The sequence below is a fragment of the Mustela erminea genome, chromosome 21 (genome assembly GCF_009829155.1).
Source record: "Mustela erminea isolate mMusErm1 chromosome 21, mMusErm1.Pri, whole genome shotgun sequence".
NCBI lineage: Eukaryota > Metazoa > Chordata > Mammalia > Carnivora > Mustelidae > Mustela > Mustela erminea.
The window spans coordinates 10,370,283-10,658,640 of record NC_045634.1 but is presented as its reverse complement, the minus strand read 5'-3'; the positions used below and the strand labels follow the sequence as shown (position 1 = coordinate 10,658,640).

At 43.9% G+C, this 288,358-nt stretch overlaps 5 protein-coding genes, 5 long non-coding RNA genes and 1 other non-coding gene across 18 annotated transcripts; 4 read left to right on the top strand and 7 right to left on the bottom strand.

Moving 5' to 3' along the window:
* The first annotated feature begins 11,272 nt into the window (after positions 1-11,272).
* On the top strand, positions 11,273-17,893 carry LOC116582002. The gene is made up of 3 exons (XR_004282339.1): positions 11,273-11,372; positions 16,618-16,808; positions 17,148-17,893. It is a non-coding gene; the product is annotated as an uncharacterized LOC116582002 (long non-coding RNA).
* Positions 17,894-42,066: 24,173 nt separating this feature from the next.
* LOC116582006 lies at positions 42,067-48,673 on the bottom strand. The gene is made up of 3 exons (XR_004282343.1): positions 45,084-48,673; positions 43,268-44,987; positions 42,067-43,068 (listed from the first exon to the last, which is right to left on the bottom strand). It is a non-coding gene; the product is annotated as an uncharacterized LOC116582006 (long non-coding RNA).
* A 1,278-nt stretch (positions 48,674-49,951) lies between these two features.
* Positions 49,952-183,600, bottom strand: FUT10 (fucosyltransferase 10). Of its 5 annotated transcripts, XR_004282337.1 has the most exons (5): positions 183,409-183,600; positions 179,599-179,893; positions 125,814-126,649; positions 50,753-50,947; positions 49,952-50,253 (listed from the first exon to the last, which is right to left on the bottom strand). XR_004282337.1 is itself a non-coding variant. In XM_032329348.1 (4 exons), the coding sequence occupies exons 1-4, from the start codon at positions 183,487-183,489 to the stop codon at positions 50,867-50,869; spliced, it is 1,293 nt and encodes a 430-aa protein (XP_032185239.1). In that variant the 5' UTR covers positions 183,490-183,600; the 3' UTR covers positions 50,300-50,866. The 5 variants fall into 5 exon arrangements, 4 of the variants coding, with proteins under 4 accessions (XP_032185239.1, XP_032185237.1, XP_032185238.1 ...); XM_032329348.1 differs by lacking the exon at positions 49,952-50,253 and having other exon boundaries at positions 50,300-50,947; XM_032329346.1 differs by lacking the exons at positions 49,952-50,253; positions 50,753-50,947 and adding an exon at positions 114,167-114,885.
* Positions 67,797-69,498, bottom strand: LOC116582005. Its single transcript, XR_004282342.1, has 2 exons — positions 68,565-69,498; positions 67,797-68,199 (listed from the first exon to the last, which is right to left on the bottom strand). It is a non-coding gene; the product is annotated as an uncharacterized LOC116582005 (long non-coding RNA).
* A 73-nt stretch (positions 183,601-183,673) lies between the features above and the next one.
* Positions 183,674-192,780, bottom strand: LOC116582004. Its single transcript, XR_004282341.1, has 3 exons — positions 192,493-192,780; positions 191,432-191,576; positions 183,674-183,758 (listed from the first exon to the last, which is right to left on the bottom strand). It is a non-coding gene; the product is annotated as an uncharacterized LOC116582004 (long non-coding RNA).
* Positions 192,781-198,697: 5,917 nt separating this feature from the next.
* Positions 198,698-211,501, top strand: MAK16 (MAK16 homolog). Its single transcript, XM_032329350.1, has 10 exons — positions 198,698-198,822; positions 201,544-201,593; positions 201,686-201,795; positions 201,901-201,965; positions 202,344-202,495; positions 203,481-203,535; positions 209,278-209,352; positions 210,060-210,170; positions 210,911-210,976; positions 211,118-211,501. Exons 1-10 carry the CDS (start codon positions 198,808-198,810, stop codon positions 211,304-211,306), a joined length of 888 nt encoding a protein of 295 aa, XP_032185241.1. The 5' UTR covers positions 198,698-198,807; the 3' UTR covers positions 211,307-211,501.
* TTI2 (TELO2 interacting protein 2) lies at positions 210,030-220,464 on the bottom strand. 3 transcript variants are annotated; one of them, XR_004282336.1, is made up of 8 exons: positions 219,367-220,464; positions 217,801-217,987; positions 216,597-216,689; positions 214,890-215,077; positions 214,669-214,812; positions 212,816-212,978; positions 211,758-211,937; positions 210,030-210,141 (listed from the first exon to the last, which is right to left on the bottom strand). XR_004282336.1 is itself a non-coding variant. In XM_032329345.1 (8 exons), exons 1-7 carry the CDS (start codon positions 220,011-220,013, stop codon positions 211,833-211,835), a joined length of 1,527 nt encoding a protein of 508 aa, XP_032185236.1. In that variant the 5' UTR covers positions 220,014-220,464; the 3' UTR covers positions 210,034-210,141; positions 211,815-211,832. The 3 variants fall into 3 exon arrangements, 2 of the variants coding, with proteins under 2 accessions (XP_032185236.1, XP_032185235.1); XM_032329345.1 differs by having other exon boundaries at positions 210,034-210,141; positions 211,815-211,937; XM_032329344.1 differs by lacking the exon at positions 210,030-210,141 and having other exon boundaries at positions 211,613-211,937.
* Positions 220,465-220,770: 306 nt separating this feature from the next.
* LOC116582081 lies at positions 220,771-220,875 on the top strand. The gene has a single exon (XR_004282376.1). It is a non-coding gene; the product is annotated as a small nucleolar RNA U13 (small nucleolar RNA).
* A 16,731-nt stretch (positions 220,876-237,606) lies between these two features.
* Positions 237,607-253,607, bottom strand: RNF122 (ring finger protein 122). 2 transcript variants are annotated; one of them, XM_032329128.1, is made up of 6 exons: positions 253,131-253,607; positions 247,789-247,945; positions 241,561-241,606; positions 241,244-241,285; positions 239,201-239,283; positions 237,607-239,035 (listed from the first exon to the last, which is right to left on the bottom strand). In XM_032329128.1, exons 1-6 carry the CDS (start codon positions 253,153-253,155, stop codon positions 238,921-238,923), a joined length of 468 nt encoding a protein of 155 aa, XP_032185019.1. In that variant the 5' UTR covers positions 253,156-253,607; the 3' UTR covers positions 237,607-238,920. The 2 variants fall into 2 exon arrangements, with proteins under 2 accessions (XP_032185019.1, XP_032185020.1); XM_032329129.1 differs by lacking the exon at positions 253,131-253,607 and adding an exon at positions 252,290-253,110.
* On the top strand, positions 253,596-256,483 carry LOC116581843. The gene is made up of 3 exons (XR_004282257.1): positions 253,596-253,781; positions 254,392-254,582; positions 256,273-256,483. It is a non-coding gene; the product is annotated as an uncharacterized LOC116581843 (long non-coding RNA).
* Positions 256,484-264,581: 8,098 nt separating this feature from the next.
* DUSP26 (dual specificity phosphatase 26) lies at positions 264,582-270,394 on the bottom strand. The gene is made up of 4 exons (XM_032329052.1): positions 270,075-270,394; positions 267,776-268,057; positions 265,942-266,156; positions 264,582-265,447 (listed from the first exon to the last, which is right to left on the bottom strand). The coding sequence occupies exons 2-4, from the start codon at positions 267,994-267,996 to the stop codon at positions 265,248-265,250; spliced, it is 636 nt and encodes a 211-aa protein (XP_032184943.1). The 5' UTR covers positions 267,997-268,057; positions 270,075-270,394; the 3' UTR covers positions 264,582-265,247.
* Between the last annotated feature and the right edge of the window lie 17,964 nt (positions 270,395-288,358).

Here is a 288,358-nt window from a genome sequence, read left to right as displayed (position 1 = left end):
TCACTAGTAGGGTGACCAATTGTCCTGGTTTGCATGGAAGTGAGAGCTTCCTCAGAATCCAGGATTTTGAATGCTAAACCAGGGCAATCTCAGCAACCTCGGAGTGTTGCTCACCCTACATTCTAGTTCTGGAAGTTAGCAGCTAAAAAAACCTCATTCTAACTACTTCCCCAAATTTCAGTTTCCTCCCCTCTAAAATGGAAATAATGGATTGTTTTTGAAAATTCTTAAATATAAGTATAGTTCCTTGAACATTCAGATGACATTTGGCACTCAATTTTACTGATAAACTTATTCAGCAAGGAGACCAAAATTTTACCCAAACTATATATTTGATCTTTTATCAATAGAATAAGGGATTTTTGTGTGATTTTACTGTATTTTTTTCATGTGTCCAAGTACACACTTCACCTTTCAAAATGTTTTTCAATTCAAAACTATAAATCCTGTCAAAAGTCTAGAATCTGAATATAGTCATGGATTTCATTTAAACTTCTGTAGAACATGGATTTTATATTGATTCCAGAGAAGAGTATATATTCCCTCTTTCTGAAACTCCATGCATTCTGAGAACTCACTGATGAGCCTGAAGCAGGCTAACATTGCAAGAGTCTCCATCTTTGATCATCATGAACTACAGACAAATCTAGATTGATGTCAATTATCTAAAGACTGGGATGGGGCCAGGAGAAGGACTGTGGGCCACCATCAGTTCTGTCAGATGCATGTCTGAGACGACACAAAGCAAATCCTTTGGGTCAGTGTGAGGGAGGGTGGGAGATAGGGCCAGCTCAGTAAGGAAGTTTCAGGAGTTCTGCGCACGTACTTCAGGAACTGGCTGCAGTCCCAATAAGGAACTGGAGCAGGAATCAGAAAAAAACAAAATGTCCTGGAGATAAGGTAGTCAAGAGGGAGCAGGTTATTACAGTGGCAGCAAAACAGGGTGGGGGCAGGCAGGACTAACACCATGGAACCAGGTGGTTTCTGAAATCTGATACTTTTAAGAGATTTTCCTTAAAACTGAATTTAAATGTTGTTAGCTATTTTTAATCAACTAACCAATTTATGGGAAGACTTTAAAGCCCCATTTCTACTATTTATTTTTTCTATTTTTTCTATGGAAGCATATGTGCTTCCTAACCAACTTCCTTCTCTTGCATCTGAGAAAACAAGCTGAATGAAGGAGATACCTCTATGCTCCTCCCTCCGCCTTCATTCATACCTGACATGATAAACATGAAGATGACTCATGAAGAGTAATACAATTTTTTTAAAAATTGTCTCCTGACAATAAAATTAGAAATGATCCCCATAAGAAACAAACAGAGGGCATAACTAAAGAGACCAATGCCCTTTAATAGTAGACTTCTAGAAACACATTTTTGCAGGCATATGCAAAAGAGAGGGGTTGAGGAGTGTGGGGACACCATTCAAAGGAAAGAAAAGAAAAGGAATGGGTTTGAATCTCTAAACATGATATTAAAATACTGAAATCTTCCAAATAGCTGAGAAATTTCTAAGAGAGCAAGCAGACATTTTTGGCTATATCGAAAGTAAATAGAATAACAAGAAATTTATTTATCAGCTGCCTGTGCCACTGGTGTAGTGTTAACAGATGACAACGAGATAGAAAGGAACTCAGTTTGGATTTTGTGTTAGACTGCTTTGTCAGCAAACTCGATTTTTATTCTGGAAAGGGTAGGAGAAATACTGATGGATGGGAAGGTGTTATAAAGCAGCACCTGGCATCTCTGAAGTAGTTTGGTTCCACAGCAGAAAAAACATATTGTGGTGTAGTGTTCCCTAAGAACTGTAGTACCTTGTGGAATGATGGAGACTGGGTAAATGTGTTCCCTCTTATCTTAACCAAAAAAAAAAAAAAAAAAAAAAAGATGCAGATAGAGCTTGTCTTTATAGACTTACAAGCTTGATGTGAAAGCCAGGCAAATTTCTAGAATAGGATATTAATATATTGAATTGTGAGTACATACAAGGAGATGTGGAGAATACTAGAAGACACCATGGGACCTATCAAGAACAAATCGTACCCAACTGATTACACACACAAACACACACACACACACACACACACACGTTGATGAAATAAATGCTTCAGATGAATCTGAATTGCAGGAAAGCCTTTGACAAGGTCTCATGATGTGCTGATAGAAGAAATAGAAATGTCTAGGGAGACTGAAGGCAAACTCTCACTCACTGACTGACCTTCCCAAAAGAGTACAAAATAATGCATTTTGTTGGCAGTGGGGAGGTCTGTTCAGCAGTTTAGTTGTAACAAATGTTACCATTTTGATCCCATGGGCGAATTACTTGAAAAAAGGAGAGATACATTGTAATACACTAAATGGCTGCTTCTTAAAATTGTTCTAAGGCAAAAGCACTGGAAGGAATAATGCTTTGGGGGGAAAAAAAACCTAATATAACTATTTTACTTGCACAGTTGAGCACTGCTAGACAGGTGGCATCAGATGTAAATGTGTTGAAAAAATATGTCAAATCTTGAGAAAATTCTTTCCATTTATTCTGTTAATCGATAAGCAAGACATGAATTAATTTTAGAAGTGTAGTCTGGAGAATTCCAGGTTCAAGAGGAGCATAGTCTGAAAAGCATTATATTGTACTTAGTATCAAGTTTTGTTTTGTTTTGTTTTGTTTTGTTTTGTTTTGTTTTGTTTTTTAGAATGAAGACTCTAGAAGAATTTCAAAGGATGAGAAGCATCCAATTATAGAAAGGACAAAGGATGTCAGAACAGCATAGAAAGATGTCTGAGTTTTCACTAGCCAAATGTTAAACATTAATGTCAGTGTTGTGCAAGAGATGCCAGAATTTCAAATAGGAACTTGGGCTCCGTTAAAGGAATACCTTAGTGCGTGGAAAAAATGGCATGATCATACCTTCAATGTGACGCTGGTTTGTTTTGTTCTGAGAACTACATGCCGTGAAGGGCATGAACAAACTGGAGTGTATCCAGCAGAGAAGGTTCAGGGTGGTAAAAAGACTGAATGATTCGGTCATAGGAATAGATGACGGAACTAGAATTGGTTAGCAGAGAGGCAGTTGCTGGGAGACCATTGCCTTCATCGCCTGAGAGCTGAACTTACAGAAAAAGGATCATCACTGTTGTTCTATCAACGTGGTCTAACGTGCTTGTAACCAGCGGGGCTGGGCAAAGCAAGCGCTGAGTAAGACCCAGAGTCAAGGTGGAAGAATCTCAAATATGAGCACTATCAGAGCTGGCACAGATGTATGTTTTAAAGTTTGTAAAGTCCTAGGCTGCAGGGGTTTTTTAAAGGAAGAAGATGGGAGAGCCAAGGCACAAAGCCAAAATCATCATAGAGAACCAGAAAGCCGATGAGCAAAGTATAGCAAAACAGTCGGAAAATGGGAGCGATAGGAAGGTTGAGGCAAATCAGAGAAACTTTAGAGCCACTAGCTGACACAGCTCCTCTGGCCATGCTGGTGGGTATGCTCTGCACATTTTAAGGGACTAAAAACAAAAACACTAATCAACCCAACCTCCCTACACGCAAGTGAAGGGAGAACAGGGAGCTTCTTATCCATAATTTCAGCACATGGAGCAGATAAAAATTTTGAAGTCTTGTCCCCAGAGGGAATCAATGTCGAAGTCAGAATATTTGGGCAAAAGAATATCAAAAATAAGAAACAGAGAAGTAGCCAAATTCAAGTAGCCAAAAGAAAAAGCAGAAACCAAGAATCAGTTCCAAAAGGAGAGAACAGGCCAGAGGAGCAATGAGCAAAGAGGAGGCCAGTGAGCAGGTAGAGGGAAGGGAGCCGAGTCTGGACGAATAAGGAATACCGGCACCCACAGTGGGTTTTTATGTAGTTTCCCTGTCACTTGGATGGAAATTCCATGTGCATTTAGAAGGGACAAAATTGGGGTGCCTGGGTGGCTCAGTGGGTTAAAGCCTCTACCTTCGCCTTGGGTCGTGGTCCCAGGGTCCTGGCATCGAGCCCCGCATCAGGCTCTCTGCTCCGCAGGGAGCCAGCTTCTTCCTTTCACTCTCTGCCTGCCTCTCTGCCTACTTGTGATCTCTGTCAAATAAATAAATAAAATCTTTAAAAAAAATAATAAAAATAAAAGGGACAGAATTCTCAGGAGAGAGATTTACCTGAGGGGAACCACCTTTGGAACCACCCATTTCCAGGAGAAAACATCAGCCCTCCCACTGTAGCTGTTTGGTGCGTGTTTGATGAGTTCTCATTACCTGAGAAGGGAGGCCAGGCTGGTCTGGAATAGACTAATCTGACCATATTCCACCAGCTTTAAACTGTCATAGTCTCAGCACTTCTGCAAGGCACGCAACATCTCAGTGTAATGTCCCTACAACTTCCAACAGAAAATTTCTTTACTATTAACTCCCATTCCTGCAGAGTGTAGTTAATTTTATTGAAAGGATCCCAGAGCTCTCCGCACAGCAGGGAGCCTGCTTCCTCTTCTCTCTCTGCCTGCCTCTCTACCTACTTGTGATCTCTGTCTGTCAAATAAATAAATAAAATCTTAAAAAAGAAAGAAAGAAAGAAAGAAAGAAAGAAAGAAAGAAAGAAAGAAAGAAAGAAAGAAAAGAAAGAAAGAAAGAAAGAAAGAAAGGAGCCCAGAATGGTACGTTCAGATCCTAGGGTCACTGTGATATCCCCTGCCCAGTACTCTATGATCCCTTCCAGTATCACTTGTGGGTATTGTTTGGGTCTGGGTAAAGCAGGTCAAGTCAGAAGTGAACAAGACTTTTAGCTTCAGGAAGATCATAGTGGTGAAGAACAGATACATTTCTTCTGTTTTTCTTGAAATTAGTTACCAAGCCTATTGAGAGATAACAGTGGGGAATAAATCACCAATAGCTTCTGGCCATCTTTGATTATTTTAGAGAATGAGTATTAAAGCAAAATCACTAACATCTAATTTCAGGAAGTTACATTTCCTGACACAATTTCATATTTATGGGCTTCCAAACTCACATTCTTTGGGATTTTCCCAAGGAGAATGCTATGCAAGCTTCAATGTTTGTTCAAGGAATGAGTTAATAATAATGTCCAAACAGATTAAGGATCTCTCTGCCCAAGAGGTCAAGTAGGATCAGATCCATCAGTTTCATAGGAAGATATAGGAGTCCAGCACAAGCTGAAGAGCATTACTCTTTGTTTCTACTTCTGGAAGGTTGTCTTCTACCCAACATTCCAGTTGGTCTCTATGAGCCTGTGGGTCCTAAGGCACCAATTGTATTAAGAGCTGTGTATCATCAAGAGGTATTAGACTAGCGGCGCCTGGGTGGCTCAGTGGGTTAAAGCCTCTGCCTTCAGCTCAGGTCATGACCCCAGGGTCCTGGGATCGAGCCCCACATGGGGCTCTCTGCTCGGCAGGGAGCCTGCTTGCTCCTCTCTCTCTCTGCCTGCCTCTCTGCCTACTTGTGATCTCTCTCCATCAAATAAATAAATAAATAAAATCTTTAAAAAAAAAAAAAAAGAGGTATTAGACTAGAAAATGGGACGCAGAAAGAGAAGGGAGCAATCCTACATGATTAAGATGCATTTCTTTATAGAGGGCTTTGTTTAGAGCACAGGAAGGGAGTGTACATGCTTTTCAGGAACCCAGGTGTCAGTTGCTAAACTCTCACACAGCTCTCCTGCTTCCCAGCAAGAAAATATCTGCCCCTAAAAGGCCAGTCTGAATTGCCTGAGAAAGAGGTGGTGGAACAAGGTAGGAGAAAGGTCTCCTGAAGCAGGCTGACAGGGGAAGAGGCAGTGTTGGTGGTAGGATTCTGAGGTTCAGCGGGAAGCATGGATCTTGGTAAGAAAGAGGTCTTATTTCCAGACAGAAGAGAACAAAGAGTGGGGAAAAACATGGATAGTAAACAGTAGCAATAGACTCTATCATGTTCTCCATGCATAATTCATTGGAAGTAGATTTTGCCTCACCCAGCAGAGGCTACTCTATCAGCAGGCTTCACCCACAGGGATGACCTTGGTTTATATGAGCACCTGGGCCTACCAAACCAAATCTGATCCTCAGAATGTGCCAGAAACTCCAAGATTTTTATGCTTGACCAGAGTATCCGTGTCATTTCTATAGGGATGCAGAACATCCTCCTGCCCTTCGTGGTGATGAACAGGATACATTGGGAGGTAAATTGAAACTTGCTAGTAGCCTAGGTGGTGTCCAGCCATGAAGATTATACCTAGTATCTCAGAATTATGAGGAAAATGGCTGGCTCTATCAGTATACACCAAGTGATGTCGAGAGACGCACTACATCCTTATTCAGAGAGTTTGGAACTATGGGTCTTCGGGGCAGTTTGTAATACTGTACCGAGATTCTTAAAAAATTGGCCCCACAAGATGGCCTGCTTATTCAGACCAAAAAGCTATAACAAAGGGCTGTTGGCTTCTCACAGTATCTTACAGGAGTTGATCATGGTAGTCAATTTCCCTACCTTCCTGCATAAAATTACAAGGGGAAGTGGACAGCGCCTACCTTAGCATCTGGGAGACATTTATTTGCATGTATGAATGTCGCTTGGAGAAAATGTACTGAAATACTCAACAGGTACCATTATATATAGGAAATATATAAGATCAGTGATCTCTAAAAGTTCCTCTAATATGAACACCTATTTATACACTTAATTCCTTTTTTAAAAACTTCCCGTTTATCTAAACTAAAACAAAAACAGTTCACCCATTTCTCCCACCACCACCGATCCCCCCACCCTGCCTCTGGCAACCACCAGTCTGTTCTCTGTGTCTATGAGCTTGTTCCACATGTAAGAGAGATCATATGGTATTTGTCGTTCTCTGTCTGACCTATTTCACTTAGTATAATGTTCTTAGGGTTCATCCATGTTGTCACAAATTACAAAACTTCATTCTTTTTTATGGCTGAATACTACCCTCTCTCCGTCCCTCTCTCTATAGATATAGACACAGATACAGAGATATATTCATATATATGTCACAATTTCTTGATCCATTCATCCATCAATGTACACATAGGCTGTTTCCCTATCTTGGAATGTGGATAATAATGTCAGTAATGCTGTGATGAACATGACGATGGGTTTATCTTTTCAAGTGAGTGTTTTCATTTTCTCTGGATAAAAATTCAGAAGAAGAAATGCTGGATCATGTGGTACTTCTATTTTTCATTTTTTGAGGAAACTCCATACTGTTTGCCCCAGTGGCTGCACTAATTTACCTTCCCACCAACAATGCACAAGTGTTCCTTTCCTCCACACCCTTGCCAACCCTTGTTGTTTCTTGTATTTTTGATACCAGCCATTCTTTTTTTTTTTTTTTTTTTTTTAAGATTTTATGTATTTATTTGACAGAGAGAAATCACAAGCAGATGGAGAGGCAGGCAGAGAGAGAGAGAGGGAAGCAGGCTCCCTGCTGAGCAGAGAGCCCGATGCGGGGACTCGATCCCAGGACCCTGAGATCATGACCTGAGCCGAAGGCAGCGGCTTAACCCACTGAGCCACCCAGGCGCCCCTGATACCAGCCATTCTGACAGGTATGAGGTGATATTGTGGTTTTGATTTGCCTTTCCCTGATGATTAGTGATGCTGACTATCTTTTCATGTACCTGTTGGCCGTCTGTATGTCTTCTTTGGAAAATGTCTATTCAGATCTTCTGCCCAATTTTTTAATCAGTTTTTGATTTTGTATGAATTCTTTATATATTTTGGGTATTAGCTCCTTAATGGATATGTGATTTGCAAATATTTTCTCTCATTCAGTAGGTTGCCTTTACATTTTGTTGATTTCCTTGGCTCTGCAGAAGCTTTTAGTTGCTTCTAGGAGTTTTATGACTTCGGGTCATACAGTCAAGTATTTAATACACTCAGGGTAAATTTTTATGTATCATGGAAGACAAGGGTCCAGTTTCATTCTTTTGCATATGGCTCTCCAGTTTTTCCAATGCCATGTATTGAAGACACTGTCCTTTCCCATTTGTACATTCTCAGCTCCCTCGTTGTAATTAATTGGTCATATACTCATAGATTTATTTCTGGGCTTTCTCTTCTGTTCCACTGATCTATGTGTCTTCCTTTAAGCCAATGCCTTACTGTTTTAATTACTATAGTTTTGTAATATAGTTTGAGATCATGAGGCAGCTTCACTTTTCTTTCTCAAGAATGTTTTGTCTATTCAGGGTCTTTTGCAGTTCTTTTTTTTAATTTAATGTTATTTATTTATTTGACAGAGACAACAAGTAGGCAGAGAGGCAGGCGGTGGCAGGGGGGAAGCAGGCTCCCCACTGAGCAGAGAACCCAACACGGGGCTCGATCCCAGGACCCTGAGATCACAACCTGAGCTGAAGGTAGAGGCTTAACCCAGTGAGCCACCCAGATGCCTGGTCTTTTTCAGTTCTATACAAATTTTAGGATTGTTCATTCTATTTTTGTGAAATCTTTTATATCTGAATTTTTAAAATATTTATTAACCTAAATAGATCTCTAATTGGTAAAATTTCAAGCAATGTAGTAAAGCAAAGGAAAAATTGGTTAATTTTTAGACATAGTACAGTAACAGTCTTTTGGACAGTTGATTGTTATTTTGAATATTCACATACACATCCACATTTACATCTGTCTACACCAAACTTATAAAGGATATATACACAACCATGTTTCTATCCTGCCCTTTGCCCAAGTAGGTGGGCTTTGTAACTAGAAGAATGGTCTGGTTCTTAGCCTTGGAGGTAACAGGAAATACCTTGGCAAAAGACAAAAAGAAAAGAAAACTTTTGTTCTTCTAAATGGACTTCTCTCCAACAAATGTAGAGCAGTATCACCAGGGAGGCAAAATAAAAATACAGATCTCAGAGCCCCACCCCTACATACTTCTGATTCAACAGCTAATTCGTGTCATTATAAGCCTATAGAGAACTCTCTTTTCCCATGGTTCCCAAACTTTACATGTATCAGAATCACCAGCAGGACTTGTAAAACACAGCATGCTGGGCCCAATCCATTTCTGATCCATAGGTCTAAGGCGGGACTGAGGTATTTGTATTCCTAACAAGTTCCCTGGTGGTGCTCATACTAGTAGTCTGAGAACTACATTTTGAGAACCATAGCTCCGTTTAAATCGTGAATCAGCTTCCTAATTTTTGCCTATATGCTAAGGGATTAGGGCTCTGATTCAACAGGTGTCACTCCGAGATTTGAATTTGTAGTAAATCTCCCAGGTGTTCCCAATGCAAGTGCTCTGCTGAGAAACACCTACTTAGGTCTTTTTAAAATTATTATACTTATAATATTAACTCCTTGGTACAGCCTGTGCATATTTGTGATGCCAAAAATAGTTGTAGTAGCAGAGCCCTGTTGCAGATTATACCTACTATCAGAAGCCCTACAAAAATCTGACTTCCTCTCTGCTCCTCATCCCTGCTTGCTTAAAATTGCATATTTCATGCCTCGTCCAGAAGACCGGAATGATTTTGAGTGAGACTCCCCCAGTTCCACAGTTACTGCCAAATAACTAAATCTATCTAAAGAAACTAGTTGGAATCTCTGTTGGCATAGCACCAACATTGTTTTCAGGCTTAGCCCTTGAAGGGTAGATGGCGGGCAAATAATCATTGGACCCCACAGAGAAGACAGCATTTGGGGAGTTGACTACTGAGCCATGCTAGTACCTAACGTCAACCAAGCCAGAAAGCATATCTTTAAGAGTAAAGCAGTCTTTTCTTGCTTACATGTCAGGTGGCTGGCACATATTTCCTTATTCCTCTCCTTCGAGTAATAAGGCATCCAACTATGTGGACTACGGTTGGGCACATGCAAATCTTCCAGGTCTCATTTATGGGAAGAAAGCAGAAATCTGGTAAAGGGAACTCTGTTGGGGAGTGTAGGGGCTCCAGTAATGGCAGAAGCAGCAGCTGTGGCTACTTAGCAAGAAAGCTTTGGATTCATTGTTGGAGAGTTGGGCCGTTGGGTTGGCCGCCATTAAACCAACTGGTCGTCTCTCAGTGGAGGCCTTCCTACATTGTTCTCTAAAGTAAAATAAGTACTATTCCTTGTCCCTGCAAAATCTGGGTTAGTGCCAAGCCATCACACTGCTACTACCTGATCACTTTCAGTCAGTGGGATGCGAATTCAAAATGGGGGGCCTCAAGTAAAGGATTTTATCTGAGGTCTTGACAATCAACATATAACCAAGCTGACCAACCACCCTCTGCCAAACTAAACTCATGTTAAAGAACATTTAATAAATGCACAAGCCCATTCAATGGGTTCACAAATTTATCTGCTCTGTCCTCTGAGAAGGAAGCATAGAGTTTGAATCCTAGCTCGGCGCCTCACTAGTAATGGCTTTGGTCATGCTGAACTCCATTGAGCCTCCACCTCATCTCCTGACAAATAAATAATGTCAGTACCTTCCCCACAGGATGTTGGGAAGGTTAGGGGAGGTAGTAAATGTAAAGCACCAATAAGAATATCTGGAATTTAATAACCATTCAGTAAATATAGTACTTATTAACTCGAATTTTTTCTATAAATGGCACCTCTTTACAGAGACTTTTCCTGAATTATTACTAACAGCCCCCAGGCAGGAAAGCTCATAAGGGACTCTGTAAATGACGCACACTGACGTGTGGCACACTGTCAGGCAACTCACTGTTATATGAAGCGAAGCAGAGTGGGAAAGTTACACTGCCTCATTCTCCTCACTTAAATACAAATACAGTTATCTGTGCCTCCTCTCTGAGAATCCTAAAAACTGGAAAACCCCGGTAACCATAGGCTGTAAGAGGTAGAAGTGACTTAACTAGAAATCGGGGAAGTCTCAATCTGAAGTCTTCTGGGAAGACCTAGATATTCCCAGCTTTCCCTCTCTAGGGGCTTTCCTTACATCCCTGACTTGTTTGTGGAAACTCAATGGTGGCTTTGCCCGTTCAGCTACTTGATGTATCCCTTTGAAATTTCCACTCAGAGGGGCGCCGAGGTGGCTCAGTCAGTTGAGAGTCAGACTCTTGATTTTGGCTCAGGTCATGATCTCACGGTCCTGGGATGGAGCCCCGAGTGGGGCTCAGCATTCAGCGGGGAGTCTGCTTGAGGATTCTCTTTTTCCTTTTCCTTCTGCCCCTCCCCCACTCACATGCACTCCTGCCCCTGCTCTCTCTCCCTCTCTCTCTAAAAAGTGAATAAATAAATCTCAAGAGAAAAAAAAGACATTTCTACTGAGGGTATGACATCAATTATTTACCAAGCTCCTAGGTGACACTATGACATCATCACCAGGTATGCCAAACACCAACACAGGAATAGTGATTACAGGAAGTGATTGATTTGACTGTGCCTAGAAATGGACGTCCCCTTTCCAATCGATACTACGGGTAATGATTTTTTTTTCCTCATTTAAAATTACCAATGAGTTTCTCTCAATTCTACTTGCTCAATTCCACTGTGGATTATTCTGAGAAGCTTTTCTCATGTAAGCATAAGTGTGAAATACCTTGGTAGAGCAGTCTTGCTACATGACCTTCAAATAACTTAACTCAAAGGACAATAGGGTGTTTACTAATAAGAATTGCAAATTCTTGGAGAGTTAAGTTGGATGAGAGCAATAGCAGCCTGTCTCCTCCTGGAAAATTCCTGGTGAATTGACATCATCTAAATCTGCCCAGCCAGCTGTCTGTGGATAACTCAGAGACCCTAAGGCATTGTGGGTAGTAAGCTTGTATTAAGTAATTATCTGGAATTGAGCCTATTTTAAATCGTATTTGCACTGCCACTTTTATTCATCTATTTCTGTTGACATGAGCATTTTAGGTTTCATCTTTTATTTTTGCACTTCATATACACGTTGGGATGAATGGCTTTGGGAGCAACAGTTATACTGCAGGCCTAAAGGAATCCTCATTTCTCATTATATACTTCGCTCATTTTGATAGTGTAAATCCTTGCTCCTTAAATCATTTCCCTAACAGGTGCCTAATTTCTTGTACCAGTCACTGACGTGTGAACAACACTGCCACCCTCAGGGAGTCCTGGAAAATGCCTTTCAACATGAAAAGTTATTTACATTGCTATGAGGCTGGGGAACCCGCAAGAAATAAATGAAACAATATTTGTTTGAGTTGCAAGCTGCAAAGAAAGGACTACATTGTTGAGATGGCCCAACAATTATGAGAAGGGAATTTTAGTTGTTTTAACAACAGCTAAATGAAAGCAGGCATTTTATGAGAACTTTTGGGGGTTTCCAGGAGAGTGGGATCAATGCATCCCCTCCAAATACTTGAGCAGCGACTCACTGATGAAATGTCAGCTGGTCACAGTCTGCTCATTGTGTGACACCCTTGCCTGAGATACATGGTTCACTGCGGAAGTCCCTTTTGTCATCAAGGTCACTTTGAGATCCCCCCGCCCCGGTTTTCTTTTGTGGTTGAATGTCACCAGTGTTCTGATGACCACATGTTGGTATGTGATCAAAAGACATTTTTAACCCACTCAGTTGAGTTGCAAATTAACAGCAGCCCAGAGAATCACAGAAGAAAAATCTCTTTAGAGAAAAATCTTGATATTCAAAATCTGGAGGAAGGGCTCTTCTCTTTGATCTCTGAGCTGCTCAAGACTCCAATACCCAAAGAAGGCTCTTGAGCTCTGTAACAGGCATCCTTTCAGGCTGGCTTTAGCAAAATGAGATGATATCCATTAAGCAAGTTGGGCCAGTTTCCATGTCCTCAGAGGACCAGACACAGTGTCCAGGAAAGCAGAGTACCAGCATTTCCCCTTTCCACACACCACTTGCTCCCCTTCTCTTTCTACTACAATGGAAAACATGAAATATTTAGGCAAGGCCAGGGTAGGAATCTGCCTACCAGGCTTAGCCCACACCCGCCTTCAGTTCTGCCCTGAACATTATACCAGTAAAGAGGATGAGCTTTTATTTTTACCACTTAGTTACACTATTGTCAAAGATTTTGTTTATCAAGCTATACTTGAGTGATATTTTCTCCTCTTCTGATACATCAAAGACTAATAGAAATTCCAAGTAAAGCTTCTGTTCTGTCTAGCTCCTACAGCATTATCATAGGTAAACATATACTCTCTTTCATCTTTTGGTTTTAAAACTCTCTTTATTGCACCCAAGAAGTCCAGAAAGCCCAGACTGCTATAAGCTACCAGGAGTCATGAATTCTTTTTTAGCTTCTTAGTCATGAAGTCTTATCAGCACCATTCTTGAAAGCAAGTTTTATGTCAGCATAAGGAAAACCAAAGACCCCAGAGTCCTAATGTACTGGGAAGGGAATTTCGGGAAGGCAGTGAAGGAAGTAATGTTCCATTACTGAGGCAGAGATAAAGGGACAGGGGACTAAAGACAAACCTCACTAGCTACACTTTCATTACAGGACATTTTACTTCACAGATCTTAATCTCAGTTGAAATGGGTATTTAGAAAGTCATGACAGTATCAGTGCCTAGAACAGTGCCTGACACATAATCAGTGCTCAATAAAGATTTACAGGCGGATAAATGAGGGACGGGGAGGGGAGAGAGAAGAGTGATTTGGGTTCTTACATTTGCTGCTCTAAATTTGCCATAATAGAAAAATAATAAACTTTGTTTTAGAAAAGCAAACAAGAAAGAAAATAATGTGGCTGTTTAATTAGCAAGACAATCCAGTGCCTGGGCAGCAGGGCATTAAAATGACTTTCCCAAAGCAGAGGCTCAGCCCTATGCAGCAGTGAGCTCGGGCAACCCAGCCAGATAATCGTTATTTGTCTTTAATCATTTTTTTAATCTTTGGAAATCACTGATGCTCTCATGAAAAAGTATGTTGCAAAGCTATTAGAGAACAGAATAAAATCTTATAATGCCCAATAATTAGCTTGAAATATGTCTTATACAGCATTTTAGCTAAAGAATTAAGCATCATTCAGGAGAATTATAGCATGCAGTAACGCTTAGAGTTGCAAAACAAAATGACACAGTGAAGAAAAAAAGTTTCTTTCTTCCTTTATTACATTTGGCTCAGCATATATATTGAATGCCTGATGTGTTTCCTTATCCTAATGATCACACTGAATTCCCTCAGATCTGAAGTCTTGCATTTTAAATGAAACTGACTGAGGTTTCTTCACTCAGTTTTCTATGTTGAGAATGACAACGTGTCCCGTCTGCTGAGTGCTGAGCAGAACATGCATCTCACAGGTGCCCTGCTCGCATGAAGCCGAAAATGGAGATTACTTGTTAATTGACATCTGGGTCAACACAAGCAAATGAATGCACCCAGAAAAGTGAGGCAGAATGCTCTAGATTACAGAAAATAAGGTCTGTAAAAGTGGTTCATATGGATTAGCTGTTGTGTTGTTATTATAAAGCCCCTCAACCAATGATCATTGTGGAAGTGAGAAAGAGTATCGGAAAGAGAGAAAATGGATGGACTTAGGGCCAAATGTTAACTTTGTTCTCTTTGATAGCTTCCTTCCTTCCTTCCTTCCTTTCATTCATTCCTCCACCCATCTAGTCAATCACATCATTCTTTTGTAAATTCTGCAGGCATTTATGGCACAGTACAGTGAGTTGTGTTTGAGGGACAGAATGACGGTGCACTTCAGCTTTTCCCTTCCTTATCAGAGATGGAGATTCCAGCTGCTATCAAGAAACGAGATTTGGATAATAAAAAAAAAAGAAAGAAAGAAACCAGATTTGGGGTGCTGATCCATTTCTGAAAATGAATTGCAGCAGACTATTCTTTTGTGAACTCTCAATCTAGGATCTGTGAGGCTTTCCTCTACAAATATATTAATAATTTACTTTTAGTCCCCAAAATGTATTGTGTTTAAGGTACTTCTTAGGCTATATCTTAGACTGTAGGATATAAATGGTTAAAAAGAGGAAGGTTTTTTTTTTTGCGGTCCCTTCGGAATTGACACCCGACCCCTTCTCTATCCAACTGCACAAACTCCTACTGACTCTCCGTGACCACACAACAAGGGAAGAGGCAAGCTGCTGCTGCTGTGAGTCAAATGCCTTTGGACTTCCCCCAGATGGGCAACTTGTCACTCCTGCCGGAGGTTCAGACACCACTGGGAAATGCAAGAGGAACTCAAAAGCACCACTCACCCCTCAGCTGGGAGCCTCAGTAATTTTAGCTGCACTGTGAATTCGCCCATGACAGTATTTGAGTTCTCCAGCCCGCACATTTTATCAGATGAAACCAAACCTTAACAGAACTACGAGTTCATCTTCATGGACTGTCTATGTCAGCTGCTCTGGGACAGTCTATGGATCTCTCTGTTCTTACACTATTCTAAATGACCATTATTTCTCATATGCGTTCTTCATCCTGAAAATAGAATACATTTTCCCCTACCTCTCTATTTGTATATGGCAGAGCTGTATTTGACCATTTGGAGTGGTCCACTATCCTAACATGCACAATATTGAGGAAAATTGGAAAGCTTTTCAGATTTATAGGTGTTAGAGCAATATGATGACAGAACTTCAGAAATAGCCTCTCCTCATTTATGGGGCTCAAGATGGAATTAGTTTTCAGAGCTGTGACACAGATTGGCTTTTATGAGGAGACATCCCATGATTTATGGTCTTGAAGAAGAAATATTGACTGAGGTGAAGACAAGGTCAGTATTTACACCAAAGAAATATGCCTGAGGATATATTTCTCTGTGGTGTTTTCTCCATTCAAGAGTGGTGACAATAATACCATAATTGTGGGTTTGGTTTCCTTTTTGGCTATATTGAGCTCAAGGACTGAAGGACAGGGAGGAAGAGGAGAGGGAAGAGGAAGGAGGATGAGTTTCCACAGATTCTATATATTCAAGGCAGTGGTTGATAATATATGCCTCATAGTTACCCATTGAATCAATATGTATTTATAGCATCTACTCTGTGCCAGGCCCTGTGCTAGGTTCTAGAGATAAAACCGTGAATGAAGTAGACATAACTTCTATTTCTTATGAAAGGATCAGCATCGTGAGGAAGAAAAACATAGAACAAATTATAATTAGGAGGCTAATTATGAGAAAGGAAGTGTAGGTGGCTCCTGTAGGAATATCTGATGTGAGTCCTGACCTGGTTGATAGGGGGAGGCAGAGAAAGGTTGGGGGTGGGGGGGTTGATAGGAAACCTCTTTGTATAGAACTGAAGTTATAGTTGAGGTGCAAAGAGCAAGTCACAGTTCAGCCAGGCAAAAAGGTGGGCTAAGTCTGGGAGTGACTCATCCATCTCATCCAAAGATGGAGAAAGACTAGGCAGCATGCTCTCCTAGTCCTTTAGTCTAGTACAGGGGTCAGCATACTTGTCTGTAGGCCAAATCAATCCAGCCCTATTTTTATAAATAAAGTTTTATTGGAACCCAGCCATGCCTCCTATTCACTCACGTATGACCTAAGGCCATTTTCCTACTACAGTACCGGAGCTGAGAATTTGCAAAAGAGACTGCATGTGGCCTATAAAACCTAAGATATTTATGACATGGCCTTCCACCCCACCCCAGCCCCAAAACCGCCCACCTTTAGTCTAGAGTAAGTCAGTGTCAGTAAAACTAGATGCTGTAACAAACCACTCTAAAATCTCAGATCCTTATCTGATAAATGTTTTCATCTCCTATCATAGCTCTGTGAGCAGCTGAGCTGGTAGCTCCTGTCCAAGCAGTGAAGCCTCAGAGGCACCATCTTGAGGTCCTGCCATCTGCTCTCCACGGGTCCTGCATTCCCAACTATGCAGATGGGGAGCTCCTTTCCCACCCCAAATTGCAGCAGTCCCCAAAATGCAGAAGATTCACCAAGCCTTATCCCATAAGAAAGGTAATTGAAGCCCTCTAAATCATTTTTCTACCATTCCACTGGCTTCTTCATATTTGCAACCATCTTTTCAAGGATACATTGGCCTAGAGGAAAATCAGGTCCCCTTCACCCAGATTTGCTGTTTTGTGAACTAAAATAATTGCTTTCCCAAATCCTCTGCCCTTCCTCGATCCAGAAAAGATGTCAACTGAAGCCCAGAAAAAAAAAAAAAAGTTTGTAAATGGACACACACACACATACACAAAGGACACAGCTGGAATAATAAGACACAGCTCATCACATGTACCCAACACTTTGTCTTTACCCCTATCCTAAGGTTATTTTTTTTATCTGCTTCAGAGTCCATTTTGAGCTCTGTTTCCTGCATCATTCGAAAGGAATGCTCCTGGCCTAACATCTCCTTAGTCTGGAGGACGAAAAATTTTTCCTAAGTCAGGAAAACACATTGAAAACCAAAAAAAGGAAAGATCAAGTAATGTGGAGAGATAACAACAATTTCAAAAAGTAAGAAAAATGGGAAGGGATAGGCTAAACAGATATTCAAAGATGTTGTGGAGTTATGGCATGGTACTGACACAAGAATACATAGACATCAATTGAATAAAACATAAAAGCAAGACTTTAATATTTGCAACATAATTCAATGAGAAAAGGGAAGATCATAAAATAAGTTATAGTGGTATAAATCATTAGCAATTTGGAGGCAAATATTCTCTTACCGTGTGCGCGCGCGCACACACACACACACACACACACACATACACACATACCGGGAGAGTGTAGTGATTAAGAAAGCAGCATCTATAGTCAGCAAGTCCGGGATTAAATCCCAGATCTAATTTATTTAGCTGTGTTATTTAATCTTGCAAATTGCACAATCTCTTTGTGCCTAGTTTTCCTTATATTACACAGAGGAAGTGATAATAATATTTACTTTACAGGGTTGTTATGAGGACTGAGTGAATCAAAACATGTAAAGCATTTAGAACAGTTTCTAACACAGTAAGCACTCAGTATATGTTAATCATTGTAATGGAGGGAAAATCATAATAAAAAAGTCACTTCATTTCAATATATTCTACTAAATTAATTCTACATTTATTTCTTTATATACTATGAATAAGACTCTGTGTAATTTAGGGCGCCTGGGTGGCTCAGTGGGTTAAGCCGCTGCCTCCGGCTCAGGTCATGATCTCAGGGTCCTGGGATCGAGTCCCGCATCGGGCTCTCTGCTCAGCAGGGAGCCTGCTTCCTCCTCTCTCTCTGCCTGCCTCTCTGCCTGCTTGTGATCTCTCTCTGTCAAATAAATAAATAAAATCTTTAAAAAAAAAAAAAAAGACTCTGTGTAATTTAAAAAAAAAAAAAATGACGAAGACATGACCCTGTCTTCAGAGAGGGGAGCTCGCAATCGAACACCAGTTAGAAATGTGTCTTCTCATCTTATCCTTCCTTCCTCACCTTATCCAAGGTGAGCTCTTGGGCAAAACGACAGTTACCCAGCACAGCTTGAACATAGTGCAGACCTAATTTCTCGTTATGTCCCTGGAAATGCATCCCGCAATAAATTCATTTTGTTCTATATATATGTTGTCGTTCATCATTGCAGTACTCTACTTATGGGAAAACAGATTATGAATAGTGTAATAACTATGACTAATAATAAACAAGGCTATTTGTTTCTTGCTCTAAAGGAAATAAATCAGACTGAAGTTGCATTCCCTGCTCTACCCTCAACCCCCAAAAGTATATGCAATTTTCAAAATTCAACTTCCTCTCCCAGAATCAAGACAAATTATACCAACACTACAGAAAATTTCTATATATTTCAGCATCTTTTGCAGAGAATGTAGGGTCTGTCCCAATGCCAGCTTCATAATTCATCAGGACATGTCTGTAGCAGGTAACACTTGGAGTGCTCCTCCTTCTGGCTTTGAATCTCTTATACCTCCTTTCAGAACCCCTCACATAGTACTTGACTAGACCAATTGTTCCCTTGGAACTAAGGAAATGACACTTCCCTAGTCTCTGAATTTTGCCAGGTGAGGAGCCTCTGAACCACATCACCTGTCTCTCTGTACTTGCTTCTCCACCAGGTTCATGCTCCTTCTCTTGAGGACTCAACCTGTGACTTAGAGAAGTGGAGGGAGTAGGAGGCTAGGAGTCACAGGGCTAGAGGGGAAGAATTTGTCTGTTACCCAGCTCAGAATTCTCTAGGCCATGGCATCCTTGCAGTTAAAAGTAAATAAATAAATAAATAAATAAATAAATAAATAAATTTAAAAAGAGGGCATATTAGAATGCCTTTTAAAGTTATTTCCAAATGTAACTCTCTATAAAATGAACTTCCTGTACGTTTTCATCCTTGGCCTGAGCCAAGGTCAATCATTAGTCTGGCTGTTTACCTTGTCCAGTCCGCTTGGTCCAATCAGAGGGATAGTCACCTCTCCCAGTGTCATCATGGTCCTCACATCTTCCCTCAAGTCCCCCTCTGCATTTCTTGATTGGTCTCCATTCACTGTGGAATGGCTGCAAACCAGACGCTAAGTCACCATTCAAGATTAGTGGTAACTTTCAGCTAATCACTAAGCAACTCTCCCAGGACTCTGTTTTCATATTTGGAAATAAAGATAACATGATCTATTCTTAATTCACAGGCTGACCGTGACTTGGGAAGAATGAATTGTGAGAAGTGTTATGAAAATGAAGGGGGACCATTACTAGAATTACTTTCCCTGAAAAATAACACCTCTCTGAGCCACATGAGGATAAATTCAATATTATTAATATTAGCATCACAGAATTAATAATATTAAATTCTTGGTGACTTTAGAGTTTAAAAACTTATTGTGTCCCTTGAGCATTAGAAATCTGAAAACTCTATGGTTTGACATTGACTAATTGAGCCCTATTGCTTTCCTATACCAATCTTCTGAGTGGTTGGCCACACTCGAAGAAAATTGCCTCTGCCTCTTAATGTAATTACAGTGCAATTACGAAGCACATATAATATTGCTAAGGCTGACCTTGTAAATGAAACGTATCCATTTTTTTTTACTTGCATCAAAAAAACCAACTCAACCAAACATATGGAAGATATGGCATGATTCTGATTCCAGTGAAATGTTGTTGCAAAGCTCATCTCTCAACATTTTTAGTGGCCATCTTTCATCAGGCCCATAGACATTTGTCACTCTCTCTTTGTTTGGATCTTCTTCCTTTTGTTCACAGACATGTTGCTGTCCTTCCACATGATAGGATTAATTTCTTCCTTTTGACCCAGGAAGGAGTGAGTGATGTAAATTTGTCAATGCAATAAAATAATATTTTCAAAGGAATTTATATGCTTCGTTGAATTGCAATTGATTTAGTATTGGCATTTCTCCTTCAAAGAGGATTCTCCAAGAGCAGCCCCGGCACTTCTCAGAAAGATCTCACCCAGAGGTCACCAATGACCATGAATTGACAGACTTAATCCTATAGTAGCTACTCTACTTGATCCTCAGCTTTGTATAGGAATGACTACCCCTTCATTCTGAAACTCTATCCTCTCTTCTTCACTTTCCTAACAGATATTCCCCCATACCTAGTACCCATTCTGCCTCACCCTCTTTGGTTAACAACCTTGTACTTTTTGAGACAAAAAAGGGATCAGTGAGTCTCCAATCTCTACTTCTTATACTAGTGACCACTTCAGAAACCCAAGCCTAATGCAACCAGCATATGGAATTGTACTGTTCAGAGGGATTGGTTCGAGAACAGGTTTGTCATGCCAATAAATTGCAAGAGCAAGACTGATAGGAGTGGGGGTGGGGGAGGCATTTCCTCACTTTTAAGATAAAAACCACTGGAAGAAGGGCCTTCGTTGTATGTGGATGGGAAGTCCAGAACTGCCCCGGCCATCTTCCCAGCAGTCTAGGGATGAACCCAACATCCAGAGAAGGGCATTTCTGAGAGACTCCAAAAGAAATACAGCTGGATTTGTGATTAAGACGTCTGCTCTCTGTCTGCTCTGGTTACCTCTAGAGGTTTTATTGTTAATTTTGTTGTTGTTATATGAGCAGATAAATCACTCTGTTATTATAATCATTCTGAGTTTGACTGTTAATTGCAGCTGAAACCTACACGATTTCCACAACGCTGTGCTCTTTCTCCTCTTACCACACAAATAATTATTTCTGACCATGTCTTATACTAGTTCCTCTCTCCCAACCACCCCTTAAATAGAGTGAGTCCCAGCATTCTGTTATTAGACCTCTCTCCATCTCTAGTCTCCTCTCTTGCTTCAATTTTTACCTACTTTAACAACTCCAAAATCAGTTATACCAGTCCAGAATTTTTCTTCTGAGTTTAAGATATAATTTTCAGTGATTTCCTGTCTATCTATCTTTCCTTTAAATGTTCCATCATGGGTAAGCTGAATATTTCTAAAATGACATACAAATTTTGGTCCTGCCGCATTTTTCATATGTTTCATAGCCTAGTTATATGGCATCACCATGACTTTTCTTCAAATCCAGAAACTTCATTTTCCCCTTGGCTGCTCCCTATCTCTTACCCCTCACAGCCATAACGTCCTGCTGATTCTAACCTCATAAATATTCCCTCCTTTTTTGCAAGGCATACTCTGATTGGTCTTGTCCATTACTTCACCATTTTCATCTGAACTTGTCTCCTTCCAGGCCAACCTCCTCAGTGGGACCAGATATTTCTCTCAAACACAGACCCACATGAAAGTGTAAAATGTCATTTCCCTGTTTAGCATTATGCAATAGTTTCCCATTACCTGTAGAATAAAGTTTATACAAGTGAGCTGGCTGTAGAAGCCTTCCCCAGCTACATCAGAACCTACCTATGCAGTCTTACCTTCAATCACTCCCTAAAATTTAAGCCAGTCCTTAGTATCCTCCAAACAAACACAAGCCTGTATGCTTCTATCCTGTGCCTCCCATTTCCCTCTACCTTGAATTCTCTTCCCCTGTTTCTGAAGCTGATGTATCTCTGCTCCTTTTTCACGGCCCAGACAAAACATGACCCACTCTAGAGAAGCTTTCCTGACCAACCCAGGCAAACTGCACTATTCCCTTATCTTTGTAACTCTAGGAACATAACCATAATACAATATAACATAAGCTCCGATCGATTGATGTTAATTAATGCAGGCACCTTCTCTAGTATGTTATTTCGTAAGGTTATGAATCAAGATTTTTTATTTTTAATTCTTTAGGAGCTACTGCATGATCTGACACATAAAGGATGTTCAAAATTATTTTTCAAATGAAAGTAGTAAGAAAAAAAAGGAAAATCACAGATTCGTGGTTACTACTCAGTTTCCTCATCTGTAAAATGAAAGAGATTTAGATGAGCCTGTATGTCTCTTCTTGCTCTTAAAAACCAGTCCAGGATTTCCTGAAAATATCACTAGCAGCAACCTGGTAATTCTTTACCAATATAGTAATCTAATATTACATTTCACAAACTACACTTTGGTCAGTCAAGCATGAATTCAAAGATGGAAATTTTTTTCCTGAAATGTGCTCTCCGATTGCTGGATAAAATGTATTAGTTTTGGAAAGAAGCCAATACTACACTTGGAGAAGAGTTAAGAGCCAATAGAGACATTATTTTTAATTATATTAAAAGGATCTTATAAATTTCCCATCAGTTATACCTTAATTTTGCTCCATTAATCATTGAAGTGCAAGTATTTGGTCTGTTGTGGCTAAAATCTGGGTGTACGATATGTCTTCATCTTCTCAGGCCTTTGTCAACTTCAGACACTCACGTATGCAAATACACATATGAGTACACACACACGTACACACAAACACATTCATTCAAAGATAGGATTTGAAATTGAAAGTAGCTTAATGTAAGGGGAGGAAGGTTGAGTAAGTATACCCTTTGGGGTAAGGGGTTCAAGTTAATGATAGATGGTGATCACAGAACTAGTCTCCACATTTCTTTTTGGGGGCCAAGCAAGGGAAGGGTAGCATTGTCAGACTGAAAAATCAAGTCATAAGGTCTAATTCTGGCTCTCTCATTAACATATTCTGTGACCTTGGTTAACTAAATTATTCCCTAGGATCTATTCTTGGACTAGGTTAGCCACTCAAAATCTACCTATTTATTGCAGTGTGGTTCCTTCCAGAGTTAACCTTCACTGACTTTGCTTTTAATGTTATGCCCTTGGTTTTTATGAAAGGCCATTTCAAGAAACAATAACATAAATTGCTCTTTTTCTAATTCTCCTAATCCTATGAATTATTCTACTATATTCTACTACTATTCTAATATAACTATAAATTCTGTACATGAGGAGGCACCAGAATGATATTTATTTCCCTCTTATGAAATTCCATATAAGAAAATTCTCATAGAATTTAATTGCAGAAAAACTGCCTTCTCTTTCTCACTCTTATCATAACAAGTCTATGTTATTACACTTCATATTTTCCCTGCTACCAGAATGCCCAAAGCCTCTCATCTCTTTCTTTCTGAACTTTAATTATAAAAACAATATAGGCTTATATTGTGTGTGTGTATATATACACACACGCACAATTCTGTGATCCAAAGTTCCTCATTTTAAGATTTTAATATATATCTCTCAAGTTTTCTTCTACGTAATTTTTTTACCCAAGTGAGATCAAACTATATATGCAATTTTGAGTATCTTTTTTTTTTTTTTGGTATAACATTATTTTAGCATTTTCCCATGTCATTAGCAAAATTGCTTCAAATTTGTCATTATTAAAGAGAGCCCAAATTAACATAGAGTCAAAACAATAACAGCCTCCATGGTGAGCATTACGCTCTTTTCTCCTTTCTCCAGTCCTTTTGCTTCTGTGGTCATCTTTTGCTATAAGTGACTTCAAATCCTTCATTAAAACAGCTTTTGAAATCCCCTAATGGCAATAATTATCCTATTCTGATTTCTTCTACTGTGTGCACAAAAGTGTCCAGACAGAAAATATAAAGAGTGTTTTATTTCCATTATGATTAACTTGTTAACTACTTTGATTAAATCATACATAGTTTTGAGGGTTTGTTTTGTGTTTTTTTTTTTTAGATTTTATTTATTTATTTGACTGAAAGAGACACAGTGAGAGAGGGAATATAAGCAGGGGGAGTGGGAGCGGGAGAAGCAGGCTTCCCCCTGAGCAGAGAGCCCGATATGGGGCTCAATCCCAGGACACTGGGATCACGACCTGAGCCAAAGGCAGAGGCTCAACCCACTGAGCCACCCAGGCACCCCAAATCATACATAGTTTTTTATTAAAGTCAGTAATAAAGAAATAATCTGAACAGTTATGAATAACTGTTAGAAACACATAAATAAGAGAAAGAAGATTCATTTTGACTCTTTAAGGAATCCATAGGGACTCCTCAGGAGGACTATTTTCTTTTCCAAGTGTTATACACCATTTATTTAATATCCTGTTGGAGAAATTTTCTCCCTTGTGCTTGACTTCTGAAATCTTTCTTTTTCTTCCTTTTGTTTATCTTTACTCTTCTGGCACATCTCCTTCTTTTTAATTTTCTTAAAGATCAGCACAAGTAGTTTATAGTCCTTTCATTGTCTTTTAGAGCAATCAGTGTCTTTTAAAAAATATTTTATTTATTTTTTTAGAGAAAGACACAGAGTGAGCATGAGTGGTGGGGGAGGGCCAGAGGGAGGGAGAGAGAGAGAATCTTAAGCAGGCTCCACGTTTAGCATGGAGCCACCTGTGGGGCTCAATCTCATGACCCTGAGATCATGACATGAAATCATGACCTGAGCTGAAATCAAAAGTCACACACATAACTGACTGAGCCACCCAGGTGCCCCAATCAGCATTCTTGATTAAAAAAAGAAAATCCATTCTAGTTCATTGGCAGAAAATTTATTAAAGAATATTTACTAACTGAACTTATTAAAAAGAAATTTTAGACTTTTTATAAGGGTTAGAGAAATGGGCTTGGAAGCTAAGCAGATAGCAACAGTATGCAAATAGTTGGGAGTTGCAAGGGAAATGGTGCTGAGATGACCATTAGGTTATCTAATGACATATTCTGTACCATTGTAGGTCTTATTTCAGTGACTGGAAACTTGGGTTTATATACCCAGCTTTGACTTTTGCTTTTACCAACTTTTTATCTGGACACACACACACATACACACCAGTGTTTCGTATAATGTATATAACTTGATTACATACTATATTCACATATATGCTACTACATATGTCATACATATTATATTTATAAATAAATGGAGAAGTGGTTTGGGAAGTATATAGTGCTCAAAGGCAATGATTTTAAGTCATTACCTGTGAGTTTATTTACGTTCAAAGCCAAGATAACTAGTCGTTGTCAAGGTAGTCAAATAATGTAGGCATACAGCAGGAACCAAGTATTGGTACACTGGGTAGAATCCAAGCAATTAAAAATGCTCAAGACTAGGAAAGTAGCCAACAGAAGGTTGTCTAGAACCCAAGCCAGAACAAAGCCTTAGGTGGATTCTACTATAGTTGCCATGCAGAATTATGTGAGTCCTCTAGAGAAGCTTTCAAGGTCATACCATTATTTTATGCCTAAATAATGTCAGGAAATGTATCCAAAGCTTTAAATTATCGCAAAACCACGGGTTGGCATATCCTTTCAATATCTTGTGGGGGCAAAGGACACCCAAGGATTGCCTAGGAGAACATATTTAGCTCATCTCATTTTCCACTACAGATTAAAATTTCCAAACTTAGTAAGGGTACTTTTTAATTTTTTATTTTTATTGGTCAGAATTGCAAATAATTTCTGTCAAGCAGAAGAGATAATCCCAAGGATTGATGACTTACTGAAAATCAAACAGATTTATATTTAACTCTCCAATCTCACTCTAGTGTTTTCTCATTAAATTGTGCATAAATACCCAAGCTTCTTTTTTTTTTTTTTAAGATTTTATTTATTTGGGGCACCTGGGTGGCTCAGTGGGTTAAGCCGCTGCCTTCGGCTCAGGTCATGATCTCAGGGTCCTGGGATCGAGTCCCACATCGGGCTCTCTGCTCAGCAGGGAGCCTGCTTCCTCCTCTCTCTCTCTGCCTACTTGTGATCTCTCTCTCTGTCGAATAAATAAATAAATAAAAATCTTAAAAAAAAAAAAGATTTTATTTATTTGACAGAGAGAGAGAGATCACAAGTAGGAAGAGAGGCAGACAGAGAGAGAGAGAGGAGGAAGCAGGCTCCCCGCGGAGCAGAGAGCCCGACTCAGGGCTCGATCCCAGGACCCCGGGATCATGACCTGAGCTGAGGGCAGAGGCTTTAACCCACTGAGCCACCCAGGCGCTCCAATACCCAAGCTTCTTAAGGGTTCTTCAAAGTGGTCATGGTATCTCACTGACTCCATCATTAACTGATAAGTTACTTCATTATGACAAAAGCTTCAGTCCTCTCTGTACAGGCCACTTCTAGAGTGCAGGCTTGACCAGTGGAAGCTTGATCAAGGCAAAAGGGCTGGAAGCCACCACCTGCCTGAACAGGGACAGTCCCATCAAGCGAGACCCACCTCAAAATATCCATAAGCCCTAACTGACCAATGGGCTACTTACAACCAGGCACAGTCACCAAACAGGGGGAAATGCATACATAGCCCTACCTACTGCCTCACCTCCCTCCTGAGAACCAGCCTCTTCCATCCACCTCCACCCGCAGACAGCCTCTCCTCTGCTGTCCTGCCCACCCCTTCCTTGCACTATTTTCAATAAACTTTTTATCTTATTTGTTCTCTCTTGGGTGAATCCTTTTACCGCCCACACCACGGCTTCAACTGAATTGTCGCCCCATATTTGCAGGCTCTCGTCCGACCAAGAGAGACACCAAACTTCCCACCCAGTTCCATTTGACCTAGCTCTCCCCAGCACATTTCTGGAGTTCCTATAGCACGCTTTTATTTTCACAAATAGATCGCATCTGTCCCTTTTCTGCACGGTCTGCCTGCGGACCTGGTGGTCCGCTAAACTCCTCCACAGTTTACTTCTAGCCATCTCAAAAGCAGCCTTCTCAGGGGTCTCATCTTCTCAGGGTTTTGATCTCCATCATGCGTTGCCCTTAGCATGGGACATGGGATCAGCCATCAGTTCCCAAAACAAAACTAAGACCGGGTTGTCCCCACACAGTAAGCTTTGGCTGAAAGCTGGGTGAAGGCATAAAGGGCCTGTAACACACACGTGTGTTTGCGCATGCGTGCACGCATCTATCTATCTAAACACACACGTCTTGCAGAACCACCTCCTTTTGCCCCACCTCCCAAGATACCAGCACTAGGCCACCAGCGCCCCCCCGCCCGTCGTGGGAGATGTGGGTCCCCCAGGTCCCTCCTTCCAACTCAGTCACCCCAGCAGCAGCCGATCAGCAGCCGCTCCTCAGAAGTCTGCGTTTCCTTTCCAGGGGGCTCCTTCTTCAATAACTTCAATTTTAACTATTCCAGTGTCTCCCCTTTATTCCCTCAGCCCCAGGTGTGACAGCGGCTTCTTTCAGTTGCTACCTCTGTGAGACTTTTCAGTTGCCTGGTTAACAACCTGTTGCCTCATTAACAATTCTGCCCGTGAAATTCTCTCATCCAAGGGGCGGTGGTGGTCTGCCTCCTGCCTGGGTGCCGACTGATACAATGGCAGGGCTGAGCCTCAGGCCCAGGCAGGCTGGCGTCAGAGGCTCTGGCCACCACCACCGGCAGGAGGGAAAAACACAAAAAGCAAAGCAAGTTTTCCCTCCCCCTGTCTTGCAAGCCAGCCTCTCCTCACACATCATCTCAGAGATGCTATTGTACCCTTGAGGAAGACAACCTTTGACATAACTACACGGAGCAGTTCAGCTCCTCGTTGTCCGCTTTCCAACACAGGATCTGGGCTCTAATTTTGCCAAACCTGTAGGATGTTTTTCCAAAACAAAAGAACTGTCAGCCCCAAAGGCACAATCGAGCCTCCAGCTCTCACGACACAAGGAAATGTTGACATTTTGAAAAGAAAGCTGTTGTTTTTGTTAGGTTTCACATAGCTCCGGGCTCCTTCCTTAGGGGAACTCAAGGTCAAAGTATTTTCTTCTCAAGAGCCTCTTCAAGGGAAACACATTTTTGAAGCACAAGGTGTAAGGCACGGGGGACAGCCTGAAATGGGATCTCAGAGATCCAGTCCCCACCCACCGCACCCTCACTTCCACCCAAGCCAGCCCCAGTCTGTGTTCATGGAAGTTGATCCGGAATATTTACTCAATTCATCAAGGCAGCTCTGGCAGCAAAGAGCAGAAATAAAATTAAATTCAAGCTAGCTTAAGAAAAAAGAAAAAAAAAAAAAGGAATTAATGGTTCAGACTCAGCAGTGTATCCCAAAATCTCAGAGCAGATCTGAATGCTGCTAGACTTGGAAAGGAATGGGAACCAGGAACTAGGAAGACATCCTGACACTTCCCCAGCCCCCCACCCCCATCTCTCTGCTCTCATTTTTAAGCCTGTGTCATTCTCTTCTTACCAGCGTGGTTTGCTTTTCCAGCACACCTCCGCTCTCCCTTGAGTCAGTGTCCGGAGAGACTAAGTCTTTCTCTTGGGCCCAGCTCCCAGGCCCCACTCCTGTTCCAATCAATGGCTTAGAGTTTAGCTTCATGTTTTACGAAAGTGGAAATGAAGGTCTTCATCTGGGAAGGCAGTGAGCAGAAAAGGAGCCATCATTAATTCACTTAGACCCTGCCATCCCCCAAGAGGTTTCTACTGCATTTATTACGAATATCTCAGTCATTATAATAACTCAACTCCATGGATGGTATTGAATTTTTTCAGGGGAAAAAAAATTATGCACTAAATGTCATCAGCTGTAATCTTCTGAATGCATGAAAGCATTAAATTTCTAACTAATACTGGAGTCCTTGATACAACTACCTTGCTTTGAAAATTAGGGAAGGACAAAACAGAAGTACAACAGAAGAGGAGAGGTTTACTAAGGCATTAGGTACCCTGTGGGCATCATAAACGTGAAGCCAGATTTATTATTATTATTATGTGCACAATAGCATGGTCTCACAAGTAACATACTTAATATGATTATAATGGTTATAGCATATAATTCCGCAAAGAGCATTGGGTAAGGGGGATGGGGGGGGTGGTAATTGTGTCCTTGCCGAGGAATACCTGAGAGGTTCACATCGCTGAGCAGAAAGAGACACATCCCCTGTGAGCTATTCCCGTGGCCCAAGCAAAGCCACAGAGCCTCCCTAGAGGGCCTGGGAGGCAGGGAGCATCTCAGGGCCTCCCTCCTGTGACACAGGGCTCTTCCTTCTGATGGCTTGCATTTTCAAGCTCTGACTGTCCTGCCTGCCTCATCCCCCTCTTGGATTCACACTCCCGCCAGCCAACACCCCACCACTCCCACCCCGGGGCTGTTCATCACTGGGCGGAGCCTCACACCAAAAGAGGCCAAAAAGACAAAACAAATTATATAGTAACAACAACAACAATGTCCATTTGTGAATATTTTCTGATTACCAGGCACCCTACGCTGCTAAAGGTCTTAGTTATTTCTTTCCTTTACTCCTCACTGCAACCCAAGAAGTTAGTTGTTTGTATCTGCCTTGTATAGAGGAGGAAATGAAAGTTCAAAGGTCAAATTCCAGCAGGGTCACTGAGCTGGTGGGAGGGAGGAGGGGGTTCCAGTTTCACTGTGCGCCCTTAGTAAGGATGCCTTCTTCCTTCTCGGTTTATTCCATGTCTGATCGACCAGACTGAGGACAACACCCAATAACCCCGTTGCCTGTTCCTTGTTTGCGGTGTTATCCCCCTGACATCCTGAAAGGGTGGGCAGATGGGGCAGGCCCCCGTTTATGCCTCTAACATGTCATTTACCTATGATGGATATATCCTCCTTCCCTGCCTGTGACCCTCGCTACCCACAGGACCATCTTTAGGGGGGAAAGAAGGATATAAGCCAGGGGTAAGGGGGAGTAGGGACACTTCTCTGTAATGAACACCCCCAAAACCAGGCATTCTGGTGAGGCCAGCCGCTGTCCGAACTCCACAGGGCTCCATTCCGCAAGTCTTCCATGTCCTCTTGTTACACAGGATTGGACGATCCTACTAATGAGATTAGCTTTGTCTAAACATTAATTAACCGAGGAGAATATGAACACATGACAGAAGTGAATCCTCTTAAATCCTTGAGAACCAGATTCCTATCACTCCATTAAAAAGAGATTTACGCCAACATATTGACCGTGGCCTTGACAGACATGCATAGACACTGTCTTGAAATTGTCAAACTGTAGGGGAGCTCAGGTACCTTTGGGGGGCATCCACAGTTATCATTTTGAATATTTTCCCAGCATTTTCTTTCCTTTTGGCATATCCTCTCATCATGTTTGAATCACGGCAAGGGGATAAATTCACAGATATTTACAGTTTCACTCAGAAACTCCTCACCTTGGTTTTCTTACTAAATTCAAATACATTGTTTCATTACACTATAGTGTGTTATTGTTTAAATGTATCTATATCTACCTACGTTCAATTTCTTAGGATACTATGTAAGAAGAATCCTCACGTTTATTCAGAAAATACAAAATGAAATTATATCAATTTTCATCATTCTTAAGCATTTTACTACAAAGGATGTAATAGAATAATCTCAATTTCCTAGTCTGCGTAAGGAATGACCCTTCTGCTCATTTCCGTTGAGACTTAAATGGTACAATACGTTACTTCACCCTGGGAAATCATGAATGATAAAGAGCAAAGCATGCGGATCAGTGTACATTCTCAACCTATATTGTCCTGTGAGTTTCTTTCCTCAAAAAAAATTTGCACTGACAGAGATGCATTCCCTGGAAAGGACACATAAACAGAATGATGCCCGATATGGAACTGCCAAAGGGCGAAAATCTGATTATATTCTGATCATAGAAAATAAGTAATGGTTCCTTTTCTGTAAATGAATGGAGATAAAACAGTTGACGTATCATCAAACAGCTCTGCTCTTTCTCCTCTCATGAAGGCAAAATGAGAGGTCCAAAGATTGGGTAGATTATGCAGACAGCGAGGAGAGGATGAGGGCTTAAAGAATGAAGAACCCCCAGGAAAAAATTACTATATTAATGGGGGCAGTCAAGCAGGAACACACACAAATGGACCAAGTAATTTGTTTGTATCATAGAACACACTACATGCACGCCCAGAAAACTGGTCGTAACCGGAACCCACACAACTCTCACAGAGAGAAAATGTGTTACATGCGAGTCGACGGAAAAAACATGCAGGAAGAGAGGCACGACAATAAACTTGCATTTATATATTTCAAAATACATAAAACTGCATTATATATTTCAAAACCATTTTCTTATTATTTCATTTACTCTCCAAGAGAGCTATGAAACAGAAAGCTTATTTACTCACTCACCTTGTTAAGGAATACATTCCAGAGGCTTAGTGTGGAATGTAACGTATGACAAGGTTAATAAGAAAAAAAAAAGTGAGACAAAAGAAATAAAACAAGGATGGATGTGATGGGAAGCCAAGAATAAAGCTATTATTCTTACTGTTCTGTGCCCTCTCATAGGGCTAAATGGGCCCAAGGTCAACTGTAAAAAGTGGCAGGTCCTACATTAGATTATTTGACTGGTGTCCCTTCTCTTAAAAATAACCAGTGGTTACAACTGGGGGCAGTCCCTAAAAGTAACAGGCAAAGAAAATAGCCTGTAATTCTCTTAAAGGAATTTAGGATCTCTTTGCAGACTTATTTCTGTATGCTTTTTCTACAACCACTCGAATTATGGAATATCTCACAGAAGTCACCCTAAGTCAATGTCAAGTTGTTTTATGAAAGAATATTATGAAACCAGATAGGTCTATGGGGCTGTCACCTCTACTCTATTCTTCCATGTTTTTCTCCCTCGACCATAGATTATTTCGGGGCTCTCTCGTGAATACAGATAACTCTGTGTAATACTTCATGGTGCTTCTGTGAGGTGATTCTGTGAGGTGTTGCTACTGGGCAAGGTTGGGGAGTAAGATCAGGATGGGATTTGTGACCTCAAGGAGAGGTGTTGAATAAATGATACCTAAGAAGAAAGCCCGATAGAGGGATTAGGAATGACAGGTCTGGAATCACAATGTCTGTTACCTACTTCTACCTTGCCACTTAGCATATGATCCTGGGCAAGTTACTTTTCTTCTCCGCCATTTCCCTTCTTCACATGTAAAACTGAGAAAATCATAAAAAACGGTCTCATTCAGCAAATATAAGTATTAAAATAGATAATACTGGGGGGCCCAGATGGCTCAGTCAGTTAAGTGTCCGAATCTTGATTTCGGCTCAGGTCATGATCTCAGCGTCGTGAGGTCGAGCCCCCATGTCAGGCTCTGCGCTCAGTGCAGCGTCTGCTTGTCCCTCTCTCTCTGCTCCTCCCCATGTTCTCTCTCTGTGTTTCTAAAATAAATAAAATCTTTAAAAGACAGAGAGAGAATGCATAAAAACATTTAGAAGAGGACTTGGTACATAGGAAATGCTGGCAAAAAAAGCTCTATTATTATTTTATAAGTACTGGAAGTGATTCTGACAAAGCGACTTTAAATTGCCTCTTTGTCACCTTGACCGGCTAACTTTGAGGAACTATATAAAGACAGTACAGGAGGAGGGCCTCATATTAGAGAGATGTCTGCCCATCACCCAGCCCTTCCCAGTGGCCAGCAGAGTAGGCTGGCAGGATTTCTCAGAGAATACTGGAAAAATCTTCTGAAGAAAACACACCTTTCAAAGAAATCAATTGATTAAAACATAGCACTTACAGACTCCTCTTTGAACATAGGTAAAAGCAAAACCCAAAAGGAATGAGTTTAAGGAATTGACCTCGACTGGTAATAAGGAGCAAAGAGTTCTTTTTAAAAATAAAAAACTACTTAGCAGACCCTGATACATTTTCTTCAGGAGAAAGTTCACTCAGGAGCCTGAAGCCCTTCACATGGCGCCATTCCTGCTAAAGCCACAAGCATTGGAATTCACCTTCCTGAACAGAACTGGGGAGTATAAACATCCAGGATATGGAAGAGGACGGTGCCGATGATTCCTCTTTCCAGTTATAATCCACCTCCCTTCCCTTCTCTCGCACATGCATCTTCTCAGAAAGTCATCTCTGCGTGAAAGTTTCAGCGAAATGCACAGGTTTTGTTGCTACTGTTTTAAGAACTATTTTACTACTGTTGTAAGTTCTTTGGCATTCTCCTATTTGCCCTCGGGTAAATTTTCAGTCCCCGAATCTTTTTCCCCTTTGTTCTTCAACCATGAATTATCCTACTTCAAGAGGTTTCAGGGCGCCTGGGTGGCTCAGTGGGTTAAGCCTCTGCCTTCAGCTCAGGTCATGATCTCAGGACCCTGGGATCGAGGCCAACATTGGGTTCTCTGCTCAGCAGGGAGCTTTCTTCCCCCTCTCTCTCTGCCTGCCTCTCTGCCTACTTGTGATCTCTCTCTCTCTCTCTCTCTCTGTGTGTGTGTGTGTGTGTGTGTGTGTGTGTGTGTGTGTCAAATAAATAAATAAAATCTTAAAAAAAAAAAAGAGGTTTCAGAATCGGAGCTTTCTCGGTTGAGGAGGGATTTTTGTGCTTTGTAGGTATTACTTTCTTAGGTGAGGGAGAAAGCTTGGAAATACAATTAATGTTGTAAATGGACTTTGTCTTACCTCCAAGATACAGAATACTTTATGAAAATACAGACTCTGACAGCTGCCAGGATTACCTATGAGGCTGACAAGACTCAGGAAGTCTTCATGGTATTCAATTCATGTCCTTGTCCTCAGCCCATCATCTCTCCATACAGGTATCATAGAGAAAAGAGGCTTTTTAAGTCTGAATGTGTTACTTAAAGATTAACAGAGATAGAATAGAGTAGGGAAATGTTCATGGCTGATTTTGTTTACTGTATATTCTCGTCTGGTATTATCAGTTCAGGTGTTATTTAAATTATGGATTATGCATACTACACTCTATGTCCCAAAATCCTTAAAAGAGTCACCCATGGTCATTTTGGTTCCCCCCGCCAAACCTGTGCACAGTGGGTCCTTCACAGCAATAATCATTGGGAGCCCTTCCAAAGATGTCTAATTAGTAATTAACACTGGGCTCAGAGAAGCTGTATATGCTACCAAAAGATTCATATGCATGGGGTCATATGGGAAAAGCAGTGACCTTCACAATAAAAATTATACCTTTTGTAAGTATAGCTCATTATCATTAATGAGGAACTTTTACATGTATTATTGTATTTGTCTTGAGAACAGCCCATGAAGTGAAGAACAAATAGGCCATCAGCATGTCTAGATCTAGTCAGTCACAAGAGCACTGGAAATATATCACATAAATTAATTTTGAATTTTGCAGTTATCTATTTTAATTGTCTGTGCTATGACAATATAATGTGGCAAAGAAGTTCTTAAAAACTGAGTGAATTTAGCCAATTATTCAATATCCATATCCTGATGCAACTTTTCTACTTGATGCCAAGAAGGGCTCCTTTGATCTGAAGGGCAGCTTAAATTTTAATGACATGTGGGTAGGGTGGAGGTTGGGAGGCAAAATTACAAAGAGATAAAAGAAAACTCTGGGGGATAATGGACATGTTCATTACCTTAATTGTGGTCCTTGTGACTTCATAGGTGTATATGTATATCAAAATTTATTAAATGATATTTATGTTAATTAAATATTAGAAATATGTCTTAAACATTATACTATTCTAATTTATTAAAAATTTAAGAGGCAAAAGATATGATAGAACAATATTTCCAAATGTGATCATTTATGAAAGCTCCTAAGTCAAGATTCATTGTTCTATCTCCTTTGATAGGTTGAGACCTTTCTTGAAGTTAATGATTTGCCTAAAGGTGGACATTAAATAGTAAGACAAAGATTGAACTTGACCTTGATTCCTAAGGTCCTAAGCCACTGATCTTTACTACGCTAAGTGTTGAAAGTTGCTCTGACAATCCCAAAGTCTGTTAGAAAGAACTAAACAGATTTGAGGCAAGGAGTAGCCCTCGATAAAATTGTTGAGTAATCAAAAGTTGGTGGTTAGGGCATGAAAGTCTGTCAACCCACGCACTTCCTCATTGCTTTCATGCATTCTACCTCTGACCTAAATAATCTCGTGACGCCAGGTGGCCTCCCTAAACCTTCCGATGTGAAGCCACCCCTCGGTCAACCCATGGTCTTTTGCAAAAAATGGCCAGGTGGAGAGTTCCACTCCTTCATGGTCTCTCTCTCTTCACTTTCCAGAACAGGAACAAATTATCTGAGAAACTCATCTGTCACCAAAGTCTAAATGGTGAAAATAGAGTTATTTGTTCCCCTAAAGACATGTACACTTTCTAAGAATTCATGGATAGTCAGTACACTAGCTCAAGTATGTGGATGTTTCTTTTCTTAATAGTGGAAATTTGAGCCCCTCGGTAAGTAATTCTGGAAGATTTGTGGCTTTTTCTGTCACCACCTGTCCAATTTATGGGCAGAGGATGCTAATCAATGTATAAATGTCAGTCTCCTTCCAGTCCTAGAAGGCAATCCTCTAAACCATGTTAAACCCACCAACATGAAATAGATGGTCCTCTCACTAGCTCTTGTCTAAAAGCCACATCAAACTAAAGGAACAGTACTTGGTATATACTGGGTGCTTGATAAATACCAGTTAAATTGAAAGGTGGATTCTTGGGGGGAAAACAGTCAGGAAACTATACCTTCCTTATGTCTCCTTCTTTCTAATTTGAATACCTGATAAATCTCAGCAAAAGTGTGATCAGTGTTTAAGGAATAAAATGTCCTTCTGGTTTACCCCCTTGTTTCATTGAGCCTTCTTCATAAGTACGGTATGATGGGCTGGTCAAATCTGAGGTCAGTAACATGTTCCTGGCTGGTAAATACTCTATTCTTTTAATTAGCTGACAGTCTCCATGCTTTAGATATAGAAGAGATTAGTAACACAGAGGTAGTCTCCATCCCGTATAGGTTGGTCTGTACTTTCGCTCTGGAAGAAGGAAGATCAGATGCTTTTCTAAACAGTATAGAGCAGGGCGTGCAATCGACCCTTCCATGGGTGTGAGCCAGGCTGTGAGACCTATGTAAAAGGTTTTGCAGCCCAGAAGGGGTTCTGGGTTCTCCAGTTCTTGGTCTAAGCCCCAGATTATAGGAGCAGGAGTAAAGAGACTAAAGTACGTGTTCCCCCAGGCATCCATTTTCATTCATTTTAACAAAACCACTTCTAAAAAACCTAAAAGACTAAGGTGTGAGATATGTAATGATGGATTCAGCTTCAGAATCAGAACAAAGATTTACATTACAGAAGCCTGCTAATACGATTTCACTAAGTCCCAAAAGTAAACAGAATTTGATAATCACATCTATTTTCTCTAGAGAGGATTAGAGCGGGTTTCCCTGATAACACCCAGTCCTCTGAGATGGGGGTATGTCTTACATTCATAGTCAAGCCTTCTGGAAATCATAGTGGAGAGGTTCTGGTTTACCAGGTTTACCGCCCAGGCAGGCAGACAGCAAACATGCCATCCTCATACGCGGTCCTCATCACTTCATCCTGGCTCTATTTTCTTTTTCTTTTTTTTTCTCTTATTTGGAGGCTACAGAGATTCCAAACTTGGAAATCAAGTCGGATGTGACAGACCTGCAGGCAGAACATTGGGAGAGCTTTTTCATTTCACACCGTGCTAAGTTAGGGAGCTGTGCATCTATTTCTCTAATCCACCCAGCCACAGGCAGGAGACTCAGGCCTGCAGGATGACATCGCTCCCGGTCTCCAAATTCTGACACGGCTGTATGTCATTCTTTCTCACCGAGCTAGTTACGCACTTGCCGGACACATAATAAAGGAGATGAATGAGCTGCTCACTTTAATCACTGACGCCCGGCTCCGGCTCAGCTTTTGAAAATCCATCTCCTTTCTTCTCCTTTGCCAATAACTCCGTCTGGCCAGCATGTGACTTTTTTTTTTTTTTTTTTTTTTTTTTAGAAGAGAGAGAGAAAAGAGCTAGTGGCGAGGGGCAGACGGAGAGAATCTCAAGCAGGCTCCATGCTGAGCACGAGGGGCTTGAGGTCACAACCCTGAGATCATGACCCGAGCCGAAATCAAGAGTCGGACACTCAAATGACTGAGCCACCCAGGTCCCCATTTGACTCTTTTCAACCAAGTGGCAAATTCCATTGCACTTAAAAAAAAAACCAAAAAACAGGAAACAGTCCGTTATTATCCTTAGAGGTAAGGCTTTCCTGCCTATGGAATCCCATCACTGTCCTAGAATCCATGCACTTTCCCGTTTTCCTAGAAGATTATCCCAAACCTTCTCTTACCTACCTAAATCCACAACTCCACTATCCTCACATCTCAGCTCAAAACATTACCCCCGCTTCCTCCACTCCACTTAGAAGTGACCTCCTGCAGACTCCCACAGCTTACCTCCCACCATCCTACCTATTAAGGGATCAACTTCTCAAGTTGTATCTAAACTCCCTCCCTCCACATGGATCCCAGATCCCATGCCTGCTGTCTGCTCTGGGACTTCACTCTGGAATTCTCCTTTCTCTTCTATATCATCTATTTTTTCACTCCCCACTGAATTACTCCCATTACTCCCATACTAACATGTAAACCCTTCTCTCATTTTAGAAAAGGAAGTCAAAGTAAAACCTCTTGACTCCATTTCCCCCACCAACTTACACCGGATCCTTCGTAGCAAATATCCTTGAAATCCTGGCCCTCATTCCACTCCTCTCTTTAGCTCTTAAACCCATTCTGGTTAGCATCCACCACTACCCCACTCCACAGAAATTGTTCTTTTTGCAGGCACCAATAACCTCTACCTTGTTAATCCCATAGTCAGTTCTCCATCTTCTTCTTTCTTCACCTATTACATGGTTTCACACCATTCCCTTCTTAACCCATTCTCTTCATGGGGCTCCCATGACACCACACTCTCCACTTCTCTTCTAAGTCACCAGTGACTTCTGTGTCCTTAATCGGATTTTGTTCTAACCATGCTCTTAATGTTGCAATACCATAGCGTTCAGTCCTTGACCCTTTTCTGGGTTCTAAGTACCTTTACTAATTTAATGAGCTCATCGAGTCTCATGTCTTTAAATAATATCCACATTCCCAAAACTCTCAAATATGTATCATAAACCCAGAACTCCCTTGCAAACACCAATAAATAATCCAATATTAGATTATTTATCAGCAGGTGCACTTGAATGCCCATAGTGTCGCCAAATTGAACGTGATCATTCCTACACCTCAGTATCTGTGGTACCTCCGGCTGTCCTCGTCTCTGTCGATGTAACTCCATCCCACCAATTGCTTGGCTCCCAAGCCTTGTATCTTTGACTTTATACTTCCTTTCATGCCATACATCCAAGCTGTGAGCAAATCCTTTGGTTCTAGCTTAAAATATATCCAGAATTAGCCACTTTTCACTACCTCTATTCCTGTCACCCAGGCACAAATAACCATCATTTCTTGTTTGGAACATTGCAATAATCTGCTGACAGGAACCCTGCTTTCAGGCGTGCTGCCTGATAGTCTACTTGCAACCCAGCATCCAGAATATTCTTAGAAGGTAAGTCAGGTGGTGGCGCTCCTCTGCTAAAACCCATGGTGATGACTCCTATTTCTTGGGAGTAAAAGCCATAATCCTTGCAACCTAATCTGTCCTTTTTTTTTTTTTTAAGAGATTTTTTTTTTAAGATTTTATTTATTTATTTGTTGGAGAGAGAGAGTGAGCGCACAAGCAGGTGGAGCAGCTGAGGGAGAGGGAGAAGCAGTCTCCCCGCTGAGCAGGGAGCCTGATGTGGGACTCGATCCCAGGACCCTGAGACCATGACCCGAGCCGAAGGCAGACACCCAACCGGCTGAGCCACCCAGGTGTCCCTGATCTGTCCTTTCTGACTGCATCCCCTACTTCCTTCCTCTCCTTCCTCATCCTGGTCCAGCCATTCTCACCTCCTTGCTCCTCCAACACGCCAGCCTTCAGGCTTTTGCTTTAACTGCTCCATCTACCTGAGTGCTCTTTCTCCAGTTCCTTCTCACCCAATTTCCTCTCCCCCTTCATGACTTTGTGCATAGCTCACCTTCTCATGAAGGCCTATGCTAATCATGGGATACAAGCTGCTCCCCTTTAGGCAACACTCTTTATCCTATGCTACTTGCTTCTCCATTGTCCTTGTCACATTCTAACAAATGTTAAACTTTATTTATTGTGCTTCTTAGTTATTGCCGATCTCCCTCAGCTAGAATATAAGCACCATGAGAGCAGGGATCTTTGTCCTTTTTTTTTTTCCCACTGATGAATTCCAAAAGTCAAGAATAGTACTTGCACATAGCAGACACTCAGCAAATATTTAGTGAATGAATGAATGGAGGTAAATGCACTTACTGACTGACATAACCAATAAACCCTGTTACCACATCATTATATGGGTCGTATGATCTTGGAACGCTGTCTATAGCCAATCGGTGATGGCTGCTGTCCAAAATATAACTAAACATAATGAAGGCTAGTGACCTGAGGGAGTCTGGCAGAAAATTCTGCTTGCTAGAACCAGTCTGTATTAGGAAATGTCCAATCCAGCCCATCTGGCCATCTGCAGACCACAATTCAGAATACAAATCTTAGAGACAATAAAGATGTGTAGAAGCAAATGAGCAGTATGTTAAGAAAAGGCAGTTGGGGGCCCCTGGGTGGCTCAGCTGGTTAAGCATCTACTTTTGGTTCAGGTCATGATCCCAGGGTCCTGGGATAGAGCCCCGTTGGGCTCCCTGCTCAGCAGGGAGTCTGTTTCTCCCTCTCCCTCTGCCTGCCTCTTCCCCTGCTAGTGCTCTCTCTTTCCCTCTCTGTGTCTGATAAATAAATAAAATCTTTTTTTTTAAATGCAGTTAGTAGTCTTAAGTAAAGAGAAGCTACGAGACAGCATGTCAGTCAGTAATGGATTCAGACAGAGGCAGAGGGAAGCCACGAGCCAAGAATGGTAGTCTGGGAGTTGTGTCTTACACTGTGGATTTCACTGTGATATCCTGAAAAACTTTCAGGTCCCCATGAAACCTGATGTTGACATTGGTAGGATGCCTCACTTACTTCTCCATCCTTATAACAAGTCCTCATCAACTCAGGCAACCTGAGTGGATCTTTGTTTCTTACAGCCTAGAGTTGCTAATTAGTACACAAAAGCATCAAGTCCTTCTTGGCTTCCTTCCTGATACCCTTCTGGCTCCATATAAAATTCGGAAGCAACTCTCAACTCAACACCAAGAGGTAGGGTAATGGGATTAATGAATGTGAGCTTTGGAGGCAGCCCTGCTGGGTCTGAATCCTAGCTCTGCCACTGCCCACCTGTAGGAGCTTTGAGAACTTACTTAATTCATCTATTCCTTATTTTCTTTATTTCTAAAAATGGAACTATGTTTGTATGCACCTTTAAATTTGTTGTGAGGATTAAACTTACAAATCACATAGAAGATGCTTAGAACAGACAAACCACAAGACATTCAATCATAGGAAACAAACAGGGTTGTTTGTGGGGGGGTGGTCAGGTATGGGGTAACTGGGTGATAGACATTAAGGACAGCACGTGATGTAATAAGCACTGGGTGTTATATAAGACTGATGAATCACTGCCCTTTACCTCTGGAATTAATAATACACTATATTTTAATTAATTGAATTAAATTTAAAAAGAAAAAGAAATGAGCTATCAAGCAAGAAAAAAAACATGGCAAAGTCTTAAATGCATATTGTTAAGTGAAAGAGGTCAATCTGAAAAGACACCATACTGTTTGATGCCAAATATATGATATTCTGGAAAAGCCAAAATGACAGAGACAATAAAATGATCAGTCATTATCAGTATTTTGGGGGTCAGAAGAATGAATGAGTGGGACACAGGGAATTTTCAGGGCAGTGAACCTGTTCTGTAACATACTGTAATAGACAATGCATGATATTATGCTTTTATTAACACCTGTAGATTTGAATAACATGAAGAGAAGCCCTAATGTAAACTATGGACTTTAGATAGTAACTATGTATCAATATTGGGTCATCAGTTATAACAAATGCACTACACCAATGCATGATATCAATAATAATGGAATGGTGGTAGTATATGAGAACTTCCGTCTTTCTGCTCAATTTTTCTGTAAACCTAAAGCTGATTTAAAAATAAAATTTGTTATTAAAATTAAGGATAAAACGAAGTGTCTGAAACACACTGGGTGCCAATAAATGTTTGTTACTATTATTATCTAGAGTAGAACTATCCAGTAGAAACATAATGGGACCTGTGTATATAATTTAAAACTTTTAGTAGTCATATTTAAAAACAGTAAATGGGAATGGGCAATTTTAATAATACATTTTATTTACCCCAATTTCTAAAATATTTCAACATATAACCAATATAAAATTGATTAAACAAGAGATTTTGTACTCTTGGTTTTGTACTAAGTCATCAAAATCCAATGAGTGTTTTATACTTAGAGTACATGTCAACCCAGACTAGACACGGTATTAAACACTCAAGAGCCACTAGTGGCTATAAAGAGGAAACCCATGGGGAAATCTCTCTTTTCTCTCTTTCTAGAACCTAGATTCTACGTTACAATGATCTCTTAAAATGCATACTGTTTTCTTTAAAACTATGATAAGGGTGCATGGGTGGCTCAGTTGGTTGAGGGACCAACTCTTGATTTAGGCTCAGGTTATGATCTCAGGGTCGCAAGATTAAGACCGTCGTTGAGCTCAGGACTCAATAAGGAATCTGCATCTCCCTCTCCCTCTACTTTTCCTTCATGCTCTTTCTTTCTCTCTCCCTCTCAAATAATTGAATAAAAATATTAAAAAACTACAAACAAACCAACCAAGGTAAAGGCCTCAAGATTCAGCCCCCTCTCAGTGTCACACCAGAAAACTGATTGAGAACTTGAGTTTATAAAATCCTATATCTACTCTCTCCAAGTGAGCCAGGTTAACCCATCCTCTCTCTAAGATGATCCATTCTTCTTGCTGTGGGCACATTGATGCTGGCATTCTGCCATCATTCATTCTCCTCAAACATTTCCTTCCATTCATTTGATTCATGTTTTAATTCATATATTGATTTGTACTTTTAGGCTCTTTCTCTTGCTTTTCTCATCATCATCATTTTCTGGAAATGAGACACAGAGTCAGATGACAGCGTGTTAGGGGAGAGGTCAGGCAGGAGAGTCGGAAACTAGGTGAAATATTGGCATTGTGAGCTAATGCGTGGAGTGGCAGCCCGTGAAAGAGGGATGTAAAACTCTTCTGCTCCTGTCCCCTTCACCGCCCTCCTAACGTCTGGTGCCCCCTTGCCCCCCGAGCTGGACTACAGCAACAGCCTCCTGAATAGAATGTTTGAAACAACAGGGCTAAATTTCTATCTCTTTGTTTAACTCTGTATCTCTAGTAACTAGAATTATACTGACACATAGCAAGCTTTTGCCAAATATTTAGGGAAGGGAGGAAGGAAGGAAGAAAGGGGGAAGGGGGAGAGGGGGAGGGAGTGAGGGAGGAAAGAAAGGAAAGGAAAGGAAAGGAAGAGGGATGTTTCCCCCTTGGCTTTCCTTTAATGCATTCTCCAAGTCTTCTTTGGAAATGCTCGCTCACAATACTGCAGCCCACAAGACCGTGTATGATCTTGCCCCCTGTTCATATTGTCTACCTTGTGGACTCACTCTTCCCCCTCACTACATTTAACCAAACTACCTCTTCTTAATTCCTTGGACTAGCTGAGATTATTACTGCTTTGGAGTCATTGTTTTGCCATTTGCTCTGTCTGAAATGATCTTTACTGGCATTTCCTATCCTCAAAGTTGCATGTTAAATATTACTGATTAAAATAGGTTTCCTTTGATCCCTACCCCCATTGTTCCTTATATTAGATGTTCTCATTTTATAATTACATATTTATACATTTGCTTACCTATTTATTAGCCTATATGTGTCACTCCCATGCCTATCCAACAGTGAGCTCCATGAAGGTCAGACACCATGCCTATTTCATTCACCTCTCTACACCCAACCCCTAGTAGGATGCCTGGTACATATTAAATCTCAACTCATAAATGCTGAATATATGACTTAGGTCCCTGACATACAAATTGCTTCTCTGGTGTAAGTTACTTCATCATTTCCTTTAACTTTCACCCTGAACTGTTATGAAAATGGGAGGCATTTGTTAAAAAGAGGGCACCTGGGGGCGCCTGGGTGTCTCAGTGGGTTAATCCGCTGCCTTCGGCTCAGGTCATGATCTCAGGGTCCTGGGATCGAGTCCCGCATCGGGCTCTCTGCTCAGCAGGGAGCCTGCTTCCTCCTCTCTCTCTCTGCCTACTGTGATCTCTCTATGTCAAATAAATAAATAAAATCTTTAAAAAAAAAAAAAAAGAGGGCACCTGGATGTCCTATTTGCCTGGGAAGAGCACCATTGTTGGAACGCCTCCAGCAAGAGTGATGGTTCAGCAAGGCATAGTCTGACTCTGGTGTGATGTTTCACTAGCTGTGGAGAAAATTTCCAGTAGCATGATTCATACCCCAAAACAGGACACCTTGAAGACCAAAGAGGCATTGTTCTGAAAGAATCCTGTCTTTAAAGATAACAGGGAATCTTCTTAAACAAGAAACCACCAAATCTGAGAAAAAGGCACCACATGGGTATTCTGACAAGATCAGGTGTGTTCAGGGTGGTATGACCGTAGACCGCATGGGTATTCTGACCAGTAAGTAATGAAGATAAGAGATATTATCACCCTTTTGTTCAATTACTAAACACTTATCCCTTAGGAACATAACAATGACAACAACAGCAAAAACTCACATTTCATGAGAATTTACAATATTCCAGTCATCTGCTAGGTCCTTTATGTGATTAATCTCATTCAATGCACATAACAACCATATAGAGTTGGGATTAAACTTATATCCACTTTACACACAAAGAAAATTGATGCATAGATTGGTTTGATATCTTGCCCATGAATACTCAGCCTTTAAGTTGCAAGGTTAATATTTGAATACAAGTCTGACTATTCCAGAGTTGATGGCTCTGTGCCTTTAGTCAAGCATCGTGAAGTCTGTAATGACAGATGGAAGATGGCAGTTAGTATTCTTACAGATGGTAAGAAAGCCTCCTTCAGCCATAGGACTCATGATGATCTTGAGAGCAGTGATATAACTACTTGGGTTACAAGGTGGTACAAAATGGATGTTGAGAGCATGTAGTGGTCCTTCCCTAGAATGGGACAGATTTTCTACCAGAAAGCAACAGAATATGGAGCAGCAGGAGGAAGAGAGGATAGAGAAGTACTGTTAAACAGCTCATAGAGGGACCTCTGGCCAAAAGGTCTAAGCTGTTGTTTCTGGCAGATCTCAGTCTAGCAATTCTGACCCATATTCTATTATTCAGACTCTACACCCTTTTTCAGAATGTCCTCTTTCTGTCAAGCTGTCTCTCTTTTCCCAACCTGGTGATACTCCTATGAGGACCTACTGGACAGTTGAAATGTTACCAAAGAAGACCAGAAATCAGTGTACTACAGTGAAGCATCAGAAATCCCTTAACATTGTCCAAGCATGGTAGCAAGAGACTCTAGCTTCTGTTCTGAATTATTCCTTCAAAGTCATTTTTCTCTACTTTTTACCATGATAATGATGGTGGTGGTGGTGGTGGTGGTGGTGGTGATGGTGATGATGATGAAAGTAATAATTTCTCATTGTGTATAATTAAATAAAACAGAATGATAAAATTGAAAGTGATGTCCCCTCGTATACACACAATTTCACTCTTCAGAAGCAGCCATGCTAACAGTTTGGGTAATATCTCTTTATAACCATCATTTCTGTCCATAACACCCATGAGAGGGCAGTTATGATTCTCCTTTTTTCAGATTGTGGAATGGAGTCCTCAGGAAGGAACCCAATTCTCTTAAGGGGTCTTACTATAGCTGAGAGGGTGGAAAACTGCACATCCAATTTCAGGGTTACCCTGACCTTCTGTGGGGGTGTGTGCATCACAGACACACATTTAACATCTAACTCTGGGCTAGACTATGACATGGAAATTATAGGGCCAAGCTGCCTTCTAGTAGATGTGGGAAGGACATATATCTCATATACCTGAAATATTCAGAACCAGGTACTGGCTCCATAGGGCTGCTTACTAAGGCAAAGGATTTGCTATATAAGCCACAGTAGGAGATCTTAAGAAATAACATTGTTTTAAAAGGTGTGTGTCACAGGGGTAAGTGTGCTAGAGAAGGTCTCTGACTACCATAGTGTTCAGTAAATAGGCAGAGCTCTAACCTGTTGGGATCTGAAGATAAGTGACAGGGATATCTAGATGTGTGGGCACATGATTAACCCTGGAGAAGACTATCCAAAGATAGAAAGGACCATTCTTTATGGCATAATACGAGGACCCAATCCTGGGAGAACAACAATACTAGGTCTGCTGTTGAGGGGGCCTTGAACACCAGAACTGGGACTCAGTGGCTCTGTGTCTCAGAAGCACATCAAAAGCCCAGCTGGAGAACTTGGTGCACAAGGTCAGGGGCAACCCAGAAGCCACTTGGAAATTCACCTGCCAGTGTGGGCATAAGAATTCTTAAGTTTCACCTATTTTGAGGTCAGAATTAATCGTAGAGACAGGCATGGGGCTGTCTGGGGTCCTGTGCCCACAGCTATAGGAAAGGAGCAGTGCAGGGCTGGAAGTCAGGCCAAGCTAAATACCTCAAAGTTCTATGGTTATGAGATTAAGCATCTTAGATCTTTTTAAAGATGTTTATTGGTTAAAAATTATGTATAGAAACTAAGTATTGAGGATACATCAATAATGTATCAAGGTTAATTTGAATGGATGTGGCAGGGAAGGCAAAAGCTAAGTAGAGAAAATATTTTATTCAGGATGCTAAAAATAACAGCTTTGTGTGCCATGTTGAACATTACCATTGAATACAGCCAAGTAATTATATATCCCAAATCTAGCTTACATTTGCCATACCAATATAGTAATACTAAAAAAGATTAAAGAAGTTAAGCCTCTCTTTAGCATACCCTTTCTTAAAAAAAATACTTTGTTACTTTTAAATCGCTACAAATGGAATGCCTTCAAAAAACAAATGTCCCAGCAAAATGAAGAGCACTTCTTCTGACTTTGATATTACTGCTTTGATATTCCCCTTTTCCCACCTCCTCTTCAGACAAATGATCGGTTCTCCGCATTGTCTATGGAGAAGGACGTGACAGGCAGAAAGTACAAATGGCCTGAGAGACTGTGTTCTGTCTTCCCAAGGCTCCAAGCCTTTGAGGAATTTGCGTTTGCTCATAGGCAAGACCCCAACGTCCACTCCCATTCCAGATAAGGGAAAGATTTCCCCAAAGCTAAGGAGGGGATGTGGGGAGGGAAAGAGATGAAGAAAGAGAGATGGTAAGAGCCAAGAAATCAGGGTGTTCTTGGGAGGAGAATGTGCACATGCTCCCCATCATAGGCCTGGGGAGAGGAACTCATCACAGAAAGAGAGAATGGCTACATGGCTCTGGGTCTAGGGGGTAACAGATTCACAAAGCCTCCTGGATACCCGGCACAGTGCAGAAGAAGCAAAAGAGCTCCCAGAGCTGTAGGATCATGGAGACCAGAGATGTCTCAGCAGCCACCAGCACAACTCAGTGGTTCAGGACCAGATGGGCTCCTGCCAGTCCATGTCTCTGTACTATAAGAGGTGCCCTGACCCTCGAATAAAACGCTGAAGGGGTGGGAAAGCCTCCAAATTCAAGAAAATCAAATTTCAGCCATTCCAGCCTCTGCAAGGAGCCAAGATGGATTAACAGGGATCAAATGCACCCTCCTACCTAAACCACGACCCCCCCACCCCAAAAAGCAGACACATTATATGAAACATGGCTTTTTAGACACTGAAAATCAGGTAATGAAGGACAGTGATCTCTAAGAAGTGGAAAACACAGAAGATGAGCCCTTTGGTTATACCAGCTTGCTGCCTTGAGAAAGTTTCCCAGCTGCCGTGCCAGGAGGGAGACCCAGGAAGAACCCAGCAGAGACCCTGAATTGAAGAGACCAAGGCAGCCAGAGTTTGTCAACGTACAATGTTACATCCAGCAAAAACTATCCTTGAAAAATGAAGGTGAAATAAAGACCTTCTCCGACCTTGAAGGGCTGAAAAAAATGTGTCACCAAAGGAAAAACATACCAGTGGGACAAACAGATCTACACAAAGGAAGGAAGACCATGGGACCAAAAAAAAAAAGACTATGAGTAAATGTATGAGTCCTTTTTCCTCTTAATCTCTTTAAAATACAACTGCCTATCCAAACAAAGTAATAACCATGTATTTGGGAGTTTATAGCATTTATATAAGTAAAAGTCAACAATAGCATAAAGACTGGGAAAAGAGAAATAAAATTCTTCTATTGTATGTGAAGGGGTAGTCAAATATCACTTGATCACAGACTGTGATAAAATGAAGGTAGGTATTATAAGCCTTAGAGAAGGCACTAAATATTAAGGCAAAACCAAGAGTCATAGCTAATAAGGCAACAAAGGAGATATTCCTCCTGAGCTCCACCTAGATATCTCTGTTTTGGTCACAGGTCTGTCCCAGGCTAGTGGCAGGAACCCAATCAGCTTTTCTCTGGATCCCAGTTTCTGGCTCTGTAAAGTGAGGGGTTTAGACTAGAGTCTCTTCTCGACAGTAGATGCTCTACAAGGCTCCACGGAGCCCTAACCCTCTAGAACCTGTGATCTCTCTGCCAGAACATTACCTGAGATCTTCAAGACTAACGCTTGTTGGAGGCATGAAACAGGCTGAGAGAACCCCCCACTGGAACTTCCCTCTGAAAGGAAGATTGGACTGGGAGCCAAGAGACCTGGACTCGGGTCTTCTCTTCTGCTGACCTGTCTAGTAAGTACAGACAGGTACTGGATTTCAGGACTCTCATCTGTGAGTCAAGTGACTGGTGCATCCTTGGGTCTTTGGCCCTTCTAACATTTCCATATCTAACTCTAAGGATCATCCTCAGTTTTTCCCAGGCCCTTAGTCAGTAGCCAGTGGGAATAAATTAAAACCTGTCTCAAGAATTCTGATCACAGTTTTGAAATTATATTATCCTTTGGATGATTGTGGATAAAGACATTTTAGCCAAGTCACACTTGTAAATGGAACCACCTACTTGGCAGGAGAAAAGTGAAGTTATCTAAGGCAACGCTTCCTTCCTTACATCATTATGGTGACTCACAAACAATGCTGAGCATTGAGAAATGTCAAGACCCAACTCTCCTGTTTAATTACTCTGCGTGACATCTGTGTATAATTAATGCCTTCTCTGTACCTGAGTGGATTAAAATAGGAAGGAATGATGAAAGTTTCATCCCCAAATCATAATTCTGTGACCACTTGAGAAACATTAATATGGATCTGTTCACCAGGGTCAAGACTTGATCTGAGCTCCATCTCTAACAAAGAGAAACAGAATTTGTGGGTTGGATGGTCCCTAAGAGATCTATTGCTGACATGTAAAGAAGAAATCACGATATTCAGCAGTGTTTGGGTCACCACGGAAGACTGATCATATGACCAATCATAAGATACCTATTATGGATTGAGTTGTGTCCCCCCAAAAGATGTTGATATCCTAACCCACAATACCTGAGAGTGTGACCTTATCTGGGAATCAGGTTTTTGCATAGGATCAAGTTAAGATGAAATCACTGGAGTGGGCCCTAATCTAATATAATTGATGTCCTTATTTTATTTATTTATTTATTTATTTTTAAAGACTTTATTTATCTATTTGACAGAGAGATCACAAGTAGGCAGGAGGCAGGCAGAGAGAGAGGGAGAAGTAGGCTCCCTGTCGAGCAGAGAGCCCGACACGAGACTCGATCCCAGGACCCTGAGATCATGACCTGAGCCGAAGGCAGAGATTTAACTCACTGAGCCACCCAGTTTTATTTTATTTTTTTAAAGATATTTTATGTATTTATTTGAGAGAGAGAGCGAGCAAGAAGCAGGAGGAGGAAAAGGACAGGGACAAGCAGACTCCACCCTGAGTGCAGAGTCTAATATGGGGCTCAATCCCAGGACCCTGAGATCAGGACCTGAGCTGAAACCAAGAGTCGGACACTTAACCAACTGAGTCACCCAGGTGCCCCAGTGCCCTGTTTTTTTTTTTTTAATGGGGGAGATGAAGACACAGACGTGAGACGGAGAACAGCATGTAAAGATGACAGCAGAGATCGGGGTCATGGGTCTTTAAGCCAAAGAACATGAAAGATTGCCAGAAAAGCTGGTAGAAAGTAAGAGAAACGCATGGAACACATTTCTCCCTGTGCCATGAAGGAACCAACACCGCGAACCCCTGATCTTGGACGTCTAGCTTCATTTATTGTGAAACAATAAATTTCTGTGTTTGAGCCACTCAGTGTCTGGTACTGTGTTACAGCAGTCCTGGCAGGCTAATGCAAAACCCAAATGTTTTGAGAAAGTGGTAATAAGAGACATAGAACAAAATCTGGAAAAACAACAACAAAATCTGAAGAAAGAAACAAGAAGCAAGAAAGCACTAGGGAGAATAAAAACAATAAAGATGTGAAAAAGAATAAACAAATAAATGAATAAAAGCAAGTCCCCTGTATTTCTTTCTTTCCTACAATAATCCCTCACCAACAACAGGTTCTCCTAACGGGAAATGTTAGTGTGTGGGTATTTGCTTCTGTGTATCTTTTGGCAACAGCAAAAATGGCAAGGCCAGTCTAAGTCTATTACTCTAAGTGTATATTGTTCTTTTCCCTTTTTTTAGATTTGATTTATTCAATTGAGAGAGAGAGAGAGAAGGAGAGACAGGCAGAGAGAGAGGGAGAAGCAAACCTCCTGCTGAGTAGGGAGCCAGATGTGGGGCTCGATCCCAGGACCCTGAGATCATGACCTGAGCTGAAGGTAGATGCTCAACCGACTGAGCCACCCAGACACCCCGCGGGTACAGGATTCTTATTAGGGATAAAGAGAAAAATGGGGAATGAAGAGACAGGAATGAAAAAGAAAAGGAATAAAAGCAGATGGCAGAAGAGGGAAAACATTTAAATTAAAACTTGACAAAATAAAGAAGACAAGAGAAAGCACACCCCAAATCTGGAAACACACGCTGGTGAGAACTTCGGGAAAGGATCTGAGGCAGTTTTCAAAGGGGGCAGATGGAGGGCGGGAAAAGAGGCAGGAGTCAGCTTCTCAGAATGTAAATTCCTAAAGGTTTGGCACATGTGTCTGCAGAGCTAAACCCTCACAATCACATACACGCCGAGCGGCCTCTTGCACACGTCACGAAGCAATACATATGTGCCTGCCGTCTAACTGAATTCCTCATACAGGACATCCTGAAAAGGGCACAGAGAACAAAAAAGGATCAGGGCCAATTCACAGGGACAGTCTTATATTTTTAACCATTTCAGATGTCTGACATAAAATTAATTTTTTTAATTTAAATTCTTGGCAACTACCATGCAAATGCCCGCCTTTCTCTCAGCCTCCAAGTGAAGACTGGAGTGTATTTTGGGAAAGGGGGGGCTGGTTTCGTTTCTTCTCTAAGCTACTTCCATCCTGCGGCTGCTGTTCCGAGCTCTCTCCTCTTTCACGGGTCTCCACGACTGAACGACTGTTCACCTCCACTCATCAGCAGCTCTGCTGGCTGACGGGAGCTGCGGGTGGGCTGTCTCCTCGCCCCACTGGCCAGGGACGAACCTGAGCGGGCCCTACTCTTTACAGCCTCCTCCTCCCACTCCCCAGGATTCCACCCCAGGGCTCAAGGCTGTTGAGACTTGACTCAGTTGAAGGTAACAGAAAAGGATTACAGCAGCCCCCTGCCCTTATCCTTACTGGGTTTTCTCTCCATGGTTTGAATCATCCTCAGTCAACCGAAGTCCAAGCAGATGACTCTCCTTCTGACAGATGGTCAGAAGGTCTGCAGTAGCCCCAAGCCTGTCATTCACCTCACTTCCTCTCATTACATCGGCATTTTTGTCGGCTTACATCATCACAAGAAGAGGGGTGAGCGCAGGACAGTAAGATATTCTGAGAGAGAGACCACATTCACATAACTTTTATTACAGTATATTGTCGTAATTTTTCCAGTATTGTTCATCTCTTACTGCGCCTAATTTATAACTGAAATTTTGTCCTGTGTCTGTACGTATAGGAAAAAACAGTATATTTGGTACTCTCCATATTTTCAGGAATCCACTGGGGGTCATGGAACATATTCCCCCCATGGGTAGTTCCCCAAGGGGGAACCATACTATACTATATATACTATAAAAAAAGGAAGATATTTTTTAACTGTTCACTTTAGAGAAAGAGCTTAAAAATTTTAGTTAAAAAAAAAGTATTTGGCTTAAAAAAAAAAAAAAGGAAAGAAAAAGATAAGCATTTGACATGCTGTCTCCTTGAAGACACAACTCAATTCCTCGTCTTGCTACCCCGTCCATAAATGCACTCATCTCACCAAATGTCTCCTTTCATCAAAACGCAGCCGTTAAAATCTTCTACAATAACCACAGTAAAAAAACAATATTGTTAAGCAGAGAGGTGCTACTCCCCTTTATTCTCCTGTGGCCCTCAGACTGCACAGAATTTAAGAAAGACAAAAGAAATGATGCTTAGTCAGTGATATTTTTAGCATGCAAGAAATCAGGACTTCAGTCCAAACCCAATTCAGTGTTTATTTTCAGAATTTACTTTCTCATAACACAGAATGCCCTAATAGAAGGTTTGGTTAGTTTTGCTACTCAACAATGTCTTCAGAGATTTGAGCTCTTTCCCTCTCTCTGCTCTGTTGAACAAAGCATTAGCTTTGTCCTAGGGCTCATACCCTCAGAGGCAGCAACTGTGACACCAATATATCCTTGTTCATACCCAATGGGACAGGGACCCTGGCTTTTCTCTGCAGAAACCTCAAACAAGCCTATTCTCCATCTTGCCTTACTGCTACCTTATCCTCCGCGTTTTCAGAGTAGCCACGAAGACCTCCTGCATGCCAGCTGAAGGTTGCTTGCATATTACCATTTTCCAGACAAACTACCATTTTTATCCATGTTCTTTTATTTATTTTTATGTTTTATAAAGATTGTATTCATTAATTTGGGAGAGACAAAGACAGAGAGACAGCACAAGTGGGGGTAAGGGGCAGCGGGAGAGGGAGAAACAAGCTCCCTGTTGAGCAGGGAGCCTGACGCAGAGCTCGATCCCAGGACCCTGAGATCATGACCCAAGCCAAAGGCAGAGGCTTTAACCCACTGAGCCACCAAGGTGCCCCTAGACATCTTTTTTTTTTTTTTTTAACATTGATAAGCTTTAGAAATCAGTAACAGAGGGCACATCTTATGCGTAGGGCCTTTTTAGCCACATTTCAGAGCTAACTGGCGGGCAACAGAAACTCAACAGATATTTGTTGAATGAATAAAGAAGAAATAAATCATATCGGCCCACATTGTCTTGAGACCTGAGCTAATCACTGGTAAGGGAGAGGAAACACCATCATTCGTTTCTCATTCAAAGGAAAGCAACAATAATATTAACTACAATCTCATTGTAATATTAACTAATAATATTAGTTACAATCATATAATAATATTAACTACAATCTCATTGTAGAGAAATCTGCCCTTGGAGAGGCTTACCTTCGCTACTCAAAGAGCCAAGCAAAAACTTTGAAATTAAATTGTTTTTATTTTCAGTTCTGTTTACTTTCTTTACAAGGTCTGAGTTTGGAAGAGTGTACTCTCCTGCAATTTCTGAACACGGAAAGGAGACTGGAGGAGGATCTCTATTCCTGTGACACACACAATCCTCAAAAGTCAGGGTGTGAGGCAAGGTTTGACCATCCAGGAAAAACTTGTTCACTTAGGCCTTAGATGCCCAGCATGGTGTTTTTGACATATTCTTGTTGTAAATGGAATTGTTTCCCACACCTCCAAAGATATGTTTATGTCCTAACTTCCAGAACCTGGGAATTTGACCTTATTTGGAAGTAGGATCTTTGTGGGCATAATCTGGGTAAGAAGAGCACATCCTGCCTTAAGGTGGGCCCTGACCCAATGACAGATATCCTTCTAAGAAGTGGAAAATTTGGACACTGAAGCAGAAGACACACCGGAGAATGCCTGGTGACAACAGAGGCAGAGACAGAGTGAGGCATCTACAAGCCCAAGAATGAAAAGGATTGCTGGCAACCTTGCCAGCTTCGAAGAAGGAAGAAAGGATTCTCCCCTCCAGCCTTCAGAGGACATGAGCCTGCTCTTCTCTACTATCTTTAGCCTTCAGCTGTGACGGTTTAGGTCTACGAACAGCTACATGGGTTCTTATATTCCAAATAAAGTTTCTCAGAATGGCTCCTAGCACCAAAGCCCACCAGAACTAAGAAAGTTTGTAATAGTCCAGAGAACTCGTTTTCCAAGTCGCTCCTCTGCAGATGAAAACATTTAAGTTTCGTTTTAGAGTTTGTTCTATCCGGTTTGTGGCATTAGCTGGAGCCATACTCTATAGCGAATTCTCAGAAAGCTCTTTTCGCCCTTCGTCTTCATGTTCCTGGAGTCTCATAAAAATAACTAGTCTGGAAATGATCATCTCACTCAACCTCCGCCTGACAAGGCATTCACAATCTCCCACGGCCAGAGTCATCTGGGCTTCCAGCAGCCAGGTAGTGAGACGTGTGGACCACTCCGTATCTTCGTATCTCACTATTTCTGCTGCTGCTGCCTCGTTCATTCATTCGTTCATTCATCTACTCAATTTCTATCCTCTCAAAACTTACTCTGTCAGGCACAGTTGCAGGCACTGGGAAAACAGCAGGAGGAAAGGGACAACGAATGTCCTCATGAGTGTAATTTCTAATAGAGGGAGATTATAAATAAATGAATAAAGCATGTCAGGTGTTGATAAAGACTGCAGAGGAAAATTAAGTAGAGATGTGGAATAGAGAAAGGGGTCAGATAAGAGTGTAATTTAAAAGGGTAGTCAAGGAAAACCAACCTCTGGTTATTATAGCAAAATGCAACTAACAAGAGTACTTGGTTGCCACAATGAGATACCACCTCACATGAGTCAGAATGGCTAAAATATTAACAAGTCAGGAAACGACAGACGCTGGCGAGGATGTGGAGAAAGGGAAACCTTCCTACACCATTGGTGGGAATGCAAGCTGGTGCAACCACTCTGGAAAACAGCATGGAGGTTCCTCAAAAAGTTGAAAATACAACTAGGACCCAGCAATCGCACTACTGGGTATTTACCCTAAAGATACAAATGTAGTGATCCGAAGGGGCATGTGCACCCAAATGTTTATAGCAACAATGTCCACAACAGCCAAACTATGGAAAGAACCTAGATGTCCATCAACAGATGAATGGATAAAGAAGATGTGGTCTATATATACAATGGAATACTACTATGCAGCCATCAAAAGAAATGAAATCTTGCCATTTGCGAGGATGTGGATGGAACTAGAGGGTATTACGCTCAGCGAAATAAGTCAATCAGAGAAAGACAATTATCATATGATCTCCCTGAAAGGAAGTTGAGAGACAACGTGGGAATTTGGAGGGTAAGAAAGAAATAAATAAAACAAAGTAGGATTGGGAGGGAGACAAACCATAAGACACTCTTAATGTCACAAAAAAAACTGAGGGTTGCCAGGGGGAGGGGGGAGGGAGAAGGGGGGTGGGGTTATGGACATTGGGGAGGGTATGTGCTATGGTGAGTGCTGTGAAGTGTGTAAACCTGGCGATTCCCAGACCTGTACCCCTGGGGCTAATAATACATTATATGTTAATAAAAAAATTAAAAATTTTTTTTAAAAAGAGTACTTGATTGCACAAGATGTTGTTCTGAATCGTGGTAAGTTTTTCCTTTTGATTTTCTAGAAAGTGTCAAGCTTTGCACCGTGGCAGTATCTTAGCCAATGAGGTTTATGTGAGGCGTGATTATTGCTGATCGATTTTCTAGAAAGTGCCAACCCCCCGTGTCCAAGACCTGCACCTTTTCTCTCATCGCTCTGGGACAGCTTCTGTTCCAACTTTAGCCCTTCCCCAGTTGAGTCCTCCCTTCTCTTTGGTTACAAGCATTCTGATGGCTCTGCCCCAGCTGTACTCTCTGTGGATATGAGGCTCAGACCCACTCCACCCTATTCCAGGTGGGCTCTGATCAACACAGAATAAAATGGGACCATCAACTCTTGACATTCTGTATTCTGTGGACTTCATTATATCTGATGGGGAAAACACAGTGGTGCCCACTCTTCTCATATAGCCCTGTTGATTCATACAGAACCTAAAGTCAATAAGATTGCTAAGAAATTGTTATGTCTTCAGCCCCAGGCTCTTTCCACTCTGTGGAGTCCCCTCCCTCTTGATTTCATTACCTTTGGGGAAAATGTAATGAGTTAGCGCAGTCGCTGTGACAGTCAGGATCACGGCATGTAATGACCTCTAGGTATCCTCTCTTGCCCCCACGTAACGCTGCCTACTTCATCCTAGAGATTTGGTTAACACCATTCCAATCTGCAAAGCTTTAAGTGCTGAGTTATCATCTGTCTGTTTTCCCCCTCTAATGTTTAAGAAGAAATCAATTGGTGGCACCTTATGTTTCTGACCTTTGCTTCCCTTGCCAGAGGTGAATCCCACGGTCTCAGAGCAAGAGCACGCTGTGTGCCAGCCCCGCAGCCTCTCCAGCTGAGGGTGGGATCACAGACAAAATTCATATTCTTTTGTCACTGGCCCGCCCCCTGTGGTGAAAATTAAACCATGTGGTGTGGAGGTTAAACCTGTCTTACATCCAATCCAAAGGTGTTCTTTTTTAATTCTTTACCTTCCCAAATCAACAGGGACAAATCATCAAAAGAGGCACAAAGATACAAAATCCACCAACTGCTGGCCGTGGGATCTTGGATTAGTTACTTGACTGCTCTGTGGCTGCCTTTTACTCCATAAAATGAAGTTAGTGATAGTAACTAAGTCCAAGGCACACAGGAAGCAGGAAATCAGTACATATGTGGAAAACGTTGAAAAAGTAGCTGGCACCCAGTGAATACCATTTAAGTGTTAGCTTCCATTAAATACATAAATTCATCATTCACTCCCAATTATCTGGAGGCAAACGACCTGCTCTGTTTCCTGCTGGAGAAACAGTCTGATACAACAGGTTCTGGAATCAGACAGGCAAGGAATATTATCTGCGCTCAGCTGCATGACCGTGAGAACATTATTTATCCTAGGTAAGCCTCAACATTCTCACTGCTTCACAGAGCTACTGTGGGATCCAAGTGAGTTAAGCGTTCATAGCTGCTCCATAAAATGCCTATTGGATTTATGGCTTCAGATGCATGAAATGCATGTGCATTCTCGGTTGGAAAAGATTGTTCTTTGAAGACGAGAACTTCATCATCCTAATGACACAAAGAAACCTTAGCTCCTGACTTGCCTTTTCCAACAAGGGGCTATTTTCCTTGTCCTGGCTATCTAGGTTTCACTGTAACCTAAGCATGAAGGTTCCAGTGCTACAACTTTCCCTTCCAGCCCCGTGAGCTTCCCAAGGCTCCATACTCCGATACCTTCACCCGGGTCAATCCCCTTTGTTGACAGCCCACACCATTATTCAGAATTCTCTTCCAAATCTGGCAGCCATGAAATAAAACTTTCCCAATGATGGTGGGCTTGTGTATTATGCTCTCTGATTTGTTAATGGTAAGGGCTTTCTATGAACAAGACCAGCTGAAGAGCAGTAGGAGGATGAGCACTTCAGGTGTTAAGACAGGAATGGCAGGAGTGGGAAGCATGGTATTTCCCAGGCAAATGACTCATGGGTACCGAATGCTTTGACTGCCTTAGAAAAAAATTGCATTAAATAAGTACAAAACCATATTGCCGACTGCTTCAGATTTTCTCTAGGTAACTTGGTGATGATAATCTGTAGCCATACATGCAAAATGGCAGAGCTAGGAATACCTTGGACATCCCTTCTTCCACATGCCTTATTTTGGACATGAATAAACTTAGAAGTGAGATGACTTCTTCATAGACACAAGGGCAAAGAATGGCAGTCAGGTCTAGAATTCTGGTCCCAAATTTGGTCTGTTATTCTTCCCACTGCATCACACAATCTCTTACTTCTGCTGAATTTTAGGATTAAACATCTACACAATAGTGATGCAAATATTTTCCTTATTTTATGATTTCAGTCCTTAATGGTCCACTAAAAGAAAAGAACATTTACAGAGAGGACCTCTGTGTCTAAAACCAAGGGCAAAATGCTTCGAATGACTAACCGAGAAGCTTGTCTTGCCCAAGAAAAGTTTCACTGTACTATCCTCCTTGACTCACACAAAATGAGTATGTGCTCCTGTTCATCTAAGTTGCCACCTAAATATCATCAGTCCCCTTGAAACAGGTCATTTCCTGCTGATAAACAGCCCTTGACAAGGCTGCAAGCAGTCTTATGTCCTGATCATTAATCCGTAGGCATGCCCTAGACCCAAATGCCTAATTGTTTAAACAAATGGCGTCCCTGGGTAATGAAATGTCCAAGCAAATCTATCACACGTGCTGATAGCAAAAGCAGTTCTCCATGCCACCTACTCCCACACTTCTCCCCTCGATCCCAGGAATGCCAAATGAGAAGCCAAGAGAACCATGATGGTTGCAAAGGAGAAGTCTGAAGGTAAGGGGACAGTGTTGTCATTCCCTCCCCAGAGGTCATTCTGAGAGCGGGTGAAGCTATAAAATACAGGATGTAAGAGAGGAAAGTCTGGCGAGGGGATACGTCAGGGCCGTCAGTGAGGACTTAGATGAAGTCTCAGTCTTGATTAAACAAGTAGCTCTGTTGCTCTAAATGGAGGGATCCTTCAATGGGATTGGGGAGAACCCAGTTCTTAGAGAAATAGTCTCACAATGGTCATGTCATGCCCACACCTGCATTGAGGTCTGCTGCACTGCATTTTGATTTCTGGTGGCTTCGTTGTTTGCCTGCCTAGCTCTTTGGTTTTTCTAGTGGCTGTAACCCCCGTTCCCTCACTCCCACCCTCACGGCCATCATTCACAGAGTTACCTCAGGAGCATCTCGTCTACACTGTGTGCCTCTAGCTCCAGGGTGATTCTGAAGTAAGCCAATCAGAGCCTCCCCCAACCTTTTTGGACTTGAGGCCAGAGCTTAAAGCTGGTATCTCTCCACTGCCCACAGCATATGCTTTAAAGGGGTGTCCTCCTTTACACAAGGTGTTTCTACCTTGTCTTTAGGAGGAATGGAGGCAGCTAACTTGAAGAAAGAGAAAAATGAGAGAGAAACAGAAAGAACCAATGAAAAGACAGAGATGGTTGGGATGAGTTTTATGGCTTGTTCCAGTTGTGCCTGGAGCCCATCCGCAATTCTGATCTCGGATCCCATGAGATTGCTGGCACTTAAAGAATAAGTTCCCTTTTTTACATTAAACTAATTAGGTTCCCCCAAATCCTAACAAATATATTCCCTTCTCTCCTTTGACACTGCCTTTATGGTGGATCACTTGAGTCCAGGAACATCTCCTATTTTTCTTCAAAGTACTGTATAGATTATAGTTGGATAGAGATTAGGTTCCTAATTTTCATGCAACTTTGGCTTTTCTTGAAACTGTCTAGTTATGTGGATGGAGGTGGATTACCATCTTTGCTGCCATATGTCAAGAACATGTCCATCTACCTGGAAGCAGGACCAGTGCTAATAAGGCAGTGATGCTCGGAGGGCAGCCTTGTTCATCCATATCTCCTGTCACCAATGTACTATTTATTGGGGGAAATGGGTTGTTATGGGGATCAGAGAGGCTCTCAAGAAGTCGCTTTGCTATTCCTATGAAGCTGGTGGCAATGGTGGGTCCAGGAGAGTTTCTGTAAGTTTCTGTTTGCAAGACTAGTTTCTGTCCTTTCTGCCTTGGAAAGCACAGAAAAACCATGGCCACGAAGGGAGAGCATCTCCTCTCTGAGATCTGTGGTCAGCAAATGAAAATAATATAAAACAGTTGAGCAGATTTCATTTTATTTTTGTAAAGATTTTATTTATTTACTTGACAGAGAGAGAGAGAGAGAGAGAGCACACAAGCAGGAGAAATGGCAGGCAGAGGGAGAAGCAAGCTCCCAGCTAAGCAAAGGAGCCCGCCATGGGACTCCATCCCAAGAACCTGGGATCATGACCTGAGCTAAAGGCAGACGCTTAACCAATGCAGCCACCCAGGTGCCCCCCAAGCAGATTTTAAAAACCATCTTATTAAAGCAAAATTTAGGCATGTTGGTGAATGTGATTAACGGTAATGCAGATTAAAGTAGAGCAGTGTGTCTTCTCTCCCTGTATCTCCCACCATTCCATCCCTCTGGCCTATGTTCCTCTCTTGAGGGATTCATTTAATTATGCTTCTGATTCTCCAGCAGAAGGCAATGTTAGAGCAAATGTATATAGGAGGCGCTTGATGTCTTCTTCTTCTTCCCACTATGCTGCCCTAGCACCTACAGTCCCAGACTGGAGTTCCCAGGGAGAATCTTCATTTTCCCAACAGACCCCCAATGCTGCAGCCTCACCTCTCCATTCTTTCTTTTTTTTTTTTTTTTAAGTTTTAAATATTTTTGGAGAGGAAGATGGAGGGCAGAGTGAGACGGACAGAGAGAATCCCAAGTAGGCTCCACACCCAGCATGGAGCCCAAAGCGGGGCTCAGTCTCACAACCCTGAGATCATGACCTGAGCCGAATCAAGAGTCAGACACTTAACTGGCTGACCCACCCTGGCACCCCTCACCTCTTCATTATTTATCCTCACTCCAGCCGCCTCCCTGGTGTTCATGATCTCACTCTCTGTTGATTTCCCAGCAGTTCCATTACTTCTTTTGTGCAATCTATTTGTGAACAAATGGCTGATGAATATAAAATGCTAATCCCAACAAATGCCTCTACTGGTAGAATTCCAGGCAAAGGGTCAGAAGAGTTGGGGAGTTGGATCTTTGGATGATCTGGACATAAATGTTTCATCTACCTCTGTTTGGGAGCAGCCCTTATGTCTCTATGTCTTAGTTTCCATGTACGAATTCCACAGTGCAATAAAGTACCTAGGCTTATTTTATTTCATGCTATTTTATATTTATTAAAGATCTTTTCCTCTGAAGTGTACACTACTCCACAGTATACTATTTCTCTCAGTCTTTTAAAAAAAAGGGAGGATTGAGTAAGTCAGAATCTTGGGTATACTCAAGACCTCATGCCAGAAACCAACGTTTATATAAACGCTATAATGTCTAACACATTACCTTGCATAAAAGGAATAAGAGTAAGAGGGGAGCAAGATTTTATACATACATACACATACACATACTTATTTACATTTGTGTATAAATGTATGATTATATTAAAAATACATAAATTATATAATATATACACACACATATATAAAATATTTCCAATTCTGACCTCCCTGATCCCGCCACTGATTGAAGAACCCTCAGACTTATAGGCAGGCCTCTGAGGCTTATATCATCTTTAAGAGCTGCAGAAGGTAAACCCGCTCCTGGACTTGAGTTGGTAACCAGTATTTGGCACTGAGTTCCCACATGATTTATTCAATAGAATTAGTAAGACACTATCAGGTGCCAGACACTGATAGGCTATACAGTTTCTTCCTGCTCAGGACTTTATGTTTTCCTACCTGCTCCCTAGAAAGACTTTATTATGAAATGCTTGGGGAACCTAAGAACAGGGACTATGCCATATATATGTCATACATAGGGTGTCATTAAACTTTTATTTGTTGGTGGATTGACCAATGCCTTGTTACTAACACATAGGGAAGAGAGGCAATGGAGGTTTGTTTTTGTTTTTTGGTTTTTGGTCTTTTTTGGTCTAGTGGTAGGATTATAGCCCTCCTTACACTGCAACTTCAATATCTTCACTTCTTAAAATAATTTATAGGGAAGATATTACCCAAAGTTGAAGTAGATCAAAATAAGATTATGATCAATGATAATTTATAATTTACAAATGATTTCCTAATAGCCCAAGAGACTACATTTGCCTTTCAGTCTTAGCATGCTACATTTTAATTTTTCAAATTTGGGGGTAGTTGAGCCAGTCTAAATTCTTCTGATACATTAGGTTTTATAATGGATTTTTCCAAATTAAATACCAGTTGCAATGGTTTCTCTTCCAGTTATCTATTGCTACAAATAAACTGTCCCAAAATGTAGAAGTTCAAAACAGTTATTACCTTTCATACTTCTGGGGTTAATTGGACCAAGCTAGGCAATGCTCACTTTGGATGTATCATATAGGATGGATATGTTACCATCTGAGACTTGACTGGGCTAAAGACCAACATGGCTCACTCATGTGGCTGGCAGTTGGTACTGGCTATGGGCTGGGAGCTCACCTGGGCTTTTAAGCCAGAGTGGCCAAAGTGCCTGCATGTGGCCTCCATAGGGCTTGCGCTTCCTGTATCATGGCAGCTGGGTTTCAAAAGGGAGAGTAAGACAAGTAAGCATTACAAGAGGCCCAGGCAAAAGCTTCAAGGCTTCTAGCCTCAGAAATTATACATATCACTTCTGCTACATTTTACTGGTCAAGAATGAGTCATAGGATGAGGTTTGATTAAAGGGTAGGGACCTACATACAGGTGCATATGTAAGTATTCTCTTGTATGTCAGGCAGCAGGTGGGACAGCTGGGGCTGGTGAATCACCTTCAAGATGGCTTCTTCACACACATCTGGAGCCATGGTGCTACCTGGTCTCTCCTCTTCTCTCTGTCTATCTCTTATCTTATCTCCAACTCCATGACACTTCAACCTCACCTCTAAGATATCTGCACACCATTATAGCGTCTCACAGCAGGGTGGCCTCAGGGATCACTGGATTTCTCAAAAAAGATGTTGTTGAAAATTCCAGAACATCTCTTCTGCAATATTACGATATCAGTCCAAGTTACTAAAACCAGCCCAGATTAAAGGGTGAAAGAAATATACTCCACTTCTCAATGAGGAAATGCATGTCTGTGAAGGAGGAAAGGAATTGATGATGGCCGTTTTGGAGATAAGCTACAAGTATCCCTTATCATCCAAAGACATGGAGGTCTCCTAAGGAAATAGACTTTCTCCTCTGCCATGTCAGTTTCTCAAGGCAGCTTTCCTTGACTGTCCATGTGATATTATGATTCCAGATATAGGAATGACATTACCAAGATGGCAGCATAGGTCATTCCTGACTTTATTCCTCATCACAAAGAAGAACAACTGACATCTATTCAAGAACAAGACAGCACTGGGAGAATTCTATAACACAGGGATGAGGCTGAAGCACCCCCTGTACCTCAGACACCAAGACACACTGCATTAGAAGAATAAGAAATGCTGCTGCATTTTTAACCATGTTGTCCCTCCCCCAGGCCAGTGTAGACCATGGAGAGGTCTCTTCTAAGCCTCTGATTCTTCTCTCTGTGGGAAAAAGGGAACCCAGTGGGAAAAAGGGAACCCAGGAAGGACAATCAGCACCACCCTCATCATTGTGGGTCACTTTGTGGAAGCCCCTACAAATCTCTTACCATAGGGACTGCAGGGGAATCTATGGGGTTTGACCATGAAGAACCTGATTGTGACAGAAAGCAGGGAGGGGGCTTGCAACAACCAGCACATGGATCTTGGTAGACCAAATTCCTACCTGCATCACCCAAGTGGTAATCCCATTGATAAGGAACTGTCAAGAGATGACAATCAGAAAATAAAAAATATTGAGCTATCACCTCACCACAATGAGATACTATTTCATGCCTTGTTAGAAAGGCCATCATCAAAAAGATAGAGATAACAAATGCTAGCATAGATAGGGAGAAAAAAGAATGCTGTACACTGTGGGATTATAAATTGGTACTGCCACTATGAAAAACAGTATGAAAAATCCTGAAAAAATAAAAATAGAACTATGATATGATCCAGTAACCCCACTTCTAGAAATATATCCAAAGGTAACAAAAACACTAACATGAGAAAACACCTACACCCCCATGTTCATAGCAGCATATTTGTGATAGCAGGTATGAAAACAGCCCAAGTACCTATCAGTTGATGAATGAATAAGGAAGCTGTGGTGCATATATAGACAAGGGAATATTACTTGGCCATTAAAGGAAAAAAAAAAGCAAGGAAATCCTACATTTGTGACAACATGGATGGATCTTGAAGGTATTATGCTAAGTAAAATAGTCAGAGAAAGACAAATACTGTGTCATTTCATTTATATGTAGAATCTAAAAAATGAAATATGGCAAAACAAACTCAAAGAAAAAAAAGATCAGACTTGTAGTTACCAGAAGCAGGAGACAGGGGAGGGGAAATTGGAGGAAGGTGGTCAAGAGGTGCAACTCGCTGTTATAAGTACTAGAGATGTAATATACAACATATTGACTCCATCATGTTGGATGTAACAGCTAACACTGCCATAAGATCTATAGGGAAATAGGTATGAGAGTAAATCCTAATAATCCTCATCAGAAGGAGAAATTTTTTCCCCTTGATTCTTTTTTTCTTTCTTTTCTTTTTTATTGTATCTAAAAGAGAAGATGAATGCTAGCTGAACCAATGTGGTGATGATTTCACAATATATATAAATTAAACCATCATGTTATATACCTTAAACTTATATAGTGATAGATGTCCATATTTCTCAATAGAACTGGAAAAAAAAGAAACAGATGTTTTATCTTTGACCTGTTTCTGACACAAAAATCCTTGGAATTTCCCGAAGAGAGAAATAAAGTTGTCTTTTGTTACACTAATGACGTGACTTTTGGACCATACCTAAAGATGAAGTTGACCATAGTCAACCATGTGATTAGAAGGCTGGAACTTTCAGTGCTACCTCCTGACCTCTGGAGAGGGGAGAGGAACTAGAAGCTGAATCAATCACCAGTGTCCAATTATTTAATCAATCATACCTATGTAATAAAGCCTCTATAAAAAACCCAAAAGGACAGGTGTCAGAAAGCTCCCAGTTGGTTAATGCAGAGAGCTGCTGGGGGAACGGCAGGACCCAGGGAGGGCAGGCAACCCCACACTCCTTCCCCATACCTTGTCCTATGCATCTCTTCCATCTGGCTGTTTCTGAGTTACATCCTTTTATAATAAACCGGTAACCTAGTAAGTTTCCTTGAGCCACTCTAACAAATTTATCAAATCCAAGGAGGAGGTCTGGGACCGCCAGTCTATAGCCAATCAGTCAGAAGTACAGACGACAACCTGGACTTGTGATTGGCATCTGAAAAAAAGGGAGGGTTGGGGGAGGCATTCATCTCATGGGACTGACGCAGCGGGTTCTTGATGCTCGCTCTCCAGCTAAAGAGTTTCAGAATTGAGTTAAACTGTAGGACACCCAACTGGTGTCTAAGAATTGCTTGGAAGTAAGTGGGAAATTCCCCCACTGCCACCACCACATTGGAACTGGACCCAAAACCCCCATTACCCTAGAACACATTAGGAGCCCCTTCTGAATGCTTACTTAAGTGCACATATCACAGCAACTGCTGTTATATTTTATTAAGATTACTTGCTTAAGTACATGTCTCCTGGAACCCACTGCTGCTGAGAGCACCCGTCCTGCTCAGAGCTGCATCTCCAGTGCCCAGCACTGTACATCGCATATGGTGGACCCTCAATCTTCAGCCAGTCATGGAGGCTGATTGTGACTCAGCAAACTTGGCTAGTAGTATCCTCTGGCTTCAAGAGTCAGGAACAAATCCTTGGTCTTTGCCTCCCTCTTTTATCCCCCGCCCCCCTTTAGCTTTTTCTCAAATGTACAAGAGCGTCTATTTTCATGGTAATAACAGCATCAGGACTTGTCCAGAGCCTTTTTTTTTTTTTTTTTTTCTGCTGCTGCTGCTGCAGCTCCTGTGAGCTTGTGATTATCATGCATGAGACAGAGACAGGGTGAGGGCATAGCGGCTCCTGAAAGGGAATCTACAACGATGCACCAGCCGGGAGCTTAATAGGGAGCACGATCCGCAATTTGCTGACTATAGCTCTACAAGAAGCCCTGAGCTGGGCTTGTGACATTCCATTTCTCAGAGGATTTCAGCTGCTGCAGTGGCTACAGGGAAGGATTGATGACTCTGATAAGAGATTTGAACACAGCCCTCTTAAAATACAGAAGGGCTGGGGTCGTCAGGCTAATTGGGATTGCAGGCATGTGTCTGTGCGTGTCATACATAATAACGTGAATAGAGTATCCAGGTAGTATAGGAGGGTAGAATATTTGAGGATAAAGCAAAAGCCAAAAAGACAAAGGCAACAGGCACTCTAATCCACTTAATGGGTCAAGGAGCTCGGAGCTGAGCCGCAAATGCATCATCTGATAACAGTAATGAAAAAGACAGCAATCTATATCTACAAATAGCATTAAGGCCGATTTGGTTTAGAGGCCAAACTAAGTTGATGTGAAATTTACGAGACTGGCTGTCTCTCCGCGGTGCTTGACGATGGGGTGCATTCAGTTCCTTCTTGTCTCCTTTGGAGCTCACTGCAATTTAGGTCTGACTGTTAAGGAGCCTTTTCCTGATACGTGAGCCTTTGTTTTGTTTAAAGGACAATTAAGCATTTCACTACCCAATCTTATCTTAATGCTGAGGATGCCAGTTTTACAAGTGGGCGAGGCCTATTTAGTGACCCCTGGGGCATTTCGTTTCCCTGTCCAGTCTCCGTGGGCCTTGGGCTTGTGAGGGCATGTGCGCGTACTTGCACACACACTCAGAGAGTTAAAAGTTGCAGTGGCTTGAGATGGAATTTACAGTAAGGCGTGTGTCTGAATCAGGACTTAGCAGATGGTCCTAGAAAATGCCTGAAATGTGTGTCCTGATGATTTGGACAGTGTGCTTGGTGTCTGCAATTCCCATTACAATGTTCCTGTGCAAAATGCTGTTGTTAAACGTGCTGTGTTGTCAACCAAAGTTCTAATCCATCCTCCACAGTCATCTTAATACATTGCATTGCAAACCATGCAGGATGCATTAAATTTTTTCCTCCTTACAATGCCTCAGTCGATATCAGGTAGCATTCGCAAAGGGTAATGAAGTCTGCTTTCAACACAGCAATGTTCCTACAATTATGTGCTGATTGACCTTCCCTTTGTGCTGTGCCTGCAGAGAAAGGGAACTCTGATATACTGTACAGAGCAGAACACGTGCAAGTCAGATGCCTGGAAGTAAGCAGAGAGCTTGCCCCGCGGCATGTGATGTGAGGTTTCACTGCAGACTTGCTCTTACATCAAGAGTCAAAGCAGCCCAAATCAGAAGACTGGCGATGGATTTGGGGAAAACAGTTTTTTTTTTTTTAAAGTCACCCCAGGACTTAGTCTTCACTTGATTTGTGAGAAATGTTATAATAAGTGAAGTCACTTTATGGACTTATTCTACAAATCTAACCTATACATACACGTCCTTGTAAAAGAAGTAGGAATTCGACATAAGCATAGAAGAGTTTTTGTCCCTCTTTAGTGTTTCTGAGTCACTTTTGCATGCCTCTGTGCTTTGGTTAGGGTAGTAACCGCTGTAACAAGGAGATTCCAGAATCTATAATCACCCAAGTACCAATAGACATGTATTTCTTGCTCACCTAGCAGCCAAGGACCATTGGTGATGATGGGACTGATGGAGGCTTTGTCAAATACATATGATGGCCACAGTATCCCTGGACCCTTCCATCCAAGTCAGCTGGAGAAAGGGGAAAGTACCATGGAAAAACCCATGTGAAAGGTTGTATGAGCAATGGCCACATCGATTCCACTCATGCATTCCTCCAGGTAGAACTCAGCCACACCTAGCTGCAAGGGAGGCTGGGAGATGTCACCTAACTGGGTACCCCAGAAGAGGAGGACACGGATTACATGAGCAGCTAGCTCTCTCTGCCACACTCCTCTTCTCCCTGTTCTTTTAGTGGTAGACTTCCCAGTTTCACAGGGTCTGTTGCAGTATTCTAAAAGGACATGCTTTCAAGATGCAAGGATTATGATCTATGGGATTCTCTCAAGTGTCCAGATACAACTCACCGCCTAAATTCAAGATTCCCAAAGCCTACTACACTGATTGTCAAATAAGCACCTCCAACTTGACATGCGTGAAACCAAGTTTATCTTATCTCCTCCGTAACATAGTATCTATTGCTAAGGTTGTAGTAAGGGTTAAATGACTCTGTATGCATAAACCACTCAGAAAAGTGCCCATACATAGTGGATACTTAATAAGTGTTAATTATTATCATTTTCCCTTCCTCCTTCCTCCTCCACGAATCTGTTTTCCATCCCATGATTCACAGCAAGGTCACCTATGTTAACAGGCCAAGCTGGACATCACGCGTGACGGCTCCTTCTCACTTGGCTCTTACCACCTTCCAGTCACGTTCAGATAACTGCAGGCTGCTGCGTGATTTTCCTCCTCATTGTCACACTCTGTCTCAGACACTCCTTGCTTCTGAGAGAAACTGCTAACTGCCCCTGCTTTCCCTGGTCTCTTTGTCTTCTAACTCTGCCCTGTAATATTGCCAGAGTATAATCATTAAAGCATTCTAAAATGTGTTATCAAACACTTCAGTGGCTTTTATTTGTCTGCAAGTGTGACATCTATAATCCTTAAAACTGAAAAGGGGGAGGGGGGGAGGACCTGGGTGGCTCAGTTGGTTAAGTGTCAGACTCGTGATCTCAAGGTCACGAGATCGAGCCCCGCATCAGGCTCCATGTTCAGCATGGAGTCTGCCTGTCCTACCCCTCTGCTCCTCCCCTGGCTCATGTGCACACACACACACACACACACACACACTCTCTCTCTCTCAAATAAATACATCAAATCTTAAAATAAAATAAATCTTTAAAAAAAAAAAAGCTGAAAAAGAGGGTCGAGCCATATTGGGAAGGCCTTGAATTCTATCCCAGTTCCCCCACCCCCTTCCTCCATTCCGGCCATCACTGACTACTCACACACTTCATGTTGTATCTCCTTGGTTCTGGTCCTTGTATCTAAAAAGCCCACCTTTTCATCCTTCTCTCAGATTTCTCATCTTCAACTCAAACATCATCTCATCGGAGTAGCAGCCCACCTCCAACCAGAGTTCATCTGGTCTGGCTCCGTTTCCCCCCAGCGTCTTACCTGTACTTCTCTCACCTATCAATTATGCTAGGTCCTAACGTTAATGGAGTCCGTCTCCTCGAGTTGACAATGAGGGCTTGAATGTTCCCAAGCAGGGTTAGCCTCACCACCAATGATGTGTCAACTTAATTTTTAAAGTTTCTCAGCTTCCTAAGGTATGAATACGAAACAGTTTTATTTTTACCCTGTAACGACCTTCAGCTACTCTGCTACCTTGGTTCCTTCTTCCCCAATGGGCGGTAGCTCCTTTAACAATGTGAAGCAGATGGGCGCCTGGGTGGCTCAGTGGGTTAAGCCGCTGCCTTCGGCTCGGGTCGTGATCTCAGGGTCCTGGGATCGAGTCCCGCATCGGGTTCTCTGCTCCGCAGGGAGCCCGCTTCCTCCTCTCTCTCTCTCTGCCTGCCTCTCTGCCTACTTGTGATCTCTCTGTGTCAAATGAATAAATAAAAAATAAAAAATAAAAAATAAATAAAAAAAAAGAACAATGTGAAGCAGATTCAGTGAATTTTTATTACCTGCGAGGCGCCAGAAAATCTCTCTATTTGGATCTACAACCCCTGCTTCTTCTCTCTCTGGCCGGGTGTTCCTCTGGTGTTGAGAGAAGGAAGAAGGGACAGTGGAGGCAGAAAGTCCTCACATGGTAAGGGACTTTCCTCAGACCCATTCAGGTTCAATCTACCTTCACCAGTGCTGGTGGCTTCTAAGTCAGTGGTGTGGTAGTATTCTTAGAAAAAAAGACTGGGTTTAACCCAACCCTCCATAACTGAGACTTCTCCCAGAAGGGTGCCACCATCTCCACACATTCCGGCTGCGTCTCCAAGTGCCACCGTGTGTTGTTTGGCAAGGTGGCTCACAGGCCAGCCCACAGTGCTGCTTCTCAGTTAAACCCGGTGCACTTCCTGGAGGGCCACCAGGACTCTGACATCCTCTGGACGTTGGAGTCCTCTTCTATGACCTCCAAGGCCTATGGGAACCAGAATAACACACAGCTTGTCCCATCGTTTTCACAAACACCTGATACTATGATCTGTTCAAGCCTGTTAGCGCAGCCCATTCCGGTAGGCCATTCATCCTCAGAAATCTCTCGATCTGAACCGTCTTGGTTTAAGTATGTTCACAAACCTCAGGGCACATGTGAGATTCTGGGACTGAAAAGGATAGTGTAGGCCCTGCCCTAGGACTTCAGCAAACTCCTCCAATAACCCTTAAGACATTCACTGTATACAGGAGCATCGGGGTGCTTCCAGAAGGCTGATGGTTCAGCGTACCCCCATCCAAGGAATAGGAGGCCAACCTCCAGGTCTTGCAGTCACCCTCAGTCTTTATAAGAAATTCTCTAAGAACCCCACTCCATTGGCTTTAGGGATGGAAGGCAATAGTCTTACCCCTGGAGCACTCACTGTTCACTCAGCCAAGACTTCCCTGCCTTCCTGTTCCCTTCTCCTGACAGGGGCAGGTGCAGATAGGGCAAGCACTCTTTAACACAAGAGTTGCTTTGGAATGTGCTGCATGTAGGGTCTTTGTCCAGATTTGGGCCTTCGCTATAATTCTGGGGCCGAAAAAAAAATAAATAAATAAGTGCCTTATACATACACATACACACCTCTGTTGCCCATGTTGTTTTTATAATACATTTTTCTGAACGTGCATCTCCCTGCAGGCACTGGAAAGTCTTTAAAAGACTGAATCCGGGGTGCCTGGGTGGCTCAGTCGTGAGGTGTCCGCCCTCAGCTCAGGTCATGATCCCAGGGTCCATCTTCTCAGAGGCTGAGCAGGGAGCCCGTTTCTCCCTCCCCCACTCCCTCTGCTTGTGTTCCCTCTCTCACTGTCTCTCTCTGCCAAATAAATAGATAAAAATCTTTTAAAATAAATAAATAAATAAAATGCTGAATCTTCTTCATTTTGTTTCACCGTTTCTCAGCACGGCACTGAACACTTCGACGGTGCACAATGAATGTCCAATACATTATTCCCTAATCCCTCCAACGATTAAAGTCCCAGAGCCACGAGATGCCAGCCTCGTTTGGGGGGCTTTTGTTTTTGTTCTTCAGAGGATAAAACTCGGGCCCGGAGAGAGGAGATCACTTATCTCAGGGTGCACATCTAGTCGGGATTCCATTTCCCATACAAACTCACACACTTAATGGTGCAGCAGAAGCAGAAGGAAGCCAAGCATTATTTGATGACTGGCCTTTGGAGAAAAGAAAGAGGGTAATGGAAAACACTGTCCAAATTCCAAAAGTTAATTTTTGCAGATGAAGCACATTTTTCATTCCTGATCTGGTAGGGTTTGCCAGTGTGTGCCGTGACTAATTCCTATTGGCCCAGCCTAGACTTCCTGTTTTCAGGGCAGCATGACAGATTTGTTGGTATAATTTGGCTTTAATTCATTTCAAGCCTGTCCTGGAAACCGGAGGCTCTGTCATGCCTTTATTGTAACATTAACTCCATTTTTCTCTCTTTGCTCCTTCTGTTAATAAGCAGAGACCACTCAATAGGGCAATCTTAGCTGCCCACTGAAGGTGACAGCCAAAAGTAGAAAACACTCTTCTCATTTACCCTTTTAATTCTTTTCTGGGAAAAGCCGCGGTTTTGTTTTCTTATCTCCCAAGTGGATGGGGAGCTGATAACCTCACTGAAGACAGCTTGGATGCTTCTGATGTTTCTCGGTGAATCAGAATTTCCAGGGCAGCCTGTGGGAGAAGGGTCACCCCCTCCAGAGCCATCTCACCAACTCAGAGTGAGTCACAGCTGATACAAGATTTCCTGGGGGCCCCTCGCTGTGCCCACACTTAACTCTCGCCATCGAATCATGAAGCGGTTAGAACCTGAGAAGTTATCCAGCGAGGTTTTTCTTCTGCATTGTCTGGAAGCACAATAAAGGAGCTCACTTATTCAGAAATCTCAGAATAGGGTGCACAGGGAAAGAGGTGGGCTTAAGGGGAAGAAGAAGCTGCTGCTCTGGCCATTGTCTTCCACGCATGAGTGGTTCCTTGGGGGAGCTCTGGACAGCTTGCCATGCAAGGGGTCTCTGGGCACAGGTCCTCTGGAGGAGACAATTCATGAGCCAACAGCCCCTCAGCCAGAGGTACCTGTCTGTCTTGTTCACCTTCAGGCGCTGTGTAAGGCCTAATCCAAAAATCTGCCCCAGCCTTCCTTGGCAAACAGAAACCACAACCTTTTGCCTCTTGGGAGTCCTTTGCCCAAACGTGAACCCATTACCATGGACAGAGAAACTGGAGCCCTGCTTGGCTGTCCTGCATTGGGTACCCACCCTCAAATCTATCAGAGAAAGAAAATGCCACCTGGCACATGGCAGAGGGGGCCTCCACAGAGACATGGGGAGCAAGGGACAGGGGAGTACTTCTCGGAGGAAGGCGTACTGGCCAAGCATCTATCCACCAGCACAAATCCTTTACACTTCTTTATTCTTACTGTTCAACTTGCTCATTAACCTATTATTAAGATAATTTCGATATTTTGCTTAACACTCGGGTATTTTGAGTCATGCCTACTGGACACAATAACACGAAAATGTATTAGACTTTTTCAATGACCATTAGGATATGCACACAATTCCCAGCAAATGCACACGCTGACATCTGTCTGCACTTTTCTTTTTTTTTTTTTTTAAGATTTTATTTATTTATTTGACAGACAGAGATCACAAGTAGGCAGAGAGGCAGGCATAGAGAGAGAGAGGAGGAAGCAGGCTCCCTGCTGAGCAGAGAGCCTGACACAGGGCTTGATCCCAGGACCCTGAGATCATGACCTGAGCCGAAAGCAGAAGCTTTAACCCACTGAGCCACCCAGGTGCCCCTGTCTGCACTTTTCAAGCAATGTACTAAAACTCAAATTTCTGTGTCGAGTATCTCTCTTTCCCAGTCAGTTTCTTTCCTTTCCCATCTCTAGGAATCACACAGAGAAGATGTGAGAAATAAGTAAGCATTTCAGAATGGAAAAGATGGGGAAGATGTATTGCTATCCATCAGTCATACTTGTCTGTGGGAAAATTTGAAACGCAGGACAATTAGAGGGCCTAGGAGTAATTTTTGGAAGTAGGTTTTCCGAAAGCAAAACAACAGTAGAACTTTCCTAGACAACATCTAATTCTCAGAAGTTCTATTAAAAGAGAGGCAGCTATCTTTATGTAGAATTGGGAAAGCTGGGAATCTTTTCTTACTCTCCTTGTTCTCATTCTGCTACTGGACCCAAAACTGTGTCTATAACACAACTCCTTGACCCTGCAAAGGGGACACTAGGCTGATTGTCTCTTTCATCATCACGTGACTTGGAGTCCCCAGTGCTACAAGACAACACCCTCATTTTCATTTCACTCTTAAGTAAATCTGGGCAGCCAAGAATTGTGAGTGTTCATAATGAGGTGTTCTGGTAAGATTTAATGTTGCTAGTCGGCCATCAATATAACACCAGACGTTCGGTATTTCTTATAAATGGGTCTTTGCTCTTCAAAGAACATTTCTGTTGCTTTCTGTCCAAAGATTCACTTAGGCAAAAGCATAACCTAAGGGAGTATAAAAGAATAACAATCATTTCTACCTTATAAATCACCTCACCAGCAAATACTTAACACTAAAGGAAAGAGATGAGAAGACCTTGGGGTTTAGAGATGACAGAGAGCTCTAAGCCTAGAGAGAAAGGTATTGCTTTCAGGAAGGTGATGATAGCAGGGACAAGGAAGTACAAGTCCATTATGGCGGCTTCATTCCAAGCTCTCTCCAACACAGGGGACTGGCAAGGGTAAATATAAAACTCTCCATCCCTCAGACAAAATCACAAACCAGTAGGGAAGACAGACACATGCGTTAACTAAAAGGATGTCTCCTGCCTTAAAGGTGTTTAATAAATGCTCGTTGGCCACCTACAGTAAGATTCAAGTTCTCAAACACACATCATATCCTGGCTCTACCACGACTAAGCTGTGTGGTATTGCACAGGGAACTTAACATCTCTGTGCTACCAGGAACTACTTGGCTTGGCGTCTGACAAATAAATACAGTTGTAGTTAATATTTTTCTCTAAGATTTTACTTATTCATTTGAGAGAGTGAGTGAGCAAGAGAGAGAGAGAGAGCATGAGTCAGGGGGAGAAGCAGACCCTCCAATGAGCACAGAGCCCAGTGCGGGGCTTGATCCCAAGACCCTGAGATTGTGACCTGGGTTGAAGGACCAAGCCACAAGAGCACCCCTGTAGTTAATGTTATTGTTGTTGCCTCTACTCTCTCTGTCTCCCATCATGCTCCATCTTCTTCCTTTCCTTTAAACTGTGCTCCGTTCACTCCAAACCAGGGACTGCTTTCCCAGACACGCTGTGATATCACACATCTCTCCTTCTGTGACTTGCTTCCTCTCCTGTCCATCCAGAGTGGACTTCCCAGACCAATTGTAAACCCTCTTGGAGGAGGCGCCGTGGTTTTTCACATTTATAATCCCAGCAGCTAGCATACTTCCCAGAACAGTTTAGACACTTCACAAATATTTGTTTCAATTGCATTAGCTACGGATTAAACGAAATAGTGTGAATAAAATGGTGCGCATCAACATAGGGAGAGTGAGGAATTCTTTGTAGGGAATGAATCATGGAAGGTTTCCCGTAGGAGCAGACAGTTTAACTTGAAAGCTTTGAAGGATGAATTCATCGGGGGATCAAGGTTTGGAGTGTTTAAGTGTTGTAGTTGGCTTGAGAAAAATAAGATCGTGGGCCCAAACGCAAGACATTGCGTCGAGCGAGTGTCCTGGAAGCAGGGAGCTGAATGAAGGAAAGAATGGAGACACACATTTATTCTCTAAGCTACAATTTTGTTGTCACGCTAAGAGAAAGAACAGCTTGGATTGTCTGGCTTCATTTTAGCTTCTTCCCTAATATTATTTTTGTCAACTCGTGAGTAATGACAAAGGAAGGGCCCTTTGCCATTTCTCAGACTCTCAAAGATAGAGAGGCCGAAAAATAACAAACAATTCTCACTACCATTAAATCCCCCATTTCCCAAGTCTTCTTTGTTCTTTATTTTCCAAAGGTGATGGTGACCTTTTCTCCATTCTCTTCTACTTCATCCTCAGGTCTGAGCTTGTGTGGAAGTGAACCTTAGCCACCTGGTGTTCCAGGAGAAGGGAATTTCGCCCGGAGTCACACCTTTGTCAATCATGCGCCAGAAGGGTCAGCTATTTTCTTTTGTCAGTGGACCACAAAATAATCCACCAAAAGGCAGATGCAGTACAAGACTGAAACCAAAGCAACGGACCACACCTCCCATTCAGTCAGCCTCTAGGAGTACAGCTAGGTAGGGTTGGGCCTGAAGACCTAAAGGCCTGAAAACAGTGAGGAACGGGCCAGAACCCAAAGGTCAGCTAGTACAGAGACCCAGGGCAGGAAGTGCTTGGCATGGCTGGGGAGCAGGAGAATGAGGGGAGAGAAGAGGAAGGAGCCAGAGGAGATGGTGAAAGCAGAGAGCTCAAGGATTGGTGGGGCAGGCCACATAGGGTGCTGAAGGCCACTGCAGAAGGAAATATGTCGGTTTGGATAGGAAGAATCTGCCAGAGGAAAGAGACCTCTGAAAAAGGCATCACAAGCGTGATAAGCTATGAAATGACAATGCAATTTATGAGAGGATCCTGTAACAAAGGACTTTAATGCCTCTAAGGGGTTAGAATAGACTTCCTAAATTCTTTAAAGAAACGATCAGTCTGGCAAAAGATGAGTTGGCGTAGAACAATCCAGGGAGATGACACAGAATGGAGCAAGGCCCAAAACTGAGAGGAAGTGGCGTGCATCTGAGGCAAAAAGGCCAGTGGAGCCAAGCGTTGAAGCTAAGAAGGGGAGAGGGACTGAAGAGGAAGCTGACAAAGTGAGACAGGACCGGATCCGAGAAGCTCTTGTAAAAGATGGCAGAGACTCTGGTCTGTGTTCTCGAAGCTGGAGGAAGCCACTGAAAGCAGTGGAGTGAGAGAATCAGAAGGTTGTGTTGAGAGGTAAGTTAGGATGCCTGAAATACAGAGTATGGAAGGGAGGAGGCAAGAGATAACATGGAGACGTTAGCTGGGTCAGGCTATGTGGGGAAAGACCCAGACAAGTTCTTTTCAGAATGAAAAAGGAAAAGAGTTGGGCAGCCCACCATGCACTGAGGCCATTATCAGACCTCTCCCTCAGGAAGTGTCCCTCTAGTTCCCACTAACTTCATTCTCTTGACCAATGAGGCTGCAAGTTATTTTTCCATCTGGTTCTCAGCCACACATGGTAACTCCCAATACATGGGCCCCCTACCCTGGTGCTTCCCTACTCCCCTGAATGTACAAAGGGAGCCCCTTATTACAATGCAGATTCTTATTCAGCAGGTTTCAGACGGGCCTGAGAGTCAGCATTTCTAACATGCTCCCAGGTGACACCTGCGATGCTGGTTCACGAGCCACACTTTGAATAGCTAGGCTGTATATAGTTCTCGAGCTAAACAGAGCGTATTTTAAGGCCTCCTGAACATAAACATAGCAGCGGAGTTAAAAATACACAACAAGCCAACAAACAGAACTAGCAGATTATGCCTCTGTGACTGTGCTGCCTGTTTTCGGAGACCTTGGATGTGACTTAACTTTCCATAAAGAGACGATAGGAGCTCCTCAGTGGCTAACTTAACTGGAAGCAATTGAACAACACTCCTCTAGGAAGCTCAACCTGGAGCCCTACAGACTGTGACCCTACACCACAGTGACACCTGCTGGTAAATTGGTGGATTACAACGGAGGCTTTGAGAATACTTGAGTCCAGTAAACAAACTTTTTCACACTTAAAACTTTGCCTCAAGGGCAACTTCTGGTTGTAAAAGGAACTTCAAAATAAGGTGTCTGAAGTTCCTTGAAAAGAATCAGAGTGTATATGATGGTATGAGAATAAATGGCTCTCCAGGTTAAAATATATATATATACACACACATATATATATAATTATATATTTATAAATATATTTATAAAATTATATATTTATACTTATTTATATTTATAAAAATATACAAAAACATAGATGAAATATGCAGCACATGATTTATGATAAATAATACAGGGTCTATATGGTGGTATGATGATAAATATTTAACAACTGGCTCTCCAGGTTTAAAATATATATTTATTTATATTTATAAAAATATATAAAAACATAGGTGAAATATGCAGCACGTAATTTATGAGCAATAATGCAATTTACAATACATTTTATTGTGAATTCTATGTATAAGTTGATTCTCACAGAATCCTTTTGCTTGTCTTCGCCACACTCTTGTATTGGTTGCTAACCTATAACTGCAATCCAGCCATGTTTTGACAGAAACAGCCCATGAAAACATGCTTGTCAAGTATGCAATTCAGCAAAAAGCCATTCATGTCCTTGGTGGCATGAATGTAGTTCTGGCGTGAACATCAGTTGATACTTTTGTTTACATTAACGAATAAAGGAGTGAGACAGCATAAACGTCTGTTAGCCCAGCACTCAGTCAGTGACATGAGGATCACTTCTTGGGGGATGACAGTTTTAAAGATCGGAAGATTTTGTTCAATTTTTGGATTATTTATAATGTAACAACTACAGACAGGAGTTTAATCTGCATTAATAACTTTCCCCCATCATTTTCTTAAGTCTACATGGTCAGAAAAACAACAGAACCAGCCCCATAGTGTGGCATTTTCCACCTTCCATTTCTAATACTCTCACCATGACCAGTTTCAAACTATCAGTGTGATACCACTGTCTTTTAGGTGGCAAATACACAGTAGCATGCCATTCTACAGTATTTCTGCCTACAGGCAAAATAGATGCAAATAACCTCATGAATACAGGTAATAGAAAACTGGAGTGGGGTGCCTGAGTGGCTCAGAGGGTTAAGACTCTGCTTTCAGCTCGGGTCATGATCTCAGGGTCCTGGGATCAAGCCCCGTGTTGGGGCTCCCAATGGGGAGCCTCCTTCCCCCTCTGTCTGCCTGCCTCACTGCCTACTTGTGATCTTTCTCTCTCTCTCTCCCTCTCTTTGTCAAATAAATAAATAAATAAATCCTGGAGGTGGGGAGAAAACTGGAGTAAAAGAATTAAGAAGTGACAAATTCTGCATGTTTTAGAATTTGTTTTTAAATTATTTATTGTAAGGTAACAAAATTTAATTTTTAATAGTGACTGTGTTTAACAGCCAGCTCACAAAATTCCTAAAAATTTAACAGTTTGTTCCCATGTGTCAGTCAGCACCTGCTCTAGTACACCACTGGGCCTGCGGGACAGGGAGGTTTGAGGATAACACAGAAAGGGACTCTGGGAGGATACTCCAGGAATTTAGACTTAAAAAATGTCTATGCCAGCTCTTGACCATATCAACAAAAACTGGCCAATGAAATTATGCAATCACAACAGAATATAGCTGAAAAACTCCTGATGTGAGAAAATAACTAAACAAGTTGTCCTGCTCAACAGTGGACCTTAGCAGGGACACTGAAGGGACAAAGGCAGGGGGCTGAAGCAATAACAGGGTTGCCAAAGAGGAAAGGAGGGTGGAGAAGACAAACTCCTGCTGGGGCTGCTTTCTCAGAACCTCTACTGCCAGTGGTTAGGCCCCTGTTTGACAATAACTAGAAGGTTAGAAAGTCAACAAAAGTATTCAGCTCCCAAAGCATGTTTACCAAAATTGAGAGAGAGACAGAACAGGAAACAGCTAACCCTTAAACTCCACTCCTAACAAAAAACAAACAATAAAAAATGGCTCTTCCTATGGAAAGCTTTGGGGAAACCTATAGTTTCTCCATAGACAGAGTAGAATGATGGAGACTCTGCTTTTGTTTTGATGTGAGCAGTGAGTCCTAATCTACGTAAATGACGATGTTTGTTTACTTAGGGTTTAGTCATTTTCAAATCAGAAAATCTATCTGAAAATCAACAGGCCAGGAAGGGATTTTAGAGATAATCTAGTCCAGCCTTTATGTTTCACAAGACGCTATATAAACTGAGACTTCTATATCCAGGAAGGTGGAGTAGAAGGACCTTTCCATACTTCTTCTGAAAAATACAATGAAAAACCCTTCTTGTTATTAAAAGAGAAACAAAAACAAACAAACAAACAAACAAAAAAAACCATTAGAAGACTGAAGAAGTTAAAGTCTGAAGCTCTCTTAAAAATAAGAAAGAAAAGACTTTGAAAAATGGAGAGAAGGTGGATCTGCTAGGGAACTTGGCACCCAAGGAATGACACTCTGGAGAGCTCCCTGTGTGATTTTTTTTTTTTCTCCCTAATGTACACAGACTTGGAGCTGAAGAAACAGGCAACTAGAAAATATCAAAGGACCAGAAAAGGGATAGCCTAGCAAGATGGAATTCTGCGAGACAATGCACTTCTACTCTAGTCGAAAACCACAGAGACTAAAGTCAGAAATGAAAAAGGGAATATTATTATCAATTTTACAGAAGAAAAAGGAGTAAAAAGAGCACTATGAGCAATTATTTATTTATCTGGGTAACCTAGATGAAACGGATGAATTCCCAGAAATATACATGAATGTATACATACAAGAATCATGAAGAAATAGAAAATCTGAACAGACCCAGGGTTTAGTTTGCTAGGGTTGCCATAACAAAATAACATAGACCAGGTATTTTCTTCACAGTATGGGCCTTACACATGTTCTTTTCTCTATGCACACATGTATGTGGTGCCTCTCTGTGTGTCCTAATCTCTTATTACAAAGACAACAGTCACACTGCACACCGACAACCCCATTTTAACTTAATTACCACATTAATGGCCCTATCTCCAAATGCAGTCACATTCTCAGGTATTGTGTGTTAGGACTTCAATATACCACTTTTACAGGGACACAATTCAGCCCATAGTACTTTATAACTAATAAGAAGATCGAATTAATAATCAAAACCTCTCAAGGAGAAAAGAAAAGCCCTAGATCAGAGGGCTTCGTTGGTAAATTCTATGAACTAGTTAAAGAAAAGTTAACATCAGCCTTTCTCAAACTCTTCCATAAATTGAAGAGGAGGGAACACTTCCAGATACATTCTATAAGACTAGCATTACCCTTATACCAAGCCAGACAAAGATACAACAACAACAACAACAACAAAAACCTAAAGACCAGTATCTCTGATGAATATTGATGTAAAAATTCCCAACAAAATATTAGCAAACAGAATGCAGCAGCACATTGAAAGGATTATATACCATGACCAAGGGTGATTTTTCCCTGGAATACAAAGATGGTTCAAAATATGAATATCAATCAAAATAATTTACTATATTACCAGAAATAGGGAGAGAAAAAAACTCAACTGATGCAGAAAAAGTCTCTGACAAAATTCAACATCCTTTCATTATTAAAAACAACAATACACAATAAGTTAGAAATAGAAGGGAATCGCCTCAACATAATAAAATCCACATATGAAAAACCCACAGCTAACATCAAACTCCGTGGTGAAGGGTTAAAATATTTTTCTCTATGATCAGAAACAACTCCCCACTTTTGCCACTTCTGTTCAACATAACATTGGAAATTCTATCTGGGTTTTGTTTTGTTTTGTTTTTAGAACAATTAGGCAAGAAAAAGAAACAAAGGCATCCAAATTGGGAAGGAAAAGGTAAGATTATCTCTGTCAAAGATAACTTGACCTTATTGTAGAGAACCCTAAATATTTCTCAAATAGGAAAATTGTTAGAATTCAGTAATAAATCTAGTCAGGTCACAAGATACAAAATCAACATGCAAAAGTCAGTTCTATTTATAAACACTAACAATGGACAATTTAAGAAGGAACCTAAGAAAACAACTCCACTTACAATAATATAAAAAATAATATAGTACTTAGTAAAAACTTAATAAAGGAGATGAAAGACTTATGCACTGAAAGCCACAAAATACTGCTGAAAGAAAGTAAAAACACAAATAAATAGAAATATATCCCCTGTTCATAGATTGGAAGACTTGACAATATGAAAACATCAGTACTACCCAAAGCAACCTACAGATTCTATATAATCCCTATAGCAAAAAAAAAAAAAAAAAAACCTATAGAAATCCAAGTGATATTTACACATAAATAGGAAAATCCATCCTAAAATTCATATGGATTCTCAAAGGACCCAAATAACCAAAAACAACCTTGAAAAAAGAACAAACTTGGAATTCTCACATGACCTTATCATATATCTGGTAAGGAATTAATGTCCAGAAATTATTTTAACAAGTCCAACAACTTTAACAATAAAAACAAGCAATTCAACTCTAAAATTGGCAAAGGACTTAAATAGGTATTTCTTCAAAGATGTATAGATGACAGGTAAGCATGTAAGAAGATGCTTAACATTACTAATCATTAGGGAAATGCAGATCAAAACCACAGTGAGATATAACTCCATATCCTTAGGATGGCTATTCTCAAAAACAAACTGTCAGTTGAAGATGTGGAGAAATTGGGATCGTTGAGCATTGCTGATAGGAATGCAAAATGGTACAGCTCTCATGGAAAACAGTATGATGGTTCCTCAAAAAATTAAACAAAAAATTCACTTCTGGGTATATATCCAACATCCATTCTCTAGCCCATAGATCAAGAAGTAATTTCTAATTTAAAGTCTCATTATTTAAGAAATACTTTTTGTAAGACTACAGCTGCCACACATCATGATTCCTGTGATGAATCTGAGCCACATAAATTGAATAGGTTCCAGAAAGGATTCATCATTTTAGATGGCAATTAAGAACTTGTGATTCATGAGAAGAGGTCAAAATATCAACATTAACAAGTGTTTGGAAGAAGTTGATTCCAACCCTCAAGGATGACTTGGAGGAATTCAAGACTTCAGTAGATGTGGTTGAAATAGCAAGGGAACTAAAATTAGATGTGGGCCAGAGATGGGACTAAATAGCTATAATCTCATGATAAAATTTTGATGGATGAGAAATTGCATATTTTTTAAAAGATTTTATATATTTATTTGAGAGAGAGCACAAACAGGGGAGGAACAGAGGGAGAGGGACAAGCAGACTCCCCAGTGAGCAGGAAGTCTGATGTGGGGCTTGATCTCAGGACCATGAGATCATAACCTGAGCCAAAGTCAGACACTAACAAACTGAGCCACACAGGCTCCCCAAGGAGTTGCATCATACAGATGAGCAAAAAAGTGGTTTCTTGAGATGGGATGTATTCCTGATGAAGATGCTGTAAGGATGATTGAAATGAAAACAAAGGATATAGAATACTACGTAAACTTGGTTGATAAAGCAGTGACAGCATTTGAGAGGATTGCCTCTAATTTTAAAAGTTCTACTCTGGGTAAAATGCTATCAAACAACACTACATGCTACAGAAAGTCAAATGATGTGGCACACTTCACTGTTGTTTCCTTTTGAGACATTACCATAGCCACTCCAACCTTCAGCAACCAGATCAGTCAACAGCCATCAGTATCAAAGCAAGACCCTCCACCAGCAAAAATACTATGACCCACCAAGAGCTCAGATGAGAGTTAGCATTTTTAGCAATGAAGCATTTTTTAATTAAGGCATATGTACATTATTTTTTTTAGATATAATGTTCTCGCACACTTAATAGACTACAGTATGGTGTAAACATAACTTTCATATGCACTGGGAAACTAAAAGATTCACTTGACTCAGTTTATTGCAATAGTCTGGAACCAAACTCACAGTATCTCTGAGGTTTACTTGTAAAATAGACAAGATATGAAGGCAACCTAAGTGTCCATTGATAGATGAATGGATAAAGAAGATGTGTGAGGTATATATAAATAAATATTACTCAGCCATAAAAAAAAGAAATCTTACCATTTGTGACAACATGGATGGATCTAGAGGGTATTATGCTAAGTGAAAAAGTCAGATCTCAGAAAAGGAGAAATAACATATGATTTCACTTGTATAAGTGAATACCTTTCTGGAAGGTAGGACGTGTGGAAAAGTGAATCCAATGCAACATATAGGAAGATAAACAGCAGGGGGAGGGCCAGCTCCCAGCAAGCAAGAGAGCAGCAGAGCACAAAATCAGAACTTTTAGAAGTCAGCTCCAGGGAGGGACATTACTCCAGAGGCTCAGTGGCGGGTGGAGCACTTGCAGGGACAGTGTGGTCTCAGGACCCGCTGGGTCACAAAAAGACAAGGGGTGTCTGAGTGCAGCAGAGCTGCCAGGTATCAGAGCGGGAAAGCCAGCTGCAGAGACAGAGCCGAGGAGAGGGCTTTCAGCTTGGGGAACCTTAAACTGTGATTCACGGCACAGTCGGGCCACAATTCTTTGAGCAGAAACCTTACAAATGGCAGATCCGGGGAGACTCACCTTCTGGGAGGAGCAGTGCAGAAGTGCTGCAGGAATTGGCTGGGTTGGAGACTCCATACAGGGCTGTGCGCCAGAGATAGAAATGCTCGGTCACAGGACAGGAGAGCACAGAGCATGGCCAGAAACCAGGGAAACAAGAGGGATTGACTGCTTGAGTGCTTGCCTCTGAGGGCGCACTGAGGAGTGGGGCCCCGAGCTCTCAGCTCCTACCAGCCGGAGATTAGGAGGCTGCCATATTCATTCTCCTCCTCCAGAGCTCTAGGGAAAGCATTCAGGGAACAAAAGCTCCCAAGATCGAACCCAAGCAAATTACTTAGCCCGGCCACTGGCAAGGGCGGTGCAATTCCACCTCTGGCAAAGACATTTGAGAATCTCTGCAACAGGCCCCTGCCCCAGAGGATCAGCAAGAACATCCCCCAAGACCAAGCTCACTGATCAATGCCAAACTCCAGAGCTGAGGGAAAGCAACACATAGAATTCATGGCTCTTTAACCATGATTCCTTAGTCTTTCAAAGTTAAATTTTTTAGTTTTATTTTTTTCTTACTCTTTTTTTTAAATTTTTCCTCTTTCCTATTTTAATCTTTTTTAACTATTTCATCTTAACAATGTCTTTTTAAAAAATCTTTTAAAATTTTCATTGTTATAGACATATTCTATCCCTTCATTGTATTTAACCTTGCTTTTTTTAGACATATAGGTTTTCCTTCATTAAAATTTTGGGATACAGTTTCTTCTAAAAGATGAAAGTATACCCTAAATCTAGCACATGGCTCTTTTCTAGTCTCCAGCCTGATCACATTCTATCCTTTTTTTAATCCAACTTCTTATCTTATCAATTTCTATTACAGAATCTTTTTAAATTTTCTTCTCTAGAGTCATATTCCATCCCCTTATCCTCTTTGCCCTTATGTGTGTGTGTGTGTGTGTGTGTGTACATATATATATGTATATATATACATATATACACACATATATACATATATATACACATATATACATATATACACTCAGCTGGCATCCTGATGATCATGCATACATATATGTATACATATATATATGTATATATACACACAGGCTTTTCTTTTCTTTCTTTCTCTTTTCCCCCTCCTTTCTTCTCCCCCTGGTTTCGTTTCTCTTCTGATTTGGTTAGTGTATATTTTTTTTCTCGGGTCATTGCTACCCTTTTAGCATTTTGTTCTCTCATTCATCTATTCTTATCTGGATAAAATGACAAAGCAGAAAAACTCTCCTCAAAAAAAAAAAAAAAAAAAAAGAATAAGAGGCAGTACCGACAGCTAGGGACCTAATTAATACGGACATTAGTAAGATGTCAGAAATAGACAGAAATAGAATTCAGAATGACAATTATCAAAGTGCCAGCTGAGCTTGAAAAAAACATGGAAGGTACTAGATAATCCCTCTCTGGAGAAATAAAAAAACTAAAATCTAACAAAGTTGAAATTAAAAAAGCTATTAATGGGGTGCAATAAAAAATGGAGTCTCTTATTGCTAGGATAAATCAGGCAGAAGAGAGAATTAGTGATGGAGAAGACCAAATGATGGGGGGAAAAGAAGCTGAGCAAAAGAGAGACAAACAACTACTGGACCAGGAATGGAGAATTTAAGAGATAAGTGATACCATAAGATGAAACAATATTAGAATAATTGGGATCCCAGAAGAAGAAGAGAGAGAGATAGGGGCAGAAGGTATATTGGAGCAAATTATAGCAGAGAATTTCCCTAATTTGGCAAAAAGAACAAGCATCAAAATCCAGGAGGCAAAGAGAATCCCATTCAAAATCAATAAAAATAGATCAACATCCCATCATCTGATAGTAAAACTTAAGAGTCTCAGGGACAAAGAGAAAATAGAAAATCCTGAAAGGTATGTAACATAAAATGGTTGATATATTAGATTAACAGCAGACCTATCCACAGAGAACTGGCAGGCCAGAAAGGACTGGCATAATAGATTCAGAGCAGAAAAATATGCAGCCAAGAATACTATATCCAGCTAGGTTGTCATTAAAAATAGAAGGAGAGATAAAAAGCTTCCAGGGCAAACAAAAACTAAAAAAATTTGCAAGCACCAAACCAGCCCTATAGGAAATAGAGAGAGACCCTAAAAGTAACAGACCAGAAAGGAACAGAGACAATATACAGTAAGAGTCACTTTACAGGCAATACAATGGCACTAAATTCATATCTTTCGATAGTTACCCTGAATGTAAATGGGCTAAAGGCCCCAATCAAAAGACACAGGGTATCAGAATGGATACAAAACAAGACCGATCGATATTCTGTCTGCAAGAAATTCATTTTAGACCCAAAGACACCTCCAGGTTTAAAGGGAGGGGTTGGAAAACAATTTACCATGCTAATGGACATCAAAAGAAAGCTGAGTTGGCAGTCGTTATATCAGATAAATTAGATTTTAAGTCAAAGACTATAATAAAGGATAAGGAAGGATACTATATCACACTTAAAGGGTCTATCCAACAAGAAGATCTAACAATTTAAATATCTATGTCCCTACCATGGGAGCACCCAATTATCCAAACCATTAATAACAAAATCAAAGAAACCCATCTATAATAATACAGTAATAGTAGAGGACTTTAACACCCCCTTACTGAAATGGACAGATCATCTAAGCAAAAGATCAACAAGGAAATAAAGGCTTTAAACAACACACTGGACAGCACTGGATCAGAATATATCACAGATATATTCAGAACATTCAATCCCAAAGCAACAGAATACACATTCTTCTCTACTGCACATGGAACATTCTCCAGAAGAGATCACACCCTGGGTTACAAATCAGGTCTCAACTGGTACCAAAATATTGGGATCATTCCCCGCATATTTTCAGACCACAATGCTTTGAAACTAGAACTCAACCACAAGAGGAAAGTTGGAAAGAACTCAAATACATGGAGGCTAAAGAGCACCCTACTAAAGAATGAATGGGTCAACCAGAAAATTAAAGAAAAATTTTAAAAATTCATGGAAACACATGAAAATGAAAACACAACTGTTCATAATCTTTGGGACACAGCAAAGGTGGTCCTGAGAAGAAAGTATATAGTAAACCAAGCCTTTCTCAAGAAACAAGAAAGGTCTCAACTACACAACCCAACCCTACACCTATAAGAACTGGGCAAAGAGCAGCAAAGAAAGCCTAAACCTCAGCAGGAGAAGAGAAATAATAAAGAGCAGAGCAGAAATCAATGAATATAAACCAAAAGAACAGCAGAACAAATCAATGAAACTATGATCTGGTTCCCTGAAAGAATTAATAAGATTGATAAACCCAGGGACAGACTTATCAAAAAGAAAAGAGAAAGGACCAAAATTAATAAAATCATGAATGAAATAGGAGAGATCACAACCAACACCAAAGAAATACAAACAATTATAAGAACATATTATGAACAAATATACGCCAGCAAATTTGACAATCTGGAACAAATGGAGGTATTCCTAGACGTATAAACTACCAAAACTAAACCAGGAAGAAATAGAAAACCTGAGCAACAAAGAAATTAAAGCATTAATCAAAAATCTCCCAACAAACAAGAGCCCAGGGCCAGATGGCTTCCTAGGGGAATGCTACCAAACATTTAAAGAAGAATTAATACCTATTCTCCTGAAACTGTTCCAAAAAATAGAAATGGAAGGAAAACTACCAAACTCACTTCATGAGGCCAGCATTACCTTAATCCCAAAACCAAACAAAGACCCCATCAAAAAGGAGAATTACAGAACAATATCCTTGATGAACACAGATGCAAAAATTCTCACCAAAATACTAGCCAATAGGATCATTAAAAGGAATATTCACCACAACAAAGTGGGACTTATTCCTGGGCTGCAAGGTTGGTTTAACATCCACAAATCAATCAATGTGATATGATACATTAATAAAAGAAAGAACGAGGGGCGTCCGGGTGGCTCAGTGGGTTAAAAGCCTCTGCCTTCAGCTCAGATCATGATCCCAGAGTCCTGGTATCAAGCCCTGCATCGGGCTGTCTGCTCAGCAGGGAGCCTGCTTCTTCCTCTTTCTGCCTGCCCCTCTGCCTACTTGTAATCTCTGTCTGTGAAATAAATAAATAAAATCTTTTAAAAAATAAAAGAAATAAAAGAAAGAACAAGAACCATATGATATTCTCAATAGATGCTGAAAAAGCATTTGACAAAGTACAGCATCCTTTCTTGATCAAAACTCTTCACAGTGTAGGGTTATCAATACCTCAATATCATCAAAGCCATCTATGAAAAATCCACAGTGAATTTCATTCTCAATGGGGAAAAACTGAGAGCTTGTCCCCTAAGGTCAGGAATGCGGCAGGGTTGTCCACTATCACCATTGCCATTCAACATAATACTAGAGGTCCTCTCCTCAGGAATCAGACAACAAAAAGAAATAAAAGGCATCTGAATTGGCAAAGAAGTCAAACTCTCACTCTTTGCAGATGATATGATACTTTCTGTGGAAAACCCACTCCAAAACTGCTAGAACTGATACAGGAGTTCAGTAAAGTGTCAGGATATAAAATCAATGCACAGAAATCAATTGCATTTGTATACACCAACAACAATACAGAAGAAAGAGAAATTAAGGACTCAATCCCATTTACAATTGCACCCATAACCATAAGATACCTAGGAATAAACCTAGTCAAAGAGGAAAAGAATCTGTAATCAAAAAACTATAGAGTACTCATGAAAGAAATTGAGGAAGACACAAAGAAATGGAAAAATATTCCATGCTTATGGATTGGAAGGACAAATATTGTGAAAATGTCTATGCTACCTAAAGCAATCTATATATTTAATGCAATCCCTATCAAAATACCATCAATTTTTTTTTCAAATAAATGGGACAAATAATTCTAAAATGTACATGGAACCAGAAAAGACCCCAAAAGCCCGAAGAATGTTGAAAAAGAAAGCCAAAGTTGACGCCATCACAATTCCAGACATCAAGCTCTATTACAAAGCTGTAATCACAAGACACTATGGTACTGGCACAAAAACACATAGATCTAGGGAACAGAATAGAGAGCCCAGAAATGAACCCTCAACTCTATGGTCAACTAATCTTCGACAAAGCAGGAAAGAATGTCCAATGGAAAAAAGACGGTCTCTTCAACAAATGGTGTTGGGGGAAATTGGGACAGCTGCATGCAGAAGAATGAAATTGGACCATTTCCTTACACCACACAAAAAAATAGACTCCAAATGGATGAAAGACCTCAATGTGAGACAGAAATCCATCAAAATCCTTGAGGAGAACACAGGCAGCAACCTCTTCGACCTCAGCCACAGCAACTTCTTCCTAGAAACATTGTCAAAGGCAAGGGAATCAAGGGCAAAAATGAACTATTGGGACTTCATCAAGATCAAAGCTTTTGCACAGCAAAGGAAACAGTCAACAAAACCAAAAGACAACCAACAGAATGGGAGAAGATATTTACAAATGACATATCAGATAAAGGGCTATTATCCAAAATCTATAAAGAACTTATCTAGCTCAATACTCAAAGAACAAATAACCCAACCAAGAAATGGGCAGAAGATATAAACATACATTTCTCCAAAGAAGACCCCAAATGGCCAATAGACACATGAAAAAAGTCTCAATATCACTCGGCATCAGGAAAATACAAATCACCTCACACTACTAAGAATGGCTAAAATTCCTTAAGAAATAAAAAATAGAGCTTCCCTATGACCCTGCAGTTGCACTACTGGGTATTTGCCCCAAAGATACAGATGTAGTGAAAAGAAGGGCCATCTATACCCCAATGTTTATAGCAGCAATGGCCACGGTCACCAAACTGTGGAAAGAACCAAGATGCCCTTCAATGGACAAAAGGATAAGGAAGATGTGGTCCATATACACTATGGAGTATTATGCCATCATCAGAAAGGATGAATACCCAACTTTTGTATCAACGTGGGTGGGACTGAAAGAGACTATGCTGAGTGAAATAAGTCAAGCAGAGAGAGTCAATTATCATATGGTGTCACTTATTTGTGGAGCATAACAAATAACATGGAGGACATAGGGAGATGGAGAGGAGAGGGGAGTTGAGGTAAATTGGAAGGGGAGATGAACCATGAGAGACTATGGACTCTGAAAAATAATCTGAGGGTTTTGAAGGAGCGGGGGTGGGAGGCTGGGGGAGCTAGGTGGTGGGTATTATGGAGGGCACGTATTGCATGGAGCACTGGGTGTGGTGCATAAACAATGAATTCTGTTACGCTGAAAAGAAATTTTAAAAAATGGCTAAAATTAACAAGTCAGGAAACTACAGATATTGGCGAGGATGCGGAGAAAGGGAAACCCTTTGCAAGCTGGTGCAGCCACTCTGGAAAATAGTATGGAGATTCCTCAAAAAGTTGAAAATAGAGCTACCCTACAACCCAGCAATCACCCTACTGTGTATTTACCCCAAAGAAACAAATGTAGTGATCCGAAGGGGCACATGCACCCAAATGTTTTTAGTAGCAATGTCCATAATAGCCAAACTATGGAAAGAACCTAGATGTCCATCAACAGATGAATGGATAAAGAAGTGCTATATATTTATATAATGGAATACTATGCAGCCATCAAAAAATGAAATCTTGCCATTTGCAAGACATGGATGGAACTAGAGGGTATTGTGCTAAGCGAAATAAGTCAATCAGAGAAAGACAATTATCATATGATCTCTCTGGTATGAGGAAGTTGAGATGCAGGACAGAGGTCATTGGGGGAAGGGAGGAAAAATATGAAACAAGATGGGACTAGGGAGGGAGAAAAACTGTAAGAGATTACAGTTTAAGATTACAGATTAAGAAATCTCAGAAAACAAACTGAGAGTTGCTGGGGGGTGGGAGGTAGGGATATGGTGGCTGGGTTATGGACATCGGGGAGGGTATATGCTATGGTGTGAAGTGTGTAAGCCTAATGATTCACAGACCTGTACCCCTGAAGCAAATAATACATTATATATTAATAAAAGAAAAAGAAACAAAAAACAAACAAGCAAAATAAACCAACAAAACAAAACAGAAACAGACACACAAATACAAAGAACAAACCGGTAGTTGAGAGAGGGAAGGGGTGGGGGAATGGTGAAATAGGTGAAGGGATTAAGTGGTACAAACTTACAGTTATAAAATAAATAAGTCACAAAGATATAAAGTATAGCATAAGGAATACAGTCAATAATGTCGTAATAAGTTGGCATTGTTACAGAGGGTAACCAGACTTATCACGGTGATTATTTTGTAATGTACTTAAATATAAAATTGCTATATTATATACTTGAAATTAACATGGTATGTCACCTATGCTTCAATTTTAAAAATTTAAATGTTTTTCAAATAAATACATAAAAATAAAGTCATAAAAGGATAAATTCAAAATCAAAAACTTTGCTTTGCAAATCTCCTGTTAAAAGGATGAAAAGACACACTACAGAGTAAGGGAAAATTTTGGCAAACTACTTATCCAACAAAAGACTGGTATCTAAAAAAATGTAAAGAACTGTCAAAACTCAACAGTAAAAAAGGAAAAAATCCAATTGGAATATGGGCTAAAGTCATGAAGAGACATTTCATGGAAAGTACGCAGAAGGCAAAAAAAGACCATGGAAAGGTCTTCACCATTATTAGGCATTAGGGAAATGCAATTAAAGCCACCATGAGTTGTCACTACACACCTCTCAGGATGGTTAAAATGTAAAATAGTGAGAACACTAAATGCTGGTGAAGATGCAGAAAAAAACTAGATGACTCATATGTATTTGATGGAAATGTTACCCCTACTCTGAAAAATTCTTACAAAATGAAGCAGCAGTTGCACTTCTGGGCATTTATCCCAGAGAAATGAAAACTTACTTTCATACAAAAGCTATATCAAATTTAATTTTAAAGTATTTAATTGACTTCTCAAAGGTTACACAAAAAAGTGTACAACCAGACACAAGACCAGATCTCTGTCCATTCCTTTGTCTTGTCATTGTATCTCTGTTCATTATCTCTGGAATGGCATTTAAGTTTTGTCTTCATCTCATGGATAGTGGCTGCTTGTCTGTCTTCAGAAGGATTTTAAGGATTGAGAAGGATTTTAAGGCCTTGGAAGTCCAAGGTCAGCAGGAACCATTTTCACAATTAATTAGAGATGTATGCCATCAATATAACCAGCAAGAATGGCAATACACAAACAATATTTGCCAGTCCTAAATTGAAATATGCTGCCTCAAAATCCTTGAGGAGAACACAGGCAGCAACTTCTTCGACCTCAGCCGCAGCAACATCTTCCTAGGAACATCGCCAAAGGCAAGGGAAGCAAGGGCAAAAATGAACTATTGGGATTTCATCAAGATCAAAAGCTTTTGCACAGCAAAGGAAACAGTTAACAAAATCAAAAGACAACTGACAGAATGGGAGAAGATATTTGCAAACGACATATCAGATAAAGGACTAGTGTCCAAAATCTATAAAGAACTTAGCAAACTCAACACCCAAAGAATAAATAATCCAATCAAGAAATGGGCAGAGGACATGAACAGACATTTCTGCAAAGAAGACATCCAGATGGCCAACAGACACATGAAAAAGTGCTCCATATCACTCGGCATCAGGGAAATACAAATCAAAACCACAATGAGATATCACCTCACACCAGTCAGAATGGCTAAAATCAACAAGTCAGGAAATGACAGATGCTGGCGAGGATGCGGAGAAAGGGGAACCCTCCTACACTGTTGGTGGGAATGCAAGCTGGTGCAACCACTCTGGAAAACAGCATGGAGGTTCCTCAAAATGTTGAAAATAGAACTGCCCTATGACCCAGCAACTGCACTACTGGGTATTTACCCTAAAGATACAAATGTAGTGATCCAAAGGGGCACGTGCACCCGAATGTTTATAGCAGCAATGTCCACAATAGCCAAACTATGGAAAGAACCTAGATGTCCATCAACAGATGAGTGGATAAAGAAGATGTGGTATATATACACAATGAAATACTATGCAGCCATCAAAAGAAATGAAATCTTGCCATTTGCGACAACATGGATGGAACTAGAGCGTATCATGCTTAGTGAAAGAAGTCAAGCGGAGAAAGACAACTATCATATGATCTCCCTGATATGAGGAAGTGGTGATGCAACATGGGGGCTTAAGTGGGTAGGAGAAGAATCAATGAAACAAGATGGGATTGGGAGGGAGACAAACCATAAGTGACTCTTAGTCTCACAAAACAAACTGAGGGTTGCTGGGGGCAGGGGGATTGGGAGAAGGGGGGGTGGGGTTATGGACATTGGGGAGGGTATGTGCTTTGGTGAGTGCTGTGAAGTGTGTAAACCTGGCGATTCACAGACCTGTACCCCTGGGGATAAAAATATATGTTTATAAAAACTAAAAAAATTAAAAAAAAAAAAAGAAAGAAATATGCTGCCTCACCAACCATAGAATGCTAAAACCAGAGGAGGTATTCACAATTTCTGAGTATACTACCCTTTTATTTTACTGATGAGGAAACTATGGAAGTAAAACAAGAGAGATCCAGACCCCAAGTTTATTTTCAGATCTCTCCATCTTGCCAAGCCCATCGTTGCTCCCAGAAGTAACTGACTAGATATTCCAAGTACATGAGTTTTCTCTTCGTGGAAGGAATTTTCCTTGTGCAGTTACAGCTCACAGTTATTTATTTATTTATTTATTTATTTTTTTGGATGTAGGAATTGTCCCAGGAAAAATGGGAGATCATTCTAGAAGAGAAAATGTCCCCCTTCAAAACTTGGAGCAGAATTTCTTTTCATGTTCATCATCTTCATGGTCAGGCTCAAGGTTTCAGAGAATATCCGGCCTTATTTCCAGAAGTACATGTGTTCTTCCCTCGTACTGCAGGAAGTGCTTGAGAGACATTAAGATGGGGTGTTAGGATCTCCAGGCACTTTTGCCTATGCAAATCAGCCTATGCAAATCTGCCCCTCACTGTGCTGGGAATTTACAGGAGTCGCTTCAGGCTTCCAGAAATAACAGATTCCACTGTCCCTATTAGTTCCTTTGCCCAGTTAATGCCAGAAATCAGTAAAAATGAACAAAAGGAGTCAGATTAAAAGCTCCGGGATACCACTATGTTTTAAAAGAGGGAAAGAGGACAGCTGCCTAAACCCTTTGCCCCTGAGAACAAGCTACCCTAGAAATTTGACCTGGTTACTGGCTGCTCCGATTCCATGTGCCTTCAGACCTTACAGAACCTCTGTGCGAAGCCTCGGGTAACCTCTCCGAATAACCACCTATCTATGGTTGACGACTATATAAGGATTTGCGGATCAGGCTGGGGTGAGCAGGCCTGATATTTGATCTTTTCAGTGAAACTCGGGATAACACCTCACTGTGTTGCTTCTGAAAGCTTTCTGCGGGCCTCACGGCTGCCAGTCTCCCCCCTTATCAGCAGGCCCCCAAAGCTTCAAATTACAGCAGCTAATTGGATGAAAGTGGAAATGCATCCTTCTAATGGAGTGAGAGATTAATGCCCTGATCCTTTTCCTTCACTTGCGGAGGCAAAACAAAAACACAAATGAAGGTTGTGATGCAGAAAAGCAGATTAGCTCTGCTTCACAGCCACAAGCGTGGACAAAACCTAAGGAGCTTTAGGGAGCGGAGGCGCACATCAAAAGGACAGAAAACAACCCGAGATACCAGTTAGCAAATTACCCTCCCAGAGACAATCTGCAAATCCGCTGCTCAGTGGAAGTTAGCAATTTACCTTCCAGCTTACCTTCATGCGTGAATGAGTTAATTTGAGCCTACAGATAATGTCATTGACGGCCTTCTTTTATGACTTTTGGATAAGTGTGACAACCAGAGAGAGTCACTTATCATATGGTTTCACTTATTTGTGGAGCATAACAAATATCTTGGAGTACAAGGGGTGTTAGAGAGGAGAAGGGAGTTGGGGTAAATTGGAAGGGGAGGTGAATCATGAGAGACTATGGACTCTGAAAAACAATCTGAGGGGTGCGAAGTGGGGGGGGGGGTTGGGGTACCAGGTGGTGGGTATTATAGAGGGCACGGATTGCATGGAGCACTGGGTGTGGTGAAAAAATAATGAATACTGTTTTTCTGAAAATAAATAAATTGAAAAAATAAAAAATATATAAATAAATATATATTTTTTAAAAATTGTGACAACCCTCGATGGGTCCCAGGAATAAACAGAGCTGAATGGTAAGAAGCATCAAAATAGAGATTAAATATGAAATTGCCCTAATGCAATTGGGACTCATGAGGGAGCCCACAGGGTCTATTTTTCGTGAGCATTTGTTGCTCTAGTAGATTTCTTTTTTTTTTTTTTTTTTTTAAAGAGCTAGGTTAGAATTCTTTTTTTTTTTAATATTTTATTTATTTATCTGACAGAGATCACAAGTAGGCAGAGAGGCAGGCAGAGAGAGAGGAGGAAGCAGGCTCCCCGCTGAGCAGAGAGCCTGATGTGGGGCTCGAACCCCCGACCCTGAGATCATGACCTGAGCTGAAGGCAGAAGCTTAACCCACCGAGCCACCCAGGTGCCCCTCTAGTAGATTTCTTACAGACGGATACATTTTATATTAAAAACACATTTGCAGGGTGGTTGGGTTGTGGACATTGGGGAGGGTATGTGCTATGGTGAGTGCTGTGAAGTGTGTAAACCTGGTGATTCACAGACCTCTACCCCTGGGGCTAATAATACATTATATGTTAATACAAAACTAAAAAATTGAAGAAAAAAAAATCCCACATTTGCACTTGGTTCAGGAAAGAAAACTCTGCTGATAGCTACCTATTTTATCTAAAGAGATGCAATTAAAAATGGATATGGGGTAATTCCATCTATTTTATTAAATTACCCTGAAGAAGGGAGAAATTGCTACCATAGTGTGATTGGGACACTAGAATTCAAAGAAGCTTAAGTGTGAGATAAATTGGATTTACATCATTTAAAAGATAGGTCTAAGAGCAAGGTTCTGGGTGATTTTCTTCTGGCAATGAATCGCCATATGCGGCACATTTTAATAGGTTTTTATATTTCATCTTTGAGGGATGAAATTTGTGAGTGCCTGGAGGAGGGACCATCATGATGGCAGGGGGAACAGTGGGGAATGAAAAGAGGAAAGATGATAAATAATTAGCGATCAGAACTTGGTATTTATTACATTTTTTTAACAATAATAGCCTATCCCTCGGCGCAGGGGGAAAGAAAAAAGAAAACTCTGTGAGAGGCACTCACATTGCTTACTCATGAGCTACATTTCCTTTCCGGTGTACTTACCTTGCTGTTTTGACTAAACTTCTAGATCAACAGATGACCATCATGGTCTATCATCTGAGGGTTTGGCTCACCCTGTCAGTCAAGAAACCCATCTCTGTTAGGCAGTAGTTCAAAGCAGTGGATCACACACTCCATGAAAAACCAACATGGGCTAGCCATAATCTTCAGGTGACATGAAAGATACACTAATTCCATGACCAAGAAACACTGCCTATTTATTTTATTTTGTTGGCTAAAAGATCTCTTAGACGTTTTTTGAAATAATTGTGTTCCTTGAAAAAAAGTATATTGAGGAATGGTCATGAACTTTGACCTAAAACTGGACGCTGCCACTTACTTGCTAGGTAAATTTGTATAAGTTACTTGACAGTCTATATCCGTTTTCCCTTCTGTAAAAATCAGAATGACAGGGGCGCCTGGATGGCTCAGTCGGTTAAGCGTCTGCCTTTGGTTCAGGTCATGATCCTGGGGTCCCGGGATTGAGCCCTGCATCTGGCTCCCTGCTCAGTGGGGAGCCTGCTTCTCCCTCTCCCTCTGCCTCCTGCTCCCCCTGCCTGTGCTCTCGGTCTGATAAATAAATAAGATCTTTTAAAAAATTTAAAAATCATAATGACAATATTTTCACTTTATAAAGAGACTCTAATCACATCATAGCCATATGTAAAAATGTTTAGAACATAGTAGATATGTACTGAGCTATAGAGAAAGCAGAGAAAGGGACCGCCTGGGCAGCTCAGTTGCTGAGTGTCCACCTTTGGCTCAGATCATGATCCCAGGGTCCTGGGATCAAGCCCTGTATCAGGCTCCCTGCCCAGTGGGAAGCCTGGTTCTTTCCCCTGTTTCTATTTCCTCTCTCACTGTGTCTCTCTCTGCCAAATAATAAATAAAATCTTTAAAAAAAATAATAAAAAGAGGGAGAATGCTGAGAAAGGACATGAAGCCCTAAGACAAGATAATCTAGTAGGTGAAATAAAATTTGGAAATTATCCTGAGGTATGGTGTAGTCACATATCATATAAATACAGAGAATATTAGACAGCCCACATGAATGTTATAGTTGAAGCACACAAAGAGCCACCATGAAGTAGGTTAGTCAGAGAAAATCTCCAAGAGATTTTAGCCCCTGACTAGGGAGCATGATTTTTCTGAAATTGCCATACACTTATAGGCATTTTGAAGGCATATATAATCTCCAAAGGACTTCTTGAATATTTTACCCAACTTTCTGACACTTAACCTATTCTTCAACAAATGTTTACCAAAAGCCAAGTGATTTCCAGCTGTTCCTTCTCCTGAGCCCGTCACCTTATGCACAGAATAAAAACAAGAGAACCCATCCAGGCTCTTATACTCCCAGAGGAAAACAAACAGCCCTACCTTGATCTCTGCAACCAGCACTCTGAACTGACACATAGCTTTCTCTTTTGTACATGCTAAAGAAAAAAGTGTATATTGTGTAGTAGCATTTTCTAATTGTTTCCTTTTTTCTCTATCAAAGTACCCTAAGTTCTTCAGATACTGCTTGATCTTACATATCTATATGTCTACCATCACCAGTGAGACTTGGAAAATTAATTATCCAAAAGAATTATCCAGGCTTGACTTTCATTTCTACTCTAAAATAGAACGCATTGAATTAGAGGTATCAGCACATGAAAATATTGCCTATGCTTGTTGTTAATTTTAAATGGAAATATTTCTCTCTTTTTTAAGATTTTATTTATTTATTTGACAGACAGTGATCACAAGCAGGCAGAGAGGCAGAGAGAGAGAGGAGGAAGCATGCTCCCCATGGAACAGAGAGCCTGATGTTGGACTTGATACCAGGACCCTGGGATCATGACCTGAACCAAAGGCACGGAACCCACGGAACCATCCAGGCACCCCTAATGGAAATACTTCAAATTCAAACACAGTTGTTGATATTCAAACATATTTTCATTTACTCACGAGCAGGTATTTGTTAAGGCAGAACATGCTATGTAAATATAAAAGCATTACCTTTGTATTAGAAATACAGGCAGGATTCAAGTTCATTGTAAGATTCATTCAGTCATTGATTTTGCTGGGTAGTAGAGAAAAAAACACTACCTGATCTCCAAGAAACTCAGCTTATAAGAGGCAAACATGACAACAGATGATGAAAATTACAAGAAGTCCTTTTATAGACATTGCAGGAGAGGTTTGTTCCCATCTCGATTTTCTCATGATGTCAGAAGTATACTAGACTAGGGTAAAAGAAGGTAACAGGAGACAGATGATATTTTAGCAAGACCATGTACAGAAAATGCCTGTGGGACTGCAGATGTTCCATAGCCCAGAACATTGAGGATGCCTCTCTCCCTCCACCTTGGGTGGCATTCAGCCAAGGACGGGCAGAGCGCTCAGGGACGTACACCTGCAGAGAGGAAGCAGGACCTTGAGTAGGGAACAGAAAACAATGAACATACCAAGTCCCAGATAAGTGAAAGAAACTGGAGAAAAACCTAATGAAATCTGGAGAAGAGTCGCTCACAAAGCTACAACTCTTCATTAAAACTCTTCCTGAGCTAGAATGTAAACTTGAACCAAAAGTCAAAGACTATCAAAAGTGTTCTTCTTCAGCACCTGGCTGGCTCAGGCGGTTAAACGGCCGACTCTTGGTTTTGGCTCAGGTCATGGTCTCCCAGTAGGGAGGTGGAGCCCCATGTTGGGCTCTGTGCTCAGCAGGGAGTCTGCTACCCCTCTCCCTCTTCCTTTGCCCCTCCCCCCACTCATGCTGTCACTCTCTCTTAAGTCAAACAATCAGTCTTCTTAAAAAATGTGTTCTTCTTCATTCCCTGCTGCTGTGTATAGATGCACACATGTGAGTATGTTCACTTGAGCTCAACCTATCAATCCGTTAAGATGACTCGGTGGGGAAGGGGGGGGTGCGGCACTTGGGTGGCTCAGTGGGTTAAAGCCTCTGCCATCGGCTCAGGTCATGATCCCAGACTCCTGGGATCAAGCCCTGAGTCGGGCTCTCTGCTCAGCCGGGAGCCTGCTTCCTCCTCTCTCTCTCTGCCTGTCTCTCAGCCTACTTGTGATCTCTGTCAAATAAATGAATAAAATTTAAAAAAAAAAAAAAAAAGATGACTCCAGGGGTTGGAATGTACTGCTCCCTCCTCCACATTGGAATGTAATCTTGGTGCTTATAAAGAAGAAATATACAATGTATAATGAAAGAGGAGAGTGTAACTAACAGCCTTTGAGAGTATTAGAGAAGGCTTCACAGAGGGAATAATTTGAGCTGAGTCTTAAAGGATAAATAGGAATTCATCAAGCTGATATTCCAGGCAGAGGAAATAAAAGAGTGCCTACAAAGATATTTGGTGTGTTGGAGTGTTCAGGCAACGTATAATTAGTTTGGTTGAGCAGAGCCTAGAGTGAGGTAATGGGGGTGGGGAGAAGTAAAAGGTGAGCCTTGGAAGTCAGGTAAGGGTTATATCAGGGTCTTTATCCCAAAGGGGATGAGTAGTTATTAAAAGATAATAAGTTAGGGAATATCTGATTTACGAGAGAAAAGTTTTATTGAGAGAAAGGCCCTGAAGTGAGTGGAATATAAAGTTCACACCATATAAATCTATTAGGGAAAGTTTATACAAAGGTCATCTGAGTTGGGTGGTTAGAAGGATGCAGGGCATGACCTTAGAAGAGATCCAGGAAGCTTTTGAACTTGATGCGACTAGACTGTGGTTGGTGAGGTCTTCATGGGAAACAGTGACAGAAGGAAGGGATAGATGTGAATACATTAAAGGAGTAGATTATTAAGTGGAATGGATTAAATCAGGAAGAGAAGCCAAGGAAGGAACATTGCTGATTCTCAGATGTACAATTTTGGTGATGAGACAGATTTATGGGGAAAGATCTTGATTTCCATTTTGTAAAGGTCAAGGGCCCTGTGATGCATCTAAGTCACATTTCCCCGCGGGAGCTGAACATGCATATTTGATCATGATTAGAAGCACGGCTTTAAGGAGGGAGAAAAAAATGTCTGGTGCCAAAAACCAGATTAGTGATGTGGTAGGGCCGGGAATGGGGAAGGATGGTATGCAAAGAAGAGCTAGGGGATTTATTAGGGTGATTAAAACGTTCCGTGCCTTGATTGTGGTGGTGGATACTCAGATATATATATATACACATATGTACATACACACACACACACACATATATACATATATATGCATGTATATATAAAATAACTCATTGAACTCGAAATGGGTGCACTGCATTTCATATAATTATAAAGCAGTATAAAAATTTTTTAATGTTTTGAGTCATAAATATATTCATGGTGGCTGTAAATGTGGACAGGATAGATGAAAGAAGGTATAGAGTGAGATTTGAAGAGGGCTGAGAGGGGAACCTGGGTGGCTCAGCCCGTTAAGCATCTGCCTTCGGCTCAAGGCATGATCCCAGGGTCCTGGAATCGAGTCCTGCACTGGGCTCCCTGCTCAGCTCAGGAGTCTGCTTCCCCCCTATCCCTCTGCTGCTCTCTCTCTCTCTCTCTCAAATAAATAAATAATTTTTTTTTTTTTTAAATGAAGAGGGCCAAGGCTAGAATTGTATCTAAGGGGTATGAGAGAAAAAGCAGCAAAATTGTCAGCCAGTGTTACTGTTCAGCCATCAATCAGAATAGTACCATTTCAAGGCTCTTCAGAGGCTTATATGTCCTGCAATACAACTCACTTTACATATGAAGGAACTGGAGTCACACTGAGGTGAAATGCTTTGCTCAAGGTCACAAAGGTAGTTCCTAGCAAAGGCAAAGCTAGACACAGCCAGGAGTCCTGAGCCAGGGATGGCTCTGTTTTAGACTACTTGATCGTAAAAACGAGGAACTTCTACAATTGTTAAAGGTCGTCCTACAGCACAAAAGAGGTCCCCTCAGTGTTAGGTCTGTTATTAAACGAAACGAGACTGAGACAAAGTGAACGTTATTTAAAGCTTTATTTTATGGTAAGTATTAGAAATCAGATTGATCGGCCAGGGGAACGAGACTGAAACAAATTAAAGTTATGCAAAGCTCTATTCTATGCCAAGCATTAGAGGTCAGGCTGACCGGCCAGGGCTGACTCCAAAGAGGGCGACCCCTCCCAATCTTACAGGCTACCTTTTATTGGGTGAAACTGCAACCCGTATCTTGGTATCTCAACCCACCGGGTTTGTGTGTCTCTTGTTGATTGGCTAGTTTCATCCGGTCTGGTGACGTGTTATTCAAGATTACTCCATACTAGGACAGTTACAAACAGTACTTTCTGGGAAGGCTTAGTCAGTTAACATATTCAGTGTGAATAATAAGATTGTCGTCTTTCCCAAGATGGAGTCATTTATGTTTGGGCGAGACCTTCTCACTGTTACAAACAGTACTTCGTACTGATTAGATGTCTCCATCTGGCCTGACTCGTCCTTGTATTCTGGGCTCTGTTATCAGGAACTAGCTGACTACATTTTACTGGTTTCCCGGACTTGTTTCGAAGTAAGTTTCTCTGCAGGGGAGAGTCAACTTAAGTTTACTGCACAAACAACAAAATGGCTGTTTACCCAAGATGGAGTCACTCTGGCTAAATAGGTCCTTACACTCAGTGTCCCATTCAGGTCGGTCCCTGTCTTTCTTTCTCTTTAGTTACTATTTTCTGTGTTTCACACCCATCAAAGCGTCACGTGACCCTACAAGCTTGTAAAAGCGTTAAAAAGAAGACAAACCCATTTTCCGAGGAAGGAGAGAGGTGTTCCTGGCTGCCACTGCCTGAGATTTTGTTAGCAGAAAGGGAAAAGTTTAGATGTAGCTGTACACCACTATGACTAAGAGAGGAGGTGTTTTTCATCCCACAGCAGTACCCCTACAGAGCGGGGCTGGATTTCGCTTTGTTTTCCTAGGATGGCCCCTCTCTGCACATTGCAACCAGCATTTCCTGGCAAGTCAAATAAATGAACCTGTCACATGCCAGTGAGAATTAAGAAAGAGGAAGTGCAGAGAAGGTGTTTCACAATTTATCAATTCAAGCACCACCTCTCCATTTTTATTTTCTTTTACTTCTAAAAAAATGAACTCATGTAAGTGTACTTCCACGTATAGCGAAAAATAAAAGAGATGGAAAGCTGACTTCATTGGTGAATATGGAACAGATGGAACCAGAAGCATCTAGGGGAGAGGAAACAGAGACAAATACGGTTGTCATGGTTTCTTTGAGACACAGTAAACAAAGGGACCCAAATGGACAATGAAATCCCCTGTTGGGAAAAACCACAGGTCGCTCCTTTCTTTCTTAGCTAATTGCCAAGCTCACTTTGAATGTCTGGAGTCAGTGGGAGATGAGAGAAAGCGAATCTGTCACTCACCCCTGGCTATTCTCAAATTAGATTTGCCCAGAGACCGTCCAATCCTTCCATATACCAGACATCAAACAACTAATGACTACCTCAGATTAATCAATGATCCCACTGGGCAGTGCCCCGAAGAAGCGTGTGACACATGTAAACATGGCAGAAGCTACGCACGCCTGGACACCTAGTTCCCTGCTTAATTGGGAAGCAGCACGCACACGTGAGGAGAACAACATTTTAAAAGCTTTATAAATCCTGGTGGATGCATTCGGGTTCGCAGTCTCCAGAGTCACTCTCTAGTCATCTCCAAATTCATCTAAATCCAACTCGACTGTATTCTAGAAAATATGTGAGTCATACAATAGCTCAGTATATCTGCAATGTCTCAGGTTCCCCCATAATCTGTGGGATGTTGGGAAAGGAAGGATTAGGGGTAGGAAGGGCTGCCTTCACAACAGCTTGCTTGCTTACTTTTCTTTCTTTCTTTAAAAGATTTGATTTATTTGAGAGAGAGAGAGAGAGAGAGAGAACACAGCCAGGGAGAGGAGCAGAGGGAGAAGGAGAAGCAGATGCTCTGCTGAGCAGGGAGCCCGACGTGGGGCTCGATCCCAGGACCCCCAATCATGACGTGAGTTGAAGGCAGATGCTTAGCCGACTGAGCCACCCAGGCGCCCCTTCACAACAGCTTTTCTGAGTCCCATCGAAACAGGGCAGTGAAAACCGTCCCTCTCTGAGGGCAAACAAACAACTGTCAGAAACATCCGAACGTTTGGCTGAACTCAAATATTTTGTCAGGAGGTTCTGACTGAGTCTACACAAGGTCTTTTCCAAGGTCATTGCAGAGGCTGCCAACACTGAGATCCGACTGTTTACACCCTGAGCTCCACACCCGCCCCCCCCAATCCCGCCAAAACAGATTCTTTCTATTCCACACAGATTGGGGTTGTTTTCTCCTTGTTTTCCATGCCCTTCATGGATGACCCTTCTTTTGCTAAGGGATCGTGTGACTGAGGGGAGGTCCCACATCGAGCTGAGGAATGTGGCTTCGTAGATGAAAACCGTGGGCACCTGAGCCAGCTGCAGATGGAGGGGGGAAGGGTGGCTTCACCTTGGCTCGGCTACGTGTCCTCACAAGCCAAGAAGTCACCACGCAATTTTTAGGTTATTGAAATTTATCTCTCTCATGAGTCTGTCCCTAAAGCCCAACGCTTGCAACATCGTATTTCCTGTTTCGGGATTTCCTGAAACTAACACTGAGATATTGGCCTCTGTCAAGAAACCCATAGCAAGTCTTTTCTCTGGGACTACGGCCATGCACGTCAGCTTCGTCGGACAACCGGGCCTCGCCAGCCTGACGCCATTCCACTTCTTCTGGCAAAGTGGATTTGTCACTTCGTTGCCCCTACCTCTCTGTCCCTTGCCACTGGCACTCTCTCTTACATTTTGAAAATGTAAAAGCCTCTTATTATAAAGTTTATCTGGGGTGTTGAGAGCCGGCTGAGCTCTCTGCAGAGAGGCTCCCTGCTGAGCAGAGGGCTCTATCCCAGGACCCTGAGATCATGACCTGAGCGGAAGGCAGAGGCTTAACCCACTGAGCCACCCAGCTGCCCCCAAATCACATATTTTTTAAATGTGAGCTTCCATCTTTCTTATCTCAAAAAGGGTTTTATCTCCCTTTCTAATTATTCTAATAAATCTAAGAACTATAAGTACCTATTAGCACAAGGGGTTGTTCTTGTTTATAATTCTCTTAAAAAGAAAAAAGCAGAAAAATTAATTTGTACATTGTAAGATTTCATTCTCTTCCCCCATGACTGCTTTTGCTCCCATTTTTTTTCTCTTTAGATACCTTGTTAGTGGGGCACCTGGGTAGCTCAGGTGGTTAAGAGTCTGCCTTCGGCTCAGGTCACAGGCTCAGGGTCCTGGGATTGAGCCCCCCATCGGGCTTCCTGCGCAGTAGGGAGTCTGCCTCTTCCCCTGCTTGTGCTCTCTCGCTCTCCTACTCTCTCAAATGAATAAATAAAATATTTTTTAAAAATTAGTCTTTAAATAATAATAGTAATAAATACCTTGTTAGTTTTCTTCCCCTCCCCCACTTCCTCCTTTCTTCATTCTCTCAATCTCATCATACACACAGCGCGTGCACGCGCGTGAGCGCACACACACACACACACACACCTCACTACAAAACACTAACCATCCTGGTTGTCAAGACTGAGTCACTGGGGCGCCTGGGTGGCTCAGTGGTTTGGGCTGCTGCCTTCGGCTCGGGTCATGATCTCAGGGTCCTGGGATTGAGCCCCGCATCGGGCTCTCTGCTCCGCAGGAAGCCTGCTTCCCTCTTTCTCTCTCTCTCTCTCTGCCTGCCTCTCTGCCTACTTGTGATCTCTGTCTGTCAAATAAATAAATAAAATCTTAAAAAAAAAAAAAAAAAGACTGAGTCACTGACCCAGGTTCCCTTTCTGACGTAGTGAATCTCTACTTGGGGAGGGAGGTGTTGGTGTCTTCTCTGGTAGGGGAGGTAGGGTCTCTTCAGTGCGTCAGAGATGTTCTAATGATGTTGAACTTCAAAAGGGGGTGGGAGGGTGTCTATGAATCTAATCATGAGAAAGCAATCAGATAAATCCAGATGACAGAATATTCTATAAGACAGGTGGTCCTGACTCTTTAAAAATGTCAGTGTCACAAAAGACCAAAAACAAAGCAAAACAAAACAAAGCAAAATAAGACAACTCTCCAAATAAAAAGAGATTAAAGGTATATAAGAAAGAGGGGCGCCTGGGTAGCTCAGTTGGTTAAGTGTCTGCCTTCAACTCAGGTCACGATCTCAGGGTCCTGGAATCAAGCCGCACATCAGGCTCTCTCCCCAGCGGGGAGTCTACTTCTCCCTCTCGCTCTTCCTCTGTGCTCTCCGTCTCTCTCACATGAATAAATAAAAATCCCCTTTTAAAAAGATATATAAGAAATAAAGGCAATATGTGACTCTCAATTGCATCTTGGAACAGAAAAAAGAAACAGCTGTAACAACTCATCATTTGTGCAGCTGGGAAAGAGTGAATATGGACTGTGTATTAAATAATATTATTGGGGATGCCTGGGTGGCTCAGGCAGTTGAATGCCTGCCTTAGGCTCAGGTCATGATCCCAGAGTCCTGGAATCGAGTCCAACGTCAAGCTCCTTGCTCAGCAGGGAGTCTGCTTCTCCCTCTGCCTGCTGGTCCCCCTGCTTGTGCTCTCTCTCTCTGACAAATAAATAAAATCTTTAAAAATGGATAGGTAGATAAATAATATTATTGTATCAGTGTTTGATTTCTTGGATTTGGTCATGGGATTGTGGTTATTTAGAAGAATGTCCTTCATAGCAGATGGCAGGGGGGTGATGTTTGCAACTTCCTCTTTTTACATTTAATTCCAGTATAGTTAACATACAGTGTAATAGTAGTTTCAGGTATACAATAGGGTAATTCGCTAATTCCCTGCATCAGCCGGTGTTCATCAGAGGTGCACTCCTTAATCCCCGTCACCTCGTTTACCATCTCCCTCCGCCACCTCCCCTCTAGGACCCATCAGTTTGTTCTCAGTAGTTCAGAGTCTGTTTCTCAGCTTCTCTCTTTTTTTACCATATGAGTGAAATCATATGGTATTTGTCTTTCTCTGACTGACTTATTTCACTTAGAATTATACTCTCTGGCTCCATCCATTCATTGCAAATGGCAAGAGTTCATTTTTTGTAGCAGAATAATATTCCACTGTATATATATACTGCGTTTTCTTTATCCACCCATCTATCAATACACAGCAGGGCTACCTCCATAATTAGACTGTTGTAAATAATGCTACTATGAACACTGGTGTGCATGTATCCCTTTGAATTAGTGTTTTTGTATTTGGGGGTCATTACCAGGTAGCTCAATCACTGGGATCATAGGGTAGCTTTACTTTTTATTTTTTGAGGACCCTCCATACTACTTTCCAAAGTGGCTGCACCCGTTTGCATTCCCACCGATAGTGCAAGAGGGTTCCCCTTTCTCCACATCCTCTCCAACACTTGTTTCTTGTGTTGATTTTAGCCATTCTGACAGGTGTGAAGTCGTATTTCCTTGTAGTTTTGATCTGTATTTCCCTGATGAAGAGTGATGTTAAGCATTGTTTCATGGGTCTGTTGGCCATCTGGATGCCTTCTTGGGAGAAATGTGTGTTCATGTCTTCTGCCCATTTTAATTGGATTATTTGTCTTTTGGGTATTGAGTTTTACAAGTTCTTTATATACTTTGGATAATAACCCTTTATCAGATATATCACTTGCAAATACACCCTCCCATTCTATAGGTTGCCTCTGAGTTTTGTTGTTTCCTTTGCTGTGCAGAAGCTTTTTATTTGGGGGCAGTCATGAAAGTTTACTTTTGCTTTTGTTTCCTTTGTTTCAGGAGACCTATCTAGAAAAACGTTGCTATGCCTGATGTCAGAGATCTTACTGCCTGTGCTCTCTTCTAGGATTTTTATTGTTTCAGGTTTTATGCTTAGGTCTTAATTTCTTTTTGAATTTATTTTTGTGAATGGTGTAAGAAAGTGGTCCAGGTTCACTCTTGTGCACATAGCTGACCAGTTTTCCCAACACCATTTCCTAAAGGGACTGCCTTTTTCCCATTGGATATTCTTTCCTGCTTTGTCGAATACTAACGGGCCGTGTATTTGTGGGTTTATTTCCAGGTTTCTATGCTGTTCCATTGATCTGTGTGTCTATTTTTTGTGCCAGCACCATACTGTTTTGAGTACGATAGCTCTGTAATATAATTAGAAGTCTGGACTTGTGATGCCTCCAGCTTTGTGTCTCTTCTTCAAAACTTACTCTGGCTATACAGGGTCTTCTGCAGTTCCATATCAATTTTAGGGTTCTTAGTTCTAGTTCTGTTGAACATACTGTTGGTATTTGATAGGGATTTTATTAAATCTATAGATTGCTTTAGGTAGTATAGACATTTTCATAATATGTGTTCTTTCAATCCATGAGCATGAATTTCTTTCCATTTCTTGGTGTCATCTTCAATTTTTTTCATCAGTGTCGTACAGTTTTCAGAACACAGGTTTTTCACCTCTTCGGATCACAAGCTGCATTGCTAGGTATCTTATTTTTGGTGAAATTGCAAATGGACTTGTTCCCCCCCGCCTTTTTTTTCTACTTCCTACTTAGGATTATACTCTTTCTACTGTTTCATTATTAGTGTATAGGAACATGAGAGATTTCTGCACAGTGGTTTTGTATTCTGTGACTACTGAATTCATTTATCAATTCTAGTAGTTACTTTGGTGGAGTCCTTAAGGTTTTCATGTCATCTGCAAATAGTGAAAGTTTCCTTCTTTTCTACCGGTTTGGATGACATCTAGTTCACAACTTATTTTCAAATGGCATAAGTTAATTAATGAATTAGTTAATTAAAAAAGGGAAATTTCTTTCCTTCTTTTTTTATTTTTATTTTACTTTTTAAAGATTTTATTTATTTGACAGACAGAGATCACAAGTAGACGGAGAGACAGGCGGTGGGGGGAAGGAGCAGACTCTTTGCTGAGCAGAGAACCCGATGCGGAGCTCGATCTCAGGACCCTGAGACCATGACCTGAGCTGAAGGCAGAGGATTAACCCACTGAGCCACTCAGGCGCCCCGGCTTCTGTCCATTTAAACACGTTTAAAATGTCACCCCACCCTGGTTAAACGGAGTTTTACTGTATTTTGTGCTATAAGAGCAGGAGAGAAAACGATCTATCTCAAATGGTTACTATAACAACTAAGTGCCATTACACAGGACAGTATCCGGCAGTGCCTGTCCCTAAAAAACACTAGTAATGTTTTCCTCATCCGAGCACCCCACGCTCCAGAGACTGTTTTGGAAGACAGTGGTGCTAAGACAGCTGTTGCCCTCTACATTCCACACAACCCAGTTTGGGTCGATTGTCCTGGCTTAAATCACAGCTCCCCCTTTCACTCTCAGAAGTGTCCCAGTTTGGACAATGATACATAAGGCCACCAACCTATTCTCACAGTCTTTCCGGAAAACATGCCTACGCTGCTGAAGTGCACAGAAGCCGCATCATCTTTCTGAATAAAGATGACCAAAATGTATTTTTAATGGCGTCCTTAGAGCTACAGCAAAAATCAACAAGCAAACAAATAAGCAGGGGACATCACAGGTTTCTTTTTCATTGTTCCTGCCCCATCACCTCCAGGCTGACTTCACATTGAAACTGGGACCTTGGACCATGAAAGCAGGAAATAGAAGACATCTGTGATTATACTTCACTCCTGAAAGACGCTCACCGAAGTGACCCGCATTCTCTCAGACTAGCAGATAATATCATTTCAGTGGTGAAGTGAGTCCTCTTATTAATGGTGTGTGAACTATACACAGGATGACTGAGCACAGCTTGTAAGGTAAAACTTTTCCAGGTGCTATGACTAAGTAAATGCTGACTGGCCCCAACCCCTGGACTTACGGTGAACAGATGCAGTTTCCACAGAGCAGAGTGGCTTGCCCAGTGGGCCTGCCATCTTTATTGCCAATCCCCAGTCACAGTTCTTATTCTTGCCAGAAATCACCCAATGTTGACAGAAGAAATGCCTCCTCTTCTAGGGAACAAGAATAAAACAATGGAGGAAAGAAGAGAGAAAGGATTTGTTTCTAGACTTGCCAACTCATTTTAAGTTTAAACTCGTAGTACTTTTAACACATCTTGTCAATATAGCATGTTTAATACACTCTTATCGATAGAACCCATTTATATCCCATCTCGTGTTTCAGCTGTGGTGGTTCAGAGTCAGGAGGTAAATTCCATCCCATGGGGCTTATAAAATCAAGAAAGAAAGCTTCCAGGTAGTGGTTTACAATCTGCTAACGCATTTCCATTCTCCTTCCGCTACTAGAATCAGAAGGTCAGCTGTATGGTAACAGGTGTTTTGTCCGTTCCATTCACTCCTGGGTCACCTGGCCCAGGAAAATTCCTGGCACATCGTAAGTGCTCAATAAAAGTGTATTAAGTACATTAACAAATTCTGAGTCACCCAAATAATGATAATTAGATAGATTTTAAAAATATTTTTCTTGTTCATTAATCCATTTTTTTTCTTGTTTCACAATTAAGAAAACAAAAGCTTCTTTTCCCTCAATGGAAGCTCTCATTACCTTTTATCTTACCCCAATTTTCAGGGAGGCAATCAATAATTTTTAAAAATCTCCCACTGGGGGCACCTGGGTGGTTCAGTGGGTTGGGCCTCTGCCTTCAGCTTAGGTTGTGGTCTTGGGATCCTGGGATTGAGCCCCGCGTCGGGCTCTCTGCTCAGCAGGGAGCCTGCTTCCCACTCTCTCTGCCTGCTGCTCTGCCTAGTTGTGATCTCTGTCAGATAAATAAAATCTTAAAAAAAAAAATCTCCCATTAGAAGTTCCATTTCCACTAACGGAAGACTTCAACTAAAAAAAAAAAAAAATTTTTTTTTTTAATTTAAAGAAAAATTGCTCCCTCTCTCCAGTATTTGATATCCTCTCTTCCTTTCTTAGAATTATAAAAAACAAACTAATAAACTAAATACATGCTTACACATCATCACCTCTGTTTTCACTCAATGTCAAAAGCATCACTTGTTAATATCACCACCAATTACATCAGGACAGTTTCTAAGCATCAGATAAACTGATGCTTAAAGTGGTGGAAATTAGTTTTCCAAAATCCCAACTCTCACTTGAAAGTTGAAATGCTATCATTAGTAACAACTTCTATTACTGTTCTTAAAGTGACAGGCTCATTTTGTTTTTCATGAAGACGACTGACAAACCCAAGTCTGGATATCTGTAGTTTGCTAGATGCCCTTTTGAGTAAAAACAGTATTATGTGAAAAAGCTGCTAGATCAACTCACAACCCAAACAATCACACAATTGCTTTTCCTTGCTATTCTTATTGTGCTTTGGTATACAAAAATGACATGTGTACTCCCCATTTTGTCTCACAGAGTATTAAAAAGACATGGACTCAAAGATCAAGGTTTAATGAAATAAATCATTTTTATTGTTTCATTGAGGACATTTAAAAATAAAACTGGCATATTATTTTTTCCCCTGTGTGACTCACTAGATGAGTGCCCATAGCCATGTTTACTCTATAAGAAGCGAATTTTATTAGGCTGATTTCAAAGTCTCCTGCGAAAAGATACTGTCCTTGCGTCAAAACCCTTAATATCACCCCCTACCGACCCTGATAGTCTTTAAGTTTCTTAAATTGCCAATCGGCTTTTGTTTTTTATTTTTTTTTTATTTTTTTAAAGATTTTATTTATTTATTTGAGAGAGAGAGACAGTGAGAGAGAGCATGAGCGAGGAGAAGGTCAGAGGGAGAAGCAGACTCCCCATGGAGCTGGGAGCCCGATGCGGGACTCGATCCTGCGACTCCGGGATCGTGACCTGAGCCGAAGGCAGTCGTCCAACCAACTGAGCCACCCAGGCGTCCCATCGGCTTTTGTTTTTTAATTAAGGAGTTTGTGACAGCAAAATTCCAAATATCCATAATGGCTTATTTGGGCTAGCGTTATCACCTTCTCTGGTAAGCTAGGTTGGATGATGTGGCCCCAGTTTGCATGAGAAATGAAATAGGGCATGAAAGTCTGACCTAATGTTCAGAACACCCTTGGAATCATTAATCAGTGTGCAACTCTGATTCATTTCAGAAGTTCCAGATAGCTCAACCGCTCGTGGAAGTAGTTCCAGGGCGACCCAAAGGAGCAAGGATGGGTATTTGGGAAGAAGCCTCAGGAAGGTGAAAGGTGGTTTCTGTGGATCATGACTGGTCACACCCCCTTAGAGACACAGCCGCAGCTTGGCTGTTAAGCCCAATGAGTTGAGAAGATAAAAATCATGGAGGGTCACTCCTTTTCCTCCCCACACCTCTGCCTCGTGCCCTTCTACTGAATGATTCCCACCACCAGGGTCACTAATTTAATGGGTTAGGCCCCGATACTGATCAACCAGAGAAGTTATGGGACTTAAAAGTAGGCTCCTAAAAAAAAAGAAAAAAAAAGTAGGCTCCTAAGCATTGTTCTTGCATCAATAAATATGAAGAGCAAAACGGGACTTGTCTCCCAGGAGAAGTCCTAAGCAGGCTTCTATTCTTTTCTTTTTTTGATTTTCAGTTGTTAAGTAAACTTATTACTTAAAAGGGCAGGACCTCTAGACCTGGTCACCTCTCCCTCCTTTCTCTCATAGTCTGAGCACACTGAACAGGCTCCTCCCAAGACTAAAAACTGCAAAATTGAAAGGCTTTTGCCAGAGATCACTGCACTGGGTTCAGCTGGATTTGCACAGGTACTATAAAAAGGCTGTGTGATTCCCACTACACTGTTAGGAGCTTTGCGTAAAACTCTACCAAAATTCCCATGGAGGGGAGGGACAGTACAATCTGAGCATTATCCTCAGTCTCTGGCTTTCATGATATCCTGGTATCTCAAAGCCTTACCCAGAACCCCACATACTCTCTCCCATGTCTGACTCACACTGGCTAAGGGGTACAGCCCAATGCCTACCTCATAATAAAATAGCTATCAGATAACTAAGTGGAGAACTAAAAGGAACACCATCACTAGTACTATCATTAGCCATTCTTTCGTTCTGGCAAATCTCAGTCAAGGTCTTCACAAAGGGTGATGACCACAGAGAGCTGGCACAGCGACAGCTAGCATTTATAGACAGAAGTATGAATACTGACTTATTTACACTTCACAACCTCACAGTGCCGTTAGATATATAATGAGCTTTTCCTGGTGAGCAAATGGAAGCTTAGAAGGGCCAAATAACTTGGCCAGGGTACCACCTTTCTTTTTTTTAAAGATTTAGTTATTTATTTGAGAGAGACAGGAGCATGAGAGGGAGGGGCAGAGAGAGAGGGAGAGGGAGAATCTCCTGCAGACTCCACCTATAGTGCAGAGCCCAACACAGACTCGATCCCATGACCTGAGATCAAGAGCTGAGCTGAAATCAAAAGTTTCACACTTAACTGACCGAGCCAACCAGGTGCCCCCAAGATATCATCTTTAGAAAGTATACTGGACAGTAGGGACTAAAACCTGCTCTTCTTATTCTGGAGTCATAGTTCATAGTTCAGTTTTCCAAGTTTTGTAAGCATTTTTATTTCTGTAATCAGAAGAAAATAAAAGATAAGGGCTGACATTAGAATTATGCAGTAAAGGGGCACCTGGGTGGCTCAGTTGTTGAGCGTCTGCCTTCGGCTCAGGTCGTGATCCCAGGGTCCTGGGATTGAGCCCTACATCAGGCTCCCTGCCTGATGTAGGGGGGGCCTGCTTCTCCCTCTCCCACTCCCCCTACTTGTGTTCCCTCTCTCTCTCTGTCAAATAAATAAATAAAATCTTTTTAAAAAGGTAAAGACAATTATCACAGTAAAGACAATTATCAATAATGGCAACAACAAAAATGAAAACAAAGACATTCCCTAAAGAAGGGTAAGAAAGTGCTTTACAGAACATTCAGGATTGCAAAATTATTTGAAACATAAACTAACCACCATTATTCTTGGCCTGTGAACTTTTACATTTTATACTTTGAAGATTCCAAGAAAGACTTATGTTATTTATGTAGAGTCGTACCCATGATGCTTCAGATAATATCATTCACTGAAAACTAATTCTCCTTTGGAGTCCCCCTAATGCCTTGTCATCCTTAGCAGGAATTATGAGCTACACTAACAGGGTTTTTTTTAAATGCATAGTATAAAACTGGGCATTTCAATTTCAGGTCTGTGGCGTGCTGGGATTCATACAGTGTTCTATAGATATTAGGCTTGTTCTATGTGTAATCTACAATGTGTGACTCAAAGCAAGGACGTTCATTTTCGCTTATGTCTTCTACTTCTCAGTATCGCCTACAACACTGCATTCAATTTGTTACTAATAATGACAAGAATCTCAATGGATACTCTAGTTACTGGAATCTATCTCTTAACAGAAACAAAGCCAGTCCACGATCAGGTTCTGAATTTTGTAACTGCTACAGGATCAATGTCAAATTGATCTCATTTTCAGCTGAAGATGTGAAGACTATTGACTAGCATACGTGAGCCCTTTCTCCAACGTTTCTGAAAAGGTTTCTATCCACCTTGTCATATCACTTAGAGACTTGGTCTTGGAGAACAACCCAAGCCAAATGCGCTGACACCCTAAACAGAATGTTACATCAGGTCCTCTACAGCCATGAGCCATTCCTCACGGCATCCCAGTGAGAGAGGACTCTATCTCAACCAGAGTTCACAAGTGGAGAGAGTGAGGTAAAGAGAAAGGTGTGGTCTGATGGGCTCAACGGACACAATGTCACTGAGGGGATCTACACGGAACTCAAAACCACACAGCTCCCTATTTACAGGTAAGAATCCTTCTACCGTGGGGCCATGCCTCTACCTCCATGACCGCAATTATCACAGACAAGGGTACCATCTTATTAATAAAAATCCTATTACGGAAGATGTGTGTGAATAAAGTCTCAAATCTATGCATACTCCAAGAGTCCCAAAGAACTTTTAATTTATTTTCTCTGAAACATACCTCATTTTCAATCCCATGGAATTTCCTCTCCTCCAACTTCTTCCCCACAAGAAGTTGATGCCCAATAAACAACCAATTATCTCATTTCACTCAATTTGTTCAGGGCTACTTCACAAAAATCTAGGCAGAATTTTGTCTACAGAGTCTTAATGAAGAACCGAGTAGAACAAAACTACATGCAATGTTGAGGTTTAAAACATACGAGAAGCCTATGAGCACTGGGGATTTGTTTAAGGCTTTTATGGAGAACTGGATCTACTGGATAATACCCCACCAGATGCACAAATCACATCCTGGGCTTTTTATTAAAGGTACGACAACAAAACTCATTTAATATACAATTTAAAATCTGGTGTGTAACACACAATCTCCCTTACCTATGCTTTCCCTTTGGACATTATCAGAAAAAAAAAAAAATGGCAGAGATCACCTACTTTCTACCCCTAATACTACCCAAGAAGTGTACTTCTTCCTTCAAAGAGCTTTCTTCTTGAAAACCATGAAGTGGTGCTTAATGATTTACTACTGCCTGAGTAAAAACATCTACAAAATGAAACTTCTTAATTTTGATAAATAAAGAACATTACAAAGAGAAGAGCTTCAATGACCAGCCCAATCGCTTCTTTTTAGGTACAAAAACGAAGGCCTGGGGAAGTTAAGAGAGTTGTACTGAATCATGTTCAGTTAATGGCAGTGCTGGGATTGAGAAAAACCTAGTCACAGAACTGCCTCCCATCCAGCAATGTGAACTTTCTTGCTCCTGAATGAATGAACCTGATTTCCTCCTTACCCCTGCACACAGCCAGGGAGAGAGCTTCTCATGGAAGAGACTGGGCATGGCTGGTTCATGAAGGCACTGCCCTGGGGTCAAGGGAGAGCTGGCACCACGGGAGCCATCTTGAGTTTCACCCATATGCCATGTCAGGGACATAAGAATCAGAGACCATTCCTGTCCTCAGTAGCTGATATCTTTCCACAGTAAAGAGCACCAAAGCCAGGCACATCTGGTAGCAACAGGCTTCAGGATCCTCTAACAGCCTCCCCACCCCCACATGAGGAGAAAACGCCAGCCAGCGCGGTCTCCTTGTCTATCATGGAGTTCCCATAGGTGCTCCTGACAGGACAGCCACAACTTCTCTGTGCCAGGATCAGAAATAACAGGAAGGCTCACCTATCAGAGCGGGCTGCCCATTACTACAGGCTGTACATCAGCCTAAGAGAAGACAAATCACCTTCAACACAACCGGAGTTCCGGGGGGCCACCCACTTCCCTTCTCACATTGATCGGAGGATGTAGGGTGTCTGATCTCAAGATCATTATTCTGCTCTGCAGGAGAAGGGACCATTGAGAACATCTCACTGTTCAAAACAAACAAGGAGGAGGCACATCTTCCATAAGACATTCCACTTGGGGGGTGGTGGGAGTGGGGGCGGGGGCAGGGCAAGACGGAAAGAAAGAGGTAGTAAGAGTAAGGAGAAGGCAGACAGGCGTACGTTCTTCTGACTTGAAGAGAAAAAGTGGATAAAATGCACACAGCTTTTATTACTCACTTACATCCCTGGAAACCAACAGATGGAATCTCTCATTGCCAAGTTCTAATGCATTTCATGTTCATGCTCAGCATCAGGACCCTGGGCTTGCCAGACACTAATAAACTGCAGACAGTGAGGTGAGTATCAAGAATCCACAGCTCCACCCTCTGCCTCCCATGAAGGGAGGGAAACATTCACTCCACATTAGCTGAATGTCCACAAAAGGCAGCAGGTACATTGGTCCAGACATGTCAGCGGAAGGTGATCATAAGAAATATTTACTTTTTAGTATAAAAAATACAGAGGTGACCCCTAAGGGCAATTCACATCCATTATCTGAGAAGGCTCATTATGAGTACTGCAGCAAGTACTCCTTATCCTAAAGGATAGTCAACCAAGTAGCTATGATACTCATGTATTAAGGCAACCTAGAAAATGAACCTCAGGAGAGCGCTAGTCTATATCATTCTGATCCTTCTAGAAATTAGTCCTTGAAAACCAGGGCCCAAAACTCTTGAGCTGAAAAATTTTTATTCCTATCAACCAGCCACCTTAGTGCCTGGGCTTCCTTCTTGGATTGCTCAAAGCTTGGTATCCACATCTCCCGCAAAGAGCTCCGGCGAGGAGCCAGAGGTGAGAAAGCAAACACCGCAGGCTCCGGGCAACTCAGGTGCATCACGTTGGCCTGCCATCTTTTGGGTGGTAAACCCTGTGTTGAGAGAAAGGAAAAAAGAATGAAAAATTTAAGAAAGCACAAAATAAAAAAAAAAAAAAAAAAGAAAAAAGAAAGCACAAAATCTTGGGTTCCTGCCTCAAGAGGAACAGAACCCAACATATACTTTTCCTTTTACAGCAAATACCTTCACTCCATAGTAACACAAACAGTCTCCTGCCAAGTATCTTTATGAAATTCCAGAACACAGGAAAGAAGGAAGAGATTCTACGAGCTCCCGGAGAGGAATTGTCCAATTCTGAAGATGAGCTGTTAGGATGGTGTCAGATCTCTTGACAGTAACACTGAAGTTAAAAGGCAATGGTAAAACGAACTGATAAATGTGAATATTAGTGGGTCAAACTTTAAGAAGGAAAAGAATACTTGCGTAGCCTCAAAATACTTCCCACCCCCATATATTTATTCATTTTTGTGGTGGATTTGACATAAATCCACAAAAGATTTGATATTCCTTAAGAAGGTGGAGATAACTTCCTTGCCCTTTGAACATGGCCGGGACTTAGTGACTCGCTTAATGGAAAGGTTAAACTAGTAAGCTCACAGAGAAAACCTAGCAGATTTCACCTCAACCAAATGATCAAAGTTAACATCACCGGTAATAATTCACATTGATATGATGTGTCCTCTGATACAGTGTGAAGAGAAAGGCCCCTTCACCCTTGAAGTAATATTCCCCCAAATCCATAACCTACGTTTTAACATGAGAAGACATCAGACAAATTCACGGAGGGACAGTCCACACAAATTTTGACCAGTGCTCTTCCAAAGTATCAAAGTTTGTAAAAATAAGGAAACGGAACGGCTGATCACAGTTTGAAGGAGACTAGGGAGACATGAGAGCTAATTTCAATTTGGTATCTTGGATTTGATCCTGGAACAAAGGATAACAAAGGATGTTAGTGGAAAAACTGGCGAAATATGACTAAAGTCTGCAGGTCAGTTAAGAGCTGTGGGCCAGCATTAATTTCGTAAGTGTTGACAAATGTACCATGGTGATGTACAATGTCAACAACAGGGGAGGCCAGGTGCCGGCTATAGAGGAACTCTGTACGATCTTTGTAACTCTTCTGTCAATGTAAAATCATTTCAAAACTAAAAGTCTTTTAGAATGCGATGCAAAATGTCTCCCAATTCCAAGGAAAATGGACAGTTTATACACTCAGCCAAACTATTGCTTAAACAGAGTAGAATGAAGACGTTTCAGACTTCCTCGCATATCCCTTCTCGGGAAGCTGCACGAGGGTAGGATCCAACTAAGGAGCAAAACTAAGGAAAATGGAGACAAGCATACAAGAGATCTGTCAGGAAAAGATAAGAAAGGAAGATCCCCAAGTGCTGCGGAAGGGAGCTCTCAGGCACGCGAGGTGGCGAGGGCAGCTGGCACGCTGGAGAGGCTCAGAAGGCTCTGTGAGTGATTTCTTCAACAAGACGAACTGAACTGGATGCCTGGTAGATCTGAACATCTTCAAAGGAGAGTTAAACAATCAACAAGGATTGAATGAGTGGTACATCCAAAGAAAAATAATCAAACAAGATGGCAAATGAGAGGGAACAAAGATCTGTCCAGGCGAGGTAGATAAATCACAGTACACTACATGGCTCGTCTCAGAATAGCAGGTGCACAGTCATGATCACAGAAACACTGAACATCAAAAAAAAAAAAAAAAAAGTGAGTGTATAAGCATTTTATTTAGAAACAATGAATAAGTATCAAAATAATTAGCTAAATGTGATGGTAAGAGATTCTACTGGGGAGGGGGAAAAGGGGAAAATAAAAGACTGCTTTTTTTTTTAAACTAACTTTGCAGAATTATTTAATATAGTTTTAATATTAAATGTATTAGTTTAATAAATTAGTTTTAAATTTAAGTTCAGTTTAAATTTAAGTTTAAAATTAATTAAATTTAGTAGTTTAGACTCGTGCAGATATATCTTTTTCAAAAAAAATTTAACGTGAAGATATTAGGGTTTAAATGTGTTGAATTTGTAATAATTAGAATCTTCATCAGGAATTTAGAAAGCAGAGTAGGAAAATCAATTTGGAAATACAATAATTTGGGTACCTACCTACAGCTGGATCGATATATTCTCTCTTTGCTAAACCTCCCATTAGAAGCATATAAGAAGATATTGGGGTGTAGCCTGAAAAAGAGATGACCTAGAATGCATATAAAGCTTTCTTCAAGCATCTGAATGGACTCTAAGTAGAAGAGTGAATTAACGTGTTTAGAAGAGGGATAAGGATACAGTTGCCCAAATCCTCCCTTCTCTTAGAGACCACTGACAAATGATTATGGAGTTTGGCTTCCAGGGCCTGGAACTAGTGCAAAGTTTCTTTACCAAGACAACACTGAAGAAAGAAAAAAAAGAAAAAAGACAACACTGAGCACAGAGAACCATAACACAAATCCTAATAACAAACCACTAGGAAATGCTAAGACTTAAAATCTGGGAAGTCTGAACAATAATATAAAATAATAAAAAAAGTTTTTTTTTCAGAAAACCAAAAATAGGCTCAACTCCAGCCACTTTAGCCGGAGTTCATGGCTAGGTAGAGATTGTATCTGGAGCAAAAGCAGAACAGAATCAAGTGAGGAGGACCCAAAGTGATTACCATGAAACATTATAACCCACTCACATTACCATCTCACATTATAAGCCACTAAACTAAAGAGTCAGAGGCAGGTAGCTAAGAATGGACGAGAGAAGGGAAGTGCCAGTTCAAAACAAAGAACGATATAATTGTTAAAACTAAGAAAAGATAAAATAGGCTGCCTTAAGAAATAATGAAGATGCCAACATTGGAAATGTTCCAAGATCATTAGCAGATGACTTGTTCGTGATACGTGAATCACCAGTCATCTGGTAGCCATACTGACCACATGCCATTGGATGGCCTTCCCAACCCTGACCTTGCATAACTGTTTATATGAGAAAGCCAGTAACAGTACTGTTTCCTTGCCTGCCCACGCAAGGGTCCATTCAACAGTGTACCACAAAGTTACGTCTGAAATGATATCACAAAGAAAAGAATCTTATGAAATGGACTCTTAATTCCAGAGTTCTTGTAGAAATATTTCAGAGTATGACCTGAAGGAAGTGTGTTTGATGAAATAGTTATGACATTTTAGAAGTAACTAAATAAATTTCAGCCTCCCAAATTGACTTTCCAGCTGGGGTTCTGGGCAGAAAAACAAGCTGTTTCTAAAGTATGATTAGCAAATATTTTGCTTCCAAAGAGGACATGGCTCCTATTCCAACAATAAGGACAAAGTCAAACAATCTATAAATTCATAACTTTTCTTGAGCCCCTCAGGGAACTGATATCATGCAGCAACAAAGAAAACTGAATTTCATGACAAGACCCTTTAAGGAGAGATGGATACATGATCTGTTTAACCTTTGACACAACATGGAAAAAGAGGTGGTCATCAAACAAAGAGGTAATAAGAAATCAGTTAAATTTTTAACAAATTTTTAGAGGTGAAGTAGGAGTTACCATGCTGGTTTAGAATCCCTAGGAGCCCCAGAGAGAAAAGAAGAATTCAAACCCATTCTAAAGCTCTTTCCCATGGACATTCACTAGTTGTCCAGGAGGAAAATTAGGAGCAGAACAGAAGACTGAAAATATTTTAAACTGAATCAACATTAACATAATAATCTAAATTTGTAGGAGATAGCGCAAGCAGTGATTAGAGGCAATTTTATAGCATTAAACATATATATTATAAAAGTATGAAGGCTTAAAATCAATGACCCAAGTTTCTACCTTAAATTTGAGAAGAGCAAATTAAGTCCAAATTAATAATAATTAAAATAATAAAGAACAGAAATCATTAAGATATAAAGCAAGATATTAGGAGAAGGAAAGGAAAAGTGAAGGGGGTTAAATCGGAGGGAGAAATGAACCATAAGAGATTGGTTTAGAGAAATAAACTGAGGGTTTAGAGGGGAGGGGTGCGGGGGTGGGTGAGCCCAGTGACAGGTATTAAGAAGGGCACGTATTGCACGGAGCACTGGCTCTTATACATAAACAATGAATCTTGGAACACTGTATCAAAAACTAATGATGTATTGTATGGTGACATAACATAATACAAGAAAGTTTAAAAACAAAACAAAAAAAGATATAAAGCAACATTTTTAAAAATCAATGAAATCAAGTTAATTATTTGAATAGATCATCAAAATGGATAAATCTCTATTTAGATTAACCATAAAACAGACACAAACTAATATCAAACATAAGGGAGGTGACATATAGATATTACAGACATTAAAAGAATAAAGGAATACTAATAATGGTGTGTCAGTCAACTTCACAACTTGGGTAAAATGAAAAAAATATTCCTTAGAAGACACAATCTACCAAAGTTCACTCAAAAAGAAATGAGTAACAGGAGTAGCTTTATATCTATTAAAAACAATTCAATTTATATTTTAAAACCTTCCACAGAAGAAACAAAAACCAAAAATCACCTAGGTACTGATGACTTACTGGTAAATTCAGCAAAATACGTAAGAAAAAAATGATACCAATTCTACACAAACTCTTTCAGAAAACACAAGAAAAGGGAACATGAGACCAGCATTACCACATAAGAAAACTAGCCAAGGCAATAGGAGGAAAAATATGGAACAGTATACCTCATGAATATAGAAGCAAAAATACCTAACAAAACAAAAATATTTAGCAATTCAAATCCAACAATAAATAAGATAATACACTATAACCAAGTGAAGTTTAGCTCACAAATCAGTCAGTTTAATCTTCAAAAATCATCACTATAACTCACCATTAAATAAACTAAACAAGAAAAACCATATGATCATCTCAATGGATAAAGAAAATCATTTAACAATTCCATGTCCACTCATGATAAAAATCCTCATAAAAGTAAGAACAGAAAGAAACTTTCTCAATTTGATAAAGGGTGTCAACCAAAGTCCTACAGTTAACATCGCAAACAATAATGAAAAACAATGTTTTCTCTTTATGACACGAAACAGGGTGAAGACATATTGTCCCAATAGTACTATTCAAAATTTTAATGAAGGTTTCTGTGCAGTAAGGGAAAAAAAGAAAAGAAATAAAAGGCAAATAGAATGGTGAGTGCTGTGAAGTATGTAAACCTGGTGATTCACAGACCTGTATCGCTGGGGCTAATAATATATTATATGTTTATTAAAAAATTAAAAATTAATTTTAAAAAAGGCAAATAGATTGGAAGTCTGGGTAATATCTCTTTTTTTTGGTAAATGATATGATCATAATTGTAAAAGAAATCTATTAAAAAGATACAGAATTAATCAGTGTAATTAATAAGGTTGTAGTCTACAAAGTCAACATACAAAATCAATTTTACTTCCATCTACTAGCAACAAACAATCAGAAAATTAAGGGTTTTTTTGTGTTTTTTTTTTTTAATTAAGTTTTTAATTAAAAAATAGCATTGAGGTGCCTGGGTGGCTCAGTAGGTTAAGCCTCTGCCTTCAGCTCAAGTCATGATCTCAGGGTCCTGGGATGGAGCCCCACATTGGGCTCTCTGCTCAGCAGAGAGCCTGCTTCCCCTTCGCTCTCTCTGCCTGCCTCTCTGCCAACTTGTGATCTCTGTCTGTCAAATAAATAAATAAAATCTTTTTTAAAAATTTAAATACAAAAATAAAAATAAAATAGCATTTATTATAGCATTAAGAAATGTGAGCTACTTAGGGATAAATTTGACCAGAGTTATAAAAAACCTGTATACAATAATGTACAGAGAAATTGAAGAAAACCTAAATATGTGGATAGATCTATCATTCTTATGGATTAAATGTCTCAATATTGTCAGTTCTCCCCCAAATTAATACATACATTCAGCACAATCCCAATGAAAATGCTATCAAACATTCTCATATAAATTGGCAAAGGGACTTTAAAATTTATATGGAAAAGCAAAAGACCTAAAATGATGAAAATAATTTTGAAAAAGAACCAAGTTGGAAGACTGACACTATCTCACTTCAAAACTTATTATGAAGCTACAGTACTTAAATATAGGCATATTTACCAGTCTAAAAATTAACCCATATATAAGACCAATTGAGTTTTGAAAAAAAGCCAGGTAATTCAATCATGAAAAAAAAATCTATCCAATAAACAGTGCCAATACTGTTGAATATCCAAATAAACAAACCTCAACTCTTACAACGTGCTGCCTCACAAAAATTAACTGTACTTAGACTATAGACCTAAGTGTCTTACGGGACAAAATGTCTAGAATAAAAGAGAAGCATATCTTAGTGACCCTGAGTGACACAAAGATTTTCAAACAGGACACAAAAACCAAACAACAAAAGAAAAAAATGATGAGCGGGACTTCATTAAAATTAAAAACTACACACTTCAAAAGATATTGTTAAGAAATGGAAAAACAAGGTGCCCAGGTGGCTCATTTGGGTTAAGTGTCTGCCTTCAGCTCAGGTCATGATCCCAGTCCCATGTCAAGCTTCCAGGGAGGCTGCTTCTCTCTCTCCTTCTGCCTGCTGTTTGTGCTGTGTCCCCTGTTTGATTTTATAAATAAAATCTTAAAAAAAAAAAAAAAGAAAGAAAGAAAGAAAAAGAAAATGGAAAAACAACCCTCAAACTGAAAGAAAACATGTGCTGTATAAAGGATTCTTAGAACTCAAGATTAACAATTCAATTTTTTTTAAATGAGGGACGATCTCAAGAGACATATCACCAGACATCGATGGCAAATAAGTCCTTAAAAGATACTCAAAATCCTTAGTTACTAGAGAAACACAAATTAACTCACAGTGAGATACCAGTATGCTCCCACCACAATAGTAAAAACTAAGACTGATGACACCAACTGTTAATGAATGGAACTCACATACAATGCTGGTGGGAAGGTAAGATAGAGCAACTCTGGAAAACAGTTTGGTAATTTCTCAAAATGTGAAACGTACATCTTTGTAATTTTTTACAAAAGGAGCTATTTTGCTCCTAGGTATTTACAGAAGAGATATGAAAGCCTATTCTCATACAAAGACTTAGCAGCTTTATTTGTAACAGCCAGAAACTGGAAACAACTCAAATGTCCATCAGCAGGTGAATGGACAAGGACATTTTGGTACGTGCAAACTTCAACAATAAAGAGAAATTATTGATACGCGCAGTGTTGTGGATAAAGGTCAATGTTATGACGTGGAGTGAAAGAAGCCAGGCACAAAAGAGAATCACGACATGATTCCATTTAATAGAATGTTAGAAAACTGACTTAGGTTCTTTGACAAAAGTGAGAAAAAGCAGATGTATGGTTGCCCAAGGAAGGGGTCAGAGGGATGGATTAGAAAAGGACACGCGGAAACTCTTGAGGATAGAAATGTTTCTTATCTTGATTGTGGTGATGGTTTCACAAGTCTATGCCACAATAAATACGCAGTTTAAGTATGTACAGTTTATTCTACATCAATTATACCTCAAAGCTAATTTTTTAAAAGTTTATCCCAATTGTGTGAAGTTGTATCTATAATGATTCCATGTTATATCTCCTATGATAGCGTTTTTTGAGGAAAGGATCATTCATCATTAAATATTCTTTAACTGACTAAATTAATTCAATATTGAAAGTCTTTTCCCTATATAAATAAAGTGTACAACACAGAGCACAGGCATACTCGGATTCAGTCTGTGTGGTGGACAGACTACAGATGGCCCCCAGCATTCCCGCGTGCTGGTATTCACGCCTTTGTAATCCTTCCCACTCGCATGTGCATGTTAATTGTCACTTGCTTCTAAGCCATAAAATACAGCAAGGGTGAGAGAATGTATGTGATTATGTATACATGGTAACATATGCCGGTCTTGCTGGACTCTCTCTCCCCCTTGCTGGCTTTGAGGAAGCAGGCAGCCATGTTGGGGAAGCCCCTATGAAAGGAACTACAAGTGGCCTCTAAAGGCTGAGGGCAGCCTCCAGCCTCTGACCAGTAAGAAGCTGAAGCCCTCAGTCCTACAGCCTCAAGAAACTGAATCTGGCAACAAACGTGAGCTTAGAACAGACCTGTCCCCAGTTGAGCCTCCAGATGAACCTCCAGCCCTGACCGATCCTTCGATACCGGCTTCCAGCAGACCCACCTAAGCCATGAGCTACGTAACCCACAGAGACTGTGAGATGACAAATGTGTGTTGTTTTAAGCCACTAAGTCTGTGACAATATTGTTTACACAGCAACAGATAATTCCCTGGGTCTGTGTGGAGGGACAGCAGGGAAGGAGCAGAGTAGAGAAAGGGGAAATGCATTTGATATTCTTATATCAAATATATATATAATATATAATATATGATATTATATATTATATATTATATTATTTCCTACATCTAAATACAATAATAAATTATTATCAACCACAAGACAAAAAATGATCAGAGTTAGAGGCAAACAAATTATTTCTTCCAGCTTTTCTTTGGCTGAAGGAGAAAAAGTGAAGAAACGTGCCATATGTAAACTCTAACACATCTTGTAAAACCAATGAATAAATCCAAGTAAAAAGAACTGGTCAAAAACCCTTTAACTTACTTTCACAATATATTTCATTCTGCTTTTCAATAATGAGGACACCACCATTTAAGAATTGTAGCATAATCACTGAAATGCAAGCAAAGCCCTTTAATTATCTTCACTGACCACCCCTCTGGGAGGAACAGGAGCTCATCAGAGGACAACCCTTTCCATCTCTTTCTCTTCAAAGACTCCAAAGAGAAGACATTCAATCACACCACCTTCAGGCGCTCTGAAACTCCACAGTCAGCTGTCTCTCTGGAAATGCAGGAATATATGCATTCTCCTATGATTTTTAAAAAGCTAGCTACCAGCTCCTACACTCTCTTCCAGTCCCCAGCGATCATTCCAACAGGCCATCCGTGAGGTGCAGAAGCAGTGAGGGTTTGGGTAGTTCTCGGGTTTTCTATGACTACAATCCCCAAGCCTGGCAAGGATGGTGATATGCAGCCCAGGCAATCATCACCCTCAGACGTTCTGTTTTCTGCTTTGGTCGACTTTCAGAAGCAATAATGGGGATAGCATGGACAATTGATGTGGTCTCTACCTTCTCTCATGTTTTTTGCAGTGTGTGGATTTTGATTTTTGCTGTACTGTGGCCTTATAAATTAGGTCAGAAAGGAAGTGACTGGAAATCAGGATGTGTCTGAGAAAAAATGATGTCAAATTTAGTGTTCGTGCCACTGACCAACACACTTGGCTTAAAATAAATGATTTCATGAATAAAAATTTGTTATATAAAACCAGATAAAGTAACTTAAATTTTTATAATAATTGAAATGAGGAAAAGGATCTTGCAAGCACTTTTAAGTCATCTAAATAAACATCTATTTAGCATATGAAAGCCTTGTATAGTATACATACAATACAACACAAAAATAATTCCAAATACTGCGTAGGCTTATGTCTGGCCTGAAATTAATATGCTAGCCAAAAAAAAGAAAAAATCAAAACACATTTCAATATTTAATAAAAATTGTTTGCCTTCAGAGAATGTAGATAAATGTTATGTGTATATGGGAGTCAGGCAAGAGAATGATGGATGATGGCCAAGTAGTATATGTGGGCAATCCCATTTTTTTTTTAATTTCAAAAGTAATTGAAACTAATCTTTCTTTTTCTTTTAGTAAACTACCTTTTAACAAATTTAGTTATATACAAAGTGGGGTCATTCCTAGCAAAAATAAGTAAAGTAAGTAAATAACCAAATGTTAAGAGAATTAAGAAATTTGAAGACATTACTAAGAAATTTCTTTCCTTTTTTTAATTTTTATTTTATTTTTTAAATATTTTATTTATGTATTTGACAGAGAGATTACAAGTAGGCAGAGAGGCAGGCAGAGAGAGAGGAGGAAGCAGGCTCCCTGCTGAGCAGAGAGCCCGATGAGGGGCTCCATCCCAGGACCCCAGGATCATGACCTGAGCCGAAGGCAGAGGCTTTAACCCACTGAGCCACCCAGGTACCCCATTTTTATTTTTTTTTTAAGCAGGCTGTGACGCGGGGCTTGAACTCATGACCCTGAGATCAACATCTGAGTGGAGATCAAGTGTCAGACGTTTAACCAACTGAACCACCCAGAGGCCCCAGAAATTTCTTTAGAATAATTTAAGAAAAAGAAATCTTTTAAGTGTTATCCATCATCATTTGAACATTTTCTCTGTATTAATAAGCCTGTGCATGCCAGAAAAATAAAGAGCAAGAATGAGAGAAAGAGATGTTTAACTGACTGCATATGTGAAATGAAAGTAAGTTTCTTTTTTTTTTTCCAAGATTTTATTTACTTATTTGGCAGAGAGAGAGAGCACAAGCAGGGGGAAGAGCAGAGGGAGAGAAAGAAGCAGGCTCCCCCTGAGCGGAAGCACCTTGCAGGGACTCAATCCCAGGACCCCGGGATCATGACCTGAGCAGAAGACAGATGGTTAAACGACTGAGCCACCAGGTGTCCCTGAATATAAGTCTCAAAGCAGCACCTGTGAAGCAAGCATGTAAGGGTCTAGCAGAAACCAGAGCAGTGATAGAAAAGTTAAAGGACTGACCATGTGGGTAAGATTCAGAACTTTCAACTTTTTTATTCTTCTTCCCACCTCTGCAGCCTGCTTCTCCACTGCCCGGCAAGCACCTGCGGCATGGTGTTCTCCGAGAAACAAGAAAGGGGCCTTCGAGAAGAAGGACATGACTCGGAAACCTCATAACAGACCTCCCAGGAGGGTAATGAAACAGTCACCTCCCTGCAGCGCCTGGCCTCTGGAACGGGAATGAGGAGCTGTACGGAGTGGTTAGGACAGAAGGACGCACAATGGCAGAGACCATCAAGATGGCCCTCCCAGCGCCTCGTTGCCAAACCTCGATTTGCTCACCTTTTCCCGAAGCCGGATGTTATCCCACACCTTGCTGCACACCATACACTCGAAGGCATCGATGTAGTTGTCCTGGCGGACATCTTGCACACCCCATTTCCGTTCCCTGAGCGCTGCAAGAAGTCGCCGATTGGAGACCTCACCCTTCAGCTTCCACTCTATGTAGGCCTCGTACAGGCTGTCGTCGTGGTCCAGCTGTCTGATGTAACTTGCCAGCTCTCTAGGGTGAGCAAATTCCGATACGAGAATAGCACTTCTATTACTCGGGAGCCAGTCTGCAATGCTGGGGGACCCGTAGTACACAGGGACCACCCCCAGCTTCAGGGGTCTCCAGAACTTCTCAGTGATGTAGTCGTCACACACCGCGTTCTCGAAAGCAAGGATAAACTTGTACTGTGCAATGATCCTATAAAAGCCATCGGCATCCATAGAGGCTGGGTTTTTCAGCGGCTGAGGGAGATCTTTGTTTCGTAAACACTCCCCGTAGGAATCGACCTCGATGTAAGTCATCAGCTCTCGGACATAGCTGTCCCTGTCTGACGGCGGGTCACAGTCGGACTGGACGTACACCAGCGGAGCAAGTCTGCTTCGAAGGTTGTTTTTGGACCTCAAGGGGACCAGGTATCGGAGTGACTTCAGGACTTCTACGCCCTCCAAGTACTGGGTGGTCAGGGGCAAGTGGGAATGCCGGCTGAATGTGGCAGTGTAGTTGAACAAGGTGATGACTGGCTCGTGGAAGAGCTTGTAATTGTTTTTCGGAGACTCTTCGTGAAAAAGGGCCCAGTCGTGATGGGCTTTCCGAGGCAGAGGTAAGCTATTTATATTAAAGTCAGTGCCTAGAAGAAGAAAAGAAAATATTAGTATGTACAAGAGAATTTTAGGGGCGCCTGGGTGGCTCAGTGGGTTAAAGCCTCTGCCTTCGGCTCGGGGCATGATCCCAGGGTCCTGGGATGGAGCCCCGCATTGGGCTCTCTGCTCAGCGGGGAGCCTGCTTCCCCCTATCTCTCTGCCTGCCTCTCTGCCTGCTTGTGACCTCTATCTGTCAAATAAATAAATAAAATCTTTAAAAAAAAAAAATCTTAAAAAAAAAGAGAGAGAATTTTAGTGTCCAACTTGGAGTCTACCCGGTAAGATGAGAATACGGAGAAGTCCAAGGCTACAAAGAAGCATGTCACAGTGGTTGCAAAATGCCTGGCGGTCAATCATGACACTGTCACCCTAGAAACTGCTCAGGGAGAAGAGCACCAAGGAGAGGGACCCTCCTTCTGATTTTATGTTAAGAGAAATGGGAGTAGGGGCGCCTGTGTGGCTCAGTGGGTTAAAGCCTCTGCCTTCAGCTCCTGGGATTGAGCCCCGATTGATCTGATCAGGCTGTCTACTCAGCCCGGAGCCTGCTTCCCCCTCTCTCTCTGCCTGCCTCTCTGCCTACTTGTGATCTTTCTCTATCAAATAAATAAATAAAATCTAAAAAAAAAGAGAGAGAGAGAAATGGGAGTAGTGTCTAGCCTGGTTCTAAAGGGAGAATTCATTCCACTGCCTCTAGCAATTGGCTTTTCTTCCCAGACATGTTGTCTAAGAGAGCACAGGAGAAATAAAGAGATAGATGATTCTTCAAAAAAGAAAAGAGCAGGAGAAAGGAAGCCAGAAAAGGGGAAAGCAACCAGCTTGGCAGACTGATGCCCCGAAGAAAAAGGGAAATCACGCAAAAGTCACCAGAATAAATATGCAAGACAGATTATTTTTTCACCCAAAATGATCGATTTCAACAAAGTGCAGTGAATCAATCATCGTCAAAATGGTAGACGAGGCTTTTTAAAGACAAAACGGCTGATAACAGCACTATGCTACAGACAGCCGCAGGACGGACAAGAATTAACCAGCACATCAAGAAATGAAGAAGGCATAACAGGATTATAATTATGAGTGATTCTAGCCTCCACAGGATTAATTGGGAAACCTCTGAAACACGATCATGGGCAGACAGAAGTGACGGATGTGGGGAGCAAGTTGTTTCCTGAGAGTGTGCATGGAGACTCCATCAGGAAGGAGTTCTTCCTAGAACAGAAATGGTTAGGACAATACCACAGGACGGGACACCAAAGTTCTGTGTTTCTGACACTGATGATTTTGTGGCCCACGATTAGAGCTTTTAAGTTCTGAGTTTTCAAATGTAAGGAAATGGCAAAAAAAAAAAAAAAAGCCTCCATTTTCCACCATTCATTGGGGGCGGAGGAGGGGGAGTAGTGCAAACAGATGCTTCCTGTGGAATAAAACATATTCTCCAGTAAAATTCATAGCAATTAATTATTTCATGCCAGTGCACACTGTCTCAAATAAATACGTACTCTTTGGTGCCAAAAGTACATCAATGAGAAATCAATTAATCAAGAAAGGCTTTTAAACAAAGACAGAATTAAGATTATGTTGCAGGACATCTACTGAGCCCAGGGAAGTTGCTGGACAAAGTACTACTGTCTCGATACCAGGCTTTTATTCTCAGTGAACAGGAATAAAAGATGAACATTTATAAAAATAGTTATATCGGGGCACCTGGGTGGCTCAGTGGGTTAAAGCCTCTGCTTTCGGCTCGGGTCATGATTTCAGGGTCCTGGGATTGAGCACCGCATCAGGCTCTCTGCGCAGTGGAGAGCCTGCTTCCTCCTCTCTCTTTCTCTGCCTGCCTCTCTGCCTACCTGTAATCTCTGCCTGAAAAATACATAAATAAAATTTAAAAAAAAAAAAAAAAAAAAAAGAACGCTCACCTACATGCCCAAAATGGAATGGCATATCGAGTTAGGTGGTCAGAAAGGTTCACAGACAAACGTGAAGACGTGAAAGAGAAGCAAATTTGAGGAGCAAGGCAATTTATCGCATGAAGTGGTTGCTGCTTTAACTGGCCAAGGATGGGAATGGGAACCTACCCGCTTGAGTTAGAACAGAAAGTGTCCGCTGGAGGCAGAACAAGAATCAGGGCTGTTTGCCCGGGAGAGGAAGAACTAGAGTCCACGGGCATCAGGGGCAGGGATCAAGATATCTAAGATTAAGATAGGAGGGGTGGGGCACCTGGGTGGCTCAGTGGGTTAAGCCTCTGCCTTCAGCTCAGGTCACGACCCCAGAATCCTGGGATTGAGCCCCGCATCCGGCTCTCTGCTTAGCAGGGAGTCTGCTTCCTCCTCTCACTCTGCCTGTCTCTCTGCCTACTTGTGATCTCTGTCAAATAAATAAGTAATCTTAAAAAATAAAAAAATAAGATAGGAGGGGTATTGAGTAAAACAAAAGTGGGTCTAGAATTAATGGAGGGCCAGGCATGGGAGTCTTGAGCGAGGGACTCGGACCCCAGTGGCTGTCTGCTGCTACTGTAGGGCACGTGGGTGATTTTTCACTTGCCTCACCTGGGTGTGCCACTGCAAAGAGCCAAGACGCCGAGGAGGGAAACAGCAAGACAACACCTGCCTCCTGCACTTCGGAGAATGGAGAGGGCCTGACTTCCATCTCTGCTCATCCACATCAGTGAAGCAAAACAGGCACCAAAAATGGTTATGTGTAGACCTTTCTGTGGCCAGTTTCTAGGTCCACTCAGATTGTGTTTAATAACGTGAATGGGCCTTGCACCTGGTACCAATTTGAGCCATGAGCCCTTCATTCATTACAACGAGGAGATAAAGTCTCATCGGCTCATTATACCTTCAGCCAAGTTGCTTCTGGAACCTCGATGTTGGAAGGAAGGGGAGAAGAGCTAGGGTCCCTGGCATATACAATCTATAGTAGTAAGAGAAGCCTGCAGATCTAAGCAAGAAAATATTATTTACATTTATGCTCTAGAAAAGAACACAGCTTTTTAAAAAAATGAGAGTATGAGGTTCTAGCACATTCCTCTGAATCCTGTTTAGCTTGTAGGAGGGGGGCCATCTTAAAAGTGAGGGAATGTCTCTTTAACAGAGAGGCAAGTCAAAAAGACCTAACTTTCCAGAAACATCTTCCATTTGTTACCTTAAAAAGTATTTCCTAGTTACTTCCCCACGATGCATATAACACACACAGACATACAGACACACCCAAAATCACATTAAAATAGGTTTTTTTAATCAGATTCTTCCAAACCAAAATTTTCTGGGAAAGATTTTAAAAAATATGGCATTTTGCCCAGTGAGCTCCTCCCCTAAACCTACAGTTTCAGATTGTCAGCACCAGAGAACAGGGACATGAGAACCATAACAGACCTAAAATACAGTTGACCTTTGTATAACACAGACCTGAACTTCAGGAGTCCACTTACATGTGGGTTTTTGGGTTTTTTTTTTCCAATAAATACAGAATACAGTACCGTAAATGTATTTTCTTTTATGTTTTTCTTAATAACATTATCTTTTTTTAGTTAACTTTATTGTAAGAATATAGTATATAGCACATATACAAAATATGTGTTAACTGACTACTGATATTATCAGGAAGGCTTCTAATGAACAGCAGGCTATTAGTAGTTAAGCTCTGGGGGTCCAAAGTTAGACCCAGGTTTTTGACTGTGTCAGGGGGGTTGGCGCTCCTAGCTTCAAGCACTGTTCAGGAACCCACACTGTTCTCCACTGAGGAGCTCGTGGTCTTGAATATGAGTGACGATATGGGACAATTTCTGTATGTGGCTCAAGAGACAACTGGGTGATTTCACTCCCTCCAGCTCCAGGGCACTGCCCACGATAACAAGAGTTGGAACACTGAAAGAAATAAAAGTCAATGACACTATGGAAAATCCATAAAAAATGTGACTAACTTGCAGGCGATTCGTTCACTTGTTTCCACAGTCATCTTCACCTGCTCTGACATGTAAAACTTTGGATTCAAACGTTCACTTCTCGGGGTGATTTTGTGTTTACTGAATACTGACAAATTCATTTGTCCCCTGACATAACAGCTGATGCACAAGATCTTAAGTACTAACGTGCACTGTAAAGGGAACTGCGACTTGAATACAAATGGAATAAAATTAATGCCGGCAAAGGGTGCCAGATTGCTAACTGCGGAGACGGAATTTGAAGCGGCAGACGAGCAGAAGAGTGACAATACTTTATGATAGGTTTGTGGGCTCCTTTTCTTCTGCAAGGGCATAGATTCTTTTTTTATTATTCCCACCCAGACTGGTGAAAACAGAAGGCAACATGTATTACGCACCCCACTTTACTAACAAAGTTGGAGTCATTTATCTGGAACCCAAAATCCCTGGTGGGGATGAGAATGTTCACAACGGCTGGTGCTAAAGGATGAGAAAGATCTCTGGTCCCTGCTCCAATGCTGATTCTTTTGAATGACTTGCTCCGGGCGCTCCCAGGCACACCCACCAAAACATGACCCAGCTTAAACCCAGCCCACCCAGGAAGACACATGCCTTCATCAGGAAAAGAAAAACGCCCCCCACCCCAAAATGTCCTCCAGAAATAATCCTTGATTTTAAAAAGAATTCTATCCTAAAAGTGTGTACCACACAAAGAATACCCCAGTAGAGGGGCACCTCGTTAAGCATCTGCCTTCGGCTCAGGTCATGATCCAGGGTCCTGGGATTGAGCTCTGCATTGGGCTCCCTGCTCGGCAGGGAGCTTGCTTGACCCCCTCTCTCTGCCTACCTCTCTGCCTGCTTGTGATCGCTCTCTCTCTCAAATAAATAGATAAAATCTTAAAAAAAAAAAAAAAAAGAATACCCCATTAAAAGAAACTAAAACTTCGGGGGGAAAACAATTTAGGCCATATATTACCATCCAGAATTTGCACGGTTCATGGTTCTTTTTAAAGCCCATGTCACATGAATTTTCTCAACTTACCCACACAATCCCCATCAGGTCATTTATTTTCTCTAAGGTTCTGTGTGTTAACTGAAAATGGTAAGGAATGGTGCTGGCTGCTGGGAAAGACCCCAATCACCCCAGGAGAAATTCTTTTTTTTAATTTTTTTAAGATTTTATTTATTTGTCAGAGAGAGACACAGCAAGAGAGAGGGAACACAAGCAGGGGGACCAGGAGAGGGAGAAGCAGGCTTCCCACAGAGCAGGGAGCCAGATGAAGGATTCGATCCCAGGACCCTGGGATCATGACCTGAACCGAAGGCAGATGCTTAAAGACTGAGCCACCCAGGCACCCCCAGGAGAAATTTTAACCACAGGCCGTGGAGGCCCACCCACACCATACACGCGCCTCCGTAGGTGGCCGGGTTCCAGCCAAGTCGGGGTCGCGGGCAGGCGACTGAACTCCAAACGCTCTCATACGAACTTCTAGACCTGTATTCTCCCGTCTTCTCCACCATCTCTCTTCACGAGACCTTCTGCCTGTCCTTTAATCAACTTCGCATCATGGAGCCCTGCCTCAGTTATGCCTGTTCAGTTAGCATCTGTTCACTCTAACCCCTGGGCCTGGAAATTTCTCACGCCCCCTTCCTGGGTCTGTGCTCTCTGTCGGTAACTCTGCAGCCCCTTCCTGGCGGTGCAGTGCCTGAGGCTCTTAAGAAGACAGGGTCCTGAGGACCATCCGCCCCAACTCTCAACAGCTGTAAATCACCCTAACAGGTGTTGAACGGGTTATCCGTCCACCTTACCCTGTACACATTCATGGATTTGTTGGTTGGTTGGTTTGAATGTGCAAAGCCGCAGTTCACACCCAATATGGAGAATATATATTCAAAATTGACGTGGTTTTCTGCGCCAAGCTGTGATTTTCACTGGGGCCTGGCACAGGGTAGAAAGAGAAGGGCGAGGTTCTCCTGCACTTGCCACAGCCTCACCTCACCCCCCAAACCTTGCCTTCCACTCACTCAGCACCACCCCGGGTGAGACACCATTTTCCCTTCCTCTCCGCAGGAGGGCAGAGGTTCACCCCGGGCCTGTCCCGGGTCTTGCCTTCCCCCACTGTCCAGGGGGCTCCAAAAGCTCCTGAGTCCCTCAGAGGAGAGTGCCCACCAGACAAGCTCTGCCCCAGCTCTGCCGGTGTCAGCCTTCAGAGCCTTGCAAAGGAAACGGAGTCTAGTAGGCCACGTTCAAATTGAGAGCTCTCCGGGTGCTCAGAGTTCCCAGCTAGAGGGCAGGGGTGCTAGGACCCCTTTCTCTTCCACCCTCTGCTCTGAAACAAAACCATGAGGGACCCTGGGACATGGACATAGACACGGACACCTCAACACACGAGTCCAAGATCTGTCCTGACAAAAACTCCCTCTCTGACCAAATTCCGTCAGGCTCTTCTGAGTCCTCCTCTCACCATGCCTCACCGTGGCCTGCCATCCTGCCCTTGGCCTGCGGAGCCCAGATTCAGCAAAGAATCCCGCCATGTTGGTTTGCTGATGATCCCCTGCCCACCCTCGATATCTCACCAAGTCCCTCATCCCCACGCCTGATGTCCAAGTCCTTGGCCTGCCTCCAGTAGATCTACTGATCGATCGTAAATGTATACTCTCTCCAGACTGTTGCCCTGACCTTCAGCCAGGTATCTAACAGCATGCTAGAAATATCCAACTTGGATAGCCCAGAGAACATCACCTATTACCATGCCCTGACTAACCTAGCCACCTTCCCCTAAAGCCCAGTCCTTCCCATGTCTTCTTTTTCTCCACTGATATCACCACCAAGGTTGGTTTGAGCCTCTTAGAGTGAGCTAGGTGCTCTGCCTTTGAGTATAACCCTTTCTTTGCTTTTTCCCTTTCAAAATATACCTCAGGTGCACAGAACTCGGTTAACCATAATCTCTGGATTGGATTGGATTGGACTCTTACTGCAAGGGGCCAAGTAGAAACTTACAGAAACTCTACGTCACAGGTATTTCAGTTTTCTTAACTCCAACACACAACTCCAGAATATATAAAGGAACTGTCCCCCAGAGCACATGGCCCAGAGACCTAAGCAATCCCTAAAACTTTTGCTTGCTGGACCAATACTATATGTGATTGGACAAAGTTGGTTTTTATGTGCATTTTTTTCTTGGAGTGACTTGAAACATACCAATTACAAATTCCTGTAGGAATAAAACATCGTGCATATGGAAGATTAAAATTTTTTAATTTTTTAATTTTTTAAACAGTTTCAACCAAAATAGATCCATGAATCAATGCTTTATATAAATCTCTCATGGAAGCAAAGAATTTAAAGTTTTTTTTATTTATTTATTTTTAGAGAAAGAGAGTGCACCCAAGTGGTGGGGGGGGGGGGGTAGAGGAAGAGGGAGAAAGAGAATCCCAAGCAGAGCTCCCGATGAAAGCAGAGCCCAAGGTCGGACTCAATGTCACAATCCTGAGATCATAACCTGAGCTGAAATCAGGAGTCAGACAACCAACTGAGCCACCCCTGTGCCCCTTGAAAGCAGAGAATTTAAGCAAAGACCCTCTCTCCAGGACAGACTAGTTTCTTCCAAATACACCAATGTCCCCCAACAGACCATACATTCTTTTGGGAATTCAAACACTGGGCTTAGTATTACAATGGGTTTTTCCCAAGATTACAGTACTCTCAGCTCAGCAGGGTTCAAGCACAGAGGAACCTGAGCTCTTTTTTCTAAAAGGAGGTCATGTTAGTTGCTGGCTTGTTAGCTTCTCGGCTCCATTCTGGGTCAGTGAAAGGGGCAGAGACCCTGCAAACTTCATTTCTCAAGATCCCTTGTTGACTGGCTTGCATTTAGGTCCTGCCAATGGAGCCCTGTGGGGGGGACTGGGAAGCAGAAGCGCCAGAAGGAGCCTAAAGGCTTCCCCTGTGGCACCGAGAGCAGAAGCACCTGGAAACATGACCATGGCATGGTGATGGGGAGACACCAGCCACAGAGGCAGTCTCAACGACCTGGGTGTGCCAGCTCACAGGTTTCTACTCACCTTCAACAGAGGAGCCTCAGAGACCTTCGTCCTGCACTCTGGGTAAACTGATCTCCCCTGAGCTTCTCCAGCTCAGGGACGGCAGCGCTCTCCGGCTCTTCATTGTGCGTAACTTGCCCTCCCTTCTTTTGCTCTACTGGCCCTTCGAAGCCTCTGCAACCAATCCCCATAGTAAATTCCCACTGTCTGAAATACCTAGAACAATTTCTTTTTCTCTATCAAAGTGAGATTAACACAGAAGTCCATTTCAAAATCCTAAGACTTCCATCTGACGGTAATGTATTATTCCAGGTTCTGTGGCAGGTTGTGTTTTTTTTTTTTTCTTGCTCCCTGAACTCCTGATTTTCCTAAAAATACTATGTTCCTTCACAATTCTCACCCCCTTGTTATCACCATCCCAGGCTTCTAGTTCTCCGTCTCCGTTTATTTCTCTCTCAGTCCATCTGGTGAGAATGGGGAAGGAGAAAAAAAACCGCAAGCCTCCTGTTTGAGAAGGGAAAATACAAAATCAGAAAAGGAGGCTCCCTTGACGAGAGGAAGCATCAGATTATTCGAAACCTAAAGCACATGGCTCCTTCAGGTACCGTGTTGTACCGGCTCGTTCTCTGAGCTGCTAACTAAAACATACGGAGTAGTGATCACTCACAGAGCTACAAGGAGGGTGACGCAGAAGTGAAGACCTCCTGTACAACTGCATTTGACCAAAGTCTACATTTTGTCACCAACTCCAAATCCTCTCCACTGTGTTTCTTGACCTTGGATGTACGAAAGAGATGAAGACTTTCTTATTGCTTAAAGATCTAACTATGGAGCCTTTTACCCATCGGAAATGAAAGTCTCTGTGGCTAAAAGATGTTAAAGCTCAAGAAACAATGGGCGAAACACCATGGCTCATAAATCACCCGTATTGCCGGCCAAACCCAGCGGCCTCACCAAGTGTGTTCTCATTTCCTGCCTCGGATTAAATCATTTGCTTCATGAAGCTCAAACGACTTCCAGGGTTTGAGAGAATTCTTCTTACCACTGCTACCTCCCTACTCCTTCTGCCTGCGATAAGCTTAACAGCAAACTGTACCTCTGACAGCATCTAACCCTAAACGCAAAAGGGAATTCCATTTCTCCCATGGTAATGATTAGGACGGGAGAGAAGAGGAAGAAGGAAGCAGAGCAGAGTGACAATCTGCAGGACAGCCCGAGCCACTGCCCTCCCCGACCCCAGGGAGATAGGAGCGGCGGTGTCACCCAGGGCTTGCTGACAAAGCCACTTCACAAAGAGTTCTAGAATGTTCTGCTGAAGCCTTCACTTGAGCCTTCCATGGCAAGGCTACATAACCCTGGATTAGGGTTTGTGATCTCTCTCAAGGCACGTGAAGAAATTATTCTTCGTTACTGAAAGCCACATTAGGGCATCTCTGGGGCTTGCATTCTGATTCTGATGGAGACAAAACCACTGACTCGGAGAAGCAGGGCCACTCCTATAAAGTGAGGTTTTACCGAGTCCTGCTATTTGGAAAGCTTTAAACTGGGAACTCTGGGGCTTCAAAGATGAATAAAATAAGCTCCAGGGATCTCGTGATTATGAATGTAAATATTAAGCCATTAGCTGAAATTCAAGAGTAGCAGCAGTCAAATAGCCATAGCAGGAGAAAGAACGGAATAATTATTTCTCGCTGGTCAGAGTGGGGGCTGAACTGCTTATAAGTATATTTTTTTAAAAAAGCAATTAAAAAAATAAATAAGACTCAATTATTAACTCAGGGCAAACAAGTCATCAGTGAGCTAGATGGTTCATCTACAAATATCATTTGCACAGCCATAAAACTGTAGGGTGAATATTGATCTAGCCAATCTGATAATATAAGTGGACGGTGGAGATTCAAGAAGGGTGAGTGAGTGAGTAGGAGACAGTAAAAGAATAAACCCTCATCTTCCAAGACAGTTAATAATGCCTAATGCTGAAAAATCATTAAAGAGGAATGCCACCATGTTATTTTGAGATCTGGGGGTAACAACCAAAAGAGTTATCAGGTACAAGCCTTAAGCGGTCACCTAAAGAGCTAACCACTTGTTACTCAGACCTGGAGTATCTGTAGCTTTGATGAAGACTAAAATAAACAGAAGATTGTATAGGAGAACTGTCTCCCTCTCCCATGTACCAGAAACCCAGGTCCCTTCCCTCCGTTAATAGTTTCTTGAATGTTCTGCATTAAAAAAAGGAAAAAAAGGGTTTTTTTCTGCAAAAAAAAATAAAGAAAGAAAGAAATGCATAGATGGAAGCAAAAAGGAAGGAAGGAAAGGGGAGAAAATAGCACATTTAACTACATCTAGGAAAAATCAATGGTAAGATGTACTATTGTTTTTTGTGTCACTAAGAAAATTATTTCCAATTAAACTATGATCCAGTGCTTTCTTAAAATTTTTATTTATACTGATTAAAAGAGCTCTTTTAGATTTGCTTATCGATTTTTGTCATTTATCACTCTTCTGAATACTTAGAAAAATACATGTTATATTGGTTAAAGTATCCAAAATGTCTTCAGATACAGAATCCAAGTCTTTGAACTATTTTTGAATCTTTGATGTCTGTGGTTTTCTACACAATGTTTCACTCTGGGCCATCAAGGCTGTTAGCTATATAACGTTGCTTAAAAGTATGCAGCACCTCATCTCTGGGATTTTCTTCCAAACCACTGACCCCATCCCCCAAGTTTTGATGCCAGTGCTTTCTTGGCATTACCAGAAGAAAGAGGTTTTCAGACTGGGGCGCCTGCGTGGCTCAGTCAGTTAAGTGTCCAACTCTTGATTTCGCTCAGGTCATGATCTCAGAATCATGAGATTGAACCCTGAGTTGGGCTCCATGCTCAGGAGGAAGTCTGCTCTAGATTCTCTCTCTCGCTCCCTCTGCTCCTTCCCCTGCTTGAGCTCTCTCTCTCTCTCTCTCTAAGATAAATAAGTAAAATCTTTTTTATTTTATTTATTTATTTGTCAGAGAGAGAGAGAGAGATCACAAGCAGGCAGAGTGGCAGGCAGAGGCAGAGAGAGAAGCAGGCTTCCTGCTGAGCAGAGAGCCCGATGCAGGACTCGATCCCAGGACCCTGGGATCATGACCTGAGCCAAAGGCAGCGGCTTAACTGACTGAGCCACCCAGGCACCCCTAAATAAGTAAAATCTTAAAACAAAAACAAAAACAAAAACAATTAGAGGCACCTGGGTGGTTCAGTTGGTTAAGTGTCTGACTTGATTATGGCTCAGGTCAGGATTTCAGGGTTGTGAGATCAAGCCCCGGTTCAGGCTCCATGGCCATGGAGCCTACTTGAGATTCTCTCTCTCCATCTGCCCCTCCTTTCTCTCCCCTCTCTAAAAAAAAAATAAGAAAGAAAGTTTTCGGACATTAACTTGACCTACATTCGTTTTCCTCAAACGGTCCCATTCATAGCCACACAGCCTGCCGCAACCACATCCCTCCTGGTGCTGACGGGGCCTGAAGGGACACCACCAGCTACAAGATACATGGTGATTGTGGAGATGTCAAAATCTGAACAGGCAAACGCTTTTTAGAACAAAGTAAATCTTTTTTACGTAAGTGAAAACACACTATATATACTACGTGAGCCTGGCAGAATCCATGAAACCTGCATGACGCTATTTCCTTGTCCGTGAATGCAGAGCTGCCCAGTTCTTTTTCATGATCACATAGCACTACCCCATTTAGCGTGTGTACGTAGTCACTTCAGTCCTCTCCCCACTGTTCTATTTTATGGGTCAAAAGCTGAACTCTGAACACTGGGGTACAAAATAGCTGTTTTCTTGAGGTGGGTGAATTGCATCCCAAATCACTTGTTCCCACTGACATCCTCACTAGCAACTAAGACTTCAGTGCACACCGTCCATGAGTCTGTCCTTGGGCTCTCAGCTGGAGGACATTCGACAGAAGTCAGTCCTCAGTACAGCAATCAACCTCCAAGTTAATTACATCCTCTGAAACCAAAGATCAAGACAACCGAGTGCCTTTTTCCAAAGCAAGTGTATCTGCCTGGTGGATACGGGACTGCCAAATCGTGGCATTCCACTTAGCATTTGGGCCACATTTGACCTTAGTGGGAAGCTAGGACCTAGGGAAATAAAGTCTCCTCACTCTCAAAACCTCCAGTATCCCACTCCATTTAATCGTCTTGGAGTTACTCTCCGCAAGAGAGAAACAGTGCAGAAGAAAGCAGCGCCCTCCCAAGTTCACCAGGCCTAACACACTCCTAGCTTGGCTTTCTGACGTACATGTCTCATCACGGAAACACCGAGAAATCAACAAACTGGGTCAAGAATTTTAGGTCCACGTTAGGAGCCCTTAGGGGTACGATGTATAAATTGTATTTTATGGGCCCCGGTTTAATCCTATGAACAGGTGAGATCACCTCTCTCACTAAGACAGTCAAAAAGAGTGAAACGGCTAAACATTTTCCTCCAATATTTATTTTATTTAAGTTTTTTCATCAAACTTGTAGTAGATATAGGCTCAATACAAGAAATTTTCCTGTGCTAAAAAAAATTAATAAATAAAAGAAGGAGGAGAGAGGCGCCTGAGTGGCTCAGTCAGTTGAACGTCTGCCTTCGGCTTGGGGCACGGGTCCTGGGATCAAGCCCCACATCAGGCTCCCCGCTCAGCAGAGAGTCTGCTTCTCCCTTTCCCTCTGCCCCTCTCCCTCCTGTGCCCTTTCTCGCTTGCTCTCTCTCTCTCTCTCTCTCGAGTAAATTCTTTTTTAAAAATAAAAGAACAAACAGAGAGTAGAGGGGAGATGGAGGAGGAGGAGAAACATCACCCATATTCCCAAAGAAAAGCAATGTTTAACATCAGGGGGTGAGTTTATTGAGTTTATTTATTGAGTTAGTTTATTTATTTATTATTTATTTATAAATAAATAGCCCATCATTTATTTATTTATTATTAATAAATAATTATTAATTAATTTTAATTATTTAAATTATTATCATTAATTGTTTAATTGTTTAAAATTTAAAGATTTGTTTATTTAAATTATTATAATTTTAATTATTTAATTAATAAATAATTCGTTAATAAATAAATTTATTATTTATTGATTGATAAATAAATAGTTTGTTTATTATTTATTTATTTATTTGTTGAGTTTATTGAAGTGTATCAGTGTGTCAGAGCGTGAAAGAGTCAAATAAGAACACACTTATTACAACACTTGAGTCCAATCACTACCCATGTCTTGATGGAAAAAAAAAAAGAGAGAGAATTTACAGTGATATTTATGCTCTATTACTCATACTCAAAGAAAGATGAAATCTGTCGCCAAACACCCCATCCTATAGATGGCTCGAAGAACAGACCCAACCCCAAAATCCGAAATGGAAACTTCCTCGGGAACTCTAAACCTAACCAGGGAAGCCTCATGTGCAAGGTGCCTTGCCTCACGGCTCGGTGATCCCTGCCATCCCAAGCTGCAGGCCCTGTGAGCGGGTCACCAGCAAGGAGCAGGTGCACAGAAGAGAAGCACGAGACGTGCTCAGGGAGGGATACCATCATGCCTAGTATGTGGTTTGTTGGACGTGCTCAGGCAGGTGAGGTCACAGGCTTTCGGCTGCCACCGCCACACAGCTGATGACCGTGTGGGAAAATGACAGTGTGGGAAATGACAGACCATGTGGGAAGATGACCCCGTGACATGCTGGGCTGCCGAACAAAACAGGTCTACCTGCCCTAGATTTCCAGCTCATTGAATGAATTAATGACTTGATTGCGAAGCCTCTTTTGGTCGGGTTTTGGATATTTACAGCCTAATGCGGTTGAATGTCATTGGCATTAGTCTGTGACCTGATGTTGAGGAAGTGTGTATGCTGGTGTACTGAGAAGCAGTGAGTCCGATGAGATCTTTCCCACTCTTTCCCTAACTACGTTGCTACTGCCAGTGGACTTCCAGGAGATGAAGACGGTTCAAAGAAGAGCTTTCCAAGTTGCCCACCTCCTCATGTCCATTGTTCCCTATTCAGATATCTCGTGGCTTTTGGTCTGGACTCCAGCATTCATCATCCTCAACTGCAATTAGGGGTGCCCCCACCTGGCCCCCCACCAGACACGGAGAACTTTCTGGACCCATGTCTTGTTAATCTCTGCCTGCAGAACCTAACGTCATGCCCAGGATGTAGTACGTACTCAAAGATATTTGGAAAATAAACAAATGCATTTTCAGATCTTATTTTGCAGAAGTCAGGCCTTCGCTTACTTTGGCAGGAAGAGGTAAAGAAAGAGCAAGAAGTAAAAGTACAAAGTGGTGCAAACGGCAAGCGTGTGCTAGAGGGATGGAGCTCAAATGCGGAACCAGTAAAAATTCTAAATAAGTCTTAGAATTAAATCAAAGCCTCAAAAGCCCTTCATATATATGTCATCTGCAAACTTTTTTCAGTCCTATCACAAAATAGGGATTTCAGTTCACATTCCAAGCTGTTCGATTTCATGACTTGATCTCCACCCGATGAGGCTGACAGGTTTCCACAACCATAAAGGGGCATGTTAAGTTAGAGAGAAGCGGGTGAAATGAATTGAAATGAAAATCCCCTACTTCACCTTGGAAACACTCTCCTGCCTCATTTACTCTGACAGGTGTAGCGGTTTTATTTTAGTTACTTACGATAAGACCTCAGGGTGGACTAGTTAGTGATACTCCCACCTCATAAAAAAGAATGTGAATTCTTAGCAACACTTTGGCATCAGGTTACTAATTCTTTGCAAAAAAAAATGTTTTTTTTCTCTTGAGAGTCAATGATTTGAGAAGGAATTAGTGAGTTATAAAAATGGAAAAAGGGATCTTAAGGAACTGCTAAAGAACTAGACTCTTAACGTGAGCTTTGGTGTGGAAGACCTTGTAGGTAGAGGTAATGTCTTGACCGTTCCACGAGGACCAGATTTCCTTCAGTGTTTGTGACACAGAGACCTCTTAGCAGTCAGTAATGGAAAACATTAAAATTCATTCTAAACCTGAACGCATGTGAAGTCCATGAAATTATAACTTGATGATAAATCAATAATCAAGTGGCAGGTTTTTCTGAGTTTTAACACAAGTCAAATGTATAAGTAAGCAATAAATAAGATTTTATTAAAAGCAGAGCAAATTCCCAATTTGCTGTTTGAGCTTGCAAAATTCAATTATCCCTTTCTGTTTTGTCTCAAATTTTTCACATGTAAAAAGAATTCAAACTTTGGGAAGGAATGGTACAGCCTTTTTGAGGCCAATTTGGCAGTATGTAGCAAAATCTTAATTTAATTTATCCACTGACACAGCAACTCCGTTCTCAGATATTTGGAGAAATACTAATACATATGAACAGAGACAAAGAAGTAAGTTTATAGGAACATGACAGAAAAACAGCAATAACTTAACCATGGACAGGAGGACGATTAATTAAATGAATTTAGGTGCCATTACACTACTGAATCAACATAGCTTTAAAAATAATGAAGTAAACTGATATATTCTAACCTGAAAAAAATTTTAAAACATATGTTTAAATGGAAAAACCAATATATATCTATGATATGACTCAGTGTAAGAAAAAAAAAACAACAGAGAACTATAGGCTGAATTCGATTACACATTAAAATTCTAGTAGGATAGCCATTAATCTGACTGGGACAGGGATTGCGAAAGTAAAGATGAAATTTTATTTTTCACTTCTTTACTGCTTTTAGTGATATATTCATGTATTACTTGTGTAATTTTATGTATTTTTTAAAAAGGTTTATTTATTTATTTATTTATTTGAAAGAGAGAGAACAAGCAGGGGGAGAAGCAGGCAGACGAAGGAGAAGCAGACTCTCCGCTGAGCAGGAAGCCCCATGCAGGGCCTGATCCCAGGACTCTGGGATCATGACCTGAGCTGAAGGCAGAGGCTTTAACCCACTGAGCCACCCAGGCGCCCCTACTCAAAAAATTAATGGAAAAAATAAGGCACCTCTCTGAAAAGAAGCATTAAAAACAATCTCGCAAACTTTGTAGGATACATAAAAGCTCACAAGTGTCCTCACAAACTCCCGTAACATCCCCAGCACTACTGAGGAAACACTGTCCTTGGAAGCCTGCATTCTTTTTTAAGGGTATCATATTTCAGAATTTATGTGGAAAATTATATGGCACAGTTAACCGCCAGGCATTTCATCCACCTCAAAAGGAAAGCTGGCAGATTACAAATTACTCGAACATCAACAGGTGAGTATGTTGTGCTAACGTCCAGCTAAGTAATTACTTCAGATGTAAATGACACAGAAGCACACATCCTCAGAGAAGCCCTGCTAGAGCACTGCCTTGTAATTCAGCAGAAAAACTGGGTGGGTTTTTTAAATTAAGCACATCAAAATAATCAAGCCGGGAGTCCATCAAACCAAGCACCTTGACACAGTAATGAAGACTAGCTAATCTTGGTGCTTTCAAATACATACCTTGTAATCTTGATTACATTTAAACTTTTAAATGTCAATGCTCTTTAAATAGTATTCTGGAAAATAGAACAGTAATAAAACACAGTATGACCTGAATAAATTAGGTAACCAAAGTATTAGAAAAAACTCATTCATTGAAGTCAACTGATTTTGACGGATGCAAGTCTCAGCCACCCCCACAGCTGGTTTCCGGAGGGACTCTCCCCAAGTTGGGCTCCTTGTCACTGACAGCCTCACGGTGAAGAAACATAAAATGTCCATTTTTCTTGCCCTTTCTCTACTGTTCCAAATCTCATACCCCGGATGCTTTAGAGTACTACTGTATATATGCCATTTACACAATATATAGTATATGTTGCACATATAACATATTATATGAAATGTTGCATAGAACATGTATTATATACATATTATACACACATAACACACGTGACATATATATTGCCGGGAACGGCCAGCAATCCCTGTACGAGCAGATGAAAGATCACTCCAAACTTGGCTGTGACAGAGAGGAGAAGGCAAGCAGGACTCACAAACCCTTATCGCTGTTTCTCAAGCACGTGATGTGTGACAAGGGGTCTTCCTGGAACTAGGAGGATCTGTTTACGGGAAAAATAGGATACGCTAATCTGCATGTTCTCCGAGCTCTGCTAAACAGAGACGAAGGGACAGTGCATACAGCTCTGAGATCACTGGCCAGCTGTTTGGTCGAAGCAAGCTTGGGGGAAGGCACCTCCCCACAGCATTCCTAGGGCAGAGTGGTCACACCAGCGTCCGCATTTCGAAGCCCTTCATCCTTCTCTGAAACCTTCAATCGCCCCAGCTGCCTCCGAGTTACATTCCAGCAAGCCAGGTATTATGTATGGCTGATTTCATGCTCTACCTTAACCCCAACAGAGTACCTACCAGAGGGGATTAGGGTGACCAACCTCCCACAACCTCCCATCTGCCTGGGACCTGCTGGGTTTTACCACTGAAAATCCTGTACTTGAGGAACTCGCTGAGCCCAGGGCAATGCAAGACAGTTGGTAACCCCCCCAGGGCCACAATCCTGTCAAAGGAAACAACTCCCAGCCCACCTTCCAGGCTCCATCCGGGCAGTAGAGGCACGGACCAAACTCAGCCAAGTCTTATTCCTTGTCGTGTACATTAGTGGTGTTAAAAATTGGAGTTTCGTCTCTTCTTGATTGGAAAATAGAGAAATCTCGAAAATCCGCATGACGGAAGGCAGACAAAAGAGAGTGCTTAGTGTGCAATTCAATACATAAAGCCACTAAACAAGCAAAATTAACCTATGGTGACAGAAATCAGATCAGTGGTTTCCTGGGGAGGCGGGAGTGGGGAGTGGGGAGTAAGGGGAGGCTGAGGAACAGGAGCATGAGGGAACCTTCTGGAGTGACTAAATGCTCTATATCTGGATTCCTACACTTGTCAAAACTCACCAACTGCTGACCTAAAATGTGCACACTTAACGATATGTAAACTTCGTCTTTCAGGAGTTGATTTTAAAAATAAGAGTGAGGGGCGCCTGGGGGTCTCAATCAGTTAAGCGCCCAACTGACTCTTAGTTTCGGCTCAGGTCATGATCTCACAGTTCTGAGATCCAGCCCCGAGTACTGCTTCCCGCTCCGAGGGGAGTCGGATTGCGATTCTCTCTCCCTCTCCCTCTGTCCCTCCCACTTTCTCTCTAAAATAAACCAATACATCTTTAAAAAATAAATTAATTAAAATAAAATAACATAAAGAGTAAGCGTGAAATCTTCCACCACCCAAAAAGAGTCAGGAGAGATGGGCACAATATGTTTCAAGGATGCTGTTGGAGGGATTTCGGGGGCGTGGGGCAGATGTGTGCTGGGGTCACTTTCAGCTCTCTGCCTGGAGGATGCTGGGGGCACAGGGCACTGCCCCTCATGTAAAACACACTCAAAATTCACTCGGAATGTGTGCAGTCATCCATCGCAGGAAACTGTACAAATTCCTTCTCTGGAAATAATCAAAAGAAAAGCACAGCTACTGTTGTGCCCTTTTACGATGTTTTATCCTTGTTACAACTATAAACTCATCAAACGACTGGCAGACCAGAAGCATAGTGGGTAGAGAGGGAGGCGGTGCATATTTTGGGGCCTCTAAATAATGCAACGGTGCAGTCCAACACAAACAGCTTCTCGTACAGAGATAATCCCAGCAGCGGGAACCTAATCTCACAAAAACGTGTGAAGTGGCTTTGGTTCAGGAGGTAGTCTCTGTTCTGACCTTGGGGCATTATTTACTCACTTCAGGGAAATGTCTGAGAGTTGGCTGCATACTAGGGAACAGGGGCACACACTTCCGGGACCCAAGTACCCAGGAGGGGACCAGACGTCCCAAACAGATGTCCTTCCATGTATCGTTAAGAGACCCTTCCCTAGGGAAATAGTCCTTGAATATTTAATTTTTAGAGTGTTATCTCGCCCTGATCCAAGGAAACGATCTCTTTTCCGTTTCCTGCCTCCTCTGTGACTCTAACGCTGCCCAGAGGATTGGTATGCACTGCAAATAGTTGGCCTGCCAGGCGGGAAATGATGGAATCAGCTCGGTTGCTGAGCAGGCCTGAGACAGCAGGTAGGGGGGAAGGGTGCTGCCTCCTAGTGGTGACTGTGAGAGCAGATCAGTCTTCAAAAGGCCTGTCGGTAAGTGTCCATGAACTTAACACTGGAAAGTTCTCAAGTGAAAATCCAGACTCTCCCACCGGGTACATATTTGGCAAAGACTAAGTTAAGACTCATGAGCCTTTGGGTATATGCATGCTTGTACACTTCCATTTGCCAAACGTCTGCTGGTTCCTGTTAGCCCAGTAAAGCAGACCTTGCACAGCGCCAATAGAGCCAAACATCTTCCCAGAATTATTTCCCGACTGGGAAATGGAAAGTTATTGGGTTGACTCTCCCATCTGATGGTATGTAATGAGGTCCAGTACATAGCTGAGATCCTGGTCCAGTGAAGCATCAGGGCCAATTCCTCCTTCTGCAGCTCGAAAGCTGAGCTGGCATGGGGGGGTGGGGGTGGTCCAACGCAGTGCCATCTGCCCAAACCAGATCCTTCAGACCAACCGCCTGTTCCTGATCCCCGCCCCGAGAAGCCACTTCACTCTGGCTTCCTACCATCCCGCCAAACCCCCTGTCTAATAAGGAGCAGGGGCCAGCCGCTGGGTATTCTGGTCCCAGCCATTCAGGTGCCAAGGCTTGAAAATAAATCCTCCCACAGTAACTAGGAGCTAGTGCTCAGGAAAAGTAATGGCACCACAGAGATGTCCTGGAGCTTGCATGAAAGGAATCAGAGGATTAGAACTGGTGAATGATGTAATGAGAAAACTAGCACATCCACGGATCCAAGGTACATAAGAAAATTAAGATAGAATAACACAGAATCAGGATGAAGGGGCGAGACAGGGAAATGCTAAGTAGTTTTCATCTACAACGCGGCTGGAATGGGGCCCAAATGAACCACAGAGTAATATTTTTGTTTTCTATTAATCTGTTTCTTAGTAGATACACTGAAGAGGATAGGCTGGTTTCGACTTTACTGAATGGCACTCTCTCTCTCTCTCTCTCTCTCTCTCAAAATGAAAAATTCTCTAGGACCATTAGTAAGTAAGAAAAAGAGTCTTTAAGGAAAGATCTTCATTTTGGATTGAGAACAACAGGCCACATGAAGACAGAGTCGTCTGGAACAACATCTTAGGACCGGCTTTAAATAAAGCACCTGTGAATTTTCCTCGGCGGCAGCAGAGCTCTGAATCTCAAAAACTCTTCATTATACCTGCCAGGGCTTTCAACGTCTGGGCTCAGGATAGGCGTCTGACAATTCCTGAGTTCTCATTCACTGGTTGGACCACAAAAGTCAAAAATCTTGCACACGCCCTGCCGGGAACACAGCCCATTTTGACGCAGTTAATAGAGGCGTACTGACTAAGTAACAGTGCACTGGGGGGAAGGCCCATCCTTGCTTAATGAACATTTTCAAGTTCTTTCCTCTAAACAAGCAGGACAGCAAAATCCTCACCAGGAGTGAGACTTACAACCTTTGAGATCAAGATTACCAAGTCACCTTTTTGAAAAGGGTCTCAAAATGTCTTCAGAGGCATTAGATTACAGGGCCAAAGAAAACAAAAGCGAAGCCCTGGGAACAAATAGTAAGCCAGTGCAACACTCACAAAGGCATCAAAAACGGACCCTCAGCAACGGTGATGATACAGTGAGAGCTGCTGTTTCAGTCGGCTAATTCCCTCCAACTACAGAGCCACGCCAGGCCAGACTGAACATCCTGGGCCTGATTCCCAGGCCAGGCTGCAGCAGCCAAGCCCCTCAACCTAACCACTGGGATGAACTCTCCAGCCTCTCACACCACACATCACATCTCGGCTTTGCCGTCTTTGGAGACCCCAGGGCACAAAGACACAGGAGTGAAGGGTCATGCACAGGGAGTGGAGAAGCACGGAACAAGAAACATTTCACTTCCTAGGTATACAACACCACAATAGCTTTGTTTATTCTATGTATTCATTTGTTTCTTCATTTATATTTATTTTGGGGGGAAAAAAAAAAGGTACCGGCACACATATCTTGGAAAACTATCAAACATCTCTCTTCTCCACCACCTTCTCTGTCCTGCTCTGCTCAGGCAAACGTACCAATTGCATCAAATAAGGCAGGAAGAACTGCAGTGAGCGATGCCCCAGTGATGTGTAGAAAGACATCAGGATACTTTGCCAGAATAGCACATCAAGGGAAAGAGGGTTCTCACACATGTAATCAGTGGAATCAATCCAATACATGGAATCAGTCAATTGAATACACGCCATCAATGTCTATATACCATAAGTAGATTGCACTCTCTAAAATGAGCTAAATAGGGGCTCCTGGGTGGCTCAGTGGGTTAAAGCCTCTGCCTTCAGCTCAGGTCATGATCCCAGGGTCCTGAGATCGAGCCCCGCATCAGGTTCTCTGCTCAGCGGGGAGCCTGCTTCCCTTCCCCTCTCTGTGCCTGCCTCTCTGCCTACTTGTGATCTCTATCAAATAAATAAATAAAATCTTTTTTAAAAATTTTTAAAATAAAAAAATTAATAAAAATAAAATGAGCTAAATAGAATAACCTGACATATTTAGCAAGTATCTTTCCTTCAAAGGGCATAAGCTCTGTAGCTATCAACCAAAATCAAATAAAACAAATCTTCCTTAGGTTAGCTGTATTCTCCTTTCTTAATTCCCATACAACACCTTACCTGATTTCTTTCTCCTATTAAAAAAAAAAATAATTCTCCCAAAGTAGACTTGGACACTGACAGAGTCTTGCCTTGACTGGATTTTAATTGCGCTCCACTGAGCTCTTTGGAAACCAGGCTCTGACCTCTGAGCATCTGGGTTTGTCCCTGCGTTGCCCGGTTTTTAGCAAGAACCCCTCCACCGGGATCCTCCAGATGGATCCCCCTTGATGTCTGACTGGGTTCCTCATCCTCCCCCATCCCCCAGATGGTGAGATCACCCCGGCCGGCCCTCAGCAAGAACCCTGTTCACTCGGCAGGCCCAGAACTCTCCTCACCCTGCCATTTCATGTTCGGAACTTTCCTTTCACGGACGCCCACCTGTTCCCTGGGCTGTAAATTCCCCCTCGCTCAGGCTGTATCTGGAGCTGAGCCCAATCTCTCTCACCACAAGTCCCCATGGCCATGGTCCCCACATCTTGAATAAAGCATGTACTCCCTTGAATCAAGTCTTCCTTACCACCTTTAGCGGAAGCATCATGCATAATCTTTTCTCCCAAAAAAAAGAATTATTTATTTGAGAGAGAACGTTGGGGGAGGGGCAAAGGGGGAGAGAGAGAATCGCCAGCAGCCACCCCATCCCCCACGCACCCCCCACTGAGCACGAAGCCTGACGTGGGGCTCCACCTCACAACCCTGAGGTCATGGCCTGAGCCAGCGTCAGGAGGCAGACACTTCACCAACTGAGACCCCAGGGGCCCCGAATAATCTTTTCTTCAGCAACACCTCAACTCGCGGGCAGAGTAAGCAAAACAGAGCTCAGGGCCTGGCTCACTATGGTAACTGCTCTCTGACCCCGCTAAACACAAGATCACCCCTTCCCCATCCTCAAACCCCACTAAACTGACCAGAAACAAACAAACAAACAACAGTTACAAACCTACAAGGACAAAAAATTGGGAGAAAAGGCTGAGTCAGGTGGAGGATTTAAATGTGGAGCAGGGGACACATGGAGGAAGGTGCTTGGCGGGAGGTCAGGGGGTGGGTTAGGGGGAAGCTTCCGGAGCCCATGGTGCTTCAAACCCATGACTGGGCAGCCACCACCGGACTATGGAAGGTGGGGGTGAGGGACAGAAAGACTGGGATTACTGAAGAATCTAATGATGGAGCAGGAGAAGTCCAGGTTCCCGCTCTCTCTCACTGAGCCTGTGACCAAGGCACACCCCTGCCAGGCTACTGCAGAGCCGTTCTGCCCATATTCTCGAAATGAGTGTTCACACTTGCTCACATCAGGCACAACAGAGGCGAGGGGCATTCGGAGCTATAATAAGGAGGATCTGAGGAAAATGCGGAGTGGGGAGGTAGAGCTCCAGGACCTGTTTCTACCAGCTCCCAGAATGTGGACAGCTAGGTTTATGTCACTCAAACACTTCCCCTCAGAAACTGAGCAGCTCCCGAGAAATGGCCCATGTCTACCACACTAGTTAGTTACATCAGTGCATCCATAAAACAGAAACAGCATAAGAAAGAAATAAAATTAAGGGACGCCTGGGTGGCTCAGTTGGTTAGGCAGCTGCCTTCGGCTCAGGTCATGATCCCAGGGTCCTGGGATCGAGTCCCACATCGGGCTCCTTGCTCGGCGGGGAGCCTGCTTCTCCCTCTGCCTCTGCCTGCCTCTCTGTCTGCCTGTGCTCGCTCGCGCTCTCTCCCTCTGTCTCTGAAAAATAAATAAAATCTTTAAAAAAAAAAAAATAAATAAAAAAATAAAAAAAAAAAAAAGAAAGAAATAAAATTAAAAGCAGCATAACAGGGGCGCCTGGGTGGCTCAGTGAGTTAAAGCCTCTGCCTTCAGCTCGGGTCGTGGTCTCAGGATCCTGGGATCGAGCCCCGTGTCGGGCTCCCGCGTCGGGCTCTCTGCTCAGCGGGGAGCCTGCTTCCCTCCTCTCTCTGCCTGCCTCTCTGCCTACTTGTGATCTCTGTCTGTCAAATAAATAAATATCTTTAAAAAAAAAAAAAGCAGCATAACAAAACTTTTAAGTGTAATGGGATAGTTAGAACATCAAACAAATCTCCCGAAAGCAGAATAGAATGACACAGCGAGGGGCACCTGGGTGGCTCAGTGGGTTAAGCCTCTGCCTTCAGCTCAGGTCATGATCTCAGGGTCATGGGATCAAGTCCCACATCGGGCTCTCTGTTCAGCGGGGAGCCTGCTTCCTCCTCTCTCTCTGCCTGTCTCTCTGCCTACTTGTGATCTCTGTCTGTTAAATAAATAAATAATCTTTAAAAAAAAAAAAACAAGAATGACACAGCGATAGGAAAAAGAAAAAATTTAAAACGTACAAAATCTAGGGGACCCACTCTCCACTTAATAGTAGTTTCGAAAATGGACATGAGAGGGGCGCCTGGGTGGCTCAGTCGGTTAAGCATCTACCTTCAGCTCAGGTCATGATCTCAGGATTCTGGAATCAGTCCCCAGATGGGCTCCTTACTCAGCGGGGAGTCTGCTTCTCCCTCTCCCTCTGCCACTCCTCCTGCTTGCGCTCTCTCGCTCTCTGTCAGGCAAATGAATAAAATCTTGAAAGAAAGAAAGAAAGAAAAGAAAGAGCAGAGAGATCAGAAAAGGTGACTAATGGTATGAGATACGTTTTCAGAACAGAATGACACGAGCCTCCAGACTAAAAGGGTACTAAGTGCCAGTCCTATGAAAAAAAAATCTACACCAATGCAGGTCATCAAAATTTACAGAAAACTGGCTATCTGTAAAGGAATGAGAAGCAAAACACTACCAGACCCAAAGAGTCATACCTTGATATAAAGATGGAGCCAACTCCAGATGCCAACATTTTTCCGTTTGTATTTATGGCAGCTTCTCCTCAAAGATGCACAGCTGTAGAGTCCCTAACCTAAATCGGCAATCTGAGGTCCCTTAGTCAAACTGGCCTGTGTGCCTGGTTACAAGGTTCACTACCAAAGGAGCAGGAATCACAAGGACATCAGACTTCTAGAAGACAATGGAGCAAACCCTTCAAAAGCCTGAGGGAAGATGTTAAGCCTGGAATTTCAAAGTACCTTCGTACCCCCCTCAGGAAATGGTTAGGAAATGGGCTGTGGCCACTCTAAGGAGGAGATCAAGAAAGCTGAAAACAGATCTAGGAAATAGGGAATCCCTTATAAAACGGCGGGGGAGGGGTGCGGAGGGGTTAATTCCTTAGGATATTTGAAGCCTTGGGATGAGAACACTCAGCAAGACTAATGAGAGTGACAAGTCCAGTTTTGTTTTGTTTTAAGATTTTATTTACTTATTTGTCAGAGAGAATGAAAGCGCACAACACAAGCAAGAGGAAGAAGCAGGCTTGCAGCTGAGCAGGGAGGGGGGAGGTGGGCTTGATCCCAGGACCCCGAGATCAGGACTTGAGCGGAAGGCAGACACTCAACTGACTGAGCCACCCCAGCACCCAGAGACAAGTCCAGTTTAAAGCAGGAGGGAGCAGCAGAACAAATGTTCCCTGGGGGGAGAAGTAAAATGGACAGATTACCTGATACATGAGACCACTTCACTTAAACTCTATTTATGTACCTAAAATGTATCTTATACACCCACAGGTAAAAATGCCATATCCACACACAGCTATTGGATACAGCTGATAAAATACTGCTAAAATAAAGTTAAAGTTAATGGGAAGTAATTCAGAAAAGCTAGGCGATTTTTTAAAGACCATTATTAGCTCAGGTAAATCAAGTATCAGAAAAGGAAATGTAATCACTGGCCCCGTGTGGAGCCGTGTTTCATACTCATGATAATGTAAACCATGCTGGTGAGACGATGTGACGTTTAAGAATTGTTTCACAGAATTAGGAGAGGGAGGAGGAATGTAGAGATAATCAGACACAAAGGAGACAAGGCCGATGGCTGTGGAAGCTGGGCAAGAGCGCCGTGACGAAAACCTGAAATTGTAACAATGACACAGTAAACAAGAATTTCTTATGAAAGAAAATTTTACTATGTTAGATAGATCCAGGGGTGAGGGGAGAGTAAATATGAGTGTCTGGAGAAATTCGTTAAAAATAACCTCATAGGGGGTGTCTGGGTGGCTCAGTGGGTTAAGCCACTGCCTTTGGCTCAGGTCATGATCTCAGGGTCCTGGTATCGAGTCCCACATTGGGCTCTCTGCTCAGCGGGGAGCCTGCTTCCTCCTCTCTCTCTCTCTGCCTGCCTCTCAGTCTACTTGTGATTTCTGTCTGTCAAATAAATAAATAAAATCTTTAAAAAAAAAAAAATAACCTCATAGGGCGCCTGGGTGGCTCAATGGGTTGGGCCTCTGCCTTCGGCTCGGGTAATGGTCTCGGGGTCCTGGGATCGAGACCTGAGTTAGGCTCTCTACTCGGCAGGGAGCATTCTCTGTCTGCCTGTCTCTATGCCTACTTGTGATCTCTCTGTCAAGTAAATGAATAAAATCTTTAAAAAAAAAAAAAAACCTCATAACCGTCTGTATCCAGAAATACAAGTAAGCACGTATTATTTAGAATTCCAGGAAAGAAAGATACAGAGGATAGGGGAAGAAGACTGGTTTTTTTTGTTTTGTTTTGTTTTTTTAAGATTTTATTTATTTATTTATTTGACAGAGAGAGAGAGAGAGAGAGAGATCACAAGTAGGCAGAGAGGCAGAGAGAGAGAGAGAGGGAAGCAGGCTCCCCGCTGAGCAGAGAACCCAATGTGGGGCTCAATCCCAGGACCCTGAGATCATGACCTGAGCCAAAGGCAGAGGCTTCACCCACTGAGCCACCCAGGTGCCCCAGGACTGTTTTATTTTTAAATCCAAATTTAAAACAAAAAAGCTTTCTGCTACTACTTGATTTTTTTAAGCTAAGGTTAACCATAGTTAACCAAAATTTAACTAATTTTAACTTTGATAAAAATCACATTCACAAAATTCTTAATCCCCTTAATATTTTTTTGTTATGATGGCATAGAATTCCAGTGTCTTTTCCCCTCTGTTGATGCAATGAAAGGAACAGAATTAAGGAGTGATATTTGAACATTAAAAAAAGCCCGGCTGGAAATAGTAAGAATTCAGCCGTCTGCTCCATTATGAGATTTCACTGTATACACTGCCCTCTAGCGTCACCTCATGGCAAAGCATCTTACATTTCGTAAACGAGACATTCTGACCTCTTCAAGTGTCAGCTTCCCAGTTTGAGGTCCAAGAATTCAGGCTTGGATCATTAGTTTTATAGTATGGCTTCATTATGGATTCAAAAATTTTGATGGAAGGGCCGTGGAACCTGGTCATGACCCAGGGGGGAAATGTGTTCTAAGTTCTAAACAGCTGCTTATTCAGTTGGGGAGACGAAACCCATCTGCGTTTCATCTCCATGATTCCCTGAGGGTTTACGCCTACAGAATCAGACACAGTTGGACATAGGAAGCTGGGCACATAGATGCTCGAAAAACACTGAGTCTGGTGCATGCCTGGTCTCAGAACGCATTCTGCTGTCTGTGGGCCATCTGAAGGGATGAAGTAGGCACAGAGGAAAGCGATCATGGGGACTAACAACTGCTTGAACCAAATTATTTAACGAATATGGACAAGGCAACACAGATGATAGCATCTAAGACCAAAGGTCCACCTTGATGCCTTCCATTCCCTCCTAAAAGGAAAAACAAACAAACAAACAAAAAAATCCACTTTTCACCACACTCCTTTACATTTTCTTCCTAGGTATTTACTAGTTGATAAAATCACACATTTCTCCCTGCCAAAATGTTGATGTACATTCAGTTCCATGATGTTCTTCCTCTGCTACTAGGTAACAGGGAAAGACCCCTGTGGCTCCCCGGACTTGGAACGTTATCTCCCTGCACCGTTCCTCCTCAGCCCTGCGGCACACTTGGCTTTGCTATTTCCAGAGAGATGGGCTTGGACAAGGGTGCTCAAGTCATACTGGCTTCCATATCTACACTAGCGTGGCCTGTGTTCCACGGCAAAGTGGAAACCTCCATCCACGAATTTTCTATCTCTGGTAGTTATATCTCAGGTGAGAAATTGTTTAACTAGCTCTAAGGTCATTTTAATTCAGGCTCATGATGCATTAGCAGGGTCCTATTTCCTCCACGAGCCTTCCCTTCATTAACACTGTGACTAAAGAAACCTCACAATTAGTTTGTATCCTTCAACACAAAATCAGGATGACAGTTCTTGTAATTTTTGATCCTTACAGACATGCCACAAAAAAACCCTGCACATTTCAAATTCTGAGTCTTTGTCAGCAATTAGGGATTACCAACTGCCAACTGAAGAGGCAATATATTTTATATTTGTGGTACATTTCATTTCCCAGGAGCCAACAAGTCCATAAACAGGGATAATAGTTTCCAGGGTAAGTTTTGAGTCTAACCAATATGGCACAAAATCAGAAAGTGTGTATTTCTCTTTAGAAACGGAAGTTAGGGAAAAAAAAAAAAAAAAAAAGCCATGACCAAAATCTTTCACAAGGCACCAGAGTTAAGAACATGGGTTTCTGAGTCAAAAGGGTTAGGGCTAAAAACGGCTAAAAACTCAGTTTAGCCCCATGAGTATGACAAGGAGCGTGCTGTTGTAACCCTCTGAGCCACAGCACCTCGCCTTTCCAATGAGGAAAATATTGACCTTCTAGGACTATTTTGTGCCTGTAACACAGAGAGAGGGTAACTGGGAAATGTTAGTTCCCTTCCTCCCAGCACCCCACAGCCCCTCCAGGGAGTCCCATACCCCACTCAAGGGACCGAACTATTACCACCTGCAGAGCCCGAAGCTTTCAAAACAAAGCTGTGCCCACAAGAAGAAACTGGCACCTACCTCCCTTCCCTCCCTATGGCATCATTATGGCTTTCCGGTGTATGGCTAGGAAGGAGTCTTTCCGATCCTAGCCAAGGCCTGGGGAGAAGCGATAGGACCGGCCAAAGACCGCTGCCCACATCACATCAGAGATTCCTTTCCAGCCCCCTCCACCTAACTCCAATTTCCTGGCTCTGGCTCCATTTTTCTTCTGCAAATTCTGTTGTTTTACTTCTCTGTGTCCACTTGGACGCGTTTCCCTCCCTTTCCCCAACTCCTGGTTAATCAGCCTGAGGACTGATTTTCTAACCTCTCCTCTGGTGGCTCTCTGCTGCCCCCTGTCGTCACAAAATGGAGCAGGTCACACTCGGGCCAAAAAAAAAAAAAAATCTCCCAAGATTTAGGAAGGCTCAGGGTTTATTGAGGACCTACTACGTGCAGGGCACTGTGGTAGGTATGGGAGACACAGTAGTGAGCAAAATCAGAAGATGTCCCTGCTTTCGAGGAGCTCACAGTTCAATGAAAAAGGCAGGCATTAATCAACTCAGAAGTGAAAGTAATGCCAGACTCAAACATGGGTTAGGAAATACAGTGAGTGCCTATAGTAAGGGACTTGACCTTGTCAGAGAGGTCAAGGACGGCTTTCTGGAGGTAGCGACATGGTGGGGACTGAAGATGGTCGGAACATGCAGAAGGAAAAAGGAGGAAGAATATTCCAGAAGGGAGGCCACATGTGTTCGGTAGGAGGGAACATGGTAGCACAAGGGCCTACGGGAAATCTGTGTGGCCGGAGGGGGCAGAGAAGAGGCTGAGTGGAAGCAGCTGAATGAGCAAGAGGCTGCTGTGGGGGCCATGGATGCGGTTATGGCAGCCTGGAGTAAAATGTTAAGGTAGAGCCCCGGAGAGTGGAGAGAAAAAAAATTTAGAAAATAGTTTCAGTATTTAGGAAATAAAAACAAAAGAATTTTATGATGAGTCAGATACCCATGGAGGGTAAGCGGGAGGAAGTCTCCAAGGGAGACCTAGTTTCCCGACCTGCATAAACAGATAGACACTGCAGCCGTTATCCGAGTTTGGAGGTGACTTTGGGCCCCATAAAATGGATACCAAGCAGATGGCGGGTTACTTAGGTGTCAAGGTCGGAAGAGAGGGCTGAGGAAAGACACGCGCATGCACTGCCTACACAGGGGCTGCAGTGGGACCTGAGGGCGGTGGTTCTCCACCAGTGAGGAGGCCCCCCCCCAGGGAGATTTCTGGAACTTTTCAGGGTGGAGAGATGGGGACAGGTGTCCGCAGTGACTTGGGATTGCTACTGCCACTCGATGGAAGGGGACCCCAAAACACGAGACCCCTTGAAAGGCACAGCACCATTCCCAGAGAAGAAACATCCCATGTCCCACATGTCATGAAAGTGAAAACCCTGTTGTTGTTTTTAAGATTTTATTTATCCACCTGACAGACAGAGATCACAAGCAGGCAGAGAAGCAGGCAGAGAGAGAGGAACAGAAGCCAGCTCCCCACTGAGCAGAGAGCCCAATGCAGAGCTCGATCCCAGGACGCTGGGACCACGTCCCAAGCCATAGGCAGAGGCTTCAACCCACTGAGCCACCAAGGCACCCCGAAAACCCTGTTTTTAATTCTCTTTATCTTCTGTATAAACACCAAGGGTTGTATTTCCTGCCTCGTTTCAATTTATATGGAATCTTCTAGGCATGTAAGGACCACGTAAATTAAGGGAAGAGTGGACTGCTCTTCAGTATTTACCCAGAGCTACTCCCCATCTTAAGAAAATCACATCACTGCTCCCAGCAACCTAGCGCCCGGTCAACACTCCTCTGTCGGTCTACACTGCAGAAGCCCCATATGGAATAACCACGTCTGCGATCACTGCTCCGACACAGAGGCACGAGCACACAGAGACTTCGTTCTGCCTTCCACATGACCAGGAGCACACATGTATCGAAACGCCCACCCAACAAGTGATTTTCCTGTAAATTACAGATAGGGCAATACACGTTTTTGTTGTAAATCGTATGTTGTTGTAAGAAGGAGGCACTTAGACTGATGCGACTGTAAACCACAGGCCCGTGGGCAGAATCTAGAGTGAGAATCAAAGAAGGAAGCAGATCCAGTTGGTGAATTCTGACATTTAATGGCCAGCCAGGGAAGGGGGTCCTGGCAAGGGCAGAGGAGAAACCCAGAAGCCGAACTGGGGAAGCTAAGAGGAGAGGACACGTAGGGAAGGAAGACCTCATTAATGATGTCCAGTGTCGTCGAGAAAAACAGGATGAGGACCAGAAAATGCCTTCATCTTCCTTAGCAATGTGAAGGAACTGGCGGCAGGGATATCACAATTTAGGAAGGGCTATTCCAGGGGAGGGTGGGGGCAGAAGCAGGGGCTGGGAAGTGCGGGAGGGGCAGACGGTGAAGGCAGAGCTGGCCTGGACGTGGTTCTTAGAGGATTTAGGTCAGAAAGGGGAAATGATAAAAGGTGCTGAGAAGGTGAGTAAGGGGCTGTCTACTGTCTACACAGATTGGCTAACATGACCTTTGTCTCTCCAGGGGAAATAGATAACGTGGACCCTCCCCGCTCGGGGGAGCTCAGGCTGGTTGAGGTTGGAAGGAGAGAAAGGGAAGGTGGGATCTTGGGCAGCACCAGGCCCCCCTCTCATCGGATGAGACATTTTAGGGAGAGCCCGCAAAATTCACTTTATTGGATTTTAGGAAATTAAGTGCAATTCTGTGAGTTCTAAATTAATCCTTCACATTCAAGCTTCCTCTAAGCAGACGAACAGGTCAGGGAGTGGCAGAGACTGCCCTAACTCACCCTGTTGTCCCACACAGAAGTCCTTTAAGAAACACTTCATAGAAACTGACCGATTCATCAAGCTGATCGGTAATTTTAAAGCTACGGCTTAAGATGGGGCGCCTGGGTGGCTCAGTCAGTTGAGCGTCCATCTCTTGATTTTGGCTCAGGTCATGATCTCAGGGTCGTGACCTTGAGCCCCACAGTGGGCTCTGTGCTGGGCCTAGAGCCTGCTTAAGATTCTGTCTCTTGGTCTCCCTCCTCCCCCCCCACCCCCACCCCACCCCTGCTTGCTCACTCTTTCTCTCTCTCAAAACAAAACAAAACAAAGAGGGATGCCTGGGTGGCTCAGTCGGTTAAGCAGCTGCCTTCGGCTCAGGTCATGATCCCAGCATCCTGGGATCGAGTCCCACATCGGGCTCCTTGCTCCGCAGGGAGCCTGCTTCTCCCTCTGACTCTGCCTTCCACTCTGTCTGCCTGTGCTCGATCTCGCTCGCTCTCTCTCTGACAAATAAATAAAAAAAAAAAAACAAAAAAACAAAGAACCAAAAACAAAGGCTTAAGATTGGTGAAATTTATGAATGCCACAGCTCAATTTAAAAAGTCAAAAAACAGACTACCTGTAAACATTTGCCAATTATAAATACTACCATGGATTCCTGAATATCACCTCTAGGGACTGCAGATATAAGGTGAACTCCAAGCACACAGGAAGTCTCTTCTACTCCTGTAGCCAGGCCTGAATGGGTAGGAAAACGTGACACAGTGGAAAATGGGGATTGTGTCTATCCCATTTTGGGGCTAAATATTCTTAGAAAAGTTTGACGCACTCACTATGAGGTTTACAGGGATCCTGTCCTAGCAGCTTGAAAGACCTCAGAAAAGAAAGCCCAGCAAAGATGCAAAGAAGCTGCAGAAAAAGGTAATTAATTATTCAGTGACTGGGTTGTAGAATGTACTCATGTAAGTGCAATTCAGATGTGTCAGAGAAGAAATGAAATGTACCTTCTGTGTAACTAATTCAGGGCTGCTCCTAAGTGCCCATCCGCTGGGCACGAGTACAAAACGTTAGGTACAACGCAATCTGATGCAAAACCTTCCAACAGTGGTGCTATTCATAATCTGGAGGAAAAAGTCTGTCTGGTTTCTCAGCTTCTACCTCCTTCTCTCTCTCTCTCTCTTCTGTGACCCTGTGTGACAGTGGAGAGGAAGCCCTGGGACTGTGTGGTGTCCTCCAATTTCTCTGACCTCCGAGGTGACATCCTGCTGCTACTGCCACTGAGGGTGGCACCTGTAACGGGTGGTCTGGCCCTGGGGGGAAGGGGTGTCCCACCAGGGCCTGGGGTGCTCCGTTGAAGGCTCGGCCCTACTCCCTGCTCACAGTACACCTCTCTGAGGACAACCACGTCATTTCTGGTACAATTGGGTCACTTTTAAGAGAGGCGGAGGGCAGGGGTGCCTGCAAGCCTCAGTTGGTTAGGCATTTGCCTTTGGCTCAAGTCATGATCTCAGGGTCCTGAAATCGAGTCCCACATCAGGCTCTCCATTCAGCAGGGAGTCTGCTTCTCCCTCTTCCTCTGTGATTTCTCTCGCTTTTGCTCTCTCTCAAAATAAATGATTAAAATCTTAGAAAAAGAGAAAGACAGAGAGGCAGCCAAAGAGGCAGAGGGCATTAACTGCAGAGGACACTGGCCCCGCAGGGCTGTCTGGGACGAGGTGTACAATCATCCAGATGTAAGTCTGTGCACACGCTTTGCCACAACAGGGCCAGGTGCTCACCTCTGGCCTTGGCCAGTGGATCCTGTGTACCTTCACGCTCACCAGACATCCAACATAAGAACACACAAGCTTTAGAGAACACACCAGAAGACCCTGCCTGGCCACACCAGTCTGAACAATGAACTATGCTGAACCCCACATTTTAGCTCAGGACCCACCTGCCTTTGTGTTTTCCTCAACTTGCTGAGGTATTTCTTTCCTTTACTTTTTAAGATTTTATTCATTTATTTGACAGAGAGAGAGAGCATGAGCGCACACAAGCAGGCAGAGCCGCCAGCTGAGGGAGAGGGAGAAGCAGACTCCCCGCTGAGCAGAGAGCCCGATGACATGGGGCTCGATCCCAGGACCTTGGGACCATGACCATAGCAAAAGGCAGACACTCATCAGACTGAGCCACCCCAAGTTCCCCATATCAAGGTATTTCTAACATTTCTACTTCAAAATGTGACCTGAAGGCAGGGTTTGCGGTTGGCAAGGGCAAATACAGAATGTTGGTATCTAGCTTCCTTTTCTCCTCCCTTTGTTCATGCCCCACAACATCGAGGGTTAGAAAACATGCCCTACTGTGTCCTCTTCCTTCTACCATGGACAAGCAAGGCCTGTGACCAAGCTGTCATGCCTGGAAGGGCTACCTTATCAAGAGGAGAAGTCTGAGCTGAGTACTGTAGTCTTAGTTTCTACTACGGTAGAGTGGGAACCAAAGACATGTGGAAAATCCCCTCGAGAGAGCAGTCTGACCTCAGAAAGGAAAAGAAATAACAGGAAATAAGAAAAGTTGAACATCAAAGTTACATAGAAGCATCAAACTTTTCTTCTGTAACAGTCCAACCCTCTCCCAAAGTGAAGGGAGTCCCTGGACCAGCAAGGAAGACAGTAACTTCTTTACCCCAAAACCATCTTTGTTAGTCTACCTTTATTTTTATTTATTTTTATTTTTTACTTAATTTTTTTAAGTAGGCCCTATGCCCAGTGTGGAACCCAAACCAGGGCTTGAATTCACAACCCTGAGATCAAGACTTGCACTAAGATCAAGAGTCAGATGTTTAACTGAGCACCTAGGTGCCCCGATCTACTTTTAAATCTATTATAATCTTATTATCATTTCTCCTGGCTTTACATTAGCTCATCTGAATATAAACATGACAGCTATCCTAAACATGCATACACTTAACCAGAGACTGTCAAACTACATGAGGCAAAATCAATAGAACTGCAGGGAGGAAACCATGACTTCATTATTACAGTTGGAGACTTCAACGCCCTTCTATTGGAAATGGACAGATCTGGCAGGTGGAAAATCAGCAAACATAATTGAACTAAACACCATCCACCAACTGAATATAATGGACATCTATGTCCTACTGTGTCCAACGCCAGCAGAATACACACTCCTCTCAAGTTCACATGCAACATCCATCAAGACAGACTATACTCTGGCCATAAAACACACCTTAACAATTTCTAAAAAATAGAAATCATACAGTGTCTACTCTCAGACCACAATGGAATGAAACTAGAAATCAAGAACAGAAAGATAACTGAAAAATCTCCAAATATGTGCAGGTTAAACATCACACTTCTAGTTAACACATCAGTCAAAGAAAAACTCAAGAAAAATGTAAAAATTTCTGAACTACACGAAAATGAAAATGCAACTTATCAAAACGTGGGTTATGGAGAAAACAGTGCTTAGAAGGAATTTTTTTAATGATATTTATTTGAGAGAGAGAGAAGGAGCAGAAGCAGGGAGGGGGCAGAAGGAGAAAAGAGGGACAAGGAGCGTCCCCACCCACTGAGTGTGGAGCCGGACACAAAGCTCTAGCCCAGGCCTCTGAGATCATGACCTGAGCCAAAACCAAGAATCAGTTGTTTAACCATCTGAGCCACTCAGGCATCCCTGAGAGGTAAATTTATAGCATAGAAAGCATATATTTAAAAAGAAGAAAGATCTAAAATCAATAACGTAAGTCTCCACTTAAGGAAACTATAAAAAGAAAAGCAAATTAAATCTTTAATAAGCAGAAGCAAAGAAATAATAAAAATTAGAGCAAAAATCAATGAACGTGAAAACAAGAAATCAATAGGGAAAAATCAACGGAACCAAAACTGTTTTCTTTGGAAAAGATCAGTAAAACCAATAAGCCTCTGGTTAGGCTAAGACAAACAGAGACAGAATACACAAATTATTTATCAGAAATGAAAAAGGAGGGAGCTCCTGGGAGGCTCAGTCATTCAGTGTATACCTTCGGCTCTGGTCATGATCTCAAGATCCTGGGATGGAGTCCCACATTGGGCTCCCTCCTCCGCAGGAAGCCTGCTTCTCCCTCTCCCACTTCCCTTGCTGTGTTCCCTCTCTCACTGTCTCTCTCTGTCAAATAAATAAATAAAATCTTTAAAAAAAAAAAAGAAAGAAAGAAAGAAATGAAAAAGGGGACATCACCACAGATCCCATGGACATTAAAAGGATAATAAAAGAATATCAGGAACATAATCATTATGCTAACTTTCTGTATTACTAAGTCTCTGATGTCTTATTAAGCATCAACCATGCCTCTAGTAATGTTTTGCACTTTGCATGAATTATCTCAAAACCCCTCAAATACTCTACAGAAACTGGAATTATCCTCATATTATAAATGAGAGAAGAAACTTAATGAGGTTCAGAAACAGTGCTAATGTCACACATCTAACAAGTCAGCCCTGTTCCAACGGACTGTCTGAACACAGTTCTTCCCATTACACCACAGAGTTTCTCAAGCAATTTGGAGGTATATAGTTTGGTTATGGTGTGGTTCTCCCTGCTCCAAACAGGCCATCATTACTTCTGCAAAGATTGGAAATCTGTACAACTAGACCTGCCTTTGTGGGTGACAAGAGAAGTTCTGTCAGTCTGAGTATTTCGGAATAGTCTAGCTAATATAAAATAACTTTCAGCTTCTTTCTTCCAAGAAGTAATGTGATATAAAATAGAGCATGATGGGCATTACAAAGTGGATATACGCTTTCTCTCACTCATGACAGAAATGTGCCAAGCACGGGGCTCCTGATTGGCTCAGTGGGTTGAGCCTCTGCCTTTGGCTCAGGTCATGATCTCAGGGTCCTGGGATCGAGCCCCAATCAGGGAGCCTGCTTTCCCCTCTCTCTCTGCCTGACTCTCTGCCTACTTGTGATCTCTCTCTGTCAAATAAATAAAATCTTAAAAAAAAAAGAAAGAAAGAAAAAAGAAATGTGCCAAGCAATTGACAAGGAGGAGGGGCAACAACAAACATGTTGGCTGGTAAATTAGGGAGAGGAATGATGAGTATAGGCAACAAGGAGGAAAAACACTTGACCTTAACTAAAATGGAAAAGAAATAACCCAGTTCGTATTAAAGCTGAGCAAATCTCCCTCATGTGCCAAAACTCACCACCCTGGGCATGCCCACCAGTTACCAATCACCATTTCATACACAGTGACTGACAAAATCTCCCACATGTACAGGCGGCATGGTATCCTGCACGCCAAGGTCAATATGAAGACAGAGCACTGGCTGAGGGGGTCAAATAGCGTAGATGCTTGTGTCACCTCTATGCTTTCAATTCCTCTCCACACACTGCTGACCCAAACCAGGGACTGTTTGGAAAACTGAATCGAGAGGTTAAAAATAGGCCACTTTGCTTCAGACTGCAGGATGACTGAGCTAGCAAGCTCACAGATTGCCTGATGTCACGAATGAAAGGAAACACCAGAGCTTAGCTGCCTGGAAAGTAAAGAGACGATGGGCCACCCTAGCCCATCACGTATCGAGGCCAGGAAAACCAGGAGCTTTCCAGATGCTGACCAGAGAGGAATCCACTGGGACCGCTCTAACACGTGCACTGCAGCAGACAGCTGGGTCCTGAAGCTTCTCGGCCTCCAGAGCTGCCCAGTTTCATGAACACATGCACAGTTCTCCCCCAGGGAAGGTGCATTCGGGCTTTGCGTGCTGCTGAGTGGGGACAGTAGAAAAAGACTCTGTCTCATCCCTCCTGGATCCAAGCTTTTGCTCAGCATCAGCTAAGCCGTAAGTATCTTCTAAGCAGAGGCCCCTGATTCGGACACCTTCAGACATCACCAGATGCTATATTAGTCCAACAACAAAGTGCTCCTGAAAGACCAAATTGTGCCCATGTGGCCGAAAGAATGCCCTGATTGCATAACGCCCGCGAGAGAATCGTCAAAATTCATACATCCAGCTACGAACAGTTTTCCAATTTTGACAAGAGACATTCTTGGAAACTGTCACAAGGCAGATGTCTTAGAGAGGATTTTATTTTCCTGAAGGCGTAACGTTATAATTGGATATTCTGTTCGCAAAGACCAAAGCATGAAATAAATCATAAGCCTACATAAGCAACAACAGGATATAAAACCAAAGATACATCTATAAATTCTCATGCTAGAACTTAGAGATTTTATATTAAGTCATAAAACATTAGCGGTGGAAGCTCCCTAAGAGACCATCTCGGAGCTGTTCCCAGTACCTGCCCCTCCCCACCCCCAAGGCTAGCTACATCTTTACTTCTTGGGAAGTTTGATAAAGAACAGAGTCTTGGACCTCATTTCCAGAGATGCTGATTTGGTCTAGAACGGGAAAGAAAACACTGTATCTTTCTTTTAACGTTTCCAAGGGACTCAAAAGACTTGTCGGGGGAGAGGGGCTGGGGAGGGGGTAGAGTGCAGAAGGACCCATAAGAAATGGGTGTTTCTCTGCTAGATCTTCTAAGTAAATGACAACTGCTTCATCAGTAAACAAATATCAGTGTTTTCGGCTGGAAATTAACAGGGTTTGCACACAGCTGTTCATATGCAACTTAAAAAATACAGTTACCAATGATCTGGATATCAAATTTAGATGTCTGTACTCAGGAAAGTAAAATAGGCACATGTCAATAACCTTGAGCATTAAATATTTATGTGCCAGGGGAAGCAAAATATTTGATGATCAATAATTTATGACCTACTGTTCTTACCCAGCAGGAAGGAAATGAACTGTGGCATTTACGCTGTTTATGCTTCACGGTTGTGGTAAGTTGGTAACGTGAGGTTGAACTAAGCATCTGAAAGGCTGAGGAGTTAAATGAATAAGCGCAGTTAATTTTTCTCTTTGGGCACCTGCATATATGAAAATAGATACCGCCATGACATCGAGACATCCATTCTATTTTCAAACCACATCTCCAATCCGCCCATTTCTTTCTCCACTACCTCCTACCCTAAAATCCAGAGCACCAGGATTTTCACTTTTTTTTTTTTTTTAAGATTTTATTTATTTGACAGAGAGAGAGAGAGACAGCGAGAGTGGGAACACGCGCAGGGGGAGCTGGAGAGGGAGAAGCAGGAAGCCCGACGCGGTGCTCAATCCCAGGACCCCGAGATCGCGACCCCAGCGGAAGGCGGACGCTTAAGGACGGAGCCACCCAGGCGCTCCTGAGTTTCACTTCTTTAATGAAACTGTGTCTCGCTTCCACCTTCACGGTCCAATCCATTCTCCATGGAGAAGCCATCCAGGGATCTTTTTAAAACATCAGTCGGAACAGAACAAAACTGAAATCAGATCACAGCAACTCTGCCTGAAACCTTCTGGTGTTTTCCCATTGCACTCAGACTATATGCAGACCTCCCGCCCTGTCTCTTGGGGCCCTTCATCACAGGCGTCTGTCTGCCCCTCGGATCCCATCTCCTATGCTCTCCCTTCTCACCCCTGGTGCTCCGGCCACAACAGCCTTCTTTCTGACGCTCCCTCCCATCCAACTCCCTCCCACTCTCCTACCTGTCAGCTGCTCCCTCCACCTGATATTAATTCCCTCCACTTGGGACACAGGTGCGCCTACTCCCATCTTTCAGTTCTCAGGCTCCAATGTTGAGCCCTCATAGAGACCTCCCCAATTACTCTTGTCTAAAGCCAAAACACTCATCCCTAGCTGGTAGCAATCCTATTTACGTATTTCATAGTTCCCCAGGGCAGAGCCTGCTGTGTTCAGGGCTATAAACCCCAGCACCCAACCCAGGGCTGCACCTATAATAAAGGTTTCATTTTTGTTGTTGTTGTTGTTAAAGATTTTTTTATTTATTTGGCAGACAGAGATTACAAGGAGGCAGAGAGGCAGGCAGAGAGAGCGGGGAGGCAGGCCTCCCGCCAAGCAGAAACCAGATGCGGGGCTCGATCCCAGGACCCTGGGATCATGACCTGAGCCAAAGGCAGAGACTTTAACCCACTGAGCCACACAGGGGCCCCATAATCGAGGTTTCTTAAATGGGGCACCTGAATGGCTGAGTCAGTTAAGTGTCTGCCTTCCGCTCAGGTCATGATCCCAGGGTCCTGGCATCAAGTCTCACATCGGGCTCCCTGCTCTGCGGGAAGCTGGCTTCTCCCTCTGCCTCTGCCTCTCTCAAATGAATTTAAAAAAAAAAAAAAAAGTGTCCTGTATAAATGAACGAGGAGCAGACCCTGACACCAGCAGGGCATACATCCTGACACATTCTCAAACTCTCCTGAACCATAAATCCAGGAGCACACAATGTCCTTAAAACACGGAATCAGGTGGACTATCACACACAGATCCAAACCATAAATCAGTCCAATGCTCTACTGTTTGATCTACTTAGACAGCTATCTTCTGCCCAGTAACCAGTAACCAGTAACCTCATCAGTACTAGCATTTGGCTTCCTGCAGAGAGGTCACTTTTTCACGAATACACAAGTTTTTAATAGTTCAAGAGATCTCCAGCTTGTTCAACAAGTAGATGGCACGGAGCCAGCTGAGAGACGGCTGCTGGCCGTTCTTGTCCCCCAGAATAGGACTTTCCCCAGCACCCCCTCTCTCAAAGGCCCGGACGCTCGATCGACGCCCTAGAACGATCTAGATGGGGTGGACCACATCGGTGAAAATAAAGCATCTGCCGTACTCTCTTCAGTTTAAGTGTTTTTGTTTTGTTTTGTTTTGTTTTGTTTTGTAATTTTTAAGAGTGAAGAGAACATGTCAGTGAGAGCAGCATGGTTTTATTCGGGGTGCCGATGAGCCCTGGTTGTCTGCTCTGCAGATGGGAACTGCCAGCTTGTCCCGGAGGGCTTCCCGGTGTCAGAAAATCCGCCAAGAACTGGATCGGAGCCAACCCATCCACCGGCCCAAACTGCTGAAGCTGCCGTCCTGAGATCTGTCTACCGCCTCCTCACATCAGTCAGAAGGAAAGTGCTGGACTCTGCCCCTACTTACTTCCGCACCTCCTTCCAGATTTGTAAGGTTAGTCTGAGAAATGCTTTCAGGTGATCAGCCCTTTTGCTCTTCCTCTAATACTTATATAACCAAACCCTCCCAAAAGAACAGAGAGGGTTAAAAAAGAAGTGAGAGGTTAGGTCAGAAACAAGGCCAAGAGGATTCCCCTCCTGCCGGAACAACCCTCAAAACTAAACATTATGAGGCTCACAAAGCCTTTGTCCTTACACCGAACGAAATCTAGCAAGATTCCGTTGATTTACCTTTTTACGGGGAGAGATTGAAAATCAACTAATAGTAATTTGTAACTTTTTTTTATGGCAGGGAATGAATACCTTAGCTAGAAGAAATATTAATGCCTCTCCATAATTAACACTCTTCCCAAAGGTATCCCAAGAAAGCCAGAAAAGTCTAGGAATTGGATAATTTATTAATAACTGTTCCTACTGTCCTTGCACTTAACTATATCCCTGGAGACAAAATATCCTTGTTAATTAAATTTTTATTTATACCAAATGAATACCTGCATATGGCTTCAAAGGTGAGATCAGTCTTTTCTCAGGCCATCAACACCAGATAGCAGGGTCCTGCCCCATACCCCCCACTCCCTTTCCACGCGCCAGAAGTCACCACACCTATTCTTTCAGGTGCTTCTTCTCTACTCACACTTCAGAGACATCCAAATAATATGCTTAACACGCTCAGGCTTGACTTCTCAGTTTTGGATAATACCTACTGTCTTCCCACTACGGAGGGAAGCTTGAACTTGCCTAGATCACCCTTCCCCTACATACTTGTCTTCCTTCCTCTTCCGTTTTTTTCTTTTTTTCTTTTAATAAAGTTTTTATTCCAATTCCAGTTAGTTAACTACCGTGTCATGTTAGTTTCAGGTGTACAGTAGATTGCACACTTCCGTACAATACCCGGTGCCCGTCTCAAGTGCCATCCTTCATGCCCATCACCTACTTAACCCATCCCCTCACCCACCTCCCTTCTGACCCCTCATCCATTTTTGATTAAGATACATCCAGTGCTTTCATTATTGTAGGAGTAAGTATTATCTACTGCTGAGCCAAACTAGTGTGTTATCATTACATTTTCTTTCTTGATAATTTGTTTTCTTTTGTTTTCAAATCTCTGGCCAACTCTTCCCACACCTTCCCAAAGCCCTGTAAAATGCCTCCTGAGCCAACGTGACCACACAGGTGGCAGAGGATAGGTCTTCAGCCCAAGAGATTCTGAGTATGTTGGAAGTAGAGTGCAGGGAGGTAGGGTTTTGTTTTCTTGTTCACCTGTCACCTTAGAGATGAGCTGGGTTTGGAAACCACTCATCTACAGCAGAATAAGTAAGGTCGTAAACTCTCAAGTTTCAGAAATCTAAATCAGAGAGTTTGGGTTTGGTTCTCCGCCGTTCCAGCATTAACTGAAGAAACTTTTTAGAGATGCAAACAAATTGGGCAGGAGTTGAAAGGATGTCTCACACATTATATTACATGAACGATCCAGAAAAAAAGAAAAGAAAGGAAAGAGAGAGAGAGAGAAAGAGAGAGAGAAGATGTCACAACTCCCACTGAAAAAGCCCAAGTGAGCAGAGACTGTGGTTCTTTCACGTTCCAACCAATGACCTTGACACCTGAACCCGGGGCATTAGTAAGACTGAACGCCTCTGTATGACAGCTCTTCCCTTGCTGCTAACTCCGGCTGCCAGAGCTCATCTAATTACAGGAAGAATCAATCATACCTGACATGATAAAAGGTACAGCATACCGGTCCCCCAAGCCACCATGCTGACCCAGGGCAGGGCAGGACCGGGAATGTGGCTTCCCCCTGTGTGTCCCAATCTGCAGGCAGCCGGAGTGAATGCACGACCTCCTGATTACAAAATTAGGAAGTAACATGGCCTTAAGAAAATAGCTAAAACAGCTGCAAGTGATTCCTTCTAAGGACTAAAAATGAGGACAGATTTCGCTGTTTCTTTGCAAGAAGCTTTGTACCAGAAAGTTTAATTCAGCCGTGGACACGAAAAAATTTGATATAACTTAATTTAAATAAAACAGTGTGTTAATCATAGGGTCTAATGAACACATTCAAAAAGAATGCCAGGCACAGCGTGGGTAAGTTATGTAATATCTCAAGACCCAGTGAAGATAAAAATACCAACGTTCTCTGGGGCTCCTGGGTGGCTCGGCTTGTTGAACGGGACTCTCAGATTTGACTCAAGTCCTGATCTCCTGCGACATGAGACGGAGACCCACCATCAGGTTCTGCCCTCGTGGGGAGTCTGCTTGAGGATTCTCTCTCCCTGTCCCTCCCTGCCCTCCTGTGCACACATGCACACTCTCTGTCTCTAAAATAAATGGAAATATCTTTTTGTTGTTGTTGTTCGGAAAATTATTTTTAATCTTTTTTTATTAACATACAATGTATTGTTTGTTTCAGGGGTTCAGGTGTGTGATTCATCAGGGTTACACAATTCACAGCACTCACCATAGCCCAGACCCTCCCCAGTGTCCATCACGCAGCCACCCCACCCCTCCCAACCCCTCCTCTCCAGCAACCCTGAGTTTGTTTCCTGAGATTAAGAGTCCCTTATGGTTTGTCTCCCTCTCTGGTTTCATCTTGTTTCCAAATGGATAGATCTTAAAAGAAAAAACACCAACATTCTCATTTCCTCCGCATCTCTACATGAGGACATCAGGCCAGTTTCACGAACTCATTCATTCACCAAGGCTCCCTGAAGCCTGCCAGGGGCCAGGCACTGCTGTAGGATATGGGATGACAGCCCAGAAGACAACAAAGCTCCTTGTCTTCCCATACTTAGATTCCAGTGTGGGGAGACCATGGATGCTTGCCCCAGAAGAGTAAGCGAACTTCGGGGGTGATGGGTGTCACGAAGAGAAAATGAAGTTGGGCCAGGGTGGATGGCACCGGGAGAGGCGTGGGAGCAGAGCGCTGCTTCCAGAAGAAGATGGGGAAAGAGGCCTCTGAGGAAGCATCACGCACAGACACTGGCCGGTGGAAGGAACAAGCCGGGGGAGCACATCCCAGGGACAGAAAGAGCAAGTGACGGGTTCTGAGGCTGGCAAGGCTCCCCCCAGTGTGAGGAGGGACTGCAAGCAGCCCCCAGGTAGAGAGGAGAGGAGAGAGCACGCAGAGCCTGAAGAACCCAGCAGGGCAGAGCCCGCAGTCGCAGAGGCCACGGTAAGGACCTGGAATTCTAACAGGAGCTGTCACTGGGGATCTGAGCAGAGCCCAGCCACTGGGTTCATCCTTTGTAAAGGACCACACAAATAATTATGTAAGTAAAAATAAGACATCTATTTAAAATAAGAGGTTTGGGGCACCTGAGGGGCTCAGTTAGTTGAATGCCCAAGTCTTGGTTTCAGCTCAGGTCATGATCTCAGGATCCTGGGATTGAGCCCCACATCAGGCTCCTTGCTCAGCAGGGAGCCCACTTCTCCCTCTGCCTGCCGCTCCCCCTGCGTGTTCTCCCTTTGTCCCTCCCTTCCTCTCTGACAAATAAATAAATAACATCTTTAAAAAAAAAAAATTAAAAAATAAAATAAAAGGTTTGGGGCACCTGGGTGCTCAGTTGGTTGAGCACCCAAGTCTTGGTTTCGGCTCCGGTCATGATCTCAGGGTCGTGAGATCAAGCCCCATGACAGGCTCTATGCCCAGCGGGGAGTCTGCTTGAGATTCTCTCTCTCTCTCCCTCTCCCTCTGTGTCTCCCCCTGCTTGAGAACGTGCTCTCTCTCTCTAAATAAGTAAATAAAATCTTTTTAAAAATAAATAAAAAAATACAAGGTCTGATTATAGCAAAGATAGCAAAGATATATATATATATGCACACAGATATAAACATATATACATCTGTATACATACCCTGTATATAACATACAACCTTTCACCCAGTTATTATGAGGTTCTTTTCGTGTTCAGCTTCATTACTGCCCACACAGTTCAATTAAGTCCATTTCCTTCCCATCTCCCAAATAAGTCTTAACCTGCCATGCTATTAAGAACAATTACCCACTAATTCCATGCACAGGGCCCAAGAGAAGATCAGCCTCTGGAGACAAAAAGTACTAAGAACGAACATGTAAGGGATGAGATCAGCAGAAATCTCTAGTCCTGAGCGGGGTTCATGGATGTGTCACTCAGACGTGGGTTATAGCCATAGAAGGAAATCCAGGCTGTTAGCACATCAACCGTGATATAATCATGGGAAACCAAACTTGTCTGTCTTCTGTGCTTCTCCAGGGTCTGGCAAGGGGCCTGGCCATCGGTGCCACTCTGCAGAAACCCCGTACGACTTCATGTCGGGATAGAACCGATCGGACACACTGACCGAGATACAGAGTAACTGTGAAACAGAACCCATCCTTGCCCCCGCTTGCTGAATTTACACATGGAATGAAGGTGAACCCGTTTTAGGATTCTTGGATTCCACAACAAGGTCAAGAATACAGAAAGGGAGGAGAGAGAAGAGCCTGTGGGGGACACTCACTGAAGTGTATGTACGATGAACACTCGTGCCCTGCTCTGAACCCTGTTTCCATGGGGCTGCCTGGAGAACTCTGAAATATGTAATATGTTCTTGCAACTTAGACACAGAAGACTAGTGCCTACCTCAAGCCTGAGGAGGCGCAGGAGGACTGTGCGCCAGGGTTGGGCTCCCCCAAACCATCTCGCTAGGAAAATCTAAAAAGTAAGGGGACAGCAGCTGCCCATGATCCCAAAGCCAGTGAAGGCAAGAGGTGGGTGATACTTCCCCTGACACACGTGGGGAGCCGGTGGGCAGCCTCGGATCCTCCGATGAGAGCCTACAAGGAACAAAGAGACCTCAGCAGAAAGAAGCTGGGCATGTTTCACAGGATGCCAGGAACTGGGACGCCGTCTGACTGCACAGCGAGGAGATGCGGCTTCCTGAGAAGGGAAACTGTGAAAGTCCAACAGGCAAACTCCAAATGCCATGAAAATGCCCAGAATAGAAAAAAGTATACTTCGTCCTCTGCCTGACCCACTCAAGGACACCAGCTCGAAACATATGCTTGGTTCAGGAGACGTGCAGCCACACAGCCAAGTAAAAAATGTCCTATCTCCTTAATTCTCGCCCCTGTCCTCACTGTCACTCCACCAGGCTCCCAAAAGCAGCTGATGATCAGGGGAGAAGGAGCAAGCAGAGGGCAGAGAACAGAAAGAACACAAGCGCCTTTCCCAGGGGAGCGAGCTTGGGGCATGAAAAGAGCTCCCAGCTGGCGAACACAGCAAACGTTCCCCCAGGTGCACTCGGAGTCCAGAAAGGATTCTACCTGGGACTGAACGCGCCACGTAGTAAGCTTGAAACCGCACTTGCAATGGAAAGTGTCCATAAAATCCTCCACTGCCGAACAGGGAGCACGAAGGCTAGAGATCTGCCAGAGTTTCCAGTTAGGGGAAGGTGAAAATTCGCTTCCCGAATAAGATTTTAAAGGGCAGTGAGACACTCACATGTGTTGCTCTCATTCTGTAACTCATGCTTGGTCATCGTCAGGCTCTGAATGAACGACGAATGAATGAATGAATGGATGGATGGATGGAAGAAATGTCTGAAGGGGGATGAGTAGACAAACTAGTAAACCTTCGGGGCTGTGCAGCGTTGGTGGTAGAGTGGTGAGCACAGCTGTCTTCCAAACCAGTAAACTTTTGCATGAAACCCAGAAGATGGGGAGATGGCTGGTAACAGGGTTCACTGATAAGCTAGCATTTCCAAAGGAGAAAGATGCTGGATGTGGTGTACAGGCTCACGGCCTGTGGTGTAGACAGTGTGGTAAAATAGTGATAAACAGTGTGGTAAAATAGTGATAAACAGAGTATGAGTTGTGAATCAGATATTCTGGTTTGGGTTATGTGATCAGGCACTTTCCATCTGTGTGACCTTGGGCAGGTCACTCACATTCTCTGAGCCTGTTTCCCCATCTCTAAAACGGTAATAATACCCAGGCAACTACACAATGTTACGATGATTTTAAATAAGAGAATACACAGAGAGTATCTCTTTGGTGCCTGGCAGAGCGGGCATTGATAATGGCAGTGAATCCCAAAGTGTCCCTTGAAACAAGGAAAGCATCTACTGTGTTTGCTATCATTCGTCCTAAATGTCTTTCATTAAACACTCTGGGAACTGGTAAGCTGCAGATGGCTTACAGCAGAAACGCTTTCCCACTCAGGAGCCCTTTTCAACACCAGAACCCCCTGTTCCGGAACGCGTCGGGCACAGAGTGAGCGAGAAGGCTGATTTCTGTTGCTTTGCTCACGATACCTGTGAGGCGCTCCACACTCGTCCCCTGCTAAAGACCTTCCTCGTAACTCCAGTTCTTGAAGAAATCTTCTCGAATGACACCACCCATTTCTGAAGACTCCTTTACTCTCAGTCTTCTCCGAGGTGGGAAATATAATGTGGACTCTTGTTCAGGAGGGGAAAGCTCTGGCTCCTACCACCCACACAGGTAACCCAAGACAAGCCTTCCCACGCTGTGCTTTACTTCCCTGTTCATCAAAAAGAGGTAGAACCCCCAGCGGTGAGGCTGTCTGGGGAAGGCAGGGAGATCACGTGCAAGGAAGCCAGAGGGGAAACATGGAGCCGGCGCAAGGAAATGGAGCTCCCAGCGAGCAGTCAGCGCTCAGTCCCTGAGAGCTGGACGGTAGCTGTCCTTCTAGGAGGGCCAACCTGATGATGTTCTTCTCTTCATAACCCCCAGACTGCACCAAGTGTGCTCATCTCCACATCCCTAAAGCGGTAAATATTTCAGAAGCCTCCTTGTTCCTTTGTCTCCCTGTGCTTCTGTTTACTAAAACCTCTATTCATTTTATTTTTTTTTAAGATTTTATCTATTTATTTGACACAGAGAGAGAGAGAGATCACAAGTAGGCAGAGAGGCAGGCAGAGAGAGGGGGAAGCAAGCTCCCTGCTGAGCAGAGAGCCCGATGGGGGACTCGATCCCAGGACCCTGGGATCATGACCTGAGCCAAAGGCAGAGGCTTAACCCACTGAGCCAGCCAGGTGCCCCTAAAACCTCTATTTAGAAGCTCACCTAAAACAGAAGCAGTTCCCGGCTCTAACTAAGCCCATTCTCGTCTAGGCTGACTCCAACCACTCCTCCAGGAGAGACATCTTTCCAGAGAACGGTCTTAAAACCCAGAGTTGTGTTTTGAAATCACTACAGTGACAGCTTTAAAGACTCCCCTAACCCTTGCATTTTGGGTTGAAAAAAAAAAACACTTTATTCATTTCTGACTGCTTTATATATTCGTTTCAGAGAATTGTTAATGAAGCTGAAGCCTTGCACTTCTCAAGAGGCTTAAACCAGACACAGCAGTCACTGTGTTCGTATTAAGTAAGTGACTCATACCTAGGAAGAAGAAAAAGAAAGTAGGCTGCAAAGGAAACAAGCAAACTCAGAAATATTCTGGTTTACAATAGCTTCGAGGTTATATAACCCTCTGAGTTTCCATTTCACTAAATTAGGGCAGCTTTTGACACCTGCATCATTTCCCTGCTTTCTCTTTCTCAATCCTGCCGCAGCAGGGTCCCATGTGCAGTTGTGAGTGACCTACTTAATTAGAGTTTGTGGAGCCCTCAGACAGAAACGTGTGGTGTCTTCATTCCGTCTTGCTCAACAGACCTTCTTAATGAACCGAATCTCCAATTCCGCCAGTTAAAAACATCTTAAGTAATTCCCAAATCCAAATATCCAGATCTAGTTATCCTCATGAGCGTACATTCAAATATGGCGCTGACAACAGTGATGGAAGGGTCAGGGGTCAGGACACGTCGGCTCTGAGTCCCACTCTGCTGCTAACCCCGGTGTCATCTCAGGAACCCCTCACCTTTCACAGTCTCAGTCTTATCACGTGGATGAGAAGTGTAGACCCTGCACCCTCTTTGGCTTGAGGTCTTGTCGAAGATTACCTGAACACCTACCATGGAAAAGGTGCTTGACTTAAGGGTAGAGGAGGTACAAAGATGAACTGATGTTGCCCTGTCATCCAGAACTTTCCACTCCATGAAAGAAGAGAAGATCATACAGAACAGAATGAAATGCCTTCGTTACCTTATTTCTATTCTTTATTCCTCAGGATTGGCATTGTGCTTGGCACACAGTAGAGGCTGCCTCTGATGGGAGGGAATCCGGAAGGGTTCACAGGTGTTAACATCTGAGTTGTTTGTTTTTTTTTTTTTTTCTTAAAATAGAGGATTTTTTTTTAACAGTTTATTTATTTGACAGACAGAGGTCACAAGTAGGCAGAGAGGCAGGCAGAAGAGAGCAAGAGGGAAGCAGGCTCCTCGCCAAGCAGAGAGCCCAACATGGGGCTGGATCCCAGGACCCCGAGATCATGACCCAAGCTGAAGGCAGAGGCTTTAACCCACTGAGCCAGCCAGGTGCCCCTCTGACTTGGTTTTTAAAAGGCCATTCAATTCTCAGGGGCTCCCTGAGACCATTCTCCAAAGTGATCCAAAACCTAAGCCAACGTTCAAGGTTCTCCAGTGTTCTGGTCCCAATGTACCATTCAATCTCCACTTCCCTCTTACCCAGAACTATGCCACAGCTTTGTTGTACCTCAGACATTACCCATCACTTTCCGCTTCTTTGCTCACATTCACGCCGTCCCTCATTCACGATGTGTCCTCCAATCTCAACACAATCCAATTCCATTTTCTCTCAAAATTTCGAATTTCTCTTGTTTTATGAAGGAGGTCTTATAAAGCCTTTCCTGACCCCTCCAGTCATATGTTCTCTCTCCCTTCTTTGAAATTCCACAAGATTTACTGACACTTCTGCTGTGAGATCTATGCCACTTAGAACTGCATCACAGTCGGGTAAGGTCTTTGTCTCAAGATAATAATCTGTGACATCAGGCACTCCACTAATCATCCATGTTTCCAAACAAATGGTGGGTACTCGGGAGAGTCTCTGACAGGACAAATAGAGAAAGGACAATGTAGGACTCAGAAACTGAGTAAACAGTGGCAGTGAATTAGTGCTTTTGTGGTTTCTGCCTAAAATGGCGACTATCGCAGTTTGATTTTTGAACCTAGGGTTTAGTGGATAGAATCCCAGTGGTTAAGTTTAGAAGACAGGCTGGATTCAGATTTCAGAGCCTTGAATGCCAGGACAGTAAAAATGGCATATATTTAGCTCTCAATGAGAGTCATAGATGGTTTCCGGAGCTGGAGAGTAACAAAACCCGAGAGAGGAAGATTAAGCCAGAAGCATTTCTGTTGACGTATCCATCTCCTGGAAACTGGGTTGGAGGTGAGTCCATCCTTGAGAGAAGAATCGAGTCTTGGGGTGCTCATAAATTAAGTGCATGAACCTGTAGATCTGTGAGTCCTGGAGAGGTCACTGAGGTAAATACTGTTTTGTAGGCTTCCTGCCAATCCGATATTTTAGTATCTACCTCAATAAAAGGAAAATAGGCCCAGAGCAAAGCATCATACTAAGTTTTGAAACCAGTGAAAAGAGAATATTCTATATTTTTCCAGACAGGGGAGAGGGGAACAGAATACAAAGGAGGAGGAATCAAAATAGCTTTGGCTTCCCAAGCAACTACAGCAGAAGCTAGAAGACAGCAGGAAAATGTCTTCCAAATTCAGAAAGAAGGGGTGCCTGGGTGGCTCAGTGGGTTAAGTCTCTGTCTTTGGCACCTCAGGTCATGATCTCAGGGTCCTGGGATCGAGCCCTTCATGGAGCCCCACATTGAGCCCCACATCAGGCTCTCTGCTCAGCAAGGAGCCTGCTTCCCCCTCTCTCTCTGCCTGCCTCTCTGCCTACTTGTGATTCTCTCTCTCTCTGTCAAATAAATAAAAAAAATCTTTTTTTTTTTTAATTCAGAAAGAAAAGCATTTCTTACCTAGAATTCTATGCTAAGCCAAACCACGAATGAAGGCGAGAATAAAAGGAACACACATTTTCACACATACAAAGTCTCTGAAAACTTATCTTCAGAAAACACTGAAACAAAAATATAAACCAAGAAAGAGAAAAATAAGTCCTAAAAGAAACAGGAGGGGTGCCTGTGGGGCTCAGTTGGTTAAGTGTTGGACTCCTGATTTCGTCTCGGGTTCTGATCTCAGGGTCATGAGATTGAGGCCCGCTCAGTGGGGAGTCTGCTTGGGATTCTCTCTCTCACCCCCCAACCTTTCCCCCATGTTCTCTCTAAAAAATAAATCTTCTAAAGAGGGGTAAGAGGAAGGCAGTGGACGGAGGAGGCTGGGGAGGAGGAGAAGGGAAGCCGACACAGGAATAAGGCATAGGGACCCCCAGAACAACGGGGAGCCAGCACAGGACCTGTGCACCCAGCAAAAAGGGCAAGCACTCGAGATGGAAGCAGGTCAGGAATCCCGGGGAGACCGGATGTATTAACTTTCTGTCACAGCTCTCTAACTTGCTTTTCCTCTTACATGGTTTCCAAGGTCCTATTGGCACTGGGCGTCCATTTCCACTGTTGCGTAGTGTCACACTGAATTTCTATATATCACACTTCATTTGACCACTTTTCTCTTGTTGGACATTTAGGCGATTTTAAGAACCTTACTTAGGGGGTGCCTGGGTGGCTCAGTCATTAAGCCTCTGCGTTCTGCTCAGATCATGGTCCCAGGGTCCTGGAATCGAGCCCCGCATCGGGCTCCCTGCTCGGCAGGAAGCCTGCTTCTCCCTCTCCCACTCCCTCTGCTTGTGTTCCCTCTCTCACTGTGTGTCTCTCACTCGCAAATAAATAAAATCTTAAAAAAAAAAAAACCTTGCTTAGGACAAACAACGCCACTGTAAGCATTCCATGTGTGTGTGTGACATTCCGTGAGGCTTCATACCTAGCAGTGGGATGATCTGGTATGAATTTACATTGACTGGATATTGCCAGACCACTGTCCAAAGTGGTCATATCACAGTGGTGGCCTTTTAAACAAAACTTATCTTTTTAAAAATTTTATTTATTTGAGAAAGAGAGGGTAAGTGAAAGAGACCAAGCACGAGCAAGGAAAGAGGCCACGGGAGAGGGAGAAGCAGACTCTCCCACTGAGCAGGGAGGAGCCTAATGGGGGGGCTCAACTCCCAGACTCCAGGATCATGACCAAGCCAAAGGCAGATGCCCAACCAACTGAGCCACCCAGAAACCCCTAAACGAAACTTTTTTTTTTGGGGGGGGGGATTTTATTTATTTATTTAACAGACAGAGATCACAAGTAGACAAAGAGTCAGGCAGAGAGAGAGGAGGAAGCAGGCTCCCTGCTGAGCAGAGAGCTCAATGCAGGGCTCGATCCCAGGACCCTGGGATCATGACCTGAGCCGAAGGCAGAGGCTTTAACCCACTGAGCCACCCAGGCGCCCCTAAACGAAACTTTTTAACATGTCATACATGCACACAGACCTCCAGTATTCCCAAAAAACAGACTGAGATTTTACTTCTTGACTTTTCAGTTTTCGAGAGTATATATTGATTCTTCCTACAGAAGATGTATATTTAACTCTCCCTCGCCCCGTCCGCTGCACTCAATTTCTCATCCCTGCAGCCTTCCCCAAAAGTTGCATCATTTTAGACAGATTAGTATTCGGTGCTGACAACATTATGCCGTCTCAGTGAGCCACGTCATATACTAAGATGACCCTTGCCCTGTAGCCTGTTTGCCCTGAGTAGCACAGATACTCTCAAAGAAACATCTCCCTATTAAGATCAACAGATGCAGTTGGCAAGGGGGTACAGCAGTGATGGGATGGCTGCTTCTTGCCTACGGCAAGGGGAGACCAAACCCTCCTACTGGTTTCAGGCAGAGACTCCAGCCCTGTCTCTAGAGGAAGAGCGTGAAGTCTCCCTCTCTCTCTCCTTTCTCTCTCTCTCTCTCACGCACACAGACACACACACATAAATACAGATACACATCCACACCACTCTAAAGCAGACTGGCTTTCATTGACTTCCCAACTGACCGACCTTGCCTGTATTCGGTCAAGTGTGCTCACGTGGGCCACTTCGCCCCCTCCACTCGTCACCCGGGAGCTCTGAATCTCCCGCCGCTGCTGGCAGTTTGCTAATTCCCCTCGCTGGGTCTGGCTGCCCCCAATCCCAGCAGGACATATAATTAGCCTCAGGAAGCGATGAACACCAACTTACTCTCGACATTGTTCAGCCGAAGCTAAGCAGTATTTTTATTTTTATTGCTGATTAATCTAATGAAATAAAAGAACACTGTGCTTAGCTAATGTCCAATTAAACCCTTGCTATGGTGATCAGAATCTCCTGGCTGTTATCACAGGTGACATTCTGAATGGATCCCAACAACAGAATCAATACCCAGTTCTCTAAATACCAGATTCGGTAGGCACAGAATCTAACTGTGAAAGGGTGAGAGGAAACATCCCTTCTCTTCCAGAATTGCCAGCAGCCGGCCAGCCACCTTTATGTTGGTCAAGCTTGTTTATTTATCGCCCCTGCTAAAAGCTCAGGCCTTACATGGAGCAAGTGCAAAGGACTTCAGGCGTGTCACAGTGTGTTCGAGGGGAGCGCCACCTTCTCTTCCTTGAGAGGCGAGCAGAAAGTCAGCAGGATGTCAGCAAGTGGTAGGAGACAGGCAAATGCCCCACTTACCATAGAAGAGGAAGGCTTTGGTCATGGGATGATGTAAGAAGGTCCTGTTGATGGTGAAGAAACAAGCATCTGCCCCGCACTGGCCGAGCCTTCCGGTCTCCCCAGTCAGTGGGGACCACCAAAGCATGATGGGGTAGCTCTCAGTGTCCCGTTGGGTTTTCCTTGTCAAGATCTGTGCTTCTCTCCCGGGGACTGGATAGAGATCTGCAGGCTCCTCTTCCACTTTTGCCTGTCCATTTCGCAAACTGGAAGTTTTAAACTTCTTCCTTTCAAATTTTCCCAGCTCGACCACGACCTGAAGGAGAAGACAAGTATTACAGAATCAAACTATCTCGTCGCCTTTCGCGTGCCCCCCGTTCATCTTGATGATGAAGCTGCGTCTTAGTTTTCTATTGCAGCTAGAATAAATTACCATGAACTCAGCAATGGAAAACAACACATTTATTGGGTGTCTGGGTGGCTGACTTGGTTGAGCGTCTCCCTCTTGATTTCCACTGCGGTCATGACCTCAGGGTCCTGATCTCGGGATCATGGGATCGAGCCCCACATCGGGCTCCGCGCTCAGTGAGGAGTCTGCTTGAGATTCTTTCTCCCTCTGGCTCTTCCCCTGCTGTCTTTCTAAACTGGATAAATCGATTTTTTTTTTTTAGATTTTATTTTTTATTTGACAGAGAGAGATCACAAGTAGGCAGAGAGGCAGGTAGAGTGAGGGAGAGGGGGAAGCAGGCTCACCGCTGAGCAGAGAGCCCCACGTAGCGCTTGATCCCAGGACCCTGGGATCACGACCTGAGCCGAAGGCAGAGGCTTAAGCCACTGAGACACCCAGGCACCCCTGGATAAATAGATTTTTAAAAAAAGGAAGAAGAAAGTAACCAACGCATTTATTATTGCCTAGTTCTAGAGGTGAGAAGGCTGACCTTGGTCTCACTAAGCTAAAAGCAAGGTGTTAGCAGGACCACAGTCTTCTCTGGAAGCTCTGGAGACAGCATTTTCTTGCTTCCCTATCTTTTCGAGCCACACATCACTCTTGGCTTGCCGCATCTTCTCCATCATCAAGCCCAGCAATGTTGCCTCCCTCTGATGCTTATTCCATTGTCACATCTCTGTCTGACCACAGCCAGGGAAGACTCTTAGCTTCTAAAGACTCATGGGAGGACACTGGGCTCACATGGATAATTCTGGATAATCTCCTCATCTGGAAGTGTCTCACCTAATCCCATCTGCAAGGGCCCTTCTGCCATGTAAATTTACATACCCACAAGTTACAGAGACTGGGGTGCTGACAAAGTGTCTACCAATAACCACGCTTCCTTCTACTAAACACAGGCCAGCTACATTTCTGCATTTCATAGGCATATAGAGTACCTAGAAATAGTTTTCTCCCTTTTTTTTTTTTAAGATTTTATTTATTCATTTGACAGAGACAAAGAGAGAGAGATCACAAGTAGACCAAGAGGCAGGCAGAGGGGTGGGGAGCAGGCTCCCGCTGAGCAGGGAGCCCGATGCGGGGCTCGATCCCAGGACCCTGAGATCATGACCTGAGCCGAAGGCAGAGACTTAACCCACTGAGCACCCAGGCACCCCAATAGTTTTCTCTCTTAATGAATCCCATGAGAGTCAGGCTATTATCTGGCTCTTACTCAAGACTGCATTCTAGGGAGAATTCATCATACGTAGCCAACTGGCTTCTTTTTACTACAGTTAAAGGAGTCCTAACACAGGTCTCCTATGTCTAATAATTTCTACTGTGGCACCAAGTGAAGTCTACTACAAATACTGGGTTCCCCTCCTTGTAAAACCACATTTATTTCTTTCAGGATGGTCTGGGTCACTGGACAGCTAGACAGCTAGGTCATCAGTAACAGAAGTCTAGAGGGCAGGGCAGGCAGAGCAGACACAGGGGGACAGTGGTTCCCCCACGAGTGACAGAAGCTCAGAAATGACAGGCATAACAAAAACATGGCAATGTCTTGTGACATCAAAAGAAAAGCTCTTAGGGGCCCCTGCGTGGCTCAGTCGGCTAAACGTCAGCCTTTGGCTCAGGTCATGATCCTGGGGTCCTGAATCCGAGCCCCGAGATCAGCTCCTTGCTCAGAGGGGAGTCTGCTTCTCCCTCTCCCTCTGCCCCTCCCCCTGCTCATTCTCTCTCTCTCGCTCTCTCAAATACAAATTTTTTTTTTAAATCTTAAGAAAAAAGAAATAAAAGGGGCGCCTGGGTGGCTCAGGCAGAAGGCTCTGCCTCGGCTCAGGTCGTGATCTCAGGGTCCTGGGATCAAGCCCTGCATCCGGACTCTCTGCTTTGCGGGGAGTCTGATTCTCCCTCCCCCTCTGCCTGCCTCTCTGCCTCCTTGTGATCTCTCTCTCTCCCTCTGTCAAATAAATAAAATAAAATCTTTTAAAAAAAAGAAAGAAAGAAAAGTGCTTAGCTTTGACACAGCCATTCCTCATAACTGGAAAAGGTACCAAAGTAATTGTCTAGTAGGATCAAAGCTCTCGTAACTTCCCACAGGGAGTAGAGAACTCCAGCCCCTCCTGCACAAGCAGGTCCTAGACGCCCACAAGACAGACGAGGTCAAGTATTTCCGCCAGCCAGGATCCCGATCTGGCAGCAGAAGGGGGTAGAAGTCCAGCGCCAGCCCGTCTGCCAAAGTGCTTTTATATGCATTATCTCATTCAATCTTGATCGAGAGGAAAAAGCTCAGAGAACACCTCTGCTTCCATCAACCCCACACCTGAACTGTGCACATCCATAAATAATCTTTAAAAGTGTTTTGAATTTCCAGTTGGACAGCCGGTGCTTGAACGGGTCTACAGTATATGTGGATTCATTCATATCTATACTTTTTCCATCGCTGTGTCATTTTTATTTTAATTTGAAATCAGTAATGAACTTTAGAATCATCGACTAAATGCAAGATAAGAAGACTAGAAAATGCTGCAGTTCAAACACCTACATTCAGGGGCACCTAGGAGGCTCAGTGGGTTAGCCTCTGCCTTCAGCTCAAGTCATGATCTCAGGGTCCTGGGATTGAGTCCCACATCGGGGCTCTCTGCTCAGAGGGGAGCCTGCTTGTCCTTCTGCAGCTCCCTCTGTTCGTGCCCTCTCTCTCTGATAAATAAATAAAATCAAGCACCTGGGTGGCCCAGTTGGCTAAGCAACTGCCTTTGGCTCAGGTCATGGTCCTGGAGTCCCACATCAGGCTCCCTACTCACAAGGAAGTCTGCTTCTCCCACTGACCTCTCTCCTCTCATACTTTCTCTCTCTCATTCTCATTCTCTCTCTCTCAAATAAATAAAATCTTTAAAAAATAAAATCTTAAAAGAAACAAAACAAAAAACTACCCACATTCAGTCCTTGGTTGAGCGATATGTCAAGAATGGCAAATATATTAACACGGATGCTTGTGTTCCACAGAATGGATGACCTTAGTCTTAAAATACACACAGCTTCTTCAAGAATGCCCTCTCTCAGAAGTCATCGCGATATGGGGCTTTGAGAAAGCCATCTAAATTTGACCCAGTAAGACAGATGGAGCTCTACTTTCTCTTCTTCTAGAACCAGGACCCTGCAAGAGTCACGAATTGACCCCGTACTCACTGGTTTGGTTTCTACCTGACACACCCACTCACTAAACCTCAGTTTTATCTATCAACAAAAAAAGTATTTCCCCTGCCTTAGACAGAGAACCCCCCCCCCATTCTGAAAGATTAAGCGAAAAGTCAAGTCCTTGGAGAGAACAGGGGTGGCTGGAGGGCGGGCACGGCGGAGTGGCTCGGGAATCGACACCAAGCAACCCAGATTCTTGCTACCTGGAGTGTGACAAGCAGAAAGACGGTGGCCATGATGCATAGGCAAGATGCCAAAAGTTTCCTCCTCTGAATCCACACCATGCTGCCCGGCCCTGGGTGACTGACAGAGGGCTAGCCTGGTGACCAGGTGTTCTCGAGCCGGCCCACAGCCCAAGACAGCTTCATGTGGAGGAACCATCTGGGTGCCAATTTCTTCCACTGTCATTCCTGCTGGGACCTGGTCTCCATGAAGGACTGAGATCCGAGGTTCTGCGCAGGCCTGGCTTGGCATCGAGAGGGAACAGCATGCAGTCTTCTTAAGCTATCATCAGAGCAGCTGGAGTCTTCAAACCAGAAGGCATCCAAAAATTCTGTAACAAACAAATAATTTTGTAGCCATCGTGCAGAAAATTTAATACACGTTAGTCTTTCAGGGTTATCGCACAGAAACCTCACAATTTAAAACTAAAAGGAACCTTCGGGATCCTAGATACCTCACTCTGGATAAGGAAACCAAACAGAGAGGTAAAGTGACTTGGCCAAGGTCACACACCCCCTTAGAGGGCTGTGGCAGGTCTACAATTAGGTCCTGAGTCTAAAATTGTTTCCACTTCATTTTTCTCCGCCATCAGAAGACTGAATCCCACAAGTCACATACATGTAGTCACTTTATTCTGCTTAGGTTTCAAAGGAGTAGAAAAGTGGAATAGAAATTCCCACAACTGGGGTGTCTGGGTGGCTAGGTTGGTTAAGCTTCTGACTCTTGGTTTCCACTCAGGTCACCATCTCAGGGCTGTGAGACCAAGCCCTGGGTTGGGCTCTGTGCTGAGCACAGAGTTTGCTTAAGATTCTCTCTCTTCTGTGGCGCCTGGGTGGCTCAGTAGGTTACACATCTGCCTTCAGCTCAGGTCATGATCCCGGGGTCCTGGGATTAAGCCCAAGCAGGGACGCTGCTTCTCCCTCTCCCTCTGCCTGCTGCTCTGCCTACTTGTGCTCTCTATCTCTGTGTTATATAAATAAATAAATAAATAAAATCTTTAAAAAAGAAAAAAAGATTCTCTCTTCCTCTACTTCCCCCGTGCATCAGCTCTCTCTGAAAAAAAAAAAAAAAAAAAACCACTACCAAGATTACCCACCCACTCCTATATAAATTAGGGAGAAAATAAATAAAAGGTTTCAGGCTTGGTTTGAAAATAAATCATGACCAACTGACCTAAACTTTCCCTAAGGAAAACAACTTCTTCCACCACAAGAGAAGGAATTTTGATGCATTTGTTCAGTCTTCTGTGGCAAGTGTAACAAAGCAGTGGGTTGCGCGAACAATATGATTCTCTGGAAGTTCTGAAATAAGATTTCCATCTGCCTGAAATACATGACTTTTTCAAAAAGCTTTTAAAAATGAACTAAACAGGGGCGCCTGGGTGGCTCAGTGGGTTAAAGCCTTTGCCTTCAGCTCAGGTTGTGATCTCAGGGTCCTGGGATTGAGCACCGCATTGGGCTCCCTGCTCAGCAGGGAGCCTGCTTCCCTCTCTCTCTCTGCCTGCCTCTCTGCCTACTTGTGATCTCTGTCTGTCAAATAAATAAATAAAATCTTAAAAAAAAAAGAAAAGAACTAAACAGTTCCAAAGAATGCCCTTTTTATTCCTAAGGCTCTGTGCAGCCAATGTCTTGGTCAAATGACCTGGTGGAGTTTCAGAACAGAACAAGGATCAACATTCCTTTTTTTTTTTTTAAGATTATATTTGTTTATTTGACACAGAGAGAGATCACATGTAGGCAGCGAGGCAGGCAGAGGCGGGGTGGGGAGCAGGCTCCCTGCTGAGCAGAGAGCCCAATGCGGTACTTGATCCCTGGACCCTAGGATCACGACCTGAGCCGAAGGCAGAGGCTTTAACCCACTGAGTCACCCAGGCACCCCAAGGATCAATATTCCTTACGCTGTTTTACAGTACCCCAAACATCTGGTTCTAAGATCTGATTGTACATCTCCCAGATACAGCATCAAAGATATAATTAGAAATATAAAAATGATGTGGAATTCTGGTGAAAAATACCGGTCTTTAAGGTGGACTCCCCTCTCGTGCATCTACCCTGATTTACTTTTAAGTTCAGGCTAAGTCCCTTGCAAAAAAATGAATCTTGGTTTCAGACATCACCAATGGTGGGTTTTTCCTCTTTTCCCCACGAAACTTCTGCAACCCATAGTAACTAAGAGAACAGCTCTAGACTCAGCCTGCCAGGATTCAAATCTCAACTCCCCAGCTGGTCTAACCGTCCTCTCAAAATCTCAGGCACCTGGAGGGCTCAGTTGGTTAAGCATCTGCCTTTAGCTCAGGTCACAATCCCGGGATCCTGGGAGGGAGTCCCACATCCCCTGCTCTTCAGGGAGCCTGCTTCTCCCTCTCCCTCTGACTGCTATTCCCCCTGCTTGTACTCACTCGTGCTCTCTCTGTGTCAAATAAATAAATAAAATATTTAAAAATAAATAAAAATTTGTGGGGCGCCTGGGTGGCTCAGTGGGATAAAGCCTCTGCCTTTGGCTCAGGTCATGATCTCAGGGTCCTGGGATCAAGCCTCGCCCTGGGATCAAGCCTCGCATCGGTCTCTCTGCTCAGCAGGGAGCCTGCTTCCCTTCCACCCCACTCTCTGTCTGCCTCTCTGCCTACCTGTGATCTCTGTCTGTCAAATAAATAAATACAATCTTTTAAAAAATTTTAAAAAAAATTTTAAACTTATTTTTAAAGATTTTTTAAAAATCTTATTTAAAAGTCTCATTTTCCAAAATGTAGATAATAAGGGTGCCTAATCAGAAAGTTATTGAGAATTATATTCGAGATAAGAGTACTAAGACACTTGTTTAAGAGTGTGGCACGTAAATGTCCAATAATTACTGGATAACTTATTTTTAAATATTCACTATCATTCTTATTATACTTTTAAGTGTAAAACAAAGCTGAATTCATATAAGGTATGTTGCTGCCTCAGCCACTGGAACTTCAAAAGGAGAAACACTCTCTCTTTGGCAAAGAAAAGGAGATCACTAATATTTGTTGAGTGACCTCTTGTAAGCGAGGCCCTTCCTAAGTGCCCAGCATGCATAAGATCATTCAATCCTCCCACAACTCTATGAAGAAAAATTGCTGTCCTCATTTTTAAGGATGAGAAAACCCAATTTGAAGAAAGTAAATTAACTAACCCAACACTACAACTTTGGTAAGTATGACAATCAGAAACTACTCCGATTCTGAGGTTCATGTATTCTTTTATATTTTTGACACTTGAGACTATAAAATTCACACCCAATAATACTAACACAGATTATGTGCCTTCACCAGAGAAAAGCCTGTATACAATCGCTCTCGGTGAGCTGGTAGAGCCAGAGAAAAAAATAACAAAAATCTGTAAGAACCCGAAAACTGCCTTCCCTTCTACTCAGGTGATGCTAGTAGCCCTTAACTACCTAAAATGTGGAGCTAGCACTCAGGGTTTCAATCCTGGCTCTGTCATTTACATAGAATATAAATTTGGACAAGTTACTAAATCTTTCTAAGCTTCAGTTTCATCACAGTAAAGAATAAACGTTAACTGTCATTATTTCTTTCCCTTGCATTACAGGAAGATGATCCAATTTCTGTTTTATATGCAAAAGCAATTTATTATAGCTGTAATTAATGTAATCCAGATTAGGTAATGAATTATTACCACCTTAAGTGGGTATAAAACTCTATCATCTTCAGAAGATTTTATCATATATCACTCCACTCAATCTTATGGATAGCCACTTGGAAAGTAAGCGAGGCAGGTTTTATTCTCAGTTCCCACAAATAAGGAAACCGAGCCTCAGCAAGCTTAAGTGCCTTGCCCAAGATCACAGCTTTTATAGGTTGAAGTGGGTCTAGAAATGAGGTCGTTTGTCTCCAGGCTCATGGGAAAGGAAAGAGATGGGAGAAATAGTGACCGCTTGTTAGGAGTCCAAGAGGGCCAGTATTAAAGGAAAACAAAAGATAGGGTGAAAATGGGGAGGACCTAGTTTGGGGTATTTTTACAGCTATCACAATGCTGTCCTAGCGTCCTTCCTAGGTAGGGCCATTTTGAGTCTTTACATGACCGTACGAACTATGACAGAGGAATTTAAGGTTACACACTGACTTTCATCCAAAAATTCACAATTTAGTTATACTCCTAAAGCCAGAGGTATAGTGAGGTCTCAAAGACCGAGCCTGCTACTATTCTAAAGAACAGAGTCTAGGTTAGTATAGACAGTATCACGATTTATAGCATGCAGCCATCAACCAGACCTTGGTGCACATCAATCTAATTTATGGTATCAATTACCAAGGAGCTTGTCATCCAGTCACCAGTCCCCCCACTGGTGGGACAGATGGGCTTGCAGAGAGTGTGGTGAAAGTCAGTAAGCGCCATGCAATGGACTCCAGGAGGAAAGCTCCCTCCTGTTTCCCCACTGCCTGCAGGGTGAACCTCGGAGTCCGCCAAAAGGGTGCCCCAGAACACTCCTTTCCCAGATGAAGCAATATGTGCCTGTTCAGACAAGCATGGTAGGTAACATCTGAAACGGACGCTCGCTATCCAACCCTCTTGACCCGAGAGCTGAGCTTCTGAAATGCATTTTTTGGCTCGGGTGCACTGCCTGGGGCCGGCCATCTGCTGCCCAGAGCGGGGTCTGAAGCTGAGCATGACCAGCCCACACTCCTGCAGGCTCTAGTCCATCAAAACCAGCAAGACCTTCACCCTAAAATAATTTCAACTTTCTCCACTTTGTTTTGAATTAAAATGGACAGAGAAGGGATCTTAGAGCAAATCAGCAGTCTGAGGATGCCAGCCTCAAATTTCAGCCTTGCAGTGCCAGTACAAGGTATGGGTTAAGGGTCTCAGAAATGGGACCCAGAAGATGATTTCTGCCCTGAATATAAAATGAGAAGGTAACCCTGGGAGTCGCATGGGGTTTTCTGACCCTGATACTTCATGTGTCTCTGCCTCTCCCTCCCTGTCCCCATGGCAGGGGAAAGAGGTGAGGCCGGGGCTGGGAGCCCTGGGAAGACTCCTTTGATCATCTTTCCTCTAGGCACCTGTGCATCGATGGCCTTAATAAGCAACTGACTGTCTAAAGAGAGTTTAAGGGACAGTTGGGTGGCTCCGTTGGTTAAGCCACTGCCTTCAGCTCAGGTCATGATCCCAAAGTCCTCTGATCTCATCCTGCATCAGGCTCCCAGCTCCTTGGGGAGTCTGCTTCTCCCTCTGACCTTCTCCCTTCTCCTGCTCTCTCTCACTCTCTCTCAAATAAATAAACAAAATCTTTTAAAAAAAATAATAATAATAAAGAGAGCTTAAGGTTAGACCAGCGAGCGTCTTTAAAAGGACTGTATCTAATTACCAAGCTTAAATTATACCCACTCAGGTGCAATCTCTCAAGTAGGCTTCACTCTCCCAAAGCATGGTTTCATTTTATTATGTGCAAATCCTCACAACAACCCTTAAACATGGCTGTTCTGAGAAAGACAGATGATGGCAGGCAGGAGGGAAGGTTTGAGGGCTTTGGACAGCTCTCCAGAAGCTTTTCAGCCACTCCCTTCAGCTACTTGTCCTCATCAACACTCCTCTTTCATTCCTATTTGGCTTCTCCAAAACCTGACAACTGGCATTCCTACCAGTCTGACCCCTTGCACTCACCACCTGGCTGTAGGGTTGTTTCTGGGATGTAAATGCGATCTCTCTCCTCCAATTACAATCCATCAGTGGCTTTCCACATATTTCAAGATAAAGATCAAATGTATTAGCTCCAAGAGCAAAATTCCCTGGACCTTGCCCTATTTCTCCAGCTTCCGCCAGGCACAGACTTTGTTCCGACTATTGCTGGAATGCAGCTTCCTGTTCTGTGCCCTAACCCCTGCCTAGCACAACCACACCAGCTTCACTATCCCAGACATTGTCCTAGACTCTCCAGACCCCTGCTTTGGCCAGCCTTACCCCTCCCAATAACAAGTTGGGAGATCTAGGTCCATATCGTGCTTGTTTCCATCACGGCAGCAGAAAGAAAGCTGGCAGTTTTCAGGAACATTTCTAAAGTTGTTTTATTGGATATATATAAGACACTAGTTGAACACTAAAAAGCTGACATACTTAATCTGCTAAAGACTTCCTTAGTACCTGCACCTGTTCCTTGGGCACCTGGTGAACATGGCATTGTGGTTCATTTCCACTTTCATCCAATTTTTTTTTAAGATTTTATTTATTTATTTGACAGACACAGATTACAAGTTGGCAGAGAGGCAGGCAGAGAGAGAGAGGGAAGCAGGTTCCCTGCTGAGCGAGAGCCTGATGCGGGACTTGATCCCAGGACCCTGGGATCATGACTTGAGCCAAAGGCAGAGGTTTTAACCCACTGAGTCACCCAGGCACCCCTCATCCAATTTTCTTTACTGACATTTATCAGTGCTCATTTTCCTCACTCTTTTAAAAAAGACTTCATATTTTGCTTAGCATTTATTTTTACTAGAGTGCTTAGAGTTGCAGATTATCTGAGAAGGCCATCCTCTTCTACCAAGCACACATTTCAGGTGAGACAGATAAGTAAGGAGAGATAAAGGGATACTGGCAGTCACATGAGGCCAGGCTGGTAATTAAGGATGGGGAGCGGGGGAGAATTTGCAGCCTGAGACCTTCACATCTCTATTGTAGAACCGAAGGTGATGCCGTTCTTAACACTTAAATTCTGGACATGCTGAAGCATTCAAATTATGCAGTAATTATATAACTTCATTTAGTGGTGCTACTTAATGCAGAAACTAAATTAAAACATTTCAGACCAAAAAAAAAAAAAAAGCAAAACACAGAAAAAGACTGATATGCAACCCCAAATAGAAGCATTCAAAGGGAACAGATTTTTTTTTAAATGGAGGTGAGGGCACAAAACTGAAGATTTTGTATCACACCAAGAACTTAGCCAGCTCCTGAAGGGCAAAATTTTCTCATCTTTCTCCTTCTATAAGGTCTTCTTAGTAACTGTTCTTTCTCCAAGAAGAGTTTTTTGGCTACAATGTAACAATCTTCCTACCTGGCAAAAGCTCTGAATTGAAATCCCTCATCTGCTTTGACCACTTAAGTAATCATGAGTGAGGCACATGTTAGATAACACTAACACAGTGGGGCTGACACTTCACGTGCCCAAAGACTAAGGGCTGGACCAGGGGATCTCCTGGGGTTCCAAAATGAAGCGTTCTTATCCCACAAATACTGCCCAGGAGCAAAAACTCTCCATAGTAGAAAGACTGGTCCAGTAAAGAGACATTGATCAAGACCATTTGAGTCATTATAAACCAAGAGTTCTGTAAATATAAAATATTTCTATATAACAAGTTTAGCGTTACTTTATCTTCATTCTCCTTTTTAGTAATTCCGCACTAACTTTTGAAAACTCAAATTTTATTCTCCAAGAAATAAACATCTTAAAAACACTGTAACTAAAGACAGACTCATATATGTATATATTTTTTAACGTTTAACAACGCCATGTTCAGAAACAGTATAATGTTCATGGGAAAATGCCAGTAATTGAATTAGGTATTGCATTCCCATGGATATCAACACTTTACATTCCACATTTAGAAAGCATTTAAACATGGTTTAGAAAAGTCTGCATCTGAGCACCACTTAACACATATGCAAATAATATTGCTGTTTGTCCAAACTATGTTCTCGTTTATTTTCTATATTTAACCCTAGTTTTAATTTTTTAAAATGTATTGTTTGTAGGATAAACAGTTTTTTTTTTTTAATGAAGAATAAAAGATGAGCCATAATAAGAGTAACAGTTAAGGCTGTGTGTTTAATTCACTGTTACACACTGCCATCTAGCAGGAAGCCAGCAAAGGAAGAGTTACTACAGCAGTTTCAAAAATGGAGCAGATGTTAATGAACCTCTGACGCGAGGACATTGCCTGTGGCTTGCAGGAGAGAAGAGAAAGTTCTGAAATTGAGGTGAGGGTGCTTCTAGATTGGTGGGTCTGCCACTTCGGGGTGCAAATACCTGGGTTGCTTATTCAATGCGGATAGCCAGGACCCAACTAAAAGCCCTCCCTTTGAGAGACCACGGGATGGACCAGAAACAAGCCCTAGTTGTAGTGTGACATCACGAGCAAGCCCAAGATTGGTCATGAGCTTCTGGTTGTCCCCTGTTGAGGAAAGGAAGGGCATGCAAGGCCAACTTGCCCTGGACCTAGCCAGAGCGTATGCACTCCGCAAATGAAATTAACCAGCCAAGTCACCGCACGGGTTTTAGGGAGAAGTGGCAGAGATTAGAGGGCTGTCTGTTGGGAGCTGTGACGTTAAGGAAAACAGTCATTTTGCGTGACATTTGCTACATATTCAAGAATCATTAAAAGATGCCCAGAAAATGAAAATCACATCGATGTTCTTTCTACATCTTACACAAAATGAGCTCTAATCGGGTGCAAGAATAACGAAGAAATGGACTGTGTATGGATAACGAAAGCCTGCCTTCCTGCGGGCTCCCCCCGTGGCATTTCCTCCACGAAATACGCGTCGCCCGCTATAGCTAGGAGGTCAGAATCGCTATCACTTCAGCACAGCATTCCAGCAACAAGTGATTCTCAGCGAGGATGTGGAGCAGAAGGATGCAATTCGCCATACACCAGGGCAGAGGGGTGTTCTGGAACTGGCCGGGCTGGGAAGATCGTGGCGGAGGGGAGGGGCGTGCAATCCCCCAGTGGCCGGCGGCGGGGACCCGCGGGCCTTTCCCGGCTGCTGCGGGGGCGCGGGCGCATCCCCCGCCTCCCACCAGTGCTTTTCCTGCCCCTGAGGGGTTTAAATCTCAGGCGGTGTCTCTGGAAAGCGCTGCCCAAGGTTTCCCAAAACACACTTGGCTTCTTTTTCAGCACACAACTTCGTCTTTCTTGGACACACACTCCCTTCTGGGCACAAAGAGGAGTCGTCCTGCGGCTGGGAGTCAGACGGGCAGCTTCCCAGCTTCCGTGCGCCCTAGGAAGTCTCCTTTGGTTTCTTGCCCTGGAGACCCAGTCCCCACCAAGTATCACTCCAGACAGAAAAGACCCAGAGCCTCCCACTCACCTCGTCCCGGAGCAGGAGGCTCGCAGGGCAGCCAGCAGCCCCGCGGTTTTCCACTTTCAGTTTGCGCCCTGCCTGAGCTGGGGCGAAGACTCGGAAAGGAGGTTCGGGAAAGGGCGGGATAACTCTCCGCGCGCCCAGGCCCAGCGATCCTTAATCCAGGTTTTCGCCAACGCCCAGCTTAGCATCCAGTCCTCGGGGGTTCCCGGGAGCTTCGGACCCTCCCCACCCTCGCGAGTCAACACGCTTCTTGAAAGTTCTTGGGAGGCTCCTGAAATTCTCCTAAGTAAGTCATGGTGATGAAGTCCCAGAACCTAAGTCAGGTTCGGTGGGGTGAGGAGGTTCAGAGCCGACGACTAAAGAAGGAATTCTTAAGACGTCATTGGTGCAAAATGGTGGTTTATTAAAGCACGGGGACAGGACCCGTGGGCAGGAAGAGCTGCTGCCCCGGGTTGTGAAGGTGGGCATGTTATATACCCCACGGTTGGGGGGGAGGTGGTGAAGGGATGGGAGATTTCAACAGAGTTCTCACATGTTAGGGAGGGCCTACAAGGTGCCGGGGTGAGGCCTTGCCCTTATGGCCTGATCAATGTCGTCTTTAGGTCAGGCATTAACATCAAGATAATTGGGAGATTCTTGGTGGGGCATTATGATCTCGCTATCATTTACATTCCTTTCTACTCCGGTCTCCTCCAGGTTATGGTGGGAGGGGGATATTAGGGCTTCAGGAACCAAGAGTTATTTGCCTCTGGAAATTTGTGCTATTGATAAGGTAACCTCCCTGTTTAGGTCTCTAGGACATCTGTAGAGCAAGGGAGATTCCTGTTCTGCAGGATTGCGATCCCTGCAAGTTAACTATTTATCGTTTTATGGCGATCAGGGGTGCCTGAGGAATGCTACACATATGGAGGGGAGCGGGTGAAGAGGGGGTGCAAGGCGCCAGCTTTTGCTCTGTCCTCAGCCAGCCTCCTGCTCCCTCATCAATGGGACACCGTCTGCGTCTCAGACTCTGCTAGGACTGAAGCGAATTCAGTCACCTATTCAGGAAAACGGACAACACAGTAAGCGGGGACCTCAGTACCTTTCATCAGGTACCCTGTTTCGTAGCTGGAGCAGGATGACCATTTGCCAATGAAATAAAACTTAGTTCAAGCTCCTGAATTCCAAACTCGAAGAACCCAATTAGAATTATTTTGCTCTAGCCTGCAAAGCGGTGATACATGTAGGGAGGTAATTCAAGACCTTGGTAGGGCCAGGGCTAGGTTGAGGTAAGTGAGGCATCCAGGGCTCAAAATATGAGGAGACAGCGACTAAGTCGTGTTACATGTGGGGCACACTCGCAGGAAGCAGAGTCATCGCTGCCATAGGCCTACCGCACTGTAGTCCTGGCCTCTGGAGTTCCAGTGCCAAGAATCTCAATTAACTTCTCTGTAAAAACAGGTTGATAATAATGGTGTCAACTTCAAGGAACACCAAGCACAAAGGAAAAGATTGATAAATTGGTATCACTGAAAGTAGATTCTGTTCATCAACGACACTATTGATAGAAGGGAAAACAAGCCAGAGTAGAAAATATTTGCAATAGATTTAAGAAAGAATTCATATCCAAAGGATATAGCCAAGAATGCCTATAATGTGGTAAGAAAGAATCAAAAAAGTAACTTAATAAAAATCTCCTCTGGGAAGGAAGGGACCAAAGACTTACACAGCACTTCATCAAAGAAGAATCTGGCCAGTAAGTATGTGAAAAGATGCTTAACTTCTTTAGTCATCAGAGAAATGCAGATTAACACAACAATCATATATTACTACATCCATCCACCCCAGAATTCGTGTAGAAGCACAAAAGACCTGGAGTAGCCAAAGCAATCTTGAGAAGAACAAAACTGGAGGCATCACAATCCCAGATTTCAAGATATAAAAGCTACTGTAATCAAAACAGTATGGTATTAGCATAAAAATAGCCACATAGATCAATGGAACAGGAGAGGAAGCCTAGAAATAAACCCCACTCCTACATGGCCAATTAATTTATGACAAAGGAGGCAAGAATATAACATGGGGCAAAAACAGTTGTATCAATATATGGTGTTGGGAAAACTGGACAGCTACATACAGAACAATGAAGATGGACCACTTTCTTACATCATACACAAAAAGAAACTCGAAATGCATTGAAGACCTAAATATGAGACCCAAAACCATAAAACTCCTGAAAGAAAACATAAGCAGCGATCTCTTGGACACTGCCCTTAGCAACACATTTTTGGAGATATCTCCCAAGGCAAGGGAAACAAAAGCAGAAAATAAACGACTGGGACTATATCAAAATAAAAAGCTTTGCATATCACAGGAAATCATCAACAAAACAAAAAGGGAACCTAGTAAATGCAGAAGATGTTTGCAAATGGTATGTCCAAAAAGGGGTTAATATCCACAATATATAAAGAACGTATGCAACTCAACACCAAAAACCAAACAATCCAATTAAAAAACGGGCAGAGGACCTGAATAGACAGTTTTCCAAAGGAGACATCCAGATGGCCAACATGAAAAAAATGTTGGGACACATGAAAAAATGTTCAACATCACTGATCGCTCGGGAAATAAAAATCAAAACTACAATGAGACATCACCCCATTACCAGTCAGAAAGACCAGTATCAAAAAGACAAGAAACCAAAGTGTTGGTTAGGTTGTGAAGAAAAAAGACTCCCCGTGCACTACTGGTGGGAATGCAAACTGGTGCAGCCACTATGATAAACAGTGTGGAGGCTCCTCAATAAATAAAAAAAAATAGTATTGCCCTATGACCCAGTAATTCCACTTCTTTGTATTTATCTGAAGAAAATGAAATATTAACTCCAAAAAAAAAGTTATACAGTTGACTTTTGAACAATGTGGGAGTTAGGGGCACACCAACCCTCAACCGGTTACATAGTTGGCATATGTATCATCTACTGTATTCTTACTATAAACTAAGCTAGGGGAAAAAATGTTAAAAATCCTAAGAAAAAATATACATTTACAGTACCATACTTTATTTATTAAAAAAAAAATTCATATATAAATGGGTCCACACAATTCAAACCCATGTTGTTGAAGGGTTAATGGCATGCACCTGCACATTCATTGCAGCATAATTTACAACACCCAAAGATATAGTAAGAACCTAAATGTCTACCAATTGATGAGTGGATAAGAAAAATGGAATATTATTCAGTCATTAAAAATGGAATCTTGGGGCGCCTGGATGGCTCAGTAGGTTAAGCCTCTGCCTTCAGCTCAGGTCATGATCCCAGGGTCCTGGGATCAAGTCCCACATCAGGCTGTCTGCTTGGCAGGGAGCCTGCTTCCCCTCTCTCTCTGCCTGTCTCTCTGCCTACTTGTGATCTCTCTCTCTCTCTCTGTCAAATAAATAAAAATCTTTAAAAAAATAAAAATTAAAAATAAAATAAAATAAAAAAGTAATAAATAAAAATAAAACCAGAAAGACAACAGAGCTCATAGAAATAGAGAACAGAATGTTTGGGGGAGGGGGGAAATGGGTGAAGGCAATCAAAAGGCACACCCTTCTAGCTACAAAAATGTCACAGTGGGGCACCTGAGTGGCTCAGTGGGTTAAGCATCTGGCTCTCGATTTCAGCTCCCGTCATAATCTCAGGGTCATAATATCAAACCCTGGGCTCCGAACTCAGCGCTGAGTGGGCTTGAGATTCTCTCTCTCCCCCTCCCCCTGCATCCCCTTTTCTCTCTTTCTCTTGCATGCACATATACAAGTGCATTCTAAAATAAATTTTAAAAAATATTTTTTAAAAGTCATAGATATTTAATGTGCAGATCATAATTACAGTTAAAAAAAAGAAAGTATGTACTACATATTTGAAAGTTGCTAAGAGCAACGCCTGGGTGGCTCAGTCGGTTAAGTGTCTGCCTTCAGCTGACGTCATATGATTCCAGGGTCCTGGGATTGAGTCCCACATCAGGCTCCTGGCTCAGCCTTGGTGCAGAGCCTACCTCTCCCTCTGCCCGCTGCTCCCTCTGCTTGTGTGGTCTCTGGCAAATAAATAAGTAAATAAAATTAAAAAAAAAAAAAAGTTGCTGGGGCGCCTGGGTGGCTCAGTGGGTTAAAGCCTCTGCTTTCGGCTCAGGGTCCTGGGACCAAGCCCCGCAACAGGCTCTCTGCTCGGTGGGGAGCCTGCTTCCTCCTCTCAATCTCTGCCTGCCTCTCTGCCTACTTGTGATCTGTTTCTGTCAAATATAAATAAATTTTAAAAATCTTAAAAAAAAAAAAGAACATAGTCTTTAAAAAATAAATAATTCAAAAAGTTGCTAAGAGAGTAATCTTATCATTAGAAAAAAAATTGCAATTATATAGTGACAGATGTTAACTGAACTCACTGAGGTGATCATCTCAGCATATACATATATCAATCATTATTTTGTACTACTGAAACTAATAAATGTCATTAATAAATCAGTTTAAAAATTATTTACTGGATTCACCTGTTGGTGATGGGCAGGGAAGGAGTATTATTCTAAGTCTAACTGAAAAATACATCACTTCCCCTATTTAAAACAATTTGGGGAGTGTGGTGTGGTACATGTGGTGATTATTGTCGAGCTTTTGATTTCTTCCAGTTTATTATTTCTTAAGAAGCTTCATCTTTTTACTTACTTTTTAAGGAATCTCCATGCCCCAGGTAGGGCTGAACTCACTACCTGGAGATCAAGAGTCCCATGCTCTACTATTAAGCCACCCAAGCACCCCTCTTCCACATTATTCTAAACTTGATTTTATTAACATAAAAGGGCATGTATGTGTGATGACTGCCCTCTAGGTCCTTAAACCCCGGAAAGCAAGCAGGTGAGTGAGAACGATCAAAAATTTTTTTGAAGCAATGTAAACTATGCATTTAACATGCCTCCAGTTCTCATATACCCTCATTTTTCAAGTGGGACAGTTTGCTAAAGGGTGACTTACCCTAAAATACTTTGTAAAGAGCAGTTGGTTTTTATAACCTAAATTTGGCTCCAAAAACCAGGGCCAAATCAATGGTTTTCAAGGGGTTTTTTTGTTTTTTTAAAAGATGTATTATTTAGGGCGCCTGGGTGGCTCAGTGGGTTGAGCCTCAGCCTTCGGCTCAGGTCATGATCTCAGGGTCCTGGGATCGAGTCCCGCGTCGGGCTCTCTGCTCAGCAGGGAGCCTGCTTCCCTCTCTCTCTCTGCCTGCCTCTCCATCTACTTATGATTTCTCTCTGTCAAATAAATAAATAAATAAATAAAATCTTAAAAAAAAAATTCAAAAAAAAAAAAAAAAAAGATGTACTATTTATTTTTAGGGGGAGAGAGCCAGCTGAGGGGAGGGACGGAGGGAAAGGGAAAGAGAACACGGAAGCCAGCTCCCAGGTGAGCAAGAGGGGCTGGATCCCAGGACCCCTGAGATCATGACCTGAGTTATGAGTCCTGAGTTAACATGAGTTAAGCCTCAAGCTCGCTGACTGAACCACCCACCCAGCCAACCCTCCAACCGGGTGGTTCTAATTCACAGTTTTTATCAGCATGCAACAAAATTACATTACTTACGATAAACTTAATTCTTTTATAATGTGATATGCAAATTAAGTGCCCACCCTTATTCCGAGATTGTGCCTTTTTTACTCTCGGTATGAAACTGGCCTTTCTTTAGAAAAACGGGGCGAGCTCCTAAACGTCTTCTTTTTCCTGGCAAAATAAAAAGAGGGGACAACTCTGTTAATTCTCCAAATTTCTTCTGCTTTTAATGTTATCTAATCCATGAATTTCAAAGGTCAAGACCCAAGGCCACACCAAACCACAGGGTCTGCAGGGTTAAGTGAGGGGAAGTGCGTGCGGGAGCGAGGGACTCAGCGGAAGAAGGACCGAGTTCGAGCCCCCCAGCCCCGGCGGCCAGGAGCTAAGGGCGGGAGACCGCGCTTCCCCGGGACAGGGCTCGCCGCCGGCGTGGGTCCGCCAATCCTCCTGCGCAGTCATAAGCCGCGCTACAGCCAAGGGCCCGCCCAGGAGGGCGGAGTGCCAGGGGGACGCTCACCGGGTTTACAGTCCCAGAGGGAGACCCGGGACAGGACGTAGGCGGTGCGAGCTGGCGGAGACGCGCGGGACGCCGCGGTGGACGAGGAGGTGCACGCGAAAGTGACGCCGCCAAGAGGCGCTAGGCAACCCCGAGAAGTCAAAACTTCTCGCGATAGGTGAGGCTAGGCTCTCCGGAAGTGATTTGCCGGAAGAAGCATGGCTGCTTCCTAGATTTGGCCGGGCTTTGCACGCTGAACCGCGGACGCCATGCAGTCGGATGATGTGAGTGTCGTGTTTCTCTGCCACCTAGGTTCTCCTGCTTTAGGAGACTCGGAGACCACATACTCAGCTGGCCCATGCGATTAGCCTCGTTGCTACAGAACCGAGGCTTCCAGAACCCCGATTTCCGAGCGTGGGGCTCTCACGTGTCTACCCGGGATCCCCAGCCCGCAGCCTTACCTGGGTGAAGGGTCTGGAACATCGTCACTTCAGTCCACAGGGTTGGCTTCCAGTCTGTGGTACCCAGCAATGAGGGGCTTGCCTGTGGTGGGGACGTGGGAGGCGGGCGCGGGTTGGGGGAGGTGGGGGATGGTATGGTCAAGTTTGGATATGAAATTTAAGGATCCCTTTCTTCCACGTGTATGTCACTTTTAAATCTGCTTTTTCCGTGTTAGGTTTTGTTTTGTTTTGTTACATTTGCTTCATTGTCTGCCTCAATCGTAATTTTGGGGGAAGCATACTCAATTTATTTATTTAGTTACATATATGAGAAATATGAAAGTGCTTACGGTGTGCCAAGCACTGTGGTAATTACTGGAGATTTCGGTTTTTGTTTTGTTTTGTTTTTTTTAAAGATTTTATTTATTTATTCGACAGAGAGAGATCACAAGCAGGCAGAGAGAGAGGAGGAAGCAGGCTCGCGGCTGAGCAGAGAGCCCGATGCGGGGCTCGATCCCAGGACCCTGGGATCATGACCTGAGCCGAAGGCAGATGCTTAACCCACTGAGCCACCCAGGCGCCCCGAGATTTCGTTTTTAATAAGCAAACAAAAGACCTCTGTTTTCCTGGAGCACTCCGGTGGGGGAGACAGATGGTAAACACGTGAACAAATTGAAAACCACTGTACTGTGTAATAATACTGTGAAAGAAAGACCTAGGTTGATGAAGTAGAGAGTAATTAGCAGAGATTACTTCAGACAAAGCTGATGTGGGAAGGTTTCTTGAGTGGAAGACGTTTGAGCTGAGATCTAAAAGATGAGAATGAGCCGTCCTTGAGGGGCTGAGGGAAAAGCCAAAAATCCAGGCAATGGGAACAGTAAAATGCAAAGGTCTGGAGGTAAGAGAGAAGGAGTATACTCAGGAATGCCAGTGTGGCCTGTGCTGTCGAATCGCGGCAAGTGGGAGAGGTAATGAAGGTGGGTATGCTTGCATGACAAGAACATGTAGAGTGTTGTAGGAAGTATTTTTAGGGCTTCTAATGGGAAATGACATCTGACTTATTTTGTGAAGAATTGTGTAGTTATGTGAGAGGCTTTTGAAGGAGAGGAAGAATGAACGCAAGGAGATTAGAGTACGTTGAAAGTTGTTTCAACCAAGGTAGTGATGGGAGAGAGGAAAAGAAGGGGATGAATTTGAGATCTGTATTATCGGTGTAACTGAAAACACAACATGATCCCTTCAGGGAAAAGGAGAAATCAAAGGATTTTTGGATTTGGACAAGTGATTCAGTGGTGGTTATATTTGTGGAGAACAGGAAGGAAAACAGTATTTTCAGAGATGTGGAATTGAGAGCTTCATTTGGTTGTTAATGTGTGTCGTGCCTTTCTAGCATCCAAGTGGAGATGTCGGGTTGACAGTTGGATGTGTATATACTTCTTCTGCGGAGAGAAGTTTGACCAGGAGATGGCAATCTGAGAGTCATCAACTTAAGATGATATGTAAAGCCACAAGCTAGAATGAGCTACTTTCCCAGTTTGATTTCCTCTCACCTGTTTCCTGCCATCCCCCACCAAACACACATCCTATAAAATTCCAAAAATGTTACTCTGTTTGTTAACATTTATGTTTTGGGCTTTGACTGCTTTAACTTCTTTAAAGCCTTTCCCAGTTCCTTAGCGCAGCTCACTCAAAGGCTCTGATAAACTTCTTTTGAGGCCCTTAGACTGCCGATTTGTGCTTTCCCCCTAAGTAGAGAGGTAAAACTGTTTAAGGATTCTGCCTTCCTTGATTCAGCAAATACTTGAGTACAGCTTGTGTGTCAGGACTTAGAGATTTCAGTGCCTTAATAAATTAAATGTGCAATCAATGCTGAAAGAATAAAGAACACATTAGTAGAAGATAGAAGTAGATTATTTTCTTTTTTTTTTTTTAAGATTTTATTTATTTATTTGACAGACAAAGATTACAAGTTGGCAGAGAGGCAGGTGGTGGGGGGTGGGGGGAAGCAGGTTCCCTCCTGAGCAGAGAGCCGGATGCGGGGACTGATCCCAAGACCCTGAGACCATGACCTGGGCCAAAGGCAGAGGCCTTAACCCACTGAGCCATGCAGGCGCCCCAGTAGATGATTTTTTTGCCAGATAAGATCAAATTATGGTACGTATATCCAACAATTCTAGTACTCTGCAGCCTTTTACAATAGATAATGAACATATTAGGAAAAAAAGGAATGTTACAAAATACATATACATCTCATTTTTGTTAAAGATATAGGCATCCTGGTTGGTGGAAAGTTACTCATGTACAGAAAAAATTCAAAAATATTCATAAAATTCTAATGAAATTTTATCTGTGGGTCTTGGGGTGATGGTTATTGCCAGTTTGTATCTACTTTTTCTACAAGAACCTGTGTAAAAGGAAAATAGACTGTTTTAGAAAGCATTTCTTCCTCTCATTCCTCAGACTCTTTTGAGACTTCCTCAGTAAACTGGCGCGTTGTTTTCTTGACTTCATATTCCCATCTGTTGGGTCAGAGCAACTGAAATGGGTTTTTTCTTTGTCTTGTAGGTTATCTGGGATACACTAGGAAACAAGCAGTTTTGTTCCTTTAAAATAAGGTGAGTCTAGACTTGCAACTTAAACAAAGATTCCTTCAGTTGCCCTCTTGGTAGCCCATTTTATAACTTTTGCTCTTTTCCTCCCTTTGTAGAACAAAGACTCAGAGTTTTTGCAGAAATGAATATAGCCTGACTGGACTATGTAATCGGTCGTCTTGTCCCCTGGCAAACAGTCAGTATGCCACCATCAAAGAAGAGAAAGGTAAGTCCTTCGTTTTAACTTCCATGAGAACTGGTCAGCAGCTTTTAAAAGGATGTTCCTAGCCTCTCTGTAAATAATATTGATGACATTTACTTTATCCTGCAGGACAGTGCTACTTGTATATGAAGGTTATAGAGCGAGCAGCTTTTCCTAGGCGTCTCTGGGAACGGGTAAGACTTGGGACAAAAAATTACAATGATCATTAAGAGTGAAAATGCCACATGCTTTTTTGTCTTCCTTGACCGTAGCTGTGAGAAACTTTTAATTAAGATTTATTTGTTTATGAGAGAGAGTGTGCAATCCTGGAAGTGGGGAGTGGGTGAAGCAGACTCCCTGTTGAGCACGGAGCCCAACACAGGACTTGATCCCAGGACCCTGAGATCATGACCGAGCCAAAATCAGGGAGTCACATGCTTCACCAGCTGAGCCACCTAGGTGCCCCTGGATTAAGCTTTTGAAGCCAACCTCATTAGGCCCCGTGGGTATCATAGCAGTAAAGGCCTCATAATTTACTCTTACTCTTTAAGCTTTCTTTTTTTGTTTGGTAGGTTCGGCTTCATAAAAACTATGAGAAAGCACTGGAGCAAATAGATGAAAATCTAATTTACTGGCCCCGTTTTATTCGACACAAGTGTAAGCAGAGATTCACCAAGATCACCCAGTACCTAATTCGAATTAGAAAACTTACACTAAAGCGACAGTAAGTATTTAGATGATTCATTTATTATATTTATTTTTTAAGTCTGTCTTTCCATGGGTCATTTTAGGAAAATGAGAGATTATGAAATCTCTAGTAATGCTTATTAAATCCAGTTTTGGATAACCTTTTATGATATGCTGCTAAGAAGAAAGTTTACCTCTGGTTAAAATTGTGCCTTTTGATGTTGCAGGATTTAAAAAACAGTATAGTAAAACTTGAGTGACCCCCTCCCTGTCTGAAAAGCAGCTTCAGAAAATTTTCTTTATAACTCCCTGACAGAATCATAAAATTAAGGAATTGACAATGACCTAAAAATTTTGGATAAATAAGAATAAAAGAACTTTACTCTGAGTTTACTGAAAACTAATTTTTAAAAATAATATGAAATCTACAGAATTAATTGAATTATTTTCCTAAGGAGTGATGGATCCTAATAATTTTTCATTGTGAGCTACAGAGAAAGCTAAAGATGGCAGTTTTCTAAAGAAAATTCTTTTTCCTTGTTAACTGAAGCATTAATCTTGGCATAGTGAATGCTCTCAGAAGTCTCAGAATGCCTACAGAAATCAAAAAGTGAAATACACATTAAAACACATGTGAAAATGTCTGACTTTTTATAGTATTAAATACTTAGAAAAATGTTAAATATATAATCTTGTCTAGATGGAGCTGAGTCCTACAAAATCAACTCCAATCCTTTATTCTTATATATTTTTTTAAGATTTTATTTATTTATTTATTCGTCAGGGAGAGAGAGCCCGTGAGCGCACACGCAGGGAGAGTAGCAGGTAGAGGGAGAAGTGGGCTCGCTGCTGAGCAAAGAGCCCCACGTGGGACTCGATCCCAGGACCCTGGCGTCATGACCTGAGCCAAAGGCAGACACTTAACCTAACTGAGCAACCCAGGCGCCCCCTTCTCATTTTTTTTAAAGGAACACACAGAGTGTACTCTTGGATTTTCTGATAATGTGTTTTATTTTCCGTAGGAGGAAACTTGTTCCTTTGAGTAAGAAAGTGGAACGGAGGGAAAAAAGAAGAGAGGTAACTTACCATTTTGGTATTCATAGCTTCTGTATTTTCACTGAGGGTAGGGGTGTATAGTAGGGATCATGAAAAAGATTCAGTCACTATTGTCTATGAACTCTTCAGGCCTTGGGTTCACTAATGGCTAATACTGTTGTATTAGTTGTGTAAGATGTCGGATATTCATATTTTAAGATTACGACTTCCAAGGCAGGTTAAAATAAGGGTTCTTGGGGATATATATATAACGGATTACAGAAGGAATACCTTGTCTGAAATTCTTGCAATTCAATGTTTCAGAAATCAGACCTTTGGTGTGTTGCCTTTCTTACACATCACATACTACTCTCAGCAGGGTTTGAGCATTCTTCTTTCTTTTTTTCCTCTCCACCCCCTGCCCGCCCCCCCGACCCAGCATGGTAAGCCTCTTTAATTCCCAATCCCTATTTCCCCCATCTTCCCACCCACCTCCCCTCTGGTGACCATCTGTTTTCTATAGTTATGAGTTTGTTTCTTGGTTTGTCTTTTTGACTTGTTTTTCCTTTTCTTGTTTTGTTTCTTAAACTCCACGTAAGGAGTGAAACCTATGGTATTGTCTTTTCTGACTTATTTCATTTAGCATTATACTCTCTATCCATGTCTTTACAGATGGCAAGATGTTGTTTTTTTTATGGCTGAGTAATTTATTCCACTGTACATACATATATATGCTTCTGTATCCATTCATCGGTCCGTGGACACTTGGGCTCTTCCCATACTTTGGCTATTGGGAATAATGCTGCAGTAAACAAGGGTGCGTGCATCCCTTTGAATGAAAGTGTTTTGGTATTTTTTGAGTAAATAGCCAGTATACAGTGCCTGGCTCATAGGGCAGTTCTATTTTTAACTTTCTGAGGAACCTCCACACTGTTCTGCAGTGGCTTCCCCAGTTCACATTCGCACTAATAGTGCAGGACGGTTTCTTTTGCTCCACGTCCTTACCAACATTTGCTGCAGTTTCTTGTGTTGTTGATTTTAGCCATTCTGACAGGTGTGAAGTTATACCTCATTGTAGTTTTGATTTGCATTTCCCTGATGAAGAGTGATGTTGAGCATCCTTTCGTGTGTCTGGTTTGCCATCTAGGTGTCTTCTTTGGAGAAGTGTTTGTTCATGTCTTCTACCCATTTTTAAATTCGATTATTTGTATTTTGGGTATTGAGTTTTGTATCACTTCTTTATGTATCTTGGATGTTAACCCTTTGTCAGATTTATCATTTGCAAATACTTTCACCCATTCAGTAGGTTGCCTTTTAGTTGTGTTGATTGTTTCCTTTGCTGTGCACAAACTTTATTTTGATATAATCTGAATAGTTTATTTTTGCCTTTATTTCCCTTGTCTCAGGACACAGATCTAGAAAAATGTTGCTATGGTGGATATCAGAGAGATGACCCTCTGTGCTCTCCAAGGATTTTTATGGTTTTGGGTCTCATATTTAGCTCTTTAATCTATTTTGAGTTTATTTTTGTATGTGGTGAAAGGAAGTGGTCCTGTTTCATCCTTTTGCCTGTGTTTGTCCAGTTTTCCCAACACTATTTGTTGAAGATCCTGTCTTTTTCCCATTGTATATTCATTCCTCCTTTGTGAAAGATTAATTGACTGTGTAATTGTGAGTTTATTTCTGGGTTTTCTGTTCCATTGATTTATGTGTCTCTTTTGATGCCCGTACCATCGTGTTTTAATTACTATCACTTTGTAATATAACCAAATCTGGAACTGGGATACCTCCAGTTTTGTTTTTCTTTTTCAAGTTTGCTTTGCCTATTCAAGGTTTTTTGTGGTTCCATAAAAATTTTAGGGTGTTTTTCATAGAGATTGCATTTAATGTGTGGATGGCTTTGGGTACTATGGACATTTTAATAGTATTTGCTCTTCCATTCCTTGAACATGGAATGGAATGTCTTCCCAGTTTTGTCTCTTCTTTACCAGTTTGGAAGCCTTGTATTTCTTTGTATTGTCTGATTGCTGTGGCTAGGACTTCCAGTACTATGTTGAAGAAAAGTGGTGAGTGGACATCCCTGTCTAGTTCCTGACGATAGGGAAAAAGCTCTTTCCCCATTGAGGATGATTTTGGCTGTAGATATTTCATATAAGGACTGTATTATGTTGATTATTATTATTATTATACTGTCCCCTCTAGACCTACTTTGCAGAGTTTTTATCAAGAATGGATGTTGTGGGGTGCTTGGGTGGCTCAATGGTTTAAGCCTCTGCCTTCAGCTCAGGTCCTGATCTTAGGGTCCTGGGATCAAGCCCTGCATCCGGCTCTCTGCTCAGCCCAGGTCCTGCTTCCCCACCTCCACCCCCCCAAACACCCCCCACCACCGCACCTGCCTCTCTGCCTACTTGTGATCTCTGTCAAATAAATAAAATCTTTAAAAAAAAAAAAAAAAGAGAGAAAGAGAGGATATTGTACTCTGTGAACTGCTTTTACTGCATCTGTTGAAATGATCCTGTGGGCTTTATCCTTTCTCTGAAAGATGTGATTTATCACGTTGATTGTTTTGTGAATATTGAACCACCCTTGCATCCTGGAAATAAATCCCACTTGATCATGGTATATGATTTTTTTTAATATATTGTTGGATTCGGTTTGCTAATATCTTGATGATTTTTGCATCTGTATTCATGAGAGATATTGGCCTTTAGTTCTCTTTTTTTGTGGTGTCTTATTCTGGTTTTGGTATCAGGGTATTATTGGCCTCATAGAATGAATTTAGCAGTTTTCCTTCCTCTTAGGGTTTTTGGAAAAGTTTCAGAATGGGTATTAACTCTTCTTTAAATGTTTGATAGAATTTGCCTCTGAAGCCATCTGGGCTTGGACTTCAGTTTTGTGGAGCATTTTGATTATTTCTTCAGTCTCATTGCGGGTAATTCGTCTGTTCAAATTTTCTGTTTCGTCTTGTTTTAGTTTTGATGGGCTATAGATTTCTAGAAATTTATCCATTTCATACTAGGTTGTCCAAATGTTGGCATACAGGGTTTTTTTGTTTTTTTTTTTAAGATTTTATTTATGTATTTGACAGAGATCACAAGTAGGCAGAGAGGCAGGCAGAGAGAGAGGAAGGGAAGCAGGCTCCCTGCTGAGCAGAGAGCCCCATGTGGGACTTGATCCCAGGATCCTGAGATCATGAGTTGAACCGAAGGCAGAGGCTTTAACCCACTGAGCCACCCAGGCGCCCCAGCATGTAGATTTTTATACTATTCTGTCACATTTGTATTTCTGTGGTGTTAGTGGTTATTTCTTCTCTTTCATTAGTAATTTTATTTGGGTCACCAGGGTTTGAGCATTCTAATCTGATGCACTAGCAGCTCTGCAATGAAACATAAAAAGAGTCACACTAGATGGAATTTCAAAAAAACTTTTTAAGGAGACTTGTCAGTTCAGTTCATTATTAGGCCACTAAATTCAGTGTTTTGGATTTTGAAATTGGTTATAAGGAATTGACTGGGACTGTTTCTTTGAGGTCAACTAGGTGGCTTTGTTATCAGATTAATGAATACTGGTTTTGGGTCTCATATTTAGCTCATATTTAGAGGGGAGAGGTACTACCCTGCTGTCCTGGGAAAAATCTGGTCAGGAATCACCAGCCTTTATCACAGAGAGCAAGTCTGCCTGTCCCACGTCCCTGGTACCTTATTCAAGTTGACTTTCTTCTGCCTTTCAAGACCTAGGAATTAGCTCTTCCTTGCAAGTTCAAATTTTCAGTTATTCTGGGTATTTGCTCTGCATACTTCCCCTCTACCAACAGACATTTCCCTGATCATTTGTCATGGTCTATCAAGAAATCACGCTAATAATTTGGTGCTTTTGTTCCTATTACTCATAAAGAGTTTTGGACTTCAGAGCTACAATAACATTCATCTCCGAACTGTTCTGATTCTTCACCAAAGAAATTTTTGAACATTTGCTCCCTGGTGTATTACTTATGTTATTATACACGTGTACTTGCACTAATAGGTATATAACTGACATACCTACTATCGATATAGTGAAATGAAGGTCTGGTTCTTTGCTGAGAAGGAATTTGTTTTTAATTAAGGGCTCTCGTGACTGATAGGTACCTCAGAGACACATCAAGAAGTGCATTGTTGATGGTTTGCGTTAAGTACTGGCTCTGCATTTTTCATTCTGTTTCGGCAGTTTTGTGGAGGTTTTTATTCAGATGTAGCTAGTGAGTTTGCTTCTACCCTGACTGCTAAACATTTGTTCTTGCAAGCCTTTCAGATGAAATTAAGTTGTTCTTCTACCAAGTAAGTTTGAAGCCTTCTGAGAAATGTCAGTTTGGAAGATTTTTAAATGTGCTGGAAAATTATGTTTCCAGATTGAGTGTGATTTGCTGCATTTGTGGGAGACGTAGGTTTTAACAATGTCACTTATAGATGTAATCACTTTTCTTTTTCAAATGTTCTATCCACAGAACAAGTTTAAAAACATTGAAAGAATAGAATAAGTGTACTTATTTTTTAAAGCTTCTACTGTTACATATTACACAGTCATTTGTCATCTTGGCAAATATGGTACATTTTTTTGTGAAGAATACATAACTCTAAGTTGTACAACTCTTTAAGTACTAAACAATTAAAAAGCATAACTTTATAATCTCCGATGGTATTGCAAACTATTCGATAATCTGTAAATCCATTTAAGCAAACATCCAACTGCATATGCGTGCTATAATCATGTGAATAAAGTAGTGAGATTCCCACGTTCAGACTCTACAGTATTTTTCCCTCTGGTTATCTTCCTTTCTGACATACAGCTATTTGCTTTATGGCCAGAGTTAAGGCATCAATGCTAGTATTCATAAAGAAATAGAACACTTAATTTTTAAAGAAAAAGTACATACACAGCAATTTCATCTATTTTCTGCCTACATGTCAATGGATCAGCTTTGAGGTGTGAGCACCCACTTTAGAGAACAGCACATGATAGCCTTGTAACCGGTCATGTGCCCCTGGCTCCCTGTATTTTATCCTACACACTGTACATCATTCCAACAAAGTGCCAGTATATAAGACTTTTAAAATCTTTTATGATATTTATATAGAGTTAATGCAGACTTAGGCGAGAAAGATAGACTGAGGTTAGATTTTCATGTTTTGGTTGTGGGTGCTATGTGTGGTTTTTTATGAGATCACTGGAGGAAGAGATTTTTAATCTATTTTTGTCAGTCACATGGAATTTAGCATGGTTTTAGTAAAACCCTATTTCCCTTTCTCAGCTTTTACAAAATCTGTTTCAGGATTGCTCATTTTTTTTGTTTTAAGATTTATTTATTTGACAGAGGGTGAAAAAGCAGGGGAGAGGGAGAAGCAGACTCCCCGCTGAGCAGGGAGCCAGTTGGGGCTCCATCCCAGGACCCTGGGATCATGCCCTGAGCTGAAGGCAGACACAACGGAGCCACCCAGGCGCTCCAGGATTGCTCATTTTCTAAGACACTTAAATGTCTATAGACCTGCATGCTTTGTAGATCTATGAAAGGCTTTGTTAGAATTTAATTCAGAATGCTATTTTTAAAACCACTGGAACTTTTAAAATTAAAAGGTTCCCAAGGTTTAAAAGCAGGAATGTATCTGGCTGGAGAGGCATGAATCCTGGTGATAGCAAGAGTGGGAAAAAGTGATTTTTTAAAATAAAAACTCCGTTTCTTCCACTTCTACAGGCTGAAAAATGAGTATTAATAAAGTAAATGGATTTACTCAAATTTTTCTGTTACAGGAAAAGGCATTAATAGCAGCTCAGCTGGATAATGCTATTGAAAAGGAATTGCTGGAGAGACTGAAACAAGATACGGTGAGAAAGCTAGGAGCCTTGGGATATAAATACAATTTTCAGACCAATAATAATCATGCTGGGAAACAGAAATGTGTTTTATTTTCAAAGATGCTGGAAAGATCTTCACTTTAATTTTGTTCCTGGAATAGAACAATATATAGGCCTTGGCTTCCCCATTTTATTTGGTTGACACGAATGCATGAAGTGTTCTGGTCACCCCGATGCTCAATTCAGTGTAAGAGACCTTTCTCTCTGCACCGTACTGCCAGTCCTGTTCACAGTGCAACAGTTCCAGATCTCTGTATAAAAGGCAGGCAGTCTTGATCCTCTTGCACACTACCCTAGTAATCTTAGGCTCTTAGTTCTCTTTTTAAAAATTAGTGTCATTTACAAGACAAAAATGAATAAAACTTACTTTTTCCTTATTATTTGCTGTCTGTCAGCAAATTTACATGTGTTCTAACCCATGGGTTTTATACACTACTACGTTTTCAGTGATGTGCTTCTATTCTTCCTGGAAGTTACCTGTTTGACTTTAACCACTGATTATTTAAAATGTATTTTTAAAGACGTTGTTGATTCTAGGCTTGAAATTAATACAGAAATACTACTACGTATCAAGTTAAGTATTCTCATTTGATCACTGAGGAATATGCTTCTTGGACATGGACTTCAAGTATAAGACTGAGATGTCATTAAAGCCGGTGTGTGTTTCTGTTCTTCAGTATGGCGACATCTACAACTTCCCCATTCACGCCTTCGACAAGGCCCTGGAACAGCAGGAGGCAGACAGTGACTCTTCAGATTCTGAGGAAAAAGATGATGAAGATGAAGAAGTAAGCCTTGTTTATTTTTGCTTCAACGAGCAGTAATCTGCAGAACTAGAACTTTTTACATGTACTTAAGAGACAGAATATCATTTTCATTCCCCTAACCAAAAATAATTCTTTGGTCATTTTTTTCTATCATGAGGTTAATTTTAACTCAGCCAACAAACTACACATTGACAGTTTTGCTTATTGGAATTCTAAAACTTTTCCTGCTAGGGGACAAATGAAGAATCCTTTCTAGCTGATAGAATATACCATTAAGGAACCTACCGAAATTTATATAGGATTTAATTTCACTATTAATATAGGGGAGGTACTTGAATGATTGCATTTTTAGGAAAAGGCCAAATTTAGCAAGTAGTTGCTTAATCACATGGAACACTCACATAGGCACATAGGTGTACTTTTCCTAGTAGTAACCCTTTTTTGATTTTTGAAATTAAAATAGGTTTAATTAAATGTACATAACTGTTTGTAAAGCTCCATCTATAAACTGATTTTTCTAACAGATTAAAATGAGGATGTTTTACCTCTAATAATTTGTATTAGGCATGAGAATTGATGTCCCTGAAATGTTTTTAAATCAGAAGCATTGAGCTTGGAAGTGAGTAGATTTTGGTTGAGCCTAGTAAGTAGACTATGAATCCGTCTGTTGTTTATGCACTTACTTATCAAACAATAGTACTGGATGTATAAGCAGAATTTTCATTCTGTATTTTGAACTTAACAGTTATGTTTTCTTTTAGGATGTGGGCAAGAGAGAGTTTGTGGAAGATGACGAGGTGGATGAGAGTGACATAAGTGATTTTGAGGTGAGATTTTGGGCCTTCGGGGAAAAGAAGGTTTCTGAACACACAGGCAGATGAATTTTCTGGTTCTAAATTGAGAGTGCAGTGAAAGGAATCTAGGCCATAAGTCTAGCATTTTCTCTTTTCTTTTCCTCCCCATATCAGGATATGGATAAATTGGATGCCAGCAGTGATGATCAGGATGATAAATCCTCTGTGGAGGAAGAAAAGGCCCTTGATGCCAAACATAAAGGCAAAACACCCTTGAAAGGACCCTTGCGGAGAAAGAGAGCCTATGTGGAGATAGAGTATGAGGAGGAGACGGAGCCTGCGGCCAAGGCCAGAACGACGTGACTTCGCCCCAGGCATTTATGAACAGGACTGAACATTTTCAACATCGTCCTTCCTTTTACCATAAACATGTACACACCTCCAGTTTTTGCTCTTTCATATGGCATTGAACACAATATTTGTGTTTTTAATATTTATGCTACTTCTGTGGGGCAAGAAATCCGGGAGGAAGTAAAGGAAGTCTTAAGTTGTGAACAGAGTATTTTTATAGCGTTGGCGTATGCTTCGAAGTAACAGCTTGAGCCCAAGAAGTTTAACAGATGAATTTGTGGGTATAAATATTTCTAAATTTTAAATGCTATCCACCCGTTTCCTTGGCGTCCTCCCCCCCACCCCCCAACTTTATTTAGAAATGTCCAGACTTCATTTTTTTTCTTGTTCTCTCTTCCCTACTTCTGTGGGAGTAAAAGTAGGAAGAAGAAAGTCTAAGTTATAATGTTCAGTATGAAAATACCTTTTTTCTTAAATCATTCTGTTTACACAGTTGGAACAAGAAGAAAAGCCTTCCTACTTTAAACGTATGAGAAATTTAATTTCTGTCGTAGGACGCGCCTTCAGACACCTGCTGCACTTTCCTGATACAGTTCACCACCTTGCTGTCTTCACAGCTTTGGAGAATTTTGGCCAGGAGATCCTGCAACATGAAACCAAATAGGCTTTGATTTTTTTTTTTTTTTGACACTTTTCCTTTTACCTTGGTTCTTCTTTCTTGGTACCATACTCAAGGAATGAAGGAAGAGAGGAGACTAGAGAGCAGTTCATGGAACAGGTGTTACGTTAAAATGTGTTGGCGTGCATGTGTCCTGCTGGCTCAGGAAGAAGTGGGTTAATACCCCCATGCAAATTAGATTGGATTCAGGGCTCGAAAACTGCCTGACATGAAAACCGACACAAAGTTATTTGAATAAACTAGTAAAACAACAAATACTATTTCTAAATGTTTTTAGGATATGAATTTCTTCTCATGTTGCTTTATAACTTTAAATTGAAGATTTCTGGGGAAGATTAAATGGGGGAAGAAATGAGGCAATAGTTTATTAAATATATTTAAATAGACAGATAGCTATTATATGCTTTAGCTTTGAAAAGTTAACTTTTGTGGAATGTGAACCTAAAGGAAGAATTCCCATATGATTAAATAGGAATATGGAAAAATACGGTTGCCCCGGAAAAACTAGAATCACTCTACTTATATCACTTCTTGGTGGCTTACAGCTCACTATTTCATCATTTAAAAAAAAAATTCAGATGACTAAAATAGAACTTAAGTTTTATAAACTTAATATTTTGCACATTTTCTGTCCTCTCCCCCAGAGACCTCTCCTAACCCTCTTGCCTTTTGGTCTAAACAGTTCTGAATCGCTTTAAAATAAGACTAAGGGTGTTAATCAACCCCCTATTGAAGGGTAGCGGTCTCCAAGGTGGGGATCTGAACCTTCCATGTTCATTTACAGACGGTCAGGCATGTGAACCGTTACAGGAATTACTTAAGGACCGGATGCAGACTCCTACCTTCACCTGTCCTTGAGAACAGTGGTCCAGGAGAATCAGGCAATCTGTGGCTTCCTCTAATAAGGCATTCTTAACAGGCTCAGGTGTAAGATTTGGATCCCTTGCTACATCACATATCAGTTTTAGGAGAGCCTTCAGCAAGACCACAAGTCTACAGGAAATTCTGGAATCAAGAAGAAAAAGTTACGTTCATACTCTAAATCAGGATATTAAAGCAGATTTCAAAGGCCATCCAGGCCCTCATTTCCTGAGTGACTTAAAGACCATGGAGCTAGAAGCAGAACGAGAGACCAGATACCAGATTTCTTAACTTCAAGCCCCCTTTTTCCCTGCAGCGTAGTGTGTACTCATACACACACTCTGCCTAAGAATACCTTGCTCCCTTCTAGAACTGGTTCTACTGTAAAGAAGTCATCACTCCTGAAAAGGGGGATGTGGGATCTCCCCTTACCAGGGGCTTAGACTTTGGGCCAAAGAGAAAATGGTACACAGTACTTCAACTTTTATGCAGTTTTGGGCCTGGAAGTTAAAGTGGGAGAAATAAGCTTGGTTTCTGGGACCTGGGACCTCCATGTCAATTGGAATCTTCTGTCATTTAGTTCAGATCCAGGCTTACCATCACTTAAGCCCAGCATATTGACTTCAACTTACTAGTCTTTCTGAAGGTTTTTATCTTGATTAAAAAAAAGTTCTGGAAAACGATGTGGTGATGGTTGTACAAAATTGTGGAGGTAATTAATGTCACGGAGTCCACTTATTTTTTTTCCTCTGAGTCCACTTTTAAATGGTTAATTGTATGTACTTCTTTTAATAATAATAATTTTAAAAAACCTTAAAAGCCTTAATCAGAGCTGAAAAATAATTTGTAGTGGGAAATATGCAAACTAAACTATCTCTGGACAGAAATGTGACTGGGAGACTAACAGTCTGCATCTCTTCACCTAATAAATATTAAATGGTTTCCTACATTGTTTGCTGCTCAGCTCTCCTACCTGTCCTCAACATAACACCTGCTGTTTCCCACTCCCCAGCCCCCCTCCTTCCACGTAAGATATCCTCTTCTAACCTTCCCACTTAGGCCTGCCAATCTCGACTTGGGCGCTTCGTCTGCTCTTAAAGGCCTGGCAGCATTAACTGGATTCGGTTTCATTCATCCGTCCACTCAGTCTGTTCCAGTCCATTCATTCTTCTGATATTGGTGTATTTAATAACCAGGTACTGAGTAAACTTCTATCCCAGAGTGGGCTTAGAGTTAGTAGGGGAGAAAGACCAGAAGCGAACAAAGGCAGTCCAGTTACAGATGTAACTAAGGGTAAAAACTACGGTTCAGAAAAGACAGATGTTGTTGGAGCACTGGACTCTAGGTGAATTCAACTTTGTTGTCCAGCAAGAAAGTGTTTGTTGACAAAACATGTCTGGGTTCCAGTTTTTTGTTCTGACACCAATCTCCAGCCAGAGTTGGAATGCTTTCTAAGCAATCATATCCTCAATTAGGATTCTCCTGGTTACTGCTCGGTAGGTGTTCAGTAACGTGCAATGAAGTTCTCTACTCTCAGATTTAAAAAACTCTTAGGGTGAACAAAGTTAAGTGTGTCTACCGTAGCACTTCTAAGCGGCCTTTGAAATTCTAATATGCATTATAAATCTAGAGAGATGTACACCTGCAGTAACAATGGGTATATTTTACCTTTTCAATATGACTTCCTCAGTTCAAAACCTAATAGAAATGTAAGCATGGGAAATATTCAAATACAAGGCATGTCCTTAAGACTCTGTACACCTGGGCAAGCCCGGGAGAGAAAACTGGTTGAGTTCTGTCCCTCTTGACACACCTGCCTGCTTGGCTGTTTTACCTGGGCCATGCATACTGCATGAGAAGTTTCAGAGTTTCCAGTATCTTCAATCTAGCCTCCTCCTCTGGTCCATCATAAACCTCCAGATAACTAATGATGACTCGCTCCAGCCTCTTCAAGTGCCGGACAGTTAGGATCCCCAACCTAAAATGTAAAGAGAAAAAGTGGCACCAAGGAGATGAACTTGAGGAGCAGGCCAGACCAGCAGGCCAGGCACTCACCTCTTCACAAACGCTGGGAGGTTTCTCGCGTAGGTCCTGCGTAAGAGAAGGCGGTGTTCTGGCTCCATGTGGGTCAGGATCAGCCGCAGCACCTCATCGCAGTGTGTGCTGGGTCGAGCGGCACCTCCTTTCCAGTGCAGGCCTTTCTCCAGGACGGGGAATAAATCCAGCAGACACAGGAGCACAGCCTAGGAGGCAGTAATAGAAAAGAACTGTTTGCCCATTTGCATTCACATTCGCTGACTGGTCTTGCAACTTTATCAATCCATCCTTGGGGTCTGTGTCAGAATTCTTAAAGATACAATACATGAAGTGTATTTTACTTTATATTTTCAAGCTGGTTTTACGTAATCTCCAAACAAGTTAACACCTTCTCTTCCAGACTCCTCTTTGCTATGAAACACAACCAAAATTGTGGGAGTCTATCACCACTAAATTTCTAAGTTTAACTGGCAGTTACATGTACTCACAATTAAACTGCTCTTAGAAAGAATCTATAATGGTCCTCAACTGTGTCCAGCTGGATCACTCTATGTGAAGTTTCAGTGTGCAGGCACTCCCTTCCAGCTCTCTTGGGATTTTTGGTTTTTCCTCTTAGTTTTTGTTTTTTTTTTAAGATTTTATTTATTTATTTGACAGAGAGAGAGAGAGAGAGAGCAAAGGGAGTGTGAAAGGGAGAAGCAGGCTCCGGCTGAGCAGGGAGCCCGATGCAGGGTTCGATCCCAGAACCCTGAGATCATGACCTGAGCTGAACGCAGACGCCTAACAGCTGAGCCACCCAGGCGCCCCTCAGTTTTGTTTTTAAACCATCGTCTAAAGAACTCTAAACTTCTTGGCTATCAGTACCTGGATTCTCAATTTAATACTTAAGTTAATATTTGAAAAGAAAGGTGGATGGGGACATGGGGAAGGGAGAACAGGCGTAGAAGAAAGAGCTTACTTCTACCTCTGATTTTATATAACTTGTTTCTTCTGTCTTTGAATGTTCTTGCCCCTCCTCAAGAACTTCTGTTCATCCTTCAAATATCAGTCCTTCCCAAACGCTCCCCAAACCATCCCACCACCACCGAACCTGGTTAGCCACCCTTTGCTGGACACCCACTGCACTCTACACAAACCTCTTCTTAACAGATTTATCATGCTGTACTATACACATGTATAAATACTCATTTATTTACACGTCTTTCCAAAGGGTCTCTTAAAGCCAGAAGCTCTGTCTGATCCATTCACTCCTGGAACCCACAATGGTTACTCACACACAGCAGATATTCAGTGTCTTTTGGAAGGAAGAATGTCACTGTAATACCCAACATACAAAGAGTTTCAAGTGTGTGTTGAAACAAAGAAGCAGAGAAGGACACAAGTTAATAAAAACAGAACTTCATATAAGTTCTGTTCATGTAAGTTTATATAAGTTCATAGAATATAGAACTTTATATCAGTTCAGCAGAACTGATATAAAATTGACCTAGATGAAGACAAATCACTGGCTCTGTGGAGAATCAGAAATGTGGATGCCTACTTAGTATTGAGACATTTCCACTAGTCATTTGCTACTGCTTTATTTTCAAGTTGGCTAGGCCTTAGTCATCATCCTCAATTTCCAAAAGAGGAAAATGTGTCTCAACTATTCTTACTCATATAATACCAACTTCTACTCAAATCTGAGAACTGAGATTCACAGTAGTAAACAAATCGTACAATTACCTGAATGAGGTTGTACTCTGGTGTGTAGAGGTGGTTGAAAAGGGCATGGTAGAGGACCTGGGCTCTGTTATACTGGAGCAAATCAGCAGCTGGCTGCAAGCAGACAAATTACCCAATTAAAAGTTTCCCAACATTGCAAAATGTTGGTGATTTTTAAAAATATTTTATTTATTTAAGATTTTATTTATTTGTCAGAGACAAAGAGAGCAGGGGGAGGGGCAGAGAGAGAAGCAGGCTCCCTTTGGAGCAAGGAGCCCAATGAAGGACTCAATCCCAGGACCGTGGGATCATGACCTGAGCTGAAGGCAGACGCTTTACTGACTGAGCCACTCAGGCATCCCAGATTTTACTCATTTTTGTGAGAGAGCACATGTGCACACAAGCAGGAGAGAAGGGCAGAGGAAGAAGGAGACTCCCCGCTGAGCAGGGAGCCCCATGTGGGGCTTGATCCCAGGACGCTGGGATCATGACCTGAGTGAAAGGCAGTATTTAACTGACTGTGCCACCCAGGTACCCCCGCAATGTTGGTAATTTTGAAACTGAAGTATGGATACACAGAATCGATCATGCCATAGGATTCATTATTATCACTCTCTACTTCTGTGTATATTTTAAAAACTCCGTAATACACAGTTAAAAAAAAAAGTTTACTTGAGTAATATAATAATGGCTTGCACATTTGGATTTAATTTCTTTCAGTTTCTGATTTTTTTGCTTCTTGGAAGTCAACTTGAGGCAACTCAAGGTCTGGTTATTCAGTTTGACATGCAGGATGTTGGCCCAGGTGTCTTATACATGTTACTTATGAGGTATAATCTACTAGGTTGGCAGAAAGAAAATATAAAGAAAAAATATATAAATAGGGGCGTCTGGGTGGCTCAGTGGGTTAAAGCCTCTGCCTTCAGCTCAGGTCATGATCTCGGGGTCCTGGAATCGAGCCCCACATTGGGCTCTCTGCTGAGTGGGGAGCCTGCTTCCTCCTCTCCCTCTCTGCCTGCCTCTCTGCCTACTTGTGATCCCTCTCTCTCCCTGTCAAATAAATGAATAAAATCTTAAAAAAAAAATATATATATATATATGAATATGAATGTAGCCATAACAACATTAATAGAAGTTAATATAAGATATAAAAAGACAACGATAAAATGATACCATGACTCAACCCGTGCCATCTACACAGATGATACAGTGCAGAGCTGCTTACCACATTCAGCACAATGTGATGGAGGCAGTGTACACCCAGTATTTTGTTCTCGGTTTGATAGTCATCCGAGATGAGCAGTGATGGGGGAAGTATCCTTTCCAGATGTTGGTTCAGCCAGGGTCGGGTGACCTGTTGCAGAGTCCATGAGAAAACATGTTTGGTGGCTGGGTTATTCTTCCAGGATTCCCTACACGGAAATGTGAAACCACATTAAGTAAAGTGACGTGGTGTTAACTAGCAAAGAAAATCAACCTCTTCAAGCTAAACAGACCATTTTCTTGTCCTTGAAAAGAATACATCACATGTAACTCTTGGTGTTATACATTTTAAGATTTGGATCAAAATAACTTACAGAACTTGCACTAAAAGAACAAAAAACAAAAAACCCAATACTAAGTACATTTAACAATCATTCAGCCAGGGCTCTAGGTCCAAAGCTTATCCAATGAAAAGGAGGCATTTAGAACAGTAGCTTGTAAAGAATCTGTGGTGATGGTGTGGGGGGTTACAGGGAAGACCTGCTAAGAAGAGACAAAGGAGTGGGGCGCCTGGGTGGCTCAGTCAGTTGAGCATCTGCCTTTGGCTCAGGTCGTGATCCCAGGGTCCTGGGATGGAGTTCCACCACCAGGCTCCCTGCTCAGTGGGGAGCCTGCTTCTCCCTGCTCAGTGGGGAGCTTACTTCTCCCTCTCCCACTCTCCCTGCTTGTATTCCCTCTCTCACTGTCTCTGTCTAATAAATAAAATCTTTTTTAAAAGGTGGGGGAGGAGAGGAGTAAGAGAAATACCTTCTGTATTATTGTAAGTATAACAAGGGAGCAAGTGAATCGAGATTTGAACAAAAGCAATTTACAGCTTATAAAGTGGGCTTAAACACGTTACTCAACCTTCAAAATAACTGTGTAATAGATAACATCTTTATATTACAAAAAAATGAAACAGGTTCAGAAAGGCTCTCCGACCTGGTCCTACTCAGAAGCAATAAAAAAAAGTATGAGCCTACCTCAAAACTTCAAGTTCCTGGTAAAATGACAGTTATGTACACAGTTTTTTCTCAAACTCTCCTCCTACTAATAGTAACATATAAAGTAGCAAGTGGAACTCACAGAAAATATTTTAGCTAATAGCAATCTGAAGGGCTTTTTTCATCCCAAACATCACTTCCATATCTAATAACCATCCTTATCTAATATAGTGCTGAGTTGCAACATCCCTAATTTTAAATTCAAACTCTGAGTTTAAATCCTCTCCAGATCCGCATCCTCACCTAACTTAAGAAACTTGAGTATAAATAAATGGGACAGAACTCCCAAAGTTCAGGGCAGTTGTGAGAACCGGGAAGAGCACCAGGAAATGGGAGTCTGAAGACCTGGGCTCTAATGTCGAATTTGCCAATACCCAATAATGTCATTTATAGAAAATCGCAACCTTCCTGGGCCTTAAGAGACCCGCCATTATCCGGACACCTTTATCTTACCATCGAAGAAACTCAGGTTCCTTTGAGCTCTAACAATTCTAAAACTTTAGGATGAAGCTCGAGTTAATGGCCCCTTTGACAAAAATACTCACTTATTCAAATCTGGTTTGAGAAGCTCCATTATTAAAGTAAATCTCCCTTTCTCGTCTTCATTTTCTCCGTGCAGAAATCCTGCCACGGAACCACACTGAGTAACTCGGAGGAGTAAGGCGAGCACCTCCCCAGCAACATCTCGGGATCTTGGGCTGGTCCACGGTTGCTCCAAGCTGTGTGTAACGGCGAAAATATAGATGGGTCCTGCCAAGGGATGGAGGCCCATCTTCCACGTAGGACAAAGCGAGGAATTCTTGGCCGCCTCAATCTTCCCCATTAATTTAAGAAACAGTACCCCAACTGCTGCCCCTTTCTCAGCCACTTCAGAGTAGCCACGAGCTCTACCTTCCTGCTCCTTGGGTGGGGCTGCATACTTCCCCACGGCTTTGGCCACCTGCCCCAGCATCTCGGGCATTCCGCGGAGCGACGTGTCGCTCCCCTCAAACAACTGATCACATTCTGCAGCTTCTATTAGAGCACCGAGGTCCTGAATTGCTGCACTTCTGGCCTTGCCCCGTCGGGACTCCTCGCTGGTGAGACGGTGCAAAACCTGGGATAAAGCCTGTCCAAAGGTGGAGGAAGGCGGATCTCCCGGCAAGGAAGCGCCTTCCCGCGATGGGTTTTCCCGAGAGCTGTCCTGCTCCATTCCTCAGCGGGCAGCAGTGATGAGCCGGTCTCCTCCAGAGAGCCAAGATGGGACGCTGATGGGGATCTGCTGGAGAAAAAAGGATCACCCGGAGGCTGGAATTCTCCCGAAGAACGCAACGTAAACCAAATAAAACTGCAAGACTTGGGGGCTGGGGGGTGCGAGTCTAACCCGCCCAAGAGTACACTCCGGGTAAAGGAAAAGATGGAGGAAACCGAAAGGAGCCTCTCTGGAGGTAACAGAAGCTCAGACTCCCAACAGCAGAAAAATTATCCTTGCCTTCCTGAAGATTAAAAGCAAACCAAAAAAAAAAAAAAAAAAACCCTACGAGTTTAAAACAATAAATCCTTAAGGCATGACACAGGCACCTCCAACGGAGCCTCCACACCCTCCAGTACCGCTCTGCCTATTAGGATCCGGACCCACCTCGCCTCGCTGCCGCAAAGCACATGGCGAGCGTCCGCCGATACTCGGGCAACACTCCGTCATTTCACGACCTGCTTGTCGTAAAGCAACAGACACCCAGCTTCCCACCAAAAGGTGGAGTTGGGGGCGGATAAATTTGCATATACATATGCGCTCGCTGATTTGGTTCTGTTTTAATTTACGAAAGTAGAAGCAAAAGAAAAATATCGAAGATGTTTTAAAAGTATACACTATTTTACTGTTGAGACCGAATATGTAAGCATAAATCTGTCACCCTTTCTTAAAAGTCAGTGGGACATCCTCAGAATCCCTTAGTGGTGCCGCTGCTGTGATCCTTTTGTAGTTCATAAGCATGATGATTGGGTGTTCACGCTTCTGTGTGATATGTGCCACCCTTTAAACCTTGTTACGACCTCGGCACATTACCCATCTGACGTGAACTTATGGGATCCTATTTTTCAAGTTTTATGGAAAGTGAGATAGAAGTTTTGGTATTTTTCTGTTTGATTTGCAAGTTGTGGAAACAACGCTGTCGGTTATTCAAGGAGCGTTAGCTCTCCGGGGCACAGAGACAGGTGTGGGCGGTGTAGGTTTTTAACCACCTCCCGGCTTCCTACATTTAGCAGATAGCTATAGGCTGCTGCAAGTCAGATGTCTGGGTCGGGAGGAAACTTGGCCTGTGGTACCTGACCCCCACCCAGACGCGGGGCCGCCGGGAACGGAGGGATGATCCGAGCGCTCCCAGCCCGCCCGCGGGTGAGAGCGGGGTGCTCTGGGGCAGCCTCGCGCAGTACTAGGCCTGGGCGGCAGGTGGCGCCCGCACCGAGCCGGCGCGCGGAGGCGATCCGCCCGTCCAAGCCGGGGGCAGGGGGCACAACCACCTGTCTTTGGTTCTGTTCAACAGACGAGACGAGGCGGAGCGGGACGGAGAGCCACCGCGAGTGCGACTCCTTGTCCTTGTCCGTGTCATGCTACGTCGGCGCTGCTTGTCCCCCCGCTGCAGGTTCCCTGAGTGTAAAGCTGTGTCCAGTTGACTCGCTCGGCGCCCGCCTGGAGGGGTCAGAGGAGGAACCCTCGGGGGGCAACCCCGCAGCTCAAGGCCGCTGCTCAAATCCGCGCTGCGGGCGGGGCGGGCTGGGCCGCCGCCGCCCCCCGCCCCCCGCCCCCCCAGGTCGCCTACAGGCCTTGGGATTCCTGCGTCCCTCGGGGCCAGAGAAAGCTCTGCAGGATTTTTTCGATTTGGGGGAGAGATGGGGAGCTGGGAAGGGAGGTGTCGACGGTAGTTCCTCCTCCCCAGGGGGTGATCATGGTAATTTTGTCCCACCTGGGGGAGAGGGCACCGCTTGCGAGTGTCCTGTCTGCCCTGTCCTCCCGTGCCCCCTTCCTCGTCCGCTCGCTGCGTGCCCTTGGGGGACGAGTTCAGTAACCTCTCTGGGCCGCAATTTCTTCAGCGGTAAAATGCGAGGCGTGATAGTCCCTACTTCTCGGGATTGTTATTTAAGAATAAAGGAGTTAATTTAAGCATGTGTCCACAGCTGACAGCGATCTCGGGTGAGCGTTGAATTCAATGCCGGCGTTAATTGTTAAACCACAGCTGATGTATTAATTCACGTTTCCTCTTTTGAGGAAATTCTGTGGTTAGGACCCTACCTCTCTGCTTCTTTCATTTGGCCTTGCCTTCCCTGACCAATTGGTGGCACTCAAGATTTTCTAAGTAATTTCAAACATTGATTTAAAAAAAAAAAAAAAAAAAAAGAGTTTCTCCCATGGGGATTCTCCCGTATTAAAGTCCGTGTGAGAGCAAGATGCCAGTCAACGGTGTCATTGTGTCCCTCCTGTGTGTGAGCCTGTCTGTCCTGTGCCACGCACCCTCTGTGCTCAGTGGATCCAAGAGCTCACTGCCTTGTGAGCAAAACACTTGTATTGCAGGGGTCTCCCCCTCTTCTCTCCGAGTTTCCTGAGGCCAGAGACCATCTCTTTATCCCCAGTGCCTGGCACGATTTAGCCATGCAATAAATGCTTGTTGAACCCACAAGTCTATCCACAGAAGATGGGCTGAATAAACCACCGGCCATCCACACAATGCACTTCTGTGCAGCTTTACAAAAGAATGAAGCCTGTCTCTGTGGAAGGCCACAGGACTCCAGGTTACATTAAGTGAAAATATATGTTGCCTTTTTTCTGGGACCACATATATGTTGCCTTTTTTCTATCAAAGATGTGTGCATTTGCTTACATTTTCAAGAAGAGGCAATGGAAGTGTAAACCACAAACTAATAAAAATGGTCACATAGAAGGAAAAAAACAGAATGAAGGGAATGGGAGTGGAAGCTAGGCTTATTTTCATATACTGTGTTTTATAGTTTGACTTTGGAATCATATAAATGGCTTACATGATTTTTTTTTTAAGGTTTTATTTATTTATTTAACAGAGAGACAAAGCAAGAGCAGGAACACAAGCAGGGGGAGTGGGAGAGGGAGAAGCAGGCTTCCTGTCGAGCAGGGAGCCTGAACCCTAACCCAGGATCCTGGGATCGTGACCTGAGCCAAAAGCAGATGCTTAACGACTAAGCCACCCAGGTGCCCTGATTATTTTTTTTTTAAAAGAAAATAACAAAGCATTTCTCAAAAGAAAAAAAAAAAGCCACTATTCAAAGTGTATCAGGAGTTACTTGACATAACTACCTGGAAAAATAAGTAACTGACTTTAAAACTCATTATTTGGACTATGTATCTTTTGTGTGACACATCCTCAGGATTAAAAAAAAAAAAAAAAAAAAAAAAGCAAAGTTGGGGCGCCTGGGTGGCTCAGTCGTTGAGTGTCTGCCCTTGGCTCAGGTCCCGATCCCAAAGGCCTGGGATCAAGCCCCATATCGGGCTTCCTGCTCCTTGGGAAGCCTGCTTCTCCCTCTCCTACTCCCCCTGCTTGTGTTCCCTCTCTCACCATGTCTGTGTCTGTCAAATAAATAAATAAAATCTTTTTTTTAAAATGGCAAAAAATCAAACTGCACTTAATAATAGTATTTGTTAGTAATAATCCTGGAATTGTTGTCTAGCTGTTATTGCATGCATTTGTATTTCACATCTATACGTGTAAGTAAAATAGGAAATAAGTCATTGAATTGATATCATGAGATGCCAAGGTCTTCAGTGAAAGACGAAGAGATACAAGTCTCAGATCAATGATGTTAGGGGTAAGTTACATAATGGAAAATTTGAACCAGCAGTGGTAGTATGGGTCACGATCAATTTTTCTCTTTCTACAAATCACATCTATGTTAGCTGTGTCCACTGAAAAGGCCAAGAAGTAATGGCAGTGCAGTGGCTGTGAGCAACCCTAGTGTCCCAACTCATCATCTAAATGCCATTGCCCACTAAGAGAAACAAAGACCCCTTTAGGAGATGACGGCTCTCAAAACTGGGGCAGGGATTGTGTAAGATGAGCCTGTGGCATTTTGTTACGCCCCAGAATAAGGTAGCTATCACTTACTTCTGAGGTTATGTCAAAAGAGCCCAAGAGCCAACATAAAGGGGCGCCCTGTGACTAAAGATGCAACAGTTTGGGCTGATGAATGAATAACAACGGACTGATTGAAATATATCAAATGTATACAAACCCATGAATGCATAGTAATATTTTTTTTTAAATCCCTCATTGTTTGCTCTTGTATCACCTAAGGAACTACTTGTTGGAAAATCGGTAAATAAGAGGGAAAAAAATCAAGCATTTTTTCTGCTATCATTTCAGGATACCCAAATAGTGTGTAAGGAAGATAAATGCAACAGAACAGTTGGAATTACAGCGTCACTCTTCACAGCTTGTAAAAAAAAAAAACCTGCAATAAGGCAGCAACAGCCTTAACAGCCACACTATTAAAAGTATGGGTGGAGGGGCGCCTGGGTGGCTGAGTGGGTTAAGCCCCTGTCTTCAGCTCAGGTCATTGTCTCCAGGTCCTGGGATGGAGTCCCGCATTGGGCTCTTTGCTCGGCGGGGAGCCTGCTTCCCCCGCCCCCCACTCTCTGCCTGCCTCTCTCTCTACTTGTGATCTCTCTCTGTCAAATAAATAAATAAATAAAATCTTTATAAAACAAAATATGGGTGGAGGGAGGCATCTGACTGGCTCGGTGAGTGGGTAGAGCATGGGGCTCTTGATCTCAGGGTGGTGAGTTCAAGCCCCATGTTGGGCATAGAGATTACTTAAAAGCAAAAATAAAAAGAAGTATGTTGGTGGGAAACATATAATGGCGCGATCAAGCTAAAAACCCTAAACCCACTGATTTATCTTAACATCGCTGAGTGAGACAGACAGATGCCACATGCCTCCCGTTGCAATGCTAAAGGAAGTGCACAGCGTCTACGAAATGTTCTTGCACAAACTCTGAACCTGCGTCTAATCGAACTTCTAGATCTAACTACCAAATGGCGAGAAACACGGGGGACAAAGAAACAGATGAAAGGAGACCACGATGGTTTGAGCAGCCGAATCCGGACGTGGGACGTTCCACCAACCACCCAGTTCTTCAATCAACGACGAGCGTCAAAGAAACGGAGCAGAGGCAGAGCTGATCAAGATGAGAAGCTCTTATGGACAGCTCAACCAAATGCAGTGTCAGATCTTGTTCTCCGTACGTTAGAAAAAGACATACTGAAGGCATTGGGAGAAATTTGAACATAGACTCGTTATTAGGGTGTTAATATGATTTGTCATCTGAACAGGAAATGTTGAAAGTTAAAGGGTACAAAGGTGTATATGGGCTCTGTCCAGGCCAACCTGATTACCCTGGTGTCGCACAACGGTGTGGAATGATGGTTAATTTTTAGATTGACAACATGATTATGTTTATTTTTATAAGCTTTCTGTCAGAAAAGCAATTCTCTAAACTTTTAGTCTCAAGAACTCTTTATACTTTTAAAAATGACTGAGTCACACTCCCAAGGATATCTAGCATCAAGAACGCTGAAAATAACAAATTTTGGGAAAGCTATGGAGAATTGGAACACGAATACATTGGTGGTTGGAATGTAAAATGGTGCAGCTGCTGTGGAAAGCAGTTTGACAGTTTCTCCAAAAGTTAAGCATAGAGTTACAGAGTTAGACTCAGCAATTCTGGTCCCAGGTGTAGAGCCAAGAGAACTAAAAACATGCATTCATACAAAAACTTGGACACAAATGTTCTTAGTAGCATTATTCCTAATAGCCAAAAATGGAAACAACCCCAAAGTCCATCAGCTGAAGAACGAATAAACCAAATGGGGGCGCCTGGGTGGCTCCGTGGGTTAAAGCCTCTGCCTTCGGCTCAGGTCATGATCTCAGGGTCCTGGGATCGAGCCCCGCATCGGGCTCTCTGCTCAGCAGGGAGCCTGCTTCCCCCTCTCTCTCTGCCTGCCTCTCTGTCTACTTGTGATCTCTGTCTGTCAAATAAATAAATAAAATCTTAAAAAAAAAAAAAAAAAAAAAGACGAGAAGACAAAATCCCATACAATGGCTTCAGCAGCTGGGGCGTGCACTGAGCGTGGGTGTGGGGAAGGCCTTCGAGAAACAACGTCACCTATCCCGAGGGTCAGACTCTCTGCCCAGGGCCTTCCAGACGTTTCTCCTCACAGCCGCCTTCTGAGACTGGCGCCCTTCTCTCCATTCTGCAGAGGATACTGAAGCCCAGAAGTTGGGCAACTTGGCGGAGATGCCACAGTGGAAAGAGGTCGTGTGGGGACTTGAGGTGAAGCCCGTTTGACCCCCAAAGCCCGCGCTCTTCACGGCTCTTTCTAAACCTCCACGTGCACAATCAAGGAAGGTCACTTTCGCTACACACCGCATGAAGGGTGCCCCTCCACAGAGGCCCAGATGGTCACCTGGGGGAGCCTACAGGCTCTAGAAGAACTAATAACAATCCCCCTGGATTGGTCATTACATTGCACATGGCCCCTCATGCGATCCACACAATTTAAATGCACGGACTAAACATTTTATCCTCATCCGCTGTCCTCTCCTTAAATCTGCCTTCCTTTCCCTCCAGTCTTTGGAGAGCATTCTGGTAGCTTCTCTTCAAAGAATAAATGAATTCATCGACAGCTGTGCTCCTGAAACTCTGTCAAACACAGAGGACCCTAGCTAGCTAAGCCTGTGGGTTCTTCAAGACCCCAAGGATAAACAAGTGGGTTGACTGTGTGGCTTCATAAGGCAAAGACCTGAACACAGAGCGAAGGCTCGTCCGTGGCCCCTCCACACTGGGGAACTCTCCTGCCGTTTACTAAGTGAAGGGAAGCTAACTGGGGGGGAGGTCCCCACGAGGCGTTGTGCAATGGTGAACATAGGATACGAGAGATGCGGTGACCAGCTGTTTATAAGACAGTGCTTTAAAAAAAAAAAAAAATGCATGCCTTGGGCGCCTGGGGGGCTCAGTTGGTTAAGCGTCTGCCTTTGGCTCAGGTCATGATCCCGGGGTCCTGGGATGGAGCCCTGCATCAGGCTCCCTGCTCAGTGGGGAGCCTGTTCCCCCTCTCTCTCTGCCTGCTGCTCCATGGCTTGTGCTATCTCTTTCTCAAATAAATAAAATATATATATTTTTTAAATGCATGCCTTTCTAGGTAGATACATACCTAGGGGTGGGTCAAATACCTAAGTTAGGAGAAAATGTGGTTGGATACCTCCCAGCTTCCCCGCACAGACGGCCTTAGGCGCTCAGGTGGGGAAAAGGAGGGACAGAGAAAGCTGGGGAGCTTAGCAGAACACAAACACAGAAAGAACAGACTGGCCACTCCGTTTTACAAAGCACAGATGTGACCCTGTGTACCCACGTAAAATTCTGTATGAATGAGATTATGGACAGGGAGATTCATTTATTAACTATTTCCTTTAAGGAGAAATGGAAGAATGCAATAAATTCCAGAGATTTGGTGGCTCAACCTTTCGCCCGCATCTCTCAGGTTTTCTGAGACCATACAACTGACGATGTGAGGTGAAGTCTCCCTCCTCGGGCGAAACAAAAATAAGGGGAAGTCGCGGCGCCGGGGTGGCTCAGTGGGTTAAGCCTGTCTTCGGCTCAGGTCATGATCCCAGGGTCCTGGCATGGAGCCGGGCATTGGGCTCTCTGCTCAGCAGGGAGCCTGCTTCCCCTCTCTCTCTCTCTGCCTCTTTGCCTACTTGTGATCTCTCTCTCTCTGCCAAATAAAACAATTTTTTTTAAAATGAGGGGAAGTAAAAAACAAGTGTTTGCTCCCTTCCCTTCTCTGAAGAGTAAAAACTGACGTGTTTAGAGCAAGACAGTCTTTGCAGCTCTGTCTTTCAGGGTTCACGTGGTCTCGGCATGGTTAATAATAGAATTGAGAACACACTGGAAGGTAATTACTGCTTTGCAGCAAAGCCACTTTTCTGATTACGGGCCAACTGGAAAAATGAGAGTCCAATATTTACAACCCCTGAATGCCTACAGAGAATGAGGTGACCACTATATCCTTTTGCCTGTGAGGCTACAAAAGATTTAACATAACGAAGGCTGGTTTGGGTGAAAAGAGTGTACTAATTATTTGGAAGGTTCTCATGTTTGTAGGATTTGTAGGGTAAGCTCCGAACGGCTTTTAATGAACCAGAATTCTTTGAAGCAGCGTAGTAAAGAGAGCTATAAACAAAAGAATCTGGTAAACATAGAATACCCACCAGAATAATGAAAGTCAGAGCCACGTTGAAAATTTGACTCAAGGAGTCAAATCTCACTGTGCTGTAAATCCACATCTCCAGGACACCTTTCTCCCTCCTAAATGTCTAGGTTCTCTTAGCTTCTTTTTCAGATCTGTGCTGTCAGCTTCATATTTCTACACATGTTTTTTATTAGGATGGCGTATGATCTAAGCCCCTCTTACCCAGAGGCTGTTCCTTCCACAGGGACTGGGCTCCTGCTGACTGTGTGTCTTTGAGTACCTCATTCCAATGGCATTCCTTTCCTGTGCCCTAATCATTCCCACTGGTGCCCCAAAGGGCTCACTCCTTTCCACTGTTCGAACGTTCTCCCTGACGCCATGCCTTTCTGCGCAGCAAAACGTCTGAAGACAGAAACCCAAATAACAAACCCACCCGTGTTGCCTCTCTCTCTCCCCACCTGTCTCGCTTAGAAATTTCTTATGGGATGCTTGCTCCTCTGGCTCTCTCCTGAGGTTTGAAAGCTATGGAACAGCTCTCCTCTGTTTTTGAAAATGTCATTGAAGAAACAAGACCACGTGTCTGTGTAAAAAGGACCAAAGCTCTGGATTTGGCGGATTGCTGCTTCTTGCTGTCATCGAATTTTCCCCTCTGTCTGCCCTATTTCCTATAGATTGTCAGACGGAGAGGCAGGGTGAAGTGTGGGATCAGCCTCGGGGGCAGGGCTGTGTGCTTCTGATTCTGTCACTGAAGGCACCTGGTGATTTCCCACTTTCACTGGGGAGAGTGCCATCTGCATTAAAGTTCCCTCACCACCAATCTTTCCTCTGATAGTTCAATACAGTTTGTACAGGAACACAGAAAAGGCTTGATTCTTCCTCTTGCCAAGTTTTAGAATGAGTTTAGTGCTCTAGGATCCTTCAGTGGAAACATGATATTTTGCTGTTGTTAGTTTCATAAGATCTCAAGGAATTTTATAGATTTGATGAGTTTCATTCCATTATCATTATTATTTTCACACTCAAATTGTTCTATCTCTTGCCAAAGGGAGGCTTTTTTTTTTTTTTTTTTTAAGATTTATTTTAGGGGGTTGCCTGGGTGGCTCAGTGGGTTAAGCCTCTGCCTTCGGCTCAGGTCATGATCCCAGGATCCTGGAATAGAGCCCGCATCCCCCACATCAGGTTCTCTGCTCAGCAGGGAGCCTGCTTCCCACCCCCACTCTGCCTGCCTGTCTGCCTACTTGTGATCTGTCAAATAAATAAATCTTAAAAAAAGATTTATTTATTTTAGAGAGAATAAGAGAGAGAGCATAGGTGTGTGTACTTGCGTGAGTGAGGGAAGGGGCAGAGGGAGAGGGAGAGAAGCAAACACCCTGCGAAGCAGCAGGAAACCCAACATGGGCTCCTCCCCAGTCTCCAGCTCATGACCCTGAGATCATGACCTGAGCCTAGATTAAGAGTCAGACACTTAACCATCTGAGTTGCCCTGTTGCCTCTGGCCAAAAGAAATCTTTAATTTTTTTTTTAATAGTCTAATTTTTATTTTTTTAAAAGACTTCATTTATTTTGACAGAGATCACAAGCAGGCAGAGAGAGAGAAGCAGACTCCCTGCTGAGCAGAAAGCCACATGTGGGGCTCGATCCCAGGACTCTGGGATCATGATTTGAGCCAAAGGCAGAGGCTTTAACCCACTGAGCCACCCAGGCATCCCTTAAATACAGTCTAATTTTTATTTTATTTTTTTTAAGATTTTATTTATTTATTTGACAGACAGAGACTACAAGTAGGCAGAGAAGCAGGCAGAGAGAGAGGAGGAGGAAGCAGGCTCCCCGCCGAGCAGACAGCCCAATGCGGGGCTCCATTCCAGGACCCTGAGATCATGCCTGGAGCCGAAGGCAGAGGCCCCAACCCACTGAGCCACCCAGGCGCCCCTACAGTCTAATTTTTAGAGCAGTTTTAGGTTCAGGGCAAAACTGAGCAAAAGATACAGATTTCCTGTATATCCATTGTCCCTCCTCCACTTCCTCCCCCTCACACACATTCGAGGCCAACGGGAATCTTTTCATTTTGGCTCCTGTATCTTTCTGACATGACCAGTAGTCTTGGATTTCTTCCTTGCTTTCTAGAATGGCAAGACTGAATCAACCATTCAGGAGCCCTGTCTCCTTCTAAGGGGAAATGCTATTTAAAGGCTATAATCCAAACCATGGGATGCCGTTCCTCCTGACCTTTTTTTTTTCCCCCTTATTTTAGGTTTTCAGGCTCAGCAGACACAGCTAGGAAAAATGTATTCTTGAGAAAATAAAAATAAATCATGTGTTCATATTGAGATTTCCAATTGAAATTAAGACATCAGGCTTCTACTTTTAAAGTATTAGACATCTCTTTCACTGAAAATCTTTTCCTACAACATTAACAATTACTTCTTTGCTTTATCCTCAATCTACACAAAGTTATTTAAGGAGAAGTATTATCACTAAAGATTATTGAACACGATTGAAGATTTCTTTGCTATTATTTCCTGCCTTTAGGATATACTAGTACATAATTACAATCAAATGCTATGGGTCAAGCCACCTGAAAATTTTTTTTCTTTAAAAAAATTTTTTTTTGAAGATTTTGCTTATTTATTTGACAGAAAGAGAGACAGCAAGAGAGGGAACACAAGCAGGGGGAGTGCGAGAGGAAGAAGCAGTCTCCCCACTGAGCAGACTTTTCACATAGTCCCCTTATTTGGGGGTCTAAGTCCCTACTGCTTCACAAACAAAAATGGCTTATATTTGAATATGACTTTGAGTCTGTTTTAAGCATGCTTTTATGTACTCTTTTTATTTTTTAAATTTAAATTCAATTAATTAACATAGAATGTACTCTTGTTTTCTGAGATACACTTCTTGACCACACTCTGGAGGCAGTTACCATTAGCTCCATTTTACAGAGGAGAAAGGTGAGGCCTCACTACGGAACCAGGCCAAGTCTCCCAGATAACTGGAGACAGAGCTGCGTTTAAAACCCTTGGGGCGCCTGGGTGGCTCAGTGGGTTAAGCCTCTGCCTTCGGCTCGGGTCATGATCTCAGGGTCCTGGGATCGAGCCCCGCGTCGGGCTCTCTGCTCAGCAGGGAGCCTGCTTCCCCCCTCTCTCTCTGCCTGCCTCTCTGCCTACTTGTGATCTCTGTCTGTCGAATAAATAAATAAAATCTTTAAAAAAAATAAATTAAAAAAAAAAACCATTTTGGGGGGGCACCTGCTTGGCTCAGTGGGTTAAGGCCTCTGCCTTGGGCTCAGGTTATGATCTCAGTCCTGGGATCGAGCCCTACATCTGGCTCTCTGCTCATGGGGGAGCCTGCTTCCTCCTCTCTCTCTCTCAGCCTGCCTTTCTGCCTACTTGTGATCTCTCTCTGTCAAATAAATACATAAAATCTTTAAAAAAAAAAAAAACATACCCAGGGGTGTCTGGGTGACTCAGTGGGTTAAGCCTCTGCCTTCCACTCAGGTCATGATCTCAGGGTCCCAGGACCCCCACATGGGGCTCTCTGCTCAGTGGGGAGCCTGCTTTCTCCTCTCTCTGCCTACTTGTGATCTCTGTCAAATAAATAAACAAAATCTTAAAAAAAAACAAACCAACACCCATTTTTTGTTTATTCCACATATAAATTAGCCTCATAATGAGGAGCAGCAAGGAAGGTACCCCTGATCTAAAAAGTCACAGTTCATCAACTGTAAACCTTCTGTTTCTCAAATACTGAGTCCTCCCCCCCACTGTAAAACTAATAATTATCAACAAAAAACATTCATTGAAAACTTCTCTCTGTATGCTTGTACTCACTTCATGCATTTCTCTCTAAACCCAACTTAAGGCAATTCTGTCGTATTCTAGAGCGATGTCTCACTTTAACAAAAACGGATTTTATATGAAGATTTTAGGGTTTCAAAGTTCAGAAATTAACAAATGAAAAAAGTCCTCAGCCCTCATTTTCAAGACTTTTTTAGCCCTAAAAAGACTCAAACATAGAATTCCCTTAAATGATGAAATCCACCTGACACATTTAAGGCAATTATTCATTTCAATGTGCACCATTACCAGAACATATAGAGATGCCTGTAAGTGCCTTGCCTGTTTCTCAGTCTAAATGGATCAATCTCTAATCTTCAGACTTGTAATGAATTTGCTAGATTACTGTCTTTACTATATCTTCAGCATTTAATAAAGGAGTAATCTGCTGCCTTGCAGAGTAATTAACTTGAGGCCATTACATTCTAACCACAAAGAAATGCAGATTTCCCCCTCTTCTGCATTCTTCTTTTCAAAAAAGGTTGCTCAAAGTGGTATTTAAAAGATAATTCTAGCTTGCTAAATTTAGGGTGTGGAAAAAGTCCAAAATGAGAATATTCCACGGGTAATTGTGCAAGAAATGTTAATATGTGCGGGAAGAGGAGACTGTCCTATCCTCCCCATGCATTTCTCCCCTCCCCGCTTCTTTTTCCCTCGCCACCAGCATAAAATTGAGCAAGGTTAAAAGTTACCAGAGGCAGTGAAAAACACTTTACTCATCTCATTTTAAATATAAAATGATTTCATAGCTGAGTAATTTCTAAAACCATCCTGACGTCAGAGCTTCCCTTCGGAATTTATCAGCAAATTATCAGAAAGTGCCAGTCTTCATATTTAAGACAGATTTCTGGTCATTCTCAGTTCACTTGCAAACACAGAAGCGGACTGTAAACTTTAATACAGCAAGTGTCCCGGTATCTGAAGTTTGCTTTCAAATGCATTAAAAAAATACATTGATTATGGATAAACGGATAGATAGGCGATAAAACAAATACAACAAAATGTTCATTGTGCCATGCAAGTGGTTCTCCCTATACTTGAACCTGAAAAGGAAAGTGGTGGTGGGTCCCAAGGTGAATGTGGACGGTCACCTTAGCTCCCAGGTAGCAGCCAAAAAGGATGTCAGTGGAGGAAGCTCTGTGGGTTCCTGGATAAGCAGGACTCCTGACACCTCAGCAAGCTTCCCACACTGCAGACTGGGCACCAGGGATGACAGACGTGGGGTCTTCGGGGCCCAGAGAACAGATAGATCAGTTGTTTCATAGCGAGTACAGAGGATGGGGTATGGGAGGGCGATCTGCATTAAGATTCTAAGGCTCATGAATAATTTGGAGAGGAAGGCAAACAATGTATACAGGAAGAGGAGGAGAAATTTGGTGGCTCAGAGTCAAAGGCAACTGGAAGGTAAGAAAACTATTTCTGGAGTGACTGGGTCTGTGATGGAGGTTCACGCTTACAAGGCAATGTTGGCGCCCACCACTAAATTGGTTGCCCCTCCTCTTTATTCATCCAAATTTGAAACACTCCAGTTCCTTCCTCATAGAATTTTTATAGCATCTGTTTTTCCTGCAGACATAAAGGTCTGAGTAAAGTGATCCAACAGAGATTTGGTGAATACTGAAGGCGGCAGAGAGCATGACTCCCTGGCCGGGGTACAGGGACGCTACTGCATTTTGGATTTGTTTGGATCTCTCTCGACTTACGCCCAACTGGACATCCACTGTGCTTCCAAATCAGCTTCCCTCCACTGCAGCAAACCTGGGTTTTCCTTTCATTGGGTTTGGATGTACCGGCTCCGCTCACGTTGCATTGTGCCTTTAAAGTCATCGTGGATTCTCTTCCTGTCTTGGAGGGTATCAGCCACCTTCTTGAGACTTAATGAGCATATAGAAATATTAAACCCTTAGAAACCCCGAGCTGGCCAACCGGGGGATCTCACACCATCGTCTGGGTCAAAACCCTTAGTAACTGATGTATCTTTTGAACCACTCATGACGATCACGGCCCATCAGGAGTGTTCGGCAGTAATGTCATAGGAGTAGGCTGTGATGAGGAAAAAAAGCAGGAGACAAAAGGAATGAGGGAGGGGAGAAGACAGGTGAGAAAAATGTGCTGAGATACAGCAGTGGTGGAGACAGACAAAGACCGTCAAGTGCACCGGGAGCCACCAAAGATGGCTACTTGTGCTCCTGGGGCTGGACGTTTCCCCTTCTACAGAGCACAGGCCCTGGCTTGTTGCTGAGACTGTCATTTGGGACAGAAGCTGAAGCCATATCAAAGCACAAAGGGGATATGGATCATATCCCCCCCATACACAGTATGTCAGGTTTTTTGTTTTTTTTTTTGACTTTTTATTTTTTTAAAGATTTTATTTATTTGACAGAGTGCGAGAGCACAAGCAGGGGGAGCCGCCAGGGAGAGGGAGAAGCAGACTCCTTGCTGAGCAGGGAGCCTGGATGCAGAGATCATGACCTGAGCCAAAGGTGGATGCTTAACCATCTGAGCCACCCAGGCGCCCCAGTATGCCAGTTTATTAAAGGAAGAGTTATATGGGCATGACTTCTTAAAAAGTAGGGCCAGTAGGAATCCAGTGCTGTGGATGGTCTGGGGTCCGAGCCATGGTAAGCAGCTTGCTTTTCTTCCCATGAATGGCGTTGGTCATTCATCAGCCCACATGACTGGTCACCATAGACCTTTTTGTCTCCAACTGGATCCCATCCGTCGCTCTGAATCTGTGCATAGGACTTTGGCAAATTCACCCGTAGTGAGTGAGTGATACACCGTTAAGGGCATTCGTGTTATTCTGACACCCAGACAGGCAGAAGAGGGTGGCAGAATGGAAGATTCCGGCTGTCGGGGGTGGGTGAGCACAGCCTAACTGGGGAGGCAGAAAAGGCTCTAGTGAGAGTGGGAAAAGGCCCAGTGGGCAATGAGTGACTTTGAGTTGGAAATGGTGGACCTGATGGGAGTGACGGGGAACAGGAATGTGTCATTCTTTGGGGCACCCGTTGTCCCAATCTATTTAAGTCCCTGACTTTCAAATTTTGCTCTGAGCTTCTCATTACAATTTTTCATTGTAAATGGCGGATCCACAGAAGATTCTTTTAAAGAAATTATCTGGGGCGCCTGGGTGGCTCAGTTGGTTAAGCACTTGACTTTGGCTCAGGTCCTGATCCCAGCGTTCCGGGATGGAGCCCCACATCGGGTTCCCTGCTCAGTGGGGAGCCTGCATCTCCCTTTCCTTCTTTCTCCCCCTGCTTTTGCATGTGTTCTCTCTTGCTCACTCTCTGTCAAATAAATCTTCAAAAATAAAACAAAAGAAGCCAGCTATTGTGGAGTTTAAAAAAACCCGGGGCGCCTGGGTGGCTCAGTGGGTTAAGCCTCTGCCTTCGGCTCAGGTCATGATCTCCAGGTGCTGGGATCAAGTCCTGCATTGGGTTCTCTGCTCAGTGGGGAGCCTGCCCCCCTCCCCACCCCGCCTGCTTTCTCTGCATATTTGTGATCTCTGTCAAATAAACAAATAAAATCTTTAAAAAAAAAAAAATCCATGGTTCTAGATAATGGTAAGCTCACAAATCACTTGACAGTAACCTGGGGCTTTTTTCTTCCATGATGGCATCAGCCCAGGAGCTAACTAACAAACACCTTCTGCTTTGAGTATCTTCATGGAGGGCAGTCTGCCTCCCCAGAGGGGTAAATACAGGAAGGAAAGCAAAATGTATTTTGTAAAAGAACTTGGTGGGTAAGTGGTCATTATCTTCAGATTGTTTGGTGCTTGCTTACCACAGATCACTGGAGTTAGGATCCTGGTATATATGATTATCTCTCAGCTTCCTTTAGTTGTTTTTGTTTTGTTTTGTTTTGTTTTTTTGTATTTTATTTATCTGAGAGAGAGACAGAGAGAGTGAGAGAGAGCACAAGCAGGGAGGAAAGGGAGAAGCAGGCTCCCCAGCTAAGCAGAGAGCCTGATGCAGGGCTCTATCCCCAGACCCCGGGATCATGACCTGAGCCAAAGGCAGAGGCTTAACCGACTGAGCCACCCAGGTGCCCCTGATTGTTTTTAAAGGCAATCTCTATGCCCAATGTGGGGCTTGAACTTATAACCCCAAAATCGAGAGTCGCATGTTCTACCAACATGTGCCCCTGTTTTTACTCTTTGAAACATGATCAGGATGCAAACGCTTCCTCAGTAATGGGAGCTCTACACACACTGGAGCTGCCTCTGAACATTTTGCGCACAAAGAAAGGCATTAGCTTAGCTTCCAAATGGGACTCGGCTCTTTTAAAAATCCTGATCTAAAGGAACTTCTGGATTCTCCCTCTACCAAGTTCCAGGCTCCTGGCCCCACACGGGATGGCCTCACCCCCAGCCTTTCTCCACATGAACGTTAGGACTTATGTGCCCTCTTAACCAACCCACCAGGCTGGTTAACCCTTTAAGTGCTTTTGTCCAGGTCACTCCTGCAGGACTCAGTTCCAGTATCATCCCCCGACAGGTCCCTTGCTGTCACTTCCACACCAGTTGAGCCCAGAGTCTTGCCCCATGAGCTTACTCACACCAGAAACACCGTGCTTACACCCTTTCCAAAGGCAAGGGCCGTCCTGCCTTCCAGCACCCAGCCCCCGTGGGCACATGCCCTAGAAACACAACACTGAGAAACAGGACCACACTCATGACAGTGTATTGGGGACCAGTGACTATTTACCTTGTGATTGCTTATTGTCGTTCCTCTCTGATCAGCGGTAGCAGTTTTTCCCTTCCTGTGCACTGTTCTACCGGGCTGGCTCGAAGCACTGCAAGCAATACAACGCATGTTCACTGTCATTCCAACTTCAGGACAATGCTATTCGAGTCTGCGAACGTGGACATTTTAGTACCAACATTTTAATTGGAATATGCCAACGCTGAAGAGGAGTGGACGGTGGTGTGGAAGTTTGTAGATAGACCCCTGGTTTCCCCCTCATCCCTGCACCGAAGGTGGCCAGACTAGAGGAAGAACTGGGGTCCCTGATGAAGTCAAGACCAGACTCTGTAGGGTTGGCAGTAGCGAGGGGGCTGAGGCTTTCAGGAGTGGGAGTTAGTCCTCAGAGTGTGGAAGAAGTCTTTGGGCAAAGGACCCCACCAAGACAGGGGCTGACCACTTCCCTAGGACAGGCTGGTGCTCCGGCCTCATCGGTCCATCGGAAACAAGCACAAACTGTAGCAGCAGCCTCCATGGCACCATCACAGAGGTGAGAGCCCATCACACCTACCCTTCAGGCCCAGCTCCTTTGGGTGCATGGGCAGCTCTCGCCCATCGGTGACCCCCCCACCACACTCGACTTTGCTCAATATTCCTACTGTGCCCAGGACCCTGGGCTTGCTTCCTGGGATGACCATTGGCCACTGCCCTGGGCAACCATGGCCCACCTGCTCCATACTCACGATGGCCAAGAAAATTGTCCCCGGCCCTTCCGGTACATTTTGCATATCCATTCTTGATTCCATACTCCCTGGAGACGTTCGAGAGTGACACTGGAGCACGTGGGTTACAAGATCTGAGCACATAAATGTGGTGATGCCACTCTTGAGATGTTAGTGCAGGAGGGTAGCATGCGTCCGTGATGGTCAGCAAGGAGGTGAGAAAAAAGTTTAATAAGGTAAAGATCAAGCTTCTGTGTCGCAACCTGGACCATGAGTGGTGGCAAAAACACAATTGTGTGAATTTCATGTCGGATTTTATTAATTTCAAGTCTTACTGATCTTGGCATTCAAACACACGTCACGGTGGCATACATCACCCCTTTCTTGAAGCCAGGCTCATTCAGCTGATTTCTAGAATATTTTTAATCAGGACTTAAAGTACACGGATATTAGTCCTATGGCATACAGGTAGTAACCCGATTTCCATTTTTTTAAGATTTGGGAACCTCTGGGCATGAGTTCTGAGTACGGGGAAGTGAGAAGCAGCAGTAAGAGAACTTCCTTTGCTGGCAGAAAAGGGCCAAGAGACACAGGCCGCAACCACAGGCAGAAAGTTAGAGAACTTGTTATTAAATTTAATTTTCTTTAAATACACACCTTTGTCCCACCCTCACCTACTCCGGGGTGGGGGAGAGAAAACCCCACCCCCTCCATTCAGGGGTTCCATGTATAAAGCCTGAGATGGTGAGGAGGAAGTATAAAAATCCTATTTACAGAGGGGAAGAAGGTACCTGCCGCTACCTTGATTAACCTTCGGACACCCCCAGCCCCAGGCCCCTTTTGCTCCTTTAGAAAAAGCCCCTGCAAATTCATCTGAGTGTAGAACAAGCCCTTCCTCTCGAGGGGCACTCAAACCCCAACACGGAATCGGAAGCTCTGAGATTAACCGAGGAAGAGAGTGAACGGATAGCACCACAGATCCCAGCAGGGGGAAGGCCCCTGCCCTCCGTTACCCCGCAGTCAGCGGGCCTGCGGGCCAGCCTTGATCTCCACAGGCCCCATGTAAACATTGACTTTCATTTTTCTATGTCCCTGCTCTTCCTGACTTCCTGCAGAGCCTCCCTCCCCTTCCGTTGGAGGCACTTGGTTCCTTGATCGCGCCTTCCTCCCCTCCACACCTTCCTAGGCAAGGGTAAAGAGGGGAGGGAGGTTCCAGGTGGGGCACGGCCCATCGTATCCCTCCTCTGAGGTCAGGGCAGCCTGTCCTCCTAAGGGGAACCCCCAGGGGGTGAAGGCCAAGTGCTGAGCCAGGTAAGGATGGACGGCTTTTTCCCCAGCAGGGACAGGCAGGGAGACGATCCAGTATCAGGATACAGTGTCCTTTATGGGTGACGCCATTAGTTCCGAGCAGCAGGGAAGGCGGCTTCAGGAGGCCGAAAGGTGGGGCAACTCTGGTCTCACCCTGACGGTGGGGGACCAGCCTGCATTAGCGCCCCTTCAGAGAAGCAGGTCAGTCCCCACCCAGCAGTCTTGTTCACAGCAGCTGTGCAGAGGGACCAGGCACCCGGGAGGCAACGGGTCTTCTCCAGGTCTTGGTGCAGAGGCCAACACTCACACCAGCTCATCCAACAGGATCCCGATGCTCTGAGTGGCTTCGGAGGGCCCGGCGATGGGCTTGTTACACATCGGGCAGACACAGCGTACTTCCAACCACTTCACCAGACACCTGTGGGCAGAAGACGACGCTGGCCGGTTCGGTCCATCTCAGAGAGCCCAGCTGCTTCTGGGAACATCTCTGTCCTTGCCCCCGCCCAACCCCTCCGGCTTGCCTGGTGTCCTGACAGGATGTAGGGCATCCCTGGATAATGCATGCCCCACAGCGGACACTTACTTCCGGTGAAAGGCATGTTGGCACGGGAGCACACCGAGCTCATCCTTGCCCTTGAAGTCTTCCAGACAGACTGCACAGGTCTGCTGCGGGGAGAAGGGGGCGGTGTTGAGAGGAGACTGGAGAAGAACCACACTCACCCATCAGCTCATCCCCACCCAGGGAAACTAGGCTGTGGCCATTTCCTCATCAGCCACTGAAACTTGAGTCAGAGGGTAGCCGTGAACCACACATGCTTCCTGGACCAAATGAAGGTGAAATTAAAAGTTTAGGGCGTGGGGTGTCTGGGTGGCTCAGTGGGTTAAAGCCTCTGCCTTCAGCTCAGGTCATGATCCCAGGGTCCTGGGATCGAGCCCCACATCGGGCTCTCTGCCTGGCAGGGAGCCTGCTTCACCCTCTCTCTCTGCCTGCCTCTCTGCCTACTTGTGATCTCTGTCTGTCAAATAAATAAAATCTTAAAAAAAAAAAAAAAAAAAAGTTTAGATCCTCAGTTGCACCGGCGCCATTTCAAGGACTCAGCAGCTGCAATGTGACTAGAGCAGCTCCCACACTGGGCTGTGCAGATGCCGGACATTTCTATCCTCACAGAAACTTCCATTGACCAGTACTGTTTTCAGAAGAGTATTTTTTAATCCTTTCTCACCTAGTACATTTGGCAAGGGGGCATGTATCATTAACTAGAGGTAAGGATGGGGACATGGTGTTCGGTTAATACTCTTTGAATCCAGAGAGGGTGGTTGGGTTATGGACACTGGGGAGGGTAGGTACTATGGTGAGTGCTATGAAGTGTGTAAACCTGATGATTTATAGACCTGTACCCCTGGGGCTAATAATGCATTATATGTTAATTAAAAAATTTTTTAAAAAATGAATGAGAAGACAAAAAATAAAATAAAATAAATATTCTTTGAATCCAGCTTTTTGTTATTATATATCAACACCTCAGAGCTGAACTCTTCCTCTCAAGGGGGGCTCAGGAAATACCCCAATTTGCTGAGATGTAACAGCAGGCATCAAAAAGGGGGATGAGGGGCACCTGGGTAGCTCGGCTGGTTGAGTGTCTGCCTTCAGCTCAGGTCATGATCTCAGGGTCCTGGGATCGAGCCCCGTGTTGGGCTCTCTGCTCAGCAAAGAGTCTGCTTACCCCCTTCCCCTGCCCCTTGTAAGGAAAAAAAAAAAAAAAAAAAAAAAAAAAGAGGCTGTCTCGTGTGAGCAATACCTGTGGATCCTTCTGGGTCCCAGACAGCCAGACACACCCTGTGCACAAGTGTCTGTGGTTAAGATGGAAGCCTCGAGAGAGAAGTTACGTGATCTCAGGGACACAAGCAGGACAGGAAGAGGAAACGGCCTCCTGAAAAGTCCGTGTGAGGACACCCAAGGCCTTGCTCTACGGGCTGGCGGGGGAGGACTGGAGGACCGCGGGGGTGGATACCCGTGTCAGCTCCAGCAGGGATGGATACCCGTGTCAGCTCCAGCGGGGATGGATACCCGTGTCAGCTCCAGCAGGGATGGATACCCGTGTCAGCTCCAGCGGGGATGGATACCCGTGTCAGCTCCAGCGCTGGCTCGGGCAGGGTGCACGGCCGGGGGTAAAACGGAGGGAGGCTGGACTCTCCGCGGCATGGAGTGCTGGGCCCGCCCTCCTCCTCAGCACTACGCAGAGCAGCCTTCCCGGGGCCACACATCACCACCACTCAAACCCTTCTCTGACCCCTTCAGATCATCTGCCTGCACCAGTTCCAGACCTCGTGAATTCCACATACAGATTCCTTACTGGGATGAGTCCCATTTATTTGGTCCAAGGAGAGATGAAGACAGGGGTTGAAAGTTCCTGAATAGGGGAACCCCTTTGGGTCTCCTCCCTCCTTGGGAACTCTGTATTGTCATGTTGCTATCCCTCAATCAACCTTGCTTTACTGACCACCAAGATAATGACGACGGTAACAGCAATAATAATAAAGTTCCCGAGGGCCCAGACTGAGATGGAGAAGGTGCCATCTGCCTTGCCAGCTGGGCCCTTCCCGTGTGCTGCCCCAGCGTGCTTACCCCATATAACTGCAACTTCTTCGCATCTCCTTTAAGCACCACCTGGGAAGACGGAGCGAAGCCACGGGGTCAGAAGAGCCAACTACAGGGGCCAGGTGCTCTCAACCAAAGAAGGGAGTCAGGTGTCCTGGGTCCCGTGTCCCCGTCACCGCCCCCCACCCCCACCCCCCGCAACAGTAGGGTCTTCCTCTCCCTCTGGCGTAGGGCGAGGGCGCCTCAGGCACTGCCTGGGACAAGCCAGACAGGAGGACTGTACAAAGCCTCAGCTTCCACAGGAGCAGACAGGAAAAGTCTCAGGGAATGAGGCTGCACTTTACCTCCTTATAGCCGTATCGCTCACTCTGGGCCTGGTTCCGGAGTTTGCTGGGGGAGAAAGAGAAGGGGAGAGAAGAGGCTATTGCTACGCCTTGCAACAAAGAGAGCCATTCAGAGTAGGAGAGGCAGGCAGGCTGCGTGGGCTGTTCCTCTTGGGCTGGGAAGCTGCTCGTCACGGGGCTGTCTCATCCCAGAGATGCCACGGAGTGTGGTCCGGACCCAGGCAGGTCACCCAGAGGGGATTAAAGAAAGACCAACGATCTTTGTCAGGCCCAGCAGCCTCAACACTTACTGGCAGGTCCCACAGACGGGAGAATCCTGGCAGAGCACAATCTGGCAGATTTATTCATTCCTACTCCCTGCTGTTTCCCAGTACCTCGGTTTATTTAGGCTCCCCAAGTCTACAGATCATCAAGCTGCTTAGTGAGTACACAGAAGGAGTTGGATGGTCTTAAAAGGGGTCCCGCCATTAAACCAGGGCGGCAGGATATAAATAAGTCTGTTGACCCTGGGGAATTTTTTGAGCCGGTGGCCTACATAAAACCTAACACAGCCAAGAAGTGTGTAAACCTGGTGATTCACAGACCTGTACCCCTGGGGCTAGTAATACATTATAGGTTTATAAAAAAATTTAAATGTTTAAACAAACAAACAAATATATACAAACAAATATATATATATGTAAACAACAACTAGCAACCAAAAAAACAAACAAACAAAAAAACCCAAAAAAACAAAACCCGAACACAGCCAAAACACAGCACACTGTCCCCAGCGTCAAGCCCACAGTAGTTACGGACGACTTGCTCTGTGTCCACCCCTATTAACATACACATGTACACTGAGAAAGTTTCCTTTCTACAGAGGAGGAAAACAGAAGCCCAAAAAAGTTAAATAACTTGCCCAAGCCCCACAGCTAGTTGGCAGCATGAGTGGGTTTGAATCAAAGTCTACCAGATGACAGAGCCTAAGCTCTCTCAGACACATACTGTGGCCAGTTTCCCCTACTACACGGGACACGCCATTGTCCTGAGAAGGATACCAAGGATACCAGGCCACTTGGGAAACACTTGTTTGTCCCCAAGGCCACAACTGATGGCTGGGACCGTGATTATGCATTATTATTATTATTATTACGCTGTCTTATTTGCAGTGAAAGAAATTTTCTAAATTTAGCAGGTAGCGCTAGGTCTTTCTATAAGTGGGAGCTCGGTGGGGCTTGCTTCTACCCCAGATCTGGGTTATTGGAAGGAAATATCAGAAGCTCATCTGGGTATAATAGGTGTTGCAGACTCTAGCCGAAGGACCAAAGCCAGCTGACCACTTGTTTTATAGGGCCTGGGGGTGAAGACTGATTTTTATTCTTCAGTGATGGAAAGTAGAAATCAAAAGAATATTTCACGTCATGTGAAAAATATATGAAACTCAAATTTCCATGTCCATAAAATTTTATTTGAGCACAACTATGCTCATAATTTCCCTATCGTCTATGGCTGCTTTTGCCCAGGAGAGTGGGGTTATTGAGAGAGACTGGATGACTTCCAAAGCCCCAGATAATTCGTCCTTTTGCAGAATAAGAGTGCTGATCTGAGTTAGAGGAAGAGAATTTCAAATCGTGAGCCACAACCAAAAGGCGTTGAGAGAAGATGCTCTTTCCGTAGACAGTGTGGAGAAGCTGAATTGTAGCCAGAACAGGGGAAGGTGCAAAATGTGGGGCAGAGCAGAGCCGTGCCCAAGGGTTAGACCCAGATTGGGCTGCCAGCTCCTCCACTGTTCCTAACAGAAGTCAGGGGGCCTGGAGAGGCTCTAGGCCCCGAACCTCTTAAGATCTCCAGTCTAGGGGGACTGAGTGGCTCAGTCAGTTGAGCACCCGAATCCTGGGTTTCAGCTCAGGTCATGCATGATCTCAGGCTGGTGAGACTGAGCCCCAGTGGGCTCTCTGCTCAGCACGGAGTCTGTTTGGGATTCCTTCCCTCTTCCCTCTTTGCCCTGCCCCCTGCACTCTCCTCTCTCTTCTTCTAAAAATAAGAAAAATCTTGGGCACCTGGGTGGCCCAGTCGGTTAAGTGGCTGCCTTGGGCTCAGGTCATAATCCCAGGGTCCTGGGATCGAGCCCCGCATCAGGCTCCCTGCTCAGTGGGGAGCCTGCTTCTCCCCTACTTGTGTGCTCTGTCAAATAATCTTTCTTTTCTTTTCTTTTAGATCTTATTTATTTATTTGACAGACAGAGATCACAAGTAGGCAGAGAGGCAGGCAGAGAGAGAGAGGGAAGCAGGCTCCCTGCTGAGCAGAGAGCCCGATGTGGGACTCGATCCCAGGACCCTGAGACCATGACCTGAGCTGAAGGCAGCGGCTTAACCCACTGAGCCACCCAGGCGCCCTCAAATAATCTTTAAAAAAAATGAATAAATAAAATCTTAAAACAAAAAAACAACTCCAGTCCACGGGTGCCTTGCTTGCTCAGTGGAAAATGTGACTCTGACCTCAGGGTTCCGAGTTTGAGCTCCAAGTCAGGTGTGGAGATTACTTAAAAATAAAATCTAGGGGTGCCTGAGTGGCTCAGTCATTAAGCATCTGCCTTCAGCTCAGGTCCTGATTGGGATAGAGCCTCACATCAGGCTCCCTGCTTGGTGGGAAGCCTGCTTCTCCCACTCCCCGTGCTTCTGTTCCCTCTCTTGCTGCATCTCTGTCAAATAAATAAATAAAATCTAAAAAAAAAAAAAAAAAAAAAAAAGGAACTCCAGTCCAGGTGGGGTCCCACACCACGGGACTAAGGTGGCCAACGGCAGCACATCTCCTAGAGAGTTTCTGGTCATGAGAGGTTTGAACCAAAGGCTTAACCAGGACTCCCAGTGTCCCAGCCTTAACTTTGCAGGGAACTCCTTAGTCCAGGAAAGTCTTTCATATGCAGGGCTCTGGGTCCCACCTCCAAACAAGGGGGGCCGGCCTGGATGCCTCCAAAGCCTAAAGGAACAACTGTTAGCTGGCTTCCAGGGATGGAAGCTGGGGAAGGAAGAAGTGTTCCCATTACCAAAGTGCTCGCGGCCGCCTTCTGAGGGAAGACAGTGCTGACCAGCTATGCAGCAGAGTCAATAAGGAAGTGGTGAGAAGCCTGCTTTGTAACTTGGAGAACGGGGGACGGCTCACGTCTCATGTGTCCCACCGCCTTACCTGCCCCGTGGCTCCTTTCTGCTTGTTTCACGGGATGTGCGGGGTGTCCCCCCCCAATCCCTTCTGTCTGCCTGGCTCCACTTAATGGTCACTGTCAAGGACCCTCCAGGAACAGGCAGGACCCACCCCCCCACCCCCCCACCCCCGCCGAGCCCAGCACCACCAGAACTCCTTTACCCTGCATGGAGATTTCTGGAAAGGGAAGGTATACATTGTGAGGAGATGGGGGTGGAAAAAAGGTTGCAAGGGAAACAAATCAAAAGAAACCCCTCCCCCGCCAACCCGGGCCATCCCAGCAGAGGACGTAGTGCCAGCAACTTTGGACAGGTGGCCTTCTCAGCTGTCGGGTGAGCAAAGCTACTAAAAATACTCGGATTTCAATGAGACCATTTCTAGCCAGGCCGAGGGGGCTCTCCCTGGCTTCTTTTCCCTTTTGGAACAAACAATGCAACCAGGTCCTGAAAATAATTGCCCCTTTCCTGCCTATTTGTACTTCACTGGCCCCTCCATCCTGCGCAGGGCAGAGGTCAGCTCTTGGGGACCGAGGGAGAAGGAGCAAGGGGGAGCCGGGGAGCGGAGGCTGGTGTTGGCCAATGAGCTCACCAGGTGGAGAGCAGGGGTCATGGGCCTATTTTGGCTGTGGAGGAAACGGAGAAGCAGCGAGAGGAAGTGGTTCTGTGCTTGTGTGTCTTTCTATATATAGACACCCACAGGCTGCCACACAGCAGCGAGCCTCTGGAGCCATGAGACTCCGGGGTCAGCTGGCTTCGGGCAGGCTGCAGAACAGAAGGTGGGGTGACAGAAGGGACAGGTGGTGCCAAGCGGCCCGCAGTCAGGAAGGCTTTTGCTATCATGTGGTTATTGCTCGGTTTTGCCTCCAGCCGGCCAAAAATAAATCAGCGAGACCCGGCTCCCCGGCCTGTCCTTCTGGGGGACCCCGATCTCTAGCAGGAAGGGGTTGCTGGGGGATGCCACAGCTGCTCCTCCACTTCCCATTCAAGGCATTAGCACTCTGAGAAGGCGAATGTCTAGAATCTGAAAGGCTCGAGCCAATGGCCACCAGGCTAGCCCACTCCACTTCTGGATCTTCCCAGACTTAAGACCTTGGGCAAACCCTTCACTGCCTGAGCCTGAGCAGGAATTTCCTCATTTACAAAGTGGGCCAATATATATGCTGGGCAGGGGAGGGGGGCGGGGCACAAAACACCAGTCACACCGTAGCACAGAGAAGACACTACCAAGTGTTAAAACGGTAGTTAAAAACCAAGGTCACACCTATCCTATTAGTGGCAGAATTAGGAAATGAACCCTGGTCACCCACTTCCTGGCCCTGAGTGATTTTCTAGATTTTCCTTCAGCTGACCCCCTCTGCAGTGTGGGTGTGTACCAGATAGAGCTGTTTTTGTTGACTCCTCCCCAAGCAGGATACATAAACCTTTGGTATTTGGTAGGTCTCCGTCTTCAGTCTCTGGGGAACTGCATGAATTGCTTGGTGTGGGGAGATGGGGGTGGCTGGTAGTCAGGAAGCCAGAAAGTTTAAGGAAGAAAATATAGGCTTAGAGGAAGGGAAATGCAGGACAGAGAGCTACTAGAAAAGCTGCCCTCATTCCCACTTGTGCAAATTGTAGACTCAACTATACGAAGAGAGAGAAAATAAACCACTATCCTCTCTGCATACACTTGTAAGTAGGAAACTCCAGTCCCAGGAACTTTATGAAGTTCTGAGAAAGAAATGGCTGACTGGGGGCACTCAGGGCACTTCCCCTTTTATAGAGGAAGCTCTTATTGCCTCAGGAATATGGAGGAGTGTCTGCGTTCCCCTCATGTCCCTCCAGGTGAAGCACTCAGACCCCACCAAGACATCTCAGTAGGGACCTTGAACTCCTTTCCTTCAACTTAATTTAAATGATTTGGTAAGGGGCGCCTGGGTGGCTCAGTGAGTTGGGCCTCTGCCTTCATTCAGCTCAGGTCGTGATCTCAGGGTCCTGGGATTGAGCCCCGGGCTCTCTGCTCAGCGGGGAGCCTGCTTCCCCCTCTCTCTCTGCCTGCCTCTCTGCCTACTTGTGATCTCGCTCTCTGTCAAATAAATAAATACAATCTTTAATAAATAAATAAAAATAATTTGGTAAGACTCTAGCTGACAGTTACTCAGGCCTTTGGTCAAGTGTGAGTGTGTGCGCATGCGCGCTGTTGGGGGAGGGCGTAGTTATCACAATGGCCCCAAGGCCCACGAGGGTGCTCAGGGATGCTCCACACTCCCCAGTGGGCAAGACAGTCCCATACAATGAGGGAACTGTTAATACCAAGAGCCTGCCCTTGTCAGAAACACTACTTTAATTTCCACTCTAAATACCAGTCATGCCCCAAATTTTTGGTAGAAAACCAGCCACCAGTTCCCATGTCTCTCAACAGGAGGTGAAGAAACAGTTCCTGGAGTTTGGGAAGCCTCAGGAGCCCCTGTCACACTCAAGTCCTTCCCTGGATCTCTACGTAGTAAGAAAAAGTGACGTTTTAAGGGTTTTTTTTGGGGGGGTGGGATTTGGGCTTTTCTCCCCCACCACTATAAAAAATAAGAGCTTACCAGAGAGAATAAACAACCAGCTCCCCAGACATGAGCTTGCTAATATTAGCATCTGGAGGGCTGACAACAGGATTTCCCAGGAGGGCAGAGGAACATACCAGTGGTGCGACCGAGGGCCACCTAGCCCTGGCTACCCAGAGTTGTGAGCGGGGAGTGGAGACACAGTGAAGGGACAGACTCATGATACTACTTGGTCCGATAGTCATCCTAGGCCACCCTAGGATAAGAGGCCAAGAGGTGCGCTGCAGCCCAACCAACGGTGACCTTACATGCACTGGGACAACTTGACAGGCCGATGAAAATAGAAATAGCGGGCCTCAGGGGCCCAGGGAAGGGCAGGCTAGGCCCTGTGTCCTCAGAGGAGGGGCCCCAAGGGGAAGCCAGGGCCTCTGCTGAGGGAGCCTCACTCGGCTCACCCCAACCCCTGGCTGCCTTCTCCCTGCCTGCCGGCCCCAGAGGCCACCCAGGGTGCCACCCACCTGATAAAATAGCAGCAGAAGATGAGGCTGAGCATGAAGACGAAGATGCCTGTGCCGAAGATGACCATGTAGATGTTGAGAGGCAGGTCCTGGAAACTGATGGGTGGCATGGAGCAGGACTTGTTGGTACTAACCAGTCCCAGGCCACAGAAACACCCTGCAAAGAAAGCGAGAGGGAAAAGGTTATCGCTGGAGATGGACCACCGGGGCTGACGGTGCTCGGTCGGCCAGGATGGAAAGAGGAAATGGCAGGCACTGGGCTCCTCAACATCTCTGCCGCAGAGGCCGAACTCTACACCCCAGCTCTAACACGGAGCAGCCGTGGGATCTTGGGTAAGTCAGTCATCTGCGAAATGGAAGAGCACACCTAGTACTTCAAACTTCATCTCCACCCAGGGAATCACGGATTCAGAGTCAATGGAAGACTTGATCCCATCAGCAAGAAGCTCCCAGAACGCCACAGAAAAATGCAGGCTCTGCAGAAAAATGCGGAGCCCGGGGTGACAAAATGGGTATTTGGGTGGCAACCCTGCCTCTCCCTACAGAGGTGACCTTTAAGATCTTACCTATCTATGCTTCCCTTTGTCATTTAAAAACAAGCAAAAACAGAGAGGACCAATTTACAAAAACTACCCTTTGTAAATTGCAAGGTGCGGCTGCAGCAAAGGTCATTTGTCATTAGGAAGCCACCTGCTTCAGCTGACAAGCTGCACCAGGACCAGAATAGAAACTGTTCATCCCAAGGGTGGGCCCACTGTTCCAGAAAGTGGTAGGGGATGCCGCTTACTTTGACTGGCCACTTTCCCCTTTTCTACTCAAAGCTTCGATGTGTGGTTTCCATAGTGACACTGGCATCGGACACAAAATCTTGTAAGAAATGCAAAATCTCAGGCCCACCCTGAACAAAATGAATCAGAATCCACATTTTAATTAGGCCCTTGGGAGATTCCTACACCTGCTGTGTGGGAAACACTGACCCGGTCACTAGCCTCGTCCCCCAGTCGGGTAAATCCCGACTGGCCTACTGATCTCACCTTCCCCTTGCCAGGGTTTGGTGTGGAGGTAGGTATGTTGACAGGGCTCTGGCCAGAAACAGAGCAAAGTTCTGCCGGACAAGGAAACCAGTCCCATCTTCCTGAGACAACTGGTATGGTGTCCGACTTACGGCTGGACAAGAAGGCTTTTCAATATAAAGCCAAGGGCGGAGGGTGGCAGAAGGGACAGGGGAAGAGGAGACAAGAGTATGGCAGTTACTGCTGGGTGAGCCAATCCTGGAGCCACTCTCTATTTGGGGAGTACTCGTTTTGAGAATTAGTAAATTTCCTGTAATGTTTAACGATAGGAAAAAAATACATACAGGATATAAACAATAAGCTGGGTAGAATGTTCTGTCCTGCGACCAGGACAAAATATAGCGATCCATAAGGCAAGCACAATATAATTCTTCGATTTCAGCAAGTGTGGAGACCAGAAAACTGGTTGTCTACCATAAACCTGCTACATCCCAAGCGAATTCTCAGGCTACCAATCTAATCTTTGTAATGCCACTGTGAAACTTACTTTCCCTCTCAGCAAGGAAGAAAGAATCATTATTAAATAAGCTCTCTTAACTTTAAGCAGCTAAGAAGGCTTGTATCCAAAGTCCTCCGTACTCAAAGTCTTCAACATGGGTTTTAAGCACTGGCCTGACCTCTTGGTTGAGAGCCAGAACCCATAAATATACTTCAGAACTCTAGATTATAATTTCCAGGGCTGCCACTACTCAGAAGACTGGTTTAAAGGACTGGAAGTCAATTCTGACATCCTACATCTCATGTCTTGTCATCCCCTACATCAATCTGGTGACCCTATCATGAGCCTCCCTTCAAAGCTCTTTCAGATGGGCCCAATTCTATTGCAAGTCTCTGTCCCCGACTCGTCACTGATGTCTGGTCCCTCCTCTAATTTAGCCCATCATGTTATTTCCCAGGCTCATGACTGGCTTCCAGGCTTCCTAACCCCACACACCCTGGGCCTCTTCAACCTCCCCAGCTCACCACCTTAAGGAATCACCCACCATGGACCTCCCTTTTTTTCTTTTTTAAGATTTTATTTATTTATTTGTGAGAGGTACAGATAGTGAGAGACAGCAGGAGCAGGGAGGAGAGAGAGAGAGGCAGGCTCCCTGGTGAGCAGGGAGCCATATGCAGGGATCAATCCCAGGATCCTGAGATCATGACCTGAGCAGAAGCCAGATGCTTAACGACTGAGCCCCAGGCTCAGTCCCCTCCAAATCTCACTATTTCTTATCCTTAACCTGCCTCCAGACCTTTGCTCAAGCAACTTTTTCCCTGTCCGAAACTCCATCTCCCTTCTGGAAGTCCACCGGGTCTAGTCCTCATGACATCCCAGGGAGCCTTCTCTTCCTTTGAATTCTACAGGGCTCACAGCCTGCACCACCAGCCTGCATTCTGGCTCTCGCATACTCCAATGCTGTTCCAAGCATCAACTTAACCGAACTCAAATACGGACTATAGGACAAACACCATGCCAGATATTGAATATGAAAAAGCATAGAAGGACTGGATGATTTTTACTGTGTAGGGACAAAGACAACCCAAAGGCTTTCACTGTACCAAGGAAGGCACAGCAGTAGAGGTGGGGGACTACAGTCCTGAAATCAGAAGGAAATAGTTCTAACCAGCTTGAGCACTCCTAAGTCTGCGTGAAGTCTGAGGATGGCAGACTTGGACTCGTGTATACTCTCCAGTGCCTCGCCTAGCGTTTGGCATGTTTTCAATTAACTAGTTGACAGATAAATAACTCCTGATTTTCAAGACAACCTGGTACCCTTGGGAAAGGCTCCCATTTCAAAGTAAGGAGAGTGATACTTGGGAAAATTGCCCAGAAACTGCCCTAAGCTAATGAATGACCGGTCAACCAACAAGTATTATTGAGGGCCTGATTTATGCACTGACCTGTACATTGTGGGAAAACAAAAAACAGAAGAAGTAGTTCTTGTTCTGAAATACTTTGTTGAAAAGATTAATTAGCTCTTAACCTTGCTATGTTGAATAGGAAGCCCTGGCTTCTAGGCTCCCTACTTCAGCAACAACTGATGTCCTAACAGCATCTAACCCCAACCCCAATCCATCCTGGCTCTCGATGCACGTTTTATGAGCTGGATCCTGGTTATCTTCAGGGTCCCAAAGAACCTCATTGGTTTCCTGTCCCGTGGGCCTTTGATCAGTTTACCTTGACCATCTTAGCTCTTCTTGTCAGAAGAAGGCTTCTGACAGAGGCTTTCCCTGGACTTCCAGGAATGAGTCAGGGAGCTTGTGACTTTATGTGATAAAAAGATATAGGTGAGAAAGGACGCCTGGGTGGCTCAGTGGGTTAAAGCCTCTGCCTTCGGCTCAGGTCATGATCCCAGGGTCCTGGGATCAAGCCCCGAATCCGGCTCTCTGCTCAGCGGGGAGCCTGCTTCCCTTTCTCTCTCTCTCTGCCTACTTGGGATCTCTCTCTCTCTGTCAAATAAAATAAATAAAATCTGTTTAAAAAAAAAAGATATAGGTGAGAAGAACTTCATAGCCAAGGAGATGGTACATTTAGTTATATCTGAAGATAAATGGTATGTTTCCTTATAATTAAACATAAATGGTAAAGACACATACTGGCCAAAAGGTGTAGCAGGAGTCATTTTTCGCTCCAACTTGTAAGGACAGAATACCAACCCCAGGAAACAGAGACTCCAAATACTGCCCCCACCTCCCCAACAAAGGGATGGGGGAAGGGACTGCTTCCTCCTGGGAGTCAAAGAACAGGATCTATCAGTCACTTTAAGTGACAAGAAAAAGCAGCAAGCCCTCTGCTGGTCTAACAACCCCACATGAAATAGGAGTGCCGGAATAAAGTGCCAGCCACCTTGGTTCTTAAGCCTCTGTTCCATTGTCTCAGCTGACCCATGAAAGCTGTGACATCAGAAGGTCTCATCTCGGTGGTGCGCAGGCTGGGAGCTGGAATGACGTCAAGAGAAGGGCTGGCCAAGAAAGACCAGTGGGTCTGGGAAATGCTTCCCCTTCCCAGCCAACGGGAATCTTTCCCAGATGCTGCGATGCACCGGCGGGCCTCACCCCCATCCTCCGCCCCCTGTCCCTCAATGCCCGCCTATCACACACAGCTCGGTTCATTTTCAGGAAATTAGATCCTACCAGCAAGAGGAAGAGGGGGATGGGGCCCGCTCATACACATGCTGTCCAAACCAGGCCTTAAAACAAAAGCCGTTTGAAAGAATTCATCCAAGATCTGGCAGGGGTCTGCTCTCAAGGGTATTTTCTGTTGTTGTTGTTTTTTCTTTCTTTCTTTTCTAACTAGCCAGCCTACCATGCTTAGATAAGGCCAGCTGCAGCACCCCCCCATTCCCGCCCCACTTCTCCAGAAACTCCAATCTTGGAACAACGCGGTCAAAACACCAAAGTTACTGGAAGGTATTAGTATCCAATACCAATACCTTTTAACTGACCTGCAACGAAAGGCCCTCCTTTAAGGTAGCATGGGTGGAGTCAGCCCCAAGCCCAATCTGTATCACCTGAAAAGTCAAAAAGCCTCAGGTGAGGTGGATTTAGCATCCCTCCAGGCCTGGGAGGGAGGAGTGACTGGATAAGTAGGTGCGGCCACCACCCCGGCTCCAGAGCGGGTACAGCAGCCCAGCCTTGGGGCCAAGAGAGCACGGCTCCCGCCGGCCTGGCCCTGCACCCAAAGGTACCAGGACGCCGAGACATCTGCAAGGCTTTATCAACCAATAAAGATATGCTCTTGAACCCGTCGTCCTCCACAAGCACAAAGCCCATAGCAGCCAGCGAGAAGCCAACAAAGACACGGAGGAAGCCGCCCCCGCGCCCCGTCCCGCACGCTGCATTGTATACATATTTAAAATAGCCTGCAAAGTTCCAGGCCGGGAACTTGAGCTCCCTCTAGGAGATCCCAACCCAAGCGCGGATTTAATTCTCCTCCGACAACCACAACAAAGACCAGAGTTTGAGCGCACAAAGGCAAGGGAAGGGGGTAGATGAGCGAAGCCGCCACACAAAGGCCGCGAACCCCTCAGCTCCCACGCCCCCCGCTCGCCGCACGTTCAGAGACGGTCCCGGGCCTGGAGTTAAACCTGATTTTTTTTTTTTTTTTCAAATTCCGCGCTGTGCAGAACCGAGTTGGGCGCCAGGACGCTTGCTCGCCCGTCCCATTTCATGAGAAACTTAGCTCAAGAGGAAGAGCGCGAGCTCTCGGTCTGATCTCAAGCCTTGCGCCCGACCTCGTCTGCAGCCCGCCCAGCGTCCGCTCGCCCTCCCGGCCCGCGGACTCACCGTTACACCACTGGAATGGGTGCATCAATGAACTCTCGGCTGGCTTCCTCCGGCGAACGAAGGCAGGCGGCGGGTAGGGCAGGCGGGGTGGGCGCACCGGCTTTCGGGTCCGCAGGAGGTGCCGGTGTGGTGCGCGGCAGCCGCCTTTCTGGAGAAGTCGAACTCTCTCCGGAGTCGGGGGTTTGGGCTTGAATGGTTTTAGAGCCACAAAGAGGGAAAAGGAGAAAACAGAAAGTCCCCTGGATCAGCACACCACAGAGGAAATGCAGGAAGGGGCCCCGGGCTGGGGGAGATGCAGGGCACTGCAGAACAGGGTGGGGGCGCCCAGTTCGCAGAGGCAGTCGGCCCGCGGAGGAGGGAAAAAGCTTCAGCAGGAAGCTGGGCTCGGGATCCTTGGCGCGAAGGTGAGCCGCCGGGACTCCGAAACTGACACGGGCAGCGCACACCCCCCCTCCCTTTTACTCCCCCCGGGAAACTCCGCCCCGCTCTCGTCACCCGCCCTCCGGCCAATGAGAGCCTTCCTGCTGGCCCCGGGTCTGCTCTGCTGGCCCGCCCCCCTCCTAAGGGAGAGCATCTTTGCGCCTTGGGCGCCTCCGGCTTCACCTTCCCAGTCCTCGGGAAACTTAACTCCAAACAGAAGCAAGTTGCGGGGTGCGTCGCTCGGGGCGCGCGGGGTCCAGCCTCCTCCACCGAGGACCTGGAGGGAACGGAACAATAAGTGCCACATTGTTTCCCGCCTGCAGAGCTGTTACTGTTTCGCATTTCCACGGCTCTCTGAGAAGCGGGTTCTAGGGAGGGGTTGGTTACATTTCTGCTCGGTGGGCAAGGGACTTGGTCCTGGGTGGCGGCTAGCGCGCTCCTTGCTCGCAGCGAAAGGGGGAACTGGAGCAAGGGGGTGAAGTAGATGGATTACAAAAGTGAGATCTGGAAACAGCTCGAGTTGCCCTCTCATTTTTGGTCAGCCCCTCGTTTCACAAACAAGGAACTAAGGCCCAAAGTTTACGTTTAAGGTAGACTTAACAGGGCTCCGCGTTCCTGAGTAGCAGAATCAGAAATCAGAAATCGACACTGGGTATACCTTAAGGGCAGAATCTTCAACATCTAGCACGATGCAGGTGTTGAGATAAAGAGCAGTGGTAGGAAAGACTGAATCTCTTAACCACCACCCCTACCCCCTGGCCAGAATGCTTTCTTTTTATCTGATGTTGCATCTTTTGTTTATTTCTGTCTTGCCTGTCTTTCTGTCTTTTCATTTATTCAGAATGTATCCACCGGAAACCTACTTTGGGCCAAGCACTGTGGCTCCGGGGACCCACCAAAGTCGTCGGAGTCAGCGGGGTTCTACTCTCCTGAGATTTTCAGCGCCGGAGGAGACAGACAGTAAACAAGCAAGCAAACAAATAAGAATGACTCAATCTCATCTTCCAATTAAGCATAATCTGTTAATTGAAGGTGATAAATACTTTCCCTAACTCTTGGGAATCCGTGACACTCAGACAAGATTATGCATATGAGTGCTTTGTCATTTAAAAGCATGGTGGTTAAGGCATTAAATAACTTGGCTAAAATCACATAGCAGTATGCAACAACTGGTTTAGCACTTAATTATGTAATTGTCTTTAAACGTCTTTCCTTTGAGCTGGTCTTGAGGATCGGAACCACGAACAGATCCAGCTTGTTTCATCTATTAGTTCGGCAGTTGCAAAACTTCCTACCTGGTCTCTCTAACTCGTGTCTCTGCCTCAGACTTTAGAGCCCATGGGAATCCCTTCTGTTTAGAGATGTCACAGATGGAGACTCCCAGGCCTTGAGCTCAGAGATTCTGATTCAGAATCTCATGGGAATAGAGCTGGTCGATCAGGACAGTGAACCTCTCCGGTCATAACTGCAAGGACCATGAATTCAGTCATCAGTCAAATTTATGTTCTAAGTCTGATATTTTAAACATTCAGTAAGGTCTCCGGAGGCACTAAAGAACTCTAAATTGGCAAGCCCGATGCATCCCTTCTCACTCCCTCACCCTAATCCCTCCTGGTCATGGTGGCCACAGGGCTGTGCCTCAAATGATAGCTTACTACGGGAGAGACACAGGTTGAAGGGCTCCGGTCTTGCACATCCTTGAAAAGATTGGTTCAGTCTCGTAGCGTTTCATAGACCAAAGGTCTTATCAAAGATAAGTTGATTTCCCACATTGTATCAATACTATTTAGGTAACTTACCCCTGCTCCCTCATCCAGATGATGGTTCAAACCCCCAGCCTCTTGTGAATCAGGAAGACATGTCTGGTTATTTTATTGAGGAAGACGGAAACAGGAGAGAAGCGGATAGATTATATATTCGAAGTTACTTGAGAAATCTGAAGTAGAACTGTGTCTCTAAATCTTCCATAGAAAGAGGGCAAGGTGATAATAAGCCTCCAGGAAAACTTCTAAGGAGTCAGGGATGCTCTTCATTCCCTACTGCCCTACCCTAACATCCTCTTAGACACCCCAAGAGCCCCCTCATTTTAAGGCCTTGCAAGTGCTAGAGAACCACTTTGGGGAGAGCCAGGTAATTCTGTGGAGGAGGATGGGACCCGCAGCCTTGACCATCCCACTTCACCTTCAGTAAGAGTGTCTCTTCTATGGTCCTTCACAGCCAGCTGTTAGATATGGAAGAAAATGCTAACCACGGTGATAATTAAAAAGTGATAATTAAAAATTAAGGGGCGCCTGGGTGGCTCCGTTGGTTGGGCATCTGACTTGTGATTTCAGCTCAGGTCAGGGGTTTTGGGTGGTGAGATCGAGCCTCATGTTGGGCTCCAAACTCAGCTCGGAGTCTCCTTGGGATTCTCTGCCTCTCCCTCTACCCAACCCCACCTCCCCCCACCAATAAATATAAATAAAGTCTTAAGCTGATAATTAAATCCAACTAACTGTTTTATTTCTTAAGAGAAGTTTGCATGAGAGGATCATGTGATTCTTTGAAGGCATTGAGAGTTGTTCACTGTATATTTGGGCAAATCAGATAATTCACTCATTTTATTTGTGAAAGATCTGGCCTTCCTCTGTCCAGATACCCTAGAAGTGTCAGTACCAGGATGCTTTTCAGGGATTGATACAACTCTTGAGGAGATGTGTTCATAATTTCCTTGGTTCCTCAGGAACATGATGCAGCAGTTTCTCGACTGTCCCTCAGCTCCTGACCCACAGGACACTCCATGGACTGGGGAGGGGAAGAAGAGAATCTCAAGCAGCCTCCACTGACACAGGGCTCGATCTCGTGACCCAGAGGTTATGAGCTGAGCCGAAATCAAGAGTCAGCCAACTGAGCCACCTCAGCGCCCTGTGATGCTCTTCATAAGTATTGAAGGATGCTAGAAGGAAACAGAAGCTAGGGGTTTAGGGTCCTGCTTTTAAGCCTAAGAGGTAAACATAATCCTGCTGTGTCTCTGGACTTCTGGAATGAAGCCGATGTTCTAGGCCATAGCTGGGCCATCTCGTGTGTGCAAGTGGAGGTAGGAAATAAAGTAGGTCGGAGGAGAGTCACACCTCTGATTGACCACCCACCCACCGCATGCCAAGCCCTGTGCACAGTGCTCACGTATTTTCCTCTATTCCTCACCACAGCCCTCCAGCCACTGTTGTTTTCTCCTTGTCTATCGGATAAAATGGAAGCCCAAGAAGGTTAGGTCTTAGCAAAAATCATGGAACTCTTTTTTTTTTTAAGATTTTATTTATTTATTTGACAGACAGAGATCACAAGTAGGCAGAGAGGCAGGCAGAGAGAAAGGGAGAAGCAGGCTCCCTGCTGAGCAGGGAGCCCGATGCGGGGCTCGATCCCAGGACCTTGAGATCATGACCTGAGCCGAAGGCAGAGGCTTTAACCCACTGAGCCACCCGGGTGCCCCCTAAGTGTTGGTGACAGATTTCCAACCAAGCTCATATCCCTTTCCACCAAGCGTGCCCTTTCCTCAACACTGGTACGTGGTTACGTGTGAAGGCTCTGGAATCTGGCCTGGAGTGAACTCAGCTACACCTTAGACTCCTTACCTGGAAAATCAGGGCAAATAGTAGAATGTACTGTAGAGGATTCCATGAGGAACCATGTGTGATATATGCTTGGCATGTGACTGGAACCAGAAAGCCCCCAGTAAATGTTCATTTTTATTATCATCAAATTACATCCTGAAGTCTCATGGCTCAAAAGTGTCATTGGGCCAAAGAGCCAGTACGTCTAATGTATTAATTAGGATGCAGGGGTCCTCACTGGGGTGGTTTCGAGAACATGCCCACAAATTATTTAATATTCCTCCCCTGAAGAGGGGGAGCCTAGTTCCCATTCCCTGGAGACAGCATTGGACTTGCGGACCTTCTAACAAGTAGAATGAAGCAGAGGTGACAGTTCCTGATTTTGGAGATCGGGTCATAAATGCACTATAGTTTCCTTCAAAGGCACTTAACCTACGGAAAAGCCATGTGGTGGGGAAAGTCTCCGTTAACGGCTATGTGAATGAGCTTGGAAGGAGATACTTTTGCTTTAGTCAAACCTCCAGTGACTGCGGGCCTGCCCAACACCCTGGCTATGACCGCAGGAGATTCTGAGACCAAAAAAAAAACACACACACACACACAGTTCATTCACACTGAATTCCTGAACCACAGAAACTATGAGACAATAAATTTTTGTTGTTGTAAGCCACCGAGTTTTGGGGTAATGTGCTGTTTAGCAATGGAAAAATAATACAGCTATTGTGGCTAAGAGACATAAAAATGCAGAGGCTCAGAAGAATCTCGTTTATTTCTGTCTTGTAAATATTCCAAGAAAAGGGGAAGGAGGAAGCATGGCTTCCTATAGCCATCAGAGACTCAGGTTCTTTTCTCTTGCCACTTGGCTTCATCCTGAGATGTGTTCCTTTTTCATCCATTAGAAGCTGGCTTGCCAGTTATGTGTCTTATGTTTCAACCCCAAGGGAGGGTATGAGAGAGTTGGGGGACAATGTCTTCTCTCTGAGAAATAGAGCATAACTCTTGTTCCCCGCCCACTGGTGAGAATTTGGTCACATGGTTCCACCTAGCTGCAAAGGAGCCTGGGAAATGGAGTCTCTTGATGGACAGCCACGAGGCCTCCTGAAACTCAGGGTGGTTCTATTAATAACAGGAAGAAGTGGAGAATGGAATGGAATCTAGTGGACCGTGAGTCCTCTCTCCCTACCTGGATCCTGATGTTGGTGCCTTTTCTGAGACTTTTCAGTTAGTGACCTCTCCAGAGCTGCTTTCTCATTTAGAAAGTGAAGAATCCAATGAGACTGGCAGATTCCAGAACTTTTTTTTTTAGCAGATTCTTTTTATTAAATAATATTTTAAAACAGAAACTGCCTGCATAAAAGAAATAAAAACAGATCTGCTCTGTTGGAATCACCATGGGGGTGTCTCCCCCCCCACACATTGGTGCCCCCACATCGGTGGCCCCATGAAAAGTTATTTGAAATGGGGCACCTGGTGGCTGCCTGCTCTGGGGCACTTGGGTGGCTCAGTGGGTTAAAGCGTCTGCCTTCGGCTCGGGTCATGATCTCAAGGTCCTGGGATCGAGCCCCACATTGGGCTCTCTGCTCAATGCGGAGCCTGCTTCCTCTCTCTCTGCCTGCCTCTCTGTCTACTTGTGATCTCTCTCTCTCTCTCTGTTAAATAAATAAATAAAATCTTTGAAATGCTGGGGCTCCGTGAGGCATGGTCAGAAAATCACCAAATGAAAACTGTTCCTGGATTCCTTCCAGTTCTGGTGTTTTTGAGGTTGTGATCATTCACCTGTGTGTCCTGAGCTGGGCTGGATCACAGCCTTGTCTTTCTTGGCAGCTGGGAGTTTGCGGGACCCGCAGGCGTTGGCAGAGGACACACGGGAAAGAGCCTTTGCTCTGGGTGTCTGGCTCCTCCTCGCTTCTTTAACCCCTTTCCTGATCTTGTGACACATTTCTCCTTTCTCCTAATGCAAACTGAGTGTCCTCCCATCCCTGGCCAGGGGCCAAGGTGCTGCGCAGCTCGGAAGGAGTGTTCTAGGTTGTCAGTACGACTTAGCCTTGTGTTCCATCCTGCAGGTGGAGTGGAGATTCTTTTTTTTTTTTTTTTTAAGATTTTATTTATTTATCAGAGAGAGAGAGGGAGAGAGCGAGCACAGGCAGACAGAATGGCAGGCAGAGGCAGAGGGAGAAGCAGGCTCCCCGCCGAGCAAGGAGCCTGATGTGGGACTCTATCCCAGGACGCTGGGATCATGACCTGAGCGAAGGCAGCTGCTTAACCAACTGAGCCACCCAGGCGTCCCTGGAGTGGAGATTCTTGAAGCAGAGTCTGCCTTCCTCTCAGGTTAGTACTTCTCTCTCGCCCCCCCTTTTTCTTTCTTTCTTTCAAGATTTTATTTATTTACTTGAAAGAGAGAGAAAGAGGAAGAGAGGTAGAGTATGAGCTTGGGTGTGGGGAGTGGTAGAGGAAGTGGGAGAAGCAGACTCCCCGCTGAGCAAGGAGCCCAAAGCAGGGCTGGATCCTAGGACCCTGAGATCATGAATGGGAGCGGAGGCAGACGCTTAACCAACTGAGCCACCCAGGCACTCCCTACCCCCGGTTAATATTTCTACCTCCGCTCTCGCCTTCCCCGCTGCCATTGGCCTCGAGGGGGATTAGGAGTTCAGGTTCTGTCGAGGCTGTAATTGGCGGATGTGGACTTGCCCAGCCTGGACACAGTTTGTGAGAGAACCGGAGACCAGCAGGGAGAGGCCCCTCCCCTCTGATTTTTTCCTTCCCCAAATCATCTCACAATTCTCAAAAATACAAACTGCCTCAGGGAACGTTACCTAGGGGTTAGAGAGTTCCTTTCTTTTAGTCTGCAGACCATCAGAACATGATAAACATTCCTCCTCCTGTTGCCCAGGGTCACTTTCCACTTTTTTCCACCAGCGTAAGATTCCTTCCTCAGAGACTGGCTGTACGGGCCACCTTCTCCCAGGCCACCTCCAGACGCTAAACGAGAACTGGGCAGAGGCCTTAAGTGTCTGGCAAATCAAGGGAACAATCCCAGGCCATTCTGAACGCTAGTGACTACTGGCCGCAAACAGAACATTGCAAGAATGCTGGGGTTGAGGTGGGGAGTGGGAAAAAAGGAAGCAATGTGGATCACTCTGAGCGGCTTAGCATAAGAACTATCTTACATTTCTGGGTAAGACATTAGGACCCTGACGAGCTGGTTTACCACAGGGCCTGCAGGCAAATGATCTTAAGGAGTGAAGTAGGTTCCAGTGTAAGAACCTACATGGGTCCCAGTGAACTGGACAGCAGGTGGCACCTCATCGAAACAGGACAGCCCCCACCCACCATGGTCATGTGGAGACGTGGGCTCACTGTCCCTTTCAACTTTTTAAGAGAAACCAGAAATCCAAATTTTGTGGAACATTTCCCAGGCGTGGACACGTTGCATGGAACACGGAGCGCCCTCTGCGGGCAGGTTCGGCTCCCCGGCGGCCACTGTGCTACCCCTGAGGGCAAGCCCTTCCTGGTGAAGTCACCCTGCAGGGCTGCCGAATTCAAACAAACAAACAAACAAACAAACACCAAACCATGCTGGGGACTAGTCTCAGCATTTTGAACCAGTGACTAGAAGTTCACCAGAAAAGGTCTTCATGGAGATTCCAGGGGATTACAGTTGTGTCCCACTGCTGTTGTAAGAAATTACGACAAACTGAATGGCTTAAACAATGTGAATTTATTATCTTACAGTTTTGCAGATCAGAAGTCTGACAAGAGTCTCACGGGGCTAAACTCCAGCCCTGTCCGCAGGGCTGTGTTCCCTTCTGGAGGATCAGGGGAGAATCCACTTTCTTGCCTTTTCGTCCCTTCTAGAAGCCATCAGCATTCCTCCGTTCATGACCCCCCTCCTTGTCTTCTAGGCAGCAGTGAGGCTTCTCTCATCACCGTGTGAAAAGGTTCTCTGCTTTTCAGGATTCATGTGATGGGGCAGACAATCCAGTGTTATTTCCTCATGCGAGGTTGTAAAGTGTTTTTTTGTTTTTTAATTTATTTAAGCAATCTCTATACCCAATATGGGGCTTGAACTCACGGACCCCAAGATCGAGAGTTGCATGTTCCACCCACGGAGCCAGCCAGGCGCCCCACAAAGTTGTAGTTTAAACGCCTCTGCAAAATGCCTTTTGCCACACGAGGTAATATTTTTATAGGATCCAGTCATTAGGGTATGAACACGGCTCTTCCCTAAACTTTTGAATCTTTTCCTCCTTCTTCAAAAAAAAGGTCTGGGGAGAGAAACCTATGATAAGCAGCTTTCTTTCTTTCTTTCTTTCTCTTTCTTTTCTTCCTCTTTCTTTCTTCTTGTATTATTATTATTTTTTTTAAAAGCCTTAATTCCACATCCAGTATTATATTAGTTTCAGGTATATAATACAGTGATTCAACAATTCTTTTTTAAAAACAGATTCTTTTTTTTTTTAAATTTATTTATTTGAGAGCGAGAAAGAGCACGAAGAGAAGCAGGCTCCCTGCTGAGTCGGGAGCCCAGTGCAGGGCTCGATCCTGGGACTCCAGGAACAAGACCCGTAGGCAGATGCTTAACCGACTGAGCCACCCAGGTGCCCCTGATTCAACAATTCTGTCCATCACCCAGTGCTCATCACAAGTGCACTCATAATTCCCTTCACCTATTTCACCCCTCCCCTCTTGTAACCCTCAGTTTGGGTGTATTTCTCTCCATAACCAGTCTCACTACACTGCCCCCCAATCCCCCCCACCCCCGCCAAGGCTGCCTTCTCTGTAAGAGATTAATCTAGCAAGGGCCTTTCTGTGCACCCAAGCCCAGCCCTCTCCAGCCAGTGTAATGCTCAGCTGCCTCTCTAGTTCATTCCATCTGCTACCTCGGGGCTCAGAAGCAGCCCTTCCCCCTGAGCTCCCCTCCCCGTGGAGCGTCTCAGCTGGGATTAGTTACAGGGTGAGGGACTGTGCAAACATCTCTCCCTCTCCCCAGATGCAGCGAAGGCTCGGGGGCTTGGGGCAGAGGCTGGAGTCTGCATCACCCAGGCCGGGGCTGGAGAGCCAGAGCAGGAGCAGAGCAGGACGACAAGACAGACATGGGCTGCCGTCCCTGAGGGGCAGGGCCTGGCCGGCTGGAAGCTTGGGCTGCTTCTGCCAAGGGCTCACTCAGTCCTGTCCACTGCCAAGTCCTTGGCTTGGGTTCAAACGGCCAGCTGCTCCCAAGAAGAGGATGAGGGAGTCTGGACTTTTAACAGCCTTCAGTGGTGGAGTGAGAGACGGAAGGCAGGGCGGCCGGATGGCTACACGGGGGTAAATCCTGGCATCTCCCCTGCTCACTTCTGCGTGTGTCCTTGTGAAAATTACTTCACCTCAGATGCCTTGTTCTTAAGCAATGCCAAGGAAGGATACCTTTCATGGGGTTTTTAGGAGGATTAAATGGGTTAATATCTTAACATCTGTAAAGGTCGAAGATTGCCTCTGCAGAGCTGTCACGTGGCTTTGTTAAACAGTACGTAACCTGCTCTGAGAGGATGATCTGTGGCCAAATCTGGTTTAGTAGCTCCACGTCTCCACTAGAAGTCAGGCGTAAGTTCTCAAGTGACTCGGCTTACGACAATGCTAGGGGATTTGCGTGAGGCACATTCAGTCTGCACTCACACAGCTGTGTTTTAATTTATTTAAGCAATAACTCCACCCAGCGTGGGGCTCGAACTCCCCTGCTCCGTGAGGATCACTTTTGGCCAGATCTACTTTAGTAGCTATACTTGTCTACTGGAAGTTAGAAGGCGCTGCGGGTTACATCAACAGTAACAGATACATGTACTAGACTAGAACAAAGGAGGTGCCAAGTCCACGGTACTCTGTGCTGGTCAGGTTGGTAGTCAGTCCATCCTCTTGGATGACTGACTTCTGGGTTATTTCTACTTATTCTTAAGTCCTCCTGCCCATGGTTCTGATAGGGAGTCAATGCATTTTCACTGGAATCCACATTCCTAACGAAGGCCTTACTCTACCCATTAGATAAACTTGACCTTCAACAGTCCTAGAAACCTGAGGTCCCAGCGACTACACTCTGCTTGAAGCACTAAGACCAGCCCTGGTTGCCACCAACCGAAGAGAGACGCCACTGTCAGCCAGGCTGGGGAAGAAACTTGAAACGGGACAAACGCAGACTCTTGGACACGATCAAAGCGGCTAGGCGGAAAGCAGAGGACACAGGAGAGCCAGGAGAGCTGGCTTCAAGCTACAGGGAGGGACAGGGCAAGACAAAGAACACTTATTAAATACTGACTGTGCTCTGAGCTCAGTACCACACACTTAAACGCCCATTGCGACCCTGTGGAAGCAGGCAGAACTCTCGCATGGGACGACGTGGGAAAGAAGCGAAGGAACCTGCCCAAAGGCCCCCACAGCCAGGGAGCCCAGGCTGGCGGATCGGTTGGCCTCACGTCACGACCTCTGTAACCGGACTGCGTAACCCATGTGTGATTGTAGAGCTTTCTCATATTCCGAGCTGGCATGATGGCATGGAAGTTCTGTACCAGTTCCTCACCATCGAAGGTGTCCGAGGAGATGCTGGATGGAGATCTTCAAAGATACTAAAGAGAGAATTTATTCATGCCTTGTTGGAGGGTGGAAATGGATCATCCAGGAAAGCACCTTCTAGCTTTGAGATTCTGCGTTTCTATACTTTGGGGTAAGGACAGACTCTTCAGGTATATGAAGGGATTTCCTTTCCCTGTATTTTTCACCTTCTCGTCTGTCTCCTTCTTCCCTTCATGCAGATACTCTGTTCTGGGAACATGTTTTTTCTAAAAGGAGGGAGACGGTGGCTGGCAGTTTGGGCGACGAGGATAGCAGAAACACCATACTACTCTCTCTGGTTGGTGAGTCTACATTTTTACCAAGTTTACTAAGGAGATTGCGTTACACTCGGGTGAGGCAAACCTGGAAATATGTCAAGAGGAAGCAATTACATCACCCCTCCTTCCCTCTCCTCCGATTTCTTGTTACCAAGCAAACCCCAGACCCCCTGAATGTAGGATTTAGGGAGGAGGTTGACTGAAGATTCATATTCTGCTATCCCATCACGATGGGGACTTGATAGAGAATCTGGAAATTTTTTGGAAAATAAAGCAGTATTTCCTGCACGCCTGAGCTGGGAAACAGAGACCTAATTTAAGCCTGGCAGACGGAGCAGGGGTGCAGACCTAACGTTTTTTGGTCCTCTGCTGCCCCTGTGTGGACACAGTGGGGAACAACACCTCAAGATTTCGCCTGTGGCCACGGTGAAATTGGACTTGAAAGAACCACCCCCTGAGAACCGCTGGAGGTTTATGACCACAAGGAGGGAGTCAGGAACTGTTCCTATGGCCAGAAAGCTAGGGGCTTCCAGGAGAGAGGTGGGGAGCCCCTACATGCTGTCAATGACTTCACCAAAGTCGTGTCCACCAGCTTTATTTTTCCTCAAGACATCTGCAGCCAGGAGGCGAGCCATCATCTCAAGACTCGCAGGCATGCACCTCTGCGGCTTCTGGCCGCGACCAGCGCCCGCGGGCACAGCGCCAATACTCCCACACCTTCTCTTCCTGCGCTTGGAGTAACAAGTCTGTGAGTGTCTCCCTCTGGTTTCACAGCTTTTCACACCCTCTCTTTACCGTCTGTCTCGACACCACCATCTACACAACATATCTACACCATGGCATGGCGTTCGTGCTTGCAGCATCCCTGACTCCCTGCACAGGCACGGGACAGAGATGACACTTGTGTTCTTAAATGAGCGAGGGGGAACACTTGGGCACAATGGGGGAGGGTGCGGAGGGGGCTCTGGGTGACTGGGAGCAGCCTGGCTAGAATCCAGGGTGTCGGAGTCCGAGGACTGCCGTCTACTTACAGCTTTAGCTGCTTCCTTCCCCGGTCAGCTCCCTCCTGGGTGCCCAGCACACCAGCCAGCCTCACCCCCCAGCCCCTCCCGACCAACAGCAGCAGTGGTGGGAGCCCCAGCCCTCTTGCTCTCCTGCCCACAGGAGAGGATGGGATATCTGGGCCTCCTCTCTCCAGCTGGGAGCCAGGGCCAAATGCACCTGGCCTGACCTCCTGTCCCCTCCCCTCATGCCTCCAGACCCTGCCGCAGCCTGCGATCCAGAGCCAGGAGCTGCCGCAAGAAGCCCCGGTTGGGGATGATGCCTCGGTGGTCCTTGACCTTCTTGATGGCCTCCACAAGGGTGAGGTGGTGGTACAGCATGAGGTAGGCCAGCACCAGCGTGGCGGACCGGCTCACGCCCACGGCGCAGTGCACCAGGATCTTCCCTGCGAGGACAGACACACGAGGCGGCCGTGGGACCGTATGTGGTGGGCTGGAGGCGGCGAGGGCTACAGGGTTGGGTGAGGAGGGAGACGGGGAAGCAGGGTGCAGACTGCGGGCGGGAGGAATGCTGACCCCTGGGATGCCTGGACGGGATACGCAGACCCATAGCACACAGCAGCTCAGCCTCCGGGAGCCTGAAAAGGGCTCCCAGGGAGACAGATGCTCGTCACTAATGCAAAACCGAGTCTCGCACAGAGTGGTGATCTGCCCGAGTGTATCAAGTACATTAGCATCGGCCTCCATGAACACTGTGGATTCTTTCCTTCTCGTGTTCTCATGCACCACCTTTTACAAACAGATGACAGTGGCTTTTTGGCCTTCATATCAGATCCGGAGCCTCTGTCCTGTCGCTCAAATCTCTCCTGCCTTGAGCCCTCTGGCTTTCCCCCGACTCCATGTCCCTGGCTCCTTCCCTCCCCCGGCCGCCCCCTCCTACCTCCTGGCTGGTTCAGCGCCCGGTGGATGAAGTCGGCAGCTGCCTGGAAGTGGATGCTCATGTCAAAGGCCGGCGAGTCATGGGCCTCGACACCCAGATATCGGATGCCCAGCCCCTCGTAGGCCTCGGGGGTGCCTCGCCACCTGCTGTGTGAGGCATTGAGGACGTGCGTGATGCCCAGGCGGCGGAGCTCCCGGCGGTTGTTGGCGATGTCCCTGCGTAGAGCAGACGGTAAAGGCGGCTAGGCTCCGGGCCAAGAAGCTGTGGCCTCCACCCTGTCCGCCGCCTCGCTAAGGTCACCAGCTCTAGGCCTCTGCCACACCTCCGGAGGACCCAGAGCAGGGAACCAAGATGGCAACGACCTGGAGTCTCATCCTAGAGCGAGGGTTGAGAGTTCTGGGGGAGGTTCTGCCTGGAGAAGAGAAGACTAGTGGAGTGGCTAACTGTAGCCATAATGTAAAATACTGAAAGAGTCCTCCAAGGCAGTGGGATTTTACTTGATTTGTGGGCAGGACTGAGTGGTTCTGTACTTCGTGCATGGAGGTATGTACTAACCATGAAATCCAGCTGAAGAAAAACAGAAACACCTTTGAGGGGAATGACTCTCCCGTCATTGGGGTATTCAAGCAGAGACAGAAAAGGTCAACATGGAGGTCAGTGCACCAGTGGGGATCTGGACCTTGGCTGGGTTGTTGGAACAGCTCATGTTCAACCTCCCTGCTAACCTGGAGGTGATAGTATTCTGACCCTGGCTCCCACACCTAACTCCCCTGTTGCTTTCTCTTTTTTTCAAGATTTTATTTGAGAGAAAGAGAGAGAGAGAGATCACAAGTAGGCAGAGAGGCAGGCAGAGAGAGAGGGGGAAGCAGGCTCGAGGCTCGATCCCAGGACCCTGAGATCATGACCTGAGCCGAAGGCAGAGGCTTAACCCACTGAGCCACCCAGGCGCCCCTCCCCTGTTGCTTTCTACTCTCTTTGATACCCAGAACCTTCTCACGTTCTACCAGTTGTTCTATGCTCATACGACCCTGTCTTATGACATCACCTTGGGGTGTTCCTCTGGCCCATCTCCCTCAGCTTAGTGCCAGACGCCTCTCAGGCAACATGGCCATACCTCAGGGCCAATGCTCTGTCCAGTGCAAACTCCTCAAGTACAACGAGCACTGAACTTGAACCTCCAAGTCCTGGCTCTGCTACTTACGACCCATCTGACCTTGGGCCAGTCACAACATCTCTGAGCTTCAGTTTTGCCTTTTGTAACCTGAGGGCAGTGGTACCTACCTCCCAAGGCTGTTGTGAAGATTAAGAGAGAAAATGCATGTGAAAACTCCTTGTACACAATGAAGCCCTTGAGAGAGAGAAAAGTGAGGGGGACTCTTCCCTGGATGCTCTTCTCTCCAGGGCCCCCAAGCCCCAGAACGTCTGCGTGTACTGCGGCTTTGCCTGGACACCCCCTCGGCTTGCCGCCCACTTCCTGGCCCCCAATGGCTGCCCTTCACCAGCATCACGGCACCACAGACGGAAGGTCAGGGAAGTCATCTGTGATGTCCGCTGCATGACATCGGCACTCAGTAATTAATTTTGCTAAGTGAGTGGCATTATTGCTTAAACAGAGACTAGCTGTCCAGAGTTGGGCATATCAATAACCCTGCCCCAGCTCCCCCAAACCCTCCAGCCTCCACTCTCTGCCCATGCACCCCTGCCCCTCCCTCCTCAACCTGGAACCAACAACACGACTCAGGGCCTCCCCGCCACCCTTCTCCTTCTTGCGTGCGTAACCCCCCCCCCCCCCCCCCCCACACACAGCCATGACCCCGGGCTGCCGGCTACGTACTGGTCTCCGAGGTAGAGGCCCGGCCAGACCTCATCGGCATGGTTACAGGCGGTCTTGCCTGTGTAGAGCAGCCTCTCCAACTCAAAGACATTGAGGAAGGGATGTTGAACCGAGGGCATCTCCTCCAGGGCCCCTCTAGTGCGAACGGGAGACCTTGAGCCGCTCCGGGAGAAGCGGGCCATAAAAGTCATGGAGGCCCAGAGCCAGTTACCAGGGCACATCTCAGAGGCAGCTGCAGGCGTGTCCTCGAGCTGCTGACAGGTCAGTCTCCCGTGGCTGTTGCTGCAGGAGGGAGGGAACGGAGACACACCTGACTGGGTCCCGAGCAGCTGCTTCCCTTCTTGCCAGCTGGGCGGGGCCCTGGGGAGAAGCCTCTCAAGGGAGGGAAGGGAACTCTGGCCCTGGGGGTGGGGTGGGGGGCACCACAATTACTCTCTCTCTCTAGCTGCAGTGGCTCCTTTCTGCTCTTTGGCTCAGCCAGGCAAGGAGGTGGGAGTCACATGTCCTTGTTTACGGGGAGAGGGAGCTGCCCAGCTGCTGGCTTTCTGCTCCGCCACTCCACCCCCACTCCCAACACACACACATAAACACACACACACACATTTGATATTTGGGTGGCAGTGCCCGTTGTGGGAGCTCTTGCCAGCCGGAATCTGGGTCTCATCTGCCTGGGGCTCCAGGCAGAGAGCCCAGGGAGCTAGGATGGCAATGGGGGGGTGGCTCTGGACCCATCCGGAGGGAATTAGCGGGAAGACAGCAGCAGCTGGGGCCATGACATATGCCAAGCCCGATTCTCAGCACCAGAGAGATGGGCTACTTTAACCCATTCCTGCCCTACCACTGCCTCAGAGTTAGGCCTACTGTGGGATGTGTATGTTGGGGGCTGGGAAAGTGGGGGAACAGCAATAAAGAGGAAGTGTAAGTTTTTGAAAAACACTTGCTGAAGGCATGCACTAATGGAAGAGGGTTCCAAGGTATGTGCGCAACGGCCAAACCACTCTCCTTCGATCAGCATGCAGAAATCACTGATCAAACCTCATCTCTCATTTCTGAGTCAAGCAGGGCTGGAGTAATGTGTCTGGGTGTGGGGGGAGAGGCGGAGGCTAGGGGCTGAAGAAGGGGACGGATGAGGGCTCCTGCCAGGGTCTCAGAGGCTGAAATGGCCATCTGTATTGCTGGTGAAGTCAAGTGACCCTATGCGGGGCATGGGGCTGGCAGTGAGGGGCTTAGCAGGTGCTCCCTGGACTCTCTGTGGACGGCTGGCCTTTCTGAAAGTGGGAGCTTGTTCAGAACGGCAGAGCTGGGAAGGGCCAGCCTTTGAGACTTGGCCAGGGTCCTTCAGGCAGAGAGGCCATTGTGATAAGAGCCCCTTTCTCCTCCTCCTCTCCCATCACCAGGGTGGGCTGGTCCCAAGGATTCCCTTTTCGCTCCCTTCCTGGTCCTCAACCGAAAGTCTACTAGCTAGAGGCCATCTTTGACCTGCACACACTCTGTGAACTCATCCCTCCCCGTGAGCCAGGGCCCCCAGCTCTCCTTTCCCTTAGGCCAGGGGAGACCACGCAATAACAGGTCTTAGCGTGCAGGGGCATTAGGATCAGGGCTGCTGAGGGGAGCCTGGACCTTAGGGTGTTCAGGGAGAGAGATTTTTGCAAAGGCTGGGGTGTGGAGAGACCACAGAGATAATAGCACCATAGCCACCATCGGAATCACCACCACCACCATCATCATCGTTCGACCATCATCAACATCACCTGCCTTGTCTCCTCGCTCCTAAAGACCCCATCACTTTATCCCCAAAGAACGGTGTCTCGAAATAGCTTCTGCTGCTCGGGTGATGGACACTACATGGTAAAGGGGAAGCGGGAAGGAGCTCACAGGTAGGAAGGAGCTCGTTGGGACTCTATTTCTCCCCGGGGCTGGAGGAGCCCCATTCCGTCCCGGGGTACCCCCCTCGGCCTTCTCCAACCCCATCCACCGCGTCCAGGCGTCCGCGTCCGCCGCATCCCTCCCGCCGGCCGCCCGCCCACCGCCGCGGCGGTTCTAACAGGTTCATGGCTGTAGCCCCGGCCGCGGCCAGCCCAGACAGCCCGGCGCTGGGGGTGCAGGGAGGGAGCCCGGGGGAGCTCGGCGGGCTCGGCTCCGCGTCCCCGCCTTCGGTCCTCCCCCCCAACCACCCCCAGCCCCGAGCCGTGCGCCTCTGCGCGCCGCGAGGGAGGCGACCACCCCCACCCCCGCCCCCGCCCCCGCCCCTGCCCCCGCCCCCGCCCCTGCCCCCGCCCCCGCCCCGCAGCCCCTCTACCTCGGTGCGAGCGCGGCGCGGGGTCTCAGTCCCGGAGGCCGAGGGCAGGCGCAGCGAGCGCCACGGCCATGACTCTCCTGCCGCCGCCGCCGCCGCCCCCGCCCGCTGCCGCTGCGAGACCGGCTGACGGCTTAGCCTCTATTTTTAAGCCGTGACACGCACGTCGAAGCAGGGTTCCTATCAGTGTGTGTGTGTGTGTGTGTGTGTGTGTCGGTGACACCCAGAGACGCAGCCTCACCCGGCGGCCCGAGCGGACACGCCGCGCGGGCTCGCCCGCGGCTGTTTACAGACCAGACCCAGACCACGCAGCCGAGCAGCCCCGCCTCGCGTGCATGCTCGGGCGGACGTGTGTGTTAGGAGCTGCGCCAATTACAAGGCATTTTGCTTGAGGATGACATTATACAAGCCGTCCCAGACGGTGCCTTTAACACGCTCGCTCCTCCCCGGGCAGCATGAGTTAATCGCGTAGACAGGATGGCGCGCCTCACTTTGTCCATTGCTTCTTCTCAGTAACACCGAGTCGTAATTACAAGGGTCGGTAGCCCTGATTCGTATTTACTATATACCACGTGTTTCACATCTCTGCACTCAGTTTATCCGCACCCCAGGTCTGTGCGACAGGGGGACATTATCACTGTCCCCATTTTAGGGAGGAGGAGACTGAGGCCCAGGTAGGTGAAGTCATTTGCCAGGGCCACACGCTAGTTATGGACTGAGCTGAGTTTCAGACCCTGGCAGTTTGACTCGAAGTTCATGTCCTTAACTGTTCTAAACTAGTGACCCCACACAATGGAGAGGAAGAGTGGATTTTCCCCCAGGAGCCCCCTTTGGGCAGCTCGGCTCTTAGTGAAGGCCTTTCCCCCTGAAGCTGGAAGAAACTCATACCCCTACTCTTCATGTGTGCTGCCTTTTAGTGATGTTTAGCTTTACTTGATTTTCTATGGTAATCACCTTGTGGGTTCCAAGATGGTCAACACTTGGAAGGCAAGCTCGGTGTTGCTGTCCCCAATCCTTAGTTCATTGTTGATGGGGGAGGTAGAGAGGGAATGAAGGCCATCAGGGGATGCTGTTGAAAATCAGGCAGATGAGGACTCGAGGAGAGTTGTCTGCAGGAGGGAAGCAGGAAGTTGATAAGGTCAGGCTGGACCTGGTTTCAGATGAGAATACATTATTAGTTGAAATCAGGATTGACTATGTTCCCAGCAGGGGTGGTCAGGGAGGCTTTGATCTCTGGTTTTCCTTCTCTAGTGCTTATTGGCTAAAGGGACAATATCCTCAGGTCAATTCTGTGCTACAGAGGATGTTCCATCACAGGCTTCGGGCCAGGATTAATGTCCCCTCCTAGCCTTTTCCTCTCTAGAGAAGCAAACTCAATTCTCCTCCATGCCTTCTTGGCATGGTGGTTTACATGAAGAAATGAAATCCTCATCATTCAAAACAAAGGATCGGCTTGGGAGATTTCAAATTTTAATTTGTTGTCCCCCCCCAAAAGTCAGTAAAAAACGGTCACAAGTCGGGGCGCCTGGGTGGCTCAGTTAGTTGAACTTCTGCCTTGACTCAGGTCATGGTCCTGGGGTCTTGGGATCAAGCCCTGCAGCTAGCTCCCTGCTCAGCAAACCTGCTTCTCCCTCTCCCTCTGCGGCTCCCCCTGCTTATGTGCGCTCTCTTTCTCTCTCTCCATCAAATAAATAAATAGAATACTTAAAAAAAAATGGTCACAGGTCAAATCGTAGAAGAGCACATATTATTGGACTAACCTCATTTTAAGTGACAGAGTCTTTAGGGTTGGTAGGTTGAGAAGGTATAGGTGAAATTGATCTCAAGCTTCGGCAAGACTTCTGTTTCAAACCTGCGTTTCACTTTTCTCAAAAAGCTGGAAAAATATGCTTTAAGGCATGCTCTGGACAACAGGGGCAGTTGTTTTCAGAAGTTGTCCATGGATCAATATCTTCATTAATGGACCATTAATGATCAGATGTCAACCTGCAACTCGGGCGGCTTTATATTTTTCTTTTTTCAGATTTTATTTATTTATTTGAGAGAGAGAGAGAATGAGCAGGGAGAAAGGCAGAGGGAGAGGGAGAAGCAGGCTGCCCACTGAGCAGGGAGCCTGATGCGGGACCCAATTTCAGGACCCTGGGATCATGACCGGAGCTGAAGGCAGACACTTAATCGAATGAGCCACCCAGGCACCCTGGCTTTATATTTTTCTTAGTAGCTAGGACGGGTATTAGGTTTCCAGGTGATAGCAAACTAAATTAAGGCTGAGAGGGGGAGGGAGGATGGAGGAGTTAGTAGGGAGAAGGTAATGCAGAAGACAGGATGGGAGAGGGTTGGAAGCTAATAGACGCAGCATGTATTAATAATTTACTATCTGTCAATTTCCTGGGCTTTCACATTTATCAGCTAATTTAATCCCACTCAATTTGTAGGTGGGTGTTAGTATCATCACTGAATACCCAAGGTGACTGACACTCGGGCCAGATGGTAAGCTAATTCACCCACAGCTAGTCAGTGGCTGAGCACAGGTCCAAATACAGGGTTATCTGATTCCAAACCTTTATATTTCAAGATGACGCTGAAGAGTCACTTCCTTTATAAAGCCTTTGTGGATCCACTCTCTTTTGTCTGCTTCCTTGTTTGTATTGATACAGGTATCTATTGAAGGACACGTGAGCTATATGTAACTTCACTTATTTCTATATTTCTTTAAATCTCTGCCCTCCACACTAGAAAGCATGGATGCATTATACTAAGATGAACTAAAATGGAAAAATGAGGCTACTTAAAAACAGGAATAGATTTCCAAATGGTCTCAAAAGAAATGCCTCCCTCACCCCAAAATATTTAATTAAGAGAGAGGGAGAAGAAGTAGTTGCGGGGGGGGGGGGGGAGAAACGAGAAACACCAACAACCATATGTTAAATGGTAATTCTAATTCCTACCATTAACTGCAGGCTGGGCACTATGCTAAGTGCTTTACATAGATTAGCCAATTCAATCCCATAAAGTAGGTAACATTAATTCCATTTTACAGCTGAGGAAACAGATTTAGAGTGGTGGCAAATCCACTCTGCCACAGCCAAGTAGTTAATAAGTGGGATTTGAGGAAGGATTTAAACCCAAGACTTATTTTTTTAAAAAGATTTTTATTTATTTATTTGACAGAGATCACAAGTAGGCAGAGAGGCAGGCAAAGAGAAAGAAGGGGAAGCAGGCTCCCCGCCGAGCAGACAGCCGGATGGAGGGCTCTATCCCAGGACCCTGAGATCATGACCTGAGCCGAAGGCAGAGGTTTTAACCTACTGAACCACCCAGGCGCCCCTAAACCCAGGACTTTTTAAACCAAAGCCTGTGCCTCACATCACTGTAGCAAGTGGGCATACCTAAAGAAAAAGAATAGCAACAGTTAAAATGTATCAAGTCCTCCGGTGTGTCAAGCAGGCATTCAGCAGAAATTACATGAAGCAAGGCTTGCTTAAGCCTTAAGTCCTCGTCCCTTCGGGGGCGCGGCTCGCCTGGGGCAGGTTCCGCTGGGTGGGAGCGCTGGAGGCGGGAGAAACCCGAGACATCCGCTGCCGCAGGGCACGGCTTTCCCGACACAAGCCGCAGCAGAAGGGCTGGGACGTGGCTTCCTTCCAGTCGCCGCGCCCTAAGAGCCGCCGCGCCCATCGCTCCCGGGCTGGTTCGTCCTCGCCCCGGGCTCGTGCACCCTGACCTGTGCTGCGGGGTTGGACCGCGTTGACACCGGAAGGGTCCAGATGCAGTACACAGACAATTGTGACTTTATTTAGCGATGGGAGTGTGGTGAGGGGAGGCGGGGCCGAAGACTCGACGTCCTTTGAGGGGCCCCGTGTTGATTCTGTCTTGTTCTTCCACATCTCCATTCTCCCAGGGCCTGTCCTTTGGCTTCTTCCTCCGCCCCTAGTTAGCACCTCCTCTCCCCTCGCTCCGCACGGGGGACTGGTGGGCCTGTCCTCTCAGGGGTCCGCCGGGTGTGAGTGAGCATTTCCTCCGCCCGGATCCTGCAGGTTCTGAATTGGGGGGTGTGGGAGGAGGCACCAGGGTCGTTTTTGGTAGAGGGACCATCTGGCTTTTGCTTCAACTCTGATAACTTCCTCTCCACCTCTCCTGTATTGCATTCTGTCGCCACTTTTCTTCTGGTTTACCTAAGGGCGAACACATCTTATCGCCGTGAATACTCACTTTCTCCTGAGAGCCGCGCATTATCGCACGGAGCGCATACTCCTTCCGTTAGCCTGGCTCTGGAATGCAAATAAACTCCAGGGAGCCTAGTGCCCTTACAGCAGATATAAACTAGGACATTGCGTGCAAATAAAACAGGACACAAAAGGAATATGCAGCAAATCTCCCTATGAAAAAAATAAGGGAAGAAAAAGAAAAGCAGGTATAAATACACATTTTGAAAAAGACCGAAAGGAAATATGTCAAATATTAAAGGAGGCCATCTCCAGGCAGAGGGGGAGGACAAATAATTTTTATTTTGTGCTTTAAAATATCCACATTTCCCAATTTTTCTACAGTCCATATGACTTCATTTTAAAGGTCAGTTCTATGAAATTGGTTTTGATTTCCTCAGTGGCTTTCCATGTGGCCAATATTTGCTTGAAGAGGCTATTTATGTCTTTGGGAATGCAAGTTTCTATCTTGCTTTCCCTCCTATGTAAGGTTTTAATATATTCCAAATCCTTATTTTTTAAATCTTGGTTTATCAGTTTTTGAGAGATGAATTAAAATCTCCCAGGTTTATGGGCTTGTTAATTCCTTAGTGTAATTGGCCAAGGATATTTGGAAGGCAGGCCCGAATAAGGCACCCCACCCCCACAGTCCCTCAAGAGGAACCCACCCTCAAAAGGATTTTACACCACCCCAAAAGGAGCGCTCCCCTGTCTCCCATATGATAGATAGGTGACAAAAACCTGATTGGATGACAGGCATAGGAGGGTTAATCAGATTAAAACAGCTTACCAACAAGCCCATAAAAACCCCTTAAGATTTAGAACCTTTGGGGTGCCTGGGTGGCTCAGTGGGTTAAAGCCTCTGCCTTCGGCTCAGGTCATGATCTCAGGGTCCTGGGATCGAGCCCCACATCAGGCTCTCTGCTTGGCGGGAAGCCTGCTTCCCCTCTTCTCTCTCTGCCTGCCTCTCTGGCTACTTGTGATCTCTGTCTGTCAAATAAATAAATAAATAAATAAATCTTAAAAAAAAAAAAAGATTTAGAACCTTTGATGGCTATCCCTTTGGGTTTCTTCTCTCATTTTTTAAATAGAGCTTTGTTCTATCACTTTGCTATAGCTCAATAAACTTCGCTTTGCTGCCCACCACTCTGTCTGGTTTATCTCTTCAAGAACTGCGAGCACCGACAGAGAAAAAAATCCTACAACATAATTCTGTCCATTGTTGTTTGGATAGTACCAAGTTGTGTTATTAGATCCATAAAGTTCACAGGCTTTTTAAAAAAAAAAATTAAAACTTTTTGTTGGTAGGTTTTCTAAGAATTTAAAGAATCTGTCTGAAATACATGTATATACATTTTAAGTGAAGCTCTTATAAACTGTTTATAGTTAGGTTTAAAAAAATCAATCCATTTTATATTTAAAAATAATTTCTTTAAGAGAGAGAGAGAGCTCTCAAGCAGGGGGAGGGGCAGAGGAAGGGGGAGGAAACCTCAAGCAGATGCCACACTGAGCTCCAAGCCAGAGGCAGGGCTCCATCTCAGGACGCTGAGATCACGAAATGAGCCGAAATCGAGGGCTGGCCGCTAAACGGACTGAGCCACCCAGTCGCCCCACTCTGTATTTTAACAGTGATTCTCTTTTTAAAAATTTATTGTGATGACCGATCTATTTAAGTTTCTGCCATTTTTTGTTTTTTTCTTAAATTTATCATTCTCTTCATTTTTGTCTCCTTTCTTTGATTCGGTTTATCTTGTATTTTTTATTTTCTTTACTGAGCTCAGTCAATTTTCAGGTTAAACAAAGTCTACGTTTAATTGGTCCTTTTACCCTCTTCATGAGGATTTTTATTTTAATTTCCTTCAGAATACTTTTCCTCCTATCTTCTTTATTATTACGATCCAGTACTTTGAATCCAGTTGTAGGAAAATTTGTTTCTATGGTCATTGGTCCTATAGAGAGCATAAAGATCCTGTGAAACAGTAGCTCCTCTCTGCCTAGAAGCCCCCCCATATGTGTTTTCCCCCTTACCCCTCCCTCCCCTTCCCGGTTCCCCACTGCCTGGAAGCAAAGGTACTAAAAAACGCCAAGTATTTCTTTCTTTTCATCTTTCTCAGTATGTTTATTTTACCGTTTTTTGAATTTCCAGTTTTAGGCATTACCTATTGATTTCTCAAATGAACACTGAAGGTTTTTTTTTTTCTTTATTCCACCCCCCCCCAATATATATGTCAACATTCCCTCCCTATACATTTTAAAAAAATAGCTATATCTTAATTTTGTTTGTAAGTTGGCAGTGTTTAAGTTATTTAAACTATAGAACTGTTATTCACAGTTGAACCACCTCGTTGACTACGACTTTTCCTTTGTTTTCCCTCCGGTTAATGTGTACTGTTTGTTTGCTTAATTTTCAGCAATGTCTCACTAATTACAGCCCCACACTTTCCCCCAGTTCCCTACATCTCCTCTTGGCAAACATATCCATTACTTTCTCAGTGTTATTCCCACCGCTCGCCCCCCCAACCATAAGTCTTTTCTGGAACTTTCTGACTTATCCCCATCGAGACCCATTGCTCTCAGTATACTAGTGTTGAGCCATTACTCTGGGATCTTCTCTTGTTCTTATGCTGGGAATTCCTCTCTCTTCTGGAAGCCGGGATTCCTGGGCATCCTTCTGTTTTTAGTAGGATACTGGCATGTTCAAATATGCCTGATATTCCTCCAGTCCAGAGACCTTTTGTTTTATTTCTTCAGAGAATAAGCTTCCAATCTCATGCTGAGGTGGGGAAGCACCAGTTGCCTGACGATGTGGTAAGAGGAGATCTGTGGCGTTTATTACCTTAAACAGACTTTCAGGGCAGTGTGTGGGTTTAGTCTGTCTTCAGACTTCGCTCTACAGACAGCTAGTGTTGCCAGTTGCCTGGCCTTTTGGGGGGCTCTGTGGTGAAATCAGACGGATCACCGATACTCACCGATACTCCCCAACTGACTTGCCTTTTCCTTCGCAGCATCCAACATTTTGCTGCTACTAAAATATTTCCTGTCCTTTTCATTCTGGTAGGTTTTATGTTTGAAGAAAATCCTTTGACTGTCATTTTTGTGGGGTTTCAGGAAGAAGCAGAAACAAATGCTTGCTTTTAATATGCTGTCTTTAACTGGGAATGCCAGCTGGTTTTTGAAAATACACACAAAATGACTGATACCGTAATTTTTTTTCACATTCAGTGTTTATTTAGACTTACCAGCATATTTTAACAATTCTTTTGCATACAGTTGCTTCTTTATCCTTTTCATCCTTTCTAGGTTCATTTCTTTCTTATTTAGTATTTCTTTTCGTACGGGTCTATTAGTAGTAATTTCTAAGTGCTTCAGTGTCAAAAAACTTCTGATTTGCCTTGACTTGTAAATGATATTTTGCCTGACTTTGGAAATGTCAGTGCCAGTTATGGTTCCTCAGCACATCAGAGATATTACTTCATTGTCTTCCAGCATTTATTTTTGCTGATGAGAAGTCTCCCCCCCACCCATGGTGTTCTTGCCATTACTTTATTGTAATCTGCCTTTTTCCTTTGTTGGCTACAGAATTTTCTTGTTGTCCTTGTAGAATGCTGGATTCCCAAATAGTACCTGAATAACCTCTTGGTAACACCAAACTGCGTATATTGCTTATTAGAGGGAGAGAGAAATTTAACTTCAGAAATAGTTTCTCCTCAAGACCTGATTAATTGATATTTTGATCTCTGGTTTAAGGAGGGTCTTTCAATGTAGGGACTTGATTAGAATTGGGCAATTATCATAATACAAGAGTTTAGGATTTACAGGGGATGGCTGGGTGGCTCAGTCAGTTAAGTGACTGCTCTCAGCTCAGATCAGGAGCTCAGGATCCTGAGACTGAGTCCCACTTTGGCTCCCTGCTGAGCGGGGAGTCTGCTTCTCCCTCTCCCTCTGCTCCTCCCGCCACTCATGCTCTCTTTCTCTCTCTCAAATAAATAAATAAAATCCAGAATTTAGGAACTCTGGAAACAGCAAGGTGAGGCTTTTGAGACAGGCACTTATAGAGTCTTAGAATGTGAAATCTATGTTGATGCTTTCTTGAATTGCTGGGTCTTTTGATAAGTTCCTATGATGAACTATAAAGTTATTTGCAACTTTTCCTTTCTGGAGAGGAGGCACCTGGATTAGCAAAATTATGCGAATGAAGGCAATGGACTAGTAAGGTCGTGTTAATGAAGATACCAGACTATCGGGTGTAGATAGTCTCGGTTTTCATTGTTCTTCCTTGTGGCTATTTTCCAGCCTGAGCTAGAGGATAATGATGGACCATTAGTATTGGGAGGTGTGATCAGTCTAGGTCTTCACTGCTCTTTGAGGTATCCCAGTCATGTACCAAGTTTCTGGGTCCGTTTAGTCCAACCTCCAAAGTTCTGAGGATGTTTCTTTCAACCTCCATAAGCATCCGATTTCTTGCTCTTTTTGTTGGGTGATTATTTACTCCAAGAACCCGACTTTACACTATTTCTCCGTGGGAGCTGGTACACCTGTGGGGCCAACTCTTGTTTCTGCTCAGATGTTGAAAACTCAGCCCATGTTGATGTTGAAAACATCAGATGTTGAAAACTTAGCCCCACAGTGGGGCCCGTGACTTCAGCCCCCTCTTATCTCCCAGTTTCTGGTGTGTAGAGGTTTCCTTTCCTAGTGTTATGTGTTTTCTTTTCTTTCTTTCTTTCTTTTTTTTTTTTTAAGATTTTATTTATTTATTTGACAGAGATCACAAGCAGGCAGAGAAGCAGGTACAGAGAGAGGAGGAAGCAGGCTCCCTGCTGAGCAGAGAGCCCGACATGGGGCTCGATCCCAGGACCCTGGGATCATGACGTGAGCCGAAGGCAGAGGCTTTAACCCACTGAGCCACCCAGGCACCCCTGTTATGTGTTTTTCTTATCACCATTTTACACTACAGAATTTAACAATCTTAAAGAGAATTTAAAAATATAGTGGAATGAATACTATTCACCGTCTAGATTTAACAGTTGTTAACATTTTGTCACATTTGTGTTTTCTGTCTGTGAATGTGTAAACATATGTTGATATAAATATGTACATGATTTATTTCTAATTTCCTGTTGATATATTTATATACATACACATAATTTTCTGTTGTTTTATAAATATACATTTTTCCATTTAAAATTCAATTAAGGCGCCTGGGTGGCTCAGTCAAGCATCTGCCTTCGGCTCAAGTCATGATCCCAGAGTCCTGGGATTGAGACCTGCCCTGGGCCCCCTGCTCAGCAGGAAGCTGGCTTCTCCCTCTCCCACTCCCCCTCTTTGTGTTCCCTCTCTCGTTATGTCTCTGTCAAATAAATAAATAAAAACTTAAAAAAATAAAATTCAGTTAGTCAACATATCACTAGTGTCAGACGTAGAGTTAAATAACTCATCAGTTGCACACAACGTCCGGTGCTCATTGCCTCACACTTGGACTGGATCCAGATGGAAGAACCAGGCGGCCCTCTCTAAAGCCATCACCCAGTTATCCCATCCCCCAACCTCCCCTCCCCCAACCTCGTTTGTTTCCTATAATTAAGAGTCTCTCATGATTTGTCTCCCTCTCTGATAACTTCCTATTCAGTTTTCCCTCCCTTTCCCTATGATCCTCTGTGCTGTTTCCTATATTTCAAATATGAGTGAAGCTGTTACGGAACTTGGACTGGATCCTGATGGAAGAACCAGGCGGCACTCGGAGACTTTGGAGGATCTGAGGTTTATTTAACACCGGTGGGCCGAGAGGAGACTGTTCTCCAAAGATCTGAGCCCAAGCACAAGCAGGGAGGGTGATTTATACCTTTTGGCTTCTGCATACTTGGTACATTTGGTGCACACGAGAAACAGGGTAGGAAAGAAGAACCCAGAAGGGTTTTGAGACAGGGACAGGAATTCCCTTGCTGGGTTGATCGGCCATCTTAGAGCACAATTTTCCCCTTATCATTCCCTCCTTTGATGCCTCTTTAAACATCTAGTTTAGAGGGCATCATTATTGTCTACTATGGGCCAATAGCCCTGCAAGGCTAATATCTGGGCAGTGGCTCACCTGGTTAACAGTGTTTTCTATGAGCTTAGCTATCCATCCTAAGGTTCCTAAGGCTGCCCAATAAGCAATAACACTGACAATTTTCTGGGAGAAAGTCCAATCAGAAGGGGCAACAGCATCAAGTCCAACTCCTGAGATGAGGGACACTGCACCGACGATAGCCAGGGACTATGGCAAACAGATGCCCGTCAGTTTGATGGGGTCTTGCTGAAGGTGGAGCCTGAGCAGGTCCATCTGGTCTGGTTGGGCTTTCCACTGGTGTGATTCCTCGACTAACTGGTGAGCCTTCTTTACTCCTGAGTGGTGGGCCCACTGGGTGACACCTGAGACCTTGAGGGCAGTAGGGGTGGATAGAACAACAGTGTGGGGCCCTGTCCACTGTGGTTTGAGGGGGTCCTTTTATAAGCTTCTTGGGAGATGTGCCTTAGAGTTTTTCCCAGGGCTTGGAGGTGTTGGGACACTTCAAAGTCTCCAATCTATTCAAGGTCTCCTGTAAGTCTACTTATTGCAGGGGGTGGCCTGCCATAGAGCTGGTGAGGTGAATTATAGCTGGGAATCTTTTAAATCCAGTTGACTAGAATAAACAAGATCATTGACCTCCAACAGTTATGCTCTATAGAAGTAATAATGTCAGGCCCAGGCCTAAGAGTAGCTGGGTTTAAAGTCTGACAGGTTTTCAAGTGTAGCCTGGATTTTAATAAGTCAGCCACCATCATTCACTGGTGGTGACCTTTGGTTTTCAAGACTCTGGACCTGATGTGAAGTCATTACAGTCAGGGACTGTCCCACAGTGAGCTTTGAGGCTCCTTTTACCAGGAGCACTGTTGTATGCTTAGCTAAAGCCTTTGTTTGCAATTGTACCTCAATAGAGGTGGCTTTTCTTTTTTTTAAAAAGATTTTATTTATTTATTTGACAGAGATCACAAGTAGGCAGAGAGGCAGGCAGAGAGAGAGGAGGAAGCAGGCTCCCTGCTAAGCAGAGAGCCCGATGCGGGACTCGATCCCAGGACCCTGAGATCATGACCTGAGCTGAAGGCAGAGGCTTTAACCCACTGAGCCACCCAGGTACCCCAACAGAGGTGGTTTCTAAGATAAATATGACTGTGAGGGATGAAACAATTAAGAAAGACCTCTTTGGGGTAAAGATTTAATATCCTAACTACAAGGAATCACTGGCAAGTGGGGGAAGACTTATCAAGAGATTAAGGACGTTCCCAAGTACATTATCCAATACAATCATAAAGAAAGTGGGGTCATCCATTATCTCCACAAGTCCATAGTTAACCCTACGGATTTGGGTATGCTCTGGCTTTTAGGGAATGATTTCCTTATCCCAGCCACATAGAACTGGTCAAGGTGGTAAGTTATACAATTGTTGGGGAATCAATCCCAGTTTCCAGTTGTATAATCATGTGCCATGGGTTCTCCTTATTATTATCTCCACAGATTAAAAACAAGAAGATTGTCTAAACGAGCTATTGTGCAACGTCTCTGAAGTTCACCTCAAGTTGTCTAGCTTAGGTAAACAGCAAACATTTAAAGACAGTCAAATCTAGAATTTAACATCCACAAAGGTGTGTTATTTAAATATAATTTTTCTTTCTAAAATAACCTTCATATCCAGAGATAGCCAAATCAGGACTAATTTACTTGAGAAACAAGTCCAGTTTTAAAAACTTGGCCTAATTATTTACATAAGCTCAGCAAGAACAGCAAGTGATCATATAGATCTTTTATAATCTGCTTTGCTGGAGATTTATAAGGAATATCTAGGTTGAGCTTTTAGTAGCCTCTCCAGGCCAGAAGCCAAGCCAAGTACTTGCCATCAGACCTGCCTGCAATACCTATAATATTCAGGCAGATTCCTCTTTCTGAGGTCCCCCAAATATCCTGCACCTGCCAGGAAGTGACATTCTCTACTCACCTGGTGAGGTTGCTGGGAACTCTGTAAGCAAGGTATCAGGCCAACAGTCCCATGGGGCTTTATGGCTCCCGGTTTTATAAAATCAACCTAAGCTCCTTGAAGCTTTCTGGTCATATCTGAGTCTATGCATGTCTTTCTCAAATAAGGCATTCCAGTCAAAGCCTTGGTAAATTAACCAATGTTTTGGGGTGCCTGGGTGGCTCAGTGAGTTAAGCCTCTGCCTTTGGCTCAGGTCATAATCTCAGGGCCCTGGGATCGAGCCCCACATCGGGCTTTCTACTTGGCAGGGAACCTGCTTCCCCCTCTCTCTCTCTGCCTACCTCTCTGCCTACTTGAGATCTCTGTCAAATAAATAAATAAAATAAAAAAAAAAAGGATAAAGGTCTTTTTTAAAAAAAAGTCAAAAGCACAAATCTATGTCCAGTGATTAATGACATAGCACTTTATCCTATTTGGAAAATACTTAGATGTCCAACGGTATTCAATTCCATTTAACATCCAAGCAAAACTTTAAAGTTTTAGTTTACCAAAGACTTCGGAAGCTGTCTTTACCTGAGAAAACTTTGAGACAATTAACCATAAGTGTAGTCATCTTTCTGCTAACAAATTGTAACAGACATAACACGAGGTTATTTGACCTTCAGTAAACCTTGATAGAATAAAAGTTTCACGTTCACTGCTGATAACTTAAAAGATATGTCTATCTAATTAAACCAACAACTTAGTTTAAATGCTGAATTATTTTCCACCTGGATCCCTCCCCATGGTCAATTTTTACCTGGGACAGGTGGGGAAATCTGGAGTGGGTGGTGTTAGGTCCAGGGGTGCTCTTCTTGGTCCTTGACGGTGAAGGTAGGAGCCATGGTGCCTGGGCACCAAGGATGGTCTAGAAGCCAGTAATGCAGGCTGCCCCCTAGGTGGTGCAGAAATAGGAGAAAGGGATTGGGGAGGCAAAAGAGGCAAATTGCTGCCAGAAGAAGAAAAAGGGTTTGCAGTTCAGGAGCTCCTCAGATCCAATAGAGGAGCAGACGCCATGTTTCCCTGTCAGCAAGTGGGGAATAAGCAGTCCATTTTGGTCAGAGAAGACAGGGAAATTTCCCAGAAACAAGGGGTGTTTTGGCAGTTGCTTGGGAATGTTCCTTAAAGTCCCTGTCCTGAAGGACACCCAGGATCATGACCTGAGCGGAAGGCAGATGCTTTAACCGATTGTGCCACCCAGATGCGTTCTCTGCCCTCCCCATCCCCAAAATAAGTATGAGAACTCCTGTTATTTTATATCCTGTTTCTGTCTGGATCAAGTTTCCTGTGGGCTGTCAGAGCTGCTAAATCTGAGATCTCCCCACACACGCCACTTAGAAGCAGCAGGAACACTGTCTTCTTCAAGCTCAGCTTTAGGCCCCGGGTCAGAGGAGGACTCCGGTCCCCGAGCTTCCTGACTGGGCTTGCCCTTGCTGCTTCCCCTAATGCCCCCAGGCAGGGCCTCCCTGATAGGCTTTGCTTTGTTAGATCCTTTGGGCTCTTTTACTTGGCTTATAAATATCCTATTTGGTGCTCGCTTCGGCAGCTCATATATAAATATCCTATTTGGTCCTTCCTATTAGCATAGAATCAGACCCATGGGGGCAGAGTTTGGGCTAGCAGAAGGGAAGAATCAATATGTGGGAACTGGTCAGGGTGTCCAGGAGTCCCAACCAGCTGACCTGGATGTATGTCCAGATGACCTGGACAGTGGGTAGGTCTCAGGGAACCCTTGGAGGGCCAGTCGACCCCAAAGCTGGCCCATTCCAGTTCACATAATGTGCCTGATTTTTGAGGAGATGTTTTGATCCCATAGTCTTCTGAGAAGCCCTTCTTTAAATTTTCGAGCATACAGTCTAAGGCTGTAGGTTTTGAAGAGCTTCCACCCGTGACGAGCCTGGGCTTTCTTGGCTACTTGTGTGTTCCCTCCCTGTGTCACTGATATAAAGACAAATGGTGGGTGTCCCTGCAAAGGAGAGACCATTCAGATGCCCACCTGTCCACCCTCCCAGAGACGATCTTGGTGTCTCTTAGCCCTAGGGGGTCCATATAAACCTTGGACTGGTGCCCCAAAGGGGCTCGCCTATGAGGTCACCACAGAAACAGATTAGGGCCCACTTGGACTGGGGACCCTAAGGGTCCCCGCCCGTGGAGCCACAGAATCAGTCGCCTGACAAGCCGAGTCAAACTGCACATTCACTCACACATTCATTCCAGAAGTTGTTAGAGTTCCTCTCCCCGGGAAGCCCTGACCTGTGGAATTCCTTTCTGAAATTCCTTCCTGTCCCCGCTTTCCGGGGTTCCTGACCCGAGGGACCTCTCCCCCAGCAGGCTCTACCTGTGAAACCTCTGAGAGGTCTCTGGGAAGAGGTCAGTTTCCCCTTCCACCCTCACCGGTGTGCCTGACTGGGTCCTGCGGCCCCAGGTCTTAATGGAATCCGATGTCAGGACCAGGTCCTCACCTGCCAGATCTCCTTTGAGTTCAGGTGGGAACAGTGAGCCGGGCCTGTCTGAGGTGACTGGACAGATGGGAGAGTGCCAGAAATCAGGCAGCACTCACCTTCTCCTTTACAACCCCTTGTTCCGTCACCTCCCGGCCATTGCCACAAACCAAACTGGTGGCTACAATGGGCCAGTGTGTTGGGTTTCCCGGTCAGGAAACTGAATGTTACAGAACCTGGACTGGATCCTGGGAGAAGAAACAGGTGGCACTCAGAGACTTTGGAGGACTGGAGGTTTATTTAACACCAGTGGGCTCAGAGGAGGCTGTTCCCCAAAGGTCTGAGCCCCGAGCACAAGGTGGGAGAGTGATTTATATCCTTTTACTTCCACATACTTGGTACTTTTGGAGTGCATGGGAAACAGGGTGGGAAAGAAGAACCCAGAAGGGCTTTGAGACAGACCAGAATTCCCGTGCTGGTTTGGTCAGCCATCGTAGAGCACAGTATTTCCATTATCAAAACCTTATGATAACCCTTCTCTGACTGACTTATTTCGCTTAGCATAATATTCTCCAGTTCCATCCCCTCAGTGTGAATGGTAAGTATTCATCCTTTCTGAAGGCTGAATATTATTCCATTGTGTATATGTACCACATCTTCTTTTTCCTGTTGATGGACGTCTTGGCTCTTTCCATAGTTTGGCTGTTGTGGGCATTGCTGCTATAAACATTCGGGTGCACGTGCCCCTTTGGATCACTACATTTGTATCTATAGGGTAAATACCCAGTAGTGCAGTTGTTGGGTCATAGGGCAGTTCTATTTTCAACATTTTGAGGAACCTCCATGCTGTTTTCCAGAGTGGTTTCACCAGCTTGCACTCCCACCAACAGTGTAGGAGGGTTCCCCTTTCTCCGCATCCTCGCCAGCATCTGTCATTTCCTGACTTGTTAATTTTAGCCATTCTGACTGGTGTGAGGTGGTATCTCACTGTGGTTTTGATTTGTATTTCCCTGATGCCAAGTGATATGGAGCACTTTTTCATGTGTCTGTTGGCCATCTGGATGTCTTCTTTACAGAAATGTCTGTTCATGTCTTCTGCCCATTTCTAGACTGGATTATTTATCTTTTGAGTGTTGAGTTTGATACATTCTTTGTAGATTTTGGATACTAGCCCTTTATCGGATATGTCATTTACAAATATCTTTCCTCATTCTGTAGGTTGCCTTTTAGTTTTCTTGACTGGTTCCTTTGCTGTGCAGAAGATTTTTATCTTGATTAAGTTCCAATAGTTCATTTTTGCTTTTGTTTTCCTTGCCTTTGGGGATGTGTCTAGAAAGAAGTTGCTGCAGGCTATAAACATAAATTTAAAACTAATTTGTTCGGGGCGCCTGGGTGGCTCAGCGGTTTAAGCCTCTGCCTTCAGCTCAGGTCATGATCTCGGGGTCCTGGGATCGAGCCCCGCATCGGGCTCTCTGCTCAGCAGGGGGCCTGCTTCCCCCTCTCTCTCTGCCTGCCTCTCTGCCTACTTGTGCTCTCTGTCTATCAAATAAATAAATAAATAAATCTTTAAAAAAAAAAAACTAATTTGTTCACCCCAACATACTTTCACCCCAAATACTTTAGCAGTCTCTTTTAAAAATAAGCACATTCTCGTATATACCCACAGTGCCATTATGAAACCTTAGCAAATTGACAATAATTCTTTGATATATTTTAATATGTATACTCAATTTTCTCCAATCAAGGAGAAATTTTTATAGCTCATTTTTTTTCCAACAAAGACTTAACCAACATTCATGAAGTACATGTGGTTGTTATGACTTCTGAACTTAGAATATAATCCCTCCACCATGTTTCTCCTCCATTACACTGGCTTACTAGACATACCAGGCCGTTATCTTAAAGAGTGTCCCATATACTGGACTTGTTTGTTTCTTCATAGTGTCATTTAAATTTTTCTTCTACCCCTGTATTTCTTGTAACTTAAATTTAATGTCAAAAGCTGTGATTAGTCTTGGGACACCTGGCTGGCTCAGTCAGTAGAGAATACGACTCTTGATCTCATCAGGATCGTTCTTCAAGCCCCATTTTGGGGTCAGAATTACTTAAAAAAAAAAATCTGTGATTAGTCTTGAGTTTTTTGTTTTTTGTTTACTTTTAGTCTTAATTTTTTTCCAAGACTTTTATTTATTTTATTTGAAAGAGAGAGAACACGAGCAGGGGGAGCAGCAGAGGGAAAGGGAGAAGCAGGGTCCCTGCTGAGCAGGGGAGCTGGTCTTGGGGCTCAATCCACCCCAGGACCCCAGAATCATGACCCAAGCCAAAGGCCGATGCTTAGCCACCCAGGTGCCCCAGCCTTAATTTTGGCAAGAACACTTCATAGGTGGTACTGTATACTTCATATCATAATATATAAGAAATGACAATATGCTTTTAAAATATAATTTTACATTAAACAGGCCTATGTGTTTTTTTTTAAATTTTTAAAAAATATTTTATTTATTTATTTGACAGAGAGAGATCACAAGTAGGCAGAGAGGCAGGCAGAGAGAGAGAGAGGAGGAAGCAGGCTCCCCACTAAGCAGACAGCCTGATGCGGGACTCGATCCCAGGACCCTGAGATCATGACCTGAGCTGAAGGCAGCCACCCAGGCACCCGGCCTGTGTGTTTTGAACTGAGTAGGAGTGACAAAAGTTCAGGATGTGCTCAAGCCACCATTTATGGCAGGAACATAGTTTGTTTTGTTTTGTTTCTTCAGAGAAAAGATAACCTACCATGCACATATTGAATGAGTGAGTGACTATATAAAAATAGATTTAAGAAGTATGCCTAGTTCTGTGGTGCATGAAGGGGAGCGTGGTCTGGAGAGACCATGAGGAAGATCATCTTGACATTTTTCTCACCAGTGGTGGAACTGCCGTGGTGTTTAATTTAGCATTAATTCAACATTTAATTCAGATCAGCTTGGTGTTTCATTCAGCATTAGCTTAAGCACTGAAGTCTACTGTGTGCAAGGTGCGGTCCTTACTGTCAGTCTTCTAAAATTCACTTGAGAAACACAGATTCCAGGCATTAGAAAATAGGATCACTGAAAAAAAAAAAAAAAAAAGAAAGAAAGAAAGAAAGAAAGAAAACCTCCAGTGATGAATAATTTGTCTGCAGAAGGGAAGATGGGAGAGAAATAAAAAAATTTTTAAAAATTTTAGTTTATCGAGTGGGTGGCTCAGTGGGTTAAAGCCTCTGCCTTTGGCTCAGGTCATGATCTCAGGGTCCTGCATCTGGCTCTCTGCTCAGCAGGGAGCCTGCTTCCCCCTCTCTCTCTGCCTGCCTCTCTGCCTACTTGTGATCTCTGTGTCAAATACATAAATAAATAAAATCTTTAAAAAAATTTAGTTTATCAAGATATCCTCCATTCTCAATGAGGTCAGCTGTGCTTCCATATTAGAAGGCAAGTAGATAAAAAGGCTTTCTGACAGTGTTAAATCCATTACAGAAGGTTCCTAGCAACACATATTTGTGATGAATAAATAAATAGTATAGCTACAAGCCAGGATTAATTTTCTTCAGTCTGAAATAGTTGAACTTCTGTGGTTCATCAGGTCAATGGTTTCAATAT

What these genes read in the sequence shown, in the direction of transcription:
- FUT10 (XM_032329346.1), bottom strand. Translation starts at nt 183,489, where the DNA reads ATGGTGTGGATTCAGAGGAGGAAACTTTTGGCATCTTGCCTATGCATC. An exon ending in CAAAGCCTTCCTCTTCTATG is followed by an intron (nt 126,650 to 179,598) that starts GTAAGTGGGGCA and finishes TTCTTCTTCTAG; the next exon opens with GCACTGACTTTAATATAAAT. An exon ending in ACATCCGGCTTCGGGAAAAG is followed by an intron (nt 114,886 to 125,813) that starts GTGAGCAAATCG and finishes CTCTCAACACAG; the next exon opens with GGTTTACCACCCAAAAGATG.
- MAK16 (XM_032329350.1), top strand. An exon ending in TTTTGTTCCTTTAAAATAAG is followed by an intron (nt 201,594 to 201,685) that starts GTGAGTCTAGAC and finishes CTCCCTTTGTAG; the next exon opens with AACAAAGACTCAGAGTTTTT. An exon ending in CACCATCAAAGAAGAGAAAG is followed by an intron (nt 201,796 to 201,900) that starts GTAAGTCCTTCG and finishes TTTATCCTGCAG; the next exon opens with GACAGTGCTACTTGTATATG.
- TTI2 (XM_032329345.1), bottom strand. Translation starts at nt 220,013, where the DNA reads ATGGAGCAGGACAGCTCTCGGGAAAACCCATCGCGGGAAGGCGCTTCC. An exon ending in CTCAAACCAGATTTGAATAA is followed by an intron (nt 217,988 to 219,366) that starts GTGAGTATTTTT and finishes ATTTCCGTGTAG; the next exon opens with GGAATCCTGGAAGAATAACC. An exon ending in ATCACATTGTGCTGAATGTG is followed by an intron (nt 216,690 to 217,800) that starts GTAAGCAGCTCT and finishes GTCTGCTTGCAG; the next exon opens with CCAGCTGCTGATTTGCTCCA.
- RNF122 (XM_032329128.1), bottom strand. Translation starts at nt 253,155, where the DNA reads ATGCACCCATTCCAGTGGTGTAACG. An exon ending in CCCATTCCAGTGGTGTAACG is followed by an intron (nt 247,946 to 253,130) that starts GTGAGTCCGCGG and finishes CTTTCTTTGCAG; the next exon opens with GGTGTTTCTGTGGCCTGGGA. An exon ending in CAACATGCCTTTCACCGGAA is followed by an intron (nt 239,036 to 239,200) that starts GTAAGTGTCCGC and finishes TTCTGCCCACAG; the next exon opens with GTGTCTGGTGAAGTGGTTGG.
- DUSP26 (XM_032329052.1), bottom strand. Translation starts at nt 267,996, where the DNA reads ATGTGCCCTGGTAACTGGCTCTGGGCCTCCATGACTTTTATGGCCCGC. An exon ending in GGCCTCTACCTCGGAGACCA is followed by an intron (nt 266,157 to 267,775) that starts GTACGTAGCCGG and finishes TGCTCTACGCAG; the next exon opens with GGACATCGCCAACAACCGCC. An exon ending in GGCGCTGAACCAGCCAGGAG is followed by an intron (nt 265,448 to 265,941) that starts GTAGGAGGGGGC and finishes CTGTCCTCGCAG; the next exon opens with GGAAGATCCTGGTGCACTGC.